Genomic DNA, 267984 nt, shown 5'->3' on the forward strand with positions numbered 1-267984 from the left:
GCATTGAAGTGTCTTAATTATAAGAAAGAATAAAATCGTTGAATGAAGTAGGTTAAACTAGGTGTGCCTTGAGTGATTTCGTTAAAAACGAATAAAATTAAACCAAAACAGTTGTTTTTCGAGTCCGCTAAGCGATCTATTCTGCGAGCCGCATCAAAAACTTATGACTCAAATAATAGAAAATATAAAATCTAAAATTGTCTTCTAAGCTAGTGCTAAATTAATAAAACATGTTTTTCCGAAGACTACACACCTTATGGGACTGTAATTAATCAAACAACTAAATGATCAAAAAGACCAGCTTTTTAGCATACTTGATAAACTTGATTTGATAAAAATTGCAGCTCGTCCAATCCGTAATAGGATATTGCACACCACAGCATAATAGCGCTCACACAGCTGTGAAGACGATCCAAATGTACATAACTCCTCTTCACTTCTCACTGCCTTAACTTCCTTTTCATGAATATGTGGCTTTTCTAAACTTCATCTGAAATACCTACATATATAGGGACAGTTTCTACTTCGCGCCATATATGTAAGTATGGCAAAAGTCCAAGAGTATTGTAAGTTTTCATCCGTAAACGATCAAATGCGGCATAAGAAGGTTTGGTCAAACTGCTGTACCTTAGCCGTTTATCCATTGAATTTAACAAACGAAACAAAAGCAGAAATGACAAAAAAAATATATTTTTTATCTTTTCCTGAGTTTATAAAGTCAAGATTTAAATAACAAAATACCGGCAAAAAGGATCAATTTTAGCTTGAAAACTTAATATTTTCCAAAGGGTAAGCTGAAGCTACAAAGTGTTTGGGTCCAATTGTATTATTATAGTTGAATAAAGCGGTACTTAAATTTTTAAATTGCCAGAATACAGGCAGATGTAAGATGCTTAAGTTATGTGAAAAAAAGAAGCACTGCCCCTGAAAAACACTTAAATAAATAAGCTTTTTTAAATTAATAAAAACTACACCATGAAAAACAACCGATTAATTCATTAAATGTTTTGAAAGTCAAAATCTATCAGAAAATATCGGTTCGGTTCGTAGCGTGGTTAAAAAGTTTAATTTTGTTGCCTAGAGTTATTGATCGAATCAATGATAGTTTTATAAAACATATTCTCGTGATAGCTGCGTATATGCAGCATCATTTCATTTATTTCTATTAGGGTATACTGTGTTGTTCCTTATAAATAAGCATTTATGTGAGTATTTAATACTGTGCTGTCCCGCTCTACCAGGCGTCACTTCGAGTGCTATGTCGGTCTGGAAATTCACTCTCGAAAAGCACTTTTTTCGTTGCTTGAAAATGAACATATCAAAAATAACAAAAATTGCTTTGAGAACACGCTAAGAAAACTACCGCACGGCAGATAAAATCTACTGCAAAATGTTTTAACTAAGAGAGAGAGAGCGAAATACAGGTGGAGTGGAGTTGAGTGGAGAGTATGGAAAGGAAGAGGCCACTAAATGCCGAAATGCCATTACGATGGAAAAAATTCTTCGATATTTTATCCGTCTACCTTTCCGTAGGAACCCTAAAGGTTTAATCCCATAGCTAATTAAAATACCCTGTGTCATACCCTATCCCATGAAATATCCCATAAAATTTGTGCATTATTGCAATACTATTATCTGGAATAGTAAAATTTTAAAAACTGTTTGGTTTTTATAGCCGATATTTTTCCCCAGCTCTCTCTTGGATTCATATATAATTTAATGTTAGAAAGATGGCGCACCCTGTATATTATTAAAGACGTATCCTGCTATCCAACCGTAGATGATCAACAAAAATACAGTCCTTTGCAGACTTTTTGAGAACACTACCCGTAAAACAGTCCATCAAAACTGCAGCCAGAAGCTCTGACGGCGCTTGCAAATCCGATTTCCCATTGCCCATCAGCCATTATCCATTATCCCACTTCCCGCCTTCCCCAGCCGAAACTCTCAGCACGTAGCCGAGCAAATGAACTGCAACTGACTTCTGTCACACACTACCTTCCGCTGCCACGTACCCTGCAGCCCTTCAGCCCTCCAGCCCTCCTGCCCTGCAGGAGCTCCAGCTACTTCATGCTCCATCGTTGACTGTCTCAGGCGCAGGCGTCAGCCGAAGCAGCCGTCCATTCACCAAAACAGAAGTTCGGCTTCGGGGGCTATATGAGTGCTGGCTGAGGACTTCACTGCCTCAATTGGGCTTCGCAAGTTGGCCAGGTCGCACGCTGCCTGCCTAGCGCTCAGTTTAGAATCCTTGTTGCCGGCGTGGGAAACGCGTGTCCCAAGCAGCCAGAATACAGGAATCGAACCGTCGAAAACTCAAGTAAGGTTTATTAGCCTCTATCCTTCAACAATTTTGGCTGCGGGGCTTGAGTCAGTGTGTGTGGTATTTTTTTTTTGCTGTTCAGGTGTGGCGACCACCGCTTATTTTCTTCGGAGTCGCCCCAGACTGAGGCAGACCAGAGTACAGTAATCCATAAGTGAAACAAAAGGCGAGTCCTTTTCGTCGGGTGCCAATTTTTTGTGCTTCCGGGTTGCGTTCCGTGCTCTAAGTTACGTGCGTGCGATTTACAGTGAGCCTGCAGTCGAGCATGGCTATGGCGGCTATGGCGGCTAAGGAACGCCGACCCCACCACCTGCCGCTGGTTCTAGTACTGGCCCTGAGTGTGGCTCTGGATCTGGCACTGCCCGCCGGGGCAGCCGGAAATGATGTTATTTCCTCGACGAAAGCAGAGTCGGAGCACGGTCTGATTCAGCTCGACCAGGACATCGAAGATGCAGCGGATACCAGCGACCAGTCCCGCCAGTCGAGACCACACAAAAATATTGACTATGACGCCTACGCGAACGGTAAGTGCCGGTTGGGATGGGGATGGAATTGGCGATTTCAAGGGTACGTACAAAGTGCAAGGTAAGAGCTCCTAAACCGATATTTCACGAGTTGGAGTCGCATTCTCAAATTATCTGGAGTACTTTTCGAAGCTTGAGTAAGATACATATTATTTGAGGTTTTTCGAGTACCAGTAACAAAATTGAGTGTCTGGCATTGTATACGTTATTTTAAAACATATTCCACGTAACTAATCCAATCTGTCCAAATCATTCACAGTATTTCCTTATTTTACCGATCTTGAATGTATCCAGCCTATTGTTGCAAACCCTTGAAAGCCTTACCGTTTATTTAATTATCTGACCATACTATAAATAAGACTATTAGGTACATGAACTGTTTGGTCTCATCTGAGCTTTTTTAACTTCTTAATTCTCAATCAACCTATTTCCGAGCTCTCGACAATATTACCATTACGCTGCTAAAGAACTTCTAAGAAGAAAGTACTCTAACAACTAGCGGGAACATCGTGAGCCGCGGTTCTGAATTTATACATGATACTCAGTCAGTATGTCTTCCCTCCGCCAGAGGGCGTACAATGCACTAAAGAGAGAGCACTGTAAGAATGAGAGGGTTTTTGGTCGTTTTGTATCTCAAAAATTGTGGATGCCACAGAAATTCGTCCTTTGTTGGGTCAGAAAGGCGGGGCGAAATTTTCTAAATCGCAAGAATCTAGATACAACATTTTTTTGCTCTGGCTCTTATAGACTCTGAGGACTAGGCGTCAAACAAACGGCAAGACGGATAGACAGACAGGGCTCAATAGAATAGGCTATTGATGCTGTTCAAGAATATATACTTAAGATGTTCGGAAACGCTTTTTTCTGGGTGTTACTATTGCCGGCAGTGTTAAGAAGTGCAGTGTTAACAACTGCACCTGTGTCGAAATTATTAGTTTATTTGACTAGCCTAATAGCTCCTAACATAATCTTCAGCTAAAAGCACTATGTTATATGTTATGTACATATACACCAAACAACTTTTTTTTGCATTTTGTTCATTTAAGATAAATGAATGATATGCCATCTCCATTGCAGTTAGAACGACAAAAATTTTAAACAGTATCTGTGTTTATGTGTGGGGGAAGGGGACTTGGCACTTAAAAGCTACATATACAAAAGTCACTCAAAGATCTTGGTGAAGAAAGATGCGGGCGGAAGAGCTGACTAACCACACTGACAAAAATTTCGAATCGAAGCCTTTTTTTATAGCGCGAATCACGAAATGTTTGCTATACACAAACGCGACAAATACACACGCGAAAAAACGGCAATCAATTGCATTACGGGTACGTAGTACAGAATATATTCGAATTAAGTTGAATAAGTGCGAAGCACAGTGGGTCAAACGGCCAATATAGCTTTAGCATGTGCTATATCATATAATAATAACATAATTTTTGAAATCCGAAAATTTTTTTTCTGTCTATTCGGATAATAATATAATGAAATGAATATCATCAATATATCAATATCAATATTTTTTTTATTTTTATTTTTGACACCGATCTGGTTAGGTTAGACGATCTTAAAAGAGAATACATCAATGAAGGCGCATCAACAAATTTTGGTGCCTCTTTGCACCTGGCGCAAAAAAGGTCGAATTTTTACGAAATTAAGCAAAAATTGTTGAGCTAAATGGCTTTCGCATTTTTATACCCGATACTCAAAATAAGTATTGGGGTATATTAGATTTGTGGTAAAAGTGGATGTGTGTAACGGCCAGAAGGACACATATTCATTATCAGCATCAAACGCCGAGTCGATTGAGCCATGTCTGTCTATCCGTCTCTCCGTCCGTCCGTCTGTCCGTCCCTATTAGCGCCTAGTGCTCAAAGACCATAAGAGCTAGAGCAACGACATTTTATATCCGGACTTCTGTGATATGTCACTATTACAAGTATATTTCAAAACTTTTCCCCGCCCACTTCCGCTCCCACAAAGGACGAAAATCTTTGGCATTCACAGATCTCAGAGACTATTAGAGCTAGAGCAACCAAATTTTGGACCCATACTCCTGTTTGATCTCACTGTTAGAAGTGTACTTCAAAATTTCGCCCCACCCCCTTCCGCCCCTACAAAGGACGAAAATCTGTGGCATCCACAATATTGAAGATACGAGAAAACTCAAAAAGCACAATCATAAAGAATGACCACATCTACCGAATCCGGATCAGATCGGATCATTTTTGTAGCCAAAAGGAACAAATCAATTTGCAGTGGCTACGCAGCGCCCGACGACACTTTCAGACACGTTTTCTCTCTCTCCCGCACGCACTTTTTGTCATACATAACCAACAAAAGAAAAAAAAACAGACGCAATACAAAAAAAAGAACGCGTAGAAACTGGTGGTGGTAAAAATTTTTTTTTTTTTTTGTTTTTTTGAAGCCATTCAAAAATCTTGTTATATACATTTAGTATGAAAACATATGAGTTTGCGGGGAGCCCGAAAGAATCCTTTTGACGTCGATCTGGACAGATAAAATGAATCTTTAAGTATTTAGTATTCTTTCTGCGGCCAAGGCGCCTCACCAAAGCAACAAAACTGGACAACCTTCTGGAGATTAATCGGGAAATGCTGCTTAGAAGGATCAGCAGAAATTACAGCAAGAGCACCAGGAAACAAAAGGAAGAGATACTCCAGCAAATTGTGAGCAGCCAACTTCCAAAGAGAGCTTCTGAAATGTTTAAGGCCATATAAAGAATAACGTCTCATAGTGCCTAGTGGCTAAAAACTGTATATATAGTAGATAGTATATTATAGCCAATAAAACCGCCACTTTATTCATTTCAACTTGTTAAATATCACAATTCAGCCAAAAACTTTGGTATTGTTATTGTCATCAGCAGATTTTTTGATGTATAGTAAATGTTGGATGGGGCCCCGATTCCCACGGTTTCCGTCTGTAAAAAATCCCACCGTTCCCCGTAGATGTACTGCGTGGGTAAAGGCTACTAAGAATAAGCCCAAAGCTGATAATGATGTATCAGAATATGCATTTAAAATGCAGACGTAGGAGGGCGTCTGATCTGATTCTGTTTTCATTTTCTAATGGGTAATATTATGATATGCTTAATTGGTTAAATCAAACTGTGTTCAGCGTTAATTAAATGCTCAAATGCCGACGCAAAGAAACTCTCAGCACAAATCCTTTTAATCGCTTAAGTAATTACCTAGACACACTCCCAAAAACATTGAGCGAATGAGCGAATGAGCGAAAGGTATTCAATGGCTTACAAAAGTTTTCCGTTGCAAATGGTTTAGGGATGGTGCTGCTGGGATACAAGATCAGGTGTTAATTACACTACTCAACATTTCTGCTGTATACCAAACCGACCTTTTCTGATAGATTTGAGGCTTTAAAAATTAAAATTAAAATGAATGTATTTCGACTTTTTCCGAGTTTTCAAATACAGAATTGTGGAAAAATATTTGAAAGCGTTATGTTTTCCAGACGGCAAGCTGCAGCTACAAGTTATTTGGTCCGAATTGCAATGTTCAATACAACCAGGCGTAAGATACTTCAGTCATGCGGAAACAGAGCACTACCTCTTCAAAAAACATTAAAAAAAACATTCAAAAGATTAAAAATAGATTTTAAGTTGTTCTTTAATATACAGCCCCAAAGCTATACAAAAAAAGGTTTGATTCACAGCGGAAAATTTTGTTGAGTAGTGTTATTAAAGTACTTAAAGTAGCTTATGTTAATGAGCTGCGAAATATTTCATAAAAAATACCAAAAGCCTACTGAAGTCCACAAAATTCTTTTTTTACATTCTCAATCGCAGTCCCAATCTCGTTTGGTTTTTATACCCGATACTCAAAATGAGTATTGGGGTATATTAGATTTGTGGTAAAAGTGGATGTGTGTAACGTCCAGAAGGAATCGTTTCCGACCCTATAAAGTATATATATTCTTGATCAGCATCAATAGCCGAGTCGATTGAGCCCTGTCTGTCTGTCCGTCCGTCCGTCTGTCCGTCTGTCGTCTGTCCGTCCCCTTCAGCGCCTAATGCTCAAAGACTATAAGAGCTAGAGCAACGATGTTTTGGATCCAGACTTCTGTGATATGTCACTGCTCCAAAAATATTTCAAAACTTTGCCCCGCCCACTTCCGCCCCCACAAAGGGCGAAAATCTGTGGCATCCACAATTTCGACGATACGAGAAAACTAAAAACGCAGAATCGTAGAAGATGACTATATCTTCTAGAGTGTAAAATCTGAACCAGATCGTATAATTATTACAGCCAGAATCACGAAAACAATATCACTCTTTCTCGCTCTGTCTCACTCTAACACACAGGTTTCATGGTCGGTTTTGCCAATTGCAAAATATGAGTTCAAGGATCTCAGAACCTATAAAAGCCAGAGCAACCAAATTTGGTATCCACACTCCTGTGATATCGGACCTTGACCGTTTCCTGTCCAAATTTCGCCACACCCCCTTCCGCTCCCGCAAAGGACGAAAATCTGAGGCAACCACAAATCTCAGAGACTATTAAGGCTAGAGTAACCAAATTTGGTACACACACTCTTTTAAGATGTCACTATAAAACGTATATCTCAGAATTTCGCCCCACCCCCATCCGCCCCCACAAAGGACGAAAATCTGTTGCATCCACAATATTGCAGATTTGAGAAAACTAAAAACGCAGAATCATAGATAATGACCATATCTATTAGATTGCTGAATCTGGATCAGATCATTTTTATAGCCAAAAGGAACAAATCAATTTGCAGTGGCTACGCAGCGCCCGACGTCACGCTCAGACTGATTTTCTGTCTCTCTCGCACGCACTCTTTGTCGTGTCGTTAAATATTAGCGCCATCTGCCGGAGGAGAGCCATACTGACTTAGTATCGGGTATAACTGTAGAGTTGCGGTGTCCGCAGCAACTCACAACGTTCCCCCTCGTTGTTTTTTTTTTTTTTGGTTTTTTTGACGGCGATTTTGGGAGATTTGGTCGAACGGCACCGTTTTTCGCGCGAGGTTGTGGCAAGTAAATCGGTATAGAACGGCTCCGAAGCGCAGGGCTTTTACTAGACTTAGGTAATAAATAGTTCAAAGAACATATGTACATAAAAAAAATTTCGGGAAAATTTAGGGATATATTTTTTTTAAAGTCCAGTCAAAGTTGATTACTGCTCAAAAGCTGGGTACTAATGAATCCATATGCTACCTGAGCAGAATACTCAGAATACTTAGAACTTAGTACTATGTAGAAAAGATTATATAATCATAATAGTTGAGTTTGACCCAACCAAAACCAATGTGACATCTAGTCACTAGTGCTCTAATTATAAGCCCCATGCTTGTAGCACTAGGAAAGAAAATAAATAACTAAATAAATAAAAACGCCAGCCAAGGAAATACAGAAGACTAGAAACAAAATTATCCAAGAACAATTTTTGAACAAACTATTGCTGAAAATGGACCGCCCCAAAAAAGGATTTGGAAACTCACCATTCTTTGAGAAAAATGAAATAACTGGGTGGATATTGACATTATGAAAAGATTGGGTGTCATTTTGTATATTTTAAACTGCAAAGAAAGTAAATACTCACAAGTTTGGTGAATATGCCTCGAAGACTGCAGAGCTGTTACTGGAAAAATATCCTGAAAAGAAGCTAGCTCCTACGCTTCATAAAATTCTGGCACATGGTCAAATTTTAATTGTACACCAAAGCCTACCAATTAGAGAGATGTCAGAGGAAGCGTAGGAACCGAGAAACAAAGAATACAAAAAATACAGGAATTTGAGTACGTGCAAGACATAACGAATTAAGCAAAACAAAGACCTTTTCAACATGTGAGCCTCTTCAGATCAAAAAAATTCAAAAAATTAATCGGCAAGCAGTCATTCTTTAGAAATAATAAGTTTATAAGATATTCCACCCACTAAACAGGATGTGGAGGATTATTTTACAGAAAAAAAAAAAAATTCAACCAACTTTCCGATAAAAAAAAAATTTTTTTTTTGTAAATAAAATTTTGTTAAATAAGGTTGAGTTGAAAATTAAATCAAAAATATTAGTTTATAGGAAAAACACAACATTAAAAGAATCTTATCTTAAAGAATAAAAATTAAGCATTTTAATTAGGAAAATATGCTCCGGCAAAGTTGAACTTTATTCATTATTGTGAAGCTTTTAGACACCGTAGCATAATGTACTTAAGCAGATTAAATTGTGAAATGCAGTTTGTTTCATGAAGATATCTTTAATTGTTCAGAAGTTTGTAATTCAGCAAGCTGAAACGTCGGAATGCCCCACTGTGCGACGCCTAGGTAATGCGTCTATACTTAAATATCAAATATAAAATAAAAAGAAACTATGTGTGTATTTTAGGGGTAGATTAGTTTTTTAGTGGAAGTTTATGTATGTAAAACCTAGAATGAAACATTTCCGACCCTATAAAGTGTATATATTCTTGAACAGCACCAATATATGATTCAGTATAGCTATGTCCGTCTGACCGTCCGTCCGTCCATCCCGCTGAGCGCCTAGATCTCAGACTCTATATGGGCTAGAGCAACCAAATGTTGTATCCAGGCTCGTGTGATATCACATTGTTAAAAGTTACATTTTGCCATAAATCTTATATACCCTTATACTCTTCAAGTACTGGGTATAAAAATGGAAACAGATAAGATTTTAAACAAATAGGTCATAAGGTGGAGAGGCGAAAAACTATGTTTAAGAATTAACTTCGGAACATAACTATTGCTCGTGGTTCCTCTATTTCTCTCTATGTGAGTTGCTGTGGAGACCGCAACTCTACATTTATACCCGATATTTAGACAGTATGGCTCTCCTCCGGTAGACGCCGCTAATATTAAACGACACGACAAAGAGTGCGTGCGAGAGACACAGATGATCCGATCTGATCCAGATTCAGTAACCGGATAGATATGGTCATTTTCTATGATTGTGCGTTTTTAGTTTTCTCAAATCTGCAATATTGTGGATGCAACAGATTTTCGTCTTTTGTGTGGGCGGAAGGGGGTGGGGTGAAATTTTAAGATATACGTTTTATAGTGAGATCTAAGAGAAGTGCGGATACCAAATTAGGTTACTATAGCCGTAATAGTCTCTGCGATTTGTGGACGCCCCAGATTTTCGTCCTTTGCGGGGGCGGAAGTGGGTGTGCCGAAATTTTGACACAAAGCGATCAAGGTCCGATATCACAGGAGTGTGGATACCAAATTTGGTTGCTCTAGCTCTTATGGGTTCTGAGATCCTTGAACTCATATTCTGCAATTGGCAAAACCGACCATGAAACCTGTATGTTAGAGAGAGACAGAGCGAGAAAGAATGAAATTGTTTTCCTGATTCTGGCTATACGATCTGGTTCAGATTTTACATTCTAGACCGTATAGTAAGCTTCTACGGTTCTACGTTTTCAGTTTTCTTGTATCTTTGAAATTTTGGATGCCACAGATTTTCGCCCTTTGTGGGGACGGAAGTGGGCGGGGCAAAGCTTTAAAATATTCTCGTAAAATGTCATTGCATTAGCTCTTATAGTCTTTGAGCACTAGGCGCTGATAGGGACGGACAGACGGACGGACGGACGGACGGACAGACAGACAGGGCTCAATCGACTCGGCTATTGATGCTGATCAAGAATATATATACTTTATAGTACTTTATACTTTTATACATTACAAATGTAATTACAAATAGGACACAGATTAGGGGGCTGTGTAGCACTTTTCCCTAACTTACGATGGGCAAGCAGGCAATCGGAGGCAGCAGCAGAGTGATTCTCGGCGGGCATTAAAGGTACAATATAATCGTTTCGCCTGCGGTTGCTGAGCCCATAACGAGGAGCATGTTTTGAAAAGTCAATCTAGTACAATTCCAGGCTTCACCGATCTCTTCACCCGCCAGCCCACTCGCCCGCTCGCCACAGAGTAGACTGAAAGTGACAACTGAATGTGCAATTTTTGTATTATTATCAATCTTGCATGACATCAGAGTCTGTTTTCGTCTTTGTATGTGAAGTGTTTTCGGAATTTAATTGCTTTCGAATCAATGAACATGTGTCGGAGAGAGCAGATAGAGCCAGAGTAGGATGAATAGCAAGGTATATTGACATGCAAAAATAGGGACATTCCGCTCACGAATAAGTACGTACTAGAGCTCTGAATGAATGGCAAAAAGCAGCATTCGAATTAACAATGCGACTTGTCACGAATTGAATGAATTAAATGAGCGTCTGTTTCGAAATTCGAAATGCATTCTATTTTTTTTGCTTCTACATTTGGACCGCAATCACCTTGGTCAACTTTTGAGAAGCAAAATAGCTGTTTTTGTGGTAAAGTATAAAAAAGTTTTTTTTATTAATTTTTGCACACAGTTTTAGAAATCAAGAAAATAAATAGCAAAACAGAGATAAATATGTTTTTCAAATTTTTATAGATATCGAACTATAAAAATAGCCAGTACTAGCTACACATAAAATAGCTCATTATGTAACAGTGTCAGCAATGGCCTCTCAATTGTGGTTGCTTTGCGTAAGGAAAAGAATAACAAATTCAATTCATTGTGTGCGTCGCACAGTGGGCAATCTTGCTTAAATAAACTAATAACTAAGGTACGTAGTAGGTACATAGACGGCCTGTAATTGGCCTTCTGTAAGGTCTATTCAGTGTCCTGCGCCAGATAATGTGTCGTATTTAAGCCTTTGCTTTACATAATCCCGAAGGCCTGAGGCATGATGAACTGGGCATAAGATGTACGACACCTGAAACCTAAAAGGTAATCCCACATATTCGTAACGCAAAGTTCGTTGCGTTGTTGTGCGGCAACAACTCTCACACGCGTACGTACAAGCCATCCGTTCATATATGAAGTCCATTGAACAAAGGATATCATTGTGTTTGGCATCGTATTCAGACAAATGAAATCCGAGTCGAGATCCACCCATGTGCAATCTACCACATCGAAATCGAATGTAAAATGTCGTCTTGCTGGCGTCCGCCTAGTGGCTGTGCTTCGTTTTGTCCTCAGCCAATTTTCCACACTCAATCACTCTAATTATCCTTAAATGAATTTGATGTGCATCTGAATGCAGTTGAGGATGTAGTCCAATTGGCCAAGCCTATTCGATGGCAGGCGGGCCATTCAGTCAGCATCCATTACGTGTTCAGAATGAAATTTTTTTTATAGAACATCTGAAGACCAGAAGCAGTCCTGTGTGCCATTTAGCATAAAACCCCTTTCGTTTAGCCAGTGCTTTTATCGCTCCAGAATCTCCGCCCAGTGGCCTTCGTCTTTCCTGCATGCGTTAAGAGCTTACTCCAGGAAAAAATTGCTCCAAATGTCGTCGTGCTGCACTAAGCTAATGGCGGAAAGCAGGAAAGCTGGACGACAACGTAGAAACGATGCTCCTCCAAAGTGCTGGTTGCTGTCTGCTGGCTGCCTATGCTAGTTACAATTTGGCACCCCGTTGCGTATGATTAACATAAATTTTTTGGACTTCATCCCCACCGCCCATCCGTCCTTGGGACCCAGTGTGAGCGGAAGCGGAAGCAGCGGAGCGTAAGGAGTGTGGGAGGGAGTCCGACTAAAATTTTCCAGCACTTAAAACAATTGCTGCTTGCACCGAACATAGAGTACAGTGCAGCCTCGCACTTGGGTGAATGTGCAATGAGGCTGGGCTGTTCTATCTCGGAATCGATTTATCCATAGATCAGACATGCCATTCATTTCCGCGCTCACGGAACGTACTGCCTTCACGACTGCTGCATCTGATTAAGACTGTTTAGCTATACGTCTCCATGTTGAGGTGGCATTTTTGTTGTTTCTTCTGCGTATGATACTACGGTGATATATGTACGTATTTTTGCTTCTGTTGGTACTGCTACATGCCATGGCCCTAAATGTCACATTACTGAAAGTACGACAGCGAGATGAATGGCATGGGACGGCATAGTCCACCAGCCGTGATTGGGGTCTGGTGTGGCCAAATACTCTGAAATTTATTCTGTCGTAGCTTCTGCATGAGCCGTATCCGCATGGGCAGAAGGAGCAAAAGTGGCAGGACCACTCATACGTACCCCTCTCAACTTTGCTATCAGCTTCAGCTATCAGTCAATCTCCCAAAAAAAGGAGGGAAAAGTTGGTGTACAAAAATTCACAAAGATCGCGTGAACGCTTTAGAACCGACGCGGTCTGTAATGAAAATAAAACTGGCAGCGAAAGAGGAAAAGTCACTGGCCAAAAGAGATGAAAAAGGACCAGTCTAGGCGGTGGGACTAGAGAAGAGGCTTAGTGAGTGAACAATTGATGCAGCAGCTTGTTTCAAATTTATAGTAGCATCTGACACATAGGAACCAATTTAATCCTCGGGTAGTTTTCACAGATAATGACAAAATAACAATACAAATAGTTACGCAATCTTTATTTTAACCAGAAACAGCAACAACAATACAACAAATAATCAATACAAACAAAAAAAAAACGAAAATGTTCAATGAAAATAAAACCAAACAAAAAGTCAAGAAATTAGAGCCAAAGGTTCTAATAAAATAAAAACAAATAAAGCAACAACTTATAGAAATGAGAACCACACGTTCTAATTTCACAGCGCCCAATAAATTAAAATTACCAGTTCTAATTTCTGGACAGTTCAAATTTGTGCGACTCTTAATTTGTGAGGTTGTACTGTACTGGCCTATCATACTTGTTAAGAAAATTTGCCAGTTTGCTGTGGCACTACTTTTTTTACATGATGAGAGACTAGGGAAAATGTCGGTTACAGAGGTCCAGATGCCAAGGCACACTGGGCGGAATTCCCAAATAAGTGGCATAAAGTCGAATAAAGTAGATATCGAGCTGAAACTTGGTGTATTTAATAAATATAGCACTCTAAAATTTGAACAAAATTTTAAGTTCATCTGACCACGCCTACCGCAATAGCCCATATATGGCAACAAGGCGTATACGTGATCACAAAGGAAAGTCATGAGAGCTATAAAAAAGTACTACACTTTTAAGGGAATTTATTATTCTTTTGTAATTTTGATGTAATAGTGGTAAATATAAAAATATAAAACAAATTTGTTGATAAACAATTCTTATTATGATCAAATTCTTATTCTACTATTTAACTATTTCTAACTATTTATGTTAAATTATCATTTAGATGTTTTGTACAGATAATTCAAACGAATATGGATTTATATCCTCTAATCCCGACTCATCCGAGTCATAATCGAAACTGTAGTCATTAGTTAAAGGCTGAATATTTTTTGGAAAATTACAATGGGGTGTTTCTAAAAGCTCAATGACATCTCGCGGAAGGGTTTGTTTTTTATGTCGAGCTGCCCTCTTCTTAATGGATATACTTGAGATGAGGGGATCTGAAGAGTCCATAGATCTTTGGACTTTGGAATATATCCATCATATTATTTACCCGCGAATTGTGTCGAGCGTGCATTAGCTGGTCACGCTTGTAAAATTTATTTTTTGCTTCAGACGAATTTTCCCCAAGACAGCCCACCGGCATCATAGATGGAGTTATTATTTGTGATCCATGAACTAAAATTGTATGGAGAGTTGGTGACATAGGATAGCAAGAGTAATGCAACATGTATCATCTAATGGTTTTATCTGAGAAATTTTGAAATTTTAAAGCGTCGATTGCAAATTCGCAGTTAATAGCTATTAAAAGAGTATGCAGACTCTCAAGTAACTCCAAATCGAGTTTTTATTACTGATTGCTACATCGGCAGCTAGTTTTCGTTTTAGACGGGGCCCTGCTTCATCATAAATTAGCCTTGGTCTACCCAATTGAAGACTGTGCGTCTCTTCTTTATTTTCCAAAACAATTTTTAAGCGCATTGATAGCCACTGTGAATGTTTTTTTCTAAATGTGCGCATATTTCGGTTGCACTTTTGCAGATTCGAAGAAATATAAATTGCAATGCTTTTAACTTTCTTGTTAATTTCACTAATGTTTTCATTGGTTAGTGAACATTCCGTCAATTGGCCAACTATCCAGTTTGCAAGGGCGGTAGAGTTGCGGCCGTTGTCGATCCATACGTCCAGCAGCGTTGCATGACAGAACTCAAGCTGATCTAAAAGTTCAAAGTACCGCAAGAGCCGCAAAAAGCCGCAAACCGGATTATTACTTACTTTTAATACACACTTTCTACTTTATTTTAACATACATTACATAACGCACAAACACGCAGAAGGTTAGTTTTTACTCCACACAAGACGAACACATTGGTTTGGTTTTCTTTTTTTTTTTTGACACATTTTAACACAAAATGTTTTTTGTTATTTAATCTACATACCCGGGCCTTTAAAATCCATAATTCACAATATTTTATTTTTGCAATGTGTGAATTTGCCAAGCGCTCAAAGTGAATAAAAAAAGCCAATTTTGTCTCAGGAATCAGCTGACTAATCAACTGACTTTGAAGTTTGATCAGAATGACAGGGTTGCATTTTTAGCAACAAAATTTATTGATTTGTAATATATAGGGATTCTACTTTCAATATATTGAAATATAATTAATATTTGCTTCGAAAAAATTTTCGACTTTATGCCACTTATTTGGGAATTCCAGCCCTTGCAAGGGCGAGAATTTTTTTCATGGGGAAAGTTTTCTAAAAGGAACCGCATAGATTCAATTGCAGTTATTTCTAATTTTTCTGCTGCACACAGTGGTAAATTTTAGCATTCTATACAGAAATACTAAAAAGATAAGAGATTACAACAATTTTATTTACATGCATATTCTTGGACGTTGACATGCAATGACTGCATCTTTCAAGAGGCGATGCAGTTACTGCACCGTCAAGTGGCCCGTGTGAAACCAGCAGAAGGCTGATACGCGAGGGTCCCAGGCAAATCGCAGCCCTCCTCCCGCCCAACCGACCGAGGGGCGCTGCCGCAAGAAAGATAGCTGTTAGACTAACATTCGAGGAAAATTAGCACTAAACTTACTAAGAAACATGCAATCAAAATATAAATACCACTACAATTACTAATTACTAGAAAGGTGTGTAAGGATTAGTAATTTAATAAGAGGAAGAGAATTAGTGGTGGATATAATATGGTAGAGGGAATTATAATCCCAGCATAAAACCCTAAACGGTTCAAGCAAGGTTAACTAAGGATGGGATGTTTACTAATAGTAGTCTACTATAGTAAGATGGGAGTCTTACACCCGCATCCCAGTCAAGACCCCGCAGAGCAAAGAGTAAAAAGTTTTTCTGTACTGATTCTATACGGTCCTGGTGTACTTTGTACTGAGGGCACCATACACAGGAGCCGTATTCTAAGATCGGACGAACAAGCGAGGTATAGAGAGTCTTTGTTATATAGGGGTCGTCAAATTCCTTTGACCACCTCTTTATAAACCCAATCACGCCCATGGCCTTATTTACCATGGTAGAAATGTGTTCGGAAAACTTTAACATGGGGACTAACATAACACCCAGATCATCCACCAGGGTAATTCTCTCAAGAGAACCACCAAATAGGGTATAGGGAGCCAACAAAGGGCTAGAACGATGAAATGTCATAACTTTGCATTTCGAGGCATTAGGGTGTAACAAGTTTGCACAACACCATGACTGAAAGTTATAGAGATCGGATTGCAAGCAAGAATGAAATGAAATGTCCTTATACTGGACACAGAGTTTAACATCATCCGCATACATTTTGCTATACCTCTATAATTTTTTGCATCAGACTTGATATCTTTTTTATGGAGAGGAATTATAAACGATTCCTTCCAGATCGGCGGGAGGCAAGAAGAATCAATGGACAGGGTGAATAGTTAAGCAAAGGTCAGCACAGAGCCTCGGCGCAGTACCTGAGTACACAACCTGGAACCCCGTCTGGACCCGGTGAAAACACCGGCTTAACTAGTCGAAGATCATGAAGTAGGGAACATTTATTTAACAAGGGACTGAAAATGCCGTTCGACGGATGACCAGAGTAGCTTTCCTCAGAATAGGTGGTTTGGAAAAATTGGGCAAAAAGATCGGCAATTGCCTGATCATTATTTGCCGACGTATTACAAAATGATAGCGAGGATGGGTGTGCGGACGTTCTAGGCTTACTGTTTACAAAGCAGTAAAACTGTTTAGGGTCCTGAGAAAAACGTATCTTGCATCGAGATGGGTAGTTCTTATAGCATTGAGCATTAAGAACTGAAAAGTTTCACCGAGCTATTACATAGCGAGAGTGAGAAGTAGGAGAACCCACTTCTTGAAAGTTTGTATAAAGTCTTGATTTTAAGTTTTTAAGACTGGATAATTTTTTGGTAAACCAAGGGGGTTTTCCAGATCTAATCGGACAAGAAAGCGGGACACAAGAATCAAAAAATGTGCCAAGAGCATTGTAAAAAATGTTTGTGCCTTTTATGACATCAGTGCACAAGTACAAAGCTGATTAAGCTTCGCAAATTCGGCTTTACGTTCAGGTAGTCTACTCGACCGATCCAATACAGTTGGTCCTATATCTAGCGACACCTCGAAATTAGGGTGGTAGGCGTCTTCAGGTATAGTGAGCGGAAGGGCTCGGGTTAACAACACTATGGTCGGATCCGATACAAAGCACAGATCAAGCAATCGACCCAAGGAATTTTTCACATGATTGACTTGAGACAGGGACAGGTCAAGCAAGCCGTCAACAAAGTCATGTCGTGACATGGGCACTAGGACACTAGACTCGTTTACCGAAGACCAAACAGTTCCTGGTAAGTTGAAGTCACCAAGAACTATCATACGATCTTTATCAGATAGCGAGGAAGAAACAGCGGTTAAAGCGGACAAGTGCTGCTCATAAATTGAAATATCCGAAGAAGGTGGGATATACGAGCAAGTAATGAATATAGCGAAAGCGGGAAGAATCAGTTTTACACACAGGAATTCCAGTTCCTGTTGAACTTGGACGTGATGTAAGAGTCCACTGCCAAAACCTCGGAACTAAGAATGTCCGGCTTTAACCAGGTTTCAGTAAACACAATAACGTGGGAAGCAAATGCAAATGCATCACGGAAAAGAATGCTAAGCTTACTACGTAAGCCTCTAATATTCTGATAAGTTACTAAAAGAGAAGTTCGTTTTTTGGAGAGGTGGAAGCAGGAAGAGAAGATGAGAAAGAGGAAGTTGAGGTTGAGGGTGGCACACTGGAATGATTTGTAAGAGTTATGGGGGCCTATTCTTCTTCTTAGCCTTAAACTCCCTTACCACCAAATGCTCCGGCCAAAATTTGGCGGAGCAAATGGTGTCAAATTGAGTTGGGGAGATGCTTATCTTAACGATGCTATCTCCCTGGCATAAGATAAGTTGAATTTATCCACCTTTAAACCAACGGCTTTTATTTTGCTTTGAATAAAAGCAATTACATCATTAGATGTGAGGTCAGGGGCCAGCCGTGAGACAAAAACTTGTCGTTTTGGTGGGACTCCCTCCAGTGGTTTGGGCACCACAGGCCTAGTACCTGTGGTGGCAATATCCGGAGGTCCCGAACGTCTATTGACTGGTGGGATCGGGATGGACGGGACAACTAGCGAACTTGCGGACACCACGGACACGGACGCTGCAGACGTACTTGGCTGCACATTCTCCGAGGCGATGAATTCGGCTACCGAATCTGCATCGCCAGCAGCTGTCGTTGCCCTTGGAGTGGCACACGAGATCAACTGCTGCACACTTGGAGTGGTCGGAGTCAGTTTTTCGGCGGCGCACGGCTGAGTGACGGTCGGCACTTGCACTGCCAAATTGAGACTCCATGGCTAGGAGCCGATCGTATTGCTTTTAAAAGCCAACGGTCAGCTCCTTAGAGCCCTTCCGCGTCTGCCTCATAAAAGCTACCATGTCTTTCTCCACCGCACCACATGCCTCGCAACTGTAGTGCAAACCATTACGCTTTGAAATGGCATCACTCACAAGGCCAGAAAATCCAGCGCATTTTGCGTGCACTACGCTGTCGCAGAGCCAGCAGGGGATAATCGGCTGATCGTGGGTGATCTGCTTATTGCATGATTTTTTGGCACATACAACAGAAACTCCATAATACAAAATTTGAACAAAATTAAAATCAAATAATATTTCAAAACAAATGGCTATCAAACCAGTGTGCCAGACAAACGCTAATAGGAGGAGAGGAGAACAGTTGCAGCAGCAGCTAATGAGAGAGAGAGAGCTACTGAACAGAATGTTACGAGAGCGAGAGAAAAAAATGTTAGCTAAGTTTAGGTGATAGGGAGAGAGTGATAACACAACAAAAGCTACCAGACGAGAGCGGACTGCAATGCAATGTAATGCGTACTCACTCAGTGCAACAACACAAACACGACAAGCCGACGACGAAAAATAAAAAGTTAAATAATGTTTTAACACAAATCAAAAGGCATGCACTCGCGGAATAGAATAGGTTTCCAGATTGTTGGCTGGTTAGGAAGGTTATTAAAGTTTATTTAGGAAAACACCGGCTGTTTATTCAAAACAAAAGGAAAGAATGCGGAGCGCAAAACAAAATCGCGTCTGATCACTACGAAAGAGAACGAACGAATATATATGTATGTATATGCAATGTTTTTACAGGTTTTTGCAATTTATACTAGTTACGAGGGGTTACAATTCCCAATAAGTATTTTGGGTGGAATCTCTCAACGGCGGCTTTACTTGAATGTTGAATTCTTTCACCTATTGAAATGAAAAGATTTATAGAGGATCGGGAACGTGGTGAGTCGCAGTTAGGGTCGTGACTCAACATTTATACCCGATACTCAATCAGTATGGCTATCCTCCGCCAGAGGGCGCACACTGCACAAAGAAGAGTGTGTGAAAGAGAAGGAATGAGTAAGCGCGTGGAAGGCGCTGCGTAGTTGCAGTTTCATTTGTTCCTTATGGCTATAATAATGATCCGATCTGATTCAGATTCGTTAATCTGATAGATATGATCTCCTCTACGATTCTGTTTTCTTGGTTTTCTTGTATCTTCAAAATTTTGGATGCTTTATTGTGTGGGGTAAAATTTTGAAATACACTTGTAACAGTGTAATATTACTGGAATTTGGATACAAAAGTATTCTGCTCTGCCACTTATAGTCTCTAAGAACTAGGTGCTCATGTACAGAACGAAATGGTTATATCGACTCGACTACTGATGCTGATCAAGAGTGTATGTAACATACATACATGTATGTACATATACTTAATCGGGTCGAAAACGCTTCATTCTGGGTGTTGCACACATTCAATTTCACCACAAATCTAACCGTATACTTTTCGAGTATCGGGTTTAAAAAGGTACAAATATCTGTCAGACAATCATCATATATCATAGTGGGGAAAGTAGAATTGCTTGGTCACATGCGGTATTGAAGCGTCGTGCATGGGGCCGAAGTCACAAATAATCAACAAACACACATTCAAGCTAATTTTGCGAGACGACCCACTGCATCGGTTCAACCATTCCACTGCGCCACAAACTTCTCGTTACCGCGACAGCGATTCCAAAACACACAAAGTCCATTTACATAAATGTAAATGTTAATCCCCGGTTGCTGGCCCGCTCAAACACACGGGCCGACAGACATGTGTAGTACAGATACACGTACTTACGCATATACGTACGAATACAATTTACCTTTGAACTTTGCCCCCATCAAACTTAATAAAAGGAGCTGGAGCTGGCCCAGTGATATAGGAAGCAGTCCTCTGGGTAACACAATTCGAGCTCCCGTTATCCAACCCCACTGGAGCCTGCCCGCAGTTAGTGGGATCCACTCCCACTCCTTGGGAATATGATAATGCCCACAAACAAGGACATCAATCGATGTTGGCGAAATTGTTTTGCTTCCAACCGCTTTTCCCATTAATATTTTACATTTCATATTCTCATTCGCAGCGGCAATGGCATTGAACCGGTTTCTGGTCATGCAATCTTTCTGGGTGTGGGGTCATATACCTGGCGGAAGCGACGCCTACGTCTGGCAGCCTGCACGGGGAGGGTCCGCTAGGGTGTTTTAATTGTGTTGACTTTGTAAATGATCCATTCATAATGCTACTCCAAGCCATCACACCTTCACCATCATCGTCGTGGCCTTTGTGGCACTGCCTCTGGTCCTTTGGACTGTTTTTAATGGCCGCATTTAAGCAGAGCTCCAATATGAGCGGCGCCAGCAACACAACCTGTACAACAATCCGAACCGAATGAAACGGAAGGAAAATCGATAATGAAATAATTTCCAAACACTAAAGGCAAATCGCGCCGACAAATTTATGACTGTGGGCAGACCCACATCATTGAACTGATGTAAAACTCGCCTGTCTGGCCAACCCGCTTTGACTCTGACTCTGACTCTGACTCCGACTCTGACTCCGACTCCCAGTCTGTCCCTCTACTATTGCGGACAGCCTCGTAGAGAAAATTGCCCGATAAGCTTTCAGTCAGTCAACCGGGAAATAAAGGACACAAAATACGGGAGCTTTATGACTCACGAGTGCTGGTACCCAATTACACCAGTCAAGTCAAGTAACCAGTTTATTGGCTGGTTTTTATACTATATAAATATTTTTCTTTGAAAACTAAGAAAATAAATTAGATTCTTGTTATCTTATATTTTATTCGTATAGGCACGTATGTAATTGAGCCTCGCACAGTGGGTACTCAACCCAAAAGAGGGGACAAAAATCAAAGAACTTTATGAGCGCTTTGGATAAAATAAATACATTCATCTTATAGGCAAACAAGCAAAAAAGGCCAGTCGCAGGTATAAAATCCCATATAACCCATATTTTGACTGTTTTCGTGCGAGATTACGTCAGTTAAATCGATCTACATACATATAAGCCGATCGGCTCAAAATCGCACAATGAGCATTTGAACTTAGATAAAATAATATTTAAAGAACATATACAAATTTCGGGAAAATTGTATGGTATATTTATATAAAGTCAAGTCACAGTTGAAAATGAGGGGGAACGTTGTGAGTTGCTGCGGACACCGCAACTCTACAGTTATACCCGATACTAAGACAATATGGCTCTCCTCCGGCAGACTCCGCTAATATTAAACGACACGACAAAAAGTGCGTGCGAGAGAGACAGAAAATCAGTCTGAGCGTGACGTCGGGCGCTGCGTAACCAGTGCAAATTGATTTGTTCCTTTTGGCTATACAAATTATCTGATCTGATTCAGCAATCTAATAGATATGGCCATTATCTATGATTCTGCGTTTTTAGTTTTCTCGAATCTGTAATATTGTGGATGCAACAGATTTTCGTCCTTTGTGGGGGCGGAAGGGGGTGGGGCGAAATTTTGAGATATACGTTTTATAGTGAGATCTAACAGAAGTGCGGATACCAAATTTGGTTACTCTAGCGTTAATAGTCTCTGAAATTTGTGAATATCCCCAGATTTTCGTCCTTTACGGGGGCGGAAGGGGGTGTGGCGAAATTTTGAAACAAACTCGTCTCGGTCCGATATATTAGGAGAGTGGATACCAAATTTGGTTGCTCTAGCTCTTATGGGTTCTGGGATCCTTGAACTCATATTTTGCAATTGGCAAAACCGACCATGAAACATGTGTGTTAGAGAGAGACAGAGCGAGAAAGAATGAAATTGTTTTCTTGATTCTGGCTATAATAATTATACGATCTGGTTCAGATTTTGCACCCTAGAAGATATAGTCATGTACTACGGTTCTGCGTTTTTAGTTTTCTCGTCGAAATTGTGGATGCCACAGATTTTCGCTCTTTGTGGGGGCGGAAGTGGGCGGGGCAAAGCTTAGAAATATTCCTGTAGCAGTGACATATCACAGAAGTCTGGATCCAAAACATCGTTGCTCCAGCTCTTATATATAGCTCTTATTATAGCGCTGAAGGGGACGGGCAGACGGACAGACAGACATGGCTCAATCGACTCGGCTATTGATGCTGATCAAGAATATATATACTTTATGGGGTCGGAAACGATTCCTTCTGGACGTTACACACATCCACTTTTACCACAAATCTATTATACCCCAATACTCATTTTGAGTATCGGGTATAAAAAACTAAAAAGGAAAAAAAATTCCACATACAAATAAATCCATATTTTTCATACATACATACGAGAGGTGAGATACCAAAATAAATCAGATGATTATTATACAAAAATACAAAATTAGACAAATTTTTATAATTAAAATATTTCGTTTTTAATTTTATTTGGTTATAAATTAAATATACAATTTTTGTATAGCAACAAAAATGTATTTTATATAGCCAAATATGCACCGGAGCAAAGTTCAACATTGCGTGCGTTTAGGGTATCGTTTGTATTTGTCTATTTGTCTCAAAAATCACATATTATATGTACATATGTATTAGAGGTTTGCGTGAATAGAAAAAACCGGCATTCGAATCTGCCATGCGCAAAATGAATTGAATGAATTCGAATGCTCGCCGATAGATTTCGAGTAAATGAGTGCGATGACGTACATATAACCCATCCAACAACATTCAAATGAATTGGCACTATTTGAATGAGTTGAGTAAGCGGCTGAATTCGATTCCATTCCAATGCAGTCAATTTTTTTGCCTCTACATTTGGACAGGGAACAGTGTGGTTAACTTTTGAGAAGAAAAATACATACATACCTGATTTTGTGGTAAAATGAAACAATAGTTTGTTTTTTGGTGCAAGCTTTGTACAGCTTTAGAAAACATATAAATATATAGCAAAATATAGCTTAATAAATATTTTAAATTTAATAAAAAAATTTGTATAGAATTGGAACTTAAAAAATAGCCAGAACTAGCCATCAAATAGCCGATTTTACAACAGGGTCAGCAATAGCCTCTCAATTGTTGTTGCTTTGCTGTGCGTAAGGAAACAAAGAAACACAAGAACGAAAAACCCAAGTATCGAACGAATACATAAGTGGAAAAATACGGGTAATTTGAATGTTTGAATACCTGAATACTCATCCGTACCTCTGCCACGCAGGAACCTTTCCACGTTTTATAACCGTTTTTTTGTTCGACCAAAAATACTAGAATTTTTTTCATGAACCTGACGGTGTCTAACGGTCAAATGTGATGAGTTTTGGTTATGACGATGTATTATCATTTGAGGCTAAATAAATAAAGGCTATCATTTAGGTATGTAGTTATTACTTTCGGGCCCGAGTCTCCCATAAAAAAATAGACAAAGTGATGAGCGCGTACAAGGGACTGCTGCGCCGAGATTCAATATCGGAGATATGCCCTGAAAACAAAACCAAAATACATATCGTTTGTGGGTATCAAAGCTCATCGCTTTTCGACTCTAGTTTTACTACTAAAAGTGGTTCTTCGTCAAATAAATATCTTTGTAAGTCATCGACTAGTTTGCAAATAAACTATTCGCCGAATCTCAATAAACCGGGTGTTAAAAGAATGGGCGAGGGTGAGCTTTTGAAAAAAATCAGTAGATCTCTGTAAATATACATCTATCTATCTATGTATATTCGACTTCGCGCCCTTGAAGATACACTACCAATAAATCTGTATCTCTCCAACAGACTTCCCCACGCAACGCACCCAATTATCTATATTTATATTTCGCTTGATAAGGTCCGTACTAAGCTGTGCACTCCATAACTATATGTGGTCGTCTATGAGTTGGAATGTTATCTGTCGTATCAAGAGAGCATCGGAAGTATTAAGTATTCAGTTTGTACTAGTTACTGAACTATTATCTCTATGAAACAAATTGAATGATGTTAATTCTTGGATTGAAGGGAAATGGGCTGTATTACCAGTACGCGAGAAACAGAGAGGTGGTATGTAAGTGCAACCGTATTTCTAACTGAAAGGGGGTGTATTGTACACATATTCTAAAGGGTATCCTGATTCGAAGGAACATATCTATGTATGTATGTGCTGATCATTAAGAGTATCTGGAAAATATTTTGAATATTAATACGAACATATAATACCCCCGTAGATACGTAGTTTATTGGTAGATTTAAGCTGCGTCCTTAAACCATTCTAGCAGAAACTACTCGTAGAGTGGTACTTCCAGGTAGGGACCAGACTTCCTTTGGTTCTAATTTGATTTGATATAGATGCAGAGAGGACAACTATTAATTATGCTTGGTCGACTTTAATGATATTAGCTCCAGCTGGCTAAAAGTCAGCCTGTCAGATGCATAGAAATCGATGCGCACTAAAAACTAATCGCAGCACTGGCATGTGGCTCAAAGGATTAGCGTTCAATTTGCTAGCACTCGGTATCCAATTAAAGTCGAGTTTCTGCACTCAATAATACAGGAGTGTGTACCACGTAAGTACACAAGCACATACATATGTATGTGCATATGTGTGCATATAAGTACATAGTATCTGGATTTTTTTGGTGATGTATAAGGGGGAAATAAAGTTCGTGTTTGTGTACATATGTATGTATGTACATTTTAATATGTTTGGCTTGGTTTCCTTCCGGCCTTTTTTTCGCCTTCTTAGCTCTTTTTTGAACATGCAATGCACCTGTAATTATACACACGACTGACACAAATTTCATGAACCACAGCACACTCACACACAGCCCCTGGGTATATGTATTTATATAAGTATAAGTAAGTTACACACTCAACTATCGATAAAAAAAAAACCCAGAAAAGGTCCAATATTGGCTATCGGTGTATTTATACCCGATACTCAAATGTTTGGGAGTATATTAGATTTTTAGTGAAAGTAGATTTGTGTAAAACACAGAAGCAAGTCCGATCCCATGGCGTATATAAGTGGGATTTGGTAGGAAGCCACAGAAAGCTACAGAGTCTGTAGACATAACTGAGAAAGTACCAAAGCAAGTTACAGATAAAGTAAGAGAGCGCGTAACACAGTAAGTAGCAGAGAGAGAGACTAGAAACGGTCGTCGAACCTAAGAGAGGAGAGACTCAACGATCTACGAAAAGTAGTTCGGTGCCAAAGCCTCATTTTAATTAATGAAATCCCATCTGTTGAGAATATTATTAAAACCCACTGTATCCACAAGTTTCAGTATAGCATACAATAAATAGGGACTTATGTATGTATAGGGTATCGACTCCTTCATACTATTGCTTTGATCATCACTTCTTCGACTCGAAAATGTTCCAGTTTATTATTGTACAATTTTCTTTGCATCTTTGTTTGACATGCAAATTTTGTAGTTAAGTATATAAATATACCTGTACATTTTCGCATATATATAGTACCATCTAGTATGTACATACATACACTACTGGCCAAAATAATAAGTACACGCTTATGAGCTTTTTGTATGTACATGAGAAATGAGAGTCTCGCTAGGCACGCGAATTCTGTGGCAACATTTTGTTGTTTAATTTTTGTGTCCCGACTGCAAGTCGAAGAACTAGTCTTGAGTCCTAGTCTCCTTCCCAGTGCAAGTTTCAGGACGGACCCATTCAAAGTCGCGGTCTCATGCAGGGCTTGGACGATAGCAATATTCTGAATACAAATCGCTGGGAAGGCTGCTGCTGCTGCTGTTGGCAGCCAAAAGAACTTTAGGTAGGTTACTTACTACACACAAATACACACAGGCATGCAGTCATACAAATATACATACATTGAAAGTAGCTTTTGTGCATACTTAAGGCATCGGACCAGCCAAGTGGCCTCTTCCTTCCGCTCGCTGTCTATCCCGCTTCCCCTCATACCAATACCTCTACTGCTGTAATTGAGGCAACTTTGCAAAAAGGCAAAAGTTGCCGCATGTACGAATAGTTTGCTGCATAATGACAGGCGCGCCGGCATGCATATTTATGTCCATCTTCCACCACCCCCACTCAGCGCCAGGCCCCAAAACAGTTGGAAAGGCGTGGAAAGTCACGCTCTATCTGCATGCCCAATGTGGATATGCAAGCGAGTGGAAGATGCCCCATATTCTACCATCACCCCCTCTGCGATCAGGGCTTGAAACGCTGGGAGCTCACACGGATTAATTATTTAGCAATCATCTCAATAGAATTTGCTTGACTTCAAATGAAACCGCAATGAAAGCGGTAGATGTAAGCCCGTCAGCTCTATTCAGCCTAATTGGAGAGAGAGGAGAAGACTATATAAAAGACTCTATATATATACTAGGTGCCCCGGCGAACGTTACTTTACCATGTATATTATTTTTAGGAAACATTAATCTCTCAGCGCAATAGAGTGTACAATATTCTTGTTTAGTCCGTCTTTAGCCAACACAAACAAACTGGATGGTTTTCCCACGCGAGGACACGCCACATATAGTTGTCCGTGGGATAAACATGGTGTTTTCAAATCTATGCCACATACAGATAATGTCTGGCCTTGTGACTTATTGATCGTCATAGCGAATGCCAATCTTATTGGGAATTGATTGCGTTTGAATTCAATTGACACATCTGAATTAGTCATAGGGATTCGTGGCAGCAACACATTTTCGCTTTGAATCTTTCCATTCAAAATGATGGTTTCAATACCGTTTCCCATTAGTTTTTTAGTGACTAATTGTGTGCCATTACACAGCCGTGATGGGTTCAAGTTACAAAGCAGAATGATCGGAGATCCAACCTTCAATTGTAAATGGTATGCATGGTGGCATAAATGGTGGCATGCCTGGTAATCGAATGAATTTAAAAACTCAATTGGATAATTCACAGTTTCGTTGGTATCGCAAACTGCATCGGGAAATATGTTATCGATGAGAGAATTTTGCGAGTCGATGATTGTGCGGAAGTCCGTCTATGTATCTGCGCGTTACTCTCCGTTCTAGTTGTAGTCTAGTCACGTAACTGCGCCGGCTCACCTGAAATTCGTACGTTCATTCGAACCATGCGAAGTTCTAGACTTGATCATTTGACGACTCAAATTGGCCCCTCTGCGTCTTATTGGCATTGCTCAAATATATTAAATTATCGGGTTGCAATATTTGGCATTGAACTTTTCACACAAAATTTAAAAAAAAATCGGCAGAGCCATTTCGGAGGAGTTTAGCCACAAAGACCTCCCAAAAAAAGGACATACATAGGTACCCGAAGAGTGGTCTGATCGGCATTTAAATGTTGGCCGATGCGCACACCTAACACCTAACCTAAAGCACACAAAATATCACGAAAATCGGTCGAGCCATTTTGGAGGAGGAGGCAAAGGAGGAGGTACTAGGAGGCAAACCCCCGCTCGTGCTAATATGAGTAAGATTTTGGACGACCACGACAGAAAACTTTTTTATATAATATAGAGATATATATCTCGCTTATTCAACTTTAACCCCTGATCTTGACATAGATTAAGTAAGTCATTCCAATAAAATGATCAGATTTGACATAAACCAAAATTAAGAAATCCCAATTTTATAAAAGTTTACCGCTCAAAGCTAATTCAAAAGTATTTGTTGATTGGTAGAGTTCCTTTACCAACTGAGAAACTTTGAGAAAATAGCTCAAGTACATTGATTCAATCTTAATTTTCAAATGAAAGAGAAAATAATGTTAAGCAAAGAGCAAAAGCAAAAAGCTAGATTTTCGCGATTTTCTCACCTCCCAAGAGGTTAATGTTTATTACAATTTTTTCCAAATTTCACAAAACTCTTCATGCCAAGCTCCACACATATCGCTTCGCCCCTTGTATGTATGTAAAGTGTAATGATATTCCCTACTACAGTTTTTCATTTGCTTGTTTAGATTTAGCTTTTTAGTGATCCGATAGAACTCAGAGAACGAAATGTAAGCTAATCCTCAATTTTAATCACATACCAGGTAGGAATCACATATCAGGAAGAAATAAAAAGAGTAGTTACCCATTATTTAGCAAGCTCGAAATTTTAATTTGTATATTATTATAGTTTTTCAAGTTCGTGACTTAAGTTTGTCATCTCACGTTCTACTAGTTAAAGAATGTTCATATGATTCTTAAAGCAAGGAAAAAATTCTAACTAGAGGTTATCGTCCAGTTTATATATGTACATATGGTTTATCATTTTATTGCTAGAAAGCCTCTACCTGAATCGGGACGGGATACAATTACACTCAAAAATTCAGAGATGGAGGAACTAAAAACAAGAACAAGGAACAAGGACCGCGTATGTATTTATCCTCCGACAGGACTGGGTCAATGGAAAATATACAAATTAGTCTAAGAGGATACCGGTTGGCGGCCACAAAAGGAAAATGTAACTGCCACTTGGCGTATGATTAGGGGGCTTTGGCACGGAGTGTGTGGAGCTGAACAGATGCATAAAAATACCTCATGTGTATGTATGAATGTTTGTGTGTGTGTCGAGTGGAAGCAGCAAAAGAAAAAAATTAATTTAAATTTTTATGATGCCATAAAAATAACGCATGGCATGTATGTACATACATATGTGCCTCGGCAAATTGTGGGTAAGGCAGACGCAGAGTGAGAGGGAGAGCGCGTGAAACAGCAGAGAGGCTAAAAGACTTGAAAGGGAAAGGGACAAGTGAGGCGAAGTGATGTGGAAGCTGCCGCATCGCCCACGACGGCGGCCATAGCGTTGGTGATGGCCCATCGCTGGCCCAATTAGCTTCCAACTGTGCCCCAGCATGTGAGATGCACGAGGCAGGAGTGAGGAGAGTGGTGGCGCAGGGGGTGCACACCCTAAGCAGCATGTCATTAGTGGCGACTTCCAAACAAAGCCAGAACACACGGAAATGGGGAAATACTAATCAGAGTAATAGAAAATGTCAGCATCTTCGCAATATCCGAGAAAAATATGCAGTAAAGTTGTCCTCCGGAGCAAAGAATTAAGACTCGAAGACTGATACATGTACATATTTAATGTGACTAAGATACTTATTACGTTAGAGCCGGAATCGCAATCGCGTGCCAGATTTAATTCAAGCCAGACAAGATATACTTTTCCCCTTCTTCAAATTATAGTTTGAGAAATTACAACGACTTGTCAAAGTTTGTAGCTGAATAATTTATTAAACAGTTACAGACTAGTATTCCGAAAACAGAATAAATATTCAATGATATTAAACGATTTTTGCTTACGCTTGACAATCTGATATCACGAGGTCATTAGGAGGGTTGGTCAACCAGCCTAGCCGTTTCGTCGTATTAATTTATTTCGATGAAAATTACCGAACAAAATTTTCCATTTTGCTTTTGAAAGCTTTATATTTCCCGAAGTTAAGCTGAAGCTACAAAATTTTTAAGCCTCAAAAAATGTTGTAGCCCCAAATCTAACAGAAACAGTCGGTTTGATCCAAGAGTATTATTCAGGGACCGTAAATATTAATAATTTTGTATTTTTGCAGTCGAAAAAATCATCCTCTTAGAATAGCCGCACAGCAGAATTAATTAGTTTTGATTCCACAATTGACTCCAATAAGGTCATATAATAATTATACAGCTATGGGAGTTACTATGCCAATATAGCGAGAATGAGTATGTCTGTATGTATATACATATGTATATGTATTGGCATGCGATTTCAGGAAATCCCGTCTTAGTTCAGCTACATTAAAGTACGCGTGGAGCAATATTGATGTAATATTAATGTAATTTCTACATCAAGATTAGTATTTTGAAAAAGGCAAAACGAAAAATGAAGTCAAGTATCAAGCTTAGTTTCTATTTTACGGTAAACAGAAATTCGATAAACAGTTTTATTATACCCGATACTCAAAATGAGTATTGTGGTATATTAGATTTGTGGTAAAAGTGGATGTGTGTAACGTCCAGAAGGAATCGTTTCCGACCCCATAAAGTCAGTAATTCTTGATCAGCATCAATAGCCGAGACGATTTGGATCCAGACTTCTGTGATATGTCACTACTACAGGAATATTTCTAAGCTTTGCCCCGCCCACTTCCGCCCACAAAGGGCGAAAATCTGTGGCATCCACAATTTCGACGATACGAGAAAACTAAAAACGCAGAATCGTAGATAACGACCATATCTATCAGATTGCTGAATTTGGATCAGATCAGATAAGTTTTGTAGCCAAAAGGAACAAATCAATTTGCATTGGCTACGCAGCGCCCGACGTCACGCTCACACTGATTTTCTGTCTCTCTCGCACGCATTCTTTGTCGTGTCGTTTAATATTAGCGGCGTCTGCCGGAGGAGAGCCATACTGATTTAGTATCGGGTATAACTGTAGAGTTGCGGTGTCCGCAGCAACTCACAACGTTCCCCCTCGTTTCTCATCAAATAATGGCACCTCATAACCCTATAATCCCTTAGCCCGTCTCAAGTTTACTTTGCTTTGGGTTAGTTAACCAAAAACTAAGGCGAACGTCGACTGTCGTCACTCAGAAACAACGCGTACTTCTCTATGCGTGCACAACAGCAACTGCAACGCTGCAAGCGAACGCGGAGAGAGCACGCTCTCTCCCCTGCGATATTATACTCAAGCAACACAAAGAACCCGTCCCCCGACTCTTACTGTCTTACCAACGAACTGCTGATAATAACTACGACCAATACAATGCCCTCGCTTACAAATTACAACAACAACGGCAGTTTCTCAGCGCCCGATATTTTCAGCTCATTGCCACAAGAAATGGGAATTGAACATCTATCAAATGAAAAGCTTTGTCCAATTGCTATCGATCGCGTGTGACATGAAATAGCAATACTTAATCGATAATTGAATAGAAAAAGCCTCCCCTCCTTCTCCCTCTGGATCCAGGTTTCGTTTGGTTTCGTTCTCCCAACCGAAATGTGCAGAAAACGCTAATACAACCTGGGCTCGTTGGCTATGTGCAAATAAAAAGAAAATTGAGCCCTCAAGCAACTAAGCAAATCTGCACACCCAAAATAACCAACACATTTGAAAACACTGTGATATAGATTCGCGATTCTTAGTGACCCGAAAGCAGATGATGATAACACTCAATCTAAGGCCAAGCAAGTAAGGAAACCACTTATTTACTGAATTACTGAATTAAAATGGTTAAAAAATAACTAATAAAGATGGCGAAAACAAAAAATGTCACGTCCATAAAAAGTTGTGACATAAATTAAATAAAAATACAAGTCAATGACGAACATAATTATCGATCAGGGGCCAAATATCTCGACGACTTGATTTTTTGTTTTCATTGTTTCTGTTTGGCCAAGGATGTCAACTAACGAACCGATTCTCGATCTTCCGAAATTTCCAGTTTGGCAAAAAGCTGCATTATGTCTGCCGGTCTGGTGGAATAAGTCTAGACTTCCGATCCGGTGGTCCCCTGTTCAAGGCCAGGACTGGCTTATAGTTTTATATTTTCCTGTTTTTCTTTGAAAAATTCTTTATTTTTCTTTTATGGCTACGCCCACAAGCGCAAGACCGTAAAAATTGCATATTAAAATTGATCCTACGAACTCACATTTAGCATTCGACTGCATTACCGACGCACTGCTTCACCCACGCACTCGATAACATATTGCCAACAGAGAGCATATCGTCCGCACGAAAAGCAATTCGTAGAAAATAGTATGACGACGCTGTTGAAGATGAATATTAAAGTAATTAAGTGACTTCGTCCGCCCTGGTGAAGACCATCTACTTTTTTAAAAAGACAAGCGCCAAATATATCCTGATAATCGACATATTAAAAAGAAAGGTTTAGAACGGTTTTCACTACAAATGCGAACATGTCTGAATTGAATTAGACGCTTTTGAAGGGGAAAGTTCGAAGTATCAATCGAATAATTCCGTTATTGAAGCTGATGCGGCTGTTCATCACCACGTTGACTTTTTGAACAGCTTTAATCCTTGAGGCCAGCATTCGTCTTCTTGGGTATATTGAAGAGCTGCTACGCGATAGATAAGAAGGAGCGTTTAAAAATAGCCAACAAGCTACTACGTAAAGCCCTAGAAGATGAGAAAAGTCGAGTATGTCCACCAACCGAGAGTGAATCACCGTACCCAAAGAGGAGAGTGGGCACTCCCATCCTCGCAAACCTTTCTCAATACGTCTTTGATCTTTTTGCCCAATTTTTCCAAACCACCTATTCTGAGGAAAGCTACTCTGGTCAGCTGTACCCATACGGCTTACCGAGGTCGAACAGCAGTCCCTTGCTAAATAAAAGCTTGCTGCTTCATGATCTTCGACTAGTGGGTCCTGACGGAGTTCCCTGCTGTGTACTCAAGTACTGCGCGGAGGTTCTGAGCGGGCCCTATTCACCCTGTCCATTGATTCTTCATGCTTCTCCCGTAAAAAGGTAGCAAGTCTGATGCAACGAACTATAGAGATATATCAAAGTTATCCGCTATTCCTAAAATGTTTGAGAAAGTTTAACCTCCGCACTTGCAAAATCTCTACAAGTCACTTATATCTCCAACTCAGCATGGATTTGCGATCAACCACCACGAATTTGTTAGAGTTTACCTCTCTCATCATTAAAGGCTTTCAAGGTAACTTACAGACGGATGTTATTTACACCGACTTTAGTAAAGCATTCGAAGCTGTAAACCATTCCCGTCTAGCACATAAGCTTGACCATTTGTTATTTCCGCCTAACCTCCTTAGATGGACTTCTAGCTATCTTTTTTTCAGGTCTTAAAGAGTCCTCTTCAAAAACTCACTCTCCTCACCAGTCAAAGTTTCTTCGGGAGTACAACAGGGCAGCCATCTAGGCCCCTTACTCTTCACACTCTTCATTAATGACTTTCCCTCGGTATAACTTACTCTCGAGTACGGATATATGCGGATGATGTTAAACACTGATGATGCTAAACATTTAATTTCATTCTCGCTCGCAAACCGATCTGAACCACTTTCAGTCATGGTGTTGTGCACACTTGTTACACCATAATGCCTCAAAATGCAATGTAATGACATTTCATCGTTCTAGAACCTTGTTGGCTCCCTCTCCCTATGCGGTGGTTCTCTAGAGAGAATTCCTCTGGTGGATGATCTTGGTGTTATATTAGGCGCCAAGTTTTTGTTTTCTAAACACATTTCTATCACACCATGGGTGTGCCTAGGTTTATAAAGAGGTGGTCAAAGGAATATGACGACCCAAGTTCGTCCGATTTTAGAATTCGGCTCTTGTTTATGGTGCCTTCAGTACAAAGCATACCAAGAACTTATTAAATCAGTAAAAAAAAACTTTTTACTTCTTGCTCTGCGCGGCCTTAGCTGGGATGCAAGTGGGAAAGTGATATTTCACCCCAGTAGATGGCTTTTAATAGACCTTGTATCGTTAGTTAATCGTAGGAGAATGCTTGGTGTGATTTTTGTGCCCAACTTGATCCAGGGTGACATAGATAGCCCGATCTGTTGAGCCGCATAAACTTCATGATTCATATAGATCCCCTAGAAACTATTTACCGTGGACCCATCCGTTTTATAGATCGAATTATTCCTGCATGAATCGTTTAGGTTCTTACCTTATAACTTCTTCAACTAATTCCCTTCGTCTTCTTAAATTATTTATATATATTTAGTATTTTGAATGCATGTTCTAAGTTTAGTTTGCTGAATCATATCAAAGAATACCTACACATCAACAGTGCAATCCCAATGCACCAATTTGGGTTTCGCGAAAAGCATGAAACCATGGTTATACCGACAAACAGTCTTACAACAACTTCGACATTCGCTGATGATACTGCCATCCTAAGTCGCTTCAAGTGACCAACAAGAGCAACGGAACACTTAACATATAGGATCTGCACAATGAGCACATCCGGGGGAACGGTGGTATTTTTTGACAGATGTGATATCCCGAATCACAATGGCACTATCCACCATCTTTTATCAAAAAGCAGCTGATGATCATAAAACAACAAAGTTTTGGTCTGAATTGGTTAATTTCCACAATTTAAAATTAGTAAATTGGCCATTTAATTTGCTATAATAGAACAAGCCATATGTGTACATTTTACAATAATCGTTACCCTTTGGACTCCCTTAAAAATTGCAGTAGCTCTGTTTGGAAGTTCGTTTGGCATTGGCAGCTCACAATTCGCTGGGGCTTCTCTCGCTTTGTTTCCTGGTGTTCCTCCTGTAATTTCTGCTGCTCTTTCTGGACTTCAAGTATTTCCCGAACAATCTCAAGAAGATTTTCCTGTTTAATCCGCTTTGGTGCGGCGCCTTGGTTGCAGAAAGAATACTAGAGCTGCAGTTGGATCTATCCTCGTCGACATAATCGGAATTATTTCGGGACCCCCCGAAAATCCGCAGTACTATCAAAACAAATAATCAATGCCAAATGTTTATTTCATTTCGGCCAAATACTAATAATAAACGAGGGGGAACGTTGTGAGTTGCTGCGGAGACCGCAACTCTACATTTATACCCGATACTAAGACAATATGGCTACATTAAACGACAAAGAGTGCGTGCGAGAGAGACAGAAAATCAGTCAGAACGTGTCGACGGGTACTGCGTAGCGACTGCAAATGAATTTGTTACTTTTGGCTATAATAATATCCCGATCTGATTCAGATTCGGCAAGATTCGGCAATCTGATAGATATGACCATTCTCTATGATTGTGCGTTTTTAATTTTCTCCTATATTCAAAATTGTGGTTGCCACAGATTTTCGTCCTTTTCGTCCAAAAACGCAGAATCGTAAAGAATGACCATATCTTCTGCACTGCAGAATCTAAATTGGATCGTTTCATTATTATAGCCTGCATCTAGAAAACAATTTCATTTTTTCTCGCCCTGTCTCTCTCTAACACACTCGTAGCATAGGCTGCTTTGCTTAGAGTAAAACATTAGCGCCTAGATCTCAGAGACTATATAAAAGCTCGAGCAACCAAATTTGGTATCCACGCTCCTAATATATCGGACCGAGACGAGTTTGTGTCAAAATTTCGCCACACCCCCTTCCGCCCCCGCAAAGGACGAAAATCTGGGGCAACCACAAATCTCAGAGACTATAAACGATAGAGTAACCAAATTTGGTATCCGCACTCCTGTTAGATCTCACTATAAAACGTATATCTCAAAATGTCGCCCCACCCCATTCCGCCCCCACAAAGGACGAAAATCTGTTGCATCCACAATATTGAATATACGAGAAAACTAAAAACGCAGAATCATACATAATAACCATATCTATCAGATTGCGGAATGTGGATCAGATCGGATCATTTTTATAGCCAAAAGGAACAAATCAATTTGCACTGGTTACGCAGCACCCGACGTCACGCTCAGATTGATTTTCTGTCTCTCTCGCACGCACTTTTTGTCGTGTCGCTTAATATTAGCGGGGTCTGCCGGAGGAGAGCCATATTGTCTTAGTATCGGGTATAAATGTAGAGTTGCGGTCTCCGCAGCAATTCACAACGTTTCCCCTCGTTTAGGGTTGCCTTTGATAAACATCAGATATCAACATCAACATTTCACGAGCAACCGAAGTAACATACCTTGGTGTCCATTTGGATAAAAAGCTCACTTGGCGCAAACACATCGAAGCGAACAGAAATCCACTGAAATTTAGAGCCTTCAGTTATCGACATTGGCTTATAAACGTCTGTTCGCCACTAAAACTGGAGTAAAAAGTAATTTTGTACAATGCAGTTCTCAAACCAACTTGGACATACGGCTCTGAGCCATCTGGAAACGCTTACATTCGTAATATAGAAATAATCCAGAGGGCTTAATCGAAGATACTGAAAACTATCACTGAGGGACGATGGTACATCGTGAAGGAAAACATTGATAGAGATTTAAATGTAGGATCTGTAAAAGATTAAATCGCCAAGGTGAAAGCATAGTATCACGTCAAGCTTCTGGCCCATCCTAATCGCCTTGCGCAGTTTTTAACTTGGCAAAGTAGCCATACACGACTCCGGCGAAGAGACCTCCACACCCAGCAATAAGACTTAGGGCCATACTGTAAATAATTAATTGTAATTCATTAAATAAATATTTTAGATTAAAATGTACAAAACAAGCAACTAAAACTTATTAAAGATATCAAATAATGGTTTATTAAGTGGGACTAAAAAATTTGTAACCAAATGTTGCTCAAATATAGTACTTTTTCACTGGTAACCTACTCCGCGCTTTAACTTTCGCTTAACATTCCTTAGAACGAGATCATTATCACTGATCAGTGCCGTTCATCAGGAAAAATCATTGCAAAATGATCAGTGAGAAGGCGTACGCTGGTAGCAGGACCATTGTTGCCTGGTAAAATTGTGGGTGGATGTTAGCACGAAAAAAAAGCTAAAACGCAATTCATAGAAATTAGCTGCGAGGAAGTCGGAGTTGAAACATGAAACAAAACTAATTATCGTTACAGCAAATTTATTGTTCGTCTACTGCTATAAATTTAGTCTGCTCTCTGTCTCTCCCTCTGTGTTAGTGTAAGTGTATGCGCAAAGATTGTTACGGGTGGTGTCACACTCTTTGGCGATGGTGTTGGCGCAAAAGAAAATGAAGCGGAGACGCCCATATTTATAATTACTGTTTGCACACTTAACGAAGACACTAAGAAGAACAAGGAGCCCTACTACAAGAGGAGAGAATAAAAAACAACATATAAGAAAAACCAGAAAAAAGCATGATGAAAGTAAAGAAGGAGCAGCTGACGGGGTAGCGATACAAATTTTTGAAACTTCAGTTTAAAATTATGCTCATTTATCATGAAACACAACTAAAATGGCAAAATTGGGGGAGAATGATATTTATATATTTATTAAAAAAAAAAAGTTGCTGGAGAGTTGAGGAAAGGAGTATGTGTATGTATATTGGATATTTGAATGTCTAACAATACGTTACCATTCCACCAAAGAGGGAGGAGATCATGGATTTGAAGTCAATTTGGAAAAGAAAAGGACTACGTTTTTATACCCGATACTCAAAGTGAGTATTGGGGTATATTAGATTTGTGGTGAAAGTGGATGTGTGTAACGTCCAGAAGGAATCGTTTCCGACCCCATAAAGTATATATATTCTTGATCAGCATCAATAGCCGAGTCGATTGAGCCATGTCTGTCTGTCCGTCTGTCCGTCCGTCCGTCTGTCCGTCTGTTCGTCCCCTTCAGCGCCTAATGCTCAAAGACTATAAGAGCTAGAGCAACGATGTTTTGGATCCAGACTTCTGTGATATGTCACTGCTACAAAAATATTTCAAAACTTTGCCCCGCCCACTTCCGCCCCCACAAAGGGCGAAAATCTGTGGCATCCACAATTTTAAAGATACGAGAAAACTAAAAACGCAGAACCGTAGAAGATGACTATATCTTACAGAGTGCAAAATCTGAACCAGATCGTATAATTATTATAGCCAGAATTACGAAAACAATTTCACTCTTTCTCGCTCTGTCTCACTCTAACACACAGGTTTCATGGTCGGTTCTGCCAATTGCAAAATATGAGTTCAAGGATCTCAGAACCCATAAGAGCTAGAGCAACCAAATTTGGTATCCCCACTCCTGTGATATTGGACCTTGACCGTTTTGTGTCCAAATTTCGCCACACCCCCTTCCGCCCCCGCAAAGGACGAAAATCTGGGGCAACCACAAATCTCAGAGACTATTAAGGCTAGAGTAACCAAATTTGCTACACACGCTCCTTTAAGATGTCACTATAAAACGTATATCTCAGAATTTCGCCCCACCCCCATCCGCCCCCACAAAGGACGAAAATCTGTTGCATCCACAATATTGCAGATTCGAGAAAACTAAAAACGCAGAATCATAGAGAATGACCATATCTATCCGGTTGCTGAATTTGGATCAGATCAGGTCATTTTTATAGCCAAAAGGAACAAACCAATTTGCACTGGCTACGCAGCGCCCGACGTCACGCTCAAACTGATTTTCTGTCTCTCTCGCACACACTCTTTGTCGTGTCGCTTAATATTAGCGCCATCTGCCGAAGGAGAGCCATACTGACTTAGTATCGGGTATAACTGTAGAGTTGCGGTGTCCGCAGCAACTCACAACGTTCCCCCTCGTTTTTTTTACTTTTTTAAGAAAACCAAAAACACCTTGCAATCTTGGGTCCTTGGGATTTGTGTGGAAAAGTATTGAAAAGTCTTCAATATGTTGAAAATCTTACAGTTTTCGCATAAAGTTAAACTGTTCTCATTTTTTTAATTCAAAATTGATTTGTATAAAAAATATTTAAAAATTTGTTGCTTAGAATCGACGCGCAGTTCAATTCAGCTTATTGAATGTAAACTAAGCTTGATCGACTTTCAGCATAATTTTGAGGGCTATGCATAAACATGTAATTATACCAGTTATCAAATCGGTATCTCTGCCTCTGTATAGCTCTCACATTCCATGGAAAGCTACCTTTACCGTATTAATACGGTGATACTACTAGCTGTAAACGAGCGGGAGCGATGTGTCAGTCAATAAGATATAATACTGCGATAAGTCGGAGGCAATTAATTCGACGATCGACAAGAAGATGAAAGAGACGTAGAATAAAGAAGTTAATAAAAGTAAAACAAGAACCGCGCCACAACTTCAGAAGTGGGATACGCAATCCAAAGCTACTTTAAAAACGCCTACAGTTATTCAAATTTTAATCAAAGTCAGTATGAACCCCGCTGCCATTGAGAAGCAGCAGCTTTTGAACTGGATGGACGGGCAAGGAATTGCGCACTCGAGCAATGCAACTTTGCGGCAGCTGCAGAAACTCGCGTACGAGAATGGTTATGTCCCTGATCGTCCAACCAGCCCTGTAGTTCCGACCAAATTTAATGCTTCAGCCGACAACGACCCTGACATTCCGGCCGACCGGCCGAATTTGGAAAACGACGCCGACACGCTGACGCCGGTGGTCGGCAAGGCACGCATACCAGAAGAAGAAGAGTTAGATGCCGCCATTAGAATATTACAAAAAAGGGCTTTGCTCACAAAACTAATGGCGGAGAGCAGCAGCGTCAAAGAAGTGATCCGTGCAATGGTCCCATTCTCGAATCCGAGGGACCAAGACGCTGGATTGTGGATTATGAAATTAGAGCGAGCTTGTTCTGCTGTTGATGAAAGTGACGCCTACAAGCTACGATGCGCACGCTTATTAATGGCACCAAATTCAGAGGCAGACACATTTATGCGGCTTGACACTTCAGAAAATTATGATCAATTTAAAACCAACTTTCTGAAAACATTTGACAAGGCATGTTCGACAACCGAATTAGTAATGCAACTTCAGAAAACTTTCTACATTCCGGCAAAAACATCCGTTATGGGGTACATTTTGCAGATGCAAGAGTTGGCGTTGCGTGCAAGTGTATGTGAGATTGAAGCAGTCCACTTTATCATCGACGGTTTCCGTGACACGTCGCCAGCCATTGCCTTGCTGTATGGAGCGAAGACCATCAATGAGCTTAAGGAATTATCTCATCGATATGCAGACTTAAGAGCAAAAAACAAACCAAAGTGGAACTCATCGACTATCTCTTCAGCTTCAACTTCAGCTTTAACTTCAGCTTTAACTTCAGCTTCAACTTCAGCTTCAGCACAATCTTCATTAACATCGAATGGTGAGATGCGATAGGTTTTATGCGATAGTTTTGATGCGATATAATACTGCGATAAGTCGGAGGCAATTAATTCGACGATCGACAAGAAGATGAAAGAGACGTAGAATAAAGAAGTTAATAAAAGTAAAACAAGAACCGCGCCACAAAGACGAATAACATAGCTGTGCATAGAAACGCATTAGGGGAATTTTGCGATTTCAGTGAAAGTGTATGTTTCTGCTGGCAATCAATGATTAAAGTGATTAAAATGATTACACGTACTATTGATAAGTATACCAAGTATCCACACCATCCTTGCCAAGCACGCACCGTTAAAGAACATAAAAGGTCAAAAATAAACGCAGAACTAAAGTTGGCTGATGTGCTTAATTTATGAGTAATGGAAGCCAATGAAAAAGTAGGGTAGTTTTCGCTGAGAGACAGTGGCACTCCCCCACTTTTTGTCGCTTCAGTACACTATTAACTTTTCATGGCTGATCTTTGGCTCCTGTCATTGCATGTTCAAATCTGTACAATGTACATACAATATATTCGTATACATATGTATTATGTAGCTGTATACACATATGTATATTAACCATTATCTGCACATATCCAAGTAGTGTTTCCTAAATCACACCCAGACACTTTCAGATACACAAAAACGAAACAAAATCAAAAATTATTTGGCCAAGCACACAACACAGCAAACAAGCAGGAAACGAAGGTAAATTCGAATGTATATCCTGGGAAAGTAATGGGGGAAATAGTTTTTGTCAATCTTCACTACAATTAATGGACAATTCTTTTAAATGCTTTAAAGTTTAAGAGTTTAAGTTGCGAAGTATATTTGTGCCTTTCTATGTTCTATATTCGGCCGGTAAATCCATTCTTTATAGCTGTTCCTTTCCACCCCTATTCGTTCTGATAATCTTCTGAATACCCTTAGTTAGTGAATCAAATATAGGAACCACACCATTGGGACATTGTCTGTCCCTTTTCCCCACACCACGCCATGGACATTCTTCCTCAGTTCCCGTCCTACACATTGTGTTTGTATTTTTGTGGTTCCATCTAGGGCTTTCAGCGGTCGCACGTAGCGAATTCCATTTACGTGTCCTTGAAATATGCTTGATATTATTTGAGCCTTTCCGCCTCTCCTCCATTCCTTCCTTCTTTCTTATCCACACCAATTGCAAGCTAACTGGAACTGTAATAGAAATGGGAATGGGAATAGAATTAGGAATCGAATGAGAAATTAATAACCAATACCGCAGCCACAGAAATGGAAAACGAAGCGGTCCAGAATTCGACGAAGGGAAGTAATTTTTGTAGCCATTTCCTTGACGAGAGGTGTCTGAAGAGCTCTCAGTTGGGGCGGCTTAGCGTTGATTTGCTTTCGGCATTTGGGGCTCATAGCTCATACGCATCCTGGGCTCTTCCAGGCCCTGTTCAAGGCTGACTGCGCGAAGGCGATGACTGCGAATGAAATAAATATTTCATTAAATCGATATGGTCTCAGTTGTTGCCGTTGATGGAGCGGCTGGAGCTGGTGGGGCAGCGATGACAACAGCTTGTAAAATACCAAAACCGCTGACAGCCCAGTGATTTATTTATGTACTGCGGCGCATAATCGCTCTCTGACTCCCAGTACTGTTCCCTGAGCCCTGAGCCCAGTGCCCTGACCCTGTCTGCTGTATGTCTGTCTGTGCCTGTCTGCGTCTGCTCCTGTTCCTGCTACCTCTCCGCACAGATTTTAATTATTTTGCCATTGAGATAGTATCTTAAAGCTCAATGAAAGCCCATAGGCACGCCTACAAATCCAGGAAAAACATTACCAGTAACAAGTTCGAGTAGCAGATGCAGCCACAGGATAATAACAAGGAAAGCAGTGACATTTAGAAAAACAATCGTAGTTTGGTGCAAGACATAACCCTTTTCCTTTTCGAGCCTTTGAGTCCTTACCGCTACCCGTTCGGCTCCACCACTCCAATGCAGTGCCCCAATGGTCTGCCATCAGAAGCTAGGTGTGCGAGTCAAGTGATTTGGCTGGGGCTTTCCGCGGTCTAGGACTAAAATAACAGGACCAAGGACCCCTGCGGAGCCTGAAATCCTCATGAGTCGCAGTGTATGATAACTGAGCTGGGCTTAGATCCGAGTATGTCTTGGCACAGCGACCACCGCGCCATACTAATCGAGATCGCCCACCCGCCCAACAGGAGGAGCACGCGCAGATCGCCAAGGTCAGGGCCGACATCTGTGCCACCAGACGAAGAATCCAGAGATCTAGAGGCGATCACGCGTACTGACTCAACGAAGAGCACTTCAGATCGAAACGAAAGGCATTAAAAGCGCCATCAAGAGGAGCAAAGCTAAATGCTTTCAGGTCCTATGTAAGGTATTACTTCACGTAGGATGGAGTACTGCGAGGACTCGAAACACACGATCTTCGCCGGCCCTCTATAGGCAGAAGATCGCGCTATCGTCGAGCAGACAACGAACAGCGCTATAGACACAGCGCTATTTATAGCGCTATAGCGCGGATAAAAGGCAGGCATTCGCAAGAATGGGTTGGAAATTCTTGCTTCTGACTGTTACCCTTAACTCTTATAGTTGTGGGTATAAGACAAAAAACACACACAAACACTATCCAACATCAAAAACAGATCTAAACCGATTGGACCTCACATCCCGTCTCCAGCTCCTCGTGCATGTAGATTGTAAATATGTAGTTGGTAGGCATCGCCCAGAACGACTTCAGGAAAACATTATCTACAAGCCGATTAAACTTTCCAGAAAGGAAAAAGTTATTGTTTCATGGCTGGGCTTTTCATTCTTCCACAGCCCACAGTCCCACAGTGTGCCAGAAGCTCGCTTAAATATAACAGGGCCTAAAGCTTTTTTGGGAATTATGCAAATTTACACAGATGTAACTACATATAGCTCTTGATGTTTCTTGTTTACATACATCGTTCCCGCTCACTCGGTTTTGGATGTTGGCTGAAAGCCTGCTGTTGGAGAAGTTGTGGCATAGCTCTCATCTATTTTTCGGTATGTTGCAATCATAAATAAGCGACACACAGATGTGTGGACTATTGAGCCATTTGTTCAGCTGGCACACAGTTGCTCAAGTTTCGCTGCTGTCCATATGACCAGTGCTGCCGATTACGCTTTTTTCCCGTCCGATCTGGCTTTTTTTAAGAGGAAAAGCGTGAAAAATTTGTGAGCTGCGGGAATAATGCAATTTTTATACCCGATACTCAAAATGAGTATTGGGGTATATTAGATTTGTGGTAAAAGTGGATGTGTGTAACGTCCAGAAGGAATCGTTTCCGACCCTATAAAGTATATATATTCTTGATCAGCATCAATAGCCGAGTCGATTGAGCCCTGTCTGTCTGTCCGTCCGTCCGTCTGTCCGTCCCCTTCAGCGCCTAGTGCTCAAAGACTATAAGAGCTAGAGCAACGATGTTTTGGATGCAGACTTCTGTGATATGTCACTGCTACAAAAATATTTCAAAACTTCGCCCCGCCCATTTCCGCCCCCACAAAGGACGAAAATCTGTGGCATCCACATTTTTAAAGATACGATAAAACCAAAAACGCAGAATCGTATAGGATGACTATCTATCTCAACCAGATCGTATAATTATTATACACACATACATATGTACATATGTGGCCCCAAGTTTTCCGTAGTTATAATTTAATCCAGGACCCAGGGTTTATTACGTTTAGTTTTTATTTATGAATATTATGTAGATTCGTTACAATTTCCATTGCGCTAGTAATTTGCATGTGCTTGAGTGAGAGCTTGGTACTGAACTTCTTTGCGTCGATCGTTGAGGCTCTCCTCTCTTAGGTTCGACGGCCGTTTCTAGTCTCTCTCTCTGTTACTTGCTATGTTACTTTCTCTGTGACTTTCTCTGTTACTTTTTCTGTTGCTTTCTCTGTTACTTGCTCAGCTATCTCTGCAGCCTCTGTTGCTTTCTGTGGCTTCCTACCAAGTCCTTCATATATATTTCATGGGGTCGGATCGGCCTCCTTCTGGGTGTTACGAATATCCAATTTCAACAAAAATCTATTATACCCCTATCCTCTTTGAGTATTGGGTATGAAATGGTCCGAAGTCGATTCTTCAGGTATATTATAACATTACCATTTTTACTTTGCATCACTTTAGCAATTTGATTTCCTAGGTAACTATCGACGCTTTAATAGGTGTAATTGCTATGGACGGGCCTGGTTCAATTTCTTCAAAAGGACGGGGTCCCTTGTGCTGTTCCTTGTTCGGTACCACTAATGGCGCCAATTGGATCCTCCGTTAGAAGTAATATCAGTTTAAGCTTGAACGCTGTAATATTTGAGTTCCGGGGAAGTAGTGTAGCAATTTAGCTTTATAGGTACCCGCGATATGGAAAATTTTTTGCGGATCAACGTTGTTCATGTATGGGTCAGATTTTTTTTCCGAATATTCCCTAGCGGTATCCCTCTATTAAAGAAAACAATATATCTTTTATCTATTTAGAATGAAGGCGACTCATTATATTCTGTCCTTTTATCCCATTATTAATATTACGATTTCGCAATCTGAATCTGTGCTACGCAAAGCTTCAGATAACTCGGAATCTTTTAAAAGGAGGAGATCTATGATCTATAAAGAGTGATCTATTATCTCATATCCTCATGGCCTCACGCAATTATTGTATGCAAGATCGAAAATGATTTTTAACTCAAAATGAGTATAGACGTATGTATATTAGATTTTGGCTGAATGTGGATGTGTGTAACGTCTAGAAGAAAGCTTTTCCGACCCCTTAAAGTATATATATTCTTGATCAGCATCAATAGCCGAGTCCATTGAGCCCTGTCTGTCCGTCCGTCTCTCCGTCCCTCCGCAGAATCGTAGAGAATGACCATATCTTTTAGACTGCGGAATCTGAATTGGATCGTATTATTATTATAGCCAGCATCAAAAAAACAATTTCATTTTTTCTCGCCCTGTCTCTCTCTAACACACACGTAGCATAGGCGGCTTTGCTTAGAGTAAAACATTAGCGCCTAGATCTCAGAGACTGTAAAAGCTAAAGCAACCAAATTTGGTATCCAAAAAACTAAAAACGCAGAATCATAGATAACGACCATTTCTATCAGATTGCTGAATCTGGATCAGATCGGATCATTTTTGTAGCCAATAGGAACAAATCAATTTGCAGTGGCTACGCAGCGCCCGACGTCACGCTCAGACTGATTTTGTGTCTCTCTCGCACGCAGTCTTTGTCGTGTCGTTCAATATTAGCGGCGTCTGCCGGAGGAGAGCCATACTGACTAAGTATCGGGTATAAATGTAGAGTTGCGGTATCCGCAGCAACTCACAACGTTCCCCCTCGTTTAGTAATGAGGAAGGATAGATTTATAAGGGGAATTCAAAAACAACATTATTTTAACTTAAGTTTTTCACTTGTTCAAAATACAATGGTTTTGATTGAAAACCGCACAATCTTTTTAGACAGCTTTGAGAGTTTGTTATGCAACAGAAAAAAATTAAAGCACCTGACCACAAGCTAAGCCTAATGAAACTGGGTATTAAAATATGGGATATAAGATATGAAGTAAAAAGAATAGATTATTTCCATGCCAGTCTCACAAGAGCCAGTTCAGTTGCCAGTTTTGGTTTTTGGTTACCTGAATTTATTGGATTTAGCTTTGGAGTGCACGTAAGCAGGCAATACTCTGTATGTCTTTGCGTTCGTCTGCACTTGTGGGTGCGAACTCGACTTTATGAGCGCTCTGGGGCTGACTCCAGACCCGTTACTTGGCCTCAAATCGAAGACGGAGTCAGCTCAATTAATTGCACGTCTCGACCACGATGCTGCTATGTGCAGGCTGTGTAAACAAGCAAGTTGTGTTTGTGGGAGTGAACATTTTGTTTGTCCCTCGTATTGGGCAAAACAGTCTCTGTCCACCGAATCTCTTTGGGTATGAGGGCTCAGTGCCTCTGACTCGGTGTGTGCCGAAACGCTTAGCAGTTAACCAGATTCAGGGAACATCGACAAGAGGGAAGGGATGTCTCGGTTTGTTTTGGGACGAGACCATTATATCAGATACCCGCGAAACCTACCCTTATAAACCTTTATAAGGCGTCAAAAGACCGTAAAGTGAAAGTCAAACTGTGGGAAAAAAGAGCGCAAAAAATTATCAATTTCGAATTTAAAAGCTTTACATTTTCTAAACGGTAAGCTTAAGCTACACTGAGTTTGGGTTATAGTTAGGTTAAAAAGGTGAAAGAATAAGCACAAATTCTGAAAAAAAAACATTGAAAAGTACCAGTTCTTTTTTTTTATTTAAAAAAAAAACACTGGAAAAAAAATGTATTAAATGTCTTAAAGCCCATATCTATCAGAAAAATTAGTTTTGGTTTACTGCGGAAATGTGGTGTTGCACAGTGTTATTGCTAAAGTAGAGACGCGGCCCTTGCTGCGGCTCACTACGTGCCCCCTCTCACCCATACCCATCCAATTCAGTTTCATGCTTGTAAGGCCATTGATTAATTTAGGCTTTAATTAATTTAATTATGAGCCGAAAGGCAACTGAAATTATTCACCTGTTGCCGAAAATTCGACGTGTTCAGTGATGCTTAAACTTGTCTTTTACGATAGCAGATAAACATACATATGCATGTGTACCTATGGATGTACATATATGTATATGTACAGGGTGCGCCATCTTTTATGTCGGAAGGTAAACATTAAAGACCTTGGAAAAAAAGGCAACCAATTTTCAAATATCTCGATACTTTTTTTTAACTTAGTCCGTTACAATTTATTCGGACTAATTTTTGCAAAACATTATCAATCAAGTGGCCGCCTTAATTGGAAATTGTAAGTGTGCCCGTTTGGTGCGTTTTCCATCACTTTTTTGCCTCAGATGATCGGTTTGCTGTCGTAAACCTTTGCTTTTAAGCTTTTGATTTAAAGTGCAGACTCGTCAAGTCTCGATCTCTTACTGTCCCGTGCTTAACCAAATTTGACACCAAACGAGGAATAGTTGTCAGATGGTGCTTGCTTTTCACGATACTTTCAGGTTCATGTTTAAAATGTTACTGAATCGACGATTCCAACACTGGTCTACTCAAGTTAATTGGACTGGGACAAAAGTCAAAGGTATTCAATGTTTAAATACCGCCAAAAAAGATGTCGCATCCTTTATATGTATGTAAAGTATGTGCTATTTGGCTTATCGGCCATAAAAAGAATTGCAGGAGGGGCACATTTTTGATGCGCTCAAATGAAGTTAAATTAGAGGAATCGGCTTATCGTAAGTGAATCTCCCAGTCCCACTCTCTCACAGCCTCTTTCCTGTCCACCGTTGTGGTAAATTACTTTAAATAGCATTAAACGCTTCCACAATTCCACTGCTCTCGCTCGTTTTTTTCTATCCTGCCCCTTCATGTGGCATCCATACAAAGCATAATGCAGACAGAAGCCGAAACCTAATATCAGAAAAATCGGGGGGAACGTTGTGAGTCGCAGCTGTGGCCGCGACTTTACATGTAAGCCCGATACTCAGTCAGTCAGCCCTCCGCCAGAGGGCGCAAACTGAAAGTTGGGAGTGTGTAAGATAGAGTGAGAGATAGTATGAGTAAGCGCGTGGAAGGCGTTGCATCACCACTTCTAATTGGTTTGTTCCTTCTGGGTATCATAATAATGCGATCTGATTCAGATTCGGCAATCTGCTAGATATGGCCTTTCTCTAATGTTGTGGATGCCACATTTTCGACTTTTGTAGTAGAGAAAAGGGGGCGTGGCAAAATTAAAAAAAAAAATTGTTTCAGTGTGATATCATAGGAGTCTGGATACAAAATGTCGTTGCTCTAGCTCTTATAATATATGAGAATTAGCCGTCAATCAATCCGCACAGATAGACATGACTATATCGACTCGGTCATTGATCCTGATTATGAATATACGTATGTACGCTGTATGTACATACTCGTATCAAAGTACGAGGTTCGGTCGTAAGAAAATAAGAAAGGAGCGAATTCATTGTTTTGGAATTAAAGGTTACATCAATAAGTGTGTGAATTTTGCATTTCATTCTACAACTGGTTAAAACTCTAAACATATTATTTATTTACTTACAGAGTCTGCTCTAGGTTAAACTGTAGTTACTTAAAATCACTTATGTCCTTAGGGACTTTTTGACCATATATATACATCGAACAAAACCTACTTTTTCTGGTAGATTTGGGGCTTTACATTTTTATACCCGATACTCAAAATGAGTATTGGGGTATATTAGATTTGTGGTGAAAATGGATGTGTGTAACGTCCAGAAGGAATCGTTTCCGACCCCATAAAGTATATATATTCTTGATCAGCATCAATAGCCGAGTCGATTGAGCCATGTCTGTCTGTCCGTCCGTCCGTCTGTCCGTCCCCTTCAGCGCCTAATGCTCAAAGACTATAAGAGCTAGAGCATTGATGTTTTGGATCCAGACTTCTGTGATATGTCACTGCTCCAAAAATATTTCAAAACTTTGCCCCGCCCACTTCCGCCCCCACAAAGGGCGAAAATCTGTGGCATCCACAATTTCGACGATACGAGAAAACTAAAACTAAACTAACTACGCAGAATCGTAGAAGATGACTATATCTTCTAGAGTGAAAAATCTGAACCAGATCGTATAATTATTACAGCCAGAATCACGAAAACATATTCACTCTTTCTCGCTCTGTCTCACTCTAACACACAGGTTTCATGGTCGGTTTTGCCAATTGCAAAATATGAGTTCAAGGATCTCAGAACCCATAAGAGCTAAAGCAACCAAATTTGGTATCCACACTCCTGTGATATCGGACCTTGACCGTTTTGTGTCAAAATTTCGCCACACCCCCTTCCGCCCCCGCAAAGGACGAAAATCTGAGGCAACCACAAATCTCAGAGACTATTAAGGCTAGAGTAACCAAATTTGTTACACACACTCTTTTAAGATGTCACTATAAAACGTATATCTCAGAATTTCGCCCCACCCCCATCCGCCCCCACAAAGGACGAAAATCTGTTGCATCCACAATATTGCAGATTCGAGAAAACTAAAAACGCAGAATCATAGAGAATGACCATATCTATCCAGTTGCTGAATTTGGATCAGATCAGGTCATTTTTATAGCCAAAAGGAAGAAACCATCTTGCACTGGCTACGCAGCGCCCGACGTCACGCTCAGACTGATTTTTTGTCTCTCTCGCACACACTCTTTGTCGTGTCGCTTAATATTAGCGCCATCTGCCGGAGGAGAGCCATACTGACTTAGTATTGGGTATAACTGTAGAGTTGCGGTGTCCGCAGCAACTCACAACGTTCCCCTCGTTGTTTTTAGAATTATTACTTATTTGCAGTTTACCGTTTTGTAAACCAATTTAGGTCCAATTTATAGCTGCATATATCAGTTTTTCAGAATTGCAAATTCCAATACAACCTGATGTGGGATACTTACATAAAAAAAAAAATTCAAAAAAATTGTTAAAGAAGTTGCAAGTTGCAACGGCCGAAGACCCCAATTTGCAATGAAAAAGATACCTAGCTAAATCGCAACTTTTGTTTGGAAAATCACAACTATTTTGGGGGTTTTTAAGAATTGTAAAGATGGTCAAAAGATCTACTCAACCAGGCCAATGACTTGAGTTTAATTTTGTGTAAAGCTAATTAAAAAGTGTTTCCTTTGTAGCAATGCGTAAGCAATCGAAAGTTTAAGCTTTGAGAGGAAAATACTTTCTTTGATACCAAATGAGCATTTTCGAATGTTAAAGTATCTTTCCAAATATTCATAATTCATAGGCTTTGCAGAGCAAAGCATACATCCAGATTATTAAATATGAGTGTTGGAAGGAGTAATAAAGATAAACAATAATCAAAACGCAAATGGCTTTCACAGTTTATATGGCATATTTTGTTGAAATGTTTAATGCGAAGGTCACACTTTTTCCTCTTCTGCCCCTCACCGGCAAGCCATATTCATCTGCTCTCCACCTTTACATTGCTTCTGCGCCCACGGCCTTTGCCATTGAGTTTGACAAAACTGAAAAAGTTTGAATTTTTCGGGTTTTTTCGCTTGAAGATTATTTTTTAGCTGTCACTTTTCCCTTTTTACCGACACGACACATACATATATGTACATATGTTCATATATTTACCCAAAATGAGTATTGGGGTATATTAGATTTTTGGTGAAAATGGATGTGTGTAACGTCCACAAGAAATCGTTTCCGACCCCATAAAGTATATATATTCCCTGTCCTGTCTGTCTGTCCGTCCCTATTAGCGCCTAGCGCTCAAAACTATAAGAGCTAGAGCAACGACATTTTATATCCGGACTTCTGTGGTATGTCACTGTTACAAGTATATTTCAAAACTTTGCCCCGCCCACTTCCGCCCCCCACAAAAGGCGAAAATCTGTGGCATCCACAATATATAAGATACGAGAAAACTAAAAACTCACAATCATAGAGAGTGACCGTATCTATTTGATTGCTGAATCTGGATCTGATCGGATCATTTTTATGGCCAAAAGGAACAAATAAATTTGCAGTGGCTACACAGCGCCCGACAGACACGTTTTCTGTCCTCCCGCACGCACACATTGTCGTTCAATGTAGCCATACTGACTATGTATCGGGTATAAATGTAGAGTTGCGGTCGCCGCAGCAACTCACAACGTTCCCCCTCCTTTTTACTATATGAATGTATACATATATGTACATATGTATAACATTTTAAAATATTTGTTGATGGTGTGTCGTTGCCTTTTTGGACCATGTTGCAATTTCAGCATCATAAAAATGCAAATGGGTGTTCGGTATGGGCTTATGCCACACAAACAGCAAAAGGAAAATGAACGGAGAGAGGGGGCAGCAGAAATAGAGGGAGGGGTGTAGTGCCAGAGAGAGAAAGGAAATATTTAGAAGTCCGATTGAAATGGAAAGCTTATGAAATTTGCACCCCATCCACCGATTGCAGGGCTTCAAATACAATAAAAAAAGACCCCATACTCATAAATATGTACATACATACATAAATACGTATAGATATGTAAATTACGTTCGTATGTTCGTTATGTTCGTAGTGGAACATTAGCTTAGCTTGTATTTAAATATGCCATGACATCGATGATATCCTAAGAAAAATCGAGAGAGGGCTCCGCCTTGTTGGGAATGGAGGGGTATCGTCAAACAGGGTAACAGGGAAGTTATTTGCTCTGAAATGGGTATTAAAAATGGTCTTGATTTTTTGGCAAATGTACAGTGAGTACAAATATCTTTTCGTGTGTTTAAAGTTCGAAAATCAACCAATCCAATCAAATCAATAACTTTATCAGCTTTGTAAGACTATGAAACAGGCAATGAAATTCTTTAAATATTTTATTCTTTTAATTTTTTTTCAGAGGTTAGCTTGGATTGTTGCACATAACTTAAGTATGTTACAACTAGTTTTAAAGAACTTTAAAAAGGTAATGACTGCCGCGTCAAACGGCTTACAAATAATTGAATCTTAGGCTTACCGTTTTCGAAATATTGGGATTTCAAATTCTAAATTTATTAGTTTTTTGTAGTGTTTTTCCTGAACTGTTGACTTTTAAAAAACAGTAAAATCTGCAGAAGCAACAAGACTGCAACCACGTCCTCGCAATAAAACAAAAATAAATAATAACATAATTTTATAAATTAGTATCAACAAAAGTGCAGGTTTGACAAGCGTTATTTAGCCAATTTTGTTTATTTCATAAACAAATTTTTAAATCTTATTCCTTATTCCTATAAGAATCTTTATTCGAAGAGAACATGCAAAAATATGAAAGCCACTGCCCACATAATTTTCTATCATGGAATGGAGAGGGATATTTTTTACTGCGAATGTGAAGCTCCTCGGCTCTATAGTCCTTTCGAGCGTGAATCACTGGATGAAGAAATAAAACGTTCTTAGCCGCATATAAAAGAGTGGAAAGTATTTTCGCCCTGGTGCCTTTAGCCAAAGTTTATGGAAGGCAAAAGCGACGACCCAACCTTCCATTATAGACTTCAAAGCAGCATTCGACACGATTGATAGATATATCCTATTTTTGAAACTCAGGCTGGTAAGGTTTAGGTATCCAAAATTAACAAAAAGGTTGAACCTATTAAAATGTTTCTACAGGCCCATAATTCTTTGTAAAATGTTGGAGTCTAACAAGAAGGTCGATTTCGGTAGAGACTTAAAAAATTTCTGTTGCCTAAGTTTTGACCAAAAAAATTAAAAGATCCTCTTATCGGATCCATCGGATCGATGGAAGTATGCACGTTAAAGTTTTCCCTTTTTTTTTTTGAATGTTAAGAACTGCGGATGTTGCTTCTAAATGAATGCCGAGCAAAATGTTCAGAGGATGTAAATAAATTGCTCAGTGGAATGGACGTTGGATCGTTGGATTATTATGCAAAAAGTCCTTCCAGCCAAAGGTGAAAGAGGAGGATCCGACAAAATCAACAGGCCATAATGGGTTAATTAATTCTGTCTGGAAGAGGGGAAAAGCCAGGCCAGCTCAGCTCTGCATCATCTGTCCGCAGTCTGCAGTCCGACCTGTCCCTCTGTCTATTAATTATCCTAAAGTGGATGGCGGTGATTGCCGGGCAGGAGGCCGGCGAAGCCGGGCGTGGGTTGACGATGGCATTGGCCTGCTAGAATATGCAAAATCCTCATTACAAGCATAATAATTAAACTACAGAGTGACAGAAAGTTCAAATATTCACAGCGAGAGCGAGCGGCTCAGCTTGCTTACGCGATTTCAAATGGCATTTATATGTATGTACATGTAGACATTGCCTACCGTGACTGGGTGTGTGCGTGTGTTGCATGGATTTGCGGTATTTGCCTCCAAAGCTCCAAGAAAAACCAACAGTGCAAAGCAAAGCAACGAACAGAACGTGCCAGGCGACCCCATCGCCATCGCATGAACACGTAACCCCTTGTGGACCAGGTTTGCGTGCAAATTAATGCGACATTTATTCATTATGGCATGAAACAGTCATAGAAGGTGAAGTAGAGCATGAGACGAAGGAAGAGTGTCCGCCGAAGGGCTAGGGTTAGGCCCCCAGCTAATGGCTGGATGAGAGGGCAGGCATATGAGAGAGTCATCCATTCGACAACCGAGTAACGCAGTCGATGACACAAAACCCCACTCTGCACATTGGGCCAGATTTTTTTTTTTTTGCCTAATGTTTAAAAATATAGCTAGAGAGCTGAATTTTGGTGGAATTCCGACCACGCCCACATATACCGCCCATACTAGGACCCATTGTTGAGGAGAAGATTTTTTATAATTAATTGATATATTAATATAAACGAGCTCAAAAACTAATTCTTGAATTTAAAGACGAATCCATTGACCGGTGAAGCACATGCGATAAATTGTATATAATAAAATTTCGTCTAGCGCCTATAAAGTTTATTTCGTGGCTCACGTGCATTTTACTGATGATGATATTAATTATTATCTGCGAGCCGCGAAATAAAACTTTGTGGACAGTTGCTGATATTGGATACGCATTTGACGCATTTACTCGGCAGAACTGGTCAAATCGTAGCCCACAAATCATAAAAAATGGCCACATCTACCAGACTGCAGAATTTGAATCATCTCGGATCATTATTATAGCCAGAAGGAAAAATTCAATTTGCAGTGGTTACGCAACGCAGACCACACGCTTACTTATTTTCTCTCCGTCTCTCTCCCGTACACTCTTCGTCGTTCTGTGTACCCCTCTGGCGGAGGGCAGCCATACTAGCTGATTGTCGGGTATAAATGTTATTTATCAAATGTAGAGTCGCGGCCGTAGCTGGTCTTAAAATCTATTTGGGAAGCTGACTGGGAGAGCTAAATGTCTGATAAGAAGGTGATTGGGGAAGTGCATGGGCTGTCGGCAAAGGAGACGTTGGAAAAGTGAGTGCACACGTCAGCAGCGTAAATCTGGAGAGAGCAGTGCAGAGGAGTAGCAAGTCGTCGGCAAAGGGCCTAGGAAAAGTACCTCAGCGTAGGGCTTGAGTTTGCGTCGGAAGAGAGCGTCAGCAGTCAATTACTTCTGGAGCAGAGGTAACGCTCTTCAAACCCTCCCACAATCGACTTCAGAGAGATTTCTAATCAGACTATTTGTACACAACTGGCGTCAGAGCAAAGTTAATATTTGTTGGGGTCAGATAGTGCTGCTTTTAGGTAATTCGCGAGTATTACGAGTTGTGGAATTTGGCAACAATTTGTGTACACTTTAGTTAGGAAGTTACAACACATTTTTTTAATCGCCATTCAAAGTTACTTTTACTACTTTTTGAAATGATGGAGAAACGTGATAAAAAGGGAAAAGTTAACGGCATTTCTCTCAAAAAGTACTGAAGCTGTATTCTTTTTTGGATTTAAAATATTAATTCATTCAAAAATGCATTTATTATTTATACTATTGGAGATTTTTCGCTTTTAGTGCATCGAACCACGGCATGTTGCGTGTCTGCTCTTAGCTGAAGTAATAATTTTGACTTTTTCCGAACGAATCTTCGACAATTTCCAAACTCGTATCACTTTAGGCGTACACATTGCTTCAAGTTCAGCCAACTCCTTAACATGTTTTAATAAACTAACTTTTGTAAAACTGTTATTGTTTATCTTTTATATTTTTTAACCGCGCACTTCTTCTGATATTTTACAAATAGGAAGGCAGTCAAATTAAATTATGGCTTTGTGAACTTCTTTTTGACCTTTGACCAGGAGAAAGTCCTGGGATTTTTTATATTTCATCGTCAAGGCGTTGCAAGATCTTCTATGACTTCCGCTCAGTAGCCTCTGTAAGTTTATCTTTTCTAGTAAATTATGAGCACTTGAGTAAATTGTCACTTCAGTCCTGCCTCTCAGTTGGGAATTTCTAGGCTTGCACGTATAAACGTACCTACTTCTTGAAATATAATTTTCTGGAACTCCAACCAAATAAGATTTGGGGGTTCGGGATTTATCAGATCCATCCCCTCCGATAACACTGCTTGTTGCAAAAACTTAAATCAATTGATAACACTATGCAACAACACATTTACTCCACGAACCAAAGCGAATTTTTCTTGAATAATTTATTATAGGTTTTGTTTTTAATTTTCCGAAGTTCTACGTTGTTTTTAGAAGTAAGGCATCTTTTTCACATAAGTTAAATATCTTACATCTGGTTGTATGTAATTGGACCTGACCATTTTGTAGCTTCATTCCACATTCTACTTCTGGTCAATATTAATTTCAAATGCAAAATTGATTTTTTTTCTGTATTTTGAATTAAAATCTCTAGAAAAGTAGAAAAAAATGTATTGTGGTTGTAAACTTTATTTGTATAGGGTCATTTACTAGTCGTCGTATAAGGTACCGTTTATACAAATCTATAGATAAACGGCTAAGGGTAGGCTGTTTGACCAAACCTCCTAAAATTGAATTTTACAATTATGTATCGTTCGGTATTTATGGCTCAGTGTCGTTCTTACTTTCTTCGGAATTCGACAGTTTTTTTTCAAAAAATAACAAAAAATTGTGTATTTGTAACAGTTTTACACGGTAAAATGGTATTTGGTAAGGTACCCAGCGGTATTTAACGGTATAATGCGGAAATTTCCGTTATCACGCTTATTCTTCTTTATTTTGTTGTTTTTGACCTGGGACCAACATATTTTTATATACTATTATATTATTATACTATTTGTACTGTGATTAAATTAACCCAAGCTCAATAGACACAAGCACACTAACAAACTTACGCGCGCCAGCACACACACACGCAAAATAAATAACTGCGGTATCGGATTGCATTTTTTAAATTATTATTTAATTTTTGCTGCACAGATTAAGACTAAGATTAAGGTTTACGCGATCTAAGGTTTTAGTTCAACTTCAAAGTTTCATTTCTGGATCAACACTGAACTTATGAATTTCTGAATCGCGTTTGTTTGCTTTGTAGAACAATTTTTCCATAAAAAATGCGATTGGAATTCATTATCCCAATTATTGGATTTCGTCATCCAAAGGATTAAAAATTGTGAAATACTCAACGTGCAGAATCTGCAGAGATCGTTTATCAGAACCCGGGTGTGGTCAAGGATTGTTTACCAATTTAGGCGGGAGACAAAGATTGAGATTGTGGCGGAAGTCAAATATTGAGATTGATCACATCTTGGAGATTGTTTAGAACTCGAATAAGAGCTCAATATAATGGGGTACGTTCCAACATCGAAGTTTTTCTTTGAACTAATTTCTTCTAATAAAAATATGCAAACCCTCAATTCCGCTGTGAACCAAACCGACTTTTTATGATCAATTTAGGGCCTTAAAAATGTTTAATATATATTTTTTTTTGGTAGGAGTAGTTTTTTTTAAAGAAATTTTTAAATCTGCACGTCATCATATATTGGATTGGGGAAGCAATCTTTCAATCTTATTTAATTAACGATAGTCAACGCAGTCCCGACTGCTCCCATCCTTTTTCTTGACGACCACTGCCTAGCGAAATCTGATGAGCGTCGTATTATACAATTCATCAATCTGCGGCTTGAGAACGATCTTCAGTATGATCAGCAGCGGCAGTCTGCTTCTTCTTAGTAAAGTCCTGAATCATCGATTGGATTGCATTTCTGTACTGCAAGGGAACGTTTATACCAGTATTTGCTTCGACCACATTGTAAATACTTATCTATTTGCTGTCTACAGTTTTCCTCCCCCGGCAAGGTTACCTCATTGTGAACTTGGATAATGGATGTGTGTAACGCCCAGACGGAAGCGTTTCCGACCCCATAAAGTATATGAATTCTTGATTGCCATCATTGAGCCATCTCTGTCTGTTCGTCCGACCCGGACGGACAAATTTGGTATCCACACTCCTATGGTATTTCACTGTTACAAGTGTATTTCAAAATTTCGCCCCGCCCCTTTCCGCCCCCACACAAAACGAAAGTCTGTGGCATCCATAATTTTGAATATACGAGAAAATCAAAAACGCTAAATCATAGAGAATAACCATATCTACATATCTAACCAGTTTCTTCGCATCCCCCTACACGTTCTGTCGGGTTTTCTATCTCTCTATCGCACAGTCTTTGTCGTTCAATGTTAGCGCCGTCTAGCGGAAAAGAGCCATACTGACTAAGTATCGGGTATAAATTTAAAGTTGCAGCCGTCGCAGCAACTCACAACGTTCCCCCTCGTTTTGTGCTATTTTTTTCAGAGGTTGTGCTTCTTTTTTTCACATAGCATCAGATACTTAATCTTACATTTGGTTGTATGGAACTTTGTAATTATAAAAAGCAGCTAAAAGTCGGACAGTTTTTAGCTTCAGCTAACCGTCTGGAAAATATTATGCTTTTAAATTCAAAATTTTAAATTTTTTGTGGTATATTATTAAAAAATAATTTGGCTTTAAAAACTCGAAAACAATTACTTTCTTCTGCTTTAATAATTTTTCCGTAAAAATACATTAATGGGGCGTCGTTTAAGGTATTGTTACATCTATGGATAAACGGCTAAGGCGCAGCCTTCTTACTACATATTTTAATGACGCATTTTACGGTTTAATTTCAATACTGGAAAACGACCGTTTTTTTAATACCAAAATTTCGTATAGATAACAAATTTTAACGGTAAAATTTCATTTAGAAACGAACTTAATTTAATTAATTTTAGGTCATTTTGCCTATTATTTTTTGTTCTATTTTAATTTAGTTTTAAGAAGTTAATTTTTCTTATTCTAATGTAAGGTGTGCTCTTAACTGCTTTTTGAACTGTGAAAGGTTATTTCTCTTTATCATGTGATGCTATTCTATTTGCGAATGGCATTGACGAAGAAATGCCTCGCGGAATTGTGAGTTTTATGCCGAATGATAATATTATTTGTTCTGTCGGAATTAGAAAATCCAAGATTTTGGTGCATTTATTCGGGTTGTTTGGTGAATAGTATCTAATGTAGTACGCTAGCATCTTATAGTCAATCCATTTGAAAAGATTCGTTTCGTATATTTTGAATGAGAATGCTAAGATTCGATCATTTAGCCTTAATCCGAATAGATATCTACCTATATTATAAAAGCACACGCTTAGCTTTTGCCTGTTTGGGTAGCCACAGTAGCCGCATACGAATGTTCAATGGTATAGTTCGTTTGGTAATGTTGAGTGATCTTAAGATCCAATACGTTTTCCCAGTCTTTACTCACGTGATCATCAAACCTTCTCTACGTAGCTCATGGGATTATTTGAAACTTCCACGCATAGATAATCAAACATTTTGCCATGGTTGGATCTAGGCATAGACGATTGTTGGCTGCCCATGCACTAATCTTCTCGATTGCTAACATTGATACACCAGCAGGTCAATTACATAAATAAAGAACAATAACGAACCAAGTACTGGTCCGACATTTTAGCTTCAGCGACAACAGCCTGGCTCCTATTTAGGAACTAAGACGATAGCAACGGTACTGCTGAGTCAGAGAAATTATATTATCTGCAAATCCTTGCACTGAGGATACCATGGTCAAGTGAGTCAAAGCCAAAGTTCAAATGTATGCACTGTGGGAAAGCGCTTTGATAGGGTCAGTAGAATGGATATTGTTCTGTAATCTTGGGAGTTTGCTTTTGACCTAGTTCTACTTTTCAGGCAGCATTGACATAGTAATGGTTATGTTGAAAATGTGGGTAGCTTGCGCTATAGTTCGGGGGAGAATTATTCTTAGGAATTTCAGGCCAATTGGATTCGATTTAATCTTAAGAAGGGATTTATAGGACGTCACAAGGTCTAACACAACAGAAACTAAAGCTACGAAAAGTAGTTGAATAAGAAACTGATTTCAAGTTCAGTGCTGGGGGAAAGCCTGGTACAACTAATTTCACAAAATTTGTAATTACTTCATTAACGTTCATGTCAAATTTAGAGTAGTTTATTGTTAATTTCTCTATTCCAATATTTTTAATTATTTGCCATTTTTCCTTGAGGTATACAGCGTTGTTAAACTTTGACGTGTACGAGTAGAGGGCGGTCTTCGCAGGGTTGATTAGCTTTGTTGCATTTGATCTTAACGATTTGTACATATTAAAATGAATTTCAGTCCTGTACCTTTTAAACTTTTTGAAGGGTTCACTTCGTCTAGTGATACCCATTTTTACCTGACAACTGGCCGACGGCATATAATAGACGGAAATTTTCATGTCTTACATAGTTTCAGTTTTTTTCTGAGAATACATATTTCGTTTATTGTTAAACTATATACATATAACAGTAACGACTGTACAAGAAAAAGTTATCAGAATTATATGGCCAGAAAATGCTACATTTTGAAATTGGAGAGGCAATTTTAGCCTGTCTAAAAGGCAACCCTCGTATACTGACTCAGTATCGGGTGGTGTAATGTCGCGCCTAATTGTTCGCCTAATTTTAGACAAAATAATTTTATAAGAAGTCTACGCAAAAAATTTTGCCAGTCTTAATGAAAATGTATTAATTTACCGGATAAAACTACGTATCTGTAAAAAATAAGGATGTACTTATGGGTATATAGTATGGGAGGTATACTGATTGGTATTTCCAGACCTAAAACATGTTGTTCGGCCGCATATGGTCTGCATGCTGTACGGTCTTACCACATCGCGGGCTTGCGTGTATGTCAACAGCACTCCCACGTGCGGCCACCTCTTTTGCATCGCGCCGTTTCTCAAGCTGCCCAAATGGCAATTCAGTCAATGACAGAGCATAAAAGATACCTGTGCGTGTATGCGGTGAAGTGGTGGGCAGGGCCAGGGGCAATGGCAGGGGCCGGAAAGAAAATCTTCTCTATTCAACTATGAGTGAAACCTATTTTCCTGAGGTCATGCATGGTATCTGCATGCATTCTCACATACCTTCCAGATACATATGTACATATGTATAGTATCTATATATGAATACGTGTATGTATGCATATGTGCTATCACATACGAATAGATATATTCGCATTGAAGGAGACCCAAAGTGGAAGTCAATTCAACCAGCTTACCTTTATTTAAAGGAAAAAGAACACACACGCTCACACATATTTTTTGTTCGAAATGTACTTGAGCAGGGCCACCACTAGTCCATGCCCACTGCTCTGACCTTTTCTATGTTATTTTATTGTGGGGCATTCGTGTGTACGGAGGCCCGTTTTCCTGCAAACCACCTGAACAATTCCAATGGGGTACTTTCTGTCTCTTTCTCTTGCTTTTTTCTATACCGTACTCAATTCTTGCTTATTTTTCTTGCTTTTGCAGATTTCAATTTTCAAGAAGAGGCCTCCATACCGGAGGACATATTTGACCAGCACGATGGCGACATTGAAGTTACCGACTCCCAGCTGCATTATGCCCCAGCCGCCCTAGCTTCCCCAGCCGCCACTGATGCAACCGCTGGCGACGATGATGAAGCCAGAGATGCTGAAGATGCGATCGAGGCTGTGTGGAGCGATGTGGATGGTTCACCCCTATGGTATGAGGACCAGAACGAGGACGAGGCAGCCGATATAGTAAGTATACACACCCATACATACCCGTGTGTAAATATAAATATAGTACATACCTACTTGTAAGTACATACACATAGAGTGCCTGAGGCCCGAGCCAAGTCCGTTGCGAATGAGGTCAGTTCTGTTGTACCAGTGTACCAGTCCATTGAAATGTCGCAAAATGTCGGCCAAGTCAAATTACTATTCTAACTAGGCGGCGAAGAGGAAGAGGGCTACGGCCACAATGCTGAATATCTGCATTAAAATTCACTTGAGAAAAAATGAGTCGATACCAGCGCCATTCACTTCAAACCATTTTTGAGCCCAATATTTAGACACAGGCAGTAAGGAAGCTCACTTCAGAGACCCAAAGTTGATATATTAGATATAAATATGACGACCAGTAAGTCTACATTCTTCAGTCTGTTATGCTTCACAGAATTAATACGAATGAAGGCCACAATACATAAAAAGTAGCGCATTAAGAAAATGAATAGCTTAAAGTTTCGCTTCGCCTTTTTAATTCAAATTACTCGTATGCTGTTCATCAGACAAAAGGAAAAGGGGAAGACAAAATACAAAAGAGATTAAACAAATAAATGGAGCACCGGAGATGATAATTATAGCGCACGACCCTCCTAATCATTAGGCTAAACATCACGGTTTGCAGACACTTGAGGGAGTCGCAGCAAGACATAGAGATATGTAGATATGGTCAAAGGAAATAAAACTATACGTAATTGTATTGTTAACTGCACGTGTGCTCGCTTCCATCTTTTTGCGTTTGTTTCCAGCATTTTTATCTATGTAATATGTAATTGTCATATATTTGCAGATACTTGAATCGCAAAGGCCCACTACGAAAAACTGTACTGCTTACCTAGACGCAAAAGAAATGTTCATAAAGTACCAGAATGGTAACAGCAAGAAGAAGTTTTCGGAACAGAAGCAAAATAAAGGTAACTACATGTACAAATTGGTGAACAATAAGGAGAGCCAGCCGCCGAAAAGATTACCCGATGAAAATGAAGGGGCAGCACAAGAAGCCGTGGCCGGGACAGAAAGTGCAGTAAAATTTGTTTTCGCCAAGGAGGCAGTGACTGAGTCGAGCCAGGACAACGCTAACTTTGACAGGAAAAGTTTAAGGTATACAAAATTTAAGAAAATGCATGAACAGGAAAATCAACAGCCGGAGAAGCAACACGAAGAACAGGACCCCAAGCCGCAGGACCGCCAGGAGCAGGCTCACGGTCCAGACAGGGCCAAGTGGCAAGGTGGTGAGATGGGGGAGAGGAGAGGCCGAGAGGAACAGCTGTTTGATTCTATAGAAATATTAAATGAACGAAAATTTAATAAACCATCAGGCCAATTAACATTGGAACCGGAGCAGGAAAAACATAATCGAGACAACAAAAAAGGGAAAGAGATAGTCAAGATAGTGAGAGAGGATGAGGAAGCAATCGGCGACATTGAAAACAATTTTGATAATGATAAAATACTGGAGGACGAAGGCATCCAGTTTTCAATTGACATTGACGAATCATCCAAAAAACCCCCACCAGTACCAACAACTTCCACAAAAATAACACCCACAGCCAGCAGGGAGACTAGTAAGGACTGTGAAGCCACAATGTCACCGACCATAGCAATGATTGGTCGCAAAGAAAAGCGTGGATTTTTCCGCATGTATAGGCCAGATATCATGGCTAAATATTTTGAAAAGTTCGAGGAGCTTGACAATGCAAGGGAAAATGTTGAGACGAGTGCTGATGACGACGACATCCTTGGTTCCCCTGTTGGGGAGCTGCACTACTTCGACAACGGTGGTAAGCATCAGAAGCAACCAGCAGAAAAGGGATTGATGATGGACCCGACTCAGGTCCCATTACGGGCCAGTTATTTAAGTAGCTCCTTTGGTCTGCCAGAAAATGGAAAGCAACAGCATCAAGAATCAAGTTTCGCTGACGATCAGACCTCGGAGCAGCCCCCCCCTCTGGAACCACAGCAGGACAGTCTTGGAAGTCTGGAGATGAAAAGAAGCCAATCGGAAACTTATATGGAATCTGCATTGCAGCCGTTTCAGGGTAAGTCGAAAAATTTGGACAAACAAAAAAAAAGCAAACCAGTTGAAACTTTTAAATTGTGACAGACATCTACCAAAATAAGGTTTCAAATATGTTAGGCATATAAAAAAAAAGATAAATGTAAATTTCATGTAGTACCTGATTTTACCTGTTTTTACTTAAATTTAAATACAAGTATAAAGAAAATCAGCAATGCATCCCCACAGAGAGGGGGATAAGACTGTTGGCCGGGAAGTCTCTTTAAAAGGACTGAGAATGCTTGAGACGGGCTGCATAGGAGGAGTTTTGGGTTCGGTACTTTCCTAATTAGTTTGGGCAAAAAGTTTCCGCAACATTTTTTTGCAGTTTCCTTTTGCTTTTTTTCCTAAATAGGAAAGAAGTCGCGGCTACGGCCGCGGCTTTATTTTATACCGGGAACTCAGTTAGTATGTGAGCTGATGATTTATTAAATTTATGTAATATGTTTTATACGTCGCTTTCAAAAAAAAAAAAAAAAATTCATAAGAATATGTTGAACCGTGTGAACGTCTCGGTTGTATTCAATAAAACCCGACAGCTTTCGCGAATACGCATTGGAAACCGTATTCTTAAACAAGAATATCGATGGTTTTACATGCTCTGCTCTGTACACAAAATATGCAATCATGGAGCCGATATAATGATATAATAGAAAGTATACCACTTCCGACTAGAATGATGTCGGAAGAAGCCTTGGGAGTAAGCAACAACAATTTACGCAATTTTCGGCTTCAACATACTCGAAAAAATTCGCGACTAAGTTCGATGGAGGTTCTGATGAACTAGTTTTTTGGATTCTTCAGATCCAGTAATACTTATACAAAAGGTCAATAAGTAAAAACAGCACGGCCATTTTCTTTGACAAGGAAGCCCAAAATCTACTATCGGATTACCCCGAAGAATCAGAAGACTACGATTCGGCTTCCAAAAACTAAAATTTTGTTCACAAATATGTAATGTAAAAGGAATTATTTAAAACCGAGGGGGAACCGCAACTCTATAGTTATACCCGATACTAAGTCAGTATGGCTCTCCTCCGGCAGACGCCTCTAATATTGAACGACACGAAATATTTTGGTATTTTTATAGGCATGATTTCCTTTACTATTACGTACATATATCCTACATGAGAGATGATTCCTTATGAAATGTTTACCTCAAAGTCCTGCTAAAACATATATTGAAGTTTTTCGGACAACTATTATAAAGGTGAATACTTTTTCACTGACTTGAATATGCTTTTGAAAAAAAGGTTTTTGGTGTTTCTTTAGCTAATTTAATGGTTTACTTCGTTGAATAAGCTTTTTCTTGAAAAACATACCAAGATTATCAGCCAGGCTCCGTTTTTCACATTCACAAAAGTTTTCCGATTTACTTTTGAAATCACATAAATTGGGGCTCTCTTTTTCCCATTCCGCAAGATTTCTTCGTTTTCAAAACGAAAACATTTTCGTTGACGAAATGAAAAGTAAACGGCTTTTTATACAACAAAACGAACCTTAATTGCAAAAGGAAAAAAATAGATGACTTATTGATGCATTAACATAAACTTGATACCTATATCAGGGTAATTTAACTTGTGCTTTCTTTATAAATAATTTTATTTTAACCCAACCTAAAATTTGGCTCGGAAAAATTGGCCACAGCAACAACAAATTTCGTTTTGGTGTAAGCAGCTGACGCATTCCGATTTGGTTATCGGAACGTTGGCAATTAATAAATTTTTGCGTATAACAGCACAAATGTGCATGTAACAGCTCAGACTGTGCTTGTAACATGTGCTTAACAGAACATCTGGGTGAGCACAGCTGTTTCCCGCCCAATTTAATTCGGACTTCAAAATGTAACATATCGATAAAAAAAATATGTGAAAAATGGAACACCTTAAAACGAAAACGAAACGTTTTGGCTGAAAACGTAATCCGCAAAAGTAAATGAAAAACGGACCCTGCCTGATTATAAACATTTGTAAATTTTTGTACATTTGTACATATGTATCTATTTATGTAGGCAGTATCTATTTTGGGAATGTTTGAAACTTCTGGTCTGAATTTTGACCCCTATGTATGTGCTTCGGAGAGTACAATAAGATATTGTACCATTCCTTAATATAAAGAAATCTGCAGCATGCCGGGACTAATAGTTTTCTTGTTTTTCTCCATTCACAGAGACGGTTCCGACTACAACCATAACGCCAACCTCTTCGACACCTTCCTCTGCTTTTGAGCGATTCAAGGCTTTGCGGCGCAGCCATCAGAAGACTGGCCACAAGAGCCACAAAAAGCGATACAAGGATTACCTAAAACGGCATCACCAGCCAGAACCAGGAACAGTAAAACAACCACCACCCCCGAGTCTCGCACCCCGTCATGTCCAGAAGCTGCTCCACGAACAAGTGCGAGAGCGGGAGCGATCCCTCTCAGCTCCCATATTCGCCTTAGGTATGCGGCCCCGCTCATCTCTGTCCACTGATAAACCCTTCTATGAGGGACGCGTACACTACTACGACCACCCCCGACTCGGCATGGAGCAAGACCAGGAGCAACAGCAGACCACAGAGATGGAGCGCCTAATAGCCCACGACAATGACAACTGGTACCGTCGTATAAGTCCCGTTCTCCGCAATGGCATCAAAGGTGGCCAGGGCGAGCAGCATCCGTATCAGCAAAAGCACCAGCATTACCAAAGTGTTAAAGGACATCAACAACACCATCATCATCAGCACCAGTACCAGCACCACCATCACAACAACCACAATAACCACAACAACCAAAACAGGCAAAACCACCACCAGCACTCCTACCAGAAACCGGGTCAACTGCGTCAGAGGCTGAGCAGTCCCTACCAGCGCAAGGCACCAGCAGCGTCATGGGCAGGTTCGGTGGAAGGTTCTCCGAGCAGTTCCTTGCCTACTCCACCACTGCCACCGCCCACCCAGCAGCTAGGACACCAGATCACCGAACTGGAGCACCTCGAACGCTACTACGCCAAGTGGCCGCATCTGGCACGGGTCCAGTTCCAGCTGTACGATGAGCAACGCAAGTCTCAGCAGCATCCACAGCTGTATGGCGACTACGAGGACGACTACGAGACTGCAGCCGAGCTGGAAGAGGCCCAGGAAGAGCATGGCGAGGAGGCCAACCTGCCGCCGTATATCAAGAAGTACAATCGGCGCAACAAACAGTTGCTCAACCTGCTCGAGGGCACCCTACCACCACCATCGAACCCCTCCGGTAACTCCGTTTGGAGCGGATCCGTGTCGAAGGCTGGAACACCTGTCACAACACCGGTGCGTCTGGACGATGAATATTTGAAGCAGAAGCGGCGACGCTACCATCAGCAGCACCGTTTCGAGGACTTGTTTGCCGAGCAGCGCAACGGCTTCATTGCCACAGAATCCCAAGAAACAACCACGATTACAGCGCCTACATCAGTCACAGAAGAAACATCAGCCACGTTAGCAGAGCTTCCCAGCAATCAACTGCCTGACGACGACGGGTATGTGCACATCGATGGAAATCGGCAGAAGACGCGTCTAACCGCATCCGTTGACTTCTGGCAGAAGGAAATGGCCAACAAAGCACCTCGCCCTCGGCCTTCCTTCACTCCGCAATCAGCTGTGACTACTCCCAAGCCCGCCCTGTTTAAATTGCCCTCGTATCCAGCCATAGCAAGCAGTTTCCTGGGAGCTCCGAGAAGCCGCAGCCGAAGCACACAGTTCGTGGCCAATGTGGCGGGTCGTGGACAGAGCAGCAGTCTGCCACACCACGACACCTCCAATAAAATAGGCGATGGAGCCAAGGGCACTGGTGAAGGAGTAGCGGAAGCTGCAGCATCGCCGCTCAACTCCTTTGCATATCATCGCGTCGTCGATGGAATCGGCGGCAACTCGGTGCTATCCAGTGGTGTCGGCACAAGCGGCGCCAACAGTCACAAGCAGTCTCGGCTTCCCTTTGTAGCCATTACTGATCGGAGACTTGAGACGATGGTCAGCAAGAGGACGCTAGCAGAGCGACACAAAGACTTTGAGCAGAATCATTTTCCAATGCCTTAAGCCCCGACCTCAAAGTGAGAGCGTCGGAGTGGTTCAGGTGCGGAGGGAGAGCAAGAATAAGTAATGACGGGCTGATGAGGGCTGGAAATGAGATGGGTATTGGGTCGATTAGGAAACACTAGCTTCAATTTTCTACTGTTTCAAGCACGATTGAAATTTGTAATATTTAAACTATTTGCAACCACCTAAGTCCGGGTGCATACCCATAATAAAAACTATTTCAGTGTTTCGTGCTTACTGTAAAGGTTTTCAATCACATATAGATTTTAAAAATATTAATTTTTAAAGCAGCATTTTCAAGATCCAGCCAAGACCGATTTAGGCAGATGTATTTCAGATTGAATGAACCGATTTAAGCCGATTGAGCAAAAAGGCATCATTAAATATTTTTCGAGTACGATTCCACAGCTTTTTCGTGGGTCAAGTCCTCATATCCAGCCTTATTTTCAGCCATGGGTCGTAACATAAATATAGAACTATAATATTGTAGTCGCCGCTTTCGGATGGTTTTTTGTGTTTTATACTCACAAAATCACGAATACTCCATATTCTTGTACATGTGTCTGAAAGAGGAGAACCAGAGAATCAAAGGATTTAGAAATAATTGTCAGAGAACTTTTTGTGGTGGTAGATATATAAAAACAAGAAACCATAAATGTTATAGGAAGGTAAAAAATGAAAGTAAAAATTCTACAAAAATATGTAACTATATGTGAGCAAAGAATTTTTTTTGTAAAAATAGGAAATATCACCAAATTCTGTAGACACATGCACATACACACACACACACACACTCTAAGAGCTGTTAGAAATCAAAAAGTGATATCCAAAATTTAATTTTTTTCAATGAAATGAACAAGAATCTTGAATAATTTGGTCGAAAACTCGCCTTTCCACGCACAACACTTACGCAAACATATGGCGAACGCTCCCTTCTCCCTACTGCACGCAAACCATACAAATAGGTTTCAAAATTGAACAAAAAACTAAATTTGCATTAAAAATGGTGTTATACAGAATTTTAAAGATACGAGTACATATGTATTTTATTATCCAGAGAAAAGATAAATTTTAGAAGTCAATAGCAAGGCGAACGAAACAACACTGAAAACATATCACTAAAAGGAATAGGCAGTTATTAATTATACATCAAGATTTTGCTTCGGATTAATAAATCGCTTTGAAAATAAATAAAGATTTTTCAAGATTTAAGAAATTCTGGGAGGCGAGCAATATCAAGAACGATTTAGCAGGCTCGTTGTTAAATAGTTCCTGCATGGTACTGCCAGCCACCGTTGCCATCAACGACGCGTAACTTTAAACTCTAACTAGGTTCAAATATTCATCAGTAATCGTTTTGTATAACGTGTTCGTGCTAAAAATGTTTAACATAAGTAAGATCCGATTCCATCATCATCGCTCGAAGCATTGCATAACATTCTTCGACGACAAACCAAACAAGAAATAACCTTAACCAACTTAAATAGCGATATTGATTTGCTAATTTTATACTTCCTTCCATTTTCTGAAACCATTTAAACTGAAATTGTTGCGAAACGCATTGACATTGGTGTATCTGGTATTTGTCTACCGTCTCCCAACAATTTTAGCACCAAAATCGATTATGAATCGTTGAATCGGTATTGAAGCGGTAAAACCATTGTATAATATTTTGAGCAATACTCGCTTCAGAGTATTCGCTTCAATCGGAGTTTTAGTCGAAGAAATTATTCTCGACGAAAAATTATGTATTTATCGGTCTGAAGCAAACATCTTACCATCACACCGTTAAGAAAACAAACAATAAATATTCAAACAGAACAATAACCCGAAATAAAATAAAACTAAAATATAAGAAAAGAAAATATAGTACGTTATTTTGCGTGGGAAAAAAGTGAAAATCCATAAGTAGTGTGAACACATCCTAAAGACTTATCCGAGTTACGAGCTTACGCACACACAGAGACAGAAGCAAAGGTTGCGACCAGAAATAGAAATTTCATAGGCAAATACATACAAGAGTAGCGAGAAGAATGCCACGATTGGGATAGGCCAGGAGAAGATGATTAGACGGGAAGGTCAGGGCGAGGTCAGAGCTCAGAGGTGGGGCTGTGTAGTTAATTAACATATCAAGAGCGATGCGCGAGCAGAGTAATGACCGAAAGGGAAAAGCAAGCATAATTAAGATCACCTGCAAAACTTCACGGCATATACATAAATATTCTTTATGAATAATTTTATGTTATTTTGCTGTTCTTACATAGCTTGGGGAAAGGAGGAAGGCCTTATTGAAAATATTCATACTCGTTAAATAAGCTAGTTTCCCGTTTTAAGGCAGTTAAGCCCGAAAAACATCGTCTCGTCTATGATAGAATTTTATAAAAGGATATCAGAATAGCTCCTGTAATCTATTCCAATACAGGCAGCGAATAAAAGTGATTACTTTTAGGCGAAAAGCGTGTTTGAATAATGCGTAGTCAAGCCAGACTATAATCTCGATATGTTTGAGGCTTACTAAAAATTGAGAAAACGCCTTAATTTTGGAACTGTTGTCGTTTTTAATAAATGCTCTGTTCTTTCATATTTTCATATTTTATTGTAGTAAAAATTAGTTGAAAAGTGATTTAGAGGAAAGAGAACAAAAATACCTTAAAAGGTTCAAGTATCAGAGAAAAAAGCATAGAATCAAAAAAACCTCTAGGGCCTCCTTACCCCTTCACCCACAACATACACATACACACACACACACACACATACACATTAAGTGGTAGCATTTTAATGGAATGAAATTTAATAAAGCAAACATATATTATTTACGCATAAATATGGGTGAAGTTTTTCCTTTTCCTGAAGTAAACAGACCTTTAACGAGTGGCAGTCGCCGACCTTTGAGTACATAAATCATTCAGGAGTTGAATTTTGAAGCAGGAACGTCACAGACAATCAAACGCGCATTTAAATATGGCAAAAGCTATAATTGACCAGTCATTTTTATACCAGGTACTCCAAGAGTAATACTCCCATTCGTTAGAATTTTCGGTACATCGACTCAAAAGATCCAGCTCTACTGGTGCTGGAAGATTTCCCAAAACTTCTCAATGTATCGATAGCCACCACAAGCACGGAGAGGGACATGTTTCCAGTCGCACAAGGGCTCGGCGTTCAAACACGTTGTAGCACTGAGCAACTGCGGTAGTACCATAAGTTGTGCCGAGCAGGGTCACTTGTGACGCACTTTAAGGAGTGTCCATTGTCGAGCTGAGCATAAAATACACCGACTTCATCAAATAATCATCAAGCGTACCCCTCAGTGTCTTGATGCCATTAACTACTCCCTGTTTCCGAGTGAATCGCAGACGGACTTCATTTGGGTTGCATGCACCTTAAAGCTCCTGGCGCACGGCAGGATGTGAAGACGCGCTAAGGGAGCTCGGAACGATTGCTCACAGGATTTAGATCTTCTAGGGCAGCTTCGAGGTCTTAGACTATTGTTCGTCTTACTGCTATACTGCACTTGCCCGAGAGATCGTATATACAATACAATGAGTTGCTGCTGCTGCTGCGCAACTCTACATTTATCGGGTCCATACGAGGGCTGCTATTTATATTTCGGGAATAGGAAATAAGAACAACAATTTTTAAATGAAAATGGTTTTATTGTTTTTTAATTGTTTTGCATTCGCTTGAACCATTGGTCATAGCAGTTTTTCCACTCCTCTTGAGACACCTCCAAAACATGGTTTTTAAACTCTTCAACTGCTTCTTCGGCGCTCGTAAAACGTTGACCACGCAGTTTTTTTTTGATGTTAGGGAATAAAAAGAAGTCATTGGGTGCCAAGTCAGGACTGTAGGGAGGATGAGTCATCAATTCGACGTTTTGACTGCTTAAAAATTCACCTGTTTGTCGAGATGTGTGCGAGCTCGCATTGTCATGATGGTTTTGCGAATTTCTCCGAAGACCTCCGGCAAACAAATGGTCGTGTACCACTCAGAATTGACAGTCCTACGTTTCTCTAGCGGAACAGTGGCCACATGACCCATTCTCCCGAAGAAACAGGCGACCATTTGCTTCGAAGTGCTTCGTGCTCGAACAACTTTTGTTGGATTTTGCTCATCTTGAAACACCCACACGGTCGATTGCTGTTTAGTTTCCTCATACGCATATATCCATGATTCATCACCTGTCACGATTTTATGAACATCTTTTGAAGCACCTCGGTCGAACTTTTTAAGCATTTTCTTACTCCAATCGACGCGAGCCTTTTTTTGAGCGATTGATAAGTTATGGGGTATCCAACGAGAGCAAACCCTTTTTACAACTAAGTGTTCATGTAAAATGAAATGTATTGAAGTGGAACTAATGTGCAAGGATGCCTCTATCTCACGATATGTCACATGTCGATCTTGCACTATCAGTTCACGCACACCATCGATGTTTTGTGGCACATCAACCGATTTTGGGCGACCTTCACGGAATTCGTCAGCGACTGAACTACGACCACTATTAAACTCTGCAAACCAGCGATAAACTGTCGTTTTTGATGGTGCTTTCTCGGCATATAAAGAACTAAGTTCATCAACACATTCTTGTTGGGATAATCCACGTCGAAAGTTGTGAAAAATAATCCAACGAAAACCCTCTCGCGAAATTTCCATTTTTTTGCTAAATTGATTTTTTTAACTGATCGTGAACACAACAAAAACCAATTGTACATAAAAACGTTGTACGTACATATATGCTAAAAAATGACAAAGTTTATTATGGCGTTGCCAGATTTTACGTATTGGCTTTAGTATTGCCCATTCCCGAAATATAAATAGCAACCCTCGTAATCCGTATGGCTGCATTGAGCGACAATGTGTGCGTGCGGGAGAGCGGGAGAAAACGTGTCTGAACATGTCGATCCGATGTTCAAATGATCTGATCTGATCCAGACTCTGCAGTCTGGTAGATTTAGTCATTCTTTATGATTGTGTGTTTTTACTTTTCTCGTATCTTCAATATTGTGGATGCCACAGATTTTCGTCCTTTGTGGGTGCCGAAGTTTTAAAATATACTTGTAACATTGTAATATCACATAAGTACATAAGATATAAAATGTCGGACGGACGGACAGACGGTTAGACAGACAGGGCTCAATCGACTCGGCTATTGATGCTGATCAGGAATATATATACTTTATAGGGTCGGAAACGATTCCTTCTGGACGGTCACACTTATCCATTTTCACCACAAATATAATATAAAGATAAAGATAATCAACCGTGACATTCGCTTTTTACACAAAAGCGGAAAGCATTCAATCCGAAGCGTACGACCATGTGATTCGGGCCATTATCGGTGACTGTCATGCCAAGCCACTTGTCGTGATGGTGATCATTTCCCAGCGTCCACCGTGCTCTGCCACCATAGCCGAGTAGGGCATGGGCAAGCTGGACTACTATTTTGAGGAGTATTCCGGCTGGAGTCTAAGCCGCGAGGAGCTGAAGCGCTCCTTCGATGAGGCCAAGAGGTCGTGCAATACATGCGCTCTGGTCGTCATCAATCCGGGCAATCCCACCGGTCAAGTGCTAACCTGCGATAACAATGATAACGGACTGATTCTGCTGTCCGATGAGGTGTACCAGGACAACGTTTACGACAAGAACTCCAAGTTCTACTCTGGTCGCCTACGAGATGGGTGAGCCCTACTGCAGCCAATATCTGGTCAGCTTCCCTTCCACATCAAAGGGTTTCCTCGGCGAGTGCGGCATTCGTGGCGGGTGAATGGGTGAACGGCTGCCCTCTGCAGCACCACCGCCGGTCAGGTGGCCGTCAGTGCTCTGGTTAATCCACCCAGGACCGGCGAGCCCTCCTACGATCTATTTCAAAAAGAGAAGAGCGCCACCCTAGTGGCCGTCAAGGAGCGCGCAGAGCTTGTCCACAAGACGCTCAGCAGTTTCGAGGGCTACAAGGTGAACCCCGTCCAGAGGCCAATGCACGTGTTTCCCCAGATCGAGATCCCACCCAAAACGATCCCGGTAGCCAAGGCCAGGGGCATGGCTCCCAATGCGTTCTACGCATTCGAGGTCCTCGAGAGGAGCGGTAGCTGTAGCGGATTCGGGCAAAAGCCCAAAACCCGCCAACTATCACTTCCGCAGCACGATCCTGCCGCAGGCGGACAGGCTGAAACTGATGATAGAGTTCAATTTTATGAAGAAGTACAAATAGATGGAGATGGACACACTGCTTGCAGCCCTTCCTTAGACCCTTGCTCCGCCTGCCGCGTGCCTATGTTAAGAGCTGTATTAGTCCACTTCGAATGCCCTCAAAGTCCACTTCGAATGACACCTGACTTGGGGACTACACATCAAAGCCACTGTCGTTAATGGTCAAAATAAGCTTAAAAGGTTTCATTGGATTTTAAACTAAAAACTAAACTAAAAGTTTCTCCCATGAACCAAAGGCAATAATAAAGGCCATAGGTCACACGCCGTTCAAACCTGGGAATGTGCCGCGAAAACGCATCTCAGCAAAATAAGAATTTTACAAGCGAAGACCTTAAGGGCAATTGCAGGTGGTGCTCCATCTTTGGTTGGGACCACTGTGTTAGAGAGATCCCTACAACCCTAAAGTGGGGATAAAATAAACCACCACAGTAGTCGCTATAATCATAGGTTGTATAATCACCCAAATGAATCAGTAAAGATTTACTTAGCCCTCACATCCCACGAAGACTACTACTAAAGCGACTAAAGCATTCAAGCAATAAAAAGTATAGAAAAATTTGCGGGTGTATAAGGGAGTATGTGTGTGACAGAGCCATCTGTGTGGACCATTTGCGGTGAGGGAGGGACAATGAGGTATTTTTTGACCGCAATTTCGAGTAAAAGAACTCTATCAAAAGCACATTTAAATGCACGATAGTCGAGATGGGAGATTCAAGCGATGCGGGAAAGAGGGAGTGACCGTGGGAGAGAAAGAGTCCAACAAACAAACAACGTAATTAATTTGTCAAAAATTCAGATGCTCACCGGCCTTGAAAGAAATGGGAGAGGGAGAAAAAAAAACTCAAAAGGAAAACAAACAAAATGCGACGGCAGCTCCTTTCTTAGCCGTTTCTCCGCTTCACCGTTTTGCTGACTACGTGCCCAGCTTACGGTTCTATTAAAATTTCAATTAAATATTTTTCAGTTCCCTCTTTTTTTCTTTCTCTTTTCTCGCTATCTCAGAAAGACCCCCGACGGATTTGGCTATAGTACCTAAGTGCTTTAATTATTGCTTGTATAATTATTATAATTAAGATTTTGAGTGAGGCCCTCCAGGGAGTTAGAGGCCCCCCTTGCCCGGTTGTACTCTAGAAAGGTAGAGTGCGGGAAACTCACGCGAACATGTCGCACGCAAGTGCTTAAATTTTGAAAATACTTGCATGGTACCATGGATGCGTGTACGACAGGGGGCAGCAGAGGGGCCGGTTACATGATTCCGCAAAATATCCAGCAAAATATGCGAAATATACAAGATAGGCAGAAACAGCGACAGCAGCACAGACAAAGTCGAAGACTAGGACGGACAGAGGCAGAGACATACATGTATCACAAATCTATGTACATATGGTGTATATGTAAGTATGTACAAACCTGTATGCACGGGTTCGGTGAGAGCGACACTGCAGGCAACATTTGGTACGACACACGCTGACTCCGCCAGCGCGCTGCAGCGATTCGCGTCGCAAGCAACCACCTCATTGGTCGGCGCGTGCAGGCCGCAAAAATTCCTTAAGACGTTGCTGGCTGCTGCTCGCGCTCTCTATAAAACTCACTCTGCCTGTGGCTACAGTTGGTGCTGCTGTCGTTTTGCAATGTCTCTATTATCAGTCTGGTTCCAGCTAAACACATGCATAAGTACTTACGTGTCTGCTTTAGTCTGAGCCGCTGCTCCTGAGGCGCTGATACCTTGTAACCGCATTAGCAGGCTGCGAGCATGTGTGGTCTGCGATCGTAGCATGCTTTTTAGGGCTTTGCCCCGTCTCAACAGTATTTAACGAGGATGCTTCCGCAAACTCTATACAAAACTTTGGTAAAAAGGACATCTGTATGCCCAGTACTCTTTCGAATTGGCTGAGTCTGCTGCTGGTCTCGCTGGGCTTGTTCATGTTGCTCGTAAATTGAATTGAAATTATTTGCCAAATCTGTAGGGACGCACAGTGGCAATTTCAGCTTGCTAAATTATTAACTTCTGAACGAAATAAGATATTTTCATGAAATAAACTGAATTTGAAAAATATATTATCATAAATGGTGCTACCATGTCTAGAGCCTTTACAATGAATCGGCAAAGTTAAACTTTGTTGCTCGTGGATATTTGCATATGAAAAAGAGAGTGTTAAAGTTATTTTATTTGTAAGACAGCAGAATATCAGTATACAGAATTATATGTGCTTCCGAGTAACATTCGCAAGAGAGACAGACGCCGAAAGAAGAACATCGATATGAGAACATCGATATGCAGCAGGGCACATGCGCAGTGTTGTTACAGATCAATATCTAATTATCGTGGCGGTCACTTTGAACACTCCTCCTCAACACAACGCATGTTTACAAACTTTAAATATACTTAACTAATATTCCATAACATGTCAAGCACTTATAAACGATCTTTTAAACCAAATGCGAATACAAATTTATGGTGCTTAACCTTGGCTAAGTTCTTTGTGAGGACATCTGCTATCATCTCATCGGTTGGCAGATACGCAATGTTGACTTCACCTCTCTTGAGAACCTCTCGAATGTGATGTATCTTGACGTCGATGTGCTTTGAACGTGCATGAAACATGGGGTTTCTAGCAAGATGCTGTGCTCCAATGTTGTCGCCGTACATCTGAATAGCTGACTCCTTGGACATCAGCTTCAAGTCAATCAGTAGGCTGCGAAAGTATATCGCCTCTTTTGCTGCAGATGATAAGGCTATGTACTCTGCCTCCGTGGAACTGAGGGCAACCGTCGATTGCTTTCTTGACTCCCAAGAAATCGCTCCTCCTGCCAACATGCATACATAGCCAGTGAATGACTTTCGGTTCGTCATATCACTTGCCCAATCTGCATCAACAAAACACTCAATTGCCTTTCCTTGCTTTGTGTAGCATATCTCCCAGTCGATAGTTTTTGCCAAATATCGAAGGATGTGCTTGGCTGCCGCTTCATGCTCGGAATGAGGATCCTTGTTACTGTGAAGACATAAGCCTCCACAACACTGACCACGATACCATCCCCTGAAGGGACCGCCCCGACGGCTTGTTATCTAATTTCATTATTACTAAGAGAACCGACACGAAAGAGAGACACACACTACGGCCACGCAGCGAAAAGAGAACGCAACGAAGAGAACGGCTATACACACACGAAAGAGAGACGCACACGACGGCCACGCAGCGAAAAGAGAACGCAAAGAAGAGAACGGCTATACACAGATGAAAGAGAGCGAAGCGGCAGAGAAGCCGCCGATCGGCCATGCGCCCACGCAGCCGAGGAAAGAGCCGACGGCGAAGCAGAGAATACACAGACGCAGCCGATCGCCCACGCCGCCGAGGCCGACAGCCGAAGCTGCGCAGCCACGAAGCGGCAGAGAAGCTGAAAAAGAAAAGCAGAGGCCTGGCACGGTCCAGCGCGGGCCAGGCTTAGGAGTGATCTCCGAGGGCTGAGCAAGACCGGTTGTGTGGCGGAAGCCAAAAATGTGAAAATAAGCCGCGACCGCGCCGTGTAAAAAAACCAGCTGTGACCACGCGGTGTACAAGACAAGCCGAAGTGACGAGGACCCGCCGCGGGATACCAGGACCCCAAAGGAGGGAAACAAGGGTGAGCCACCTCACGTATGTGAGCTCTGGGGGGGAACAGATCGGTGCAGTAGGCAGGTATAGACAGAACATTCCCGCAGTTGTTTTACATATCCATGCCCACATGTTGTTTAATATAAGTTTTTTTGGCGTTTATTTCCCCGCTGCAGGCGCGGGAGTTTAAGTAGGGAAATGATCCGAAAACAATAAAGACACCAACCTCAACCCACCTGTTTCAGAACATTCGCCCGTAGGAGTCACTCACTCCCCCCTCCCCCTCTCTTCCCTTTTCCCGGGAGGCCCAGCGAAGTGGATGTGAGTCGTGGATCATGCGGCATTCACCAAGCTGGGTTTTTCCTCTCCTGTACCTTTTCCCCCTGGGGACCCGGCGATGCTGGATGTGAGTCGTGGATTCACGCGGCATTTGCAAAGCTGGGTTCCCTCTCCTACACCCTCGCCCTGGGGACCTGGCGACGCAGATGTGAGTCGTGGATCATGCGGCATCTGCTAAGCTGGGCTCCCCTCTCCCATACCCTTCCGATCCCTGATCCAAACCTCTTCTCCCGCCACACCTGACCCCCAACACACGTCTCTGCAGCTCCCAAACACGGCTTCACCCACGCCTCGTGGCCGGGCCAGGCCCGACCGTCCCACGATCCACCCCACGGGCGCGCTTTCGCCACGAGCGGCTCTCCCCTTAGGTCCTCACACAACAAATTTTGCTGTGGGGAAGGACCGGGCCCTGGACAGACTGAGAAGCTGTACCTCGGCCTGAGAACTTCCTTACAGATGGCGCCCGAGCAGGGACCCACGAGGGGAGAGTCGGTGAGCATAGGGAACAAGTGAAAAAGTGAAAAGGGAACCAAGCAGCAGCCCACAATTAAAAGGCAAGACCCACAAAAGCAAAACAGCAAACGATGCTTAGGACCCACGGATCAGGAAAAGCAGCAGGAGAAAGGAAAGGAAAACTTCAAATCAGTGATTAGCAGCCCCAAAATCAGAGTCCCGGCGAATAGCCAGCACCAATCTTTGATCCCTCGACTTATGTACAGCTGAGGCTGGTTTCTCTAATACCCCCCTAGCAACAGCCGCCGGCACGTGTCCCAGACGCGCCGGCGAAAACCACGCGGAAAACCACGCAGCCAGCCACCTACGAGGCAGAAAGAGACGGGGAGAGACGCGAAAAACCACGCGGCCAGCCACCTACGCGACAGAAGGAGACGGGGAGAGACGCCGAAGACACAGCACCGCGTGCCGGGAGAAAATGGCCGCGGACGGCGCCTAAAACTTTGGCACGCGACGGCGACAAAGCGGCACCAGCGACAGAGTAGCCAAGCAGCAGCAGCGGCAGAGCAGAGAAGCAGCAACGACAGAGCAACGAGGCAGCGGCAGAGCAGAGAAGCAGCAGCGACAGAGCAGCGAGGCAGCGGAAGAGCAGAGAAGCAGCAGCGACAGAGCAGCGAGGCAGCGGCAGAGCGGAAGAGCAGCAGCGACAGAGCAGCGAGGCAGTGACAGAGCAGCGAGAGAGTGACCGAGCAGCCAAGCAGCGAAGCAGCGGTAGAACAACGGAGCAGCGAGGGACAGCCGGCGAACGCAGAGGAGCAGCTACATGGCAGAGGAGCCCTCGGCCACAAAGCCATGGCCGCGGCCAATATAAGGCGGAGCAGGAACACCGGTCGGGGCAGTTGTTACCGGGCAGTCACACAGTTGTTACCGGGCAGTCACACAGTTACCACCGAGCAGTCAGACAGAACCTTTCCCTGTACCGCGCCACGTATCCTTCGACAGGATCATCCAACCCAGTGCTGTGTATCCTAGTACAGGATCACCGATCTAGTACCGTGCCGCGTGTCCTTCGAACAGGATCCCTCACCCCAGTGCCGTGTATCCTAGTACAGGAGCCCCAGACCGTGCTGATAAGGACTCGCACCGGTGCCACGATTAGTTTACCAGGATCAGGATGAACATCCGCTGGATAGCGTCCCGCAGGAAGGACGAGCTGCAGAGCCTAGCTAAGGAGTTTGGACTAGGAGAAACTGGGACTGTAGAGGACCTACGGAGCCGGATCACCGCATTCATCGCACGCCCAGGGCACCCCGAAGACGTGCAAGCAAGGCTGGACGAATTGGCCACGCACTTTGGGAACATACCGAGCCCCAGGGACCACCGGAGTCCAGCCACGTCACCCGGGCCAGAGAGCCGGACGAAGATGGAAGACAGCAAGGACGGACCAAAACTGCGATTAATCGTACCCGAGCTGCCCAGCACGAGCCAAGGATCCACCCACGGATACCGCGAGTCAGCAACCGAGACGCCGGCCGCTCAGGACGAGCAACCACAACGAGATGCACAAGGACCACTCCAAGGAATCAGACCAGAGGCGGCCAGCAAGAACCACGAGCCAGGACCCACTACCACTGGACCCCTGGCCATGCCTAGCCACCAGACAACCACGGAAGGAGAACAGCCACGTCTTCCTCAGGGACATCGGGTCTCACGCCCCGGAGGGGGTGAGATTTCATACTCATTACTGGCGGACAAACTCCGGAAATGGGGATTTACTTTCGACGGCCACGCGGACCCACTAGCGTTCATCGAACGGCTCGAGGAGCGAGTGGCGCGAGCCATCTCCGGTCTCCTTACAGGTAAGGCCGAAGGATGGTTCCGAACTTTTCAGATGCAGGGATAGAAATGGACAGACTTTCGGAAAGAATTCCTAGAATTCTTCCTGCCCCCCAGATACTTCCAGCGGCTGGAAGACACCATACGAAGTCGGGAACAGAAGCCCAAGGAATCCTTCCGGGATTACCTTATCGAGTTGCGTCTGATGATGCAGCGAGCCCAGTATACTCGGGAACAGGAACTCGAGCGGATCTACGAAAATCTCCGTCCGGAGTATCAAATGTACACGCGCAGACAAGATTTCCGATCACTCACAGAATTGACCCAGCTCGTCTCGGCCTACGAAACCGCGCGGGACCGAGACGCACTCCGTAGCATCGGGACCACGCAGAACCATCGAGCCGCCTATATCGGCAATGGAACCAACCCACAACGAGGCAACACACACGAGACACCCGGGAAAACCGAGATCGCCAACCGAGGAATCGGCCAGGAGCAAGAGCAGGCGATCGATGTACAACGAGCCTGCCGGAACTGCGGGGAAAACGGCCATTTCAGTGGTGCGTGCACAAACCGACAGAAGCTGTTCTGTTGGGAATGTGGCCACCGAGGGGTCCGGACCATCAACTGCTGCCGGAAACCCGCGTCGGGAAACGGGTCGGGTCTCCGCCCAACTGGGACATGGACGGAGGCGCGCACCCAGGAACAGGAGAAACCCACCCATTAAGCATGACCGGAGGAAGGATCGCTGCCCTGGTGGACATCAATGGGAGAGCATTTGCGGCCACCCTCGACACTGGCGCCACACGATCCTTCATCAGTGAGCGGCTGGCGAAGGAGATAGGGACGACCGAGAGCAGGCGAGAGGTGAGGACCAGGATCCGCCTGGCAGATGGAACCAGGAAGGAGATCAACCAAGCGATAGCAGTCACAGTGCGCCTGGATCAGCAAGAAACACAGGTATCTCTTCTTATACTCCCCACGGTATTAGACGACTTCATCTTGGGACTCGACTTCCTCTGTGGCATCCGCGCAAGGATCCACTGCGGACGGGCATATCTACAGCTGAAGATGCAGCAGAAACCCGCCGGGACGATACCATCATGCACCGCCCAGCCACGCCCACGGTCTGTCACGTTTGCGGACTCCACTGCCATCCGAGACCAGCCGCAGACCAACACCCCACAGCCAACCACGAACCATCCAACCGCAGCGACAACAAAGCCCTACCAGACAAGATCAAGCAACAACCGCAGGACTACGCCACCACAACAGGACACGAAGAAAGCTACGACGGAACAAACTGCGACACCGATCGAACCAACCATGGCCAGTTCCCCAGCACGAACCCCGACACCAACAGGACAACGCAACAAAACAAGGACTTGGGCAGAGACAGCTCCGGCCCCACTGGATCAATCCAGGGCCAGCTCGTCGAACCAGGAGTCACCAACAGGACACAGCAGGAAGCAAGGGACTTGGGCAGAGACAGCTCCGGCTCCACTGGATCAATCCAGGGCCAGCTCGTCGAACCAGGAGTCACCAACAGGACACAGCAGGAACCAAAGGACTTTGGCAGAGACAGCTCCGGCTCCGCTGGATCAATCCAGGGCCAGCTCGTCGAACCAGGAGTCACCAACAGGACACAGCAGGAAACAGAGGACTTAGGCAGAGACAGCTCCGGCTCCACTGGATCAATCCAGGGCCAGCTCGTCGAACCAGGAGTCACCAACAGGACACAGCAGGAAGCAAGGGACTTGGGCAGAGACAGCTCCGGCTCCACTGGATCAATCCAGGGCCAGCTCGTCGAACCAGGAGTCACCAACAGGACACAGCAGGAAACAGAGGACCTTGGCAGAGACAGCTCCGGCTCCACTGGATCAATCCAGGGCCAGCTCGTCGAACCAGGGGTCACCAACAGGACACAGCAGGAAACAAAGGACTTGGGCAGAGACAGCTCCGGCTCCACTGGATCAATCCAGGGCCAGCTCATCGAACCAGGAGTCACCAACAGGACACAGCAGGAACCAGAGGACCTTGGCAGAGACAGCTCCGGCTCCACTGGATCAATCCAGGGCCAGCTCGTCGAACCAGGGGTCACCAACAGGACACAGCAGGAAACAAAGGACTTGGGCAGAGACAGCTCCGGCTCCACTGGATCAATCCAGGGCCAGCTCATCGAACCAGGAGTCACCAACAGGACACAGCAGGAAGCAAGGGACTTGGACAGAGACAGCTCCGGCTCCACTGGATCAATCCAGGGCCAGCTCGTCGAACCAGGAGTAACCAACAGGACACAGCAGGAAGCAAGGGACTTGGGCAGAGACAGCTCCGGCTCCACTGGATCAATCCAGGGCCAGCTCGTCGAACCAGGAGTCACCAACAGGACACAGCAGGAAGCAGAGGACCTTGGCAGAGACAGCTCCGGCTCCACTGGATCAATCCAGGGCCAGCTCGTCGAACCAGGGGTCACCAACAGGACACAGCAGGAAACAAAGGACTTGGGCAGAGACAGCTCCGGCTCCACTGGATCAATCCAGGGCCAGCTCATCGAACCAGGAGTCACCAACAGGACACAGCAGGAAGCAAGGGACTTGGACAGAGACAGCTCCGGCTCCACTGGATCAATCCAGGGCCAGCTCGTCGAACCAGGAGTAACCAACAGGACACAGCAGGAAGCAAGGGACTTGGGCAGAGACAGCTCCGGCTCCACTGGATCAATCCAGGGCCAGCTCGTCGAACCAGGAGTCACCAACAGGACACAGCAGGAAACAGAGGACCTTGGCAGAGACAGCTCCGGCTCCACTGGATCAATCCAGGGCCAGCTCGTCGAATCAGGAGTCACCAACAGGACACAGCAGGAACCAAAGGACTTTGGCAGAGACAGCTCCGGCTCCACTGGATCAATCCAGGGCCAGCTCGTCGAACCAGGGGTCACCAACAGGACACAGCAGGAAACAAAGGACCTTGGCAGAGACAGCTCCGGCTCCACTAGATCAAGCCAGGGCCAGCTCGTCGAACCAGGAGTCACCAACAGGGCACAGCAGGAAGCAAAGGACTTGGGCAGAGACAGCTCCGGCTCCGCTGGATCAATCCAGGGCCAGCTCGTCGAACCAGGAGTCACCAACAGGACACAGCAGGAAACAGAGGACTTAGGCAGAGACAGCTCCGGCTCCACTGGATCAATCCAGGGCCAGCTCGTCGAACCAGGAGTAACCAACAGGACACAGCAGGAAGCAAGGGACTTGGGCAGAGACAGCTCCGGCTCCACTGGATCAATCCAGGGCCAGCTCGTCGAACCAGGAGTCACCAACAGGACACAGCAGGAAACAGAGGACCTTGGCAGAGACAGCTCCGGCTATACTGGATCAATCCAGGGCCAGCTCGTCGAACCAGGGGTCACCAACAGGACACAGCAGGAAACAAAGGACTTGGGCAGAGACAGCTCCGGCTCCACTGGATCAATCCAGGGCCAGCTCATCGAACCAGGAGTCACCAACAGGACACAGCAGGAAGCAAGGGACTTGGACAGAGACAGCTCCGGCTCCACTGGATCAATCCAGGGCCAGCTCGTCGAACCAGGAGTAACCAACAGGACACAGCAGGAAGCAAGGGACTTGGGCAGAGACAGCTCCGGCTCCACTGGATCAATCCAGGGCCAGCTCGTCGAACCAGGAGTCACCAACAGGACACAGCAGGAAACAGAGGACCTTGGCAGAGACAGCTCCGGCTCCACTGGATCAATCCAGGGCCAGCTCGTCGAACCAGGGGTCACCAAGAGAACACAGCAGGAAACAAAGGACTTGGGCAGAGACAGCGCCGGCTCCACTGGATCAATCCAGGGCCAGCTCGTCGAACCAGGAGTCACCAACAGGACACAGCAGGAAGCAGAGGACCTTGGCAGAGACAGCTCCGGCTCCACTGGATCAATCCAGGGCCAGCTCGTCGAACCAGGGGTCACCAACAGGACACAGCAGGAAACAAAGGACTTGGGCAGAGACAGCTCCGGCTCCACTGGATCAATCCAGGGCCAGCTCATCGAACCAGGAGTCACCAACAGGACACAGCAGGAAGCAAGGGACTTGGACAGAGACAGCTCCGGCTCCACTGGATCAATCCAGGGCCAGCTCGTCGAACCAGGAGTAACCAACAGGACACAGCAGGAAGCAAGGGACTTGGGCAGAGACAGCTCCGGCTCCACTGGATCAATCCAGGGCCAGCTCGTCGAACCAGGAGTCACCAACAGGACACAGCAGGAAACAGAGGACCTTGGCAGAGACAGCTCCGGCTCCACTGGATCAATCCAGGGCCAGCTCGTCGAACCAGGAGTCACCAACAGGACACAGCAGGAAACAGAGGACCTTGGCAGAGACAGCTCCGGCTCCACTGGATCAAGCCAGGGCCAGCTCGTCGAACCAGGAGTCACCAACAGGGCACAGCAGGAAGCAAAGGACTTGGGCAGAGACAGCTCCGGCTCCGCTGGATCAATCCAGGGCCAGCTCGTCGAACCAGGAGTCACCAACAGGACACAGCAGGAAACAGAGGACTTTGGCAGAGACAGCTCCGGCTCCACTGGATCAATCCAGGGCCAGCTCGTCGAACCAGGAGTCACCAACAGGACACAGCAGGAAGCAAGGGACTTGGGCAGAGACAGCTCCGGCTCCACTGGATCAATACAGGGCCAGCTCGTCGAACCAGGAGTCACCAACAGGACACGGCAGAAAGCAGAAAACTTCGGCAGAGATAGCCTCGGCGCCGCTGGACCAACCCAGGGCCAGCTCATCGAACCGGGAGTCAGCAACAGGACCCAGGAATCACCAGAATACTCCAGCAAAGATAGCTGCGGCCCCGCGGGACCACTCCAGGGCCAGCTCATCGAACCGGGAGGCACCACGGAGTAACCCAGCACGACAGACATCACGCCAGCCACGAACCCCGACACCACAGGACGAGATCAGAGAGACCTCGACGACGGACTACCAACTGGAGCCATTAGCCGACGCCGAAATAGCCCGGGAACGAAACCCGTTTCGCCCAGCCGACTCGGATGACGACGAGAACGCGATCTTGGCCGCCATTACCGCCCTGGAACTGGAGGACCTATCGCCGTGGCAGCAAGAAAATACCCAGCAGGCATCACAGACGCAGAGCCGGACCTACAACCTACGCCGACGCGAATGGAGACCCACGATCGGGACGCTCGTGATGCTACGCCAACATCACCTGTCCAAAGCGGCGGACAACTTCGCTGCCAAACTGGCTAGCCCCGCAAGGGGAAACCGCGTCCACACTCAGTAAGATAGCTTAACTCCCCTTAAGGAATTAGAGTAAGAAATAGCCAGAAACTAGAAAATGCACCGATCAGGGAAACCCAGGGCACAGGACACATCAGTAGCACAGGGCAGGTTCTAACCAAACAAGGTTTCTTCCCCCCACCAGATCCGACATGGACAACCCAAGGACGAGCGACGCACAGCCTCTAGAGGCAGAGGATGGCACGGAGGGGCATCCTAGGGTTGCGTCGCCGCCCAGCTCAAGGCAACCACGACCAGCCAACCACAAGCAAGACACCACTCTCCGACCCCGCAAGCAGAACCGGGCAACACCACGCGAGCCAACCAAAGGAGGACGGCGACCTGTCATTGGGCTTGGAAGAGGCAGAGGCGGGCGGACTGCTCAAAGCGTTCGAGGAGATGCCCGAGCTAAACACGCTGCAGGAGGAGCAGGAATAGCCAATCGCCCCAGTCGCCTGGCGCGTAAGCACGCCTGACCGCCGCATCCCGCAAAGCCTGCTGGAAGGCGCCAGCGCTCAGGAAAACACGGCGCGTCACGGGCGCAGCCGGATCCGCAGCCTAGAACACCACGACGGCCAACGCTTCCGCGTATGCATCAGCGGAAATTTGGTGCGCATTTCACCGCGCCCCACCCCGAAGTAGGAAGGGAGTGTGAAGGCATAAGCCTCCACAACACTGACCACGACACCATCCCCTGAAGGGACCGCCCCGACGGCTTGTTATCTAATTTCATTATTACTAAGAGAACCGACACGAAAGAGAGACACACACTACGGCCACGCAGCGAAAAGAGAACGCAACGAAGAGAACGGCTATACACACACGAAAGAGAGACGCACACGACGGCCACGCAGCGAAAAGAGAACGCAAAGAAGAGAACGGCTATACACAGATGAAAGAGAGCGAAGCGGCAGAGAAGCCGCCGATCGGCCATACGCCCACGCAGCCGAGGAAAGAACCGACGGCGAAGCAGAGAATACACAGACGCAGCCGATCGCCCACGCCGCCGAGGCCGACAGCCGAAGCTGCGCAGCCACGAAGCGGCAGAGAAGCTGAAAAAGAAAAGCAGAGGCCTGGCACGGTCCAGCGCGGGCCAGGCTTAGGAGTGATCTCCGAGGGCTGAGCAAGACCGGTTGTGTGGCGGAAGCCAAAAATGTGAAAATAAGCCGCGACCGCGCCGTGTAAAAAAACCAGCTGTGACCACGCGGTGTACAAGACAAGCCGAAGTGACGAGGACCCGCCGACACCGATCGAACCAACCATGGCCAGTTCCCCAGCACGAACCCCGACACCAACAGGACAACGCAACAAAACAAGGACTTGGGCAGAGACAGCTCCGGCCCCACTGGATCAATCCAGGGCCAGCTCGTCGAACCAGGAGTCACCAACAGGACACAGCAGGAAGCAAGGGACTTGGGCAGAGACAGCTCCGGCTCCACTGGATCAATCCAGGGCCAGCTCGTCGAACCAGGAGTCACCAACAGGACACAGCAGGAACCAAAGGACTTTGGCAGAGACAGCTCCGGCTCCGCTGGATCAATCCAGGGCCAGCTCGTCGAACCAGGAGTCACCAACAGGACACAGCAGGAAACAGAGGACTTAGGCAGAGACAGCTCCGGCTCCACTGGATCAATCCAGGGCCAGCTCGTCGAACCAGGAGTCACCAACAGGACACAGCAGGAAGCAAGGGACTTGGGCAGAGACAGCTCCGGCTCCACTGGATCAATCCAGGGCCAGCTCGTCGAACCAGGAGTCACCAACAGGACACAGCAGGAAACAGAGGACCTTGGCAGAGACAGCTCCGGCTCCACTGGATCAATCCAGGGCCAGCTCGTCGAACCAGGGGTCACCAACAGGACACAGCAGGAAACAAAGGACTTGGGCAGAGACAGCTCCGGCTCCACTGGATCAATCCAGGGCCAGCTCATCGAACCAGGAGTCACCAACAGGACACAGCAGGAACCAGAGGACCTTGGCAGAGACAGCTCCGGCTCCACTGGATCAATCCAGGGCCAGCTCGTCGAACCAGGAGTCACCAACAGGACACAGCAGGAAACAGAGGACTTAGGCAGAGACAGCTCCGGCTCCACTGGATCAATCCAGGGCCAGCTCGTCGAACCAGGAGTAACCAACAGGACACAGCAGGAAGCAAGGGACTTGGGCAGAGACAGCTCCGGCTCCACTGGATCAATCCAGGGCCAGCTCGTCGAACCAGGAGTCACCAACAGGACACAGCAGGAAACAGAGGACCTTGGCAGAGACAGCTCCGGCTCCACTGGATCAATCCAGGGCCAGCTCGTCGAACCAGGGGTCACCAACAGGACACAGCAGGAAACAAAGGACTTGGGCAGAGACAGCTCCGGCTCCACTGGATCAATCCAGGGCCAGCTCATCGAACCAGGAGTCACCAACAGGACACAGCAGGAAGCAAGGGACTTGGACAGAGACAGCTCCGGCTCCACTGGATCAATCCAGGGCCAGCTCGTCGAACCAGGAGTAACCAACAGGACACAGCAGGAAGCAAGGGACTTGGGCAGAGACAGCTCCGGCTCCACTGGATCAATCCAGGGCCAGCTCGTCGAACCAGGAGTCACCAACAGGACACAGCAGGAAACAGAGGACCTTGGCAGAGACAGCTCCGGCTCCACTGGATCAATCCAGGGCCAGCTCGTCGAACCAGGGGTCACCAAGAGAACACAGCAGGAAACAAAGGACTTGGGCAGAGACAGCGCCGGCTCCACTGGATCAATCCAGGGCCAGCTCGTCGAACCAGGAGTCACCAACAGGACACAGCAGGAAGCAGAGGACCTTGGCAGAGACAGCTCCGGCTCCACTGGATCAATCCAGGGCCAGCTCGTCGAACCAGGGGTCACCAACAGGACACAGCAGGAAACAAAGGACTTGGGCAGAGACAGCTCCGGCTCCACTGGATCAATCCAGGGCCAGCTCATCGAACCAGGAGTCACCAACAGGACACAGCAGGAAGCAAGGGACTTGGACAGAGACAGCTCCGGCTCCACTGGATCAATCCAGGGCCAGCTCGTCGAACCAGGAGTAACCAACAGGACACAGCAGGAAGCAAGGGACTTGGGCAGAGACAGCTCCGGCTCCACTGGATCAATCCAGGGCCAGCTCGTCGAACCAGGAGTCACCAACAGGACACAGCAGGAAACAGAGGACCTTGGCAGAGACAGCTCCGGCTCCACTGGATCAATCCAGGGCCAGCTCGTCGAACCAGGAGTCACCAACAGGACACAGCAGGAAACAGAGGACCTTGGCAGAGACAGCTCCGGCTCCACTGGATCAAGCCAGGGCCAGCTCGTCGAACCAGGAGTCACCAACAGGGCACAGCAGGAAGCAAAGGACTTGGGCAGAGACAGCTCCGGCTCCGCTGGATCAATCCAGGGCCAGCTCGTCGAACCAGGAGTCACCAACAGGACACAGCAGGAAACAGAGGACTTTGGCAGAGACAGCTCCGGCTCCACTGGATCAATCCAGGGCCAGCTCGTCGAACCAGGAGTCACCAACAGGACACAGCAGGAAGCAAGGGACTTGGGCAGAGACAGCTCCGGCTCCACTGGATCAATACAGGGCCAGCTCGTCGAACCAGGAGTCACCAACAGGACACGGCAGAAAGCAGAAAACTTCGGCAGAGATAGCCTCGGCGCCGCTGGACCAACCCAGGGCCAGCTCATCGAACCGGGAGTCAGCAACAGGACCCAGGAATCACCAGAATACTCCAGCAAAGATAGCTGCGGCCCCGCGGGACCACTCCAGGGCCAGCTCATCGAACCGGGAGGCACCACGGAGTAACCCAGCACGACAGACATCACGCCAGCCACGAACCCCGACACCACAGGACGAGATCAGAGAGACCTCGACGACGGACTACCAACTGGAGCCATTAGCCGACGCCGAAATAGCCCGGGAACGAAACCCGTTTCGCCCAGCCGACTCGGATGACGACGAGAACGCGATCTTGGCCGCCATTACCGCCCTGGAACTGGAGGACCTATCGCCGTGGCAGCAAGAAAATACCCAGCAGGCATCACAGACGCAGAGCCGGACCTACAACCTACGCCGACGCGAATGGAGACCCACGATCGGGACGCTCGTGATGCTACGCCAACATCACCTGTCCAAAGCGGCGGACAACTTCGCTGCCAAACTGGCTAGCCCCGCAAGGGGAAACCGCGTCCACACTCAGTAAGATAGCTTAACTCCCCTTAAGGAATTAGAGTAAGAAATAGCCAGAAACTAGAAAATGCACCGATCAGGGAAACCCAGGGCACAGGACACATCAGTAGCACAGGGCAGGTTCTAACCAAACAAGGTTTCTTCCCCCCACCAGATCCGACATGGACAACCCAAGGACGAGCGACGCACAGCCTCTAGAGGCAGAGGATGGCACGGAGGGGCATCCTAGGGTTGCGTCGCCGCCCAGCTCAAGGCAACCACGACCAGCCAACCACAAGCAAGACACCACTCTCCGACCCCGCAAGCAGAACCGGGCAACACCACGCGAGCCAACCAAAGGAGGACGGCGACCTGTCATTGGGCTTGGAAGAGGCAGAGGCGGGCGGACTGCTCAAAGCGTTCGAGGAGATGCCCGAGCTAAACACGCTGCAGGAGGAGCAGGAATAGCCAATCGCCCCAGTCGCCTGGCGCGTAAGCACGCCTGACCGCCGCATCCCGCAAAGCCTGCTGGAAGGCGCCAGCGCTCAGGAAAACACGGCGCGTCACGGGCGCAGCCGGATCCGCAGCCTAGAACACCACGACGGCCAACGCTTCCGCGTATGCATCAGCGGAAATTTGGTGCGCATTTCACCGCGCCCCACCCCGAAGTAGGAAGGGAGTGTGAAGGCATAAGCCTCCACAACACTGACCACGACACCATCCCCTGAAGGGACCGCCCCGACGGCTTGTTATCTAATTTCATTATTACTAAGAGAACCGACACGAAAGAGAGACACACACTACGGCCACGCAGCGAAAAGAGAACGCAACGAAGAGAACGGCTATACACACACGAAAGAGAGACGCACACGACGGCCACGCAGCGAAAAGAGAACGCAAAGAAGAGAACGGCTATACACAGATGAAAGAGAGCGAAGCGGCAGAGAAGCCGCCGATCGGCCATACGCCCACGCAGCCGAGGAAAGAACCGACGGCGAAGCAGAGAATACACAGACGCAGCCGATCGCCCACGCCGCCGAGGCCGACAGCCGAAGCTGCGCAGCCACGAAGCGGCAGAGAAGCTGAAAAAGAAAAGCAGAGGCCTGGCACGGTCCAGCGCGGGCCAGGCTTAGGAGTGATCTCCGAGGGCTGAGCAAGACCGGTTGTGTGGCGGAAGCCAAAAATGTGAAAATAAGCCGCGACCGCGCCGTGTAAAAAAACCAGCTGTGACCACGCGGTGTACAAGACAAGCCGAAGTGACGAGGACCCGCCGCGGGATACCAGGACCCCAAAGGAGGGAAACAAGGGTGAGCCACCTCACGTATGTGAGCTCTGGGGGGGAACAGATCGGTGCAGTAGGCAGGTATAGACAGAACATTCCCGCAGTTGTTTTACATATCCATGCCCACATGTTGTTTAATATAAGTTTTTTTGGCGTTTATTTCCCCGCTGCAGGCGCGGGAGTTTAAGTAGGGAAATGATCCGAAAACAATAAAGACACCAACCTCAACCCACCTGTTTCAGAACATTCGCCCGTAGGAGTCACTCACTCCCCCCTCCCCCTCTCTTCCCTTTTCCGGGGAGGCCCAGCGAAGTGGATGTGAGTCGTGGATCATGCGGCATTCACCAAGCTGGGTTTTTCCTCTCCTGTACCTTTTCCCCCTGGGGACCCGGCGATGCTGGATGTGAGTCGTGGATTCACGCGGCATTTGCAAAGCTGTGTTCCCTCTCCTACACCCTCGCCCTGGGGACCTGGCGACGCAGATGTGAGTCGTGGATCATGCGGCATCTGCTAAGCTGGGCTCCCCTCTCCCATACCCTTCCGATCCCTGATCCAAACCTCTTCTCCCGCCACACCTGACCCCCAACGCACGTCTCTGCAGCTCCCAAACACGGCTTCACCCACGCCTCGTGGCCGGGCCAGGCCCGACCGTCCCACGATCCACCCCACGGGCGCGCTTTCGCCACGAGCGGCTCTCCCCTTAGGTCCTCACACAACAAATTTTGCTGTGGGGAAGGACCGGGCCCTGGACAGACTGAGAAGCTGTACCTCGGCCTGAGAACTTCCTTACATTACGTTGTGCTAATTTGTTCACCGAATGCGCAATGTCTGGACGAGTCATAACAGCAAGATAAGATAACTCTCCAATTAGCTTTTGGAACGATGTGATGTGGACCCTGCGGCAGTCCTCTTTGTTGCATGCCACCTGGTAACCAGCTTCAAGAGGCGTGGACGTCTGTCGACAATCTTTCAAATTGTACTGTTCGAGCAACTCTCTAATATACTTCCGTTGGCTGATTGAAATCGCACCCGTACTGCCTTCACGTTTCACCTCAATACCTAAAAAGTATTGCATAGGCCCGATGTCAACCACATCAAATTCTGCTGCGATCTTTATCTTGATATCAGATATATCATCTAGGTCCTTACACGCCAAAATAATGTCATCTACGTAGACAGCTATTAGACACATATTTTTACCTGGCTTACAATACAGACAGGGTTCGTTGACAGTCGGTATAAAACCAATGCGTCTCAGCGTTGCATCCAACGTAGAGTTCCACACTCTTCCTGATTGTTTTAGGCCATATATACTTTTGTGAAGCCTCAAAACGTGATTTGGGTGAACTTCGCTGATGAAGCCCTCAGGTTGTCTCATAAAAACCTCATCTTCCAATTCGCCGTTGAGATACGCCGTGACAACATCCATTTGATGTAGGTGGAGACCATGTTCGACTGCAAGTGCAATTATCAACCTGATAGTTGCGTGGCGTACAACTGGTGCAAATGTTTCCTTGTAGTCGATCCCGTAGCGTTGGCTACAACCTTTCGCCACCAGACGTGATTTGAGCCTGTTCACGCTTCCATCCGGATTGGACTTAACTGCGTAAACCCATCTGCATTCACTGGACTTTTTCCCGCTAGGCAATTTAGTAAGCGACCACGTGCCGTTCTTCACGAGAGATTCGTTCTCGTCCTTCATTGATGCTTTCCATATCTCGCCTTCAGTAGACCGTTCAGCTTGTGCGTAGTTTTGTGGAACTTGTACGTCTGCTGCCAGTATCGCATTGAGCATATGATACTGCTTCCTTGGTCGTCCTGGTTTGCCCGTCCGTACTATGGTTGGGCGTCCTGGTCCTCTTATTGGTTCTGGAATTACAAGAATGTCATTACTAGACCTAATCTCCTCCTGATTTTCTGGCTCATTTTCTGGATCTTTAAATTGCTCGCTATCCATTTCGGGTTCAGCGTCCTGGTTTTGTTGAACCTCAATTGATGCTATGTCATTGGAACATGATGCATCTAGTTTGCCCCCATCAGGTTCTACAAAAATGACATCCCTACTCTCTACGAGTTTCCTGGTTTCTTTACTGACCAAACGGTATGCTTTGGCCGTATCCGAGTAGCCCACCATTATATACTCTAAGCCTTTCTGTGCGAACTTTGATTTCTTTGTTTTATCTAGAGCTATCGCTACTGAGCCAAAAACTCTTAAATGCGATACCACTGGCTTTCGACCTGTCCATATTTCAAAAGGTGTCACCCCGCTCAAGCAGCTGCTTGCCACTCTATTTCGCAAATACGTGGCAGTTCGGATCGCTTCTGCCCAATAGCATTCACTCAACCCAGCATGCAGCAGCACACTTCTTGCCATTTCTACCAATGTTCTGTTGGCCCTTTCTGCAACTCCGTTTTGTTGAGGTGTATATGGCACTGTTAAGTTTCGCTTTATTCCATTTTTCCATTTTGGTTTATGTAATTGTCAAAAACGATTGATATGTATTCTCGGCCATTGTCGCTTCGTAAAACCTTGACTTTTCTCCCAGTTTGGCACTCAACTTGACTTTTAAATTCTTTAAAAGCCTCGAAAACCTGATGTTTGGTTTTTAGGAAACTTACTGATACATATCTTGAACAATCATTAATAAATGTGGCGAAATATCGATTGCCTCCCATTGACTGCTTTTGCATTGGACCGCATACATCAGTATGTATTAAGTCTAGAACGCCCTTTGACCTGTTTGTGCTCGATTGAAATGGTTGCACGCAAATTTTACTTTTTGCGCATATTGCACACACTTCTTTTGGCTTGTATATGCCCTTGAGACCTATTACCATCTCCTTGTTAACCATTTCCTTTAATGCGTCAAAATGTACATGTCGGAACCTATTGTGCCATTTGAATGCATCTGCCTCAACATTTACAATGTTCATACACTTTTCCTGATTGTCCTGAACCATAAACAATCCATTTTCCAAAATCATCGCTTGATTTTTCTCAAACACAACTTTTTTTCCATGTTTTAATAGTTTTGTGACCGATATAAAATTGTACTGCAAATCTGGTACCAAGATAACATTTTCCATCGTAACGGATCTATCACCGAACTTTACTTGAACAGTTCCATGCCCTTCAGCAATAAGTGATTTACCGCCGGCTAAAAATACTTTTTGATTATCTTCCGTGAACGACACAAAGCGTTCCTTGTGACAACATAGATGCGCCGTTGCGCCACTGTCTATGCACCATGCTTTTAACATCTGGTCATTCGGCTTAGCTAAACTTAGGATTGGTACATATTTTTCTGGCTCCACTTTGGCATATTCGGTTACGCAAAGCATTGTACCCAATCTTTCCCCGCTTTTACTGTTTGCGCCCTTGTTATTTGCTCCTTCCTGCTTGCTTTTAGCACGGCATTCCGATTTAAAATGCCCTTCCTTTCCGCACTTAAAACACTTTTTGCCCTTCTTAAAGTTTTTCTTAAAATTGTTGTTGTCATAACTGACGTGTAGTTCCGCGCTACTTGTAATTTCCTTGCTAATGCTATCTTCCTGCCTATTCGCTTCTTCAGAAATTTTTATTTTTAGCATGCTCAAGCTCGGCAAATCATCTCGCGTCTCAATCGCAACAACAAAACTTTCATACGATTTAGGCAAACCATTTAGCAACACAACTGATAAGATCTTTTCATCAACCTTTATGTTGACCTCTGCTAAAGCCTCGTGTACCACCTGGAATTTCCGCAAATATTCCTGTGCACTTATACCATCCGACATTTTTAACGTCAACAATTGTTTAATTAAAAGCACTACCCTTGCTGGTCCGCTTGGCCTGTGAATTTTATTTAGCTTTTGCCATGCCTGTGACGACGATACACAATTTTTAATATTGTTTAGTTGGGTCGATTTAACACAAAGTAAAATTGACGCCAACGCCTTTTGATCCTTTAGTTCAAAAGCTGCACGTTGCTCACTTGTTGCACTTTCACTAAGCTCAATTTTACCACTGACGATTGGCCACAAATCATTTTGTATGAGAACACTTCTCATCAAAACTTCCCATGTGCTATAATTGTTTTCGTCCAGTTTCTCAATATTGAAATTCATATTTCCACTCATTTTTTATACTTATTGTCCCACAGTGCAAAATTTGTAACTGTCGATCGTCTCATGCACAAAGCAACTACGACGAAAATACTGTTGTCTGTGTCTTTCTTTTGTTTTTTTCGTTTTCTTTTAAGTATCCCTCCGAGTTGCTATTTACACATACACACTCGCGATTTTCTATGCCTTGGTATACACACTTTTGGGTATACACACTCGCGGTTTTGTGCGGCTTGGCATACGCACTTTTTGGTATACAAATTAAACAACTGCGGTAGCGGATTGTGTTTTTAAAAAGTTTTTATTTTACTTCGAACTTCACTGATATAGATTTAAGTAGAGGGTCACAAAGGAATTCCGGGCCAAGGGATTGCGCGATCTTAATATTTAGCTAGACTTTGCGGTGTCGCTGCTGGATCAAGACTGATTTGAACTTTCTGATCTTTGCATCGTTGATCCCTTTCGGGAATCGTTTTTCTATAAACATTTCAATTGATTTCGCCATCCCGAGTATTAGATTTCGTCATCCAAAGAGAGAACTGTAAAAGGCCTAAAGTGCAGGATCTGCAGAAAGCCGGGAGTGAGATTGTTTATGAGAAGCCGGGTGTGGGCAAACATTGGTTTTCCATTTAGGCGAGTGTCAAAGATTGGGATTGCGGCGGGGGCGCTTGAGATTGTACATCTTAGAAATCAATTAGGCGGAGGCCCAAGATTGAAATTGTTTTCGTTTTGGAAATCCAAAGATTGTTTACAACTCGTATAAGAGCTCAATGGAATTGGGTACGTTAACTCCCCCCATTCTTAAATGTTTCGTCCCGATACATTTTGAAGTTCTGATAGAGCTCTAATTTCTTCTGACAGTATTTGAATGTTGCTTTCCACTATTTCTTCTGACGGTATTCTTATTGATTTAATAAGTACAAATTTGGTTAATTTATAGCCGAAGTAAAATAACATTAACAATATCAAAATGATTAAAAATAATGTTGTTAATGGTAAGGCCGTATTACCTAATGTTATAAGGGGATTTAAAATATTAACATTATCAAAAGAAAATTGCTTATCATTCGATTGTATATAATCAACTAATTCAAAATCGCTATATCTATGATGCGATATATATTTTAGAATTTTACCCTTATCATTTATGTGGGTTATATTATTTATTACAATTGTGTTGTTGAATATAAGGAGATACGATCCTAACAAAGTAGTATTGTCTACGATATTTTTGCCTGAAACTAATATGGCACCATCCTGAATGATGTCTATTTCTTTGTTTTTTTCCCTTTTTTTAGTGCAGTTGGCTTTAAAGCCATTAAGTAAATTGGTGAAACAGGTACTCTTTAAATTTATTTGTGCGTAATTGTTAAAAGTTTCACTTTTAAAATTATTCATTAAATAGTATTTCTCCTTACATTCACAAACTTTTTCACTTATAACTAACATTCCATCATTTTGTGAGATGGCTCTTGCATGGTAAAACTTGCAAATATCTTTAATTTGAGGATATTTTATGTAAATTATTATTAAATCTGCATTTCGAATTATTTTAACCGTTGCAATGTCCAACAGATCAGACAGTTCAACATTATGTTTTTCATGCTTATAAATGTCCTCTATTTCGTTTTTATTTAAAATTTTTGTATTGAAAATGTTTACTTTTAAGAGGGTTATGGTATCAACTAAATTTAGTAGATCAAAAGTTATTAATTTTAAACGATGCTTTCTCAGTATCGTTTCTTCATTGAAGATGACATTTTTTAATGAATTTAATAGCAATTCAATTTCTTTGAAAAATTTGGAATTTATTACAAATTGTTTATTATTATTTTCAGTTAATTCATTTACTTTATTTTGTATTTTCAAAAAGTCGTCATGATCAGGGCTGCCTGCTATCCATTTCCAAATGGTACCTAATTCATTTATTCCCCTTTCTTTCCGTTTTGGAACTAATTCTGAAATCATTAATTTTAATAGACTTAAGTCCATTGATATTTCCCACTCATCGTCTGAATTAATTGATTTGTTGACATATTTGGATTCTTTATCAATTATCTCTCTATAAAAACTCAAATTAGTAATATGGAAAAGTTCAGCGTATGTTTCATAAGTGTAAACGTCTCTGTCGTCTTTGAGCAATAGATAGTCACTATGCGTATAGTCAATTACTTCCGAAGTCGTCAATATAACAAAAGTCAGTATTAGTATATTCGCATACATTTTCTGGAAAAAATATTTAATATTTGATGTTATCTTTATGTATAATTCTGTTTCTATTGTTGATTATAATTTTATTCGGTCGATTTTCCTTAACTACCTGCTTTTTGTATCGGGATTGAAGTTTATTTCTTTCCCCGAATTTCTTTTCATAAACTACTTCTCCTATTTTATAATCTTTTTCTCTTCTATCTTTGTTATGTAGCTTAAGCATTTTGGTCTGAGCTTCCTTAAGTAATATTGGATTATGTTTGTGTTCTATTTTGTTATACAATATGTCATATGGCATTTGATTGGTCGTTGAATGTATCGTCAGGTTATATTTCAGTGCCGCCCTTATTATTATTTCTGAATAATCTGTTAGATTTAGTTCATCCTTGATGCACCGCGCTATTTCTGTTAGTGTGGAATGTACCCTTTCTACCTGACCATTTGAGGTGCTGTGTCTGGGATCAGCATAATAAATAGTTAAGTTACTTCTTTGTATGAATGATCTAAATTGTGCTGAAGTAAAGCTTGGTTCGTTGTCAGTCATTAATGATGTTGCTAACGGAAAGTGTTGTAAAATTTCCATTACCTTATTTTCAATGTTTAATTTACTTTGAATTTCCTTGACCACCAAGTATTTGGAATAAGAATCTATACAAGTTATGAATGTTAGGTTTTGGGCATAGTATATGTCTAAGTGTAATTGATCTCCTTCTTTTGCTGGAATGGGAGCTTCCCCAATTGGAATTTTTACAGGGTGTCTCTGATATTTGTTTTTGTTACAGATCTCACAATTTTTTATATATTCTTTTAATTTTTTGTGCAGGTTTGGCCAATAATACAGCTTAGTTATTTGTTTGTAATTTTCGTCTAGTCCTCTATGGGCTCTGCAATGTGTTTCTTCTATAATTATAGCTTTATCTTCTGAATTTACTACATCTTGGAGGAACTTTCTCGTGAAGAGAAATTTATTTATGAAGTTTTCCTTAAGTTTATTTTGGATAAGGTATAAATCTTCTAAAGTGCAGTGTATTCCTGTGGTTAAGTGAGGCTGAATAAATTCTTTTAAAATGATTAGCAGATTGTCAACCGTATCAAATTCAATAATATGTCGGGTATTTTCATAAACTCTTACTAACTCATGAACTGTGAATCTCCCTTGCGCTAATAGTAGCTGCTGTTTAAATTGGTTTAGAGGCTTGCTAGTCTCTTGAATGACGTTTTCAAAACTACTCTCTGCTGAATGCTGAGTATTTATGTCTGATTCTGATTCTGTCTGGTCGACATCACTATCTGTCATATGATTTATTTTAATCCGAGATAACGCGTCCGCTACTACGTTAGTTGAGCCTGGCTTATAAATGATTTTTGGTGTGAAACTTTCTATGAAGTAATACCAACGTTTCATTTCAACATTTGGATTTTTTTGCGACATTGCAGAGGACAAAGGTTGGTGATCTGTATGTATTTCAATTCCACTCACTCCGTATAAATAATTTCGCAAATTTTTTAATGCCCATACAATAGCTAATAATTCTTTTTTATTAGTAGCATATAATTGCTCGGTTTTACTTAAAGTTTTAGAAATAAATGTTATGGGATTCCCATCTTGCGACAAAACTGCACCTATTGCTATGTCCGATGCATCTGTGGTTAATGTGAATTTTTTATTGTAATCTGGTTGTACTAATTCAATATGTGCTATTAAACTGTCCTTTAAATTATCAAATGCTCCAATTGCTGGTTCATCCAGCTGTATTAATGTTTTCTTGGATGCCCTTCGTGAAACTTTCCCATTTACTCCGCTCAGATATTTTGTTAAAGGTTTGGCAATTGTGGCATAATTTCGGACAAATTTTCTGTAATACCCTGTTAGTCCTAAGAAGCTACGTAGCTCTCTGATATTTTTAGGAATTGGATAGTTTTGTATTGTGGAGATTTTGTCTGGATCTGTTTTAATGATATTTTGGGAAACAATGTATCCCAGAAATTTGGTTTCCAATTGAAAGAATTTAGACTTTTCTAGTGAAATTTTCATGTTAGCGTTTTGCAATATCTGAATTATATGAATTAGATCTTTATAATGTTGTTCTATAGTTTTTGAAAATATTATTATATCGTCCATATAAACGTGACAAGTTTTCCCAACTTGTTCTCTAAGTATATCGTCCATTGCCCTTTGGAAAATTCTGGGAGCGTTCGTCAATCCCATAGGCATTCTTAGAAATTCATATTTGCCGTTATTTATGGAAAAAGATGTTTTTTCAATATCTGATTCCCTCATTAAAATCTGATAGAAACCTGACTCTAAATCAATGGCCGAGAAATATTTCGCTTTACCTAAATTGGCAAGGATTACTGAAGGATCTTGCATAGGGTATCTATCCGGTATAGTGTTTTCATTAAGTTTCTTAAAGTCTATTACTAATCTATGCTTAGGAGTTCCGTCCTTATTTACTCCCTTCTTTGGTACTACTATTACCGGTGAATTATATGGGCTTTTACTAGGTCTGATTATACCTTCATCTAACATTTTACTTATTTCGTTATTAACGAAATCGTTAACCGAATAAGCGTATGGATACTGCTTGCCATATACCGGTCTATCGTGTTCAGTGTTAATCTCTCCTTTTATATCCGTTCTGAACGGTAACTGTAAATTTATATTGGCATGGTCTTCTTCGATGATAGATACCATTTTCTCTCTGAGATTTTCTAAATTGTCCTCTTTGTAGGTTATTGTGTTATACAATTTCATTTTTTTCAATTCAGAATTTGCATAATTTTGAATGTCGGATATTTCTACGACGGCGCGTTCAGGATTTTTGCATCCCAAACTTTTAAATTGTTCATTGTCGGATAATTCAACGACGGCGTGTTCAGGATTCTTTAATCCCAAACTATTCGAACTTTTAGTGTCGGATAATTCAACGACGGCGTGCTCAGGATATTTTAATCCCAAACTATTAAAACTTTGGATGTCGGATAATTCAACGACGGCGGGTTCAGGATATTTGAATCCCAAACTATTGACGGATAATTCTTCGTCGGCGTGCTCAGGATTTTTTGATCCCAAGCTATATAAACTTCCTTCTACCTTTACTGAATCGCTTTTCATTTCTTTTTCTTCTTCAAAATATTTTTTTATTATATATTCCTTCAACGGAAGGATGGTTTTTCCTTCTATAAAGGTTAATTTGTTTAAAGAAAGGACCTCGTCATATATTAGTTTCTCCTCATTGTCTTTATAACTTAAAGTCCCCTTTCCTGTATTAATAACCGCTCCGATTTTCTTTAATAGGTTAAATCCTATTAGTAAATCTGCCTCCATTCCATCTATTTCATAAAACACTTGCTTTGTGTTGAAAATTGTTATATTATGGAAATATTTAATTATTGAAAACCCATTCACTGTAGCAACTTTCTTATAAATTGGTAATTCTTTTTTATTGTCGTAAATTCCTTTTTTTATATAACAGGAAGTTGCTCCCGTATCTATCAAAACTTTTAATTCTCTGTTTATTTTTTTGTCTACTCTTTTTAGGTAGGGCAGACCTACTTCGGGGGCTGATCTAAAAAATGATCCTCCTCAATGTTATTTATCCTCATTGCTTTATTAGCCGGTTGTTCCGACATTTCGTTTGGCTTTCGATTCTGCGCTTGATTGTCGTTAGACTGATTATTCGGTACTACGTTTGCCCTAAAATGCTGGGCTTGGCTATAATTGTTATTATTTCTCCTATAATAACCGTTAGTATTCTCCCGATAATTTCTATTGTTATTATTTCCCCTGAATTGATTGCTGTTCTGTCGGTTCCGGATTTGTATCGATTCGTCTATTGTTTCTGCCTGATAATCTGATACCTGATCGGATTTAGTTTCTATTTGTTGTTTTAAATTTACAATTTGCTCTTGTACTTGTGAAATTTGAAGTGCTATCAATTGTTTGACCAGATCTGCTGTGAGATCGGTCCTTGCTTGAGAGTTAATCATTTTTAGTTTTTCAAAATCTAAAGTTAGCTGATCCACTTTTAATTTTTCTTATATGTTAGTTTTTATAATCTTATATAACCTAATTGAACTTATATATTTATTAATGCAACTCTTGCTCACGAAATATCCGGTAGGGGTCGTCCTTCTTAGTTTGGCAGATCTTCGAACGGTTCTTCCTTCTTGATTTGTCTGACAGGTCTTCGAACGGGTCTTCCTTCTTAAATTTCTTTGACTGAATTTGTTTGACTGGGTCTTCTGGGGGTCTTCCTTCTTTGGCTTCGCTGATCGTTTCACTTTCTTTGTATTTTGGTTTTGTCGGTTTTGTTGGTTTTGTTTTTTAAAAACTTTGGGTTTTTTGGTTTTTTTTGTATTTACGAATTGCCTTGATTAGCTTTTTGTTTTATTTGTATTTTGCATTTTATTTGTATTTGTATTTGTATTTGTATTTGTATTTGTATTTGTATTTATTTTTGCACTCCCTAAGCTCCGGTTTGTTTCCTTTTTATCTCACTTTTTTTATCTTATATCACACAGTCACTCCGCGTTTTTAAATTTGAAGGATTTATTCCATTAATTAATTGTCCTTCGGGTTTCGGCACGACGCAACACTTTTATCATTCGGTGCTTTTTAGACAACGTCGCCCCACGTTGGGCGCCAATTAAACAACTGCGGTAGCGGATTGTGTTTTTAAAAAGTTTTTATTTTACTTCGAACTTCACTGATATAGATTTAAGTAGAGGGTCACAAAGGAATTCCGGGCCAAGGGATTGCGCGATCTTAATATTTAGCTAGACTTTGCGGTGTCGCTGCTGGATCAAGACTGATTTGAACTTTCTGATCTTTGCATCGTTGATCCCTTTCGGGAATCGTTTTTCTATAAACATTTCAATTGATTTCGCCATCCCGAGTATTAGATTTCGTCATCCAAAGAGAGAACTGTAAAAGGCCTAAAGTGCAGGATCTGCAGAAAGCCGGGAGTGAAATTGTTTATGAGAAGCCGGGTGTGGGCAAACATTGGTTTTCCATTTAGGCGAGTGTCAAAGATTGGGAGGCCCAAGATTGAAATTGTTTTCGTTTTGGAAATCCAAAGATTGTTTACAACTCGTATAAGAGCTCAATGGAATTGGGTACGTTAACTTACACACTTGAGTCTCCGTTCGCTTTTGTGTTTCTTGATCCGTTGGGACTGCTTTATTTTGGACTTTAAACCACGGCAACGGTCCGATTCGCTGCAAAATTCTAATCAAAAAACACAATGCGAATCTCCGTTGAATTTGTTCAACTTGTTCTTTTGCCTTTCTATGTACACACACACCAATGAGTCTATGCCGTTTTATACCCGATACTCAAAATAAGCATATTAGATTTTTGGTAAAAGTGGATGTGTGTAACGTCCAGAAGGAATCGTTTCCAACCCCATAAAGTATATATATTCTTGATCAGCATCAATAGCCGAGTCGATTGAGCCATGTCTGTCTGTCCGTCTGTCCGTCCCCTTCAGCGCCTAATGCTCAAAGACTATGAGAGCTAGAGCAACGATGTTTTAGATCCAGACTTCTGTGATATGTCACTGCTACAGAAATATTTCAAAACTTTGCCCCGCCCACTTCCGCCCCCACAAACGGCGAAAATCTGTGGCATCCACAATTTTAAAGATACGATAAAACCAAAAACGCAGAATCGTAGAAGATGACTATATCTTCTAGAGTGCAAGATCTGAACCAGATTGTATAATTATTATAGCCAGAATCACGAAAACAATTTCATTTTTTCCCGCCCTGTCTCTCTCTAACACACACGTAGCATAGGCGGCTTTGCTTAGAGTAAAACATTAGCGCCTAGATCTCAGAGACTATAAAAGCTAGAGCAACCAAATTTGGTATCCACACTCCCAAGATATCGGACCGAGACGAGTTTGTTTCAAAATTTCGCCACACCCCCTTCCGCCCCCGCAAAGGACGAAAATCTGTTGCATCCACAATATTGCAGATTTGAGAAAAATAAAAACGCAGAATCATAGATAATGACCATATCTATCAGATTGCTGAATCTGGATCAGATCAGATAATTTTTATAGCCAAACGGAACAAATCAATTTGCACTGGCTACGCAGCGCCCGACGTCACGCTCAGACTTCTATTGAATTGAGTGGGGTTAGTATTTCCTTAAAGTTTTCTTTAATTGTCTCTTTTTCGTTTTCGTTAAGAAGGAATGTGTTTACTATATTTATTTTTGCCCATTGAATTGCATATTTTACATTGATTAGCTCTTCTTTTATAAGTCGGGCCTGAATTTGTAAACTGATGGCTATTTCGTTGCTGAATGAATTGTCTTTCTGTATTGTATTCAAGAGTCTATTGTTTATTTCTGTAAGTATGTTTATTCGTTTCTCAAATTGTGTATTTATTACTATTTGCTTATTATAATTTGAAACGATATCATTAAGATTATTTTGGATCATATTAGATCATATTTAGATCCGCATAATCGGGACTTCCGGCTATATATTTCCATGACGTGCCGATCATATCTATAGATCTACTGTGTCGAGTGGGTGTAAGTGTATTTAATATAATGTAAGTCTGGTTTATTTCATGGTCCAAGGTATTATAAAAATCATTATTTTTTAGGTCTTTTTCTATATACCAACGAGTTTGGTCTAGCGTTTGTTTTATTAGAGTTAAATCTATGACATGAATTAGTTTTGTATGTTCTGAGGTTAGTTTGCCTGTTTTAGTATGAATGGTTAAAACATGGCTATCGCTATAGTTGGTTATTTCGATAGATCCAGCTACTAATTGTAGGAGGAGAAATGATGTTATCAATCTGGAAGAGAATGAAGAGTATCGAAAAAAAGTTATTTTCGGGTATTTTCCGATTCGTGGTGCTATAATCGGATGGAACCCGCAATCGGATAAATCTTTGGGTTTTGGGTGTAGTTATTTCAAATAATATAAGCTTTAATCATTTTAATACGGACATGGACATGGACCTATAAATATCGGACAGTTATGAACTTTTTATGTTACTTTTGTGAACAATTTTCTCTGACACAGTTTTTATTGTAGTGTTATTGTCTTCTTTTACTATTTCCTTTTTAAATCTTGGAGACAATTTTGATCCTAACCATGTGTTTATTTTTACGAATACTTCTTGACCTGGCGAGTATTGTATTATCGGTTTTTTTGTTGTTGTGATTTTTTAAATCCAAGTCCTGTTTATTTTTAAGTATGTCAATATTATTTTGTCGGCTTATTTCGTATTGATCAGGATTTCTTGTGAAGTTCCTACCAAAGAACATTTCTAACGGTTTTCTGTTTGTTACTGAGTGTACCGAGAAATTGTATTCGTAAATAGCTCGATTTAGTTATTCTTGAAATGTGCTATAGATTCCTTTAATTTTTAAACACCGCATTATTTCTGAGAGGGTTGAATGGAATCTTTCTACTTGTCCGTTTACTGAGCTTGTGTAGGGTGGGGCTGTAAATATCTGAGTTCCCAATTGGTCTTTCATCATAAACGTTATGGAAGCTGAATTTAAGGATTTTTCGTTGTCAATTACTACATTTTTTAAACGCCGAAAGAAAACAGAATATCATGCAGGGATGGTTTTATATCTTCGATGGATTTGGATTTGATGATTCTTCCTTGGGCTAATTTGGAAAATTTGTCTATTGCTGTCAAAACTAAATTTCTTTCTGTGGAATAAATATCAACGTGAATAGTGTGACCTGGATATTGTGGTATTGGTGTTTCCACGATTTCGGAATTAGTGTGTCTGTCGTATTTTACTTCCTCACAAATCTGACACTGCTTTACTATAGTGGAAATTTTCTGTTTCATTTTTGGAAAATATAATTTTTCGATGAGTTGTTTTTGATTTTCTACGGCATTCCTGTGGGCTCTATTGTGAACTTTTAAGATCTCTTCTTCTTGTTGGCTTTCCTTACTTAAGTCTTCTACTCTACTTTGTGTGAATCTAACTTTGTATTGGAAGAAATTTAATGGGTATACTTTTTGGATTTGTCCCATAATGTGTTCGATTGTTTAAATTCCATTAATAACGGAGGGGTTAAGGTATTTTTTTAATATTTGTAATAAATCAGCAGTAATATTCGACGCTTGTCGTGCCTTCTTGTATTTTAATTATCCACGGCTAACTCCCAAAATTACAGCCTAAAACTAGGCCGTAAAAAAATTCGAGTTGAAGATCTTTTGAGCTTTGATAAAGCTTATCAACAGCTGTTTTGCGACCAAGCGGCAACGCTATGATATGCAATTTTTCTGCCGTGCACTATATTTTATTAAATATTGCTGTGTCTGGATTCTGTATAACAGAAGAAGACCATAGAAAGTGTACTTAGTAGTCCCAGCCTCTGTCCTTTTCTCCTCGTGCCCGTCAGAGGGACTGGCAGTGGAAAAAGAAGTCTTGTAGAGCGGACCCAGTTCTCTAAACCAAGGTCAAGCCAAAGTCAAAGCTTAGTGCAAGTGCCAAGTGCGGCTCAAAGTGATCATTTTATTTGAGTGGACGCGCCAGTTATATATCGCCAATACTGGGGCAGCCGGTCGACCATTTGGAAAACGAGCGCCCACAGTTTACTAAAATTTTTCGAAACAGTGGTGCAATTCTGTTGAGGTAATTATCCACCCAGCTACAGCGACCCGTTGAAAAATGTGATGTTCTTTCCGCGTAGGATTAGCACCACTAGTATCTACGTATTGAAACGCTGGTCTAGAAGTTACGGATTGGTTATTCCCGGAGACCTCTATTGGCCACGTGCCCGTCCCACCGGTTAAACCCCCACCGTGTGACATTCGGATGAGGCGGTAGCCGAGGGCATGGACTTGCTCCTCCAGTAAACCCGATCGGTGGGCTCTGCAAGCGTCGCCTGAACCCGTTCGACCCATGGGGATAATCAGACTGACTCTTCAAATACACCAGTCGCCTCACGAGCAATCAAGTGTGCGGGTGTACCTAACCTCACGCCGCAGATGGACCGCGGTCATTGACCCTTGGCATCGGAAGCAGCTGAAGCTACCTGCGCCCGGTACAATCGTGTGCCACCTCGAGACCTCGAGTAGGAACTCGGTCTCCAGCCGAGAAGCATCGACCCCGCCTCGGATTTAGTTATATTTTCTATCTTTCTTTCAAAATTAGACCCGATATGCGAAACCCTGTTTTTTTATCCGCTTTCTGTTTAACTATGTTCTTTTGATACGGCAAAAATTTGCAACAGTCAATTAAATCCGGTATAAACAAAAAGGGAATTCCTGTCCATGGGCTAAGTCGAACTTGAACAAATGAGTAGTGTATTAATACCGATTATTGTTACAGTTTTTGATTTTGGTTGCCACACATTCATCTCATCATCTATGCAGATACTCATCACAATCACACACATCATCATACTCATCCACCCATGAAATCACCTCATCCAACACACAACGAAAGATCTTTCTGCGTGGGAGTCAAAGCTATTAATCGTATCGTAAATGATTATCCTGGACCAAGTAAGCCAAGTATACTAAATTTGTAATTATTTTCGTTTCCTGGAATAATAAAGATTTGGTTTTTAAAAGTATTTATTGGTATTTCCAAACTATGAATTAACCTTTCGGAGGAACTTTGGCTACTATGTTGTGTCGTGATGGAGTTTATCTCCTTGATTCTGGACAAAGAGTCAGCTACTACATTGGCTTTTCCTGGTTTGTAGATTAGCTGATAGTCGTACTCTTCCAAAAATGTTCTCCATCGTTTTATTCTCGCGTTTCCATTCCAATCGCTCATGGAATGGGTTAAGGGTTGATGGTCGGTGTAAATTTTTACCTTTGCTCCCCCATAGAGATAATTTCTCAAAGACTTCAATGACCATATTATTGCTAGCATTTCTTTTTCGTTTGCTGCATAATTTTCTTCGGCTTTCGAAAGGGTTCGGGAGATGAAGGATAATGGTTTGTCATTTTGAGTAAAACTGCTCCTAATGCGAAATTTTAAGCATCTGTTGTGAGTTGAAACTCTTTATTGAAATCTGAGTATTGTAAAATGACTTCTGTCGAAATGAGGGTGTTCTTGAGTTTTTTGAAAGCTTCCATTGCCTCTGGGTTAAGGTGAATGATTTTTTGCTCGAGTTGTTTTTAGATATGCGACCATCTTCCCCTCCTAATAATGAGGTAAGTGGTTTAGCTAGCATTGCATAGTCCTTTATGAATCTTCTATAGTAACCGGATAATCCTAGGAAGGATCTGAGATCCTTTAATGTTTTCGGACAAGGATACTTGGAAATGGCTTCTACCTTTGCAGGATTTGTTTCTATGCCTCTATCGGAAATAATAAATCCTAAAAATTCTACTTTATTTTTAAAGAACTCGCATTTGTCGAGTTGGCATTTAATATTGGCTTGTTCAAGGGTATCGAATATGGTCGCGAGATTGTTAGCATGTGTTTCTTCATCTTTCCCAAAAATAATTATGTCGTCAATATAAATATAGCAGATTTCACCAATATGTGGTCGAAGGATATCATCAAGGGTGCGTTGGAATATTGCTGGTGCATTTTTTTAATCCAAAGGGGAGACGTGTGAATTCGTATTTACCGTTGTTGATGGAGAATGCAGTTTTTTCGATATCTGATTTTTATACCCGATACTCAAAATGAGTATTGGGGTATATTAGATTTGTGGTAAAAGTGGATGTGTGTAACGTCCAGAAGGAATCGTTTCCGACCCCATAAAGTATATATATTCTTGATCAGCATCAATAGCCGAGTCGATTGAGCCATGTCTGTCTGTCCGTCTGTCCGTCTGTCCGTCCGTCCGTCTGTCCGTCTGTCCGTCCCCTTCAGCGCCTAATGCTCAAAGACTATAAGAGCTAGAGCAACGATGTTTTGGATCCAGACTTCTGTGATATGTCACTGCTACAAAAATATTTCAAAACTTTGCCCCGCCCACTTCCGCCCCCACAAAGGGCGAAAATCTGTGGCATCCACAATTTTAAAGATACGAGAAAACAAAAAACGCAGAATCGTAGAGAATGACCATATCTTCTAGACTGCAGAATCTGAATTGGATCGTATTATTATTATAGCCAGCATCAAGAAAACAATTTCATTTTTTCTCGCCCTGTCTCTCTCTAACACACAGGTAGCATAGGCGGCTTTGCTTAGAGTAAAACATTAGCGCCTAGATCTCAGAGACTATAAAAGCTAGAGCAACCAAATTTGGTATCCACACTCCTAATATATCAGACCGAGACGAGTTTGTTTCAAAATTTCGCCACACCCCCTTCCGCCCCCGCAAAGGATGCAAATCTGGGGATATTCACAAATCTCAAAGACTATTAACGCTAGAGTAACCAAATTTGGAATCCGCACTTCTCTTAGATCTCACTATAAAACGTGTATCTCAAAATTTCGCCCCACCCCCTTCCGCCCACACAAAGGACGAAAATCTGTTGCATCCACAATATTGCAGATTCGAGAAAACTAAAAACGGGGAATCATAGATAACGACCATATCTATCAGATTGCTGAATCTGGATCAGATCAGATAATTTTTGTAGCCAAAAGGAACAAATCAATTTGCAGTGGCTACGCAGCGCGTGACATCACGCTCAGACTGATTTTCTGTCTCTCTCGCACGCACTCTTTGTCGTGTCGTTTAATATTAGCGGCGTCTGCCGGAGGAAAGCCATACTGACTTAGTATCGGGTATAACTGTAGAGTTGCGGTGTCCGCAGCAACTCACAACGTTCCCCCTCGTTTCTTTTTCACTCTTTGACAACTTCTCATTTCGTTTTGTTATTATTACCTATTTGCTAAGAATAAAGTGTATTGATATGGGAAAAAAGTTCTTTTGCTTTGCTTTATTCGTTTGGCTGTTATGGGCGGCGAAAGTCAGTGATTGTGAGTATGTACTCACATTTGCAGCCCACTGTAAATGCCTTTAGAAAGAATGAGAATTGGCTGTAAAAAAACCGCGAAATCTAAACACCAGGGGCTCTCTCACTCTTTCCGCAAGCCAAAAAGAGGAAGAGAGCATCACCCAGGCCCAGGCAATTGGTAAATAATTTCTTAACCGTTACAGTAAGGGAGGGGGACACGAAAATGTTTTCACTCGTATGCGTATGGAAGAAATGAGAAAAAAGCCGCTCCATTTTTTTGCGTTATTTGAGTTATTCTCTCAGTTCTCTGTCCTACACAGACAAGTGTTCTCTCAATAAAGCAAATGTCCATACATACAAAAGCTGAAAATGTCTAACAAGGTGACGTCATCACCACAGCTGCTCTCTTTCAGCGATTATCATACGGCACCTTATTGGTGAATTCACCTTTTATGTCTATTTGGAAAACGTGAATTGAATTGTCCGTTTGTTCCGCATGCTTCTCTGCCCCACTCAGAAAAGAGTTCTCTCAACTGTCTGTTCACATCCTTACACATTTACATATGGATGCAAGTGTCTTTATTAACAAGATGACGTCATCACCACACTTGCTGTCTTTCGGCGATTATCATACGCCACCTTATTCATGCATTCACCATGTAAGTCTCTTTCCGCATGCTTTGACTCCGTTCTCTCTTTCTCGAATGACACACTCGTAAAAAGACCGCGAAATCTCAATAGGCTGTTTCGGTGGGACCAGTTGATATCGAGCCAGGCAGAGCGATAGTCTTTTTACCGATTACCGATTTCGAATTAAACCCATTCAAACTAGTTTAGCTTTTAACTTATTAAAACGAGGGGGAACGTTGTGAGTTGCTGCGGACACCGCAACTCTACGGTTATACCCGATACTAAGGCAGTATGGCTCTCCTCCGGCAGACGCCGCTAATATTTAACGACACGACAAAGAGTGCGTGCGAGAGAGACAGAAAATCAGTCTGAGCGTGACGTCGGGCGCTGCGTAGCCAATGCAAATTGATTTGTTCCTTTTGGCTACAAAAATTATCTGATCTGATCCAGATTCAGCAATCTGATAGATATGGTCATTATCTATGATTCTGCGTTTTTAGTTTTCTCAAATTTGCAATATTGTGGATGCAACAGATTTTCGTCCTTTGTGGGGGCGGATGGGGGTGGGGCGAAATTCTGAGATATACGTTTTATAGTGACATCTTAAAGGAGTGTGTGTACCAAATTTGGTTACTCTAGCCTTAATAGTCTCTGAGATTTGTGGTTGCCTCAGATTTTCGTCCTTTGCGGGGGCGGAAGGGGGTGTGGCGAAATTTTGACAGGAAACGGTCAAGGTCCGATATCACAGGAGTGTGGATACCAAATTTGGTTGCTCTGGCTTTTATAGGTTCTGAGATCCTTGAACTCATATTTTGCAATTGGCAAAACCGACCATGAAACCTGTGTGTTAGAGTGAGACAGAGCGAGAAAAAGTGAAATTGTTTTCGTGATTCTGGCTGTAATAATTATACGATCTGGTTCAGATTTTGCACTCTAGAAGATATAGTCATCTTCTACGATTCTGCGTTTTTAGTTTTCTCGTATCGTCGAAATTGTGGATGCCACAGATTTTCGCCCTTTATGGGGGCGGAAGTGGGCGGGGCAAAGTTTTGAAATATTTTTGGAGCAGTGACATATTACAGAAGTCTGGATCCAAAACATCGTTGCTCTAGCTCTTATAGTCTTTGAGCATTAGGCGCTGAAGGGGACGGACAGACGGACAGACGGACGGACGGACAGACAGACAGGGCTCAATCGACTCGGCTATTGATGCTGATCAAGAATATATATACTTTATAGGGTCGGAAACGATTCCTTCTGGACGTTACACACATCCACTTTTACCACAAATCTAATATACCCCAATACTCATTTTGAGTATCGGGTATAAAAAGGTAGTGCTTGTTTATTAAGGTATAGTGCCTTAGTTTTTCTGCGCCGATCGTTAGTTAGAAACTAATAACAGTTTCTAACTTTCGTCGTTGCTTCGCGCGCTTTTCAGTGCCTCTGCTGGCGTCACTGGAGGCTGAGGCCGGACGTCGCTGCCTGCATAGCGGCTGAGGACGGACGTCGCTGCTTCTCTCGCCAGGGGACGTCGCTGCCACCGATTGCTGACGCTTTGGGAAGTTAAAAGTTAATTTACATTAATTATATATTATATATATATAATTATATATATAATTATAGTTTTATAATATATACATATATATAAATATATATTATATTATATTTCATTATTAGTTATATTATTAGTATATGTATGTCGGAAAATGAAGACCCTGATGCGGCACATCGTTCTCTTGATTTTCATCCGCCATTTTGTATCACCGCTGTAGCACAGCAAGTCACTTGCGTCGCGTTCTTTTCGTAGTCCAATCTCGACTGACTCTCAACAACAACACTAGCAGCATGCTCATCTGAGACGCTCTCTCTCTCGCTCAGACTATGCTCTCAGCAACATTGTGTATCATTGAATATATCGATACAGCTATCGTAGTAACTAATTTTATTGTAAGTCGATTACTTATTTTATTTAAAAATACTGGAATTATTTCATAATCTCCGACATGTATATATTATATATTTACTATATAGTTTTTCTTATTTTTGTTATTTAATTATATTTTAACTACATTTTATCATGCCTCGTAGGCTATCTGCTTCTCAGCAGTCTCAGAGACGCAAATTGAGAAACAGATCAAATAGAGATAGGAATTTAGGAAATTTAGAAAATGTCGAGTTTATTGAAAATAGGGAACTTGTAATAGATGCAGACCCTGAGTTCGTTGACCCAGTTAGAAACCAAGAGCTAGATGCGGAGGGAGAAAATCAAGTGACTGCTTGGCAAGTTCCAGGAGTAGGTCGGGAAGAGCAGGCAGCCGTCCCTGGTGAGCAGGTAGAGAATAAAGTAGGCAATACTGACGACAGAAATGCACAGAATAAACGACAAGTGTCCGTGCGTCAGTCCGTACGTTTACGGAACCAACATGTAGAGAATATAGAAGAAAGAGTAGAATTGAGAACACGACAGGGGCAAGTGGCCAACACTGAGCGTCGGTTCAAACGGAGACGAAGCCAAAGGTATAGGGCTACAGAGCAGGCACAAAATACCGCCGAACATGTACTGAGACGAACAGACTCTCGCATTAGACATGAGGAGCAAGTGGCCGATACTGTGCGTCGGTCCAGACGGAGACAGGACTTGGACTATAGGGCACGAGAGCAAGAACAGAATACAGGAGAACAGACGCACAGATTAGACATGAGGAGCAAGTGACCAATACTGTGCGTCGGTCCAGACGTAGACAGGACTTGGACTATAGGACAAGGGAGCAAGAACGGAACACAGAGAGGCGACAACGCATACCTTTAAATAATGAAAGGAGACGCATGTTAGAAAGAGAACAGGATAGAGTTCGCAGGGTCCAAGAACGGAGCTTAGTAGATCGTAGGCGTATCTCGCGAGCGCAAGACACTCTGGCACGCCAAGCTGCTCGTGCCGCAGCACGACAGCTAGAAATTGACGCTGCCAGAACTGCTAGTCAGAGAGTTAGCCAATATAGGAGCGATAGCAGCAATAGAGTTGAGCAAAATTTAAGAAACGCCTCCCGTATGCAGCAGGAACGAGCAAATATCTCCCAGGAAGATAGGGCTCAGATAGAACCCAGAATCAGGCTTAGTGGCCTAGAAGCTCTGAAAGTAGTTTATAACAGGAATGTTAAGCTGGGTGCTGATCAGGTTTGCCTTTCTTGCAAAGGCCTGTGGTTCCCCAAACAAATTTGTAAGATTCCTCGCGTCCTTTTAGAAAGTGATTGCGAGTGGTGAAATTTTCGCTCTTGAAAGCCTTTTAGAATTCCCTTCTGATTGCTCAACATTAAAATTTTGCAGAACATTTCATAGCAACATTAAGAAGCGTAAAAAACCTAAGCTTTTCTTCAATGAATTAGATTTCCCTCAGCTGCCCGACTGCTTAAAGGGGCTTACTCTATTAGAGGAACGACTGATTTCTCCTCGACTTCCATTTATGATAATTAAGCCTATATTGCCTGGGGGGCGAGGTCAAAATGCCATTAAAGGGGCAGTGGTAAACGTCCCTATTTCGGTAAGCGATATCGTGAAGGAGCTTCCACGAGCTTTCCATGAAGCCCAGGTAATTCAGCTCCACCTCAAACGCAGAAAAGAGTATCTTCATGCTTTCATGGCTGAAACCATTAGACCTTCCAACATTTTTGAAGCACTTCGTTATTTAGTTACCACAGATTTGTATAAAAAGCATAATGTTGTAGTGAACGAGCAATGGATCTCTGGTTTCACATCCGATATTGTTCCTTTCGTAGCATCTCAAGCAGACGCAGCCTTTTTAGAAAGTATGCAGAATAGAGATAGGAATGTAGATATGGAGCCGGCCCATCCCGACGAGGAAGTAGAAGCCGAAGAGCTCAACCCTGGAGGTCAGGAAACTCTGCTTGAAAACAACATACCATTTGATGATAGGATTATTAAAATCGCACCAGGTCAAGGCCAACGACCTCTCGACATGATTGTAGACATTGACTCGGAAGAGTTATCCTTTCCCACTATTTATGCAGGCGTCAAAAGACAATCTTCGCAAAGTTTTACAACCATTGTTAGATCAGAGCTTCGAAATGTAGATAGGAGAGGTTGTAGAACTGACAAACTATTCTTCAATTACAAGAAGTTAGAACTCATTAAGATTCGAAATAATATTTCAATCTGCTTACGTAAGCGGAGCACTTCCAGTGCAGTAACGGCAGCTAACGCTCTTAATGAGAATTTCACAGGGGGGCTTATTAACCACGATGAGGGATATAGGGTTCTTCGCGATATTCGATCGTCTCCGGCTCACTGGGAGGATGAATAGAAGAAGGTTATGGCCATGATTCGTCAGTTCGGCCTGCCGACTTTTTTCATTACTCTGTCTGCTGCTGAAACGCGGTGACCAGAGTTGCTTGTTTTGCTCAAAAAAACGTAGATAGGGAGATCATTAGCGAAGAAGAAGCAATGAATCTACCCTACACCGAAAAGGAGCGTCTTATCAGGGCAGATCCAGTTACTTGTGCTAGGTATTTCGATTATAGGTATCGCGAGATTTTAAAAGTTATGAGGAATCGCGAGGGCATTTTCGGGGAAAACTTCGTCATCAAATATTATTGGCGTGTTGAATTCCAACAAAGAGGTTCCCCCCATATTCACGGCATGTTTTGGCTGAAAGATGCCCCAGCAGTGGACTTAACCAGTACAGAGTCAATTTCAACAGTTATAGTCTTCATTAACAAACATATTACAGTAGATGTCACAGACTCTGAATTAGCTCCGTATGTTGAATACCAAAATCATCGGCATAAGGACATGTCATGTCTTAAAAAAGCCAATAAAAGTGGAAAAAAAGTTTGTAGATTCGGTATTCCATACCCTCCAATGCCCCAAACGGAGATATTAAGTCCACTGCCGGAGGAAACTCCAAACCTTGATTTTCACCAAGGAAATTTTAAGAAAATTCAAGACCTACTAAATTCTGATCAATCCTCTGATATGATTGATCACTTGAGCATATTTGAGAACTTTCTTTCGCACGAACAAGTGAGCCTCAATTACGAGGACTACAAATATGCAATTTCTTCTGGTTTAAAGAAACCACACATTTTTCTAAAAAGGTCATTGCTGAGATTTGCGTTAATGCTTATAATAAACACATCCTTTCAATGCAAAGGGCCAATATGGATATCCAATATATTTTGGACCCTTATGCATGCTGTAGCTATATAATAAATTATATAAATAAAACCCAAAGGGGTATTTTTCTAAGCTTATGCGCGAAGCTGCAAAATAAGTTCAAGGGGGCAATTACACGATAAGACAAAAGCTACAGCATATTGGTCACAAATTTATTTCTGGCACTGAGATATCTGCTCAGGAAGCCGTATATTGTTGTCTAGGCATTCCGTTGTCCGGAACTAGCAACAAATGTGTTCAAGTAAATACTTCCCTCCAGAGCAACGAATTCGAATGCTCAAATCCACAAGCATCCTACAAAATATGCATCAGGAGTCCACTGACATATTCGTCAAAGGATTGCTGGAGCGCTATGAACAAAGACCAACTGATCTTGAGGGACTGTGTTTAGCCAATTTTGCAGCAAATTATGAATTTTCTAAAAGCGGGAAAAGAACTATCCAAAATAGAGATGATGAAGAGGACGAAGAAAATGAGGCACAAGTAGAAGTTTTTATCTCTCTCCGCGATAATAGTGGTTTTATTAGGGAAATAACTAAGCCGTCCATTTTAAAATATATGAGGTTTAATATAAATACAGATAGGTCAAACTATTATAGAGCATTAGCTATGCTGTTTTATCCGTGGAGAGATGAAGAGAAAGATTTAGTGAGCGTAAATTGCGAGGATCTTTATAATAATCATCAGGATTTGGTAAATTCAAATTTCCAAAAATTCAATGCATTAGGAGATTTGGAAGACGCGCTTAGGAGGGCCATGGAAGCCGAAGAGAATAGGGAGGAAGGTGAAGAGGTAGTTGATGAGGCAATTGCTGAGGAGTTTAGGGCTTTAGCGATTCCAGAAATAAGTTCCCAGATAAATGTTTTGAATTTGAATGACCAGGCAGCGGATCAAGATAGAAGTATTCGATTAATTAAGCTTCCTCCTATTGTTTCCCTTAATATTTTAGCTAATTTGATTAGATCGCTGAATTTGAAGCAAAAAACCTACATATCTCACCCATGTTCTGCATAATGTGAGAAATAAAGCAGTTTTTTATGAGTTTGTTGGTGGCGGCGCAGGCGTCGGCAAGAGTAGAACCAAAGACTATACATACAATACCAAGATGTTGCATGAGGAACAAATTCTTTTTCAATTTTCGTTTGACGCTTCATGGTACGGGCGCGCGGGGCTATTTCTTCAATTCTCTTTTACGCTACCTTCGCCTCCGAAATGCTACTTGGCTTCGTCAATGCCTCGGTCAGCGTCGAGTCGGTGTGTCTCGAGAGATGGAATACAAAAACAAAATATGAATCGTCTGCGTGCCGAAGCCGTAGGGCAGCGTGGTCGCTGATGTCTTTGGCGCGGCACAGTGGGGACTCAGCCGAAATAGTAAAAAAATTGTATGAGTGCTTTAGATAAATTTAATGTACGCATCTAATAGAGAATTTTCCAATCGAATTTTCAAGATAGTTTTAGTTTAGGAGATATAAGCACTCAAAGTTTAACATTTTTTCAGTGTGAAAATATTTTTTGAGCTCATATTCACTAACTAATTTAGCAAGCAGAGACGGCCAAAGGTCCCACTGTGCCGCTCCAAAGACATCGGCGATCCGCGACCACCGCTTCGACGGTGCTGAGGCTCGAGAGTCCAGAATTGCCGAACAGACGAAACCGATGGACAGCGGGGTCGCGGTAGAGTCGAAGTACAGGCGAAAAGGGAATTGAAACCCCGCGCGCTCCCTCGTGCCTTTTGGGTTCTAATGTTAGGACCCGCCATAGAACAGCTTTTTGGTCGCTCATGCAACATCTTGGTATTGTATAGTCTTTGGTAGAACCATATCTACAATTTTTCAGACCATTTCCCAGGAGTTTAATCGTAGACCAGGATCTAACCCAGAAACTGTTAGAGTTCTGCTGTGTGCTCCCACAGGAAAAGCTGCATTTGGTATTGGAGGTGCCACACTTCACTCAATGTTTTCTTTACCTCTCAATCAATCCAACCATGCTTTTAAACAATTGGGTCCAGATTTGTTAAATACCTTGCGTTGAAGATTTATTGATCTTAAAATTCTTATAATTGACGAAATTTCTATGGTCGGTGAAAAAATGTTTTCATATTTGGATATGCGTCTAAAACAAATATTTTCACAGCCCGAGAGTCCTTTCGGTGGCATTTCTGTTGTCGTGTTTGGCGATCTAAGGAAGTTATGTCCAGTAGGAATCCGTTGAATATCCAACGATCGATATTCAAATCCTCATCAGGAGCGCATAATCCATACAGTGCGATAGTTGGCTCTAGTCTCTGGGAAAGCTTCAAGTTTTTCGAACTTACAGAGATAATGCGACAGCGAGATGACCAACCTTTTGCAACCGCACTAAATAACATGGCATCGGCCGTAATGACGTCAGAAGATATTCAATTGCTTAGGGACCGAATAGTTCACGGCAGTGAAGCACCAAGAGATGCGATCCACTTATTGTATAGCATTAGCGAGACAGATAAGTACAATAAGGAGAAGCTTTTTTCGATTATGACTGTAGAATATACTTCAATAGCTTTAGACTCCATCAAAGCCGATCATCTTAACCCAGAAATCAAAACAAAATATCTGGACTCTGTTAAGAGTTTCAAAATTTCGAATACACATGGCTTGTGCACTTCATTGGTTCTCAAAACCACTGCTAAATATATGATGAAAGTCAATGTAGATACATCAGATGGTCTTGTTAACGGAGCCACTGGTGTTTTAGTGCAGATAGATCTCAGCTCATTCAATGCCCCCGAACTTCTTTGGATACATTTTCTCGAGGAAAGCGTAGGAGTTAACGCACGGTCAAAGCGCAGCCATAGTAACGAATCTTCTTGGACCCCAATTCAGAAAACTACAAAATGTTTTCAATACCATCAAAACGAACAAGTTACTATTGACCGAAAACAGTTTCCTATTGTAGCTGCAGAAGCTATAACTCTTCATAAGAGTCAGGGAGCAACATACAGCAAAGTGTAGGGTAGTAGGGCCACCAGTGCGAACGGACTTTATATCGTTGGACCACTCATTCCTTCGAGACCCAAGCGGGACTGTCCTGTCGCGAAAGAGATGGAGAGCTTGCGTTCCGCTAAGTTACTTCACACCCACTTCGATTGTTTACTCAATCCGTCCGAATTAAATATTTTCTTCTATTTTGTGCTTCGTTGAGGCTTCCACATACTCAAATGAAGCTTATAATATTCCTGGCTTTTCCACAGCAGTGCGGTTAGATTGCCAGTCCGTAGCCAGCGGAGCTAGACCGAAAAGAGGCATTCTAATATTCGTTAGGAATGAACTTTTGAATCATTGTAGTATTATTGAAAGTAATAGATATTATGCGGATTTCGGGAACTTAGCATCTCCAGTGTTCGAGTATGCTTTGTTTAAGTACAAATCTGTCGATTTTATTGTTATTTACAGAACCCCCACGTATCCGTTGCGAAAGTTCGAAGCAGAACTAGAGGTCTTATTTCAACGGTATCCGTTTTTAGATAGAAATTCCGTAGTGTTAGGAGATTTTAATTTATGCCTTCGTTGCCTTTTAGGCTGCTGTAAGAAAATTTATAAATTCCTTTCAGAAAGGAATAGTAGGCCATATTTAGATTTGGAGAGGATTTGTTAGATTTTTAGGATTTGTTAGAGAGGCAGAAGATTAGATTTGTTTGGTAATCAGGCAATAGTGTAAATATTTAATATTTTGCATTGTTTAGCCGTATTCTTAATTATATTATTACTTTAATCTTTACTTTTTTTAAAACTTTTTTATTTTTATCTGTTTTATTATTTTGTTAATTAAGTTTGTATGAAATAGGTTTATTAGGTTTATTTCTATGTAAATAGGTATTCATTCATGTTAGTCTATATATTTTTATAAAGGATTGGAATCCCCTTTTTTATTTTTTGGGGAATATGGAGCTTAAAAATGCTTTTAAAAGCAGCTCAAGTCGACTCGTAGGTCCCCAAGATTATATTTTGGCTAGAGTGACCCCATTGAATCGTGATGGCCTCCCCGTGGTGTTCCCTGGGTACCAATTTAAAGTGTTAAGCGTCCGACTGATTTTCTGTCTCTCTCGCACGCACTCTTTGTCGTGTCGTTTAATATTAGCGGCGTCTGCGGCGGATATAAATGTAGAGTTGCGGTGTCCGCAGCAACTCACAACGTTCCCCCTCGTTCCTTCTATAAAGGTTAATTTGTTTAAAGAAAGAACCTCATTATATATTAGTTTCTCTTCATTGTCTTTATAACTTAAAATCCCCTTTCCTGTATCAACAAAAGCTCCGATTTTCTTTAATGGGTTAAATTCTATTAGGAAATCCGCCTCCATTCCATTTATTTCGTAAAACACTTTTTTTGTATTAAAAATAGTTATATTATGGATAGATTTAACTATCGAATACCCATTTACTGTAGCAACTTTCTTATAAATTGATAATTCTTTTTTATTTTTGTAAATTCCCTTTTTTATATAACAGGAAGTTGCTCCCGTATCTATCAAAACTTTTAAATCTTTGTTTAGTTTTTTATTATTTTATCATTATTATTTTTCCGATAAAATCTATTATTATTATTACCCCTGTATTGATTGGTGTTCTGTCGGTTCTGGATTTTTATTGATTCGTCTACATCCATTGTTTCTGAAGCCTGATTTTGTTGTCTTTTGCCTAAGAAATAGGGTTGTCCCCATGACATTTTATTCCCTTGGAAATCGTTTTTTTGGTCGAATGGTGAACTATTTGTCCTTGGTTGCCATTGGTTGAATCTTAAAGTATTATTACTGAATAATACGCCACTGTATTGGTATTGGTACTGAATTGGTAGACAAATTGGGCCCGTCTATTATTCGCTTGCAATTCTTGTACCTTTGCCAAAGCATTCGGTAAATCTGGGGGATTTAATGGTAATAAAATTTCCAAAATGTTGCCGTTTAGGCCTGTGATAAAAATGCTTAAGGCATTCTGTCTAATTTTGTTATTAGATTCTTTGGTATCTTTACTGTCCTTTCCATGAATCATTATGGTCTTATTTTTAAAAAAAATTCATTGTAGACCTCTACTATTGAAAGGTTCCCTTGTCGGAGAACGCTTAGTTCCTATTCTATTATATATATTGATCTCTTGTCACTGTAAACAAAATCAAGTCGTGAAAGTATGGCATCGAAATTTAAAACTGTCCCGTGGTTGGTCAGTGCGTCATGTGCTGTTATTTTGTTTCTTAAAATTGTTAAGGCAATATAATATTGCTTACTTCCTTTCTTATATAGTTTCACTGCAGTTTCTGCAGCTTCCCTCCATCCTACGTATTGGTTTAATCCACCATTGAAAATTGGTAGGGATTCTATTACTTTTAATGTGGTGTCATCTTTGATTGTCTCATCTATTGTTTCTGCCTGATAATCTGAAACCTGATCGAATTTAGATTCTATTAGTTGTTTCAAATTTACTATTTGCTCCTGTACTTGTGAATTTGAAGTGCTATAAATTGTTTGACCAGATCTGCAGTGAGATCGGTCCTTGTCTGTGAATAAATCATTTTTAGTTTTCCAAACTCTAAAGTTAGTTGATCCACCTTGTATTTTGTTTATATGTTTGTTTTTATATTTTTGGATACCGCTGGGCTTAAACCTATTTCAACTTATATATTTAGTATTAGGGTCTTGCTTCTTGGTTTGGCTGACAAATCTTCGTACGGGTCTTCCTTGGTAAGATTCTTTGTTGTTTAATCGTCTAGGGGTCTTCCTTCTTTGTTTTAGCTGGTTTAGCTGTTTTTATTTCTTTGTGTGTTTGTTTAAAGCTTTTCTTTTTTATATTTTTTAAGTGTCTTGATTCCTTTTTTTGTATTTATTTTTCCCGCACCCTAAGCTCCGGTTTGTTTCCTTTTTTTTTATTATTTCACTTTTTCTTGTCTAATATCTCACAGTCACTCCGCGTCTTTTTATTGAAGGATTTATTCCATTAATTAATTGTTCTTCGAGTTTCGGCACGACGCAACACTTTTATTATTCAGTGCTTTTTATACAACGTCGCCCCACGTTGGGCGCCAATTAAATAACTGCGGTAGCGGATTGTGTTTTTTAAAAGTTTATATTTAACTTTTAAGATATAAACAGATATAGACTTAAATTGAGGGTTACAAAGGATTCCGGACAAAGGGTTTGCGCGATCTTAGTTTTTAGCTCGACTTTTCGGTTTCGCTTCTGGATCAAGACTGAATTGAACTTTTTGATCTTTGCATCGTCAATCCCTTTCGGGAATAATTTTTCTATAAACATCCCGAATTATTTCCCCATCCCGAATATTGGACTTCGTCATCCAAAGGTTGAGAACGATAAAATGCTCAAAGTGCAGAATCTGCAGAAAGCCGGGTGTGAGATTGTTTATCAGAAGCCGGGTGTGGGCAAAGATTGTTTTTCTATTGAGGCGATTGTCAAAGATTGGGATTGTGGCGGGAGCCCAAGATTGAGATTGTACATCTTAAAAATCAATTAGGCGGAAGCCAAATATTGAGCTTGTGGTTCATTTCAATGTTGAAAAACTGGACGAAAACAATTATAGCACATGGGAGGTTTTGATGAGAAATGATCTCATTCAAAATGATTTGTGGCCAATCGTCAGTGGAAAACTTATGAAAGTTTTGTTGTTGCGATTAAGTCGGGAGATAATTTGCCGAGCTTGAGTATGCTTACAATAAAAATTTCTGAAGAATAGGCAGGAAGATATCATTAGCAAGGAAATTACAAGTAGCACCGAACTACACGTTAGTTATGACAACAACAGTTTTAAGAAAAGCATTAAGGGCAAAAAGTGTTTTTAGTGCGGAAAGGAAGGGCATTTTAAATCAGAATGCCATGTTAAAAGTAAGCAGGAAGAAGCAAACAACAAGGGCCCAAACTGTTAAAGCGAGGAAAGATTGGGTACAATCAAAGACTATACAATACGCGCGCGGGGTTTCAATTCCCTTTTCGCCTGTACTTCGTCTCTACCGCGACCCCGCTGTCCATCGGTTTCGTCTGTTCGGCAATTCTGGACTCTCGAGCCTCAGCACCGTCGAAGCGGTGGTCGCGGATCGCCGATGTCTTTGGAGCGGCACAGTGGGACCTTTGGCCGTCTCAGCTTGCTAATTATATGAGTTCAAAAAATATTTTCACACTGAAAAAATGTTAATCTTTGAGTGCTTATATCTCCTAAACTAAAACTATCTTGAAAATTCGATTGGAAAATTCTTTATTAGATGCGTACATTAAATTTATCTAAAGCACTCATACAATTTTTTTACTATTTCGGCTGAGTCCCCACTGTGCCGCGCCAAAGACATCAGCGACCACGCTGCCCTACGGCTTCGGCACGCAGACGATTCATATTTTGTTTTTGTATTCCATCTCTCGAGACACACCGACTCGACGCTGACCGAGGCATTGACGAAGCCGAGTAGTATTTCGGAGGCGAAGGTAGCGTAAAAGAGAATTGAAGTAATAGCCCCGCGCGCCCGTACCATGAAGCGTCAAACGAAAATTGAAAAAGAATTTGTTCCTCATGCAACATCTTGGTATTGTATAGTTTTTGGTACAATGCTTTGCGTAACCAGAGATGCCAAAGTGGAAACTGAAAAATATGTACCAATCCTAAATTTAGCTAAGCCAAATGACCAGATGTTAAATGCATGGTGCATAGACAGTGGCGCAACGGCGCATCTACAGTGGCGAGCACATGTGGATATATTTTTATCACTTTTCACTTTAAGCGCCTGTAAAAGCTTTAAAAATTAATCAATCCTTGTGAAAAGACCTAGCTGATATATCTGATATCAAGACAAGGATTGCAGCAGAGTTTGATGTGGTTGACATCGGGCCTATGCAATACTTTTTAGGTATTGAGGCAGTACTGGTGCGATTTCAATCAGCCAACGAAAGTACATTAGAGAGTTACTCGAACAGTCCAGTACAGTATGAAAGATTGTCGACAGACGTCCACGCCGCTGGAAGCTGGTTACCAGGTGGCATGCAACAAAGAGGACTGCCGCAAGGTCGACATCACATCGTTCCAGAAGCTAATTGGAGAGTTATCATATCTTGCAGTTATGACTCGTCCGGACATTGCATTCGGTGAATAAATTTGCTCAACGTAAGAAGGATCAGCATTCCGAGCATGAAGCGGCATCCAAGCACATCATTCGATATTTGGCAAAGACTATCGATTGGGAGATATGCTACACAAAGCAAAGAAAGGCAATTGAGGGTTTTGTTGATGCAGATTGGGCTAGTGATTTTACAAACCGGAAGTCATGCATGTTGGCAGGGGGAGCAGTTTCTTGGGAGTCAAGAAAGCAATCGACGGTTGTGCTCAGTTCCAAAGAGGCAGAGTACATAGCCTTATCATCTGCAGCAAAAGAGGCGATATACTTTCGCAGCCTACTCATTGACTTGAAGCTGATATTCCAGGAGTCAACTATTCAGATCTACGGCGACAACATTGTAGCACAGCAGCTTGCTAGAAACCCCATGTTTCATGCACGTACAAAACACATCGACGTTAAGGTACATCATATTCGAGAAGTTCTCAAAATCATCTCTTTTGACAGTCGACATTGCGCATCTACCTCACAAAGAACTTAGTCAAAGTTAAGCACCATAAATTTGTATTCGCATTCGGTTTAAGACATCATTTATAAGTTGCTTGATATGTTTTCGAATATTAGTTAAGTAGTGTTTAAAGTTCGTAAACATGCGTTGTGTTGAGGAGGAGTTTTCAAACTGACTGCCACGATAATTAGTTATCGATCCCTTTCAACACTGCGGATGTGCCCTGCTGCATATCTAAGTTTCTTCTTTCGGCTCAGTCTCTTGCGCACATTACTCGAAAGCGAATTTGTATAATTCTGTAAACTGATCTTTAGTTGCATTACCAAGTAAAATAACTTTAACAGTTGTTATATTTTTCGTTTTTTTATTGGCGATTCGATGGCGATTTTCCTTGTCTTCGCAACACTATACAATTTTAAACAGTGTTAAAATGTTTTCAAAAACTTGTTCGTTCAACTTGAACTAAAAACGCTTTTACATGCAACCTGTTGCGCAATTTAGTCTCAAATATATTCATTTGAGTGAACACTCGTTCCACATCAGCATTTGGCCATGGGAGCGAGAGCATTTGAATAGCAAAAAGATCAAGTGATGTAACGCTTGGATCAGCCGAGAGATCTGGATCGCAGCGCAATCTAGTGGTCGGCACCGTAATGGCCGTGGCAGAGCAAACACCATCTATGGGCTAAGTCTGGGAGGTCACGACAAGGGGCATAGCAAAAGGGTGATAGAGTTAACAGCATGGATCGTCAACTTTCTCTGGCATTTCAACCTGTTCTTTGAGGGGGCCCGAGGGTTCTAGCTTGATGAGGTGCTTGGCTTCGGTCTCTTCCAGTTTTGGCGCTCGACCCGAGTATTCGTCTTCTCCATCAGCGGAAAAATATTGTTTTTTGTGCGTCAAAAAGAGCAATCGCGACGGGAGGAGAAAAGCTGGAGTCACTCCGGCATTAGTTGTCCCATGCTAGGTGAGATTGAGAAGGGAAAAGAATAATTTGGCAAATTAGTCTGACAGTTTCATCCGTATAAGACCGGCCATTGGCATACTGCCCAAAGAGGAACGCCGCGTCGCCGTATTTGCGTCTCAAAACCGGCGTGGATCGGCTTCGCAGATCCAAAGACGCCGAGGCGTCGAGGAGATCGAGCGTCCGAGTGACGCCAAAAGGGGTCCAGAGGAGAAGCAGAAGCGGCATAAAATGTTTACAGGCCCAAGTACACGGGCACCAAAACTAACGGGAGTTGAGTGCTTTTTGGGGGAAAAGAAAGCTCAATCATCCAGTTCGAGAGCAAGCCAAGGAAGGGCTATATAGCGTAGCTAGAGCGCATCGTCGGAAACAGCAAAATGCGGGCGAAAACAAGAAAAAACGAGGGGGAACGTTGTGAGTTGCTGCGGACACCGCAACTCTACAGTTATACCCGATACTAAGTCAGTATGGCTCTCTTGCGGCAGACGCCGCTAATATTAAACGACACGACAAAGAGTGCGTGCGAGAGAGACAGAAAATCAGTCTGAGCGTGACGTCGGGCGCTGCGTAGCCAGTTTTTGATTTGTTTCTATTGGCTATAAAGATGATCCGATCTGATCCAGACTCAGCAATCTGATAGATATGGTCAGATATAGATATGACAGATAGATATGATATATATATGATACGATATAGATATGATAGATATGATTCTGCGTTTTTAGTTTTCTCGAATCTGCAATATTGTGGATGCAACAGATTTTCGTCCTTTGTGTGGGCGGAACGGGGTGAGGCGAAATTTTGAGATATACGTTTTATAGTGAGATCTAACAGGAGTGCGGATACTAAATTTGGTTACTCTAGCGTTAATAGTCTCTGAGATTTACGGATGCCCCAGATTTTCGTCCTTTGCGGGGGCGGAAGGGGGTGAGTCGAAATTTTGATACAAAACGGTCAAGGGCCGATATCACAGGAGTGTGGATACCAAATTTGGTTGCTCTAGCTCTTATGGGTTCTGAGATCCTTGAACTCAAATTTTGCAATTGGCAAAACCGACCATGAAACCTGTGCGTTAGAGAGAGACACAGCGAGAAAGAATGAAATTGTTTTCTTGATTCTGGCTATAATAATTTTACGATCTGGTTCAGATTTCACACTCTGGAACATACAGTCGTCCTCTACGGTTCTGCGTGTTCAGTTTTCCCGTATCTTTGAATTTGTGGGTGCCACAGATTTTCGCCCTTTGTGAGGCGGAAGTGGGCGGGGTGAAGTTTTGAAATATTTTTGTAGCAGTGACATATCACAGAAGTCTGGATCCAAAACATCGTTGCTCTAGCTCTTATGGTCTTTGAGCACTAGGCGCTGAATTGGACGGACAGACGGACAGACAGACAGACGGACGGACGGACAGACAGACTGGGCTCAATCGAGTCGGCTATTGATGCTGATCAAGAATATATATACTTTATGGGGTCGGAAACGATGCCTTCTGGAAGTTACACACATCCACTTTTACCACAAATCTAATATACCCCAATACTCATTTTGAGTATCGGGTATAAAAAGAGGGCCGAGAAAGTGGTTTTTATACTCGAGCGGAGTGAGTCTTGAAAAACAAAAGTGGAGAGATAATAGAGTGGAATTTGTGAGTGAGTTTTTTGTTTGCTTTTGTGTTACTCCCGATCGGAGTTCTCTTTCCAGGTCCGAGTCTCCTCCGGGGAGCGCTTTCGTCGGTGGACATGCGTATCTGCGGATGAGTGAAAAAGAAAATGCAAAAAAACTTAACCTAGACATTTCGACTCAAGTCCCACTAAGGACAGCAAAGAGGAGGGAGAGTCAAGTAATTTGTATAATTCCCCCCATTGTTTCTGTTTCTTCACCCCCTTTCGGTCTGGCCGTTAATTGCCTTTACATATGAAATAATTGTTCGTTTTATTTATCGTTATTAGTAAGTCATTTTATTGATATTTTGAAATTCATTCTGTTTTATTTTTTTATGCGTACGTTTTTTTTTTTTGGTTAGGTTTAGTTTTAATTTGGAAATTACTCAGTTTCTTTGGTCATGATTCAATAAATTTTATAAAGTTTTCGACTACAGTTTTTTTTTGCTTTCGGCTAGCCAAATGCCGTTTTCCCACTCCCCAACACCCAGCCTGGTTCGTTATAGTGATTCAAATAGGTTGCTTCTTCCCCCATCTTTGTGGGCCAGCAAAACTGCCCAAAACATAATAGTATTATGGGTATTTTCCCATTTTTATAAATATATGTTATCGTACAATGACTTTATACGATCAATGTCGGTGCTATATTCACAAATATTCACAATATCGTTGGTGTTTTGTGCCGCAGCACTTGGCCCACGGAAAGTACATTGAGTTTCTTAAGAACTAATATTTATATATGTATAGTCTACGGGGTAGCAAAAAACAAAAAAAAGTTTCAGTTTACATTTAAAGCTAAAATAAACTAATTTTTTTTTTTTAATATGCTAAACATTTTATTGCTAGTACACTTTTAAAAATGCTAGATCTAGCCTGGAATAGGCTAAACTGGCAGCACTGCTCACAACGTTTTTCGTCACAGCGTATGTTCTTTGAATATTTGTTTATCTTAGTTTTACAGCGCATCCTGCGATTTCGAGCCGTTCGGCTTCTAGATCGATTTTAGTAAAGCAACATCGCACAGTCAAACGGTCAAAATATTATTTTATATGGAATTTCATTCTTGCGACATCCCTTTTTGCTCTTTTTCGTGCGAGGTTACCAGTTTTTGTAAAATCAAGTCAATGTTGAAAAACAACGAAAAAATTAAATGGTTTGGAAAATAGTTTTTCTTTAGAACTGTCTATGCAACAGCCCAGGCTTTTGTTGAGCATTAACAATACTTAATTCTCTTAATAAAGGCTTGAAGTCTCTCAATCAGATATATTCATATTATCCAAAGCTCACAAAAATCGTTTGACTTTTGTCACCTCTTTTCGGCTAAAGCCCCACTGTGCGAGCTAAGGAAATGCAGCTAAAGCTAGGTACACACGATGCAAACAATTTGCAGCAAAAAAAAAATTTGCAATAACTGTTTGCGGCAACTATTTTTGCTTTTCGTCTGTATACAGAACTTTACGGTTAACTTGGTTGAGTCAGTTGCTTGCTTGTTTGCATGTGCTGTTTGCTTTCAGTCGCAATATTGCAGCAAGCAAAGCAACATGTGGGATCGCGAGAAAACGATAAAATTAATTGATTTGTACGAGAATTATTCTGTTTTATGGGATGCCAGCAAACTATAAAAATAAGCATAAAAAGCAAAATGCTTATCGCGAAATTGCAGAAAAATTAGACAAAAGTGATGATGAAATAAAAACAAAAATTCATCATTTGCGCACTCAATTTTTGCATGTGCGCAGAGTGAAGCAAAAAAAAGAGTGGCCAGGGTACATCGGACAACTACTTATACCAGCAGTGTCTTGTTTAGTTATGTAGTTTTTTACTTTTCTAATAAAAAACTGAAATCACTGACTGACATGCGAAAAAAATTGTAATAGTTTGTTTCATCCCCATTTTGTAGCTCTTTTAAAAGGTTCTGATGCACTCCTTTTTCATCTCTTTTGGAAATCCACTCTTTCACCCAACACTTTCTTTTTTTTTGCAGACTCTAAACTTCTCACTTTTTTACGTTTTATTGAAGTTGCTAATATAGCAATAGCAGCATCTCTCGATTTTTGTGCCGACATAATTAAACACGTCGTTATTCGTTGACTTTCTCAAAACAACAGAACTTGCAAATGAGTGTCACTTTCAAGCACTGCAAACAAAAAATGAAAACACATGTAGACATTAACGCAATATATTGCACGAAATAGCAATGCAAAAGTTTGCGTGCAAAACAAAAATTGATTGAAGCAAGAAATTTGCATGCAATATTTGCATTGGTGTGAACATTTGTGCAACTTTTGCTGCAAATTATTTTCAACTTGCTGCAAATTGTTTGCATCGTGTGTACCTAGCTTAAGTGCGTCTAAAGGCAGTATTGGGCACGTTCGCCACCAGCCACCAGGGATCACGCTCCAGATGCACTGGTCCTAGAGGCTGTCCAATGTTGCCGGTATTGCAAGGTAGAATGATCCTGCCGATAAGTATGAACTTCTCCATCACCTATGCTTTTATGTTTATGCTCCTGAAGACCTCAAAGCTTAAGGCCGATGCATCCTTTTGTCTCCTTGCTGCCCAGCAAAAACTAAAAGAAGACGTTAAACGACGCAACGCAGCAGTGCAGATATAATAAAGAAAATAATTCAATCGGATTATATTCGTATCAGCATTTTAACTGGGAACAAATTGGCTTCTGCAAGCTTTTCTCTATGCTCTGTATATATATATATATACTACATACTACATACTACATATTCGTTCCATTCGTTCTCATTTTCGTCGATCGTAGGGACGAACATTAGTACTCGCTCCCCATAGAATAAAGCGCAATATCCCAATTATTAGTTTTGATTGTCTTTGCATAACAAGGTATCATAAAACATTGGCACTTCTGAACAACCTTATTAAACAACAAAAAACAATTTTGAATCAAAACTTAAATTTAGTCACAAAATTTACTCAGTTCTAACTGACTGAAGTTGGTCAATCATGATGATTCTTCTTCTTTAACGCCAATCGGCCCGAGTGTAGACTTGGACATAAGATAAACAACGTCCCTCGCAAGACTCCAGAGCTCAAAGTGGGCCACCGTGATAATGGTGGCCAGAGATCCCAGCTTAAATAGTTTGATCTGATTTTCGCGCCACTCTCGTCGAGCGAACCCTGAGTTGAAGGCAAACCATTGACTGCAGATCGAACAAAAGAAACCCGAAAGCCCTAAAATACGGTGCGACCAGTGCAGAAAAACATTTCTGATCCCGAGCAAGGCCAGACCCGAAAAGAGACAGCCTAAGGTTAGGAGCAGACCCATCAGGCCGCAGAGTCCATGCTTGGTCAGACAGTGTTTAATACTGATGCACGACGTGTGTCCATGCCGTCGCTTCAGCTCGGACCACTGCCGCAACTTGGGTAGCACCCCAATGCATCCGCTCCAGAACCCCAGCAGGCCCAAAGTACTGTGCATCAATTCCAGACTGGGCATCCCGATCATCCGAACCAGCCACCAGCTGTGTCTGAACAGCAGCGCCTCGCCAACGGCTAGAAATAATCCGAGGACGCAGTAAAATGCGTGCTCCGCTGTTCGGACTAGACCCCGTACGAGGCATTTCGTGGCTATGGCTACACCAATAGCAATAAGGAGAGTTTGAGCCACAATCTCTACAATAATGCTATATAACTCCCCGTCGAATATGGCGGCCATAAAGTCCCAGGTAAACTCATCGAGAATGATGTTGCCTAGGGTTGTATTTTCCATGAGGGAGGCCTCTTCCTGTCTCTCGGTCATATTGGATATCTGACTTTCGGACGATAATATGAGATTTTTGATTGATATTTCAAAGATTAGTAAAAGATTAAAGATTAAGTTCGTGTAAATGTATGTAAAAGCCTGAAGGACGCGTTTTCGACCACATACAATAAATATATTCTTGATCAGTATTAATAACCGCCAACAAATTTCAACTTTTAACCATCTAGACATTACCATGTACTCGTGCATACTAAATTTTGAAACATTTGCCTTTTATTTGATGGAAATATATATTTATGTATATTCGTTCAGAAGTTATTAATTTAGCGAGCTGAAATGGCTGAAGGCCCCACTGTGGGCCGTAGTTGTTTTAAGGCTTCATAAAGCTTCAATCCATAAATTTTAAATTGTAAATTGTGCGCAAAGGAGTAAGAAGCGAAATGTAGTGCCGTGTTTTAGTGAAAAACATCTAAATTATCCATTATTATCAGTTAGGTGCAGTGCTTAAATAAAAAAATGTGTTGCACGCGTCTTAGATAATAATAATATATCAATTGTATGCGATCCATCCACATTGACAAGCGTATGGCTTTCAAAATCTCTAGCACTTTTACTTTCCGATCGGCCAACCCCATATCGTGTATTTTTTTAATTTTTTCGGGTGTAGAGACCTTAACTGGGTGTCCAGGACGTTCGGCATCGTTTTTGCTGTTTGTGCTTGTACGGTCACAACGGAATTCAGGAATTCACAATTCACCACCAAGCATTGATGTTCATGGTGCTGATTTCCTATAGTATTTATCAAGCTTAGTCTTGGTTGCAGTGGTTTTCGCAAAAAATACGAAATTCACTTTTTTCCATTTTACCTTTAAATGACGAGGAAGTCTGCTATCAATGGCTGTAAGCACAACAAAAAAATAAAAAATAAAATGACGCAGCCTGTTGATGAAAGCAGTGCGGCTCTATCAGATAAAAGGCGGGAAGTTATAAAAATCAAATGACCTTTTTAACAGTCTTATTAGAATTGTCTTGATTTGGGAAATTCCGAATTTTTTCCTCTAAGATCCTGTGGATTTTTCCTTACCTGTGCATTTTCTACTGAAGGTATTTTAGCTTACAATTTTGGACAGTTTGGCAGAAATATAATTTGCACTTATACGTCTTAAACTGCTGCGACAGTATCATATAGAGCTGTAGTTCCATTTTCGCTAGTGGCAGTCACCATCACCCTGTATCAATAGAAGTGAAATCTCGTGAAAGTAAAGAGTAGCCCAGATTCTTTTTTGCCAAAAACAGACTTCTTAAAAGACTGGAATGTACTATGATAACAGGAGATATAGCCAATATTACTGATAGCATCTAACACAATTTAAGGGTCTCCACCTATGCCTTGAGCAACAATAGATGCCCTAAGGTTTGGTGGAATCCAGGCCTAGTAATTTTAGTCAAAATATTTAGAGGTTCGAATTCTGGCACAAACTGCTCCCAGTATCTTTCTATATCGAAGCATATTTATATATTTCTGAAAACAGAATGGAAAAAGGCGGTTAAGCTCGGAATAGATAAAATCACATACGACATGGTAAGGGGCACTCAGTAGACCAGAGCAGTATAATCTGATAAAAGAATGTAACAGATTGTTAACACAATGTAAAATCCTCAGTTCATATTTTGACCATTTCAAAATCATTCCCAATCACTTTTGATTTTTGATCTGATGATTAAAAATCGTATCGAATGGTTCCCAAAAGACTACAATACTATGCCCAGCAGGTTTTACATATGCCTATCAAGCAGGCAGAACAGCAGCTACATATGTGTATAAATGATCTCATCCATACCATGGCCTATGAAAAAAACTAGGGAAAGCTGTTTTAGTTGTCGTAATAGACACAGAAATTAAAAATATAAAGTAAAAACGAGGGGGAACGTTGTGAGTTGCTGCGGAGACCGTAACTCTACATTTATACCCGATACTTAGTCAGTATGGCTCTCCTCCGGCAGACGCCGCGAATATTAAAAGACACGACAAAGAGTGCGTGCGAGAGAGACAGAAAATCAGTCTGAGCGTGACGTCGGGTGCTGCGTAGCCACTGCATATTGATTTCTTGCTTTTGGCTATAAAAATTATCCGATCTGATCCAGATTCAGCAATCTAATAGATATGGTGATTATCTATGATTCTGCGTTTTTAGTTTTCTCGAATCTGCAATATTGTGGATGCTACAGATTTTCGTCCTTTGTGTGGGCGGAAGGGGGTGGGGCGAAATGTTGAGATATACGTTTTATAGTGAGATCTAACAGAGGTGCGGTACCAAATTTGGTTACTCTAGCCTTAACAGTCTCTGAGATTTGTGAATGCCCCAGATTTTCGTCCTTTGCATGGTCGAAAGGCTGCGTGGCGAAATTTTCACGCAAAAGGGTCAAGATCCGATATCGCAGTATTGTGGATACCAAATTTGTTTGCTCTGGCTCTTATAGCTTCTGAGATCCTTGAACTCATATTTTGCAATTGGCAAAACCGACCATGAAACATGTGTGTTAGAGAGAGACGGAGGGAGAAAGAATGAAATTGTTTTCTTCATTCTGGCTATAATAATTACACGATCTGGTTCATATTTTACACTCTGGAACATATAGTCATCTTCTACGATTCGGCGTAGTTTCTGTTTTCTCGTATCTTTGAAATTGTGGATGCCACAGATTTTCGCCCTTTGTGTGGGCGGAAGTGGGCGGGGCAAAGTTTTGAAATATACTTGTAACAGTGACATATCACAGAAGTCCGGATATAAAATGTCGTTGCTCTAGTTCTGATAGTCTTTGAGCACTAGGCGGTAATAGGGACGGACAGACAGACGGACGGACGGACGGACAGACAGGCAGGGCTCAATCGACTCGGCTATTGATGCTGATCAAGAATAAATATACTTTATGGGGTGGGAAACGATTCCTTCTGGACGTTAAACACATCCATTTTCACCACAAATATAATATACCCCAATACCAATTTTGAGTATCGGGTATATTTATTTATTTATTTATTTACAGCGAGGTTAGAGTTAAAACTATTATCCTAGCTTAAAACTCCAACCAGATGTTCCCAATCATACAGCACGATTTCGTTGATTCTCTGTCCGACTCATCATTGGGTCAGATAAACGGCATATGCAATAGCATTGGTAGGATTTTAGACCTTGTCTTTACTACCGACTCTACGAACACTTTAGTACGCCGAGGTTCCCCTCTATCTTTTCCCGAAGACCTTTACCATCCTACCCTGGAAATAGATGTCCAGCTGCCTTCACCTGGTCCAACCAAATCCTGCATAAAGCCTTCAGCTATATTTTGCTTCAAGAGGGCTGATTTTACCTCTTTGAACAGCGCACTTTCTCTGATAGATTGGTCATTCCCCGACGACTTTCGCGAAATCGAGCACGCCACTAACGCTTTCTATAGCACTGTTTTTTCCATCTTTCCTACCTTTGTTCCATTAGTTTTCCCTCTCAGAAACCTTTCTGGCCCTATTTGGTTCACTCCGCGGCTAGTAAACCTAAGGAATATAAAATCTCGTTTATATAAGAGGTTTAAACTGTCTGGCTCGCAGTCAGATTTCTCTAAGTACTCAATTGCAAAATCTAAATTTTCAATTTGTAATACCCTATGCTATAATAGTTATTTGGCAAAATGTAAGCTCAACTTTAAACGAGATCCTAAAAAATTCTTTAAGTTTGTTAACTCTAAACGTAATTCTTCACAATATCCCTCTTCTTTACACTTAAATTGTACTTACGCAGATAACAATTCCGATATCGCTAATCTATTTGCTTCATTTTTTCAACTTTGCTACTCTGCTCCTTCTAATAACATGCCCTCCATTCTCGCCTCACCCCACGACTATCCTGCCTCGCACTCATATCCTATCCCTTTTAATAATTCAAGTTGTATCCACCCCCCTTTATTGATTATGATGGCCTTCTAACTAATTTAAAATCATGTAAACTTTCTTTCTCCACTGGTCCAGATTTGGGTCCCAGTGCCGTGCTCAAACTCTGTGCGGATTCTCTTTGCGCGCCCCTCTTGAAACTGTTCAACCTCTCTCTCGAGCTTGGTGATTTTCCCACCGCCTGGAAAGAATCCTACCTAATTCCTATTCATAAAAAGGGGTCTAAATCAGACGTCTCAAACTACCGTTATATCTCCAACTTATCTGCCATTCCTAAACTCTTCGAAAAAATTATTAGTTACTCTTTATAAACGATCTTCCCCAAGTTTTAATGAATTCACGAGTCCTAATGTATGCTGACGATGTCAAGCTATGTTTTTCCTACAGCGATCCGGTGTCCCCGTCATTTCTTCAATCAGATATCGACGCTCTCAACAATTGGTGTACTATTAACGCTCTTCCTCTTAACATTTCCAAATGTAACGTCATGACCTTCCATCGTAACAAGCCTTACCTTTTTGACTTTACAATTAATAACATTTCCTTGGAACGCCTGTACAAAGTTAATGACTTAGGCATTATCTTCGTTCCGAACTTATGTTTTAATTCTCATATATCCGCTATTTCGAATAAAGCCAAAGGAGTCCTTGGCTTTATCAAAAGATGGTCGAAGGAATTTTCTGACCCCTATACCACTAAACTACACTACGTTTCTCTTGTACGGCCTATCTTGGAATATGGTTCCTGTATCTGGTCTCTCCATTACCAAAAATATCAAGATATGCTTGAGTCCGTTCAAAAACAATTCCTTATCTTTGCCCTGCGCGGACTTAATTGGGACCCCTCTCATCATCTTCCTTCTTATGAGAGTCGGCTGCGCCTCATTAACTAGCACTCTCTTGAAAGCCGTAGAACTTGTCCTGGAATTCTCTTTCTCCACAAACTTCTCCTAGGCGAGGTTGAATCTTCGGCCCTCATTAGCCTTATCAGAATTGCTGTCCCATCCCGCCCGACTAGGCATTACTTTCCTCTCCGTCTTCCTCTCTGTCCTTAAAACTACTCTGACCATGAATCTTTCCGTAGCCTTTGCCGCGATTACAATAAATTTTTCCATCTTTTTTCCTTTGATACTTGCGCTTCCAAAGTAAAATCTTCTTTAATGAATAATCTAAGTTAGCTTCTTTCGGCCTTGCATTGTGTTACCGTACTTTCCAGTAGCAGATAATCTTATGTTTTGTACATTCCTATTTTTACACAGTTTAACTGTCCATAGTTGAACTCTAAACATTAAACATTATGAGATGATCTAAGTACGCTAGATTGTCTGTAACTGATTTTCCACGTTTGAAACCAACTTGATTTGTGTGCATATGTTTGTTTGTAGTAACCAACCACCACAACCTCTTGGCTATGATTTTGTCTAGAACTTTTGCGAAGCAAGAGTTTAGAGAAATCGGGCGGTATGAGGTTATTGATGTTTTGATGCAGCCGGGTTTAGCTATTGGTATAACAAGACCTATTTTGTAAGTTTGGGGTATATAGTTATTAAGTATATTATTGTAGAGTTTTAAAATTCTATCCTTAACTGCTGGGGATGTATTTGCAATCATTGGGTCCTTAAGCTTGAGAGTGCGGAGGAAAGTTCTATGGAAGTGATATCTGATTCTATTTTCTTTTGCCGTTGCTTTTCGAAATCTAATGATGTTTGTAGTTGTAATGTGTTTTTTTAGTTTGTTCCATGCTTGTTTTATTTCGTTGTTGAGAGTTTGCAGTCCATTGTTCCACCAGGGAAGGTTTCTGGGATGGTTTTTAATTGATGTTTGTGGGATGGTAAGATGGGCGCTTTGTAGTAGAATTTTATTTAGACATGATGATTCATTATTGATATTGTTTGAGGGCGAATTTTTTCGTATTAAAGTAATCAGTTTTGTCCTTAAATGCATCCCAGTTGGCTGAGTTTATTTCGAAGATTGGGTTGTTTTGTGTTTTATTCTGTTTGTTATTGTTAAAGAATGTAATGAGGATAGGGAAATGGTCACTTCCGTGAAGGTCGTCGATGATTTTCCAGTTAGCGTATTGGAATAAGTCTGGAGAGCAAAATGATAGGTCAATATGTGTGTATGTATTGTGAGTGGTAAAGTGTGTGGGGGATTTGTCGTTTAAGATTATAAAGTTGGTGTTATTTAGGAATTTGGCTACTGTATTGCCTCTTCCGTTATTGTTTGGTGAGCCAAGTTTGCTCCAACTGTTGAAATCACCTAAAATAAGCGAGCTTGAGTTATTGCTGAGAACATTGTGTAGGTTACTTTCGTTAAAATTTTGGCTTGGCGATATGTATGCAGAAAATATTTTAAATTTTTTCTTCGATTCAACTTCAATAGCAGTTGCATCGAAGTTAGTTTGTAAATGTATTTCATTTGATTGGATTGAGTTGTGTATGATGACTGCTGCTCCCCCAAAATTGAGTGAGTTGATGGGAATGGGTATATTGTGAATATTAAATAAATGTGTTTCTTGTAATGCAATTATATGAGGTTGGTATTGTTTAATAATAATTTGTAATTCATTATAGTTGTTTCTGTAGCCTCGAAGGTTCCATTGGATTATTGTCAGAGTCATTTTTGTAAGTTTTTATCTCTTGAGTGCTGATTATTTGGGTTGTTTTTACTTGATCTGTTAGTTTTAGTCGGATTCTATTTCCATTAAGCAGTTGTTGCTACTCAAGGCGTCAGTATTGGGGTTCTTCTGTCTTGTTCTTTTGCTGCTTGAGCTTTTTAATTTGTCCGCAGCCTTAATTGCTGCTAATCTGCGCTTAGAGGTAGTTAGTGGTAGAATTTTTACATTGCTAGAGGTTGTGCTGTCTTTATGGGAATTTGATAGGGTGTTTATCTTACTGTATATTTCTGAGTCGATATCAGGGTACGTTACAGCTTGGCGTTTGGATGTGGATGCTTGCTGGGGGTGTTGTTGTTTTTGTGATGCTGTGTGTTGTTGTTGTGGTGTTGTGTGTTGTGTGTTGTTGTTGTGATGCTGTGTATTGTTGTTGGGAATGCGTAGAGGCCTGTGTGGTGTTGGTGACTGAAGAGAATAAGTGGGGTGTATTATCTGTGTTCCGTGTCCGTAGTATTGAGAGGGCTGTTTTGTTGTCGCATTTGTTTGTGGTTTTAATTGCTTGGAGTTCGTATTGAGTGATAAAGATAGGGCATTTTTTGCTGGTGGAGTTATGTGGGTTCGAAGAGTGCTGGTCGTTATTGCAGTTAATGCAGTGATGGGTTTTGTTACATTTCTCTTGTGTGGTCGCGTCAATGTGAAAGTCCTCTCCGCAATTGAAGCAAAGTTTTTTGTTTTTGCAGAATTTTTGGAGGTGTCCAAACTGGAAGCAATTGTTGCATTTCATTGGAAGTGGTATATATTGTCTGACTTGGGCTCTATGGTATCCAATCATTATGTATTCCGGTAGGGTTAGTAGGTTGAATGTTAATATGCAGACGCCAGTCTCTTTAAGAGATCCGTTTTCTCTTTTCAAAATTTTCTTTACTTCGGAGACCTGTTGGTGCGCAAGTCCTAATTGGATTTCGTCTTCTTCAATGCCTCTTAAATCGTTAGAGTAAACGACGCCCTTTGAGTAGTTAAGAGAGTTGTGTATTGTGACGTTGACATTGATGTTGATGTCGCTTGCAAGAGATTTTAGGTGTATTAGTTTTTTCGCTTGTATGTTTGTTTTCGTCTTATTTTCTTATTTTTTTGCACATTTAGACTTCACCTCCACAGGTGTAGTCAACTTGTTTTTTTATGAGAAAGGGGGATACCAAGTTGAGGTCTTTGTTGGGATCTGTTCTCGAGAGGTTGACGAATTTCGGTCCAGGTGTTTGTAGAAGGGTTTCAATTTGGGGAGAGAGTCTAGGCCCTCGATCTTGGGGGTCCCCCATTACGGCGCCTCTGGTTTTGATTCCGTTAGGTTGTCACTTAATTGAATATTTGTGTTTGTTACTGTTCTAGTTATAATTGTTGGTAGTTGTTGGTGATTCTACTTTGTGCGAGGTTTTGCGATGAGCTTTTAGTTAGCGTAGGCACGTTCGATCTCTAGGAGAGTAGTTTTGTGACTGGCGTATCGGGTATAACAAGCAGATGATCATCACCAATGTGCGCAAAGCACAGCAGTGTTGCCATTTTAGATTATTTTAAGCTGGAGTTGGCTTATTTTACAGCCAAATAGCTTGAAAACCAATTTAAATGCTTATAGCTTGAAATCTAGCTTATTTAAAAGTTCATTTAGCTTATTTTGGTTTTAGTACAAAACAATTTCTGTTTTTTTATTTTTGTAATTGTAATATTTGTTAATTTTTAGCGAAAAATCGGACAAAAATAATATTTCTTGTTCGTATTTCGGTATATCATCCAATTTTGTGTATAAAGGTATGGTAATTATTTGTTGATAAATTTTAGTCACACCACAGTATTGCACATGTTTGCACATTACATAAAAGCAATGAATCTAAGGAGTGGCTACGCAATGTGCCAACTGATCCCACAAAATCGTACTGCTGCTTTTATAATGCAAAAATTGGGGCCAAGTTGTGCGAATTACGGCAGCATGCTGTCGCTAAAAAACATATTGCGTCCAATTCAAGCATGGCACAAACAAACAAAATACCTTTTGTTAGAAAGTCCTCAAAAACCGAGATGCAGGAGGCTGCGGTTTGTTTGTACATTGCTAAGCACTCGGCCATAGCATAATGAAGTGAAAAAAATCATGTCATTACTTAGTTAAACATTTTTAAAAAGTATATCAATAAAATTAAAGTATCCATTATTCTGATGTGTTTTTATGGTTAGCTTATTGTTAAGCTATTTTTTTTTTAGTTTTTAGCTTGACTAGGTGACTCTAAAAATCTGGCAGCACTGTAGCACAGCCCTCGACGGTCACACCTACAGCTGACCAGACCAGTGTGCCCATAGCACCTCCATACCCGCAAGCACATCGCAGGGCTTGAATTTATTTTTGATCCAGTTCCAAAGGCAATAAAATACCACAAGAAACTTTGGGAGCCATATTTCGTATCGTTGAAGCTGACGTACGGACCATGCTGAAAAATGCTCCAAGTAAATCGAAAAGTTATGGCGAGAAACATTTTCGGTCTGTACTTTACAATTGCATTTAGGTGTATTTTTATAACCAATACTCATAACGAGTATAGGGGTATATTAGGTCGGAAGAGTTTCCGACCCCATAAACTATACATATTCTTCTGTCCGTCCCTATGAGACGCTTGTTCTCAGAGACTGATCTCTCTGCCTTATTTAACGTGGTGGTTCCACAGGTAGGGATTTCAACCACGGTTGAAATCCATCCCTGTGGAACTATAGTTCTCGCGCTATAGTGTGATAAAATACCCCACCATCGCGCGCCAAAGTTCAATAAAAATACCCCACGTCGCTCGCAAACATTCACAAGAAGCTGGTACCATGCGCCACTTAACGCCCCAGGAAAGAAGCAATAGCAAATACATAGCGACTCTTCCGGTTCCGATTGAAAGTATCCCCCCTTGGTGAGAGGCGAGGTGTATCTAACACGTCTTCCGATCTATGGGTCTCGGTACCTGGTTGAGAGCGCAACGGCACGATGAGCCTTGAGGCTCTCTAACGTTTTAACGTAACGTTTGGGTACTAACCACAGCCACGACTCTCGCGTTCTGCGTCGCAATGACATGTAGGCGTGTCGCTAAGCCTTCTTTCGTGCAGAAATGCATTGAGCGATCCGTGGTCCGTCAGCAACAACCCAGCACGCAGCGTGAAGCCAAACCTTTTCTCGCTGTAGACGAAGCCTGCGTTCGGGATGAATCGGTGCGTCACCCGACCTGGGGTGTCACCATTATCCCATCTGCGTTGCCACTCGCACAACAGGCCTTCGTCTAGTCGCGCCATCTTCTGCTTCCAGCTAAGATTTGCCAAATCTTCGTGGGTAGCCCTTCCACTTGAGGTAATATTCGGTGCGTCTGCTCACCAAACGTTTGTCTTCCACGCGTTGCACGGAAAAAGACATTTCTGATCCGATCTGATGCAAACAACTCTTAACAAGATTATTATTTCTCCAGCGGGTAGTTACGCTTTAGTTTGAAGCTGATTGCTAGGCGTCTGGCGACCAGATGAAACCGGGGGCTCCAGCAAGTACTTGCAGTCCACCTGTTTGCCACTGTGGACACTGTTCGGCATACCGGCAGGCATCCAATCGGGACTATCCCTTGGATGCCTCCACCACTTGTGTCGTCACGACGGACCAAACCGAGGCACCAAATAGTGCACAGTGGCACCATGTGTCCGGCATATAATGTCCGCTTTTCGCGGGGACTGAGTCCCCAGTTGACCCGCAGTACGCGCGACATTGCCCCTACGACTCCAGTCAGCTTATCACGCAAGACCGTGATGTGCGGGAGAAAACTCAACCGCTCGCCGACCGTGATGCCTAGGTACCGATACTTGCGCTTATATGGCAGGCTTGCTCCAGCAAACCGTACCACTGGCGGCCGTCTAAGTATGCCTTTGAGCAGCATGATCGCCGTCTAGCTAGTGGAAACGGCAACACCGACTTCAACTCCCCAAGCACCTACGATGGACATTAACTCACCTCCGTTTTGCTCGAGCTCTGATCGGGTATTTCCTTCGATGAGGAGGAGCAAGTCGTCAGCATACGCGCTGAGCGCACCAAGGGGCTCTAAGCGCTGGAGCAACACGCCCATCAAGATGTTCCATATAAATGGTCCTCTTATGGACCCCTGCGGGCAACATCTTGTCACCGGAACAGTGGCTACTCCATGCCTACTTCGCCACAAGCCTGCTTCTCGGCATCCCAGATCAAGGAGGCGGCGTAGTGCAGCATTCCACTCGACGTTGTCGAAGGCTCCCTTGAAGTCCACGAAGACTCCGAGCACGTACAAGAAAATTTTGACTGACAATTCAATGGCGAGTGTCGAAAAATTGGGTCTTAAAGCGATGAATTTCTTGTTTCAACAAGACAATGACCCCAAAAATACCTTGTTTTTGGTCCAAGAATGGCTGTTGTATCAGTGCAAGCAGTTAAAAACGCCGCCGTAGTCACCAGATCTGAACGCCATAGAGCATGTTTGGGATTTGCTAGAAAAAAAAATTAGGAAACATAAAATTTCCTCCAAGGAAATCCTTAAAACGGGTCTGATGACGAAATTGGAGAAAATTGATCCAAATGAAACCAATCATTTGGTAAAAAGTATGCCCCGACGTCTAAAAGCTGTTATTGAAGCTAAGGGCGGCCCCACCAAATATTGAAATCAGAAAAAATTGGGGACAATAAGTTTTTTTCGTACAAAATAAAAAGTGTCCGAATAATTGTTGTGCGTAAAAAAGTGGCTTTTTTGATACTTTTAATTTTTTTTGATACGCCAAAGAATTTTTTTTTTGTTTTTAGTTTTGAAATTAGTAGTAATAATATCCATGTTCATAATGAAATAAAATTTTTTTGTCAAACTTAAATACTTTTCAAGTTATTTATAAAGAAAGTTGGCATAGACGAGTGTCCGAATAAATGTTGTGCTGACTGTATTTCGACTTCCGACTTGCTTGCAATGTAGGGCCTATTCTTGCTTGTATACTCCTTTGCAGCTTCCCCACTTAGGCATGAAACTGATGCACCAGAACCTATAATACTCCATAGGTCTTACCAAATATTTTTATTTCTACAAATGGTCTAATATCTTTTTTCATATCTACAATCGAATCTAGACTTAGTGATATACCCCTCATTCCATCTTTAACTTTTCTTATAAAGTTACGAAAACGAACGGTATTCCTCTTCTTTCTCTTATCTTTTCATACATTTGAAAATTGTAGATCGTTACATTAAGCAGTGAACTCAGTTTTACCAAGGAGACTGAGGGTCAGAGTCAAACTGCTGGAAACTTTGGGTACCATCAGAATTGACATAGTCTGTATTGTATAATGCACACGCGCCTCCTCATAGTTCTCATGGCGGCATCGGAAAAACGTTGGAAAAGCTTCGTCGAAATCTTTTTTGGCCAAATATGAAAAAAGACGTCAAAGAATTTACACAACTACCACACCGGAACATCGAGACACATTATACTACCGCCCGTAGGAGTAGGATCTTGGCAGTTTTTACACCTGATTTTTATTGATTTCAGGATCCAAAAATCAAAGGAGAACTCACTACCATTTATTCGTGACTTCACAACTGTGTGTATTTTATCTTTTGATGAGCAAGATCCTCGGTAATAAGATTGGTTTGAGATCGAGAGTCAAGCAGAACTCTGGCCAAAGTGTGTTCACCTCTCTAAGTTCGGACACTTACGATCGACGTACCTTGTTCAACAATGCCGTATGCAGACCCTGTGAGGTGGAAGCTTGATCCTGATCTGACGGAGGAGAAGTTCTCTCTTGGGTGGGCGGCAACGCGAGACTATTAGCAGTCACTGTGTATCTATGCAAAATTGTATGTATTTATTGGCTTTGCATTGCAAACCTTTGCATAACCGAGGGACGCGAAAATAGAGGGCAGTTTGACACTACATGGTCTTCTGAATTGTTGAGTTCTACTGTTGGTGGATGTGGAAGAACAAGCAAATGAACTGCGATTATGCTGCTCGCTTGGCATGACATTGTCCTGGTTTGGCCGATTCATCTGCAGACAGATCCTGGTATCGGCGATTCAAGATTTTCTCAAAGTCGGACCAAAGCGGTAATATCTCATAAGTAATCTGTTCATCCCACTTTTTTTCGACACTGGGTGGACTCTGTTCAAAACCAGATGAATGAGCATTGTATTCAACATTTTTTTATTGTCTCCGATCGACAGTAGCGGTCTATAAATCAACGAAACATTATCGATTTGATTCCCTAGGGACGATGCGGACTGATGCGATATTCTCGGCGGATTGAACAATGCGGAGATATTATTCGTGAATATCAAATACTCGTCGTATACTCGTTTTAGGCCCGCCATGGCCATTCCATAATTGGCCTCAGTGACTTGGAACGACTTTATTGTTCGTAATGTTTCATCAGAGAGGCACGAAATCAAATTATTAAATTTCTAGAAAAGGCTAATGAAACTTTTAAACTCCGAATAACTCCCACTAAATTTGGGTAATGCCACCAACTTCGGAAGTCTAGCACGAGTTGGGGCTGAGAAAGACACTGCAAGCTTCGTATCGATTGCTGCATAAAAGGCGCCATTAAGCCACATTATCTTTGCCTTAGTTACAATCGACAGCTCTTCCAACTCGGCTGCAGACATATGTCTGGAGAAAACCAAATACGGAGCTTGAGATGAAAAACTTAAAAGCCACAGTATAGTACATACATTTGATTTTCATTGGTAAGTTTGATGGTTTAGAAGTTCTGAAGTGCCTTGGTTCATTTAAGCTGTGAGCCACTGTACGTCTGGCTTTGCGAATTTGATAAAAACGAGGGGGAACGTTGTGAGTGGCTGCTGCGACGCAACTCTACATATATACCCAATATTTAGTCAGAATGGCTTTTCCCCGGCAGATGGCGCATACATTGAGCGACAATAGATTTGTGCGAGAGAGATCTGATCAAAATTCGCCAATCTGGTCTATGTGTATGGTTACTCTCTATGATAGTGCGTTTTTAATTTTCCCGTATCTTCCAAATTGAGGATGACACAGATTTTCCTTCTTTGTGGGGGCGGAAGGGGGGGGGCGAAATATCAAATTTGGTTACTCTAGGTCGTATACTTAGTCGCTGAGATCTAGGCGTTCCCTTTTAGCGACAGGCAAAGCCGACCAAGAAACGTGTGTGATAAAGAGGGACAGAGCGAGAGAAAAATAAATTGTTTTCCTCATTCTGGCTATAATAATGGCACGATGTGGTTCAGATTCCACAGTCTAGAAGATATAGTCGTTCTCTACGATTCCGCGATTTTCGTCTTTGGTGGGGGCAGAAGGGGGCGCTGCGAAGTTCTGAAAAACATTTGTTCAAACATGAACATATTATCGTCGAAACCACGCCACTTTCGGCCTCTTGCAGAATGTTCAAACATAAACATATTATTGTACACATTCACGCATCTATCCAAAAAATGGATCTCTAAAGAAATCACATAAAGTAGATAAGTAATGACAGTTCGAGTGTCAACAAAGATCTGTAGCCCATCGAAAGATACTACAAAACGAGGGGGAACGTTGTGAGTTGCTGCGGAGACCGCAACTCTACAGTTATACCCGATACTAAGTCAGTATGGCTCTCCTCCGGCAGACGCCGCTAATATTAAACGACACGATAAAGAGTGCGTGCGAGAGAGACAGAAAATCAGTCTGAGCGTGACGTCGGGCGCTGCGTAGCCAGTGCAAATTGATTTGTTCCTTTTGGCTATAAAAATTATCTGATCTGATCCAGATTCAGCAAACTGATAGATATGGTCATTATCTATGATTCTGCGTTTTTAGTTTTCTCGAATCTGCAATATTGTGGATGCAACAGATTTTCGTCCTTTGTGTGGGCGGAAGGGGATGGGGCGAAATTTTGAGATATACGTTTTATAGTGAGATCTAACAGAAGTGCGGATACCAAATTTGGTTACTCTAGCCTTAATAGTCTCTGAGATTTATGAATATCCCAAGATTTTCATCCTTTGCGGGAAGGGGGTGTGGCGAAATTTTGAAACAAACTCGTCTCGGTCCGATATATTAGGAGTGTGGATACAAAATTTGGTTGCTCTAGCTTTTATAGTCTCTGAGATCTAGGCGCTAATGTTTTACTCTAAGCAAAGCCGCCTATGCTACGTGTGTGTTAGAGAGAGACAGGGTGAGAAAAAATGAAATTGTTTTCTTGATGCTGGCTATAATAATAATACGATCCAATTCAGATTCTGCAGTCTGCAGATATGGAGAATGCTCCACGACTCTGCGTTTTTAATTTTCTCTAATCTTTAAAATTGTGGATGCCACAGATTTTCGCCCTTTGTGGGGGCGGCAGTGGGGGGTACGAAGTTTTGAATTTTTTGGAAGCAGTGACATATCAGAGAAGTCTGGATCCAAAACATCGTTGCTCTAGCTCTTATAGTCTTTGAGCACTAGGCGCTAATAGGGACGGACAGACAGACGGACGGACAGACAGACAGGGCTCAATCGACTCGGCTATTGATGCTGGTCAAGAATATATATACTTTATAGGGTCGGAAACGATTCCTTCTGGACGTTACACACATCCACTTTTACCACAAATCTAATATACCCCAATACTCATTTTGAGTATCGGGTAAATAGACACCCGCAGTAAAATGTATCCTTTGCGAAGGTCTAACGATAATTATAGAATACTAAATTTTACCTCCTACCTCAACTCGCAAATGTCTAGACTTTTCTTTTAAGGTCTTAGCAACATTTGTAACAGTGACATATCACAGGAGTCTGGATACAACATTTGGTTGCTCTAGCTCTTGTAGTCTCCCTCTAGTAATGGGGGTGGCGATTGAACATGCCCGAAATACTTGTTTGGCTGGTTCCTACATGGGTACTTTCCGAACTAACCCTATGGTAAACGAACGCCGAACCACTCAAAGAAGAGACAACAAATGTTGCTCTGTTTACTTTTCAAGCCACCGCGCACCAGCCACCGATCTAGCTCGGTGGGGATGCAACGTCTGACCAGTAGACGAAGAAACGAAAAAGGATGAGAGGAAAGTGTATGGGTAGCAGCAAATACTATACAATATTGGTATTGTATAGTCTTTGGTACCATTTTGTTCCGCAATAAAAAATATGTTTAATTTTTAATATGAAATGAATTTAATATGAATATTGAGGATATATGTATATGTATGTATTATGTACTACAATTGAAGCTTTTTGCCATCACTTTTTTCCAATCTGGCCTTCCGTTCCTGAGCATACTGGAAATATTTTTGAGTTGTATGGTCGTAGTCCTGATCCTCGAGCGCAAGCTTCTGTTTAAATGCACCTGTAGACAATATAAAAAATATTAAAAATTGGGTAATTACACAAGCTAAAATAGTAAAACTTACTTCTTAGTGCTAAAGTGGTTCGAAGTCCTCTTACACACTTTTTGGATTCTGTCCCACGCCAGCAGAAAAACTTCGCCACATCATCGCTTGTAATCTGTCGCCAGGAGCTCCTTATAAGCTTATAAAACGTTTTTTCATTGATAGCGATTAATTCCTTGATCTTGAGAAAAAAAAGAGATTAATCAAAAGATTTACACAGAATAAAAAGCAAAGCATTGCCTGCCATATGGCTGACATTATTAGCAGACAGCCACTTAGCTAACCGATTATTAAAGTCAGTTTAGAATGTTCAGTGAATGGAAATTTATTATTTTCCGCATTTTCAGTAAACTGGAATGCATTACTTTCGCCAGATAATGCATTTTGTTGGTGTTCGGGTTCCGAAATATTTTGCCTATAATTCAATTTAACCTAAAAATCTCCAGTAGCTCTTTGCACATGTCGAGCCTCTCCGATATATGTTCGGCTTTTTCTTTTGGAGGACATTTTCTTTATTAATAATGTACTTACCTATTGGTAGAAATTTCTAGTAAATGCGTAAGAGATTGTAGATTTTCTAACTTTGCACTGCACAGTTCGACGAAAATAATTGAAATGACGGCGCATGGAACGCACGCTTTATTTGCACTTGTTTCTAATGCTGGACACATGTAGCAAAAGAAAAACACGAATGACTTCTCGACCACTAATCTGTCGACACGTGAACACACAGCCGAAGGAAGCTTGCCGGACCGAAGGCACACGAAGGCTTGCTTCTTTTTTTTTGGCTTTCGACCGGCAGCACAGTCGCAGCGCACTTTCCTATTGTAAAACTCCCGCTTGCGCACTCGTTTGCAAGCGTTTTGCGACCCAAGAATTAGAGCTCATTTTTGTCTCGCTTGCGACCTTGTTTGCGAGAGTTTTGCGATACAAAACCATATCGTACATGCAAAAGGAATGTTTGTTAGTTTGCTGGGATATACCACTATACTAATTTTAAGTATCGGGTATAAGAGCATGCACCCTCGTTCTCTCTATGAACAGCAGACTTCGTTTCTTTTCGTTTCGGTTTACCGTTGAGCGTTTTACGTTGAGCTGTTCGTGAGACTCTTTCTTATCGAACATCGCACAAAGAGAGATACGAGTGACGCTGGCACAGAGAGACTCACTAAAAGACCGATTGGCTGAAAAAGTCAACGCAAACGGTCTTTTCAATAAGTTGTCTTTTTTACGCACAGTGTCACATATTTTGATTCATTTTCGTTACTTACGGATACGAAACTCATAAAGTTTCTCGACGTGTTTGGGTTCATACCAATGGCATTATAAATTGGATCAAGAATTTCTTTAAATCGCTCGCTATCCAAAAATAAAAATTTCTTTCCGTCAGTTGTTAAAATTTGAATAAGTGAATTTACAATAGATTATTCACTTGTTTCATGTGTAATTTCGTATTCTTTACAACTTCAATTTCGGCCTCCTCTTCGCTGTCGCACGTTCTAAATATTTCACCATGTTTATTTTGACGTTTAAAATTTGTAGAATGATTGCCAGCTAATTTTACTCCGCATACTTTACACACTGATTTATTGTCAAATGAATTAAATGTAAAAAATGTATGCACTTTTTTATACCCGATACTCAAAATGAATATTGGGGTATATTAGATTTGTGGTGAAAATGGAAGTGTGTAACGTCCAGAAAAAATCGTTTCCGACCCCATATATATTCTTGATCAGCATCAATAGCCGACTCGATTGAGCCCTGTCTGTCGGTCCGTCCGTCTGTCTGTCCGTCTGTCCGTCCCTATTACCGCCTAGTGCTCAAAGAATATAAGACATTTTATATCCGGACTTCTGTGATATGTATGTATGTCACTGTTCAAATATATTTCAAAACTTTTCGCCGCCCACACAAAGGGCGAAAATCTGTGGCATCCACAATTTCAAAGATACAAGAAAACAAAAAACGGAGAATCGTAAAGAATGACCATATCTTCTAGACTGCAGATATGCAGACTGTCTCTCTCTAACACACACGTATCGTAGGCGGCTTTGCTTAGCATAAAACATTAGCGCCTAGATCTCAGGGACTGCAAGAGCTAGAGCAACCTAATTTTTAATCCAATCTCCTGTGAAACCGGACCTTGTCGAGTTGGTTTTTTTCGCCACACCCCTTCCCGCCCCCGCAAAGGACGAAAATTGTTGAAATTTGAAGTGTAACCATAATATGATCTGTCTGGCAACGCTAATTAACATAATGTACATGAACAGCGAGAGCCTCTGTTATCTCTCGTCTCTCCTATTCGTATGTAAGTACATATGTACACATGTCATCTCTTCAGTTCTGAATAAACCACTTATGAGCACAGACGCGTCGTTCTCTATTTAATACATGTCAAAAGGCGCAATCCACAATAGGTTATGGGCCCAGATCACCGAAAGATCGGGCGTGTATTAAAGACAATTAAAAAACCGTGGTAGAACTGGAAGTTAATATTTTGTTTGATGCAATTGCAAATAAATCGTGCACCAGTTAGAAAGTGGCGTGTAGCAATTAAAACAAAATGAGTGTGTCTCTGCAAATTGAAAAATTGGGGGAAGACAATTATGATGTGTGGTCTATGTCCATGCGTAGTGTATTGATCACAACGGATTTGTGGACATATGTAAGTGGTAAAACCGAAAGGCCACAGGAGGAAGCAGCAGGAACACTTGGCACAGTGGGACAAGGCTGATCAAAAGGCGTTGGCATGTATTATATTAAATGTAAAAGCAACGCTGTTGATGCACATAAAGTCGTGCACTACGTCGAAGCAGGCGTGGCAAAAATTACGCGATGTACATGTGTCAGTGGGACCAGTGCGAAAGGTACAGTTATACCAAAAACTTTTGCGGCAAAATATGCAAAACGGTGATAACGTGGTACAATATGTAAATTCTTTCGTGGAAATTACTGAAAAGTTAGCCGAGCTAAATATCGATATTCAAGACGAGCTAAAAGTAATAATGTTGTTGTCGAGCTTGCCCAGCGGTTGGGAAAATTTCGTCGTGGCGATAGAAACACGCGACAGTCTGCCGTCGTTCGAAACGGTAAAAGTAAAAATACTTGAAGAAGGAGCACGTAAAGACGAAAGAGACGATCGTGAGCTTGCTGTACAGGCAGTGTACGCACACACACAGACTCAAAGAAACGGTGCGCGTTCGAAGAATTACGGCGCCAGTCGAAAAGACAGCAAACGAGACGGCCAGAAATCCAACGAGCATCGCGAGTTTCGAGGAAAATGCTACAAATGTAAAAAAAGCGGGCACCGCGCATCCGAGTGCAAAAGCAACAAAGATAATACGAAAGAGTGCGTAAGGGATGAAAAATCAAACTGTTTAATGCACAGCTGCGTTGTTAAGCAGCGAAAAAATTCTTGGTGTACCGACAGTGGGGCAACATCGCATATGTGTTGTAATAAAAATTTGTTTGAAACCTTTAATAAGAAAAACAACCATTATGTTGGCTGCAGAAAAGTATATTGAGTCCCTAGGTATTGGAACTGTAAAAATTAAATCAAATGAAACAAATATAGAATTGCGAAACGTGTTGTATGTGCCAGATTTAAAAATGAATTTTTTGTCGGTGAGCAAAGCAGCCGAGTTCGGGAATGTCACTACATTCGGAAATTCAGAAGCTTTAGTGCGAAATAAACATGGACATATAATGTTGCGAGCGGTACAAGAAAACAATTTATACGTGTATGGAGTGGAAAAAACCACTGATGCAGTGCATTTGATATCCGATATATCTCTTGCAAAAAAATGGCATAGCCGCTACGGGCATTTAAATTTTCAAAAATTTAAAGAATCTTTGTGAGAAAGAACGTGTAATCGGGATGAAAATTAAAAACGTATCCGTAAACACAAATTGCGACACATACAATAAGGCTAAAATATGTGCATTGCCGTTCCCACAAAAGGCAGAACGTGTTACGAAAAGTGTTCTCGAATTGATCCATACCGACGTATGCGGACCTATGAATGTTAAATCTCTGGCTGGAAACCGTTATTTTGTTACATTTATAGACGATTACTCGCGAAAAATTCACGTATATTTTATGCGCGCCAAAAATGAAGTTTTTGAGAAATTTAAAATGTATAAAAGTTATGTTGAGTGCCAAACCGAAAAAACAATCAAAGCCTTGCGAAGCGATAACGGTACTGAGTACATAAACAATGAATTTACAAATTTTTTAAATGCGTGCGGAATAAAAAGAGAACTAACGGTGCCTTACACACCTCAGCAAAACGGCGTTGCTGAGCGCGCAAATCGTACAATCGTTGAAATGGCTAGGAGTATGTTAATTCATGCAAATTTAAAAGAATTTTTGTGGGCTGAAGCCGTTCAAACTGCAGTATATTTGAGAAATAGATGTCCGACCAGAGCGTTAAATGGATGCACCCCCTTCGAGGCTTGAAACAAGCGCAAGCCGTCGGTAAACCATCTGAAAATATTTGGTTCACGCGCATTTGCACTGGAAAAAACCAAAAAAGGCAAATTCGTTGCAAAAGGAAAGGAGTACATTTTTGTTGGCTACTCTTTTGCAGCAAAAGCATATCGTTTATATGACCAAGAAAAGCGAATGATAGTGGAACGCCGAGACGTCAAAATTGTGGAGGGTGAGTTCATCAAGGAAGTAAATGATATTTACGAAAATGGAGATCAGACTGTGGATCTTGCAAAAATCATCATACGCTTTGAGTCAAACGCAGAACCTGTGCAGGTACAAACTGTTGTTGAGCCCGAAGACGAAACGATTAGCAACATTGACAACAGCGATGATGATGAGGAGGAGTACTTCGTAAGTGCGAGCGATCCAGAACAGAGCCGCAGCTCAGATGAAGAAGACATCCCACAAATACGTGGCCCAGGAAGGCCAAAAATCATTCGTACTGGTCAACCTGGCAGACCAAAGAAGCAGTACAATGTCCTCAACAATCTTAGCTGCTCCGTTGACATTGAGACTCCACGGACCGTTGCAGAGGCGTTGCAAAGCCACGATGCAGAAGAATGGAAAAAATCTATGCGAAAGGAATTCGATGCACTCGTGTCAAATAATACATGGACTCCTGTCAATCTTCCGCCCGGAAAAAAGGCTATAGGTTCAAAATTGGTTTTCAGAATCAAACGCAACCAAAACGGTGACATTGAAAGGTTTAAGTCGAGACTTGTGGCACAAGGATGTGGCCAGCAGTTTGGCGTAAACTACTGGGAGACATATTCTCCAGTGATACGTTATGAGACAATCCGAATGTTATTTGCGATTGCTGCAGAAAAGCAGTGTCGTGAAGTCGTGTATATGAAGCAACCCGTAGGCTTTATAGATGAGCAGAACCCCCACAAGGTACTCAAACTTCAAAAGGCTATCTATGGGCTGAAGCAGTCTGGACGTGTCTGGAATGACACATTGAACGAGGTGCTGGTTAACATGGGCTTTAAAAAAAGTCAACACGAGCCATGTCTATACGTCAAACAGCATCAACAAGGCTTCAGTTATATAGCAGTTTACGTCGACGACCTGATAATCTTCTGTCCAAAAGAGATGGACGTCAGCGCGATCAAGCAAAATATCGCATCCGTATTTGAGATGAAAGATGGAGGTCAGCTCAACTTTTTCCTAGGCATGGAAATTCATCGAGAAGGCAAGCAAGGCACCGTCAAGTTATGCCAGAAGAGGTATATTGAAAGCGTTTTGAATATTTTCGGTATGCAGGATTGCCGTCCAGTCGCAACACCACTTGACCCAGGTTTTCACGTTGGTTGTAAAGATGAAGAATGTGTAAAGGTAAATAAGACATATTATCAATCACTAATTGGTTCGCTCATGTAATTAGCAGTTTTGAGCCGGCCCGACATTCTTCATGCTGTGAGCAAACTATCACAGCGAAACCAAGACCCTCATGTGGAGCACGAAACTGCAGCTAAGCATGTGTTGCGCTATTTACGAGGCACAATGAATATGAGCATCATCTACCAAAAGTCTGGAGAGCCAGTAAAAGGGTTCGCCGATGCTGATTGCGCAAATGACAAGCTGGACCGAAAATCATATTCCGGATACGTTTTCTTCCTAGCTGGTAGTGCGTTTTCGTGGACATCAGCCAAGCAGAGCGTCGTCGCCATGAGCAGCACCGAAGCAGAGTACGTGGCGCTATCAACAGCCGCTAGAGAAGCAGTATATCTACAAGGTCTGTTGCAAGAGATTGGATACACAAATCAAGGGCCAATGACTATCTATGGTGACAACCTCAGTGCGCATCATATTGCGAAAAATCCTATTCACCATAAACGCACAAAGCATATAGATTTAAAATATCATTTTGTTAGAGACAAAGTAAAAAGTAAAGAAAAACGTTGCCGATGTATTAACCAAAAGTTTATGTAAGCAAAAGCATTATAGATTTGTAAAATCGCTTGGATTCATTGATTAATACATTGTAATGACAAAATATTATGCTTAAGCAAAAGTGTTGAAATTTGAAGTGTAACCATAATATGATCTGTCTGGCAACGCTAATTAACATAATGTACATGAACAGCGAGAGCCTCTGTTATCTCTCGTCTCTCCTATTCGTATGTAAGTACATATGTACACATGTCATCTCTTCAGTTCTGAATAAACCACTTATGAGCACAGACGCGTCGTTCTCTATTTAATACATGTCAAAAGGCGCAATCCACAATAAAAATCAATCTCGGAGACTATTGAAACTGACTGTAAAGCTCTCACTGTTACAAAACTTTTTGTCATTTTTCACTGTAGAACTCACTGTTACAAGAGTATTTCTTTTTGGTCACTGTAGAGAGCTCACTGATTTTCTGTCTCTCCGCACACACTCTTTGTCGTTTAATGTAGCCATACTGACTAAGTATCGGGTATAAATGTAGAGTTGCGGTCTGCGCAGCAACTCATTTGATAATGAGTAAATTCAAGGTCAAATAAGGAACAAATTTATTACACGCATCGGCATAAGTATTTGGACAAATATTATGCACAACATATTCGGTTGTAACTTCTTATTTTTTTGAAGTAGAAACTATATTTATTTATCGTAGATAGGTATTATATTAAGCTATTAACAATATGTTAGAAAAGTATGATAAGTGCGTTTATTGTGAAATGAAAATTAATTATTCCCAAACAGACGTGGCATAAAACAAACAGTGGCATAAGTATTTTGATATGTTATAAAATGTAAAAAAAAAAAAACAAAAGCAAATGGAACGAAGAAACTTTTTATGATGAATCAGCAAAATATATATCCTCCCTTTGCTTCTATCACCTTTTGCAGACGTCTCGGAACTGACTCCACTAAGCTGTGTATATTAGACAACAGAATTTCTCTCCAGAGTGATTTCACCTCTCAGATTGTATTCTCACGGTTTCTTGTCAAATTTGGAGTCCGGTTTCTTTTTATATACGACCAGAGACTCTCGATAATGTTTAAGTCTGGGCTCTGAGGCGGCTAGTCCAAAGTATTAACCCCAATGACCTTCAAGCAGTGGGTAACGACATTAGCTTCATGACACGGAGCGTTGTCCTGTTGGAATGTTAAGGAGTACCCAATCAAATTTTCTCCAGAGGGGAAAGCGTGATTATTTAGCACTTCCAAATAATTATCTCTATTCATGCTACCATCAACAGGAACTAAATTTCAAGCAAGCCATTGTAGGGGACTCATCCTCAAAACATTACGGTCCCACCTGCATGGATCGCTCTTTCACATATGTATGGGTGCCACTTTTTTGCGACGTTCTTTTAGATTTCTTACGAAACGAAGTTTTTTCCTTGTCTTTGCCAGCATTCCGAAATATTATTGACTGCTGGCTGCATTCACCGCTATCTCATTTTTAAACAGGAATTTTTGTAAGTCGCGGGTAGCAGGTAATGAAGCCGTCGTTAATATCAAGACCTTACAATTCATATCAATATATGACAAAGTTAAAACTGTCTACGTATGTAAAAGTATTTTATTTACCTGTTCCATTTATCCAAACCGTCTATTTTTTTCTAATAATATAGTTTTACGACATTTCTGTGTTATCTGATCGTCTAATAATACGTTATATATGTCGCTCTGCCTTTTATTCATTACACTACTCAATAAAATTGACGCTTTTTTTTGACTCTGTGAACCAAACCGACTTTTTATACCCGATACTCAAAATGAGTATTGGGTTATATTAGACTTGTGGTGAAAATGGATGTGTGTAACTTCCAGAAGGAATCGTTTCCGAACCCATAAAGTATATATATTCTTGATCAGCATCAATAGCCGAGTCGATAGAGCCCTGTCTGTCTGTCCGTCCGTCTGTCTGTCCGTCCCTATTAGCGCCTAGTGCTCAAAGACTATAAGAGCTAGAGCAACGATGTTTTGGATCCAGACTTCTCCGATATGTCACTGCTTCCAAAAAATTCAAAACTTCGTACCCCCCACTGCCGCCCCCACAAAGGGCGAAAATCTGTGGCATCCACAATTTTAAAGATTAGAGAAAATTAAAAACGCAGAGTCGTGGAGCATTCTCCATATCTGCAGACTGCAGAATCTGAATTGGATCGTATTATTATTATAGCCAGCATCAAGAAAACAATTTCATTTTTTCTCACCCTGTCTCTCTCTAACACACACGTAGCATAGGCGGCTTTGCTTAGAGTAAAACATTAGCGCCTAGATCTCAGAACCTGTAAAAGCCAGAGCATCCAAATTTGGTATCCACACTCCTGTGATATCGGACCTTGACCGTTTCGTGTCCAAATTTCGCCAAGCCCCCTTCCGCCCCAGCAAAGGACGAAAATCTGGGACATCCAAAAATCTCAGAGACTATTAAGGCTAGAGTAACCAAATTTGGTATCCGAACTCCTGTTAGATCTCACTATAAAACGTATATCTCAGAATTTCGCCCCATCCTTCCGCCCCCACAAAGGACGAAAATCTGTTGCATCCACAATATTGCAGATTCGAGAAAACTAAAAACGCAGAATCATAGATAATGACCATATCTATCAGTTTGCTGAATCTGGATCAGATCAGATAATTTGTATAGCCAAAAGGAACAAATCAATTTGCAGTGGCTACGCAGCGCCCGACGTCACGCTCAGACTTCTATTGAATTGAGTGGGGTTAGTATTTCCTTAAAGTTTTCTTTAATTGTCTCTTTTTCGTTTTCGTTAAGAAGGAATGTGTTTACTATATTTATTTTTGCCCATTGAATTGCATATTTTACATTGATTAGCTCTTCTTTTATAAGTCGGGCCTGAATTTGTAAACTGATGGCTATTTCGTTGCTGAATGAATTGTCTTTCTGTATTGTATTCAAGAGTCTATTGTTTATTTCTGTAAGTATGTTTATTCGTTTCTCAAATTGTGTATTTATTACTATTTGCTTATTATAATTTGAAACGATATCATTAAGATTATTTTGGATCATATTAGATCATATTTAGATCCGCATAATCGGGACTTCCGGCTATATATTTCCATGACGTGCCGATCATATCTATAGATCTACTGTGTCGAGTGGGTGTAAGTGTATTTAATATAATGTAAGTCTGGTTTATTTCATGGTCCAAGGTATTATAAAAATCATTATTTTTTAGGTCTTTTTCTATATACCAACGAGTTTGGTCTAGCGTTTGTTTTATTAGAGTTAAATCTATGACATGAATTAGTTTTGTATGTTCTGAGGTTAGTTTGCCTGTTTTAGTATGAATGGTTAAAACATGGCTATCGCTATAGTTGGTTATTTCGATAGATCCAGCTACTAATTGTAGGAGGAGAAATGATGTTATCAATCTGGAAGAGAATGAAGAGTATCGAAAAAAAGTTATTTTCGGGTATTTTCCGATTCGTGGTGCTATAATCGGATGGAACCCGCAATCGGATAAATCTTTGGGTTTTGGGTGTAGTTATTTCAAATAATATAAGCTTTAATCATTTTAATACGGACATGGACATGGACCTATAAATATCGGACAGTTATGAACTTTTTATGTTACTTTTGTGAACAATTTTCTCTGACACAGTTTTTATTGTAGTGTTATTGTCTTCTTTTACTATTTCCTTTTTAAATCTTGGAGACAATTTTGATCCTAACCATGTGTTTATTTTTACGAATACTTCTTGACCTGGCGAGTATTGTATTATCGGTTTTTTTGTTGTTGTGATTTTTTAAATCCAAGTCCTGTTTATTTTTAAGTATGTCAATATTATTTTGTCGGCTTATTTCGTATTGATCAGGATTTCTTGTGAAGTTCCTACCAAAGAACATTTCTAACGGTTTTCTGTTTGTTACTGAGTGTACCGAGAAATTGTATTCGTAAATAGCTCGATTTAGTTATTCTTGAAATGTGCTATAGATTCCTTTAATTTTTAAACACCGCATTATTTCTGAGAGGGTTGAATGGAATCTTTCTACTTGTCCGTTTACTGAGCTTGTGTAGGGTGGGGCTGTAAATATCTGGTCTTTCATCATAAACGTTATGGAAGCTGAATTTAAGGATTTTTCGTTGTCAATTACTACATTTTGTAAACGCCGAAAGAAAACAGAATATCATGCAGGGATGGTTTTATATCTTCGATGGATTTGGATTTGATGATTCTTCCTTGGGCTAATTTGGAAAATTTGTCTATTGCTGTCAAAACTAAATTTCTTTCTGTGGAATAAATATCAACGTGAATAGTGTGACCTGGATATTGTGGTATTGGTGTTTCCACGATTTCGGAATTAGTGTGTCTGTCGTATTTTACTTCCTCACAAATCTGACACTGCTTTACTATAGTGGAAATTTTCTGTTTCATTTTTGGAAAATATAATTTTTCGATGAGTTGTTTTTGATTTTCTACGGCATTCCTGTGGGCTCTATTGTGAACTTTTAAGATCTCTTCTTCTTGTTGGCTTTCCTTACTTAAGTCTTCTACTCTACTTTGTGTGAATCTAACTTTGTATTGGAAGAAATTTAATGGGTATATTTTTTGGATTTGTCCCATAATGTGTTCGATTGTTTAAATTCCATTAATAACGGAGGGGTTAAGGTATTTTTTTAATATTTGTAATAAATCAGCAGTAATATTCGACGCTTGTCGTGCCTTCTTGTATTTTAATTATCCACGGCTAACTCCCAAAATTACAGCCTAAAACTAGGCCGTAAAAAAATTCGAGTTGAAGATCTTTTGAGCTTTGATAAAGCTTATCAACAGCTGTTTTGCGACCAAGCGGCAACGCTATGATATGCAATTTTTCTGCCGTGCACTATATTTTATTAAATATTGCTGTGTCTGGATTCTGTATAACAGAAGAAGACCATAGAAAGTGTACTTAGTAGTCCCAGCCTCTGTCCTTTTCTCCTCGTGCCCGTCAGAGGGACTGGCAGTGGAAAAAGAAGTCTTGTAGAGCGGACCCAGTTCTCTAAACCAAGGTCAAGCCAAAGTCAAAGCTTAGTGCAAGTGCCAAGTGCGGCTCAAAGTGATCATTTTATTTGAGTGGACGCGCCAGTTATATATCGCCAATACTGGGGCAGCCGTTCGACCATTTGGAAAACGAGCGCCCACAGTTTACTAAAATTTTTCGAAACAGTGCACTATGGTCCAGAATTCGTTTTTTTTGGCATAAAGTCGAAATTTTTATGTGAATGGATTACGTTTTTTCTTGCAAATTCTCAAAGTAAATTCATCATACATATTAAAAATGAAAAAAAAAAATTATTTAGCTTCCCTAAAGATTTTGGCGAGCTTTTGAAAGTGAACAATCGATCAGCTGATTGTGGGAAAAAAATTGGCTCCAAATTACTTGTTTACATTTTTACGTGGCGATCGAGTAAATTTGCTCAAATAAATTCGGCTAAAAATGGAAAATGAAGATAAAGGTATGTAGTATCTAATGTATTTAGCTATTTTATGTGTAGTCCCAAGATTTAAGTGTTGTGCAATGTCCAATTTATGTGTATTTTTGTAGAAAATTTAACTGCGTCCCCTGTGTTTCGTAGAATATAACAAATGAACTGAGTTCTGCTGAGAAAAACTAACTATGTGAGTTTGTACCTACAAATGTTGTAATTGACTGGAAAGTAACAACTTTGGCCCGTTTTGGCCCCTTTTCTTTAAATTTGTTAATATTCAGGAAAGTTCGAGTTTTTGCATAGCGATCTCATCGATATTTGGCGCAACCACTGCAGTGGTGCAATTCTGTTGAGGTAATTATCCACCCAGCTACAGCGACCCGTTGAAAAATGTGATGTTCTTTCCGCGTAGGATTAGCACCACTAGTATCTACGTATTGAAACGCTGGTCTAGAAGTTACGGATTGGTTATTCCCGGAGACCTCTATTGGCCACGTGCCCGTCCCACCGGTTAAACCCCCACCGTGTGACATTCGGATGAGGCGGTAGCCGAGGGCATGGACTTGCTCCTCCAGTAAACCCGATCGGTGGGCTCTGCAAGCGTCGCCTGAACCCGTTCGACCCATGGGGATAATCAGACTGACTCTTCAAATACACCAGTCGCCTCACGAGCAATCAAGTGTGCGGGTGTACCTAACCTCACGCCGCAGATGGACCGCGGTCATTGACCCTTGGCATCGGAAGCAGCTGAAGTTACCTGCGCCCGGTACAATCGTGTGCCACCTCGAGACCTCGAGTAGGAACTCGGTCTCCAGCCGGGAAGCATCGACCCCGCCTCGGATTTAGTTATATTTTCTATCTTTCTTTCGAAATTAGACCCGATATGCGAAACCCTGTTTTTTTATCCGCTTTCTGTTTAACTACGTTCTTTTGATACGGCAAAAATTTGCAACAGCCAATTAAATCCGGTATAAACAAAAAGGGAATTCCTGTCCATGGGCTAAGTCGAACTTGAACAAATGAGTAGTGTATTAATACCGATTATTGTTACAGTTTTTGATTTTGGTTGCCACACATTCATACATTCAATCACACACATCATCATACTCATCCACCCATCAAATCACCTCATCCAACACACAACGAAAGATCTTTCTGCGTGGGAGTCAAAGCTATTAATCGTATCGTAAATGATTATCCTGAACCAAGTAAGCCAAGTATACTAAATTTGTAATTATTTTCGTTTCCTGGAATAATAAAGATTTGGTTTTTAAAAGTATTTATTGGTATTTCCAAACTATGAATTAACCTTTCGGAGGAACTTTGGCTACTATGTTGTGTCGTGATGGAGTTTATCTCCTTGATTCTGGACAAAGAGTCAGCTACTACATTGCCTTTTCCTGGTTTGTAGATTAGCTGATAGTCGTGCTCTTCCAAAAATGTTCTCCATCGTTTTATTCTCGCGTTGCCATTCCAATCGCTCATGGAATGGGTTAAGGGTTGATGGTCGGTGTAAATTTTAACCTTTGCTTTGTAAAATGACTTCTGTCGAAATGAGGGTGTTCTTGAGTTTTTTGAAAGCTTCCATTGCCTCTGGGTTAAGGTGAATGATTTTTTTGCTCGAGTTGTTTTTAGATATGCGACCATCTTCCCCTCTTAATAATGAGGTAAGTGGTTTAGCTAGCATTGCATAGTCCTTTATGAATCTTCTATAGTAACCGGATAATCCTAGGAAGGATCTGAGATCCTTTAATGTTTTCGGACAAGGATACTTGGAAATGGCTTCTACCTTTGCAGGATTTGTTTCTATGCCTCTATCGGAAATAATAAATCCTAAAAATTCTACTTTATTTTTAAAGAACTCGCATTTGTCGAGTTGGCATTTAATATTGGCTTGTTCAAGGGTATCGAATATGGTCGCGAGATTGTTAGCATGTGTTTCTTCATCTTTCCCAAAAATAATTATGTCGTCAATATAAATATAGCAGATTTCACCAATATGTGGTCGAAGGATATCATCAAGGGTGCGTTGGAATATTGCTGGTGCATTTTTTAATCCAAAGGGGAGACGTGTGAATTCGTATTTACCGTTGTTGATGGAGAATGCAGTTTTTTCGATATCTGATTTTTATACCCGATACTCAAAATGAGTATTGGGGTATATTAGATTTGTGGTGAAAATGGATGTGTGTAACGTCCAGAAGGAATCCTTTCCGACCCCATAAAGTATATATATTCTTGATCAGCATCAATAGCCGAGTCGATTGAGCCATGTCTGTCTGTCCGTCCGTCCGTCTGTCCGTCTGTCCGTCCCCTTCAGCGCCTAGTGCTCAAAGACTATAAGAGCTAGAGCAACGATGTTTTGGATCCAGACTTCTGTGATATGTCACTGCTACAGAAATATTTCAAAACTTTGCCCCGCCCACTTCCGCCCCCACAAACGGCGAAAATCTGTGGCATCCACAATTTTAAAGATACGATAAAACCAAAAACGCATAATCGTAGAAGATGACTATATCTTCTAGAGTGCAAGATCTGAACCAGATTGTATAATTATTATAGCCAGAATCACGAAAACAATTTCATTTTTTCCCGCCCTGTCTCTCTCTAACACACACGTAGCATAGGCGGCTTTGCTTAGAGTAAAACATTAGCGCCTAGATCTCAGAGACTATAAAAGCTAGAGCAACCAAATTTGGTATCCACACTCCCAAGATATCGGACCGAGACGAGTTTGTTTCAAAATTTCGCCACACCCCCTTCCGCCCCCGCAAAGGACGAAAATCTGGGGATATTCACAAATCTCAGAGACTATTAAGGCTAGAGTAACCAAATTTGGTATCCGCACTCCTGTTAGATCTCACTATAAAACGTATATCTCAAAATTTTGCCTCACCCCCATCCGCCTCCTCAAAGAACGAAAATCTGTGGCATCCACAATTTTGAAGATACGAGAAAACTAAAAATGCAGAATCATAAATAATGATCATATCTATCCGGTTGCTGAATTTCGATCAGATCCGATCATTTTTATAGCCAAAGGGAACAAATCAATTTGCACTGGCTACGCAGCGCCCGACGTCACGCTCAGACTGATTTTCTGTCTCTCTCGCACGCACTCTTTGTCGTGTCGTTAAATATTAGCGGCGTCTGCCGGAGGAGAGCCATACTGACTTAGTATCGGGTATAAATGTAGAGTTGCGGTCTCCGCAGCAACTCACAACGTTCCCCCTCGTTTGTAGTACATTTTGAGTTGTTGGGGGTCGTTTTCCTGCTTGGAAATGCGGACGATTCATATAATTGACATTTCTAGTATGTAGACTTGGATCTATCTCCATTGGTTCTGGTTTTGGAATTTGCTTTGGTGCGATCGGACGATTCGGAATTACATTCTGAGGGAATTGTTGACCGAGGTAATTCTGTGTAACTAGAGGTGTTTGGTAATTATAGTTTTGTCTGGGAGGAATCGAAGGTTTATTCTGATTATACTGGTGGTAGGTTGCCTAAAATTGTTATAATTGATATTTGATCGGGGTGCTGGAATTGGTTTTTGGTTTGATCCCCTAAATGCAATAGTGGGTGGTTTGGCGTTAGCATAATTAGAACGGTAGTTTTGGTTTTCTAATTTTAAACAAAGATGTAGAGCTGTTGGGAGTTCTGCTGGCTCTTTCATACCCAGAAGTCGAGGAAGATCTTCCTCGTAGTCCTCTGATAAAAGTATCGAATGCTTTGTCGTGGTATAGTTTGGTTATTAATTGTTCTGCTTCCCTTCCCAATTCCATGCAACCTATTTTATGTAGAATCAGTGACATTTGTTGATAAACAACTTGATGATAATCTTCCACTGACTGTTGATTTCCCCACACCAGCATGGTCATCTGGTACTCTAAAATACTCAGGTCTCTCTCATCACCATAGTGTAGAGTCAAACATTTGGAAATAGCGTTCCAATTCACAGGAATGTTGTATGATTCCAATGCCGTATCGGTATTTCCGACAATCTTGTTTCGAATGACTTGAAGGATCCCAACGTACTTTCGGGTTCCTACTATGTCTGCAAAGTCCTCTAGAATCCCTTATTCCAAGAACTAAATTCGGATCGGCTTCCCCAAAAATTCCCGAATGCTTTTCACTAAGTGTGGGATTTTTTCATAGTCAGTTGCACTGTGAGGAAGTGCAGGGTTTATTTCTTGATCAACTGCGTTGTGGAAGTCAGTGTTAGGGTTAAGTGAGGCTCGTTCGAATAAAGTGTTCACTAAATTAGTTACCAAGGATGTAATTTCTTGCCTACCCATATTTGTACCCGCCTTGGGGTCTTGAACCAAAACGGCAGGTCTAATGAGATTATTAGGATTTACCATTATGTGAAAGTATTAAGTAACGACCATATCTATCAGATTGCTGAATCTGAATCTGGATAGCCAAAAGGAACAAATCAATTTTCAGTGGCTACGCAGCGCCCGACGTCACGCTCAGACTGATTTTCTGTCTCTCTCGCACGCACTCTTTGTCGTGTCGTTTCATTTTAGCGGCGTCTGCCGGAGGAGAGCCATACTTACTTAGTATCGGGTATAACTGTAGAGTTGCGGTGTCCGCAGCAACTCACAACGTTCCCCCTCGTTTTCTTTTTCCCTTTGGGGTTTTTGTTTCCCGTTTTATATTTGTTGTATTGCGCGGAAATTTTATTTTTTTAAGTGCTTCACTTTATTTTATTTTCACTTTAAAAAAAAATGTTTTTTTTTTCTTTTTGTTTTTATGTTTTCCGTTGTTTTTGTTTTTTGTTTTACTTACCTTAACATGTTGGATGTGGCTCCTCCAACGGGCGATCCGGAATTGGTCCCTTTTATGATGGTATCACCTTACTGAGGTTCCTAGAACTCGCTCCTTTTGGTTGGTTTTCCTGAGTACGGAACTTTCAGGAATTGGAGTCACCGATGGGTTATACCGGACAATATTACGAAATATTGTGAGTCGAACCGGTAGTTATGTTTGAGACCGACGGCTGCAAGTTTTTGCAGTTTTCGCGAACGTACTAAACTTTTTGTTGTGCTGTTCACTGCTCGGGCGCCAGTTAATTGTATCCTCGTTGGAAGGACAAAATAAAAGATTATTATACCCGATACTCAAAATGAGTATTGGGGTATATTAGATTTGTGGTAAAAGTGGATGTGTGTAACGTCCAGAAGGAATCGTTTCCGACCCTATAAAGTATATATATTCTTGATCAGCATCAATAGCCGAGTCGATTGAGCCCTGTCTGTCTGTCCGTCCGTCCGTCTGTCCGTCTGTCCGTCCCCTTCAGCGCCTAATGCTCAAAGACTATAAGAGCTAGAACAACGATGTTTTGGATCCAGACTTCTGTGATATGTCACTGCTCCAAAAATATTTCAAAACTTTGCCCCGCCCACTTCCGCCCCCACAAAGGGCGAAAATCTGTGGCATCCACAATTTCGACGATACGAGAAAACTAAAAACGCAGAATCGTAGAAGATGACTATATCTTCTAGAGTGCAAAATCTGAACCAGATCGTATAATTATTATAGCCAGAATCACGAAAACAATTTCACTCTTTCTCGCTCTGTCTCACTCTAACACACAGGTTTCATGGTCGGTTTTGCCAATTGAAAAATATGAGTTCAAGGATCTCAGAACCTATAAAAGCCAGAGCAACCAAATTTGGTATCCACACTCCTGTGATATCGGACCTTGACCGTTTCATGTCCAAATTTCGCCACACCCCCTTCCGCCCCCGCAAAGGACGAAAATCTGAGGCAACCACAAATCTCAGAGACTATTAAGGCTAGAGTAACCAAATTTGGTACACACACTCCTTTAAGATGTCACTATAAAACGTATATCTCAGAATTTCGCCCCACCCCCATCCGCCCCCACAAAGGACGAAAATCTGTTGCATCCACAATATTGCAGATTTGAGAAAACTAAAAACGCAGAATCATAGATAATGACCATATCTATTAGATTGCTGAATCTGGATCAGATCAGATCATTTTTATAGCCAAAAGGAACAAATCAATTTGCAGTGGCTACGCAGCGCCCGACGTCACGCTCAGACTGATTTTCTGTCTCTCTCGCACGCACTCTTTGTCGTGTCGTTAAATATTAGCGGCGTCTGCCGGAGGAGAGCCATACTGACTTAGTATCGTGTATAACTCTAGAGTTGCGGTGTCCGCAGCAACTCACAACGTTCCCCCTCGTTTTTTATTCTGTTCACTTTTTAGCGATGTGCTTTTATTGAATATCAGAATGTGACTGACTGTGAATGTAAATCTAGAATTATAGTTCTTAAAGAAACCTATCGATGATCTCGGCAGAGGAACTTCGGCAGCGACCGAATTGTTGGGGTCATCAGAATTGTTGTAGGCGGCGGCGGATTTGTAGTCATTGACCGGCAGAATGAATCTGATCTCTCAGCTTTATTTTACGTGGCGGTTCCTCAGGGAGGGATTTCAACCACGGCGTCTAATGTTTATTTGCAGCTTAGCCTCGATTAGTGCGATATATTTACATATATCACGCCATCACGCACCACCGCTACATACGCAGGAACCTGGTACAATGCGCCAGTTAGCGCCCCTAAAAAGAAGCTATAGCTATGTACATAGCGACTCTTCTGGTACCAATTGAAAGTATCCTGGTCGGGCATACAATCCCCCTTGGTGAGGGGCGAGGTGTATCTAACACGTCTTCCGATCTATGGGTCTCGGCACCCGGTTGAGAGCGCAACTCCACGAGGAGCCTAGCGGCTCTCCCCGCGTAACGTTTGGGTATCAACCACAGCCACCACGATACTCCCACTAGGGGGCCGACCTCAATGTGCAGCCTTGGAACTGCACAACCCGTGGTACCGATCTTCCCTTTTAGCCCCGACCGGCCTGGATAGGGAATCCACCCAGCCCGTGCGCCGCTTGCGCATTCAGCAGCTGCTGTCGCCTGGAGAACGCCAGTCCGGCGAACCTGTCGAGAGTCCGCATTCTCTCCTGAGAAGCCGTCACATCGGAGAAGGTCCAGTCGCCATCCGTGTACTGCACTCCAAGTACATCGAGGTCTCGCAAGTCTGTATAGAGGGGACAAGCACATAGGAAGTGCTGCCAATCCTCGCGTTCTGCGCCGCATAGACATGCTGGCGTGTCGCTAAGGCTTCTTCCATGCAGAAATGCATTGAGCGATCCGTGGCCCGTCAGCAGGAACCCAGCGCGCAGCGTGAAGCCAAACCTTCGTTCGCTGTAGACGAAGCCTGCGTTCGGGATGAAGCGGTGCGTCACCCGTCCTGGGGAGTCACCATCATCCCATCTGCATTGCCACTCGCACAACAGGTCTTCTTCATCTTCTGCTTTCAGCTAAGATTTGCCAAATCTTCGCCGTACAGCCAATCGCTCTCCTCCAGCGGGTAGTCACGCTTTAGTTTGAAGCTGATTGCCAAGCGTCTGGCAACCAGATCAAACGGGGGGGCTCCAGCTAGTACCTGCAGCGCCATGGTGGACACTGTTCGGCATACCGGTAGGCATCCAATCAGGACGATCCTTTGGCACGCAAGCAGATGCCTCCTGGCAACTACTTGCGTCGTCGTCACGACAGACCAAACCGAGGCACCAAATAGTGCACAGGGCACCATGAGTCCGGCATATATTGTCCGCTTTGCGCGGGGACTGAGTCCCCAGTCGACCCGCAGTACGCGCGACAATGCCCCTACGACTCCGGTCAGCTTATCACGCAAGCCCGTGATGTGCGGGAGAAAACTCAACCGCTCGCCGACCGTGATGCCTAGGTACCGATACTTGCGCTTATATGGCAGGCTTGCTCCAGCAAACCGTACCACTGGTGGCCGTCTAAGTATGCCTTTGAGCAGCATGATCGCCGTCTTGCTAGTTGAAACGGCAACGCCGACTTAAACTCCCCAAGCGCCTACGATAGACATTAACTCACCTCCTTTTTGTTCGAGCTCTGATCGGGCATTCCCTTCGATGAGGAGGAGCAAGTCGTCAGCCGTATTTCGACCGGCTGGCCGAAACAGTACTCACGACGTGTTTCCAAGCATCCTCCACACAACGTCCTTGGCGAAAGCCAAATTGCCATCTGCAGCCATCCGGAATGGTGTCCTTCAGACGATTCACCATGATGCCCTCAAGCACTTTGCCCAGCACTGGCAACAGACAGATACCCCGATATCAGGTAGGATCGGTCCGGTCCTTATCGGGTCCCTTCAGGAGTGGAACCACCCTGTGATGCTTCCATTCCGTTGGGAAATACCCTGTCTCCAGGCAGCGGGAATACATCGCTGTCATGTGCTGAGGGATGGCACGCAACAATGCCTTGCAAGTGGCACCTGTGATGCCGTCCATGCCGGGAGAGCGTCTGCTCTTCAACCTGGCGACGCATGCATCAACCTCGAAAGCTTCGAGGTCCGGTGGAGCCTCGATCGGGATGGCAATGTGTGCATTCGACTCCGCAACAGGAAAGAAGTTGCGAAGCAGCACACCCGCACAGTCGCGCCATGTTGCGACCAGCCTACTATCCGTTCGAAGGCATCCAATCTCCGTGCTCTTTTTGCGGCCTCGGCAAATCCAGTAGACGTGCCCCCATGGATCATCTCTGTTCTCTCCCACGAAGCGTCGCCAGTTGTCTTCTTCGATCTCAGGATGAGCTTCTTGTACTGCGCTGAGGAGATCCTCAACGCGAGCACAAGTTCCTCTGCTACGTCGGTCTCGTGCCGACGAGCGTCCTGGAGCCTTCGCCTCAGTCTCCTGACCTCTCGGCGTTTGGAGTGTGTAGTGTCCAACTATTCGAAAATCAAAAGAAAAAAGGAAAAGGTCGAACAAGTTAGGTACACTTTCTAGAAAGATACTTTTCATACCGCCCTCGCTAGCATAGCATAGAAATTGGTGGAATGCAGGAGATCCAGAAGATCATCCGATTGCACAGTTATGTTAAAGCTTAAAGCTCAGCTTAGGAATGCAATAGGTACAGGCGAATAGACTTTATTCATGTGAAATCATTCCCCTGCATAGTTTCACTTACGGCACACGTATATATAGGTTTTCGTGATTTTCGCAATCGCAGAGTGAATGGTGAAGACACGTGGAGTTACATAACTTCCAATTTTTCACTATTATCTAATCATCCGCTGTTTATTTGGATTAATAAATCCGAAGAGTGGCGTTAGCTGAACTACCCGAGGGAAAAGGGAAAATAAAGTGAAATTCTTGAAAGAAGCAAAGGGATAGGAGTACTGGAAAATCTTAATACAGCCAAGCCGGCCAACCAATCTACGGTATCAACTACTAAAACAACAAAGCTGACCGTTTGGGAGTTAGTGCAGTGCACATCCACGGCGGCAAAGTGAAGGCTGAACCGTTGACGTTGGGCTAGCACAATATCGGAAATCATTTACGGCTCGTGAAAGACCAACCACCATACACCACTGCTGGATGTCCGAACTTCAGTTTGAACCTGCCGATCTCAAAAAAAAACCGGAGGACATAATCGTCACCAACCTACGAAAACTTACAAAGGATTGAGTAATTAGGCTAGCCTAAACCACATTGCCTCAGAACCACTCTTGCTGTCAGCAGATTTGTGTTTATTTTGATTCCCGTGTTTCTCAAGTTAAATTTCAAGTGCAAGTTCCCGTTTGCCTTTATCACTATCATATAAAAATCTATACGCTGCTGCTCTAAGAACCAGCTGTTTAGATCCACATATTCATATCTCGTTTATCATTGTGTTGATTAATGTAGTAACTAAAAAGCTTCCTCCAATGAGTAAATTTGTAAAGTAACTGACGATTTTGAAAACTGAGCAATATGAGTTTGGGATAATGTGTTTCTCTTTATATATATATACATTTCAACTGACCAACCTCTAAAATTACACAGCGCATACAAATGAATCCGTCAAAGTCATCTTGGGCCCAACGATACACCGATGAGTTTAACCAATTACTGTGAGTACCACTAGTGGCTGAAACCACAATGCCTATACACCAATGCAGGCATAAGTTTGTTAAAGTAGATATATATATACTGATTTGAAAGAATATTTCCCCCCCTCAAATGCTCAAATAATTAAGTTTTTTTGCTGATCCAAGTAGAAGGAAGTCTGTATATTTTTTGTTTATTTGTAAATGTAAGGAATCGGATTATATCTGTAATTTATGTAAAAAAAATATATATATCAATACAATCTCACATGGTTAGGGACATTTAACATAAAAATAAAAGGAATTTGTAATCATGAATATGTCTGCCTAAACTAAATATTATCTATGTAAACGCGTTTGTCATGGTTGGGTGGGTAAAGACTAGGGACATATATCACCGCTGTTCCCTCCATCAGACAGAAGACGAACTACACTTTTTCTAAGCGTTTTCTAAATGCGTATCGGCGCAGAGTGGAAATGAGTTTTTTTATTGGTTATTGATATTAACGTCGAGATCCTGTTTATTTTTTTTTTAAGCGCATTATATTGATTTGTGTCAGGAAAACTGTGTAGCTAGGGGAGAAAGAACCCCGACCAATCCAACGAGCTGGACCCGAGCACAGCAAGAATGCGCGCCTAGCTTCCTATTAACATGAGGTCAGAAAAAAACCATCTATTGGCCAATGTCGGAGTTAGAGCCTAAATAGGCTCTGGCCCTAACTCACTGGCGAAGACTGAACACTACACAAACATGGCGCCCAACGTGGGGCCCGAAAAGTTTTCTTTAAGTCCCATTTAAGCTCTACAAATCCATCCAATTATTTCACATTTGCTGCACAACAAGTTGTTTTGTATTCGGCTGGAATCGATCGGTGGACTTAGCGATTGCAATTCGGATACCGGATTGATCGACCCTGATAGATCTATGCTGAGCAAAATAAACAGTCTTGACAGGAAACAATCTCAAAGTGTTTTGGATTTACGATGCTCTGGAGAATTTCGGACATTGTCCAGCAATTTGAGATGGTTGTAGATGAATAACAATAATAGTTACTTAGTTAAAATAGAGGGATGCGCTGGAGGAGAGTTTTCGTTTTTTTGTCTGTTTTCTTGTATTTTGAGATTTTGATGAGCTAAGGAAAGACGGACATTAGGGGATAAGCAATTTGTTTCGAGAAAGTTTTTTTGTGTTAGTGAATTAAAAATAAATGGCTAAAATGCCTGTTACTCATAGTAATGAAAATCTCGATGGAATTCGCGAACAAAGCGATCCGTTTTGCTTTATTTGTAATGAAGTAATCTTGGTCTCTGAGTTAGTTGCAAGTACTCCGTGTAATCATAGATTTCATAAATGTTGTATAATAGAAGCAATCACGACCACACCGGCTTGTCCGATATGTGCGGCATGCTGCCTTATTTCGCAACTTATTGCTAACAATACCCTGGCAGCGGAACTTGGTGACGCAGCCGAAGAGGCAGAGACAGGAATCAAAGATATTTCAGCTACAGACCCAGGAGCCCATACTCTGAGAAGAATGGGAGGCCTTTATAAGAACCGAGGCAGAGGTAGGCCCATCAGTTCGAAAGGAGGCGTGACCACTAGATCAAAATCGCGACATACAGATCCTAGTCGGTCAGAGCAGGAAGAAAATTTATCGGGAAAATCGCCACACGACATAGTAAGGTACATACAGAACGCCTTAAGCGTTCAACAAGAAAATATGATAGATGACATGCTGGATATTTTGAATAAAAACATCGAAGAGACAATTCAGAGACAACTGGCTACACTCAATCTAAACATCGCCACACAAGCAGTGGAAAATGTAGAGACTGGGAATAGGCAGTCCGGCGTACGTGCTTCGTTAGCAGGAAACAACTCAAGTCACAGTAGTAGTAGAAGTAGGTCAAATGCACAGTTAGCACCTGCAAAGGCAGCTAACATAATTCAAAATTGGCGGCTAAAGTTTGACGGATCGAAGAATGGTATGAGGATGGAAGATTTTATATATCGAATCCGCTCTTTAACTGAACAGAACTTAAGTAATGATTATCAAGTACTTTGTGATCACCTGTATCTCTTGTTCGCTAATAAGGCCAGTTATTGGTTTTGGAAATTCCACCGTAACCATACCAATTTTTCTTGGGAAACCTTTTGTTTTGAGTTTCGCAAACGATTTGAGGACGCTGAAACTGACCTTGACATATGGGAAAAGATAAGGAAACGCAGACAAGGCGAAAATGAAGTTTTTGATGATTATCAGTGCGCAATAGAGGATTTAGCAGATAGACTTCAACAAGGCATGGCCGAAAGTCAATTAGTCGAGTTGCTGATTAGGAATGGTAAACCAAGTTTGCACCATGAGCTACTTCATCTAAGAATATCAAATATCAAATCACAATTACGTGTCGAAGTGCGAAAACATGAACAATTCTACAATGACATAAAAGCTTGTAAGCCACGAACTTTGCGTTCCTATATTAACGAGCTAACTGACGCGTACGAGAAACAAACTCAGGTAGAATCGAATGCGCCAGATCCAGAAGTCCTCGCGATTCAACGGAAGCCATCAAACCTATCCTGTTGGAACTGTGAAAAACCTGGTCATCGATTTGATGATTGTCTACAGCAGCGCTCTATATTTTGTTATGGTTGTGGCGCTAAGGAAACGTTCAAGCCGAAATGTCCCAGATGTAATCCAGCGGGAAACCGACCGGCGGGTGTGTCGATCGACAAAACCTGGACGCACCCGAAACTGTGAAGACTCCTAGTATACCCGTAAAATTATCAAATGAAACAAAGGCAAAAACTAGTTTAGAAAATAAGTTAGAAGAAGCCAAACCCCATTTCTCTACTATTCCATTACATGTAAGGATAGCTAATTACAATAAGCTTCGCGATAAATTGTTTGGCGAGACTATAAATTCCAAAATCCATCTGACCCAAAGAAGGTCGACGAAGCGATTAAGACAGTATTGGAAATCGATTCGCTCTGACAGAAAAAAACTGGTAGCCGTGATTTTTAGTAAAACTGATAACAGTCTGTACACAGAAGTATGCATTGAAGGGAATAACTACACTGCGTTCCTAGACTCTGGGGCAACCCTTAGTTGTGTCGGAGGCAAGGCAGCACTGGAGTTCCTAGCGTTAGGAAAAACCAAAAAGTGCTCCGGCAACATACGAATTGCTAATGGAACGCCAAGTAAGGTTGTTGGCAAATTACAAACTCAAATTACTTATCGAAAGAAAACAGCATGGTTAGATCTTTTTATTATCCCAGGTCTCAAACAAGATATTTATCTCGGGATAGACTTTTGGCATCAGTTTGGATTAACAGATAGCATCAACAACGCGCTGGTTTCCGAGCTAGATGTGGGTGGAGAGACTCATGACCAAGAACTCCCCAAGTGGCATCTTTTGTCAAATGAACAACAAATTCGCCTAAAGGCCGTTGTAGAAGTTTTTCCATCATTTGCCAAACAAGGTTTAGGCAGAACAAATTTGATAGCGCATAAAATAGAAGTCGGATCCGCAACACCCATCAAGCAAAGACATTGGCCAGTGTCACCAGCAATAGAGAAACTGATGTTTGCCGAAGTCGATCATATGTTAGCCCTAGACGTAATTGAAGAGTCTTCAAGTCCATGGAGCAGTAATTGCGTGTTGGTGCGGAAAGGGGAAAAGAACAGGCTTTGCTTAGATTCGCGTGAGGTAAATAAGGTCACTATAAAGGATGCTTATCCGTTACCTCATATAGACGGTATTTTGAGTCGATTGCCGCCAGCTAGGTTCATAACAGGCCTAGATATGAAGCACGCCTTTTGGCAGATACCACTCGACGAAAAGTCACGGCAATGTACGGCCTTCACAGTGCCAAACAGGCCACTATATCAATATAAAACAATGCCGTTCGGGCTCTGCAATGCTGCGCAAACCCTCTGTCGACTAATGGACCAGGTTATACCGGCCCATCTAAGAAAATGCGTCTTTGTATATTTAGATGACTTACTTGTGCTGTCAGAGGATTTCGAGTCACATTTGGTCACGCTTCAGGAAATTTCGGTTTGCCTAAAAAAGGCTAATCTGACTATTAATATTGAGAAGTCCAAGTTTTGTATGCGCGAAATAAAGTATTTGGGATTCATCATTCGAGAAGGACAAATTCTGACTGATCCAGGGAAAATAAAGGCCGTCAATGAGTTTCCTGTTCCTACATCTATAAAACAGTTGCGACGGTTCATAGGATTGTCTGGTTGGTATCGGCGATTTGTCGAAAATTATGCCACCATAAGCTTTCCACTGACGGAATTGTTAAAGAACAAAAAGTCTATAATTTGGAATGATGATGCCGAAAAAGCTTTCAGTCTTCTAAAATCGCGTTTAACATCAGCTCCGATTTTGATTACCCCAGACTTCACAAGCCAATTTATCTTACTGTGTGATGCAAGTACCTACGGGATAGGTTGTGTCCTGGCGCAAGAGCGTGAGGGTGTGGAACTCCCAATCGCGTATATGTCGGAAAAATTATCGAAAGCCCAACGGAACTACACCGTTAGCGAACTGGAATGCTTAGCCGTTATCAAGGGTATAAAAAAATTTCGTGCCTATATAGAAGGTCAAGATTTTGTGGTAGTAACGGATCATGCGTCTTTAAAATGGTTGATGAAGCAGAAAGATCTTTCTGGAAGACTAGCGAGGTGGTCGATGAAATTACAATCATTCAATTTTTCTATTACACATAGGCGAGGGTCAGAAAACGTTGTTGCTGACGCCCTGTCTCGACGTAACCAACCTGCTATAGAAGAATTCGTTGCCAGTGGTCCCATGATTGATTTACAGTCAAGTCATTTTAAGTCGCCGGAATATCTTAGCGTGATTCAACGAATACAAGAGAATCAGTCAAAACTGCTTGACTTAAAAGTTATTGATGGGTATGTCTATAAAAGAACCGAGTTCAATAGAGATAATGACGGACACGAGGAATCCTGGAAACTTTGGGTACCCTCCGCGATGATCCCCGAAGTATTGCAACAAGCACATGATGCGCCAAGCTCTGCACATTGTGGTATGGCTAAGACGGTAGAAAAACTCAAAAGGTATTTCTTCTGGCCCCGAATGGTAAGCCAAATTCGAGAGTACATCTCAGAATGCCATATTTGTCGATCTACTAAGAGTCCGAACAAAATGTTAAAACCTCCGCCGACCATTAACATCAGACCGCCCCTTTCAATGCTTGTATATGGATCTACTAGGTCCGTACCCCCGTACTAAAAATGGAAACATTGGGTTGTTTATAGTAGTAGACCATAACACGAAATTCCATTTTCTTAGCCCTCTAAAGAAGTTCACGGCGCCAAAAATGTGTGAATACCTGGAAAGCTCCATATTCTACACCTTTGGAGTGCCGAAAGTTGTTCTAACGGATAATGGTTCGCAGTTCAAATCTAGTTTTTTCGAAGCTTTTCTTACAAGTTTTTGCATTACACATCGGTGTACGGCTATATATTCTCCTCAGGCCAATGCTAGTGAACGATTAAACAGATCGGTTCTGGCAGCCATCCGCGCTTATATTGGAAGTGACCATTCCAATTGGGACGCTAATTTGAACGCTATCAATGGTGCACTTAAAGCAGCGGTACATCGAAGTACTGGTTATTCACCATATTTCCTTGTTTTTGGTCAGAACATGATTCTGAACGGAGAAGATTATACCGTATTGCGAAACATGGATCTGCTAAGCAACGACGTCCGATTAGAACACTCCGATCTGTTACAACTGGCAAGACAAGACGCTAAAAAAAACATAAAGAAATCACATGAGCTTAACGCGAAGAAATATAATCTACGGAGTAGGAACGTACAACTTAAAACGGGTGACGAGGTTTTTGCTCGTAACTTTACCCAGAGCAACGCGAGTAAGAAGTTTAGTTCGAAGTTAGCTCCGGTTTTCATTTCTGCAAAGGTTCTCAAAAAAAGAAGCCCATATTATTATGAGTTGGTGAACCCAGCAGGGAAAAAGATTTTTCCATCTCAAAGATATTCAGCATTTTTTTCAGATAATGTACCTTCGAGCAGGTCTTGTTTCATTATCTGTGGTTGTAGTGTCCAACTATTCGAAAATCAAAAGAAAAAAGGAAAAGGTCGAACAAGTTAGGTACACTTTCTAGAAAGATACTTTTCATACCGCCCTCGCTAGCATAGCATAGAAATTGGTGGAATGCAGGAGATCCAGAAGATCATCCGATTGCACAGTTATGTTAAAGCTTAAAGCTCAGCTTAGGAATGCAATAGGTACAGGCGAATAGACTTTATTCATGTGAAATCATTCCCCTGCATAGTTTCACTTACGGCACACGTATATATAGGTTTTCGTGATTTTCGCAATCGCAGAGTGAATGGTGAAGACACGTGGAGTTACATAACTTCCAATTTTTCACTATTATCTAATCATCCGCTGTTTATTTGGATTAATAAATCCGAAGAGTGGCGTTAGCTGAACTACCCGAGGGAAAAGGGAAAATAAAGTGAAATTCTTGAAAGAAGCAAAGGGATAGGAGTACTGGAAAATCTTAATACAGCCAAGCCGGCCAACCAATCTACGGTATCAACTACTAAAACAACAAAGCTGACCGTTTGGGAGTTAGTGCAGTGCACATCCACGGCGGCAAAGTGAAGGCTGAACCGTTGACGTTGGGCTAGCACAATATCGGAAATCATTTACGGCTCGTGAAAGACCAACCACCATACACCACTGCTGGATGTCCGAACTTCAGTTTGAACCTGCCGATCTAAAAAAAAAACCGGAGGACATAATCGTCACCAACCTACGAAAACTTACAAAGGATTGAGTAATTAGGCTAGCCTAAACCACATTGCCTCAGAACCACTCTTGCTGTCAGCAGATTTGTGTTTATTTTGATTCCCGTGTTTCTCAAGTTAAATTTCAAGTGCAAGTTCCCGTTTGCCTTTATCACTATCATATAAAAATCTATACGCTGCTGCTCTAAGAACCAGCTGTTTAGATCCACATATTCATATCTCGTTTATCATTGTGTTGATTAATGTAGTAACTAAAAAGCTTCCTCCAATGAGTAAATTTGTAAAGTAACTGACGATTTTGAAAACTGAGCAATATGAGTTTGGGATAATGTGTTTCTCTTTATATATATATACATTTCAACTGACCAACCTCTAAAATTACACAGCGCATACAAATGAATCCGTCAAAGTCATCTTGGGCCCAACGATACACCGATGAGTTTAACCAATTACTGTGAGTACCACTAGTGGCTGAAACCACAATGCCTATACACCAATGCAGGCATAAGTTTGTTAAAGTAGATATATATATACTGATTTGAAAGAATATTTCCCCCCCTCAAATGCTCAAATAATTAAGTTTTTTTGCTGATCCAAGTAGAAGGAAGTCTGTATATTTTTTGTTTATTTGTAAATGTAAGGAATCGGATTATATCTGTAATTTATGTAAAAAAAATATATATATCAATACAATCTCACATGGTTAGGGACATTTAACATAAAAATAAAAGGAATTTGTAATCATGAATATGTCTGCCTAAACTAAATATTATCTCCGTCCGTCAAGTACTTATGCTTATCTCCCTCAAAATGCACTAGAAGATGTTGGATCTTTGAATTGGGACAACGCCCGAATGTAAACGCGTTTGTCATGGTTGGGTGGGTAAAGACTAGGGACATATATCACCGCTGTTCCCTCCATCAGACAGAAGACGAACTACACTTTTTCTAAGCGTTTTCTAAATGCGTATCGGCGCAGAGTGGAAATGAGTTTTTTTTATTGGTTATTGATATTAACGTCGAGATCCTGTTTATTTTTTTGAAGCGCATTATATTGATTTGTGTCAGGAAAACTGTGTAGCTAGGGGAGAAAGAACCCCGACCAATCCGACGAGCTGGACCCGAGCACAGCAAGAATGCGCGCCTTTGAACCTAGCTTCCTATTAACATGAGGTCAGAAAAAAACCATCTATTGGCCAATATCGGAGTTAGAGCCTAAATAGGCTCTGGCCCTAACTCACTGGCGAAGACTGAACACTACAAGTGTAGTTCGGCAGTCCACCAAACTACTTTTCTCGCGGCTCTTGGTGTGCTGCGTCCCAGCACTCTGTCGCACACACTGTGCACTACAGAGCGCAGTGCAGACACTTGGTTGTCCAACGGCGATTCGGCGATGTCTTCCGGTAATTCGGCAATCTCCCTTACCACTTCCTCCTCGAACAATCGCCAGCGCGCATTGGAAAGCTTCCATGACGGCATAGGAGCAATGGGCTCAACTGTGTCGTTCGGGTCAGTCGTCACCACAACATGGATCATGTTGTGATCGCTGGTGTCCCATTCCTTCACTTCCCACTCGTATGTGGCCCACATAGTCGCAGCTTGGTTGACGATTGTCACATCGATATAGCTTTGGCCTCTACGGTTATCGAATGTAAACACCCGACTGGCTTCATTGAGCACGCCGGCTCTCATCTCGGTTATCCACGCAGACAGCAGCTCACCCCGTGCATAGTTAGCTTGCCCCCGATTGTGTCCGGAGAGCTTGCTAAACCACGCTGGGGATACTGCGTTCGCGTCGAGCCCAAAGATGACAGGAGTGCGGCTGCCCAGCAGCAGCACCGCATCTAAGTACCTGAGGTACGGCGCCAAGTCGGTGTCGAATTGGCAGTACACGGAGCATAGGAAGATTGAGCCGAATCTTCCCGTAACTCTGACGCATACTCCAAAATCCGTGGTAAGGGTCTCCATTGGCATGCAGATGGCGTCCGGTTCGTCGACGATGATAGCAGCTTTTCCTCGGCGGTCCTGGAAAACTCGCATTCCAGAAGGAAGGCCGGTAATCCGCCCTGCTCCATCGACGTACGGCTCCTAGACCAGTGCGAACTGACGGCCAGAGCTGCGCATGATGGCTCCGAGTTCCATCACAGCCGCTCGGCCACGGCCACAATTAGCTTGGATGAAGCTAAACATTAATGTCTAGCTTGCACCCTCGCCAGTACCGCTCCGTAGATCGGGCACGCCGCTGACAGCATGGAATGTGCTGCAGGGTACCCCTTGAAGCGGCAGTTGCGGCAGTCCACGGGGTTGGGACACCGTGCAACGTTGTGGCCGTTCTGTCCACACCGGTGGCACACGTTCTCCTTCAGGCGACATTGCGACACCTTGTGGTCGAAGCCTGCACATCTGTGGCAGGCGTATGTTCTGACGAAGGAGCGGCAGCGGCATCTAAACCACTTGATGTACACGCATTCGTGCAACGCCTCCTGTGCCTTTGCGTCGACCTCTAGCGTCACGTTGATCGTGGCGCCGTCGGTGACCGACCAGGGTTTACTGCCCAGGTGAACCGACTTTTTAAACTCCGCGGCAGTCATGGTCTCCTCCAGGTTCTTTGTGAAGAGCTCCTCCATGAACTCTTCAGGTGTTATGGACGTGTCCACGTCATACACCACGACCTGAGGCTTGGTCTCCGGCCTCTTCTTGACCTCCAATCCTGCTTCGGTGAACTTGCTGCTGGCCACTACCTTCCTCAGTTCGCTCACTGAAGGAGTGCGAATAATCGCTCCTCCGCTCTTCAGCTCGCGAGCCTCGTGGACGCGGACTCCAAGAGTCGGCACCACGGTCTTCTTTACTCGCTCCACAAGCTCCTTGCTGGTCTCCTCCGGGTTCTTGCTCTTTATTAGAGCAGACCAGGTATCCCTAGGCTTTGGGATCGGTGCAGCGACGGCGCTCGGTGCGGGCAGGCCTGGGAAGGCTGTCGCATACGCAGCGGTTGTGACGGCAGTGGTGCCCGTGTGGGCAGCAGCAGCGGGTCTCGGTGGAGGCGGCATCCTTGCCCTCTCCTCCAGGCGCAAGTTTTCTCTAGCCAGGGCCATGACCAACTCGTCGTACCGGTTGGTAGCGACGAGGATTTCCATGGAAGCCTCTGGCGGCGTCAGCCCCTTCAGCACAGCCTGGTTCACCGCCATCCTTATCGCAGACATTTCCGCGATGATGGCCGAGTAGCCTGCCGCGACAATGCCAGTTGCCGGACATGTGGCAGCGGCAGCGGTGGTGGCAGCGATGGTGGCAGCGGCGGCAGGGGTACTGGCAGCGGTGGTGGCAGCGGCAGCGGCAGAGGTGCATGGAGCCTCCTCAAAGGGGAGCGATGTTGGCGGCCATCTCTCGGCTGGGATCGGCCGCTCTCCGGTTAGCCCAATCCCAAGCCCGATCTTCTTGGCTCCCTCTTTGGCGGCTGAGGACTTCGGCTGACCCCGCCTGCGGGCGGAAACGCTCGACGACGAGCTCGCCCCTACACTAGCCAGGCTAGTGTCGCTGGCATCGGCCTCCGTGTCTACTTCCATTACCCGGCGAGTTGTGGCTCCCTCTATTGGCGTGTCTCAACACTAAACGGCACTAGTGGAGACGCGAAACAAAAGTCTTAGCGGAGATACGAACCGAACAGCTCCGACCTCGAGCCAAAGCTTCGAACTCGAACTTGCTGACGAACTATTCCGACTTGTTGTCGAACTATTCGCACTTGTTGACGAACTAAAGTTCCGCACGTGGCTGTTTTTTGGCGTTTATTTTGCAAATATTAATTTGCAAATAGCTGCACTGTTTTTGCACCAAATTAACACCCGATTTCACTCGCGAACAGCGCGTGATCTCGCGGCAATTTTGATATATTTTCCACTTGGAAAAATCACTTTACTTTACTCGAACGACGGTATAGCGGACCGCTTGAAAAACACGTCTGCTTCGAGTGGCAGTCAAAAAGCAACTCAACTCAACTCATTGACCGGCAATAGGAAATCAATGTTGCTGGTCGATGTTGGGTCGACGAAGAACAGCGGAATCATCAGAATTGCATTGTCGGCATTATCGCAGTCGCGACGTCGAAGACGGGGTGGGGCCGATGGTTTTCTCCTGAAGTGCTGACTTGAAGTGGAACGCATAAGCTCTTCCAGAAATACAATGTTTCGGTTCTTGTTTTAGGCAGGAAATGGTGTTTACTTTTTGTGTAAATTGCGACAGAATTCTTGCACATTGTTATTACAGTTGGGTAATAAACTATTGGGCAAGAATTTTTATACTTTTTTTCTGTTTAATTGCAAATAAGAGTATTGAACTCTTAGGGTGTTAACTTGTATGCGGATGATGTTAAACCCTGTGTCTAGTATAAGGATATTTCATTTCATTCCCGCTTGCAATCCGATCTCAATAACTTTCAGTCATGGTGTTGTGCAAACTTTTTACACCTTAATGCCTCGAAATGCAAAGTTATGACATTTCATCGTTCTAGCCCCTTGTTGGATCCCAATACCCTATTTGGTGGTTCTTTTGAGAGAATTACCCTGGTGATCTGTGGGTTAAGTTAGACGTAAAGTTAAAGTTTTCCGAACACATTTCTACCATGGAACACTGGCGGAATTCCCAAATAAGTGGCATAAAGTCGAACATTTTGTTGAAGCAAATATTAATTATATGAACGAAGAATCCCTATATATAAAACGAGGGGGGAACGTTGTGAGTTGCTGCGGACACCGCAACTCTACAGTTATACCCGATACTAAGTCAGTATGGCTCTCCTCCGGCAGACGCCGCTAATATTAAACGACACGACAAAGAATGCGTGCGAGAGAGACAGAAAATCAGTCTGAGCGTGACGTCGGGCGCTGCGTAGCCAATGCAAATTGATTTGTTCCTTTTGGCTACAAAAATTATCTGATCTGATCCAAATTCAGCAACCGGATAGATATGGTAATTCTCTATGATTCTGCGTTTTTAGTTTTCTCGAATCTGCAATATTGTGGATGCAACAGATTTTCGTCCTTTGTGGGGGCGGATGGGGGCGGGGCGAAATTCTGAGATATACGTTTTATAGTGACATCTTAAAGGAGTGTGTGCACCAAATTTGGTTACTCTAGCCTTAATAGTCTCTGAGATTTGTGGTTGCCTCAGATTTTCGTCCTTTGCGGGGGCGGAAGGGGGTGTGGCGAAATTTTGACACAAAACGGTCAAGGTCCGATATCACAAGAGTGTGGATACCAAATTTGGTTGCTCTAGCTCTTATGGGTTCTGAGATCCTTGAACTCATATTTCGCAATTGGGTAAACCGACCATGAAACCTGTGTGTTAGAGTGAGACAGAGCGAGAAAGAGTGAAATTGTTTTCGTGATTCTGGCTATAATAATCTGGTTCAGATTTTGCACTCTAGAAGATATAGTCATCTTCTACGATTCTGCGTTTTTGGTTTTCTTGTATCTTTAAAATTGTGGATGCCACAGATTTTCGCCCTTTGTGGGGGCGGAAGTGGGCGGGGCAAAGTTTTGAAATATTTTTGTAGCAGTGACATATCACAGAAGTCTGGATCCAAAACATCGTTGCTCTAGCTCTTATAGTCTTTGAGCACTAGGCGCTGAAGGGGACGGACAGGCGGACAGACAGACATGGCTCAATCGACTCGGCTATTGATGCTGATCAAGAATATATATACTTTATGGGGTCGGAAACGATTCCTTCTGGACGTTACACACATCCATTTTCACCACAAATCTAATATACCCCAATACTCATTTTGAGTATCGGGTATAAAAAATCGATACATTTTGTTGCTAAAAATACAACCCTGTCATTCTGATCAAGCTTCAAAGTCAGTTGATTAGTCAGCTGATTCCTGCGACAAAATTGGCGGGAAATTTTTATTCACTTTGAGCGCTTGGCAAATTCATACATTGCACTCTGGGCGGAATTCCCAAATAAGTGGCATAAAGTCGAATAAAGTCGAATATCGAATATAGCACTCTAAATATTTGAACAAAATTTTAGATTCATCTGACCATGCCCACCGCAATAGCCCATATATGGCCACAAGGCGTATACATACGTGATCACAAAGGAAAGTCATGAGAGCTATACAAAAAGTGCTACAATTTTAAGGGTATTTATTATTCTGTTGTAATTTTGATGTAATAGTGGTAAATATAAAAATATAAAACAAATTTTTTGATAAACAATTCTTATTATGATCAAATTCTTATTTAATGTCAGGTTCTATATTAATTTATTCTAATATTTAACTATTTCTAACAATTTATGTTAAATTATCATTTATATGTTTTGTAATGTTTTCTAATCCCGACTCATCCGAGTCATAATCGAAACTGTAGTCATTAGTTAAAGGCTGAATATTTTTTGGAAAATTACAATGGGGTGTTTCTAAAAGCTCAAAGACATCTCGCGGAAGGGTTTGTTCTTTATGTCGAGCTACCCTCTTCTTAATGGATATACTTGAGATGAGGGGATCTGAAGAGTCCATAGATCTTTGGACTTTGGAATATATCCATCATATTATTTACCCGCGAATTGTGTCGAGCGTGCATTAGCCGGTCACGCTTGTAGAACTTATTTTTCGCTTTAGACGCATTTTCCCCAAGACAGCCCACCGGCATCACAGATGGAGTTATTATTTGTGATCCATGAACTAAAATTTTATGGAGAGTTGGTGACATAGGATTGCAAGAGTAATGCAACATGTATCATCTTATGGTTTTATCTGAGAAATTTTGAAATTTTAAAGCGTCGATTGCAAATTCGCAGTTAATAGCTATTAAAATAGTATGCAGACTCTCAAGTAACTCCAAATCGAGTTCTAAAATTGATGCGAATAATTTCGTATTTGAAAAAGCTTTTCTCGCAGTGTTGCCATCGTTCGAGCTTCCGCTTCCATTCTGTTTTGGCTTATCCACATGCGATCCCATTTCTTGCCACAATCTTCGTTGTATATGTTTTTGTTTGGCAATCATATCCATTTCTTTTCTTTTCTGTCATTTTCGTTACTTACTTGCCATTTTTTAAACCCCATTCTATATGATATTTTAAGCAGCAATTCAAAAATGCGTATCCAAGCATGAAGTGGACTTATCCCATATTGAAGATGACGAGGATTTGGTTTAAAGGAATTTTTATCATAAGTTCCATAAATTGTTTTGCACCTGCACCACATATTGAACACAATTGGCAAGATTTTGTGCCCGTAAAAACGTTTAAAACTTTCCCATCTATAAGAGTCATGTGAAGGTTGTATGTCTTCTTTTCATTTGAAATTGTTACTACACAAGGAGTCAAGTTTTTTATTTGTGTGTCCAAATCGTTTTTTTCTGCAAGAATATGATCTTTTGTTTCTTTGGCGAACAAGGGTAATGCACTGTCGCTTGCTCTGTCCGGGGTAATGCAGTGTCTAGCTAAGGCTACGGTCCGGCATCTTCCCGATTCAAAGTCGGGGGAACCGAACCAGGGCCATGGATAGAGATGCCTGGCGGTCAGGCCTAAAACGCTAGGGGGTGGTCCCCCCGAAAAATATTAACCAGTATGGACCCTCGGGCACGGGTTGGGATGTCAACCCAAACGTCGGTGGGAAGCGTGACTGCTGCTACCACCGGTGGGCACGGGGAGGAGCAATCCTCTCTGCGTGTCGCCAGCGGTCACACCTCAGACTTGGCGGGAGCAGGCCAAGTCAGTTGTACTGCCACAACAACAACAACAAAAACAACTCATTCCGCAGCCTGCAAGTTGAGCCGCACAGATGCCGTAGTCGACACAGACATGGATCTGGAGAGCGTGCTCTCTCTGAGTAGGACGGAGGAAGAGAGCCTTCTCCGCTCGCGGAATCCAGGCAACAGCTCCCTGCGTAGAGAAGGGCCGAAGCGTTCCAAGGAGGGGATGAAGGCCAAGGCACAATACAAAGCGGCCCTCAATATCAAAAGGCGGCTGCAAGGTAAAGCAGACATCTCCCAGGAGGAGAAGGTCAAGCTAGTCTGGGCCGAGCAGCGAGTAGAGGATGGCCGACTACATTACGCTCAGATGCCACAGATGAGGTCGTCGAATGGCGAATATGCCAATAAGGTGGAGGAGATGATGGCCACCAAGAGGCAACGCTCGACTCAGAGTGCCATTAAAGACACTCCGATTCTGCTCCAATTAGCATATCTATTCTTTGTGGCTTGTAGAAATAAGGGTCTGCCAGTGGTAGGTTCTCTGGGATTCGTCAGTCAGTCACATTCACTGACTGGTCAAGGTGATAACCTGAAATTTATTTCAGGATCCAAAAATCAAAGGAGAACTCACTACCATTTATTCGCGACTTCACCACTGTGTGTATTTTATCCTTTACTTGAGAATTAGATTCACCAATTCCAAGCAAGTTAATACAGGACTCCTCTCTACGGATCTGTAAGCGATTAGCGAGGTCCTCGGTAATGAAATTTGTTTGTGATCCAGAGTCGAGCAGAGCTCTGGCCAGAATGTGTTCACCGCTCTTAGTTCGGACGCTTACGATCGACTTAGCCAGAATAACCCTGTCCAACGCTGTCGCTGATTTGATGGAGGAGAAGGACTCTCTTGGGGTGGTGGCAACGCGAGACTATTAGCCGACACTGTGTATCGATGCAATAATGTATGATGTGAGCGGCTGCACACTCGACATTTATTGGCTTTGCATTTTACAACAGCGTGGCCTTTTCGCAGACAATTAATGCATAGGGATGCCGACTTAGCAAACTCAAACCTTTGCATCACCGAGAGACGCGAAAATGGAGGGCAATTTGACACTTCATGGTCTCCTGAATTGCAGTAACTACAAGTTTGCTGTTGGGGGAAGTGCAAGAAGATGCTGGTATCGACGATTCAAGACTTTCTCAAAGTCGGACCAAAGCGGCAACTTCTCATAAGTAAGCTGTTCATCCCACTTTTGTTTCGTCACTGGGTCGACTCTGTTTAAGACGAGATGAATTAGCATTGCATTCGAAATTTTTGTATCATCTCCGATCGACAGTAACGATCCGTAAATCGACGAAATAGTATCGATTAGAGTTCTTAGAGATGATGCAGATTGATGCGGTATTCTCGGCATATTGAACAATGTGGAAATATTATTCGTGAAAATAAAATAATCGTTGTCATATACTCGTTTTAGGCCAGCCATGGCCTTTTCATAATTTGCCTCGGTGACTTGGAACGCCTTTATTGTTCCTAATGCTTCATCAGAGAGGCACGAAATTAAATGATTAAATTTTTCGATCACCGGTATGCTGTTGTCACTATGGACTAGTCTCTCAAAAAAGCTAATGAAATTTTTGAACTCCGAGTGTTTACCACTAAATTTGGGTAATGCCAATTTCGGAAGTCTAGCATGAGTTGGTTCTGAAGAAGACACTGGCTTCATCTCGCTTGCTGCATCAAAGGCGGCGATAAGCGACATTATCTTTCTCTTGGTGACAATCGTCAGCTCTTCCAACTCGGCTGCATATGCATCATCACCTGTTATGTCCTCGATTTGCTCCTGCAAATGGTTCGCCTTTTCAATTGAAGCATTCAAACAATCTAATCTACATTGTAATTCCGGTAATTGCAAAGGAATCGACCCTTGATCTAATCGATCCCCTAAGCGGCGAATGCTTTTCACTCGACTTTTGAGCTTAATCTTGAAGTCTTCAAAAGTGGATTTACTGTTTTCTGCCATAATATTTGTGTATGTAGATTTTACGCAACAAACCACTATTATTTCTATTTATTTATTTATTATGAATATGCAAATTGATTGCTGATTGACACACACACACCACGACGCGGGCAACGAATATGTTTGCATATACTGCAATTTCTTGTGTCACTAACACTTATTGTTGTTCCCTATAATTAACTTTACCACCACCACTAGTCCACCCGGGGCGCCATGAAAAATTAGAATAGTTTTTCTAACGAAATTAACCGAAAACTTTGGGTGGCTGTAATTTAATTATTCATTCGACGGGGCGATCTATTTCAATGTTAGCGAACAACTATATTTCCTTCAATCTCTTACTCTAGCTGACCTACAGTGTCAAAGCGGGGCGAATTCGCCAAGAGCGAGAGAGCGAGCTTTTATTGCGCTCTCGCTTTGCCCTAGCCTAACTTACACTAGACTTCATAATTAAGATCAAATAACTAATAATCGCCGCCATGGATGTTTTCAAGCAGTTCCCGGATGCATCTGAAATCAAATTAATCTGCAGCTACGGAACTGATGGCTCAACGGGTCATAGTATATATAAGCAGAAGTTTTTAACTGAAATACCTGGCAGCCAGCTTTCAGATCATTCTTTATTTGTAACTTCTGTTATACCCATACAAATTACATAGAACACCGCAGTCTATTAGATTTTGCAGACCGCTAAAAATTGATCTAGTAAAAGAAAATACTGCACACATAATTATAGAAAAAAAGATTTAGATTTTCTAATTAACACTCTTAAACCCTTTGTTTATAAATTAGTTGAGAATATTGGTGGGTGGTCCTGGAGGGTGGTGAGGGGTGGTGTGTTGCAAGAACAAGTACAAATATACAAGTATATGTACAAAATTGAAAAGCTCTAGCTTTAATTTCGAGCTCTGTGTTAAACAAATCTGAGGTGCTGGCTATATCATGATGGGGAAGGGGGGTGATGGCGTGGTCGAATCTACAAAAAACGAGGGGGAACGTTGTGAGTTGCTGCGGACACCGCAACTCTACAGTTATACCCGATACTAAGTCAGTATGGCTCTCCTCCGGCAGACGCCGCTAATATTAAACGACACGACAAAGAGTGCGTGCGAGAGATACAGAAAATCAGTCTGAGCGTGACGTCGGGCGCTGCGTAGCCAGTGCAAATTGATTTGTTCCTTTTGGCTATAAAAATGATCTGATCTGATCCAGATTCAGCAATCTGATAGATATGGTCACTATCTATGATTCTGCGTTTTTAGTTTTCTCGAATCTGCAATATTGTGGATGCAAGAGATTTTCGTCCTTTGTGGGGGCGGGGCGAAATTTTGAGATATACGTTTTATAGTGACATCTTAAAGCAGTGTGTGTACCAAATTTGGTTAATAGTCTCTGAGATTTGTGGATGCCTCAGATTTGCATCCTTTGCGGGGGCGGAAGGAAGTGTGGCGAAATTTTGACACGAAATGGTCAAGGTCCGATATCACAGGAGTGTGGATACCAAATTTGGTTGCTCTGGCTGGTTCTGAGATCCTTGAACTCATATTTTGCAATTGGCAAAACAGAGCGAGAAAGAATGAAATTGTTTTCTTGATTCTGGCTATAATAATTTTACGATCTGGTTCAGATTTTTCATTCCAGAAGCCATAGTCATCTTCTACGATTCTGCGATTTTAGTTTTCTCGTATCTTTAAAATTGTGGATGTCACAGATTTTCGCTCTTTGTGGGGGCGGAAGTGGGCGGGGCAAAGTTTTGAAATATTCTTGTAGCAGTGACATATCACAGAAGTCTGGATCCAAAACATCGTTGCTCTAGCTCTTATAGTCTTTGAGCACTAGGCGCTGAAGGGGACGGACAGGCGGACAGACAGACATGGCTCAATCGACTCGGCTATTGATGCTGATCAAGAATATATATACTTTATGGGGTCGGAAACGATTCCTTCTGGACGTTACACACATCCATTTTCACCACAAATCTAATATACCCCAATACTCGTTTTAAGTATCGGGTATAAAAAACGACGTCTGGACCATAGTGCAATCACCCAAACGGAGATATTCAGGCAGGCTCCGTTTTTCATTTACTTTTGCGGATTACGTTTTCAGCCAAAACGTTTCGTTTTCGTTTTAAGGTGTTCCATTTTTCACATATTTTTTTTATCGATATGTTACATTTTGAAATCCGAATTAAATTGGATGTTCTGTTAAGCGCATGTTACAAGCACAGTCTGAGCTGTTACATGCACATTTGTGCTGTTATACGCAAAAATTTATTAATTGCCAACGTTCCGATAACCAAATCGGAATGCGTCAGCTGCTTACACCAAAACGAAATTTGTTGTTGCTGTGGCCAATTTTTTCCGAGCCAAATTTTAGGTTGGGTTAAAATAAAATTATTTATAAAGAAAGCACAAGTTAAATTACCCTCCTCTACTTTTGTGAATGTGAAAAGCGGAGCCTGGCTGATTGAGTCCACCTCCGGCGGAAACTCCAAACCTTGATTTTCACCAAGGAAATTTTAAGAAAATTCAAGATATAGGTATCAAGTTTATGTTAATGCATCAATACGTCATCTATTTTTTTCCTTTTGCAATTCAGGTTCGTTTTGTTGTATAAAAAGCCGTTTACTTTTCATTTCGTCAACGAAAATGTTTTCGTTTTGAAAACGAAGAAATCTTGCGGAATGGGAAAAAGAGAGCCCCAATTTATGTGATTTCAAAAGTAAATCGGAAAACTTTTGTGAATGTGAAAAACGGAGCCTGGCTGATTGAGTCCACCTCCGGAGGAAACTCCAAACCTTGATTTTCACCAAGGAAATTTAAAGAAAATTCAAGACCTACTAAATTCTGATCAATCCTCTGATATGTTTGATCACTTGAGCATATTTGAGAACTTTTTTTCGCACGAACTAGTGAGCCTCAATTACGAGGACTACAAATATGCAATTTCTTCTGGTTTAAAGAAACCGCACATTTCTAAAAAGGTCAATTGCTGAGATTTGCGTTAATGCTTTTAATAAACATAATGCAAAGGGCCAATACATTTTGGACCCTTATGCATGCTGTAGCTATATAATAAATTATATAAATAAAACCCAAAGGAGTATTTCAAAGCTTATGCGCGAGGCGGCAAAAGAAGTTCAAGGGGGCAATTACACAAATTTATTTCTGGCACTGAGATATCTGCTCAGGAAGCCGTATATTATTGTCTAGGCATTCCGTTGTCCGGAACTAGCAACAAATGTGTTCAAGTAAATAATTTCCCCCCCAGCAACGAGTTCGAATGCTCAAATCCACAAGCATCCTACAAAATATGCATCAGGAGTCCACTGACATATTCGTCAAAGGATTGCTGGAGCGGTATGAACAAAGACCAACTGATCTTGAGGGCCTGTGTTTAGCCGATTTTGTAGCAAACTATGAATTTTCTAAAAGCGGGAAAAGAACTATCCAAAATAGAGATGATGAAGAGGACGAAGAAAATGAGGCACAAGTAGAATTTTTTATCCCTCTCCGTGATAATAGTGGTTTTATTGGGGAAAGAACTAAGCCGTCCATTTTAAAATATATGAGGTTTAATATAAATACAGATAGGTCAAACTGTTTTGGACCAATCAGCGGATCAAGATAGACGACTTCGATTAATTAAGCTTCCCCCTATTGTTTCCCTTAATATTTTAGCTAATTTGATTAGATCGCTGAATTTGAAGCAAAAAACCTACATATCTAACCCATGTTCTGCATAATGTGAGAAATAAGGCAGTTTTTTATGAGTTTGTTGGTGGCGGCGCAGGCGTCGGCAAGAGTAGAACCCAGTGAGCGAACTGAGGAAGGTAGTGGCCAGCAGAAAATTTACCGAAGCAGGACTGGAGGTTAAGAAGAGGCCGGAGACCAAGCCTCAGGTCGTGGTGTATGACGTGGACACGTCCATAACACCTGAAGAGTTCATGGAGGAGCTCTTCACAAAGAACCTGGAGGAGACCATGACTGCCGCGGAGTTTAAAAAGTCGGTTCACCTGGGCAGTAAACCCTGGTCGGTCACCGACGGCGCCACGATCAACGTGACGCTAAAGGTCGACGCGAAGGCACGAAAGCGTGCACATGAAGTGGTTTAGATGCCGTTGCCGCTCCTTGGTCCGAACATACGCCTGCAGACGTGTTTTCCAAGCTGTCCGCTATACCGTCGTTCGAGTCAAGTAAGAAGTGATTTTTGGAAGTGGAAAATATATCATAATTGCCGCGAGATCACGCGCTGTTCGCAAGTGAAATCGCGTGTTAATTTGGTGCAAAAACAGTGCAGCTATTTGCAAATTAATATTTGCAAAATAAACGCAAAAAAACAGCCACATGCGGAACTTTAGTTCGTCAACAAGTGCGAATAGTTCGACAACAAGTCGGAATAGTTCGTCAGCAAGTTCGAGTTCGAAGCTTTGGCTCGAGGTCGGAGCTGTTCGGTTCGTATCTCCGCTAAGACTTTTGTTTCGCGTCTCCACTAGTGCCGTTTAGTGTTGAGACACGCCAATAGAGGGAGCCACAACTCGCCGGGTAATGGAAGTAGACACGGAGGCCGATGCCAGCGACACTAGCCTGGCTAGTGTAGGGGCGAGCTCGTCGTCGAGCGTTTCCGCCCGCAGGCGGGGTCAGCCGAAGTCCTCAGCCGCCAAAGAGGGAGCCAAGAAGATCGGGCTTGGGATTGGGCTAACCGGAGAGCGGCCGATCCCAGCCGAGAGATGGCCGCCAACATCGCTCCCCTTTGAGGAGGCTCCATGCACCTCTGCCGCTGCCGCTGCCACCACCGCTGCCAGTACCCCTGCCGCCGCTGCCACCATCGCTGCCACCACCGCTGCCGCTGCCACATGTCCGGCAACTGGCATTGTCGCGGCAGGCTACTCGGCCATCATCGCGGAAATGTCTGCGATAAGGATGGCGGTGAACCAGGCTGTGCTGAAGGGGCTGACGCCGCCAGAGGCTTCCATGGAAATCCTCGTCGCTACCAACCGGTACGACGAGTTGGTCATGGCCCTGGCTAGAGAAAACTTGCGCCTGGAGGAGAGGGCAAGGATGCCGCCTCCACCGAGACCCGGTGCTGCTGCCCACACGGGCACCACCGCCGTCACAGCCGCTGCGTATGCGACAGCCTTCCCAGTCCTGCCCGCACCGAGCGCCGTCGCTGCACCGATCCCAAAGCCTAGGGATACCTGGTCTGCTCTAATAAAGAGCAAGAACCCGGAGGAGACCAGCAAGGAGCTTGTGGAGCGAGTAAAGAAGACCGTGGTGCCGACTCTTGGAGTCCGCGTCCACGAGGTTCGCGAACTGAAGAGCGGAGGAGCGATTATTCGCACCCCTTCAGTGAGCGAACTGAGGAAGGTAGTGGCCAGCAGCAAGTTCACCGAAGCAGGATTGGAGGTCAAGAAGAGGCCGGAGACCAAGCCTCAGGTCGTGGTGTATGACGTGTACACGTCCATCACACCTGAAGAGTTCATTGAGGAGCTCTTCACAAAGACCATGCCTGCCGCGGAATTTAAAAAGTCGGTTCACCTGGGCAGTAAACCCTGGTCGGTCACCGACGGCGCCACGATCAACGTGACGCTAAAGGTCGACGCGAAGGCACGAAAGCGTGCACATGAAGTGGTTTAGATGCCGTTGCCGCTCCTTGGTCCGAACATACGCCTGCAGACGTGTTTTCCAAGCTGTCCGCTATACCGTCGTTCGAGTCAAGTAAGAAGTGATTTTTGGAAGTGGAAAATATATCATAATTGCCGCGAGATCACGCGCTGTTCGCAAGTGAAATCGCGTGTTAATTTGGTGCAAAAACAGTGCAGCTATTTGCAAATTAATATTTGCAAAATAAACGCAAAAAAACAGCCACATGCGGAACTTTAGTTCGTCAACAAGTGCGAATAGTTCGACAACAAGTCGGAATAGTTCGTCAGCAAGTTCGAGTTCGAAGCTTTGGCTCGAGGTCGGAGCTGTTCGGTTCGTATCTCCGCTAAGACTTTTGTTTCGCGTCTCCACTAGTGCCGTTTAGTGTTGAGACACGCCAATAGAGGGAGCCACAACTCGCCGGGTAATGGAAGTAGACACGGAGGCCGATGCCAGCGACACTAGCCTGGCTAGTGTAGGGGCGAGATCGTCGTCGAGCATTTCCGCCCGCAGGCGGGGTCAGCCGAAGTCCTCAGCCGCCAAAGAGGGAGCCAAGAAGATCGGGCTTGGGATTGGGCTAACCGGAGAGCGGCCGATCCCAGCCGAGAGATGGCCGCCAACATCGCTCCCCTTTGAGGAGGCTCCATGCACCTCTGCCGCTGCCGCTGCCACCACCGCTGCCAGTACCCCTGCCGCCGCTGCCACCATCGCTGCCACCACCGCTGCCGCTGCCACATGTCCGGCAACTGGCATTGTCGCGGCAGGCTACTCGGCCATCATCGCGGAAATGTCTGCGATAAGGATGGCGGTGAACCAGGCTGTGCTGAAGGGGCTGACGCCGCCAGAGGCTTCCATGGAAATCCTCGTCGCTACCAACCGGTACGACGAGTTGGTCATGGCCCTGGCTAGAGAAAACTTGCGCCTGGAGGAGAGGGCAAGGATGCCGCCTCCACCGAGACCCGGGCACCACCGCCGTCACAGCCGCTGCGTATGCGACAGCCTTCCCAGTCCTGCCCGCACCGAGCGCCGTCGCTGCACCGATCCCAAAGCCTAGGGATACCTGGTCTGCTCTAATAAAGAGCAAGAACCCGGAGGAGACCAGCAAGGAGCTTGTGGAGCGAGTAAAGAAGACCGTGGTGCCGACTCTTGGAGTCCGCGTCCACGAGGTTCGCGAACTGAAGAGCGGAGGAGCGATTATTCGCACCCCTTCAGTGAGCGAACTGAGGAAGGTAGTGGCCAGCAGCAAGTTCACCGAAGCAGGATTGGAGGTCAAGAAGAGGCCGGAGACCAAGCCTCAGGTCGTGGTGTATGACGTGTACACGTCCATCACACCTGAAGAGTTCATTGAGGAGCTCTTCACAAAGACCATGCCTGCCGCGGAGTTTAAAAAGTCGGTTCACCTGGGCAGTAAACCCTGGTCGGTCACCGACGGCGCCACGATCATCGTGACGCTAGAGGTCGACGCAAAGGCACAGGAGGCGCGAGATCACGCGCTGTTCGCAAGTGAAATCGCGTGTTAATTTGGTGCAAAAACAGTGCAGCTATTTGCAAATTAATATTTGCAAAATAAACGCCAAAAAACAGCGACGTGCGGAACTTTAGTTCGTCAACAAGTGCGAATAGTTCGACAACAAGTCAGAATAGTTCGTCAGCAAGTTCGAGTTCGAAGCTTTGGTTCGAAGCTTTGGCTCGAGGTCGGAGCTGTTCGGTTCGTATCTCCGCTAAGACTTTTGTTTCGCGTCTCCACTAGTGCCTTTTAGTGTTGAGTCACGCCAATAGAGGGAGCCACAACTCGCCGGGTAATGGAAGTAGACACGGAGGCCGACGCCAGCGACACTAGCCTGGCTAGTGTTGGGGCGAGCTCGTCGTCGAGCGTTTCCGCCCGCAGGCGGGGTCAGCCGAAGTCCTCAGCCGCCAAAGAGGGAGCCAAGAAGATCGGGCTTGGGATTGGGCTAACCGGAGAGCGGCCGATCCCAGCCGAGAGATGGCCGCCAACATCGCTCCCCTTTGAGGAGGCTCCAAGCACCTCTGCCGCTGCCGCTGCCACCACCGCTGCCAGTACCCCTGCCGCCGCTGCCACCATCGCTGCCACCACCGCTGCCGCTGCCACATGTCCGGCAACTGGCATTGTCGCGGCAGGCTACTCGGCCATCATCGCGGAAATGTCTGCGATAAGGATGGCGGTGAACCAGGCTGTGCTGAAGGGGCTGACGCCGCAAGAGGCTTCCATGGAAATCCTCGTCGCTACCAACCGGTACGACGAGTTGGTCATGGCCCTGGCTATAGAAAACTTGCGCCTGGAGGAGAGGGCAAGGATGCCGCCTCCACCGAGACCCGCTGCTGCTGCCCACACGGGCACCACTGCCGTCACAACCGCTGCGTATGCGACAGCCTTCCCAGGCCTGCCCGCACCGAGCGCCGTCGCTGCACCGATCCCAAAGCCTAGGGATACCTGGTCTGCTCTAATAAAGAGCAAGAACCCGGAGGAGACCAGCAAGGAGCTTGTGGAGCGAGTAAAGAAGACCGTGGTGCCGACTCTTGGAGTCCGCGTCCACGAGGCTCGCGAGCTGAAGAGCGGAGGAGCGATTATTCGCACTCCTTCAGTGAGCGAACTGAGGAAGGTAGTGGCCAGCAGCAAGTTCACCGAAGCAGGATTGGAGGTCAAGAAGAGGCCGGAGACCAAGCCTCAGGTCGTGGTGTATGACGTGGACACGTCCATAACACCTGAAGAGTTCATGGAGGGGCTCTTCACAAAGAACCTGTAGGAGACCATGACTGCCGCGGAGTTTAAAAAGTCGGTTCACCTGGGCAGTAAACCCTGGTCGGTCACCGACGGCGCCACGATCAACGTGACGCTAGAGGTCGACGCAAAGGCACAGGAGGCGTTGCACGAATGCGTGTACATCAAGTGGTTTAGATGCCGCTGCCGCTCCTTGGTCAGAACATACGCCTGCCACAGATGTGCAGGCTTCGACCACAAGGTGTCGCAATATCGCCTAAAGGAGAGCGTGTGCCACCGGTGTGGACAGAACGGCCACAACGTTGCACGGTGTCCCAACCCCGTGAACTGCCGCAACTGCCGCTTCAAGGGGTACCCTGCAGCACATTCCATTCGACACCGACTTGGCGCCGTACCTCAGGTACTTAGATGCGGTGCTGCTGCTGGGCAGCCGCACTCCTGTCATCTTTGGGCTCGACTATGAGGGGCACATACGATTGGGAAGTGAAGGAATGGGACACCAGCGATCACAACATGATCCATGTTGTGGTGACTGAGTGGAAAATATATCATAATTGCCGCGAGATCACGCGCTGTTCGCCAGTGAAATCGCGTGTTAATTTGGTGCAAAAACAGTGCAGCTATTTGCAAAATAAATGCGAAAAAACGGAACGAGCGTGCGGAACAAGTGCAAATAGTTCGACAACAAGTCGGAATAGTTCGTCAGCAAGTTCGAGTTCGAAGCTTTGGCTCGAGGTCGGAGCTTTTCGGTTCGTGTCTCCACTAGTGCCGTTTAGTGTTGAGTCACGCCAATAGAGGGAGCCACAACTCGCCGGGTATTGGAAGTAGACACGGAGGCCGACGCCAGCGACACTAGCCTGGCTAGTGTAGGGGCGAGCTCGTCGTCGAGCGTTTCCGCCCGCAGGCGGGGCATTAAGAAATGGTGACAATAAAGAAAGAATACGCTGTGAAGAGAGAGAGAGTCGCCGAGTGTGGCGCGGTGTTGTTGTATTTGAGAGAGCGACATCAAAAAGGAATTGAGGAAGGAGAGCAATTAAATCTGAAAATGCTGTGTCGGTCAATGCGAGAATTGAGAGAAGCAGAGACAAGAATGAGCTCGGCAGGTTGCTCATGGAATTTAGAGAGAGAGACAACACCACCGACTGACTGCGCTCGAGGCTTAAGAAAAATTGCAAGAAGAAGAGCCCCCTGTCCCTCAGCCCCGACACATACATATGTACTGACTAAGTATCGGGTATAAATTTAGAGTTGCGGTCTCCGCAGCTACTCACAACGTTCCCCCTCGTTCTTTCTTCACTTTGCCTTTTCTATTTCCAATCGTCAAATTGTGCGAAAACGAAGCGAAATTAAGTGCTGTGATTATTATTATTATCAGGTAAGTGCAGTGTTTAAATAATTAATAATATGAACATTGACATTGTTTTCACAGAACCTGTGCCAGGAGAACAGCCAATATCGCGCAAGTACATGAATTATTAATTACTTTGTGCACAATGCACAATAGCTAAAAAAATGTTGATTACATTTAAAAGTAAGTTATCGATTTGAAAGTTAACGAGGGGGAACGTTGTGAGTTGCTGCGGACACCGCAACTCTACAGTTATACCCGATACTAAGTCAGTATGGCTCTCCTCCGACAGAGAGTGCGTGCGAGAGAGACAGAAAATCAGTCTGAGCGTGACGTCGGGCGCTGCGTAGCCACTGCAAATTGATTTGTTCCTTTTGGCTATAAAAATGATCCGATCTGATCCAGATTCAGCAACCAGATAGATATGGTCATTATCTATGATTCTGCATTTTTAGTTTTCTCGAATCTGCAATATTGTGGATGCAACAGATTCTCGTCCTTTGAGTGGGCGGAAGGGGGTGGGGCGAAATTTTGAGATATAAGTTTTATAGTGAGATCTAACAGAAGTGCGGACACCAAATTTGGTTACTCTAGCCTTAATAGTCTCTGAGATTTATGAATATCCCCAGATCTGCATCCTTTGCGGGGGCGGAAGGGGGTGTGGCGAAATTTTGAAACAAACTCGTCTCGGTCCGATATATTAGGAGTGTGGATACCAAATTTGGTTTCTCTAGCTTTTATAGTCTCTGAGATCTAGGCGCTAATGTTTTACTCTAAGCAAAGCCGCCTATGCTACGTGTGTGTTAGAGAGAGACAGGGCGAGAAAAAATGAAATTGTTTTTTTCACCCTTTGTGGGGGCGGAAGTGGCCACAGAAGTCTGGATCCAAAACATCGTTGCATTGGCTACGCAGCGCCCGACGACACGTTCAGACTGATTTTCTGTCTCTCTCGCACGCACTCTTTGTCGTGTCGTTCAATATTAGCGGCGTCTGCCGGAAAAGAGCCATACTGACTAAGTATCGGGTATAAATGTAGAGTTGCAGTCTCCGCAGCAACTCACAACGTTCCCCCTCGTTTTTTTTAAACACGTGTATAACCTTTTCTTTTCTTGTATCTTGCCGTTCCACCAAACTTCCCTTTCACAATTCAGTTCTGTGGATCGAATGATCCAACGCTTGAGCTTTGATTTTGTCCCTTGATCCTATTCTAACCGCACGCTCTAAAGCACAAGGCCTAGATAACCCACCACGATAACTCAAAGCTCGCTCTCCCGTCAAAAGCTTTCTCTTTATTCCCATTTATTCCAATGCTTGCAGATAAGCTACAGCAATGTGCACAAAAATAAGTCAATCCAAATATTTGCCATCACATCACAGGTTATTTTTAAGCTGTTCTACTTGCTCAAAATAAGCTGAAAAACGGTCATCCTTTAAGTTACGCATTTCTGTAGGTCTTTGGCATAACAGTGGTTACCAAACTTTCGAACTACAGTTGCCTTCAAGAATTTAGGAGCTAGTTTTGCATTAAATACATTTCTCTTATTACTTTGGGCAAAGTTTCGTCTAAAGACGTTTTCGAACGTAACATACATTGTGAGACTATACTCTTATTGGTGTGATATGCCTTACTGACGTTTTCCATGATTTTGTTCCTAACAATTTGCAATTTTTCTATAGTCAAAATATTCTCGCCCTCTTTAAGCATTTCTATTCTCCTCAGCAATTCATAGTTGTCTGTGTGCGTTATCATATTGTAACGGTTGCGGCTGGACAGTACAGATCCAGGTTAGGTTATTGCTATGGTGCTCGGGCATATCGCATGCATGTGCCAATTATCGATGCATGTCATAGCATAGCATGTACATAAATATTAAAGATTATTACATTCGTATATTGCATGAGGGTAAAATTACTGTTGTCTTAATGTTGTCTTTATAATTGAATTAGAAAATGTATGGGTATTGTCCATGAGAGTATTCAAGGTGCGACCGGCATCTAAATTTTTGCTTTGCAGATTCCTGTCGGAAAGCGCGCAATTGACAATTGATTTGAAATATATGTAAAACCAATTCCATTTATATTTATGCATATTTATTTAAGTATATATCTATATTTTCTTATATTGTATATTTAGATACATCATTGTTTTAGTTATAATAAACAAAAAAGTCGAGAACCGACTGCGTTTTCATAATTTTTATAATTTATAATAAACCTGCTTAAGATAAGGAAATAAATGTGCAATTCTATTTTGCATAATTTGCATAATTGCATAATTTTTATAATTTTCCTGTTTGAAATAAGGAAATAAATGTGTAATTATATTATTATAATACTGTTGTGGTATAAATCAAACAAATAACAGCTTTTATTTTATTTCCCGCGCCCTAGTGTACCATACCCCAACCCCCTGCCCATTCTTCATTTATTTTGTGGCGGTAGGTCAGACCATCAAAAGACCCAAAACAAGAATCAAACTCAAATTTCAGTTCTAGCGGCCAGCAATAGTAAACACACACACGCAAAGTACGTGAGAATGCATGTGCACCCATACACTAAAACATGCTGGTGGCAAAACAGAACCAGACCTGAGAGAGTTCAAGTACTGAAAAATCTGAAAAAGCATACAATCACATATTTTTGTCGAAACATATTGCGTGTGTACTAACACATGCAAAGATGTTCTCTCTGCGCTCTCTCTCTCTCATGATGACGTCACTCTGGGGTACTGAACGCGCTAGCCAGTGTGTGACGCTTTCGTTGTATGAACTGGCACATCTATGCATATTCTGTATGGTTATTGGCCATACATAACCTACGCGCAGGCCCCATGCGCCTTGTAGTGTGATGCATAGAGGGCATAGAGATCACACCCCCTCCCCTCGTGCTCCGCTAACTAACTAGAAGAAGCCGTTACGGATCCGGTCCAATATTTTGTAGCATAGTGTAGCTTCCATTTTCCTTCTTTTTTGGTTCCTTCTGAGCCCTGCTATTCCTATGTTACTTTCATTAACTCCGAGGCAGTGCTGCATCGATAGCCGTGAGCGCGAAAGTTCCTAAAACTTAATTTATTTTGATGGTTGAAAATAAAAAAAAAAGAAAAAAAAAATACCCCAAACCTTTCAAATATCCCCCCCTTTTTTGGCTGTTTCCACAGCTTCACAACGAAAGGCGCCTTTCAGTGAGGGACCACTGTACTGAAGCTGTAAGTGACCCAATTTCCCTTTTCTGCTTTGCGTCGGCATTCGTAAAATTCTAAAAGGCATGCGCAGCGGCCAACCGCTGCTGATAAGAGAGTGCAACGATTGCGTTAAAAACACACTCGAAGCTTTTCGTTCTCGTAGTTGCCAATTCTGCTTTAAGCTTGCATTGCTCGCATTCCATGAATTTCTCTAATGCATTGAAACCTTACCGAAAAATACACTAAGCAACACGAAAAAAAAACAAAACCAGTTAAAAAGTTTTAATTTAATTTCGTTTTAGATTTTCATTGCGGATCGCTGGTCTGACGTACGCTGCTTCGATCATTTTGTCGGATTTTGATTTTTCTATGTATTAATATTAATTTCCTTATATCTTTATTATATTCATATATTCATATAATTCCATTAATTTTTCTGCTCTCCTTGATTTGCCTAATGGTCGCAATTAAATACTTGTGTTTGCTGGTTTTCTAAAAATGTGGCAAAATGTCTAATTTAAATACCGAGAAATATACGGCAAGACATAATTTATTATGAAGGAGTAAGATTAAATTTTTCCGGAATCAAGCGATTCGAATCAGCAAATGAGGATTTTAGCATCAATGTTTATGAAGTCGATGAGAATGGAAAAAACGTTGTGGGACCCACAGTGAGGACTAAGCAAATTCGGACTCACCACATAAACTTGCTTGGAATTAATAGTTATAATATGCAAATGATTCATTATGCATACATATATAACGTGCATGAGAAAATTATGTTATTCATCAATATAAAATTAGATATATAGATTCAAATAGATTTTTAAATTCAAGCTTAGAAAAACTCGCTAGTTATATGAACATAGCGAATTTTAAAATTTTGAAAACTAAATATCAAGGTGAAAAATTGGACATGATACGACGAAAGGGAAGATTTCCCTATGATTATTTGGATAGTTTTGAAAAATTTGATGAATCCCTGCTTCCTTCGCGAGATAATTTTTATAATTCACTAAATGATGAGGAATGTAGTGTTTAAAGACACAAGGGTAGAATTAGAACTTGGAAGTGATCCTGACATTTATAATTTTTTTAAAACTGCTGTTCGTGGAGGGTTGACCCAATGTACTCAACGGATTGCAACAGCAAATAACAAATATTTAAATAATAAATTTAAGAGTACCGAACCCATAAATTTCCTTTCATATATTGACGCCATTTTCTAATTTTAAATTTCTAAGTAACGATGAAATTTCATCTTTCAACGTTCTGCATCTAGTGATGTTGGATATATTTTAGAAGTAGATATGCGATATCCTGATGATATTCATAATATCATAATATGCCGTTTACGGCAAAACAATGGAGAATGTAGAAAAACATCTTGAGGTTAAACATTATGATTCAAGACAAAACTCAGCAGGGTTTAGACAACGCATAGCAAGACATAATTTCCACAGTGTTGAAATCTTTGGAGATAATTTGGCTGCCATTGCCATTTGTCCAGTCCATTTTTCAAAATGGTTAATGTAATTATACCCGATACTCAAAATGAGTATTGGGGTATATTAGGTTTGTGGTAAAAGTGGATGTGTGTAACGTTCAGAAGGAATCGTTTCCGACCCCATAAAGTATATATATTCTTGATCAGCATCAATAGCCGAGTCGATTGAGCCATGTCCGTCTGTCCGTCTGTCCGTCCGTCCGTCTGTTCGTCCCCTTCAGCGCCTAATGCTCAAAGACTATAAGAGCTAGAGAAACGATGTTTTGGATCCAGGCTTCTGTGATATGTCACTGCTACAAAAATATATCAAAACTTTGCCCCGCCCACTTCCGCCCCCACAAAGGGCGAAAATCTGTGGCATCCACAATATTGCAGATTTGAGAAAACTAAAAACGCAGAATCATAGATAATGACCATATCTATCAGATTGCTGAATCTGGATCAGATCAGATCATTTTTATAGCCAAAGGAAACAAATCAATTTGCAGTGGCTACGCAGCGCCCGACGTCACGCTCAGACTGATTTTCTGTCTCTCTCGCACGCACTCTTTGTCGTGTCGTTTAATATTAGCGGCGTCTGCCGGAGGAGAGCCATACTGACTTAGTATCGGGTATAACTGTAGAGTTGCGGTGTCCGCAGCAACTCACAACGTTCCCCTTCGTTTTAATTTGTGTATAAAAATAAATTAAATCTGATAAATATTTTGTGTGCTTAATTATTTTAATATACTGTTTTTATCTATCCATGAATTGTGTGTTTCATCGAAACCTAACCATTTAACAAAAACTTGTTATTTTTTCCTTCTGAGTATTTTTTCCACTAAGAAAGCATTTTCATCTTTAACTTTTTGGAGTTCTTGATCATAAAATGAGCCTTTGATCATTTCCCCCTTATTGTCCTCCAGTTCATATGTTACAGGATTAGTAGACTTTACTTTTAAACTTTTAAAAACTTCGGTTGTCCAGTTTGGATCATAGCCTATTGTAAAAATACCTTTATATTTACTTATTCTAACAGGATCACCAATGGAAAACTTGTGTTTAGGAAATACCTTACAAAATAAACTCTTCATTTTTATAGTAAAGATTTTCCACATACGATTTTTTAATGTTCTATTAAAACGTTCACAAATAGATGCCTTAAGGTGTATATATGTATGGTAATGGTTAATGTTATTCTTTTTCATTAACTCTCCGAAGGCTACATTAAAAAACTACTTTCCTTGATCTGATTGAAAATTTTTATGTATATGTTTAGATATTTTTAATATTTTCTTCAATGCTTATAAAACATCTATAGCTGTTTTAGACTTAACGGGAACTGCATATGCATACTTCGAGAACGTGTCAATTACTGTCAGCAAGTGCCTTATAAAAGGGTATCAATTCAACTAAATCGATTTGCTACGTTTCATTAATTCCCTTTTGTACGAATTTACGACGAATAAAATTTCTTCTAGCAGGCTTATGTATTTCATTAACAACTTGTTGCTTACTCATTTTTAATATAATTTTAATTTTCTATTGTTATGTTGGGATGATCGCGTTTTATTTGATTACACATTTTTTTTGGAAATTTCAAAGCATAAACGGGTTAAATCTATTTGCACATTTCTATCATAAGTACCGTCTAAATCAGCTAGTTGAACATCAAATTATTGTAAGGCTGCACACTTAGGAATAATATTATTATAGTAGAGGTATATAATTTGTGGCTAATGTATCGTATTCCAACATAAAAATGTGGTAAAAAAAATTCCTAATCTTAAAAACGATCTTCAGGACTCACTATCAAATTTAATTTTATTTCTAAACTGCTTTATTATAAACACATACTGCTTATCTGATTTTCGAAATCTAAAATTACACTTAATTGTGGGCAATAATGGATGGTCTATAATTGTATCAGGCATCAAAAAATCATACTGATCAAGTTTCAATTGGATATACTCCTTGTATGTAACCAATTGCATCCATTCATCTTTATCTAAACCGATGAAATTGTTTTTACTTTGCTGCATCCATATCGTTGGAGTGAATTTTCTTGTAGTTGAAAAACCGCATTTAAGTTTTAAATTATGTACTACATAATATTCGAGACCGAAAATGACTTCGTGATCCTGCTTCTTTCTAGTGGACCTAATTCTTTTTGATTGAAGCGTGTCCATTTGGGTTGAATGCTTTTGTTAAACTTAGAACTCTTACTGAATTGGGCTGTATATAAAGGAGATAGGCATCAACGACTCATTCACTTTCTTACAAAATCTCAAACCAACATGAACACAATCGACAGGAATTCAAGCGTTATAGTTGATTTTCAATATCTCTTTGGAAATAATAAACAACTTTTTATTAAGGAATTGGCGTTTATGCAAACCGGAACAGTAACACCAAACTTCTTTCATTTCAAACCACCATATCATATGAATGAATTGGATAATGAAATGATTAAACAACAAAATATTAATCGTCAAACGATAAATGGATTGGAATGGGCAGATGGTGAAATATCATATTTAAGTTTAGGTGAAATACTTTCACCACTAAATAGATTTAGCACCGTTATTATAAGTGGTGAAATTAAAAAAAAACGTTTTTATCTAAGTATTTAACAAATAATATGATTGATATCGATATAGGAAAAAGTCTCACATTTTATCCAAATTTGTTTACAAACTGTAGAATCCACAAAAAAATTCCTCTCAGATGTGCTCTAAATAATTTATTTAAGCTATTTGTTATCTTGGAAAATTCTAACTACGCTATCTACTGTAATGGTGACTCATATGTTTAGATTTTCAGTTTATATTCAGCACTTGTAGTAACTAGTTGTTTAAAATGGATTCATTTAAGCGTTTGCTTGAAAAGAATCCTCACAAAAGCGGATACACACAAGTTGCTTATTGTAATTATTGCGGATCTGATACTCACTTAGAAAAAAAATTGTCCCAAAAAGCGCGATCAGTAGACGCGTAATTAGAACATCTTAGATGTTAGAAAACATTTATAAAATATTAATAAATAAAACATAACCAAAAATGTTTAAGCAATTTATACATCCTTTTAGAATGCTTATTTGCAGACCTTCAGGTAAGACAACGTTTTTAGAAAATTTAATAAACAAAAGGAATGATTTGCTGAGCATTTCAATTAATCGAATAATTTGGTGTTATGGAGAGGAGCATGCTAAGCCAAATTTTAATACCATCGAATACTATAAAGGAGTTCCCGAAACAATTAAAAATGAAAATCATGAGCCTATTCTTTTAATACTAAATGACTTAATGATGGGTGCATTTAATAAAAATGTCTGTGAGCTATTTACAAAAGTAATAGTAATAGTAGTCACACAAAATATATTTCATAAATCATCACGTACTCGAGATATTTCACTAAACAAAAAATAGATCGTTGCGTTCAAAAATCCTAGAGATAAGCTTCAATTTCAATGCTTAGCAAGACAAATTTATCCTGAAAATTCTCAGGAGCTCTTCAGAATATATAAGGAGGTGACAGATTAACCACATGGTTATTTACTTATTGATCTTACTCAGGGAATAAATGATCTCCTTAGATTTCGTACACATATTTTTAATTCTGAGTATACAGTTTGCTTTTCAGATGAAAATGGTTTACAAAAAGAATCTAAATCGACTGAAAAGGGCAAATAATAAGCTTCGAAATGCAATTATAAGTAATTGTGACATTGAGTTAGTAAAAGCAGTAGTGGAGATAGTGTTAAATACTCTACGAGGAAATCATAAGATATCAAAAAAGCAACTATATGTTGTCTACGTCTTATTTCATGTCCAAAACGGTCAATAAATTCTAAGTGAAAAGTTCTCATCCAAAAAAGAGGATTTTTACCTGTTTTAATAAGTTCATTGCTTTCGGGGATTTTTGGAAAAATATTGAACAATGCTTAAAAATAAGCATCAATTAAACAAAGTTATTTTAATGCATACAAATGCATATCAAAAATTGGTAAATAATGCCCAGAAAAACGATTTAATAAATATAACGTTTTTTTCTATTTTAAATGATACAAAAACTAGTGACTTTAATTAATGGATTAAAATACGTCAAGAATTGTGTTACTATCAAAATAAAAAAAGAAATAAGACAATGGATATACGAACTACGCAGAACAAACCACTTTCACCACCTCAAAGCATTGGAATACAAACACAAAACGAGTCAGTTTGGTTAGATGTAAAACCTAACACTTCTATTCTTAACAATACAAATAATGGGTCCTCAAAAAAGGAACTCTCTATCAAAAATGAGTTCTCTGATTTACCTAACGACATCGATGATGAAGCTTTTCTGACCGAAAAATCTTTCAACTCAAAACCTAATAAGCGTGATTTCGGCGGAATACATTTCGCTGCCGTTGCAAGGGAAGTTCTTGTACCGAAAAGTAACGAGGGGGAACGTTGTGAGTTGCTGCGGACACCGCAACTCTACGGTTATACCCGATACTAAGTCAGTATGGCTCTCCTCCGGCAGACGCCGCTAATATTTAACGACACGACAAAGAGTGCGTGCGAGAGAGACAGAAAATCAGTCTGAGCGTGACGTCGGGCGCTGCGTAGCCACTGCAAATTGATTTGTTCCTTTTGGCTAAAAAAAATGGTCTGATCTGATCCAGATTCAGCAATCTAATAGATATGGTCATTATCTATGATTCTGCGTTTTTAGTTTTCTCAAATCTGCAATATTGTGGATGCAACAGATTTTCGTCCTTTGTGGGGGCGGATGGGGGTGGGGCGAAATTCTGAGATATACGTTTTATAGTGACATCTTAAAGGAGTGTGTGCACCAAATTTGGTTACTCTAGCCTTAATAGTCTCTGAGATTTGTGGTTGCCTCAGATTTTCGTCCTTTGCGGGGGCGGAAGGGGGTGTGGCGAAATTTGGACAGGAAACGGTCAAGGTCCGATATCACAGGAGTGTGGATACCAAATTTGGTTGCTCTGGCTTTTATAGGTTCTGAGATCCTTGAACTCATATTTTGCAATTGGCAAAACCGACCATGAAACCTGTGTGTTAGAGTGACACAGAGCGAGAAAGAGTGAAATTGTTTTCGTGATTCTGGCTGTAATAATTATACGATCTGGTTCAGATTTTGCACTCTAGAAGATATAGTCATCTTCTACGATTCTGCGTTTTTAGTTTTCTCGTATCGTCGAAATTGTGGGTGCCACAGATTTTCGCCCTTTGTGGGGGCGGAAGTGGGCGGGGCAAAGTTTTGAAATATTTTTGGAGCAGTGACATATCACAGAAGTCTGGATCCAAAACATCGTTGCTCTAGCTCTTATAGTCTTTGAGCATTAGGCGCTGAAGGGGACGGACAGACGGACGGACGGACAGACGGACAGGGCTCAATCGACTCGGCTATTGATGCTGATCAAGAATATATATACTTTATAGGGTCGGAAACGATTCCTTCTGGACGTTACACACATCCACTTTTACCACAAATCTAATATACCCCAATACTCATTTTGAGTATCGGGTATAAAAACGCAACCATATGCAAGGTTTATTTGTGACTAATAAATGCTCTGCTCGCAGGCAGACAGAGACCGAACGTCGCTTCGTTACGTCTCTCACTCATACATATGTATGTACGTCTACATACTCATATGTCTGTCAATACATGCGTGCATTGCTAGCGATGGTCATTTTTCAACAATTTTTAGACACTCAAGCATCAAAAAAACCAGCATTGACTAAAGTGAAACTTACTGATAAACAGCGAAAGCTAAGAGTAAAACTTAAGAGGTATAAAAGTGAACCAAATCCATTTCAAGACTTGAAATACGGAAGTGGACAAGAAAAGTTGATGAGGGCTGTTAGAAGCAGTAAGGCCGTGCAAATTGGAATAAACAAAATTAATTGGTTTTTCTATAATTAATAAACTGCAAAGAACGTAGAACTAACGAGGAGGAACGTTGTGAGTTGCTGCGTAGACCGCAACTCTACAGTTATACCCGATACTAAGTCAGTATGGCTCTCCTCCGGCAGACGCCGCTAATATTAAACGACAAGACAAAGAGTTCGTGCGAGAGAGACAGAAAATCAGTCTGTGCGTGACGTCGGGCGGATAGATATAGTCATTCTCTATGATTCTGCGTTTTTAGTTTTCTCGAATCTGCAATATTGTGGATGCAACAGATTCTCGTCCTTTGTGGGGGCGGAAGGGGGTGGGGCGAAATTCTGAGATATACGTTTTATAGTGAGATCTAACAGAAGTGCGGATACCGAATTTGGTTACTCTAGCCTTAATAGTCTCTGAGATTTGTGGTTGCCCCAGATTTTCGTCCTTTGCGGGGGCGGAAGGGGGTGCGGCGAAATTTTGACACAAAACGGTCAAGGTCCGATATCACAGGAGTGTGGATACCAAATTTGGTTGCTCTAGCTCTTATGGGTTCTGAGATCCTTGAACTCATATTTTGCAATTGGCAAAACCGACCACGAAACCTGTAAGTTAGAGTGAGACAGAGCGAGAAAGAGTGAAATTGTTTTCGTGATTCTGGCTATAATAATTATACGATCTGGTTCAGATTTTGCACTCTGTAATATATAGTCATCTTCTATGATTCTGCGTTTTTAGTTTTCTCGTATCGTCGAAATTGTGGATGCCACAGATTTTCACTTTTTGTGGGGGCGGAAGTGGGCGGGGCAAAGTTTTGAAATATTTTTGTAGCAGTGACATATCACAGATGGATCCAAAACATCGTTGCTCTAGCTCTTATAGTCTTTGAGCACTAGGCGCTGAAGGGGACGGACAGACGGACAGACAGACATGGCTCAATCGATTTGGCTATTGATGCTGATCAAGAATATATATACTTTATGGGGTCGGAAACGATTCCTTCTGGACGTTACACACATCCACTTTTACCACAAATCTAATATACCCCAATACTCATTTTGAGTATCGGGTATAAAAATGGTAAATGTAACAGAGTTTTTCGTGACATTACTTAGTAATGCTTCGTTAAATGTATAAATATATATTAAATATAATGTATAATGTATGTCGTTAAGTGTGCATTTACAAACATTGTAAATATTCCTGAAAACATGAACGATGACTGGAAAGTAGGAATTACAGACTTATATCTAAATAAATGTATAAAAAGCAGGCCTGAGAATACCTCAATCGTATCTGAAGAAACAACAGAATTCGTTATTAGCTTAGTAAATGGAGAAACATTTCGATATGAAAATGAGTCAATAGAGTCTGAACAGTTTCAAAATGGGTTGATTTTTGTTTACACTGATATTATCGAACCGAGATGTGCTGGAAATAAAAGACCTCGATGTCTTCGAGTATTACATTATAATGGAAAAAAGCAACTTATACAATTCAACAATATTGAATATTATCCCATTGAAATATGGTCTCCAAAAGAAATTTCGATCTTAATTATCGATTCCAAAGGGTATAAAGTACCATTTGAATCTTCAGCAATTCCAATTTTTGTTACCCTTCACTTTAAAAAACGAAAAGAAATGCTATAAATAATACTGTAAAGTTGGAAATATATTCAGAGTAGAAATAACCACCATGACGAAATCTTATCAACAATATTATTTAAATCAGTGTGGAGGAGGGTTTATGAAGGAAGTCTTTATGTTTCACCCAGAGTTATCCAACAAGGTAGAGGAATTGGGAATTTTTGTAGTGGTCTTTTTAATTACATAAAACCACTACTTATTCCTTTCGGGGATAAACGCTATTAAAACCCAAGCTTCTGAGACTGGAAAGGCCGTAATAAATGAGTTTGGTCGAAAACCTTTAAGAACCATTATCCAAGAACAAAGTAAAATTACTTTGCAAAACCTGTCAAATAAAGCCATTAATAAGTTAACCCCATTCCAGAATGGGGCAGGTAAAAAGAATAAAAAGAGAAGGTCTAGGAAAAAACTATCTCATTTTTCATCTAAAGATGGAAGCAAACATACGCAGTCGAGACCAACAAAAAAAATCAATAAAAAAATTAACTATAAGAGAAATTTTTTCTAAATAAAAATTACCACCCATATTGAATGTATGAAAAGCGAATTGGATCTCTTTGAGCCACATCCTACACAAAGCTCTATTCTGAGAACAGAAGAAGTTTCATATAACCCCATAGCTTCGTTGGACAGTGCCTCTTCAATTGAATTCGTTTGCTTAGGAAATGGGGAAACATATCGAGACCTATCAAGTGTTTACTTAAGACTTGTTGTGCAACTAAGAAAATGTGATAATACCAACATTGAATAAAAGGATGTTGGAGTAGTGCATTTTGCATTCAATGTTTAGCAGCTCGTCCTTATATTTAAATAATATTTTGGTTTCTCAGAGTGATAATAACTATCATTATAGATCGTATTTGCAAACGATTTTAAACTATGGTAGTGATGCCAGTGAAAGTCACTTAGCCACTCAAGGTTATTATCCTAATTATGGTAAATTATTATCTGGTAGATACGTTAACACCGATGGATCCATTAAGCTCAAAAATATTTTCCAAAACAGTAATAAGGTTGAACTATTTGGAAAAGTCCAAAACTGCTTATAAATAATGTAGATTTGAGGATTACTTTTAACATTGAAAAAACAGCATTTTATTTAATGGAATCTGAAACTGAATCAAATCTTAAAATATTATTCATGAACCACATAACTATTAATCCGAGCATTTTATTGGCTCATCATCATGTTTTACAAACTAAACGAGGGGGAACGTTATGATTGATATCTGATAGATATGATCATTATCTATGATTCTGCGCTTTTAGTTTTCTCGTATCGTCGAAATTGTGGATGCCACAGATTTTCGCCCTTTGTGGGGGCGGAAGTGGACGGGGCAAAGTTTTGAAATATTCTTGTAGCAGTGACATATCACAGAAGTCTGGATCCAAAACATCGTTGCTCTAGCTCTTATAGTCTTTGAGCACTAGGCGCTGAAGGGGACGGACAGACGGACAGACAGACATGGCTCAATCGACTTGGCTATTGATGCTGATCAAGAATATATATACTTTATGGGGTCGGAAACGATTCCTTCTGGACGTTACACACATCCACTTTTACCACAAATCTAATATACCCCAATACTCATTTTGAGTATCGGGTATAAAATGCCATTTATCCATACAGCAAAGTTCAAGTAAAATCATTTACAATATATCCAGGAAATAATACATTATCAATTGACAATGCAGTTATTGGACAGCTTCCCAATTTTTTGGCTTTTTGCATGGTAAAAAACAAATCATATTCTGGAAATCGGGCATTAAACCCCTTCAACTTTGATCATTTTAAAATTCAACGCTTTAATCTATTGGTTAATGGAGTACAAGTACCATCGCAGGCACTTGAGTTTGATTTCTCGAACTCTGAAAATGCTCAAAGCTCTAGAGGATATAATATGCCATTCAGATCAAGTAGAATAAAACATTATGATCGAGGCTTACAAATTACAAAGGAAATGTTTGATAAAAATAGTTTTATATTAGCATTTGACCTAACTGCAGACCATCACAATTCAACTGTATGCTCAAATTTAATATCACAAGGAGCCATCCGAATTGAAGGACGATTTTCGGAGCCTCTTACAGAAACAGTTACTTGTCTGGTATACTGTGAATATGACTCAATGATTGATATTGATGAACATAGAAATATTCGTGTTCTATTGTAAAAATGAATATATTGCAAATCGATAAGTTGCTTTCCAAGCATTCAAAAACAAAAACAATTTTTAAAGGAGTTTATCCCTCTGATCAGCTGCCTCAAGTAATTTCGAAATATCCTGCTTTACTAATAGCAAACACAGATTCTTCAAGCCATTCAAGAACTCATTGGGTTGCTTTTTACTTTGAAAACAAATATTCAGCAGCATTTTTTGATTCATATGGTCAATATCCCCAAAATAAAGAATTTTTAAAAATATTAAGGAAAAATTCCACAAAATTTAAATTTAAGATGTTTATTGATTTTTTGAGCTGGGATACATTCTTTTATTTAAGTTATAGTACTTTAACATTAGGTCTATAGCTTCTGCTTTCTTTTTTGGTAGGGTATGACACAGGCATGTGTCAGGTCCGTCCGTTGCATCGTCATCACTCCAGGGGCATAGCTTATAATGAAAGCCAAACTTGGAGTACTGAAGCTCCTTTTCCTCCAGATCCTCCAAAATGCTCATCAAATTTTCAAGAATTTGTACGTGCTCATCTCCTCGAATTGCATTAAAAAAATGTTTATTTGTTTGGCATGCATCTTGCAGCTGACTTCTTGAATCTATTACTGATAATGATTCAAAGAGCAGGACTCTTTATATCCACGTCTTTGCTCTGTTTCCCTTATATTTTTCTTTACCCATGTATTGGAAATGATAAGTACTATATCTAGCCATCTCTTTTTACATATGTATATTCTTAACCTTTTTCTTTATTTTTGTCTTTACATGTATAGTTGTCTCTTCTTCTCTTACATATATGTATATAATGGGAAATCTTTATTTACTCTTTACATATAAATTGGAAATGGGCAGTGCTATATCTATTCATCTCTTTTCCTTTATATATAAGATGTGATTCCATGCTCCTTCAACATCTTAAAGGGTGTTTTTGTGGAAAATTTGGTTACATAACTTTTAGGTAAAAATATCCAAAGCGGTTCGTCGTCCTTATCAGTTAAATAAAGGACTACTTTATTTCCAAATGATGTTTTTTTGATTTTACATCCATTGATCTTGTACTCAAATCCTATGCACAGGTCCTCAACCTTGGTGTATCGACCCGCCGGCTTTGTCTCGTTAAGTAATTCTAGGAAAGCCTAGGTATATATTTGATTAAGTGCTTATCATTTTCTATATAGAGATTTAAATATTCTTACATACCATTATAGTAATAGAAACTATTCAAAATGTGATAATACCAACATTGAATAAAAGGATGTTGGAGTAGTGCATTTTGCATTCAATGTTTAGCAGCTCGTCCTTATATTTAAATAATATTTTGGTTTCTCAGAGTGATAATAACTATCATTATAGATCGTATTTGCAAACGATTTTAAACTATGGTAGTGATGCCAGTGAAAGTCACTTAGCCACTCAAGGTTATTATCCTAATTATGGTAAATTATTATCTGGTAGATACGTTAACACCGATGGATCCATTAAGCTCAAAAATATTTTCCAAAACAGTAATAAGGTTGAACTATTCGGAAAAGTTCATGGAGATATATTTAATCAACCAAAACTGCTTATAAATAATGTAGATTTGAGGATTACTTTTAACATTGAAAAAACAGCATTTTATTTAATGGAATCTGAAACTGAATCAAATCTTAAAATATTATTCATGAACCACATAACTATTAATCCGAGCATTTTATTGGCTCATCATCATGTTTTACAAACTAAACGAGGGGGAACGTTATGATTGATATCTGATAGATATGATCATTATCTATGATTCTGCGCTTTTAGTTTTCTCGTATCGTCGAAATTGTGGATGCCACAGATTTTCGCTTTTTGTGGGGGCGGAAGTGGGCGGGGCAAAGTTTTGAAATATTTTTGTAGCAGTGACATATCACAGAAGTCTGGATCCAAAACATCGTTGCTCTAGCTCTTATAGTCTTTGAGCACTAGGCGCTGAAGGGGACGGACAGACGGACAGACAGACATGGCTCAATCGACTTGGCTATTGATGCTGATCAAGAATATATATACTTTATGGGGTCGGAAACGATTCCTTCTGGACGTTACACACATCCACTTTTACCACAAATCTAATATACCCCAATACTCATTTTGAGTATCGGGTATAAAAATGGTAAATGTAACAGAGTTTTTCGTGACATTACTTAGTAATGATTCGTTAAATGTATATCATGATAACGTTAAGTGTGCATTTACAAACATTGTAAATATTCCTGAAAACATGAACGATGACTGGAAAGTAGGAATTACAGACTTATATCTAAATAAATGTATAAAAAGCAGGCCTGAGAATACCTCAATCGTATCTGAAGAAACAACAGAATTCGTTATTAGCTTAGTAAATGGAGAAACATTTCGATATGAAAATGAGTCAATAGAGTCTGAACAGTTTCAAAATGGGTTGATTTTTGTTTACACTGATATTATCGAACCGAGATGTGCTGGAAATAAAAGACCTCGATGTCTTCGAGTATTACATTATAATGGAAAAAAGCAACTTATACAATTCAACAATATTGAATATTATCCCATTGAAATATGGTCTCCAAAAGAAATTTCGATCTTAATTACCGATTCCAAAGGGTATAAAGTACCATTTGAATCTTCAGCAATTCCAATTTTTGTTACCCTTCACTTTAAAAAACGAAAAGAAATGCTATAAATAATACTGTAAAGTTGGAAATATATTCAGAGTAGAAATAACCACCATGACGAAATCTTATCAACAATATTATTTAAATCAGTGTGGAGGAGGGTTGAATCATATAGGAAGTCTTTATGTTTCACCCAGAGTTATCCAACAAGGTAGAGGAATTGGGAATTTTTGTAGTGGTCTTTTTAATTACATAAAACCACTACTTATTCCTTTCGGGGATAAACGCTATTAAAAACCAAGCTTCTGAGACTGGAAAGGCCGTAATAAATGAGTTTGGTCGAAAACCTTTAAGAACCATTATCCAAGAACAAAGTAAAATTACTTTGCAAAACCTGTCAAATAAAGCCATTAATAAGTTAACCCCATTCCAGAATGGGGCAGGTAAAAAGAATAAAAAGAGAAGGTCTAGGAAAAAACTATCTCATTTTTCATCTAAAGATGGAAGCAAACATACGCAGTCGAGACCAACAAAAAAAATCAATAAAAAAATTAACTATAAGAGAAATTTTTTCTAAATCAAAATGACCACCCATATTGAATGTATGAAAAGCGAATTGGATCTCTTTGAGCCACATCCTACACAAAGCTCTATTCTGAGAACAGAAGAAGTTTCATATAACCCCATAGCTTCGTTGGACAGTGCCTCTTCAATTGAATTCGTTTGCTTAGGAAATGGGGAAACATATCGAGACCTATCAAGTGTTTACTTAAGACTTGTTGTGCAACTAAGAAAATGTGATAATACCAACATTGAATAAAAGGATGTTGGAGTAGTGCATTTTGCATTCAATGTTTAGCAGCTCGTCCTTATATTTAAATAATATTTTGGTTTCTCAGAGTGATAATAACTATCATTATAGATCGTATTTGCAAACGATTTTAAACTATGGTAGTGATGCCAGTGAAAGTCACTTAGCCACTCAAGGTTATTATCCTAATTATGGTAAATTATTATCTGGTAGATACGTTAACACCGATGGATCCATTAAGCTCAAAAATATTTTCCAAAACAGTAATAAGGTTGAACTATTTGGAAAAGTCCAAAACTGCTTATAAATAATGTAGATTTGAGGATTACTTTTAACATTGAAAAAACAGCATTTTATTTAATGGAATCTGAAACTGAATCAAATCTTAAAATATTATTCATGAACCACATAACTATTAATCCGAGCATTTTATTGGCTCATCATCATGTTTTACAAACTAAACGAGGGGGAACGTTATGATTGATATCTGATAGATATGATCATTATCTATGATTCTGCGCTTTTAGTTTTCTCGTATCGTCGAAATTGTGGATGCCACAGATTTTCGCCCTTTGTGGGGGCGGAAGTGGACGGGGCAAAGTTTTGAAATATTCTTGTAGCAGTGACATATCACAGAAGTCTGGATCCAAAACATCGTTGCTCTAGCTCTTATAGTCTTTGAGCACTAGGCGCTGAAGGGGACGGACAGACGGACAGACAGACATGGCTCAATCGACTTGGCTATTGATGCTGATCAAGAATATATATACTTTATGGGGTCGGAAACGATTCCTTCTGGACGTTACACACATCCACTTTTACCACAAATCTAATATACCCCAATACTCATTTTGAGTATCGGGTATAAAATGCCATTTATCCATACAGCAAAGTTCAAGTAAAATCATTTACAATATATCCAGGAAATAATACATTATCAATTGACAATGCAGTTATTGGACAGCTTCCCAATTTTTTGGCTTTTTGCATGGTAAAAAACAAATCATATTCTGGAAATCGGGCATTAAACCCCTTCAACTTTGATCATTTTAAAATTCAACGCTTTAATCTATTGGTTAATGGAGTACAAGTACCATCGCAGGCACTTGAGTTTGATTTCTCGAACTCTGAAAATGCTCAAAGCTCTAGAGGATATAATATGCCATTCAGATCAAGTGGAATAAAACATTATGATCGAGGCTTACAAATTACAAAGGAAATGTTTGATAAAAATAGTTTTATATTAGCATTTGACCTAACTGCAGACCATCACAATTCAACTGTATGCTCAAATTGAATATCACAAGGAGCCATCCGAATTGAAGGACGATTTTCGGAGCCTCTTACAGAAACAGTTACTTGTCTGGTATACTGTGAATATGACTCAATGATTGATATTGATGAACATAGAAATATTCGTGTTCTATTGTAAAAATGAATATATTGCAAATCGATAAGTTGCTTTCCAAGCATTCAAAAACAAAAACAATTTTTAAAGGAGTTTATCCCTCTGATCAGCTGCCTCAAGTAATTTCGAAATATCCTGCTTTACTAATAGCAAACACAGATTCTTCAAGCCATTCAAGAACTCATTGGGTTGCTTTTTACTTTGAAAACAAATATTCAGCAGCATTTTTTGATTCATATGGTCAATATCCCCAAAATAAAGAATTTTTAAAAATATTAAGGAAAAATTCCACATAATTTACATTTAATAAACAACCACTGCAAGAGACATTTAAGATGTTTATTGATTTTTTGAGCTGGGATACATTCTTTTATTTAAGTTATAGTACTTTAACATTAGGTCTATAGCTTCTGCTTTCTTATTTGGTAGGGTATGACACAGGCATGTGTCAGGTCCGTCCGTTGCATCGTCATCACTCCAGGGGCATAGCTTATAATGAAAGCCAAACTTGGAGTACTGAAGCTCCTTTTCCTCCAGATCCTCCAAAATGCTCATCAAATTTTCAAGAATTTGTACGTGCTCCTCAAAGATCATCTCCTCGAATTGCATTAAAAAAATGTTTATTTGTTTGGCATGCATCTTGCAGCTGACTTCTTGAATCTATTACTGATAATGATTCAAAGAGCAGGACTCTTTATATCCACGTCTTTGCTCTGTTTCCCTTATATTTTTCTTTACCCATGTATTGGAAATGATAAGTACTATATCTAGCCATCTCTTTTTTACATATGTATATTCTTAACCTTTTTCTTTATTTTTGTCTTTACATGTATAGTTGTCTCTTCTTCTCTTACATATATGTATATAATGGGAAATCTTTATTTACTCTTTACATATAAATTGGAAATGGGCAGTGCTATATCTATTCATCTCTTTTCCTTTATATATAAGATGTGATTCCATGCTCCTTCAACATCTTAAAGGGTGTTTTTGTGGAAAATTTGGTTACATAACTTTTAGGTAAAAATATCCAAAGCGGTTCGTCGTCCTTATCAGTTAAATAAAGGACTACTTTATTTCCAAATGATGTTTTTTATACCCGATACTCAAAATGAGTATTGGGGTATATTAGATTTGTGGTAAAAGTGGATGTGTGTAACGTCCAGAAGGAATCGTTTCCGACCCCATAAAGTATATATATTCTTGATCAGCATCAATAGCCGAGTCGATTGAGCCATGTCTGTCTGTCCGTCTGTCCGTCTGTCCGTCCCCTTCAGCGCCTAATGCTCAAAGACTATAAGAGCTAGAGCAACGATGTTTTGGATCCAGACTTCTGTGATATGTCACTGCTACAAAAATATTTCAAAACTTTGCCCCGCCCACTTCCGCCCCCACAAAGGGCGAAAATCTGTGGCATCCACAATTTCGACGATATGAGAAAACCAAAAACGCAGAATCGTAGAGAATGACCATATCTTTTAGACTGCGTAATCTGAATTGGATCGTATTATTATTATAGCCAGCATCAAGAAAACAATTTCATTTTTTCTCGCCCTGTCTCTCTCTAACACACACGTAGCATAGGCGGCTTTGCTCAGAGTAAAACATTAGCGCCTAGATCTCAGAGACTATAAAAGCTAGAGCAACCAAATTTGGTATCCACACTCCTAATATATCGGACCGAGACGAGTTTGTGTCAAAATTTCGCCACACCCCCTTCCCCCCCGCAAATGACGAAAATCTGGGGCATCCACAAATCTCAGAGACTATTAAGGCTAGAGTAACCAAATTTGGTATTCGCACTCCCGTTTGATCTCACCATTAAACGTATATCTCAAAATTTAGCCCCACCCCCTTACGCCCCCACAAAGAACGAAAATCTGTGGCATACACAATATTGAAGATTCGAAGATTCTATGATTGTGCATAGATAATGACCATCTGGATTTTTATAGCCAAAAGGAACAAGTCTATTTGCAGTGGCTACGCAGCGACCTACGTCACGCTCAGACTGATTTTCTGTCTCTCTCGCACGCACTCTTCGTCGTGTCGTTTAATATTAGCGGCGTCTGCCGGAGGAGAGCCATACTGACTTAGTATCGGGTATAACTGTAGAGTTGCGGTGTCCGCAGCAACTCACAACGTTCCCCCTCGTTTGATTTTACATCCATTGATCTTGTACTCAAATCCTATGCACAGGTCCTCAACCTTGGTGTATCGACCCGCCGGCTTTGTCTCGTTAAGTAATTCTAGGAAAGCCTAGGTATATATTTGATTAAGTGCTTATCATTTTCTATATAGAGATTTAAATATTCTTACATACCATTATAGTAATAGAAACTATTCAAAATGTGATAATAACAACATTGAATAAAAGGATGTTGGAGTAGTGCATTTTGCATTCAATGTTTAGCAGCTCGTCCTTATATTTAAATAATATTTTGGTTTCTCAGTGTGATAATAACTATCATTATAGATCGTATTTGCAAACGATTTTAAACTATGGTAGTGATGCCAGTGAAAGTCACTTAGCCACTCAAGGTTATTATCCTAATTATGGTAAATTATTATCTGGTAGATACGTTAACACCGATGGATCCATTAAGCTCAAAAATATTTTCCAAAACAGTAATAAGGTTGAACTATTTGGAAAAGTCCAAAACTGCTTATAAATAATGTAGATTTGAGGATTACTTTTAACATTGAAAAAACAGCATTTTATTTAATGGAATCTGAAACTGAATCAAATCTTAAAATATTATTCATGAACCACATAACTATTAATCCGAGCATTTTATTGGCTCATCATCATGTTTTACAAACTAAACGAGGGGGAACGTTATGATTGATATCTGATAGATATGATCATTATCTATGATTCTGCGCTTTTAGTTTTCTCGTATCGTCGAAATTGTGGATGCCACAGATTTTCGCCCTTTGTGGCGGCGGAAGTGGACGGGGCAAAGTTTTGAAATATTCTTGTAGCAGTGACATATCACAGAAGTCTGGATCCAAAACATCGTTGCTCTAGCTCTTATAGTCTTTGAGCACTAGGCGCTGAAGGGGACGGACAGACGGACGGACGGACAGACAGACATGGCTCAATCGACTTGGCTATTGATGCTGATCAAGAATATATATACTTTATGGGGTCGGAAACGATTCCTTCTGGACGTTACACACATCCACTTTTACCACAAATCTAATATACCCCAATACTCATTTTGAGTATCGGGTATAAAATGCCATTTATCCATACAGCAAAGTTCAAGTAAAATCATTTACAATATATCCAGGAAATAATACATTATCAATTGACAATGCAGTTATTGGACAGCTTCCCAATTTTTTGGCTTTTTGCATGGTAAAAAACAAATCATATTCTGGAAATCGGGCATTAAACCCCTTCAACTTTGATCATTTTAAAATTCAACGCTTTAATCTATTGGTTAATGGAGTACAAGTACCATCGCAGGCACTTGAGTTTGATTTCTCGAACTCTGAAAATGCTCAAAGCTCTAGAGGATATAATATGCCATTCAGATCAAGTGGAATAAAACATTATGATCGAGGCTTACAAATTACAAAGGAAATGTTTGATAAAAATAGTTTTATATTAGCATTTGACCTAACTGCAGACCATCACAATTCAACTGTATGCTCAAATTTAATATCACAAGGAGCCATCCGAATTGAAGGACGATTTTCGGAGCCTCTTACAGAAACAGTTACTTGTCTGGTATACTGTGAATATGACTCAATGATTGATATTGATGAACATAGAAATATTCGTGTTCTATTGTAAAAATGAATATATTGCAAATCGATAAGTTGCTTTCCAAGCATTCAAAAACAAAAACAATTTTTAAAGGAGTTTATCCCTCTGATCAGCTGCCTCAAGTAATTTCGAAATATCCTGCTTTACTAATAGCAAACACAGATTCTTCAAGCCATTCAAGAACTCATTGGGTTGCTTTTTACTTTGAAAACAAATATTCAGCAGCATTTTTTGATTCATATGGTCAATATCCCCAAAATAAAGAATTTTTAAAAATATTAAGGAAAAATTCCACATAATTTACATTTAATAAACAACCACTGCAAGAGACATTTAAGATGTTTATTGATTTTTTGAGCTGGGATACATTCTTTTATTTAAGTTATAGTACTTTAACATTAGGTCTATAGCTTCTGCTTTCTTATTTGGTAGGGTATGACACAGGCATGTGTCAGGTCCGTCCGTTGCATCGTCATCACTCCAGGGGCATAGCTTATAATGAAAGCCAAACTTGGAGTACTGAAGCTCCTTTTCCTCCAGATCCTCCAAAATGCTCATCAAATTTTCAAGAATTTGTACGTGCTCCTCAAAGATCATCTCCTCGAATTGCATTAAAAAAATGTTTATTTGTTTGGCATGCATCTTGCAGCTGACTTCTTGAATCTATTACTGATAATGATTCAAAGAGCAGGACTCTTTATATCCACGTCTTTGCTCTGTTTCCCTTATATTTTTCTTTACCCATGTATTGGAAATGATAAGTACTATATCTAGCCATCTCTTTTTTACATATGTATATTCTTAACCTTTTTCTTTATTTTTGTCTTTACATGTATAGTTGTCTCTTCTTCTCTTACATATATGTATATAATGGGAAATCTTTATTTACTCTTTACATATAAATTGGAAATGGGCAGTGCTATATCTATTCATCTCTTTTCCTTTATATATAAGATGTGATTCCATGCTCCTTCAACATCTTAAAGGGTGTTTTTGTGGAAAATTTGGTTACATAACTTTTAGGTAAAAATATCCAAAGCGGTTCGTCGTCCTTATCAGTTAAATAAAGGACTACTTTATTTCCAAATGATGTTTTTTTGATTTTACATCCATTGATCTTGTACTCAAATCCTATGCACAGGTCCTCAACCTTGGTGTATCGACCCGCCGGCTTTGTCTCGTTAAGTAATTCTAGGAAAGCCTAGGTATATATTTGATTAAGTGCTTATCATTTTCTATATAGAGATTTAAATATTCTTACATACCATTATAGTAATAGAAACTATTCAAACTACTAACGATTTTATACTAAATTATTTAAAAGATTGCATGCTCTTTTATACTCTCATTAATTCAATTTTATACAAATGTGATCTGAGCAGATTGGTAGTTGAGTGATAATAAGTAAATGGTTTTAAAGCTGTAATGGCCAGATGTCTTAAGTCTGATTGGTTGTTGAGTAATAAGGGATGAATTATGGATACACTGCTGTATATTGGTTCAAATATTATATTTACATTTTCGGTCTTATATAACCATCAACATGAAAAAATTATATAAACAGAACAAAATGCATAGGATTTTTGTTCATATGCTGATCACTTCCTATATAAGAACTGTAAGTTACTGAGATAGGTTAGTTCACTTTCACTTCGAAATGAGGACATTTCATTGCGAGTTGTGTTATTTAAAAACATCTTTTAGTTCCCGCAATGAACTGAGAAAACACACCTTAAAAATCCACAACTTTAGTTATTCAAAATCAAAATCATCATTTTCTCAATGTTACTTATGTTACTTAAACAGCAGCGCGCGCCAAGGCGCGTGAAGAAGAATCAGGAGCACATCAGGGATGCTGCAGTGCTAAAGCCACCTGCGGCCTTCGTTTTCTTGGTTGCCGAACGCAGACCATGCTACAGTGATAAAGCCACCTGCGGCCATCGTCTTCCTGGTTGCCCAATCGTCGGCCAAACAGAGGCAGAATTCTCCGCCTTCGGCTGTCCTCTTCGCCCCGACTCTGTCCAGGATTCCTCTTCCAGCAGCTTCAGGGAGAACAGTTCACCAAATCATAGGGTTCAGCGGATGCTAGTCTCGTCTATTACCATCCTAATGTTTAAAGTATAAAAATCTCACAAAATTTGTATATATTTATGAAGAATAATTATCAGCCAACCTCATTAACGTTCAAGTTCCCACTGGGAGTTCGGGAAATGTGTTCAGAATTTGCAGTTATAAGTATTGTTAAGACATCGCTAGTTTAATTCATTTTCGTTACACATTCGTTAAACTCATATCATGCTTAAGCAATCTTTATAAATATTCACAAGCTATTGTTGTCAGTTAAGTTCGGATTGAATTGTCAGGGAGAAAATTCCCCCAAAAGTTCTGTGGCTCCACATACAAGGAGTAGGTCGAAGTTAGGAATTCTGAGTTGTAGCAAGAGATAGAGTCCCCGTACTGTAAACCACCTTTCCGAATTAACGCTTGTTTTCAGCCTACGCCGGAAGATCGATCTTTCGTCGTTGGAAATTGAACAGTGAGTGAGTAAGTTTTGAAAACCAACTGATCCTTGCCCAACCTCGCGAATTTGAAACCTCTGACCTCTGCCTATTGAGGCTTTGCCTTGAGCGATCTGATCGTTGGCTAATTAGAGATGCCATCTGCATCCGGTCATCGACTGAACTCCGCATAGGAGATCACGTTTTGTCAGCCAGACCGCCTCTTTGATTTTCGACTCATTCCAAAGTTACGCACTTAAAGTATTCAATTATTTTCCCATGTTAAGCGAAAAGCGAAATTTATGAATTTAATTAGAATTTTACTCGTATTACAGTGTTATTATATATATACTCATTACATTATGAAATATCCTCATATACCCATCCATTACGAATCACCTATTTTTAGTAGTTATTAAGATCATTTACTATGTTGCCATATCGGATTTAATTTTTGTTTTAAGGAAATAATGTTGAAGTTTAGATAAAAGAACAAAATGGACTCAATGCTAGCTCGCGCGTTTTCGTAAAAGGTCAAAAGGGGTCATCGAAGAACGGCTATTCCGTGAGGATGACCAAAGGCAGGGTGGGTTCAGACTCCGCATAACATCTGCGGACATATACACCGATGTCTCTCCGTTTTCCTTGGTTCTCACTTCCCTTTCCTCTTTATCCTTCTTTCCTTTCGCTTCCCTCTCTCTTCCTGTTCTCTATCCTCTTTAGCTTCGTATCTTCTTCTCGTCAAATCTACCGTTCTAGCACAAGTCGCAGCACGCTAAATTCTGGCAATATTATTGGTAATTGAAGCCTCGAGTCTGGGTTGATCTGAGGGAGCAACAACTCCACCCCCAAAGCCGACGAGCTAGAGCCGGATAATTATTAGCGTGCCCAGCTCTCTCAAATCGTAACGCCCGTTTTCGTCCAGGACTCGTTGCACTCATCCGGGAAAATGTATGATGGATTATCATTATTAGGCGTTGCATTCCTTGGGTCATCGTCGTCATCATCCCATTTAATGTCACTTAACCAGGTGAAGTTGCTCTCGAGATAGGTTTGGGTCTTAATCCCAAAAATCAAGGACAGGTCTACGGAGCTCGGCTGAGAGTCCAGATTTATGGTTGATTCCGGTTGGGAATCGATAAAAATGGTTTCGAGGTCATCCATCGTTGTTGAAAGATTACTAGTTTATGTACTAGCTGTTAGCTGTGAGTAGTTATTATATAGGCACTTTGCTATGGGACAGTGTTAGGTACACAAAGGAGGAATATAAATTATAGAGAAAGTAGGGCAAGGGCATCGAAACCGTTTTCAGGAAACACTTAAAAAATACCTCTAAACTATCACATTAGATTCATTGCAAAGGGATGACTGGGTTTCTAGATGTCCGTATAGAGGGTTGAATGGTAAGAGAACACATAATTAAGGGAGATACATATATACAGGAGCACACAAAGAATAAAATTATAATAGGAAGCCATAAAAATTAATTAATGCTACTTATAGTAAATATACGGCCGTCCCTTATCCTTTTTAGCGCATTGGCCAATGTACGCTTGAGTTCTTATTATGGACCTTTATTAATTATTATTTAAACTACATTCATTGTGCTTAGCGTCGAAGTCAGATATCAAGATGCCAGACCGCTTGGCAGATTCGCCGGTGTTGCCACACCAGCGAACGACTCTAAGATCAGTGTTGCTGAGGGGCTGCGATCCGGGCTGCCACAATACTCCCCCTAGAAAAGTTACAAATATTCAGTTTTGTCTTTTCTTCTCATATGTCCGTAATGGGACATTTGATAGCTGATCGTCAGAGGAGCTGGTCTCGGAATTCGCCATCAGGTCTCGGTTTGTACATCAGCGATGACAAATGACCATTTAAACGAACGATCCAGGCCCAGGTCGAGTTCGAGATCCTGATTTCCAAAAGTTCGAATGGTGGTCTGGTTTGCGGCATACAATTTCAGTTTGTCATCGCTAAGTTTGCGTTGAGCTTGGGCAGTGCTATATCTATTCATCTCTTTTCCTTTATATATAAGATGTGATTCCATGCTCCTTCAACATCTTAAAGGGTGTTTTTGTGGAAAATTTGGTTACATAACTTTTAGGTAAAAATATCCAAAGCGGTTCGTCGTCCTTATCAGTTAAATAAAGGACTACTTTATTTCCAAATGATGTTTTTTTGATTTTACATCCATTGATCTTGTACTCAAATCCTATGCACAGGTCCTCAACCTTGGTGTATCGACCCGCCGGCTTTGTCTCGTTAAGTAATTCTAGGAAAGCCTAGGTATATATTTGATTAAGTGCTTATCATTTTCTATATAGAGATTTAAATATTCTTACATACCATTATAGTAATAGAAACTATTCAAACTACTAACGATTTTATACTAAATTATTTAAAAGATTGCATGCTCTTTTATACTCTCATTAATTCAATTTTATACAAATGTGATCTGAGCAGATTGGTAGTTGAGTGATAATAAGTAAATGGTTTTAAAGCTGTAATGGCCAGATGTCTTAAGTCTGATTGGTTGTTGAGTAATAAGGGATGAATTATGGATACACTGCTGTATATTGGTTCAAATATTATATTTACATTTTCGGTCTTATATAACCATCAACATGAAAAAATTATATAAACAGAACAAAATGCATAGAATTTTTGTTCATATGCTGATCACTTCCTATATAAGAACTGTAAGTTACTGAGATAGGTTAGTTCACTTTCACTTCGAAATGAGGACATTTCATTGCGAGTTGTGTTATTTAAAAACATCTTTTAGTTCCCGCAATGAACTGAGAAAACACACCTTAAAAATCCACAACTTTAGTTATTCAAAATCAAAATCATCATTTTCTCAATGTTACTTATGTTACTTAAACAGCAGCGCGCGCCAAGGCGCGTGAAGAAGAATCAGGAGCACATCAGGGATGCTGCAGTGCTAAAGCCACCTGCGGCCTTCGTTTTCTTGGTTGCCGAACGCAGACCATGCTACAGTGATAAAGCCACCTGCGGCCATCGTCTTCCTGGTTGCCCAATCGTCGGCCAAACAGAGGCAGAATTCTCCGCCTTCGGCTGTCCTCTTCGCCCCGACTCTGTCCAGGATTCCTCTTCCAGCAGCTTCAGGGAGAACAGTTCACCAAATCATAGGGTTCAGCGGATGCTAGTCTCGTCTATTACCATCCTAATGTTTAAAGTATAAAAATCTCACAAAATTTGTATATATTTATGAAGAATAATTATCAGCCAACCTCATTAACGTTCAAGTTCCCACTGGGAGTTCGGGAAATGTGTTCAGAATTTGCAGTTATAAGTATTGTTAAGACATCGCTAGTTTAATTCATTTTCGTTACACATTCGTTAAACTCATATCATGCTTAAGCAATCTTTATAAATATTCACAAGCTATTGTTGTCAGTTAAGTTCGGATTGAATTGTCAGGGAGAAAATTCCCCCAAAAGTTCTGTGGCTCCACATACAAGGAGTAGGTCGAAGTTAGGAATTCTGAGTTGTAGCAAGAGATAGAGTCCCCGTACTGTAAACCACCTTTCCGAATTAACGCTTGTTTTCAGCCTACGCCGGAAGATCGATCTTTCGTCGTTGGAAATTGAACAGTGAGTGAGTAAGTTTTGAAAACCAACTGATCCTTGCCCAACCTCGCGAATTTGAAACCTCTGACCTCTGCCTATTGAGGCTTTGCCTTGAGCGATCTGATCGTTGGCTAATTAGAGATGCCATCTGCATCCGGTCATCGACTGAACTCCGCATAGGAGATCACGTTTTGTCAGCCAGACCGCCTCTTTGATTTTCGACTCATTCCAAAGTTACGCACTTAAAGTATTCAATTATTTTCCCATGTTAAGCGAAAAGCGAAATTTATGAATTTAATTAGAATTTTACTCGTATTACAGTGTTATTATATATATACTCATTACATTATGAAATATCCTCATATACCCATCCATTACGAATCACCTATTTTTAGTAGTTATTAAGATCATTTACTATGTTGCCATATCGGATTTAATTTTTGTTTTAAGGAAATAATGTTGAAGTTTAGATAAAAGAACAAAATGGACTCAATGCTAGCTCGCGCGTTTTCGTAAAAGGTCAAAAGGGGTCATCGAAGAACGGCTATTCCGTGAGGATGACCAAAGGCAGGGTGGGTTCAGACTCCGCATAACATCTGCGGACATATACACCGATGTCTCTCCGTTTTCCTTGGTTCTCACTTCCCTTTCCTCTTTATCCTTCTTTCCTTTCGCTTCCCTCTCTCTTCCTGTTCTCTATCCTCTTTAGCTTCGTATCTTCTTCTCGTCAAATCTACCGTTCTAGCACAAGTCGCAGCACGCTAAATTCTGGCAATATTATTGGTAATTGAAGCCTCGAGTCTGGGTTGATCTGAGGGAGCAACAACTCCACCCCCAAAGCCGACGAGCTAGAGCCGGATAATTATTAGCGTGCCCAGCTCTCTCAAATCGTAACGCCCGTTTTCGTCCAGGACTCGTTGCACTCATCCGGGAAAATGTATGATGGATTATCATTATTAGGCGTTGCATTCCTTGGGTCATCGTCGTCATCATCCCATTTAATGTCACTTAACCAGGTGAAGTTGCTCTCGAGATAGGTTTGGGTCTTAATCCCAAAAATCAAGGACAGGTCTACGGAGCTCGGCTGAGAGTCCAGATTTATGGTTGATTCCGGTTGGGAATCGATAAAAATGGTTTCGAGGTCATCCATCGTTGTTGAAAGATTACTAGTTTATGTACTAGCTGTTAGCTGTGAGTAGTTATTATATAGGCACTTTGCTATGGGACAGTGTTAGGTACACAAAGGAGGAATATAAATTATAGAGAAAGTAGGGCAAGGGCATCGAAACCGTTTTCAGGAAACACTTAAAAAATACCTCTAAACTATCACATTAGATTCATTGCAAAGGGATGACTGGGTTTCTAGATGTCCGTATAGAGGGTTGAATGGTAAGAGAACACATAATTAAGGGAGATACATATATACAGGAGCACACAAAGAATAAAATTATAATAGGAAGCCATAAAAATTAATTAATGCTACTTATAGTAAATATACGGCCGTCCCTTATCCTTTTTAGCGCATTGGCCAATGTACGCTTGAGTTCTTATTATGGACCTTTATTAATTATTATTTAAACTACATTCATTGTGCTTAGCGTCGAAGTCAGATATCAAGATGCCAGACCGCTTGGCAGATTCGCCGGTGTTGCCACACCAGCGAACGACTCTAAGATCAGTGTTGCTGAGGGGCTGCGATCCGGGCTGCCACAATACTCCCCCTAGAAAAGTTACAAATATTCAGTTTTGTCTTTTCTTCTCATATGTCCGTAATGGGACATTTGATAGCTGATCGTCAGAGGAGCTGGTCTCGGAATTCGCCATCAGGTCTCGGTTTGTACATCAGCGATGACAAATGACCATTTAAACGAACGATCCAGGCCCAGGTCGAGTTCGAGATCCTGATTTCCAAAAGTTCGAATGGTGGTCTGGTTTGCGGCATACAATTTCAGTTTGTCATCGCTAAGTTTGCGTTGAGCCATAGTGCAAGGTATAACTAACTCAGCTGGTATGCGGTAGCATCTCAACGACCAGCGACAAGTTATCTGTGAATCACGACCACCGACTGCACATCCAAGATAAAAAAACGAGTCGGATTTTTCTCATCGATTCCAGATTGGTGGTGTCAGTTAAGGCATCCCTGTGTTACTACCACAGTACTTTTGGTGATCGCGCATGCAAGTGCCGGGCAGACTGCCGATATTATCAGCAGTTAAACTAAAGATGCTACCGCTAACTCAGCTGGTAGGCGGTAGCATCTCAACGACCAGCGACAAGTTATCTGTGAATCACGACCACCGACTGCACATCATCTACGTTCGTGCCATGGGAAACCTTGGGCTTTTTGAGGATGTTGTGTTGTAGCTTATCAACCTTCTGTGAAAGACGGTGCAAAGCAGCAGCAACGTCTTTCAAATTCGGTCTTTTGCTACTTACCGCATCGACGCTCTGCTGAATATGGTCAGCGGAATTTGGTTGAGTCGACATAACACACATGGAGTCGATGGCATTATTTTCGATCATCTTGTTGACAATCTTTGCCAGCTTGTCCAGATCATTCTCCTCCCAAACCGAAATGAGCGGACGAATCGACGAAGGCAACTCGGTGAGGTCGCATCCACTAGCGGGTGACAAGCGACGCAAGTGAAGCAAGATTTCAGATGGCTTCCCAGTCATGTCTCCACCCCGGAGCAGCCGTCTCATTTTTGAATCCTCTGACTCGCCGAAAGTTTCGAGCAGCCGACGCCTCATTGCGTCGTACTTGTTGACAGGCGGTGGGTGAGTATTGACACCAGGTCAAATTTGTGATCGTCGCGCACCACATTGTGCAAGTTAAGGAGACGCTCCAGTTGCGCGAACCAAAGCTGCGGATTGGATTTATTGAATTTTGGAATGATGATCTGAGCTAAATGTTGAGAGTTTGAAGCTGTTGGCTGTGCGGCTGCTACTTAAAGCATATGCAGTTTCTCTCTTAACTCATTTAGTGTGGCCTCCGTGTTCGCCATGTTTGTTGCTGTTCTTGCATTTGCGGTTGTTTTTTAACGTTGGGGTCACCACTTTAGCGCATTGGCCAATGTACGCTTGAGTTCTTATTATGGATCTTTATTAATTATTATTTAAACTACATTCATTGAGGGGCTGCGATCCCATGTAAAATCCTCTAAAATCGACCCTTCGCTCATTTATAACAAGTCCATCGCTAAGCGAAGAACCATCGGCAAAAGAGAACAAGAAGAGAATGGAAGAGACGAAAATTTGTATACACACATATTCTTACCGCCGCTGCGACGGCATTTTTCAGTACCAAATAGACATCGAACTGGACAAGAACAAAATAAATACAGTCCACTAGAATCAAATCCGTCGAGCATATTATTTGCGAACATTCTTTGTTCCTTCGAGCCGGATTCTTGAACAGTTTTGTGTGCTTTGGTGTTAATTGAAAATTGTTTACAATGGAACAATTAAAGGCATTGGTAAAAGCCCGTGGCATACTCAAGGCCATTATCACACGCGCATTGGCTTGGGCTGAACGGGAGGAACCAACTACAACGGCGCAGGTCACCTCACGGATGGAACTGCTCCAATCGGCTTGGAAAGAGTTCTCACAACTTGGAGATTCCACAGCCCTTCTCGACCACGTGGATGGGTATGGGGATCCAGAGGAAGACAATGCACTCTACGAGGAAAAGTATCTATTGGCACATGCAATGATTTTGGAGAAAAAGGGGTTAGTACAACCAACTACAACTGCAACGATCAACGGGGATGGCAGCAGAGAGCTTCATCTAAACAACGACGCAGTACTCAGCCTGCTACAACAGCAACAACAGCTATTTGAACAGCTACAAACCAGAACACGACGAACATGCGTGCTGCTGGAGAGAGCGAGAGCGTCGAGTTTAGAGGCGCGGTAAATTCAAATTCTGCAGTTGGTGCGGTCACACCAATACAGAGCGAACTGCCAAAAATTCAAATCAAACGGTTCGCTGGCAGCTACACAGAGTGGCCAGCATTTCAGGATATCTATGAAAGTACAATTCATAGCAAGCAGAATTTGACGAACACAGAGAAGTTTCATCATTTGAAAACACTAATCATCGATGAGGCTGCCAATTTGGTACGACATTTGGCGATCACGGACACTGCTTACAACACTGCATGGGAGCGTCTCAAGGAAAGGTACAATCGGCCGAGGCATATCGTAAACTCGTTTTTGGAACAATTTATGAGGTTGCCCACAACTACTAAAATTGATGCGGCGATTTTCCGTAAATCAAACGGGACGCGACTGTTGGATATATATCTAGCACTGGAAAAACTTGATGCCGACACGAGGCGCAGGTGGATTGAACGCAGTTTGAATAAAGACTCACCCACTCTCGACGACTTCTTCAAGTTCTTGGATGCTCGTTGCGAGGAATTGGAACAAAGCAAAGGGGAGCCTTCGTCTGAAGGGAAAACAGTAACTCACGGGGATAAATCAAAAAGAATCACACACTCGATGGTGGCAGTTGAAGGCAGCAACTGCACCAAATGCCATTCGACAGAACACATTCTGTATGGCTGTCCACAATTTTTGGAAATGACAGGTTTGCAAAGGCGCTCTTTTGTAAAAGATAAAAATCTATGCTATAACTGTTTGAACTGTACACATGTAAACAATGCAAAGGTCATCACCATTCACTACTCCATTTACCAGATACTACATCGGGTATTATCGGGACCTTTGCGCAAACAAAAGGGGATAATCAGAGCAATTCAAACGCGCATTATAACACTTCGGTGACTTCAAGTCACATTGCCCAAGCAGAGGGCACACCATCGATTGTATGTGCGCAAGGCACTGCACAATCTACTCAAGCAAAAGGATTGAACAGAAGCACATTACCCACGGCCATGGTTTATGTTAAAAACGCAAATGGGGACTACATAACATGTCGCCTCTTATTGGATACTGGCTCAGAACTCTCGTATATATCGGAACGTTGCATTCACGCTCTTGGATTGGCACGTTCACAATCACGCATCCTTGTTTCGGGAATATCTTCAGTAAAAGCCGACACCACAAGGGGATCCAGCACACTTCACATCAAGTCCCGAATTTCTGAGGATTATTTGACTGTAAACTCCCATGTACTTGGCAGAATCACTTCATCAATGGGAAGGCAAAATATTGATGCATCGGCACTCGATGTGTTTAGTGATCTTCAATTGAAGAAGTGAAGTGACGGCTACTCAGGAGAGAATGCGGACTCTCGACAGGTTCGCCGGACTGGCGTTCTCCAGGCGACAGCAGCTGCTGAATGCGCAAGCGGCGCACGGGCTGGGTGGATTCCCTATCCAGGCCGGTCGGGGCTAAAAGGGAGGATCGAGCTGAGTCCTTAAGATCGGTACCACGGGTTGTGCAGTTTCCAAGGCTGCACATTGAGGTCGGACCCCTAGTGGGAGTATCGTGGTGGCTGTGGCGGATACCCAAACGTTACGCGGGGAGAGCCGCTAGGCTCCTCGTAGAGTTGCGCTCTCAACCGGGTGCCGAGACACATAGATCAGAAGACGTGTTAGATACACCTCGCCCCTCACCAAGGTTGATTGTATGCCCGACCAGGATACTTTCAATTGGTACCGGAGGAGTCGCTATGTATATAGCTTTAACTTCTTTTTCGGGGCGCTAACTGGCGTTTACCTGGTTCCTGCGTATGTGGCGGTGGTGCGTGATGGCGTGATATATGTATATATGTCGCACTAATCGAGGCTAAGCCGTACACATTAGACGTCATGGTTGAAATCCCTCCCTGTGGAACCGCCACGTAAAATAAAACTGAGAGATCATATTCATTCTGTCCCTATCTACTCTCGTTGCTCTCTGACTGCTAACGAAAGCAGACGTGTTTTTATCGCGTTCCGCTTCGCCGTCTTTTTCTTTAGTAAAGAGTGTAATTCCGTAATTCCTCGGAAAGTGTCCAGAAATTGCCGCGAGATGACGCGCTGTTCGCCAGTGAAATCGCGAGTTAATTTGGTGCAAAAACAGTGCAGCTATTGGCAAATTAATTTTTGCAAAATAAACACTGAAAAACAGCCACGTCTAGAACTTTAGCTCGACAACAAGTGCGAATAGTTCGTCAACAAGTTCAATTTCGAAGCTTCGTCTCGAAGCTGCTACTACCTCTGCCGCTGCCGCCGCCGCTGACACCAACGCTGTCGCCACCGCCGCCTCTGCCACATGCCCGGCAACTGGCATTGTCGCGGCAGGCTGCTCGGCCGTCATTGCGGAAATATCTGCAATAAGGATGGCAGTAAATGAATCGGTACTCAAGGGGCTGATGCCGCCAGAGGCCTCCATGGCAATCCTCATCGCTACCAACCGGTACGACGAGCTGGTCATTGCTCTGGCTGGGGAGAAGGTGCGCCTTGAGGAGAGGGCAAGGATGCCGCCTCCACCAAGACCTGCTGCTGTCGCCCACATTGGCTGGTCATGGCTCTGGCTGGGGAGAAGGTGCGCCTGGAGGAGAGGGCAAGGATGCCGCCTCCACCAAGATCCGCTGCTGCCGCCCACATGGGCACCAACGCCGTCACCACCGCTGCGTATGCGGCAGCCTTCCCAGGCTTGCCGGCACCGAGCGCCATCGTCGTCACACCGACCCCGAAGCCACGAGACACTTGGTCTGCTCTTATCCAGAGCAAAGACCCGGAGGAGACAAGCAAACAGCTTGTCGAGCGCGTCAAGAAGACCGTGGTGCCGACACTGGGAATCCGCGTCAAGGAGAACGTGTGCCACCGGTGTGGACAGAACGGCCACAACGTTGCACGGTGTCCCACCCCCGTGGACTGTCGCAACTGCCTCTTCAAGGGGTACCCTGCAGCACATTCCATGCTGTTTAGCTTCATCCAAGCTAATTGTGGCCGTGGCCGAGCGGCTGTGATGGAACTCGGAGCCATCATGCGCAGCTCTGGCCCTCAGCTCGCACTGGTCCAGGAGCCGTACGTTGATGGAGCAGGGCGGATTACCGGCCTTCCTTCTGGAATGCGAGTATTCCAGGACCGCCGAGGAAAAGCTGCTATCATCGTCGACGAACCGGACGCCATCTGCATGCCAATGGAGACTCTTACCACGGATTTTGGAGTATGCGTCAGAGTTACGGGAAGATTCGGCTCAATCTTCCTATGCTCCGTGTACTGCCAATTCGACACCGACTTGCTGCTGCTGGGCAGCCGCACTCCTGTCATCTTTGGGCTCGACGCGACCGCAGTATCCCCAGAGTGGTTTAGCAAGCTCTCCGGACACAATCAGGGGCAAGCTAACTATGCACGGGGTGAGCTGCTGTCTGAGTGGATAACCGAGATGAGAGCCGGCGTGCTCAATGAAGCCAGTCGGGTGTTTACATTCGATAACCGTAGAGGCCAAAGCGATATCGATGTGACAATCGTCAACCAAGCTGCGACTATGTGGGCCACATACGATTGGGGAGTGAAGGAATGGGACACCAGCGACATTCCATGCTGTCAGCGGCGTGCCCGATCTACGCAGCGGTACTGGCGAGGGTGCAAGCTAGACATTAATTTTTAGCTTCATCCAAGCTAATTGTGGCCGTGGTTTTGCGGCTGTGATGGAACTCGGAGCCATCATGCGCAGCTCTGGCCGTCAGTTCGCACTGGTCCAGGAGCCAGTTGCATTCTGACTGCCACTCGAAGCAGACGTGTTTTCCAAGCGGTCCGCTATACCGTCGTTCGAGTCAAGTAAGAAGTGATTTTTCCGAGTGGAAAATATATCATAATTGCCGCGAGATCACGCGCTGTTCGCCAGTGAAATCGCGTGTTAATTTGGTGCAAAAACAGTGCAGCTATTGGCAAATTAATATTTGCAAAATAAACGCCAAAAAACAGCCACGTGCGGAACTTTAGTTCGTCAACAAGTGCGAATAGTTCGACAACAAGTCGGAATAGTTCGTCAGCAAGTTCGAGTTCGAAGCTGTGAAGGCATAAGCCTCCACAACACTGACCACGACACCATCCCCTGAAGGGACCGCCCCGACGGCTTGTTATCTAATGTCATTATTATCTCAGTTCATTTCCGATTTTATTTCTTCAATTATTATTAGTATTACCAAGACAAACAACAATGAATCCTTATTTTCACCCATTAAAGTAAGAAATAGGCTAAGAAACCCCAAAAAAGTAGGCCTTTTTACTTATTAGAACTAAGAGAACCAACACGTAAGAGAGACGCACACTACGGCCACGCAGCGAAGAGAGACGCACACCACGGCTATACGAAGGCGAAGAGAACCAACACGAAAGAGATACGCTCTTCCGCCCACGCAGCCAACGCAGACGAAAAGAGACAACATGAAAGAGAGCGAAGCGGCAGAGAAGCCGCCGATCGGTCTTACGCCCACGCAGCCGAGGAAAAGAGCCGACGGCGAAGCAGGCAATACACACACGCAGCCATACACCCACGCAGCCGAGGCCGGCACGCGAAGCGGCAGAGAAGCTGCGAAAAAGAAAAGCCGAGGCCTGGCACGGTCCAGCGCGAGCCAAGCTCGGGAGTGATCTCCGAGGGCTGAGCCAGACCGGTTGTGCGGCGGAAGCCAAAATAGATGTGAAAAACTAGCCGTGACCGCGCCGTGTACGCAATAAGCCGTGTTCGCCCGCACGCGGTGAATAAAACCAGCTGTGACCGCACCCACGCGGTGTGCAAAGGAAGCCACCGAAGTGACGAGGACCCGCCGTGGGAGAACAGGACCCAAAGAAGGGAAACAAGGGTGAGCCACCTCACGTATGTGAGCTCTGGGGGGGATAGATCGGTGCAGTAGGCAGGTATAAGCAGAACATTCCCGCAGTTTCTATGCCCACATGTTGTTTATGATATTTTTTGGCGTTTATTTCCCCGCTGCAGGCGCGGGATTTTAAGTAGGGAAATGATCCGAAAACAATAAAGACACCAACCTCAACCCACCTGTCTCAGAACATTCGCCCCCCCTCCCCCTCTCTTCCCTTTTCCCGGGAGGCCCGGCGAAGTGGATGTGAGTCGTGGATCATGCGGCATTCACCAAGCTGGGTTTTCCCTCTCCCACACCTTTCTCCCCTGGGGACCCGGCGATGCTGGATGTGAGTCGTGGATTCACGCGGCATTGGCAAGCTGAGTTCCCTCTCCTACACCCTCGCCCGGGGGACCCGGCGACGCAGATGTGAGTCGTGGATCATGCGGCATCTGCTAGGCTGGGCTCCCCTCTCCCACACCTTTCCGATCCCTGACCCAAGCCCCGTCTCCCGCCACACATGACCCCCAACGCACGTCTCTGCAGCTCCCAAGCTCGGCTTCACCCACGCCTCGTGGCCGGGCCAGGCCCGACCGTCCCACGATCCACCCCACGGGCGCGCTTTCGCCACGAGCTGCTCTCCCCTTTGCTGTGGGGAAGGACCGGGCCCTGGACAGACTGAGAAGCTGTACCTCGGCCTGAAAACTTCCTTACAAAGCTTTGGTTCGAAGCTTTGGCTCGAGGTCGGAGCTTTTCGGTTCGGGTCTCCTCTATGACTTTTGGTTCGCGCCACAACTCGCCGGGTAATGGAAGTAGACACGGAGGCCGACGCCAGCGACACTAGCCTGGCTAGTGTAGGGGCGAGCTCGTCGTCGAGCGTTCCCACCCGCAGGCGGGGTCGGCCGAGTCCTCAGCCGCCAAAGAGGGAGCCAAGAAGATCGGGCTTGGGATTGGGCTAACCGGAGAGCGGCCGATCCCAGCCGAGAGATCGCCGCCAACATCGCTCCCCTTTGAGGAGGCTGCATGCACCTCTGCCGCTCCCGCTGCCGCTGCCACCACCGCTGCCAGTACCTCTGCCGCCACCGCTGCCGCTGCCACATGCCCGGCAACTGGCATTGTCGCGGCAGGCTACTCGGCCATCATCGCGGAAATGTCTGCGATAAGGATGGCGGTGAGCGAGGCTGTCCTTAAAGGGCTGATGCCGCCAGAGGCCTCAATTGAAATCCTCGTCGCGACCAACCGGTACGACGAGTTGGTCATGGCCCTGGCTGGAGAAAAGGTGCGTCTGGAGGAGAGGGCAAGGATGCCGCCTCCACCGAGAACCGATGCTGCTGCCCACACGGGCATAGAGTGGCATAAAGTGGTTTAGATGCCGTTGCCGCTCCTTGGTCAGAACATACGCCTGCCACAGATGTGCAGGCTTCGACCACAAGGTGTCGCAATGTCGCCTGAAGGAGAACGTGTGCCACCGGTGTGGACAGAACGGCCACAACGTTGCACGGTGTCCCAACCCCGTGAACTGCCGCAACTGCCGCTTCAAGGGGTACCCTGCAGCACATTCCATGCTGTCAGCGGCGTGCCCGATCTACGCAGCGGTACTGGCGAGGGTGCAAGCTAGACATTAATGTTTAGTTTCATCCAAGCTAATGGTGGCCGTGGCCGAGCGGCTGTGATGGAACTCGGAGCCATCATGCGCAGCTCTGGCCGTCAGTTCGCACTGGTCCAGGAGCCGTACGTCGATGGAGCAGGGCGGATTACCGGCCTTCCTTCTGGAATGCGAGTATTCCAGGACCGCCGAGGAAAAGCTGCTATCATCGTCGACGAACCGGACGCCATCTGCATGCCAATGGAGACCCTTACCACGGATTTTGGAGTATGCGTCAGAGTTACGGGAAGATTCGGCTCAATCTTCCTATGCTCCGTGTACTGCCAATTCGACACCGACTTGGCGCCGTACCTCAGGTACTTAGATGCGGTGCTGCTGCTGGGCAGCCGCACTCCTGTCATCTTTGGGCTCGACGCGAACGCAGTATCCCCAGCGTGGTTTAGCAAGCTCTCCGGACACAATCGGGGCAAGCTAACTATGCACGGGGTGAGCTGCTGTCTGAGTGGATAACCGAGATGAAAGCCGGCGTTCTCAATGAAGCCAGTCGGGTGTTTACATTCGATAACCGTAGAGGCCAAAGCGATATCGATGTGATATCGTCAACCAAGCTGCGACTATGTGGGGCACATACGATTGGGAAGTGAAGGAATGGGACACCAGCGATCACAACATGATCCATGTTGTGGTGACGACTGACTGAGTGGAAAATATATCATAATTGCCGCGAGATCACGCGCTGTTCGCCAGTGAAATCGCGTGTTAATTTGGTGCAAAAACAGTGCAGCTATTTGCAAATTAATATTTGCAAAATAAACGCAAAAAAACAGCCACATGCGGAACTTTAGTTCGTCAACAAGTGCGAATAGTTCGACAACAAGCGCGCTTTGTTGGACGACAAGTTCGAGTTCGAAGCTTCGGTTCGAAGCTTTGGCTCGAGGTTGGAGCTTGTGGTTCGCGTCTCCACTAGTGCCGTTTAGTGTAGAGTTACGCCGATAGAGGGAGCCACATAGACAATGGAAGTAGGCACGGAGGCCGACGCCAGCGACACTAGCCTGGCTAGTGTAGGGGCGAGCTCGTCGTCGAGCGTTCCCGCCCGCAGGCTGGGCCGGCCGAAATCCACAGCCGATAAAAAGAGAGCCAAGAAGATCGGGCTTGGGATTGGGCTAACCGGAGAGCAGCCAATCCCAGCCGAGAGATCGCCGCCACCATCGCTCCCCTTTGAGGAGGCTGTTGCGACGTCAGGCACCTCTGCCGCTACTACCAACCGGTACGACGAGCTGGTCATGGCTCTGGCTGGGGAGAGGGCAAGGATGCCGCCTCCACCAAGACCCGCTGCTGCTGCCCACACGGGCACCACCGTCGTCACTACCGCTGCGTATGCGACAGCCTTCCCAGGCCTGCCCGCACCGAGCGCCTATCGATACCTGGTCTGCTCTAATAAAGAGCAAGGAGCTTGTGGAGCGAGTGAAGAAGACCGTGGTGCCGACACTTGGAGTCCGCGTCCACGAGGTTCGCGAACTGAAGAGCGGAAGAGCGATTATTCGCACCCCTTCAGTGAGCGAACTGAGGAAGGTAGTGGCCAGCAGCAAGTTCACCGAAGCAGGATTGGAGGTCAAGAAGAGGCCGGAGACCAAGCCTCAGGTCGTGGTGTATGACGTGGACACGTCCATAACACCTGAAGAGTTCATGGAGGAGCTCTTCACAAAGAACCTGGAGGAGACCATGACTGCCGCGGAGTTCAAAAAGTCGGTTCACCTGGGCAGTAAACCCTGGTCGGTCACCGACGGCGCCACGATCAACGTGACGCTAGAGGTCGACGCAAAGGCACAGGAGGCGTTGCGCGAATGCGTATACATCAAGTGGTTTAGATGCCGCTGCCGCTCCTTGGTCCGAACATACGCCTGCCACAGATGTGCAGGATTCGACCACAAGGTGTCGCAATGTCGCCTAAAGGAGAACGTGTGAAAACTAGTTTTTTGCTAAAATAACTCAAGAAACAGCCACGTGCGGACATTAGTTCGACAACAAGTGCGCTTTGTTGGACGACAAGTTCGAGTTCGAAGCTTTGGTTCGAAGCTTTGGCTCGAGGTTGGAGCTTGTGGTTCGCGTCTCCACTAGTGCCGTTTAGTGTAGAGTTACGCCGATAGAGGGAGCCACATAGACAAGCTTCTGGCGAAGTTTCCTCTCAGGCCGGAGTGCGAGCATCGTCAGCAGGCATGGAGTAGCCACTGTTCCGGCCTTTGCTGACGACTTGCTTCTCCTCATCTAGGGAAATGCCCGTTCAAAACTCGAGCAAAAAGGTGGTAAGTTAATGTCCATCGTAAGCGCTTGGGGAAAGCCTGCCATACAAGGGCAAGTATTTGCTCCGGCACATCACGGGCTTGCGTGATAAGCTGACTGGAGTCGTAGGGGCAATCTCGCGCGTACTGCGGGTCTACTGGGGTCTCAGTCCCCGCATAAAGCGGACTCATGGTGCCTCGGTTTGGTCTGTCGTGGACACGACACAAGTGGTTGCCAGGAGGCATCTGCTTGCGTGCCAAAGGATTATCCTGATTAGTTGCCTACCGGTATGCCGAACAGTGTCCACCATGGAGCCCCTTCGTTTGATCTGGTTGCCAGAGGCCTGGCAATCAGCTTCAAACTAAAGCGTGACTACCCGCTGGAGGAGAGTGATTGGCTGTACGGCGAAGATTTGGCAAATCTTAGCTGGAAGCAGAAGATGGAGACTAGACGACGGCCTGTTGTGCGAGTGGCAACGCAGATGGGATGATGGTGACTCCCCAGGTCGGGTGACGCACCGCTTCATCCCGAACGCAGGCTTCGTCTACAGCGAACGAAGGTTTGGCTTCACGCTCCGCGCTGGGTTCCTGCTGACGGACCATGGATCGCTCAATGCATTTCTTCATGGAAGAAGCCTTAGCGACACGCCAGCATGTCTATGCGGCACGGAACGCGAGGATTGGCAGCACTTCCTATGTGCTTGTCCCCTCTATGCAGACTTGCGAGACCTCGATGGCCTTGGAGTGCAGTACACGGATGGCGACTGGACCTTCTCCGATGTGACGGCTTCTCAGGAGAGAATGCGGACTCTCGACAGGTTCGCCGGACTGGCGTTCTCCAGGCGACAGCAGCTGCTGAATGCGCAAACGGCGCACGGGCTGGGTGGATTCCCTATCCAGGCCGGTCGGGGCTAAAAGGGAGGATCGAGCTGAGTCCTTAAGATCGGTACCACGGGTTGTGCAGTTCCAAGGCTGCACATTGAGGTCGGCCCCCTAGTGGGAGTATCGTGGTGGCTGTGGTTGATACCCAAACGTTACGCGGAAAGAGCCGCTCGGTTCCTCGTGGAGACCGACCGACCAGGATACTTTTAATTGGTACCAGAAGAGTCGCTATGTACATAGCTATAGCTTCTTTTTAGGGGAGCTAACTGGCGCATGTACCAGATTCCTGCGTATGTAGAGGTGGTGCGTGATGGCGTGATATATGTATATATATCGCACTAATCGAGGCTAAGCTGCAAATAAACATTAGACGCCGTGGTGGAAGTCCCTCCCTGAGGAACCGCCACGTAAAATAAAGCTGAGAGATCAGATTCATTCTGTCCCTATCTACTCAAAAGCAGACGTGGTTTTCAAGCGTTCCGCTGTGCCGTCTTTTCAGTGCAGAAAGAAGCAATTTTTCCGAGTGAAAAGTGAACATAAATTTGCCGCGAGATTACGCGCTGTTATCAAGTGAAATTGCGAGTCGATTTGGTGCCAATTTGGTGGAGTTATTGGCAAATTCGTTTTTTGCTAAAATAACTCAAGAAACAGCCATGTGCGGACATTAGTTCGACAACAGGTGCAGATAGCTCGACAACAAGTGCGCTTTGTTGGACGACAAGTTCGAGTTCGAAGCTTCGGTTCGAAGCTTTGGCTCGAGGTTGGAGCTTGTGGTTCGCGTCTCCACTAGTGCCGTTTAGTGTAGAGTTACGCCGATAGAGGGAGCCACATAGACAATGGAAGTAGGCACGGAGGCCGACGCCAGCGACACTAGCCTGGCTAGTGTAGGGGCGAGCTCGTCGTCGAGCGTTCCCGCCCGCAGGCTGGGCCGGCCGAAATCCACAGCCGATAAAAAGGGAGCCAAGAAGATCGGGCTTGGGATTGGGCTAACCGGAGAGCAGCCAATCCCAGCCGAGAGATCGCCGCCACCATCGCTCCCCTTTGAGGAGGCTGTTGCGACGTCAGGCACCTCTGCCGCTACTACCAACCGGTACGACGAGCTGGTCATGGCTCTGGCTGGGGAGAGGGCAAGGATGCCGCCTCCACCAAGACCCGCTGCTGCTGCCCACACGGGCACCACCGTCGTCACTACCGCTGCGTATGCGACAGCCTTCCCAGGCCTGCCCGCACCGAGCGCCTATCGATACCTGGTCTGCTCTAATAAAGAGCAAGGAGCTTGTGGAGCGAGTGAAGAAGACCGTGGTGCCGACACTTGGAGTCCGCGTCCACGAGGTTCGCGAACTGAAGAGCGGAGGAGCGATTATTCGCACCCCTTCAGTGAGCGAACTGAGGAAGGTAGTGGCTAGCAGCAAATTTACCGAGGCAGGACTGGAGGTTAAGAAGAGGCCGGAGACCAAGCCTCAGGTCGTGGTGTATGACGTGGACACGTCCATCACACCTGAAGAGTTCAGGGAAGAGCTCTTCACGAAGAACCTGGAGGAGACTATGACTGCCGCGGAATTCAAAAAGTCGGTTCACCTGGGCAGTAAACCCTGGTCGGTCAATGTGACGCCGACGGCGCCAGCACATTCCATGCTGTCAGCGGCGTGACCGATCTACGCAGCGGTACTGGCGAGGGTGCAAGCTAGACATTAATGTTTAGCTTCATCCAAGCTAATGGTGGCCGTGGCCGAGCGGCTGTGATGGAACTCGGAGCCATCATGCGCAGCTCTGGCCGTCAGTTCGCACTGGTCCAGGAGCCGTACGTCGATGGAGCAGGGCGGATTACCGGCCTTCCTTCTGGAATGCGAGTATTCCAGGACCGCCGAGGAAAAGCTGCTATCATCGTCGACGAACCGGATGCCATCTGCATGCCAATGGAGACCCTTACCACGGATTTTGGAGTATGCGTCAGAGTTACGGGAAGATTCGGCTCAATCTTCCTATGCTCCGTGTACTGCTAATTCGACACCGACTTGGCGCTGTACCTCAGGTACTTAGATGCGGTGCTGCTGCTGGGCAGCCGCACTCCTGTCATCTTTGGGCTCGACGCGAACGCAGTATCCCCAGCGTGGTTTAGCAAGCTCTCCGGACACAATCAGGGGCAAGCTAACTATGCACGGGGTAAGCTGCTGTCTGAGTGGATAACTGAGATGAGAGCCGGCGTGCTCAATGAAGCCAGTCGGCTGTTTACATTCGATAACCGTAGAGGCCGAAGCGATATCGATGTGACAATCGTCAACCAAGCTGCGACTATGTGGGCCACATACGATTGGGAAGTGAAGGAATGGGACACCAGCGATCACAACATGATCCATGTTGTGGTGACGACTGACCCGAACGACGCAGTTGAGCCCATTGCTCCTGTGCCGTCCTGGAAGCTTTCCAATGCGCGCTGGCGATTGTTTGAGGAGGAAGTGGTAAGGGAGACAACCGAATTACCGGAAGACATCGCCGAATCGCCGTTGGAAAACCAAGTGTCTGCACTGCGCTCTGTAGTGCACAGTGTGTGCGACAGAGTGCTGGGACGCAGCACACCGAGAGCCGCGAGAAAAGTAGTTTGGTGGACTGCCGAACTACACTCCAAACGCCGAGAGGTCAGGAGACTGAGGCGAAGACTCCAGGACGCTCGTCGGCACGAGACCGACGCAGCAGAGGAACTTGTGCTCGCGTTGAGGATCTCCTCAGCGCAGTACAAGAAGCTCATCCTGAGATCGAAGAAGACAACTGGCGACGCTTCGTGGGAGAGAACAGAGATGATCCATGGGGGCACGTCTACTGGATTTGCCGAGGCCGCAAAAAGAGCACGGAGATTGGATGCCTTCGAACAGATGGTAGGCTGGTCGCAACATGGCGCGACTGTGCGGGTGTGCTCCTTCGCAACTTCTTTCCTGTTGCGGAGTCGAATGCACAATTTTCCATCCCGATCGAGGCTCCACCGGACCTCGAAGCTTTAGAGGTTGATGCATGCGTCGCCAGGTTGAAGAGCAGACGCTCTCCCGGCATGGACGGCATCACAGGTGCCATTTGCAAGGTATTGTGGCATGCCATCCCTCAGCACATGACAGCGATGTATTCCCGCTGCCTCGAGACAGGGCACTTCCCAACGGAATGGAAGCATCCTAGGGTGGTTCCACTCCTGTAGGGACCCGATAAGGACCGGACCGATCCTACCTCATATCGGGGTATCTGTCTGTTGCCAGTGCTGGGCAAAGTGCTTAAGGGCATCATGGTGAAGGACACCACCGGATGGCTGCAGATGGCAATTTGGCTTTCGCCAAGGACGTTGTGTGGAGGATGCTTGGAAACACGTCGTGAGTACTGTTTCGGCCAGCCGGTCGAAATACGTGCTCGGAGTCTTCGTGGACTTCAAGGGAGCCTTCGACAACGTTGAGTGGAATGCTACACTACGCCGCCTCCTTGCGCTGGGATGCCGAGAAGCAAGCTTGTGGCGAAGTTTCTTCTCCGGCCGGAGTGCGAGCATCGTCAGTAGGCATGGAGTAGTCACTGTTCCGGTGACAAGATGTTCTCCTCCTCATCGAAGGGAATGCCCGATCAGAGCTCGAGCAAAACGGAGGTGAAGTTGGGGAGTTGAAGTCGGCGTGGCCGTTTCAACTAGCAAGACGGCGATCAGCTGCTCAAAGCCATTCTTAGACGGCCGCCAGTGGTACGATTTGCTGTCTATATAAGCACAAGAATCGGTACCTAGGCATCACGGTGGGCGAGCGGTTGAGTTTTCTCCCGCACATCACGGGCTTGCGTGATAAGCTGACCGGAGTCGTAGGGCATTGTCGCGCGTACTGCGGGTCGACTGGGGACTCAGTCCCCGCGCAAAGCGGACAATATATGCTGGACTCATGGTGCCTGCACTATTTGGTGCCTGCCAAAGGTGCATCTGCTTGCGTGCCAAAGGATCATTCTGATTGGATGCCTACCGGTATGCCGAACAGTGTCCACCATGGCACTGCAAGTACTAGCTGGAGCCCCCGTTTGATCTGGTTGCCAGACGCCTGGCAATCTGCTTCAAGATAAAGACGTGACTGGCAAATCTCTGAGCTGGAAGCAGAAGATGGCGCGACTAGACGAAGGCCTGTTGTACGAGTGGCAACGCAGATGGAATGATGGTGACTCCCCAGGTCGGGTGACGCACCGCTTCATCCCGAACGCACGCTCCGCGCTGGGTTCCTGCTGACGGACCACGGATTGCTCAATGCATTTCTGCATGGAAGAAGCCTTAGCGACACTCGATTGGCAGCACTTCCTATGTGCTTGTCCCCTCTATGCAGACTTGCGAGAACTCGATGGACTTGGAGTGCAGCACACGGATGGCGACTGGACCTTCTCCGAAATGATGGCTTCGCAGGAGAGAATGCGGATACTCGACAGGTTCGCCGGACTAGTGCTCTCTAGGCGACAGCAGCTGCTGAACGTGCGCACGGGCTGGGTGGATTCCCTATCCAGGCCGATCGAGGCTAAAAGGGAGGATCGAGCTGAGTCCTTAAGATCGGTACCACGGGTTGTGCAGTTCCAAGGCTGCACATTGAGGTCTGCCCCCTAGTGGGAGTATCGTGGTGGCTGTGGCTGATACCCAAACGTTACGCGGGGAGAGCCGCTATGCTCCTCGTGGAGTTGTGCTCTCAACCGGGTGCCGAGACCCATAGATCGGAAGACGTGTTAGATTACACCTCACCCCTCACCAAGGGGTGCCCGACCAGGATACTTTCAATTGGTATCGGAACAGTCGCTATGTATTTTCTAAAGCTTCCTTTTCGGGGCGTTAACTGGCGCATCTGTACCAGGCTCCTGCGTATGTGCGCGGTGGTGCGTGAGAAATGGCAAAACACACTATTTACCTGTAGTCCCGAGAGCCTTCAGGTGATCCGTGGTAAAGTATGTACGAAAATTCGTAGAGAACTGCATCACATGCAAACTGTCAAAGCCTCCAACAGGCAAAGTTCAAATGGAATACCAAAGGATTAAATACCATGGCATACTGTGCATATCGACATAAGTGACAAGTTAAGTGGCAAAAATGATAACAAGGAATATGTCATATCGTGCAACAATATCGATTTCTGGGGTAGCTAGTCGTATTAGGAGGAGTTTTGCCTGTGTACGATTTCGAGAGTTCTGTTCAATGCATAAATTAGACGCACATTTGATAGCGACTGGTGCAAGTAGGGCCAATGGCCAGGTTGAGCGAGTCATGAACATGATGAAAGGTATGCTGACGGCCGTAGAGACAGTGTGAAGTGCAGTTAGCTATGAATTGCACAACAAACAGGTTAACGAAACTCAGCCCTTTAGAGCTATTAATTGGAAAAGAAGCTAGACCAATGGGTTTTATTTATTTATTTATTATTAAATTAACAATTATCTGTTAATAATGGTACTAAGTTACTTAAGGCAGAAAAAGATAAGTTAAAAGTTAGCTAAATTTAAATGATTATAAATATTGCATGCAATTAGTTTAAGAGACAGTTCAGGGGATAGGGAGTTATAATTATGGCATAAAACCCTAAAAGGTTCATGATCAGCATAATTAGACCTACATATGGGTAGACGGATAGGCCTAAAAGTACGGGTAGGTCTAGATGGAACGGCCAAGTCAATCTGACCCAAGAGAGTTTGGGAGTCCCAAGAAGGAGCTTGTGCACGAACATTACGCCATTGCATATTCTGCGATGGTGCAACGACGGCAGGTCAATAAGATTTAGCCTAGACCGGTAGGGTGGCAAGATTCTACCTGAGTCCCAGTTAAAGTTCCGAAGGGCAAAAATTAACGAGGGGGAACGTTGTGAGTTGCTGCGGACACCGCAACTCTACAGTTATACCCGATACTAAGTCAGTATGGCTTTCCTCCGGCAGACGCCGCTAATATTAAACGACACGACAAAGAGTGCGTGCGAGAGAGACAGAAAATCAGTCTGAGCGTGATGTCACGCGCTGCGTAGCCACTGCAAATTGATTTGTTCCTTTTGGCTACAAAAATTATCTGATCTAATCCAGATTCAGCAATCTGATAGATATGGTCGTTATCTATGATTCCCCGTTTTTAGTTTTCTCGAATCTGCAATATTGTGGATGCAACAGATTTTCGTCCTTTGTGTCGGCGGAAGGGGGTGGGGCGAAATTTTGAGATACACGTTTTATAGTGAGATCTAAGAGAAGTGCGGATTCCAAATTTGGTTACTCTAGCGTTAATAGTCTTTGAGATTTGTGAATATCCCCAGATTTGCATCCTTTGCGGGGGCGGAAGGGGGTGTGGCGAAGTTTTGAAACAAACTCGTCTCGGTCTGATATATTAGGAGTGTAGATACCAAATTTGGTTACTCTAGCTTTTATAGTCTCTGAGATCTAGGCGCTAATGTTTTACTCTAAGCAAAGCCGCCTATGCTACGTGTGTGTTAGAGAGAGACAGGACGAGAAAAAATTAAATTGTTTTCTTGATGCTGGCTATAATAATAATACGATCCAATTCAGATTCTGCAGTCTAAATAATATGGTCATTCTCTACGATTCTGCGTTTTTTGTTTTCTCGTATCTTTAAAATTGTGGATGCCACAGATTTTCGCCCTTTGTGGGGGCGGAAGTGGGCGGGGCAAAGTTTTGAAATATTTTTGTAGCAGAAGTCTGGATCCAAAACATCGTTGCTCTAGCTCTTATAGTCTTTGAGCATTAGGCGCTGAAGGGGACGGACAGACGGACAGACGGACGGACGGACAGACGGACAGACAGACATGGCTCAATCGACTCGGCTATTGATGCTGATCAAGAATATATATACTTTATGGGGTCGGAAACGATTCCTTCTGGACGTTACACACATCCACTTTTACCACAAATCTAATATACCCCAATACTCATTTTGAGTATCGGGTATAAAAATTGCTTTTGCACGGATTCAATAACAGCCTGCTGTACTTTATACTGCGGGCTCCACACACAAGAACAATACTCCAATATAGGACGTACTAACGAGATGTACAGTTGTTTCGTAACGTACGGGTCGTCAAACTCCTTGGACCAACGCTTGATGAACGCTAAAACACCCTTAGCTTTATTTACAAAATAAGGAGCGCGACGGTAAAATGTCGTAAGTTTGCATTTGGAAAGGTTCAGAAAAAGAAGATTAGTTGAACACCACAATCAGAGTAAGAAAGACAGATTTTGACATCATCAGCATACATTAGTGTAGTAGAGTATGTTATAACTTGAGGAAGGTCATTCACAAATAAAATGAACAGAAGCGGGCCCAGATGACTTCCCTGTGGCACACCTGTAGTAACATTTACAGTATTTGACAACACGTTAGAAAACAAAACACGTTGAGTACGGTTAGAGAGATAGGACAAAATCCAATCTAGAAGATTCGTTGGGAACCCTAATAAAGAGAGCTTGTGAATAAGCAGAGCATGGTTCACAGAATCGAATGCCTTGCTGAAGTCAGTAAAAACTACATCCGTCTGCAAACCAATTTGAAAACCACTGTGGATTAGGTTAGAAAACTCAAGAAGGTTAGTCGATGTTGAACGATGTCTGAAAAAACCGTGTTGCGACGGAGATATCAACAGAAGCTTCTGTTTTGTTCTGGTAATGAAGGGACGGAGGAAAACCGTTTGATTTGCGCTTAGAGTTAACGAACGAATGGAATTTTTTAGGATCACTACGAAAGTTTCTACTACATTGTGAAAGGTAATGATTATAACACTGACTATTGACGGCAAGGAATAGAGAGCGAGCGGAGGAGTATAGAGCTAAGGCCAACGTGGAGTACTTTTTATAGAGCCGGGATTTATTATTTTTTAAGTATGACAAATACTTGGAGAACCGGGGAGGCTTGGACGATACAGGTACAGTGATATCTGGAACAAACGTATTTAGGGCGGAGTAAATAGAACTATAAAACGAGTTAACAGTTGCATCTATGTTCGGTAATGAACGATAAAGTTTGTTTTGCGAAAACACTTTATGTGACAAGGAGCCATGGCACCTTCAGCACCTCCAGATTGTGTACACTCCAGTGATATCAACAAAGTTGGATGGTAAGAATCTTCAGGGAGAGATATTGGGCTTGCTCTAGATACCGTAGCAAGAGAACCATCGTTAACAAAAACGAGGTCAAGAAGTCTGTCCCTAATGTTTTTAACGGCATTAATTTGGACAAGGGAAATATCCGTTATCCCGACTTTATAGTCGTTATGACAATTGGGAAACAACAGGTTAGCGTCATCACAAGGCAGCCAAGAAAGAAATGGGAGGTTAAAGTCCCCCATGACAATAATTCGATCATTGCACCCTAATGCAGAAACAACAATATTAATTGCTGAGAGGTGGTGTAAGTAAAGCTCAGCATCAGACCTGGGAGGGATGTAAGAGCAGGTTAAATAGAAAAATGCGGAGCCAACACGAACTTTGACTGCAACAAATTCAATTCCGTGAATGTTATTAAATGGGAATAACTCAGATGAGAAAGCAGATTTAACTGCAATCAGAACCCCACCTGCAAAAGATGGGCGGTCCATTCTATAAATAGTGTAACTATCAATGAAAATTTCATGATCATTGACAGAGGAGTTAAGCCAGGTTTCGGTAAACGCGATGGCATCGAAATCAAAGGACGCGCTATTAGTATGAGTTTGACGCAATTTTCCCAGCAAACTACGAACGTTCTGATAGTGCATGGAAAAATAGTACATCAGTTTTTTGGAGCATGTTCGGTAATTCTTGCCATATTGACGGTTCTAGAGAACGGGATAGTAAGGAATCAGGGAGAAGAATTTTAAATGATGATATGTTGCGCTTATGTTTAAATGTAAATTTAGTCACAACTATATCAACAGGCGATGTGTTAAGTCTAGAGGAAAGATGTTGTTTAACATCCTCTGTTGTAGCCTCAGGAATAAGACGAGAAACAAATATTGCTTTTTACTGCCTGTAAATGAAGAGACTAAGATAGATTGTAAACAAACGAGAGTACATGCCAAGGAAAATATGGAGATTAATGCCAAATATGACAAGAAACGAGTTCACAAGAATAAGGTCAAGATTTTAAAACAGGGTTGGTGATCATGTCTTGCTTAGCAGTGAAGAACGGCATCAGACCAAATTGGACTTTTGTGGTTGTTGAGTTGCTTGAAGGTGATCGTTACCTGTTAAAGTCATTGACCAGTAAGCGAACGTAAGCACGAGAGTCTGAGAAAGTTGTGAGCAAAGTGATGAGAGTGATGGGGAAAGCGACAGTGGTGAAAAAGACATTGGTCGTGGGTCTTTCTTTCCCACATAAGGGAGGTGTGGGGAACGTCAAACACAGGGGCTGGGGCTGTGTGTGATGGACATTGGATCTACTGAGATCGTGGCACTTAATCTGCAAAGCGTCGCGAGGATGCGGCCAGAGCGACCCCGCTGCCCATCGGTTTCGTCTGTTCGGCAATTCTAGACTCTCGAGCCTCAGCACCGTCGAAGCGGTGGCCTATGGCCGTCTCAGCTTGCTAAATTAGTTAGTAAATATGAGTTCATACTGAAAAAATGTTAAACTTTAAACTAAAACAATCTTGAAAATTCGATTGGAAAATTCTCTATTAGATGCGTACATTAATTTTATCTAAAGCACTCATACAATTTTTTTTACTATTTCGGCTGAGTCCCCACTGTGCCGCGCCAAAGACATCAGCGATCACGCTGCCCTACGGTTTCGGCACGCAGACGATTCATATTTTGTTTTTGTATTCTTTCTCTCGAGACACACCGACTCGACGCTGACCGAGGCATTGACGAAGCCGAGTAGCGTACCATGAAGCGTCAAACAAAAATTGAAAAAGAATTTGTTCCTCTTGGTATTGTATAGTCTGGCTGGCGAAAATCCTCTAGCTGAACCCTCCACGAGGGTGCCGGCTGGGCAATGGACACTGCATTACCCCGGACAAGGGTAATGCACTGTCGCTTGCTCTGTCCGGGGTAATGCAGTGTCTAGCTAAGGCTATGGTCCGGCGTCTTCCCGATTCAAAGTCGGGGGAACCGAACCAGGGCCATGGCTAGAGGTGCCTGGCGGTCAGGCCTAAAACGCTAGGGGGTGGTCCCCCCGAAAAATATTAACCAGTATGGACCCTCGGGCCAACTATGGAGTCGAAGAAGGAGCAAGCACGGGTTGGGATGTCAACCCAAACGTCGGTGGAAAGCGTGACTGCTACCACCGGCGGGCACGGGGAGGAGCAGTCCTCTCTGCGTGTCGCCAGCGGTCACACCTCAGACTTGGCGGGAGCAGGCCAGGTCAGTTGTAAAGCTACTGCCACAATAACAACAACAAAAACAACTCACTCCGTGGCCTGCAAGTTGAGCCGCACAGATGCCGTAGTCGATACAGACACGGATCTGGAGAGCGTGCTCTCTCTAAGCAGGACGGACGAAGAGAGCCTTCTCCGCTCGCCGGAACCAGGCACCAGCTCCCTGCGTAGGGAAGGGCCGAAGCGTTCCAAGGAGGGGATGAAGGCCAAAGCGCAATACAAAGCGGCCCTCAACATAAAAAGCCGGCTGCAAGGCAAAGCAGACATCTCCCAGGAGGAGAAGGTCAAGCTAGCCTGGGCCGAGCAGAGAGTAGAGGAGGGTCGGCTACACTATGCCCAGATGCCACAGATGAGGGCGTCGAATGGCGAATATGCCAATAAGGTGGAGGAGATGATGGCCACCAAGAGGCAACGCTCGACTGAGAGTGCCATTAAGGACACTCCAGCGAGCAAGCGGCAACGCGGGCCCAGGAGTGCAGCCCCTCCACCGAAGGCGGCCAAGAAGCCAACGAAGCCGAAAGCGAAGGTCAGCGAGGTGACCAAACGACACCTGATCGTGGCACTCATTGACCGCAGCGAAGAAAACGGCAAGATGTCAGCGGCACAGTGGAAGCTGGTGCACGCGCGTCTTGTCGACGCACTCTTTGCACAGATGGAGGAAGACCCCGCGGCCCCAATGCCCACGTTCGATGGTGCTGGGTGGCTAAATGGGGTTAAGATCCTGAAGTGCAATGATGACCCAACCCTAAGGTGGCTGACGCGTACGGTCTGCCAACTGGAGGCGATGTGGGAGGGGGCCAAGCTGGAGGTTGTGGACCGGGAGCTTATCCCGTCCAAGCCTAAGGCGAAGGTACTCTTCCCCATCACAATCCAGGGGGACCGAGCGCTGAAGTTCCTTCAGCGGCAAAACGCGGACGTGCCAACGGCCGATTGGAGGATCCTACACATTGGTAGCCCACTACCCAACGAGGGGGGCCAGTGTGTGATCCTCCAAATAAACAAGGAAGCAGAGGATCTGCTATACCCCAAGCTCGGGAAGATGGCGTGGGGCATGGGTAGCGTCTACCTGCGCCTCAAAAAGCGCCACCCTGAGGACAAGGACGCGCATACCCTGCAGGCAGGCGAGGTGGAAAAGGACCTAGGTCTCGAGTCCATCGTGGAGGCCGCCCAGGGTCTTGCGCTTGAAGACGAAGAAGAGGAAGACGGTGACCTGACGCTGGTAGTCAACCCGTCAGGTGCAAGCGAGCCAGCCACCCATGCTGAGTGTGCTGCAGCTCAACTTGCATAAAAGCAAGGTAGCGTCGGCGGAGCTCCTCATCGCCATGGAGCAAGGGCTCGCCGACATAGCTCTAGTCCAGGGGCCCTGGATTGCGACAGGCAATTCAGTGGCCGGACTAAAGTCCTCAAATCATAACCTGTTCTACTCAACATCGGTAAGCAGGAGCAGAACCGTCGTACTCGTACGAAAGGGAATCCATGCTTACCTTATGTCTCATTACAGCACGGATGACCTGACGGTTGTGATGCTGGAAAGTGAGGAAAAGCGCCTTCTGGTGGCTTCCTGCTACATGGCTCACGACAGACCCGCACCACCCGACGAACTCAGGAGCCTGGTGACAGAAGCCGGCACCAAAAACTATCAACTTGTCATCGGAACGGACGCCAACGCCCACCATAATGTGTGGGGAAGCACCGACATCAATGACAGAGGTGAGTCACTCCTAGACTTTATACTAGCAACTAATCTATATATAGCAAACGTTGGGGAGGAGCACACCTTCGTAGGTCCAACCTCATCTAACGTGCTAGACCTAACACTTGCAATGGGAAACAGTACTACGGTATCTAGCTGGAGGGTCCTCGATAGACCATCCTTCTCAGACCATAAGTACATTCAGTTCAAGTGCGAATTCAAACACCCTTCGAAGACAACAGTCTATAGAAACCCCCGGAACACAAACTGGGCAAAGTTTAAAAAGACAGTTACTTCGAAGCTCGCGAATCCGGGCTCAGTGAAATCCGCGGAGGATATAGAGAAGTCCCTAAAGACCCTATCCAACGAGCTACTGAACGCCTACCATGCATCGTGCAAACCCTCGAGAACGAAGAGGAGGTCCAAGCCACTCTGGTGGAACCGAGATCTCTCTCTCCAAAGGAACAACCTCAAGGAATTCTTCAAGATCGCCAAACAAGCGAACGAGGAGATTGTCAATGAGGAATATAAAATCCTACTTAGGAGCTTCAAGAAGGAAATACGTAAGGCACAAAGGAACTCGTGGAGAAACTTCTGCTCCAACATCGAGAAAGTGCCCGAAACCGCCAGGCTTCGGAAGCTGCTTTCAAAGCAGCCCACAGTACAGAGCCAACTAAAACTAGACAACGGACAGTGGACAGAGGGCAGCAATGAAGCCCTAACAGCACTAATGGAGGCGCACTTCCCTGGATGCACCGAGGTCACTGACGCCAAGGAGCATCAGGACCTAGCAACCGAGGAACAGCACCCTCCAATAGGTCTGTTAACCACTAAGAGAATACACTGGGCCATAGACTCCTTCGCGGGCATAAAAGCACCAGGACTGGACGGGATATTCCCAGCCATGATGCAGTTGACCAAAGAGGTTATCACCCCATGGCTCCTCGCAATATACTCAGCATGCCTAAGTACGGGCTCTATCCCCATCCAATGGAGAACCTCGAGAGTTGTCTTCCTCCCTAAGGCAGGAAAGTGCAGCCACGTGAGTCCCAAGGACTACAGACCGATAAGCCTTACCTCCTTTATACTAAAAACACTAGAAAAGCTGTTGGATTTGCACATCAGGAATGAGGTAGAGGGACTACACTCGCTAGTAGCCACCATCGAGAGCGCCCTTCACAACAAAAAGTATGCTTTGGGAGCATTTGTGGACATCTCAGGAGCATTCAACAACGTGGCCACAACCGCAATAACAAGTCGCCTAGAAGCGAATGACATACACCCTGCAATCAACGTCTGGATCAAAAACCTCCTAAGTTGCAGACGGGTGCAATCGGAGTGGGGCACTGCTTCCATGGTAAAGGGGGCACACAGAGGCACACCTCAGGGTGGAGTCCTGTCGCCACTACTGTGGAATCTGGTGGTCGACGACCTCATCAAGAGATTTGAAAGGAAGGCCCCAAAGATAACAGCTTATGCAGATGACATAAGCATACTTATTACGGGTGTATGTCCATCGACCCTCAGCTCCTTAATGGAACGTGCACTCAGGGAGATACGTGAGTGGGCGGAAGAGGTAGGACTCAGTATCAACGCGGACAAGACGGACCTCATCCTCTTTACCAAGAGGTACAAGGTACCGATATGGACCCCCCCGAAAATTGACCAAACTAGGCTGACCCCAAAATCACAGGTGAAATACCTAGGCACAGTACTGGACAGCAAGCTGGCATGGAGGCCCAATGTAGTGGAAAGGGTGAAGAAGGCTACCATTGCGCTTTATGCATCCAAGAAGATGCTCAGCAGCACATGGGGCCTGTCATCTGCTCTAATGCACTGGATCTACATCTCGGTGGTGCGACCAACTCTGCTGTATGGAGCCTTAGTGTGGTGGCAGGCTACTGAAAAGAAGACATACCATAAGCTTATGGAGAAGACTCAGCGACAGGCTCTGCTCTGTATTACAGGGGCGCTGAGGTCAACCCCAACAAAAGCACTCGAAACCATACTCGGAATCGACCCCCTGGACATTAACGCTCGCCTGATTGCGGGAAAGGCAGCACAACGCCTCATAGCATCAGGAAATCTATCGCCACAAGGATACGGGCATAGTTCAATCGGCAGGGAAATGACCAGATCGACTGATTACATGACCCCCCAAACTTGCCTTGACGTCAAAACAACCACATCTCTGGGACCTGAAGACTGGAAGATTGGAAGGGACCAAACTGAGCACCTCAATATATACACAGACGGCTCCAAGATGGACGGAGGAGTAGGAGCGGGCCTATACTGCACAGACCCCGAGATAAGGCTGTCGTATAAGCTACCCGACCCATGCAGCATATTCCAGGCAGAAGTTTTTGCCATCGGGAAAGCAGCGGAGGTCGCTCTCCTCACAGAACGAGCACACGATGCGGTCAACCTATTCGTCGACAGCCAAGCGGCGATAAGATCCATGCAGTCGTCCGTGGTCAGTTCCAGAAGTGTCTTGGCGAGCAGGGAGGCATTAGACATCCTAAGCACGACAAAGACAGTGCGGATCTATTGGGTTCCCAGCCACCAGGGCATCGAAGGAAACGAAGCGGCGGACGTACTAGCTAAGGAAGGCGTCGGGCTGGAGAATAGGAGAACCGAGAACGTGCCTGTCTCCCTCAGAACGCTGCAAGGCGATCTAGAGAAGCAGGCTAGAGCACAGACTGATAGCAGGTGGAGGAGTACCACCACCTGCAGAACCTCGAAGATAATGTGCAAGGAGCGCAACGAGAAACTTAGCCACTACCTACTGCACCTACCACGAAAGGACTGCAGACTGATGGTGGGAATACTAACAGGTCACTGTCTGGCTGCTGCACATGCAGCAAAGCTAGGCATCACCAACAGAGACAGTTGCAGGAAATGTGAGGAACCTGGGGCTATCGAAACCCTGGAACATCTCATCTGCAACTGTCCGGCTCTCTCAAGGGCAAGGAGGAGATACCTGGGCGCCCCAGTGTTGGCATCACTGGAAGATGCCTCCAAAAGGACGCCTCAGGAACTGCTGGCCTATGCTAAAAACACCTCGATTCTCGGGGACTTTTTAAAACCACATTAACACTCCCGCGACGGTTCATACACCCCCCCATCCGGATAACTAAGGGCCATATTGGCCTATGCGCGGCCCCGCTGAGGGCCGTCCGGGTTAACCTAACCTATTGTATAGTCTTTCTTGTATTGAGAAAGAGGTCGAGCCGAAGGCACAAGTGCTGAACTAGCAGTGTGCAGACATGGCGTGTGGCGCGGTTGACGTGGTTGTGCGAGACGGAAATTGGAATATGCTAGCCTGCGAAACCAACATTTGAGGAATCATTAAATGAAGTTTTGTACTGTTTGAGTTTGTTTATGTTTTTTAATGGTCATACTAAGGCAAGAAAGTCAAGATGGCCGTGTCGGAGATGCATAAGAATGAAGGAGAAAGAGATGTATAGCATTAAGAAATGGTGACAATAAAGAAAGAATACGCTGTAGAGTTGTGTCGTGTTTTTGCTGAGAGCGAGAGAGAGTCGCCGAGTGTGGCGCGGTGAAGAATTTAAGTGAAACTTTGCACCAGTTGCACGTGTCTTTTTATACCCGATACTCAAAACGAGTATTGGGGTATATTAGATTTGTGGTGAAAATGGATGTGTGTAACGTCCAGAAGGAATCGTTTCCGACCCCATAAAGTATATATATTCTTGATCAGCATCAATAGCCAAGTCGATTGAGCCATGTCTATCTGTCCGTCTGTCCGTCCGTCCGTCTGTCCGTCCGTCTGTCTGTCCGTCCCTATTAGCGCCGAGTGCTCAAAGACTATAAGAGCTAGAGCAACGATGTTTTGGATCCAGACTTCTGTGTCACTGCTATAATAATATTTCAAAACTTCGCCCCTCCTACTTCCGCCCCCACAAAGGGCGAAAATCTGTGGCATCCACAATTCAATGGAAGAAGCCTTAGCGACACGCCAGCATGTCTATGCGGCACGGAACGCGAGGATTGGCAGCACTTCCTATGCAAATAAACATTAGACGCCGTGGTTGAAATCCCTCCCTGAGGAACCGCCACGTAAAATAAAGCTGAGAGATCAGATTCATTCTGTCCCTATCTACTCAAAAGCAGACGTGGTTTTCAAGCGTTCCGCTGTGCCGTTTTTTCAGTGCAGAAAGAAGCAATTTTTCCGAGTGAAAAGTGAATATAAATTTGCCGCGAGATTACGCGCTGTTATCAAGTGAAATTGCGAGTCGATTTGGTGCCAATTTGGTGGAGTTATTGGCAAATTCGTTTTTTGCTAAAATAACTCAAGATACAGCCATGTGCGGACATTAGTTCGACAACAGGTGCAGATAGCTCGACAACATAGACAATGGAAGTAGGCACGGCGGCCGACGCCAGCGACACTAGCATGGCTAGTGTAGGGGCGAGCTCGTCGTCGAGCGTTCCCACCCGCAGGCGGGGTCGGCCGAAATCCACAGCCGCCAAAAAGGGAGCCAAGAAGATCGGGCTTGGGATTGGGCTAACCGGAGAGCAGCCAATCCCAGCCGAGAGATCGCCGCCACCATCGCTCCCCTTTGCGGAGGCCTCTGCCGCTACTACCAACCGGTACGACGAGCTGGTCATGGCTCTGGCTGGGGAGAGGGCAAGGATGCCGCCTCCACCAAGACCCGCTGCTGCTGCCCACACGGGCACCACCGTCGTCACTACCGCTGCGTATGCGACAGCCTTCCCAGGCCTGCCCGCACCGAGCGCCTAGGGATACCTGGTCTGCTCTAATAAAGAGCAAAAACCCGGAGGAGACCAGCAAGGAGCTAGTGGAGCGTGTTAAGAAGACCGTGGTGCCGACTCTTGGAGTCCGCGTCCACGAGGTTCGCGAGCTGAAGAGCGGAGGAGCGATTATTCGCACCCCTTCAGTGAGCGAACTGAGGAAGGTAGTGGCCAGCAGCAAGTTTACCGAAGGAGGACTGGAGGTTAAGAAGAGGCCGGAGACCAAGCCTCAGGTCGTGGTGTATGACGTGGACACGTCCATCACACCTGAAGAGTTCATGGAGGAGCTCTTCACAAAGAACCTGGAGGAGACCATGATTACCGAGGAATTTAAAAAGTCGGTTCACCTGGGCAATACACCCTGGTCGGTCACCGACGGCGCCACGAGGTCGACGCTAGAGGTCGACGTTGCACGAATGCGTGTGGTTTAGATGCCGCTGCCGCTCCTTGGTCCGAGCATACGCCTGCCACAGATGTGCAGGCTTCGACCACAAGGTGTCGCAATGTCGCCTAAAGGAGAACCTGAGCCACCGGTGTGGACAGAACGGCCACAACGTTGCACGGTGTCCTAACCCCGTGGACTGCCGCAACTGCCGCTTCAAGAGGTACCCTGCAGCACATTCCATGCTGTCAGCGGTACTGGCGAGGGTGCAAGCTAGACATTAATGTTAAGCTTCATCCAAGCTAATTGTGGCCGTGGCCGAGCGGCTGTGATGGAACTCGGAGCCATCCATCACCAGTTCGCACTGGTACAGGAGCCAGTTGCTTTCTGACTGCCACTCGAAGCAGACGTGTTTTCCAAGCTGTCCGCTATACCGTCGTTCGAGTCAAGTAAGAAGTGATTTTTCCGAGTGGAAAATATATCATAATTGCCGCGAGATCACGCGCTGTTCGCCAGTGATATCGCGTGTTAATTTGGTGCAAACAAAGTGCAGCTATTTGCAAATTAATATTTGCAAAATAAACGCAAAATAAACGCAAAAAAAAACAGCCACGTGCGGAACTTTAGTTCGTCAACAAGTGCGAATAGTTCGACAACAAGTCAGAATAGTTCGTCAGCAAGTTCGAGTTCGAAGCTTTGGTTCGAAGCTTTGGCTCGAGGTCGGAGCTGTTCGGTTCGTGTCTCCGCTAAGACGTTGGTTCGAGTCTCCACTAAGTGCCGATTAGTTGAGTCACGCCAATAGAGGGAGCCACAATTCGCCGGGTAATGGAAGTAGACACGGAGGCCGACGCCAGCGACACTAGCCTGGCTAGTGTAGGGGCGAGCTCGTCGTCGAGCATTTCCGCCCGCAGGCGGGGTCAGCCGAAGTCCTCAGCCGCCAAAGAGGGAGCCAAGAAGATCGGGCTTGGGATTGGGCTAACCGGAGAGCGGCCGATCCCAGCCCCCGTGTAGGGGCGAGCTCGTCGTCGAGCGTTTCCGCCCGCAGGCGGGGCATTAAATGAAGTTTTGTAGTGTTTGAGTTTGTTTATGTTTTTTTTTTTTATGGTCATAAGTAGACCTCGGATTTTGCATATTTGCATATTTTCATCAGATTTTTACCAAAATTTTTATTTAGACGTTTGATCATTCAAATATAACGAATTTGAATGCATATGCAAAAAATATGCAAAATATACGCAAACGAATTTCATCGTAAAATTTAAGCATATACTACTTTCCCTTGTCCAACGCTTTACCATATATTGTTGTGTTGTTCTTATCGCAAGCCCGACTTAAAACAAGAGCCAAGCTTTTTTTCTTATCGCAAGCCCGACTTAAAATCAGAGCAAAGCTTTATGACAACACCAAAGATGTGCAGCTTCTTTAAATGAAGAAGTCTCTCTGTAACATATTGCTACTGTAATTTCTTATCAGAATGAATCTGATCTCTCAGCTTTATTTTACGTGGCGGTTCCTCAGGGAGGGATTTCAACCACGGCGTCTAATGTTTATTTGCAGCTTAGCCTCGATTAGTGCGATATATTTACATATATCACGCCATCACGCACCACCGCTACATACGCAGGAACCTGGTACAATGCGCCAGTTAGCGCCCCTGGTACCAATTGAAAGTATCCTGGTCGGGCATACAATCCCCCTTGGTGAGGGGCGAGGTGTATCTAACACGTCTTCCGATCTATGGGTCTCGGCACCCGGTTGAGAGCGCAACTCCACGAGGAGCCTAGCGGCTCTCCCCGCGTAACGTTTGGGTATCAACCACAGCCACCACGATACTCCCACTAGGGGGCCGACCTCAATGTGCAGCCTTGGAACTGCACAACCCGTGGTACCGATCTTAAGGACTCAGCTCGATCCTCCCTTTTAGCCCCGACCGGCCTGGATAGGGAATCCACCCAGCCCGTGCGCCGCTTGCGCATTCAGCAGCTGCTGTCGCCTGGAGAACGCCAGTCCGGCGAACCTGTCGAGAGTCCGCATTCTCTCCTGAGAAGCCGTCACATCGGAGAAGGTCCAGTCGCCATCCGTGTACTGCACTCCAAGTCCATCGAGGTCTCGCAAGTCTTTATAGAGGGGACAAGCACATAGGAAGTGCTGCCAATCCTCGCGTTCTGCGCCGCATAGACATGCTGGCGTGTCGCTAAGGCTTCTTCCATGCAGAAATGCATTGAGCGATCCGTGGCCCGTCAGCAGGAACCCAGCGCGCAGCGTGAAGCCAAACCTTCGTTCGCTGTAGACGAAGCCTGCGTTCGGGATGAAGCGGTGCGTCACCCGTCCTGGGGAGTCACCATCATCCCATCTGCGTTGCCACTCGCACAACAGGTCTTCGTCTAGTCGCGCCATCTTCTGCTTCCAGCTAAGATTTGCCAAATCTTCGCCGTACAGCCAATCGCTCTCCTCCAGCGGGTAGTCACGCTTTAGTTTGAAGCTGATTGCCAGGCGTCTGGCAACCAGATCAAACGGGGGGGCATACCGGTAGGCATCCAATCAGGACGATCCTTTGGCACGCAAGCAGATGCCTCCTGGCAACCACTTGCGTCGTCGTCACGACAGACCAAACCGAGGCACCAAATAGTGCACAGGGCACCATGAGTCCGGCATATATTGTCCGCTTTGCGCGGGGACTGAGTCCCCAGTCGACCCGCAGTACGCGCGACAATGCCCCTACGACTCCGGTCAGCTTATCACGCAAGCCCGTGATGTGCGGGAGAAAACTCAACCGCTCGCCGACCGTGATGCGCTTATATGGCAGGCTTGCTCCAGCAAACCGTACCACTGGCGGCCGTCTAAGTACGCCTTTGAGCAGCATGATCGCCGTCTTGCTAGTTGAAACGGCAACGCCGACTTCAACTCCCCAAGCGCCTACGATGGACATTAACTCACCTCCTTTTTGTTCGATCTCTGATCGGGCATTCCCTTCGATGAGGAGGAGCAAGTCGTCAGCATACGCGCTGAGCGCACCAAGGGGCTCTAAGCGCTGGAGCAACACGTCCATTAAGATGTTCCATATAAATGGACCACTTATGGACCCCTGCGGGCAACCTCTTGTCACCGGAACAGTGGCTACTCCATGCCTACTGACGATGCTCGCACTCCGGCCGGAGAAGAAACTTCGCCACAAGCTTGCTTCTCGGCTTCCCAGCTCAAGGAGGCGGCGTAGTGCAGCATTCCACTCAACGTTGTCGAAGGCTCCCTTGAAATCCACGAAGACTCCGAGCACGTATTTCGACCGGCTGGCCGAAACAGTACTCACGACGTGTTTCCAAGCATCCTCCACACAACGTCCTTGGCGAAAGCCAAATTGCCATCTGCAGCCATCCGGAATGGTGTCCTTCAGACGATTCACCATGATGCCATCAAGCACTTTGCCCAGCACTGGCAACAGACAGATACCCCGATATGAGGTAGGATCGGTCCGGTCCTTATCGGGTCCCTTCAGGAGTGGAACCACCCTGGGATGCTTCCATTCCGTTGGGAAATACCCTATCTCCAGGCAGCGGGAATACATCGCTGTCATGTGCTGAGGGATGGCACGCCACAATGCCTTGCAAATGGCACCTGTGATGCCGTCCATGCCGGGAGAGCGTCTGCTCTTCAACCTGGCGACGCATGCATCAACCTCGAAAGCTTCGAGGGCCGGTGGAGCCTCGATCGGGATGGCAATGTGTGCATTCGTCTCCGCAACAGGAAAGAAGTTGCGAAGGAGCACACCCGCACAGTCGCGCCATGTTGCGACCAGCCTACCATCCGTTCGAAGGCATCCAATCTCCGTGCTCTTTTTGCGGCCTCGGCAAATCCTGTAGACGTGCCCCCATGGATCATCTCTGTTCTCTCCCACGAAGCGTCGCCAGTTGTCTTCCTTCGATCTCAGGATGAGCTTCTTGTACTGCGCTGAGGAGATCCTCAACGCGAGCACAAGTTCCTCTGCTGCGTCGGTCTCATGCCGACGAGCGTCCTGGAGCCTTCGCCTCAGTCTCCTGACCTCTCGGCGTTTGGAGTGTAGTTCGGCAGTCCACCAAACTACTTTTCTCGCGGCTCTCGGTGTGCTGCGTCCCAGCACTCTGTCGCACACACTGTGCACTACAGAGCGCAGTGCAGACACTTGGTTGTCCAACGGCGATTCGGCGATGTCTTCCGGTAATTCGGCAATCTCCCTTACCACTTCCTCCTCGAACAATCGCCAGCGCGCATTGGAAAGCTTCCATGACGGCACAGGAGCAATGGGCTCAACTGTGTCGTTCGGGTCAGTCGTCACCACAACATGGATCATGTTGTGATCGCTGGTGCCCCATTCCTTCACTTCCCAATCCTATGTGGCCCACATAGTCGCAGCTTGGTTGACGATTGTCACATCGATATCGCTTTGGCCTTTACGGTTATCGAATGTAAACACCCGACTGGCTTCATTGAGCACGCCGGCTCTCATCTCGGTTATCCACTCAGACAGCAGCTCACCCCGTGCATAGTTAGCTTGCCCCCGATTGTGTTCGGAGAGCTTGCTAAACCACGCTGGGGATACTGCGTTCGCGTCGAGCCCAAAGATGACAGGAGTGCGGCTGCCCAGCAGCAGCACCGCATCTAAGTACCTGAGGTACGGCGCCAAGTCGGTGTCGAATTGGCAGTACACGGAGCATAGGAAGATTGAGCCGAATCTTCCCGTAACTCTGACGCATACTCCAAGATCCGTGGTAAGGGATGGCATGCAGATGGCGTCCGGTTCGTCGACGATGATAGCAGCTTTTCCTCGGCGGTCCTGGAAAACTCGCATTCCAGAAGGAAGGCCGGTAATCCGCCCTGCTCCATCGACGTACGGCTCCTGGACCAGTGCGAACTGACGGCCAGAGCTGCGCATGATGGCTCCGAGTTCCATCACAGCCGCTCGGCCACGGCCACAATTAGCTTGGATGAAGCTAAACATTAATGTCTAGCTTGCACCCTCGCCAGTACCGCTCCGTAGATCGGGCACGCCGCTGACAGCATGGAATGTGCTGCAGGGTACCCCTTGAAGCGGCAGTTGCGGCAGTCCACGGGGTTGGGACACCGTGCAACGTTGTGGCCGTTCTGTCCACACCGGTGGCACACGTTCTCCTTTAGGCGACATTGCGACACCTTGTGGTCGAAGCCTGCACATCTGTGGCAGGCGTATGTTCTGACCAAGGAGCGGCAGCGGCATCTAAACCACTTGATGTATACGCATTCGCGCAACGCCTCCTGTGCCTTTGCGTCGACCTCTAGCGTCACGTTGATCGTGGCGCCGTCGGTGACCGACCAGGGTTTACTGCCCAGGTGAACCGACTTTTTGAACTCCGCGGCAGTCATGGTCTCCTCCAGGTTCTTTGTGAAGAGCTCCTCCATGAACTCTTCCGGTGTTATGGACGTGTCCACGTCATACACCACGACCTGAGGCTTGGTCTCCGGCCTCTTCTTGACCTCCAATCCTGCTTCGGTGAACTTGCTGCTGGCCACTACCTTCCTCAGTTCGCTCACTGAAGGGGTGCGAATAATCGCTCCTCCGCTCTTCAGCTCGCGAACCTCGTGGACGCGGACTCCAAGAGTCGGCACCACGGTCTTCTTAACACGCTCCACTAGCTCCTTGCTGGTCTCCTCCGGGTTTTTGCTCTTTATTAGAGCAGACCAGGTATCCCTAGGCTTTGGGATCGGTGCAGCGACGGCGCTCGGTGCGGGCAGGCCTGGGAAGGCTGTCGCATACGCAGCGGTTGTGACGGCAGTGGTGCCCGTGTGGGCAGCAGCAGCGGGTCTCGGTGGAGGCGGCATCCTTGCCCTCTCCTCCAGGCGCACCTTTTCCCCAGCCAGGGCCATGACCAACTCGTCGTACCGGTTGGTCGCGACGAGGATTTCCATTGAGGCCTCGGGCGGCATCAGCCCCTTAAGGACAGCCTCGCTCACCGCCATCCTTATCGCAGACATTTCTGAGATGATGGCCGAGTAGCCTGCCGCGACAATGTCAGTTGCCGGGCATGTGGCAGCGGTGGTGGCAGCGGTGGCGGCAGCGGTGGCGGCAGCGGTGGCGGCAGCGGTGGCGGCAGCGGCGGCAGGAGTACTGGCAGCGGTGGTGGCAGCGGCAGCGGCAGCGGCAGAGGTGCCTGGAGCCTGCTCAAAGGGGAGCGACGTTGGCGGCGATCTCTCGGCTGGGATCGGCCGCTCTCCAGATAGCCCAATCCCTAGCCCGATCTTCTTGGCTCCCTGTTTGGCGGCTGAGGACTTCGGCCGACCCCGCCTGCGGGCGGGAACGCTCGACGACGAGCTCGCCCCTACACTAGCCAGGCTAGTGTCGCTGGCGTCGGCCTCCGTCTCTATTTCCATAGCCCGGCGAGTTGTGGCTTCCTCTATTGGCGTGACTCAACTAATCGGCACTCGAGACTCGAACCAACGTCTCAGCGGAGACACGAACCGAACGCTCCAAACTCGAGCCAAAGCCTCGAACCAAAGCTTCGAACTCGAACGTGCTGTCGAACTATTTCGACTTGTTGTCGATCTATTCGCACTTGTTTACGAACTAGGGTTCCGCACGTGGTTGTGTTTAGAGTTTATTTTGCAAATATTAATTTGCAAATATCTGCTCTGTTTTTTCACCAAATTAACATCCGATTTCACTCACGAACAGCGCGTGATCTCGCGGCAATTTTGATGTATTTTCCACTTGGAAAAATCACTTTTTACTTTATTCGAACGACGGTATAGCGGACCGCTTGAAAAACACGTCTGCTTCGAGTGGCAGTCAAAAAGCAACTGTAATTTCTTATCAGTTTGATCTCTGGCGTTATTTTAAGCTATTGATTTGCGCGTTTGCTTTACTTTTCTACAGTCTTTGAAGTGAAGTGTAGTGAAATGCCGAAAATCAACAGGTATAAAAGAAATTTTTTAGGAAAATGGTTTAACAGCCTTTCCGAAAAGTGTTTTAAAGTTGTTGTACGTTCTAACGCTTTTAATTTTTTAGATTATTTGCGAAAAAAAAATTTCAATTGCAGCAGCATATTGCTACTGCACTTCACAGAAGGTCCAAAGACTCCAACGAAAATGCGCCTACTTCCAGCAGCACGCCCAGCAGCGTTTCAGATAATTCAAACGATGAATTTAAAATGGATCTATGTACAGCGTTGATTGCGGCAAATATACCATGGAATGTGCTTAGCAATGCTACATTTAATAATTTTCTGAAAAAATACACCGGGCAACCAATTCCTGATGAGAGTACTCTCAGAAAGAATTACTTGGATAAATCCTACCAACAATCTATCCAAAAAATTCGCGAAAGTATAAAAGACGAAAGCGTTTGGATATCAGTGGACGAAACTACGGATAAGCAAGGGCGATATGTCGCAAATTTGATTGTAGGATCATTAAGCGAAAAGGAATCTTCATCTTCATTTTTATTGTCCTGTAAACAGTTGGAAGAAGTAAACAATGCAACTGTTTCTCGATTTGTGAACGACAGCATTCGTATATTGTGGCCTCACGGGAATGAGTTAAAAGTTTTGTTACTCTTAACTGATGCTGAGGCATATATGATAAAAGCTGGTAAAAATTTAAAAGTTTTTTATCCGAATCTCATACATATAACTTGTTTAGCACATGGATTAAATTTAATAGCTGAAAAAGTAAGAACATCGTTTCATGTCGCTAACTCGTTTATATCCTGTGTGAAAAAAATGTTCATAAAAGCTCCGCTCAGAGTACAACGCTACAAACAAATACTCAATAAGGAGTTACCACCAGAACCGATCATAACCAGATGGGGTACATGGTTGAAGGCGGCATCATTTTATGGAGGGAATAAAAGAGGTTTGTCAACAAAAAACATTTTAGTTTGGTAAATAAAAAGATTCTAAATTTGCATTTTAGGTTCTTGAAACACTGAACCCAGAAGATGCTGAATCCATTAAGCTGGCGAAGGAGCTGGTAGAAAATCCACAACTACATCAAGAATTTATATATATAAAATCCCACTTCGAGAGAGTTGCCGAAATAATAACAGCATTGGAAGCGAAGGGGCTACCATTAGCAAAGTCAATGGACTTATTCAAGGAAGCTGAAAATATTGGTGATTTTGGAATGGATTTAAAAAAGAAATTTGAAGCAATTTTGAAAAGAAATCCTGATTTTAAAATCATTTCAAAAATAAATAGTATATTAAATCTAAATGGAATCGAACCAGTCACAAACGAAAATATAATAAAATATAAATTTGCTCCAATTACTTCCTGTGACGTTGAAAGAAGCTTTTCCGCGTACAAAATGATTTTTGGAGAGATTTTGATTTTTTTCAGAGCCTCTTAATAAATAATTTAGAGAAAATTTTGTTGTTGTTGCAATACAAATTATTTCTAATAAATTTTAAGCCTTTATTATATCTAGTTTAATATCAAAAAATAGTTAATAAAATTTCAATACCTATACTACCTTCTAAATAGCTTTAAAATTTTTTTTTGATTTGATTAACATAGGAAATTGTTGCATATTTTGCATATTTTTTGCATATTTTGCATATTTTTTGCATATTTTGCATATTTTTTGCATATGCTGCATATATTTTGCAGATTTTGGCATATATTATGCATATGCATTTCATGCAAATATGCAAAAAAAATGAATACTATACTAAGTCAGTATGGCTCTCCTCCGACAGACGGCGCTAATATTAAACGACACGACAAAGAGTGCGTGCGAGAGAGACAGAAAATCAGTCTGAGCGTGACGTCGGGCGCTGCGTAGCCACTGCAAATTGATTTGTTCCTTTTGGCTATAAAAATGATCCGATCTGATCCAGATTCAGCAACCAGATAGATATGGTCATTATCTATGATTCTGCGTTTTTAGTTTTCTCGAATCTGCAATATTGTGGATGCAACAGATTATCGTCCTTTGTGTGGGCGGAAGGGGGTGGGGCGAAATTTTGAGATATAAGTTTTATAGTGAGATCTAACAGAAGTGCGGACACCAAATTTGGTTACTCTAGCCTTAATAGTCTCTGAGATTTATGAATATCCCCAGATCTGCATCCTTTGCGGGGGCGGAAGGGGGTGTGGCGAAATTTTGAAACAAACTCGTCTCGGTCCGATATATTAGGAGTGTGGATACCAAATTTGGTTGCTCTAGCTTTTATAGTCTCTGAGATCTAGGCGCTAATGTTTTACTCTAAGCAAAGCCGCCTATGCTACGTGTGTGTTAGAGAGAGACAGGGCGAGAAAAAATGAAATTGTTTTTTTCACCCTTTGTGGGGGCGGAAGTGGCCGGGGCAAAGTTTTGAAATATTTTTGTAGCAGTGATATGTCTATCACAGAAGTCTGGATCCAAAACTTCGTTGCTCTACAAATCAATTTGCAGGGGCTACGCAGCGCCCGACGTCACGCTCAGACTGATTTTTTGTCTCTCTCGCACGCACTCTTTGTCGTGTCGTTCAATATAAGCGGCGTCTGCCGGAAAAGAGCCATACTGACTAAGTATCGGGTATAAATGTAGAGTTGCAGTCTCCGCAGCAACTCACAACGTTCCCCCTCGTTTTTTTTAAACACGTGTATAACCTTTTCTTTTCTTTTATCTTGCCGTTCCACCAAACTTCCCTTTCACAATTCAGTTCTATGGATCGAATGATCCAACGCTTGAGCTTTGATTTTGTCTCTTGATCCCATTCTAACCGCACGCTCTAAAGCACAAGGCCTAGATAACCCACCACGATAACTCAAAGCTCGCTCTCCCGTCAAAAGCTTTCTCTTTATTCCCATTTATTCCAATGCTTACAGATAAGCTACAGCAATGTGCACAAAAATAAGTCACATCACAGGTTATTTTTAAGCTGTTCTACTTGCTCAAAATAAGCTGAAAAACGTTCATCCTTTAAGTTACGCATTTCTGTAGGTCTTTGGCATGGAACTTTCCTATCAGTTTACCATCTTCTTCTAATTCATAACAGTGGTTACCAAACTTTCGAACTACAGTTGCCTTCAAGAATTTAGGAGCTAGTTTTGCATTAAATACATTGATCTTATTACTTTGGGCAAAGATTCGCCTAAAGACGTTTTCGAACGTAACATACATTGTGCGCAAATCATTGGTGTGATATGCCTTACTGACTTTTTCCATGATTTTGTTCCTAACAATTTGCAATTTTTCTATAGTCAAAATATTCTCGCTCTCTTTAAGCATTTCTATTCTCCTCAGCAATTCATAGTTGTCTGTGTGCGTTATCATATTGTAACGGTTGCGGCTGGACAGTACAGATCCAGGTTAGGTTATTGCTATGGTGCTCGGGCATATCGCATGCAATAACCTTGTGCAAATTATCGATGCATGTCATAGCATAGCATGTCATAAAATATCTTATGTACATAAATATTAAAGATTATTACATTCGTATATTGCATGAGGGTAAAATTACTGTTGTCTTAATGTTGTCTTTATAATTGAATTAGAAAATGTATGGGTATTGTCCATGAGAGTATTCAAGGTGCGACCGGCATCTAAATTTTTGCTTTGCAGATTCCTGTCGGAAAGCGCGCAATTGACAATTGATTTGAAATATATGTAAAACCAATTCCATTTATATTTATGCATATTTATTTAAGTATATATCTATATTTTCTTATATTGTATATTTAGATACATCATTGTTTTAGTTATAATAAACAAAAAAGTCGAGAACCGACTGCGTTTTCATAATTTTTATAATTTATAATAAACCTGCTTAAGATAAGGAAATAAATGTGCAATTCTATTTTGCATAATTTGCATAATTGCATAATTTTTATAATTTTCCTGTTTGAAATAAGGAAATAAATGTGTAATTATATTATTATAATACTGTTGTGGTATAAATCAAACAAATAACAGCTTTTATTTTATTTCCCGCGCCCTAGTGTACCATACCCCAACCCCCTGCCCATTCTTCATTTATTTTGTGGCGGTAGGTCAGACCATCAAAAGACCCAAAACAAGAATCAAACTCAAATTTCAGTTCTAGCGGCCAGCAATAGTAAACACACACACGCAAAGTACGTGAGAATGCATGTGCACCCATACACTAAAACATGCTGGTGGCAAAACAGAACCAGACCTGAGAGAGTTCAAGTACTGAAAAATCTGAAAAAGCATACAATCACATATTTTTGTCGAAACATATTGCGTGTGTACTAACACATGCAAAGATGTTCTCTCTGCGCTCTCTCTCTCTCATGATGACGTCACTCTGGGGTACTGAACGCGCTAGCCAGTGTGTGACGCTTTCGTTGTATGAACTGGCACATCTATGCATATTCTGTATGGTTATTGGCCATACATAACCTACGCGCAGGCCCCATGCGCCTTGTAGTGTGATGCATAGAGGGCATAGAGATCACCCCCCCTCCCCTCGTGCTCCGCTAACTAACTAGAAGAAGCCGTTACGGATCCGGTCCAATATTTTGTAGCATAGTGTAGCTTCCATTTTCCTTTTTTTTTGGTTCCTTCTGAGCCCTGCTATTCCTATGTTACTTTCATTAACTCCGAGGCAGTGCTGCATCGATAGCCGTGAGCGCGAAAGTTCCTAAAACTTAATTTATTTTGATGGTTGAAAATAAAAAAATTAGAAAAAAAAATACCCCAAACCTTTCAAATATCCCCCCCTTTTTTAGCTGTTTCCACAGCTTCACAACGAAAGGCGCCTTTCAGCGAGGGACCACTGTACTGAAGCTGTAAGTGACCCAATTTCCCTTTTCTGCTTTGCGTCGGCATTCGTAAAATTCTAAAAGGCATGCGCAGCGGCCAACCGCTGCTGATAAGAGAGAGCAACGATTGCGATAAAAACACACTCGAAGCTTTTCGTTCTCGTAGTTGCCAATTATGCTTTAAGCTTGCATTGCTCGCATTCCATGAATTTCTCTAATGCATTGAAACCTTACCGAAAAATACACTAAGCAACACGAAAAAAAAACAAAACCAGTTAAAAAGTTTTAATTTAATTTCGTTTTAGATTTTCATTGCGGATCGCTGGTCTGACGTACGCTGCTTCGATCATTTTGTCGGATTTTGATTTTTCTATGTATTAATATTAATTTCCTTATATCTTTATTATATTCATATATTCATATAATTCCATTAATTTTTCTGCTCTCCTTGATTTGCCTAATGGTCGCAATTAAATACTTGTGTTTGCTGGTTTTCTAAAAATGTGGCAAAATGTCTAATTTAAATACCGAGAAATATACGGCAAGACATAATTTATTATGAAGGAGTAAGATTAAATTTTTCCGGAATCAAGCGATTCGAATCAGCAAATGAGGATTTTAGCATCAATGTTTATGAAGTCGATGAGAATGGAAAAAACGTTGTGGGACCCACAGTGAGGACTAAGCAAATTCGGACTCACCACATAAACTTGCTTGGAATTAATAGTTATAATATGCAAATGATTCATTATGCATACATATATAACGTGCATGAGAAAATTATGTTATTCATCAATATAAAATTAGATATATAGATTCAAATAGATTTTTAAATTCAAGCTTAGAAAAACTCGCTAGTTATATGAACATAGCGAATTTTAAAATTTTGAAAACTAAATATCAAGGTGAAAAATTGTACATGATACGACGAAAGGGAAGATTATTTGGATAGTTTTGAAAAATTTGATGAATCCCTGCTTCCTTCGCGAGATAATTTTTATAATTCACTAAATGATGAGGAATGTAGTGTTGAAGACTACAACTTTGCTCAGAAGGTTTGGAGCGCATTTAATTGCAAATCTATTAGAGATTATTTAAAATTATATTTGGAAGGCGATGTTTTAATTCTTGCTGATGTATTTGAGAATTTTAGGAGCCTTTGTTCCCGAGAGTACAGGTTAGACTCCATTAATTATGTTACTGCTCCTTCAGTTTCATGGGATGCAATGTTTAAAGACACAAGGGTAGAATTAGAACTTGGAAATGATCCTGACATTTATAATTTTTTTAAAACTGCTGTTCGTGGAGGGTTGACCCAATGTACTCAACGGATTGCAACAGCAAATAACAAATATTTAAATAATAAATTTAAGCGTACCGAACCCATAAATTTCCTTTCATATATTGACGCCAACAATTTATGTATATGGATGGGCTATGAGTCAACCCCTTCCATTTTCTAATTTTAAATTTCTAAGTAACGATGAAATTTCATCTTTCAACGTTCTGCATCTAGTGATGTTGGATATATTTTAGAAGTAGATATGCGATATCCTGATGATATTCATAATAAGCATATTAGTTTACCTTTTTGACCCGAAAATAAGATTCCACCAGGAGGAAAGCAGACAAAACTAATAGCTGACTTAACTGAAAAAAAGAACTATATAATCCATTTGAAGCAGCTACAGTTATGTATAGAGCAAGTTATGATTTTAGAAAAAATATCTAGAGTTTTATCAGTTAATCAGTCCTGTTGGCTGAAACCTTATATTGACCTCAATACATCTCTTAGAAAATTAGCTAGCAATGACTTTGAGATAAACTTTTACAAATTAATGGTTAATGCCGTTTACGGCAAAACCATGGAGAATGTAGAAAAACGTCGTGAGGTTGCATTAGTTAAACATTATGATTCAAGACAAAACTCAGCAGGGTTTAGACAACGCATAGCAAGACATAATTTCCACAGTGTTGAAATCTTTGGAGATAATTTGGCTGCCATTGAATCAACTAAGTCCAGAATTTTATATGATAAGCCCATATACATTGGAGTTAGTGTATTAGAACTTTCAAAATGGTTAATGTATGACTATTTCTGTAATTTTCATTCTATAAAATGTCCATCATCAAAAATAGTCTATATGGATACAGATTCATTTATTATATCATCAGAAGAAGATTTTTATGATTTAATTAAATTCAATCCTAATCGCTTTGATACAACCAATTACCTAGCCTCAAACAGATTCGGTATCAATCTCGCTAATAACAAAGAGCTTGGATTAATGAAAGACGAAAATGCAGCAACATATGCTTAAGCATGTGCAGCTTGGCAACATGTTGAATGTAATTGTGCATCATATTGCTATGTTATTACGTGATCATGTTAAATAAATACTTATAGGATATTTTATTAACATTGAATTGGGAAAACAAATGTGTGAAATTTCTGAAATTTACATCCTATAGAAAAACATAGGTTGGAAAACTGGGTTTCTAGATGTCCGTATAGAGGGTTAAATGGTAAGAGAACACAAATTAAATACTGACTTAGTATCGGGTATAACTGTAGAGTTGCGGTGTCCGCAGCAACTCACAACGTTCCCCTTCGTTTTAATTTGTGTATAAAAATAAATTAAATCTGATAAATATTTTGTGTGCTTAATTATTTTAATATACTGTTTTTATCTATCCATGAATTGTGTGTTTCATCGAAACCTAACCATTTAACAAAAACTTGTTATTTTTTCCTTCTGAGTATTTTTTCCACTAAGAAAGCATTTTCATCTTTAACTTTTTGGAGTTCTTGATCATAAAATGAGCCTTTGATCATTTCCCCCTTATTGTCCTCCAGTTCATATGCTACATGATTAGTAGACTTTACTTTTAAACTTTTAAAAACTTCGGTTGTCCAGTTTGGATCATAGCCCTTTGTAAAAATACCTTTATATTTACTTATTCTAACAGGATCACCAATGGAAAACTTGTGTTTAGGAAATACCTTACAAATATTATAATCTGTTTTCAAAATAAACTCTTCATTTTTATAGTACGGTGATATGAATTATTATAATCTTTTAGTAAGTCATGCAAGGTATAAATCCACGTATGATTACCCTGCATACTAAAGATTTTCCACATACGATTTTTTAATGTTCTACTAAAACGTTCACAAATAGATACCTTAAGGTGTATATATGTATGGTAATGGTTAATGTTATTCTTTTTCATTAACTCTCCGAAGGCTACATTAAAAAACTCCTTTCCTTGATCAGATTGAATATTTTTAGGTATATGTTTAGATATTTTTAATATT

The 267984-nt window shown here is 42.6% G+C and overlaps 3 protein-coding genes across 3 annotated transcripts; 2 read left to right on the plus strand and 1 right to left on the minus strand.

The window, feature by feature from the left end:
• Positions 1–2233: 2233 nt before the first annotated feature.
• On the plus strand, positions 2234–68795 carry LOC6602854. Its single transcript, XM_026990210.1, has 5 exons — positions 2234–2844; positions 60585–60835; positions 61650–62898; positions 65085–65574; positions 65605–68795. Exons 1-5 carry the CDS (start codon positions 2586–2588, stop codon positions 66968–66970), a joined length of 3615 nt encoding a protein of 1204 aa, XP_026846011.1. The 5' UTR covers positions 2234–2585; the 3' UTR covers positions 66971–68795.
• A 3599-nt stretch (positions 68796–72394) lies between these two features.
• On the plus strand, positions 72395–126103 carry LOC6602855 (alanine aminotransferase 2). The gene is made up of 3 exons (XM_026990136.1): positions 72395–72651; positions 72763–73153; positions 126062–126103. The coding sequence occupies exons 1-3, from the start codon at positions 72395–72397 to the stop codon at positions 126101–126103; spliced, it is 690 nt and encodes a 229-aa protein (XP_026845937.1).
• A 2241-nt stretch (positions 126104–128344) lies between these two features.
• On the minus strand, positions 128345–129121 carry LOC6603509. Its single transcript, XM_002028450.2, has one exon. It carries the CDS (start codon positions 129110–129112, stop codon positions 128345–128347), a length of 768 nt encoding a protein of 255 aa, XP_002028486.1. The 5' UTR covers positions 129113–129121.
• Between the last annotated feature and the right edge of the window lie 138863 nt (positions 129122–267984).

The sequence above is a fragment of the Drosophila persimilis genome, unplaced genomic scaffold (genome assembly GCF_003286085.1).
Source record: "Drosophila persimilis strain 14011-0111.01,24,50 unplaced genomic scaffold, DperRS2 tig00000520-arrow-pilon, whole genome shotgun sequence".
Taxonomy (NCBI): Eukaryota; Metazoa; Arthropoda; class Insecta; order Diptera; family Drosophilidae; genus Drosophila; species Drosophila persimilis.

What these genes read in the sequence shown, in the direction of transcription:
- LOC6602855 (XM_026990136.1), top strand. Translation starts at nt 72,395, where the DNA reads ATGGGCAAGCTGGACTACTATTTTGAGGAGTATTCCGGCTGGAGTCTA. An exon ending in TCTGGTCGCCTACGAGATGG is followed by an intron (nt 72,652 to 72,762) that starts GTGAGCCCTACT and finishes TGCCCTCTGCAG; the next exon opens with CACCACCGCCGGTCAGGTGG. An exon ending in AGGCTGAAACTGATGATAGA is followed by an intron (nt 73,154 to 126,061) that starts GTTCAATTTTAT and finishes TTTGTGCCGCAG; the next exon opens with CACTTGGCCCACGGAAAGTA.
- LOC6603509 (XM_002028450.2), bottom strand. Translation starts at nt 129,112, where the DNA reads ATGGAAAATACAACCCTAGGCAACATCATTCTCGATGAGTTTACCTGG.
- LOC6602854 (XM_026990210.1), top strand. Translation starts at nt 2,586, where the DNA reads ATGGCTATGGCGGCTATGGCGGCTAAGGAACGCCGACCCCACCACCTG. An exon ending in CTATGACGCCTACGCGAACG is followed by an intron (nt 2,845 to 60,584) that starts GTAAGTGCCGGT and finishes TTGCTTTTGCAG; the next exon opens with ATTTCAATTTTCAAGAAGAG. An exon ending in AGGACGAGGCAGCCGATATA is followed by an intron (nt 60,836 to 61,649) that starts GTAAGTATACAC and finishes ATATATTTGCAG; the next exon opens with ATACTTGAATCGCAAAGGCC.